The sequence below is a fragment of the Lissotriton helveticus genome, chromosome 11 (genome assembly GCF_964261635.1).
Source record: "Lissotriton helveticus chromosome 11, aLisHel1.1, whole genome shotgun sequence".
Taxonomy (NCBI): domain Eukaryota; kingdom Metazoa; phylum Chordata; class Amphibia; order Caudata; family Salamandridae; genus Lissotriton; species Lissotriton helveticus.
Window position 1 is genome coordinate 630,952,968 of NC_136072.1, and position 288,358 is coordinate 631,241,325.

Consider the following 288,358-nt stretch of genomic DNA (forward strand, 5'->3'; position numbering starts at 1 on the left):
GAAGATCAGATCTATCAAGTGAGAGCTGAGGTTGATTTTGCTCAAGCAGATTGTGTCCTTGAGGTCTGTAGCCCGGGTCGTCGGCTTGTTAGCTTCATCCATCCAAGCGATCTTCCCGGGTCCCCTTCATTACTGTGCGCTCCAACAGCTCAAGATCCGACATCTCCAGAAAGGCCTCAGATACTCAGATCACATTCCCCTCATGAAGAAAGCGAGGTGGGAGATGTTGTGGTGGCTGGAGCATATGGAGTCGTGGAACGGTCGAGCCCTGTTCATCACCTCTCCGGAGGTGGTGATAGAATCCGATGCCAGTCGGTGGGGTTGGGGAGCCTGTTGCAGACAAGAGTCTACGGGCGGCCGTTGGTCTCAGGAGGAACTCAATCTCCACTTCAATTGCCTGGAACCTCTAGCGGGTTCCTTTGCAATTCACTGTCTCTCACCCCGTCGGACGAATTGCTGCATTCTTCTCTGCATGGACAATGTGTCAGCGGTTCGTTATGTGAACAGATTGGGCGGGACAAGATCCCGACTTCTAGCGGAGATTGCCAAAGACTTTTAGCACTTTTGCCTTCGGAACAAATTGTTTGTGGTGGCGGAATATCTTCCGGGATGCAACAACCAGATTGCAGACTGGCATTCTCGACATCTACGGGATTTCAGCGATTGGAGGCTTCACCCTCGAGTGTTCCGGTCGTTGAACCAGATATGGGGTCCTTGTCAGATAGACCTGTTTGCCTCTCGCCTCAACAAACAGGTTCCAGTCTTTTTCAGCTAGCGCCCGGACCCGGATGCTCTGGCCACGGATGCTTCCTTCAGGTATGGCCTCCGTCTCTCTGTTATGCGTTTCCTCCGCTTGTGATGATCCCAAGGGTCCTGGCCCGGACCAAATGTTATGAGTCGGAGTTGATTCTGATCACTTCTCTTTGGAGGGCTCAAGCGTGGTTCCCAGTACTTCTAGGCATGCTCTGTGCAGTGCCAATCCTCCTTCCTCAGTGGTGGAATCTATTATTGGATCCTCTCAAATCCCCGCATCCCTTGATAACGTCAGATAAACTCAGACTGGTCGCTTGGCGAATTTTGGGGATAGATGGAAAATCACAGGCCTTTTGAGGGACGCTACCAGATTTATAAAGCGTTATGCTACAGCTTGGAAACTGTCAGGTTTTGTCAGAAAGTTAGTAGCCCAACATAGCAACGCACTTGCCACTAACCTTTGTTTGTCTTGCCAGCAAGGACCACAGCTTGAAGAGAAACCTCCCAGTTCCCTCAAGCGCCAACTCCCCCAACGTGATATGCACAATTAGGAAAGATCGCACTCCGGGGAAAAGGGAAGGGGACAAAATAATAAAGGACACCGCTGATAGGGCACCCCTCCCGGTCTGGTCTAAGGTGCAAGTTCTCTGAACCCAGGACAGCTATTGAGACAAAAAGAAGAGCTTGTTTACTTAAAAAGTGAGGTTGATTCTTCCTCGTGAGACAGGACTATTACTAAGAGACACATACTAGATGCTCAGCAATGTTAGGGTTGCAATCAATCCCACAATCACATCGACTGTAGCACGAATATCCGTCAACAATATCCAACTGTTGAATATCACAGCTCCCGAAAATGTGCCTTTATCAGTAAAGGTTTCGGGCTTTGGAAAGTCTTGGGATAGTTTCTTACAGAGGGGGGGGGGGGGGGGGGTACTCGGTAGTTGAAGTCACTACTTATTGCATCTAGCGAGAAATGTACTCTTCATGTGCATATAAGGCGCCAAAAGAAAGTAACGTGAAATGAGCAAGATAAAAGGAGCAGTCTTGATAGCACAGCTGCGCTATCTAAATACATATCTTCTACCTCGCACAGCGGGAAGGAAAGCGTCTGCGGAACTCCGGTGTCGTCCTCTCAAGCGGGAAGGAAAGCGTCCGCAGAACTCCGGCGTCGTCCTCTCAAGCGGGAAGGAAAGGGTCCGCGGAACTCCGGCGTCGTCCTCTCAAGCGGGAAGGAAAGCGTCCGCGGAACTCCGGCGTACAACAGGCTCAGTAAGGGGAACAGGAAGGATTGACAAGCACCCACCCCTTCCTGGGAGGCGCTTATGTACCACAGCGGTTAGCGATCTCCGGACTGCCTGAGCCCAGGGGGTTCTGGGAGATGTAGTGCGGCTGTTTTCACGACACCTTGTCTTGCAAGGGTCTTTTCTGCTCAAAATCGCTACAGAAACGATGGTGTGATTGGTGCTCTCAACAAGAGGTGGATCCCGCTACTGCAGATGTCTCCTTGGTAGTGAATTTTCTGGCATCCATCGCTTCTTCGGGTCTTGCATATCGCACTGTCAATAATTTCCGGTCCGCCATCTCGGCGGGACACGTAGCGGTCGATGGCAAACCGGTTGGTGAGCATTCCTTAATCTGTAAACTGCTCAGAGGTATCCGATTAGTTAAACCTCCTTGTTCTAAGTATTCTGAGCTATGGGACGTCTTCACTGTCTTACGTTTCTTGGAAGCCTGGCCTTCTAAAAAATTTCTGTCCCGTAAACAACTGTCTGCTAAGCTCGCTATGCTGCTTTGTCTAGTGTCCTGCAAAAGGGTTTCAGATATGCGTGCGCTAGATCTAGCAGGTTGTAGATTTTCTCCAGAGAGTGTTACTTTTATGGTCACCAAACGCACTAAATCTAACTCCGCTTCTATTACTTATCCTGCGTTTTCTGATAATCCTAAACTGTGTGTGGTACAATGTATCCGGGATTATGAGGTAAGTACTGCTGCATTTCGACAGGATATGGGAGGTCAATTGTTGATTGCTCTGCAGAAACCTTTTCGCCCTGTGACCCCAGCTACCCTAGCAAGATAGGTGTGTTGACTCATGGGCGAAGCAGGAATTGATGTTTCAAGATTTGGTGCTCATTCTGCTCATGGAGCTATGGCATCTAAAGCTTTTTCTGTTGGAGTCAGTTTGTTGGACATTATGAATGCAGCTGACTGGTCTTCTGATTCTACGTTGAAATCATATTATTATAAACCTATTGTAAATATATCATCTGTTGTGGTGGCACAGCTTTAAACAAGCATAATCCGAGCCCCCGGTCCTGACATAGAATTCAAAATTTGCGAACATACGTGACAAGAATTTTCAATTCTATTAAGGACACGGAGGCGAGGATTATCCCACCCATGATTTTGTATGATGATTTATACTTTACATTATATATATATGACTTTGTATATCTCTGTTGTTTTTACCCTTCCCTTTTACGATCAATTACTCTTAGCGAGAGTATGGTATTACGACTCTGTCTTTACTTTTCAGGTTCACATCTCAAATAGAGTTTGCTGGTTTTTTCACCACGCAAGTTTTATTCATGGCCTCTGCATGATGGAAATGCTCCGTGGAAGCTGCCTTCCAGTCTTTTGTTTGCTGAAGTTGTGCCCAAGTATGGAATTCTTCTTTCAAGTTCATTCTCTGATGTAGGACTTGGTTTATGGGACTTAACTGTTTATTTTCACAAAGAAAGAGGATGTGGTATTCTCTAGTAGTCCTTATATAGGGGTCTACTCTATGGTTGTCATGTAATACCCAGGAGTGTTTATGGGTATTGTAGTATTTATTTGTTTTTACTTTATCTGATTGGCTGCTGAGAATTTTCAGTAAAGAAAATGAGAAGCATAATCCTCGCCTCCGTGTCCTTAATAGAATTGAAAATTCTTGTAATGTATGTTCGCACATTTTGAACTATACCTCTAGAACATGTAACACTACTCTACATGACATGGCCTCCTTAGTCAAACAGTGCACCATAACTAACTACACGCCCCAGCCACTCATAAGTATAGAGTGTTTAATGTACTGCAAATATTTCCAGGATAATCATTTTAAAATCGTGGGGACTTTGTAGGTGTACTACAGTTGGGGTGTAGCAGCTGCTTAACATTTTTTCTAGGGCATTACAATAGAATTTTATGGGCATATTTGCAATTGCTCTTGTGAAAGAAACAGTGTCGCTCATTGTCATGTAAGGCAATGAAATGCCTGGTAAAAGCAGTGATTTAATTAACTTTCAATTTCCAAACTTTATTCGACAATTAATCATAAAAGTATCACAAACATACAGTTTTCACAATACAAAATCACTTTTTTTTAAAAACATTTATATAAATATATATATATTTTTTAAAGTAATTAAACAGTAATTAAACACCACGAGGTTATGTCGAATTTTCTTAAAAATAGGGGATAGAAGATATAATCTAGTTATCACAGACTCAGTTAATTTCGCCAGAGGCAGACCCCATATCATAATATACACATCATCCCTTGCTACTAACAATCTTCTTTCAGTCGAATTACCCATGCCCATTTCAGAAACTTTGCCATTGCAATAGCAATTGGGAGGCTAGGATCAGTACACAGTAATCTCAGTGTCTCATCATGTTTCCGTAAGCCAATTTGACGACATATTGGTTTTATCCATTTGTCACGTGCTGCTGCATATAAAGGACAAAAGAACAAGAAGTGGCTTATTGACTCTTTCTTGTCCTTACACTTAGGGCATTTATTCTCTGTATTCCCTGTCCACCTTGCGGTGAATGACCTTATAGGAAGGGTTCCTGCCCTAAGCTGAAAATAGAGCTTACGATCTAATGGTTTCTCAATTGCATCCCAATATGGTTCTAGCTGGGAAGGCCTTGAAATCAAGAAAGCGCTCTGTGAGATGAGATGAGGAGCTCGTGACACATTTCTCTGTGATAATCATTTCCCAATATCTCCTCTTCATTTCTGCCTTAGAAGGGAAGATAGCATTTGTTGGGTTATCCCACAGATCAATCAAACCCCCTAGAAGGGATCTAATTGCTTTCAACCAGCTGATTTTATGAAAGCGGTCCTTCTCTATAATTTCCTTGAGACCCCTAGCATAATAGAACAATTCCTCAGTTGTCCATATTCTGCGCCAGTATAAGACTGGACACAGCATGGCTAGATCTTGCACTGATCTTTTTCCAAGATCCCAAAACAGAGGAACTAGTGGGGTACTTTGGGGAACATGGGTAGCTTTCCTCAGAAATTCGTTTTCTAATAATGTCAACTGTTTAATATTTGAGAACCCCCACAGCTCAGCGCCAAGTACAGAGCCTAAAACTTTCATCCCATAAATTTCAAGCAATGATCTCATAGGTTTGGTAAAGGAAGACTTATATCTTTTAAGAAGAAAGCCCGCTTGTTGCTTGTGCCTTAATACGGTCATGTCTAACTGGGCATTCCAGGACATGTCATTCTGTAGATTGACCCCTAAGTAAGTATAGGATTCAACCTGCTCTAGCGGGCAATTATTCATATATACACTTCCCGTAAACCGTTTCATTGACTTAGGGCGTTTAGGTTCGGTGAGGACCATAAATTTTGTTTTAGTGGTGTTTATTTCCAACCCACGCAGGCGGCACAAATCCGTAAAGCGCTCAAGTGCCCTTTGGAGTCCACTGGGGGTCTTCGAAATTATCAGAGTGTCGTCCGCGAACATAAGGATCGGGACACTCTCTCCAGCCATCGTCGGGGCATCAGTCGGAACCAGGGAAAGGTATTCTCCCGCCCCGTTCATGAAGAGCGAGAACAGGGTTGGCGCCATAACGCAACCCTGCCTCACTCCCCGCTCGACCGGGAAGGCATCTGTAACCTCACCCTGTCTGCCCCATCTGACCCTAGCATAAGTGTCCTCGTGTAAGCGGACAATCAACGTCAGCAATTCCAGGGGCATGCCCAATTCCTCCAGTACTTGCCAAAGTTTACTTCGTGGGACAAGGTCAAATGCCGCCCTTAGGTCGACAAATACCGCATATAATACCCCTTTTTCTAGGACAACTACTCGCCAATATATAACAATAAATCAAAAAACCCGATCGAAAGTACTGGTCTTAGGACGGAACCCGGCTTGCAATGGACTCAGGATCTCCCACTCATCCATCCAGTCCTGGATCTTACCCAGGACCAGTCGATCCATTATTTTCTGTAAGGAATCGATCAGACTAATAGGCCTGTAATTGCCTGCTAGGGACTTGTCCCCTTTTTTATAAACAGGCACGATTTCTGCACCTTTCCATGACTTGGGAACAGCCATCCCCTGGGCAATAGGATTAGATAGATAACCGATGTATACCCTCCATCTTTCTTTATCACTAAGGAATAGATCTGCAGGTATGCAGTCCATCCCTGGAGCTCGCCCTTCGGTTACTAAATTCAAGGCTCTATCCACATCCCTTAAACTAAAAACTTTCCCTTCATAAAATTTAAAACCAGGAGCCACATCGCTGAGATGGTCTTCTATGCTGGCATACTGAGGCTTAAAGTATTCAATCCAGGAGTTTTGGGGAACGTTATTTTGTGGACTGTCCGCACACCCACCTCCTTCCCATTTATAGGTATCCCAAAATAGCTTTTGATTTTTAGACTGACAAGCTCCTTTAAGATCCTGCCAAATCTGGTCATTCCATTCTCTTTTTGCCCCACAAATTATTTTCCGATAGTTGCACCGGGCTGCTCTTATTGTCACTGAGTTCCTTGTTTTTAACGCTAAACTCAGCCCAACCCGGGCTCCCTTTCATGATCTGTTATACCAACTTTCTACTTTTTTCCTTACATTTACCCTGGCAATACTTGGTTTGCAAAAGTGGGCTTTAAGATTGTCAAACAGTTCAAGGTGAACTTCCTCGAATGGGCTATACTTAATACCATCATTGGCATCTGCTTCGATTTTGCCAAGTGCTATTTCTAGGCTAGTTTTAATGGCATGATGTTTTTCTGGTTGGTTAATCACTTTACACCACTTAAGATGGCGCTCATCATTTGTTAAAATGGTTTCGGGGGCTGATAGTTATTCAGACTTATTTCCAATTCCCTCCTGGCCTAACTTAAAAATTGCTGTAAGAGGGTTATGGTCACTCTCGACACGGGTCTTCACCTCCATATCCACCAAAGTGTGCCAGAGCTTCAAATGGACAAATATGTAGTCAATTTTACTTGACCTTGTACCATTATCATAGGTATTTTCTCCCTTCCTATCGGACAAAGCCCGACCATTTGCAGCCCTTAGTTGATTAGCAAGACAAAAACCATTCAACTGTAGGCAGGCTCAGTCCATTTAACTGTCGACCTGGCCTCCAGTTGGTGAACACCGCATCTAGAGTCTTCCTCTTCCGACAGGTCTACATCCTCCTGCCCTAGGGGTTCAAAGGTTGTGTTTAAGTCACCCACAATTAGCGGCAGTACCCCATCTGGCAGGGATTCAATCAGTAATTCTAATGCCGTTCACACCTCTGACTTTTTACCACCTGGCACCCCTCTAGCATACACATTAAAAATATCAATTTTTGGGCACCCCGGAAAGCTAAACCTAACTGCAATAATGTCACGATGCCTGACTGGTATTAGTTGAACATTGCAACTTAGATGTTGTTTAATCCAAATCACCAATCCTCCCATTGGACGTCCCCTTTGCCCTCTCACCGCAGGAAACATAGAAGTTCAGGTAACCTGGACTAAACACCGGTTCAATAGACCAAGTCTCTTGAAAGAGACAAATGTCAAACTTGTCAATGAAACTTAGCCAGCATGGTGACGTTAATTTAGTCCCCATCCCAGCCAAGTTCCATGACACCAGTGAGGTCATACACGCTATAGGTCGTTGCCCCCCATTTGTTGCTTTCCTTATTAAAGAGCGGCTAGAGTGTGACATCATTGTGGGGGCAATGACAGATGGAGGGCTTTTCCTAGATACAGGAACCCGAGGGAGATGATTTTCCCCATTTTGAAGGGTAATACCCGTTCTAATATTTTCCCTAGGACTCATCCCACCCACAGCTAATCCTGTACTTTCATTCTTTTGTTCCTCGCTCCCGGCTACAGTTACATAACATAAACTTTTAATGGTTATGTTATCATCCCCTTCCTTTGTTTGCTGTCAATCGCAGTCCTCCAATCCTGACAAGGCTGAGAACCTATTATATGTTCTTAGACCCCGTGCAATGGGGTAACTAGATTGCTCACTCCATCGGAGGTTTTCTCTGCGTGGATCCTGTGCCGGAGCATAAAAATAAGTTAGGGGGAGCGATTGGATCCGGGATCTAGGATCTGTGTGTTGCCAATTGCAGATATGTTCTACACACCTCATGTCCCTAAAATTGATAATAACACAATCCCCCCCAACAGTCTTTACATTCCTTTCGACCCAATTGGCCCTTCTAACGAGTAAAATCTCTGCCTGAACATGAGTTGGCAAAGGCCGATTAGCATTAAGCCAAAATGTGCACTTATTTTTTAATTCCATGTGTGTCTCTCTCTTACCCTGATCTAATGATGGAACCCCTGCCAATATAACCACATAAGGGGCAGATTCAGGGGGAGTTCAACAGTAGGTGCATTAGGTTCGGGGTTACTAGAAAATAAGGGGCCGTGACTTGCTGTTTTATTAATTACCAAATTTTTATCCACAACTAGCTGGGCAGGTTGACTGACCCCTCCGGCATTAGACAATGGAGCAGTAGCTCTAGGAGCCTCCGGCTTTTTTACCACTATACTACTGCTACCATTTGGCAAACAATTGGAAGTTACATTAATTAACAGACAAGCTACAGGGTTTAAAAACTGCAGTGTATGTATGTTTTTACTGCCTGTTGTGTAATTCTTTGCTGAGGAGCACTGTCTTTCTGTGCTTTAGCTTGAAGTTAAATTGTAGTACTTCTTCTATTTTTGTGAAATGTCCCTGTTTTTGGCTTTAAAATTCTGGTCACCCTACACCAGGGGTCTTCAAACTGTGGGGCGCGACCCCCAGGGGGACAGTAAAGCAATGCAAAGGGGGTCGCGCCTTCACAGTGTCTCTTCTGCCCTGGCCTCCAGGGCTTCAGCCCCCCTCCTCCCCCATCCTGTGTCTCAGCCCGGGCTGCTGCAGTGCAGCTCGCGCTCCTGGGGGCTCGGCTGGGCAGTGTCTGGAGTCTTATCTCCATCTCCGGCCAGAGTTTTTCACAGGTCGTTAAAGACCATTAGCATATTTACATGCCTTTGTTAACTGATTACTAAAGCTTAGTTTTTTTATGGTTCCAGTACCCCCTGGGCCCCCACTCTGCCTATTCTTTACATTTGTATTTTTACACGTACTGCTGTAGTGTGAGAATACATTTAATGAAAAGAAATATAAAGTTGGGTTGCCAAAAGAAACATGCCTGCTATGTGTTGTTTAAAGATCCTGCAGAGACCTACTCTTGACACTAAATTGAGTTATAAATAAAAAAGTATGTATTAATTAGTTATGTGACTTTTCTGTCTTTATTCTCTTTAATTATTAGTCATGGATCATTAAGGCATCCCTAGAACACAATTAAAAGTGCTTTCTATTTATATTTGCTGTTCTAAGTATTCACAGATAAGTGCAAAAAATACAGCTGTAGGAGACTGCTTATTTCTGGGGCATCAAAATAATGAGCTGGTAACTCTAATCATTAGACTGGAAGTTTGTTGCAGGATCAGCACATTATTTATTTCCTCCACCCTCGAACCCTGATTAATGCCATTATAGCAATAATTTAACTTATATCTGAAACCCTACGCTTCAAGTTTCTGGGAATGCACCCTGCTTTCAGACAACTCACTTCTCATTCTCGCCTTCACTTTCACGTTCACCCTGCACTCCCAGCGATCACAATGCACTCACACCAATCACCATGCACTCACACCAATCACCATGCACTCACACCAATCACCATGCACTCACACCAATCACCATGCACTCACACCATTCACCCGCTCACTCTGCACTCACAGTGATCACAATGCACTCACACTGATCACAGTGCACTCACACTGATCGCCATGCACTCACAACATTCACCCACTCACCCTGCACTCACAGTGATCACAATTCACTCACACTGATCACAATGCACTCACATCATTCACCCGCTCACCCTGCACTCACACCAATCACCATGCACTCACACCATTCACCCGCTCACATTGCACTCACAGTGATCACAATGCACTCACACTGATTACAGTGTACTCACACTGATCACCATGCACTCACAAGATTTACCCACTCACCCTGCACCTACAGTGATCACAATGCACTCACACTGATCACAATGCACTCACATCATTCACCCGCTCACCTTGCACTCACACTGATCACCATGCACTCACACCATTCACCTGCTCACCCTACACTTACCGTAATCACAATTCACTCACACTGATCACCATGCACTCACACCATTCGCTCGCTCACCCTGAACTCACAGTGATCATAATGCACTCACACTGATCACAATGCACTCACACTGATCACAATGCACTCACACTGATCACCATGCACTCACAACATTCACCCACTCACCCTGCACTCACAGTGATCATAATGTACTCAGTGATCACAATGCACTCACACTGATCATCATGCACTCACAACATTCACCCGCTCACCCTGCTCTCACAGTGATCACTCTGCACTAAAAATGTGCTTGCATTGTTCACTCTGTACCTCGCCCTGCAGTCACACACTTCTCACCCTGCACTCATGTGACACTACACTCACCTGTCCCCCCCCCTTACTGCTCAATCTGTAGCTCACTCAAACAAGGCCATCACTAACCATGCACTAATTCGTCCCACTCTGCACTTGCAGCCGAACCCAAATTCATACGGTCACCTCACTCACCCTGCAGTCACTCCTTTTACCCTACTTTCACACTGTTGCATTGCTCACCGTTGATGAAGCAAAGCTTCGCACATTTTGCGACTTGCTGTATTCATGAACCTCGTTTATGTGTAACAAGGTAATAAATGTACGTCTTCCTAACGTTTATTTTATGTTTAAGTAAAGTTTATGAAGCTTGCCTATGTGTATTTCTAATGCATTTAATCCGTGTCCTTAAAACATGGCCGCCGCCTGTATTTAGTTACTGCGCATGCGTCAGCCACGCTCACGTGTCCTGACGGGTCTGCAGAGTTGGAGGGAAATTTATGCGCATGCGTAATACATAGCTTTGCCTGTAACGTGGTACTGCTCGTGCCACTGCTTTTGTATCTGTTTATATGTAGCTAACGTTAGACTGCATAAGTATAATTTTTAGTGATAAGTTGAAGGTACAAACCCTGTGATGTGTTTTCATAATGTTATTTCTATGTATTAATTTGTTCTCGCTTACTTTTCATGTACCGCGGGGAATGGGGTCCGAACTGGTTGGGAGGCATATTGACGGTCTCTTCTGCGCATGATCATGGAGCACTGAAAGGTGGCAACTTTGGACAGTGGAACTCAGCCAGCTGGCAGCCACAGTCAAGATGCGCCTGGGAAAGCCACCTCTGCGCTACGAGAACGGAGAATGTTGCTCCTCATATGATACATTGTGTGTTGTGCTACTGTTTGCCGTGCAGTTTCTCATGGGAACCCCAATCTTGCTAGGCGGTACCCAGAGATGTAAATTAGGCATCCAAATAGTGTGTTTTGATTGGTGTGTTACCCAAATCCTACCTTAGGACCAATCGAAATTGGGGATTCTGACACTTTGCAACATTTGGGGGGTGGTACCCTGTCCCAAAACAGTATATCTACCCTGGGTTCACCTAGGGAAGTCGTCCGACTTGTCTGGTTTAGCTGACCTGTCACTGACCCATCGCACTCAATAGGTGACTGAAGATACAGAGCGCTGCTGAGCACTCTGTCCGAAAATTGACCATAGACTAAGGTTTTACTGAACCTTAAAAGTGCTGGCGAAGCACTTTGCTGGGAGTTCGCTGACCCAATCGGGGTCTTGATCGATAGCTGCAGAGAGGGTGGAGCGCAGGTGTTGCTTCCAAACTGCGGGTGCGGTCCTGTCCTGAGCGGTCCTGTCCTGAGGGTTTGCTGTCCTGTCCTGAGGGTCCTGTCCTGATTCCTAATCCGAGGGTATCCTGCCCTGTCCTGGGTGTCCATTCTGCACCTGCTGTCCTTTGAGGGGTATCCTTCCTTGAGGGTTTCCTGTCCTTAACTGACCCGTGGCCAGGGTTTGGTTTCCACACCAGTCTAGGTAAATACTGCTCTGAAATTCTTTAACTTGCACCTTTCTATTTTTCTGTCTTTTGCTTAAATAAAGACACACCTTGCACATGTTGATTTTTCCATGCTTTTGCCGCAACTATTGAAACGAAAAGTCATTTGCCATATTTCTTGATATGTTCCCATGTTACCCTACCTTGTAGAAATCATATTTTGCATTGCAGTTTGTCATTTTCTGATATGGTCTAGAACGGCCTTACTTAAATTTTCTAAAGAGTTTTTGCCTTGAATGCATAGCCTTTCCTTTTGCATCTCATATTAGCATTTAAATGATTACATTGACTTTATTTCTCTATAGTTATGTACTTTTCATTATCTTGGTTATTGATTGCCTTATTCTTGTAAGTTTGATGCTTGATGAAAACGAACTTTAGATAAACATTTTAAAACTTCCAGTTGTCCGTGGTCATTTACAACAGTATTGAATGTCATTTGAAATTGCATTTGCTGCCTTTCCTTTTACAGCTAGGCTCCTGATCTGTTGTGGTCATAGGTACCCGTGTCGGTGGAGGGTAAGTCGGGTACTCGGAGTAAGAACAGTAGGGAACACACACACAATTGGTAGCAGCCTGTGAAGTCGCCCTGTCAATGAATAGTGTGAATTGAAAGTATATGGGCCCTGAAGCCGGAAACGGCGAAATCATTGGCTGGGTGACCTCGCGCGCTCTATCAGTTTTCTGGTAGATCAGAGGATGGTTAGGGACTAGCTAAAGGTTAGGTAGGACTAGTTAGACTAGTTAAGTCGGTAGCTGCTAGTACATTAATGCTGCTATAAGAGCGGCTGTTCCGAGGGGACCGATCACTCTCTTGTGAATACGCTGCTGAAAATTCATGAATTTTTGTATTATTATTATTCTTGTTCTTATATTGTTATATGTATTAATCCATGCAATTGTAAACCGTCTTGTATTGTGTTGTCCGAACTCCCCGGGGAATTGAAAGGGCAAGTGGTGAATAGAATCCATTGTCCTGAGGTCACAGGCTTAAGGAAAGTTAGGTGCAGGTTAGGATAACCGGGAAGCACTAACTAGGGTTTTCTGAATACATGTGTGAATAAATGTCAGTAACGAGGTTCATTGGCAAAATTCCCATAGTGGCGTAACCTAGTAAGGGTCACATCGGAAGAGTAGCAGGTTCCTCGGAGCTAGGGTGAAAGCAGAGGGGTCCGCTGGGAAACCTTAGACTCAGATATATCCCGGAGAAGTGGATGAGTTTAGGGGAATAACAGGTTCACCGATGCTAGAGTGAAGGGTAGGCGGAAGAGATCTACCCGCAGCGCGTGAAAAGTAAATGGAAGTAGTTTGCTTGCAGTAAAACAAAGCTATCCTGTCTAGACACTTGAGCACTGTGGCGAATGTGTATTTGTTGTAAAATAACCAAGCACTGAGCACTTTAGAAAGAAAGAAAGTTTCCATTACCTTGTGAAGGGAGGGAGTCAAGTCGCGAAGCGCCTCTGACGTCACTCCGTGCTGCGCTGGGATTGGTAGAAACAGCGGGCGGGTAGCGGGGCTGGAATTATAAAGGAGGGGTGAAGCGCCGGAGCGTGAGGACAGTCTCACGAAGGGGCCGCGCACCCATTGGCCGAAATATTTGAACGCGTGCACCTCATTGGTCGCACGGAATTACAAGACGCGTTCTGATTGGAGGTGACTTTGTAAACAGAGTTAAGCGTAGAAATCGTATGTGGCACTCGTATTGTCCAGAGACTAGACCCGATCCGAGAAACCAAGGGTTTGAAAGGGATCAGTGGAAAGCCAATAGATACGATATTATGTACGGAGCTAAGAGAAAAATGTCCCTTGTAAGTAGGGTAAAGAATTATTTCAAAACGGACAAACCAATTAAGTCCAGAGAGGGCGTTATTGTCCCGCCACCGAATACTCCCGCCTCATTCATGATGTTTGACCGAGGGTACAATACCTGTGTGTGGTTGGAGAATTGGGTAAAGTACACAAAAGATGACGGAATATTGGCTTTTCCGTTAGACGGTACTTTCAATGGCAGGATTTTATTTAATTTGAGAACCCGAATGAATGAATTACATCCCAGACCGAGACTAACGCAGTATGAGGCATTAGAGGAATGGGAGATTGAGGCTTTCGAAAGAGAAAAACCCCGGTTGGACAAAGGTCTGACCAAGTGGTACCCCAGGCTGAAACAGGAGACCAGGGATAAAAGGATGAAACAGTGGAGGCAGAGTATGATTGTTGAGGGTCTGTTTCCCATGATGCCAGCAGGTAACCCTTCAGGGGGAGAGAAAAGGACAGAAAAGAGTAAGCATTGGGGAGCCCTTGGGGAGTCAGACGATGAATTGTTAGATGACATTTTTACGAGAAGTCCGCCGCCTTATAACGAGGGAGCCCGACCTTCCAGTACAGGAGAGAATCCCCAGCGTCCATCTATTAAGGAGGAGGACAGATCCCTATGCAGAGGGGGAGGTGGCCAGGTGTTGCCCTATTTTGAGAATCCCGGACCCGCCGAGGTACGCGATATATATCCTAGAATGCCCGTGAGCTCGGAGGAAAAATATTCCCGTGAAAGAACGTTTTTCCCCAGACCTCTTTATGAGAACGAAGAAAAGCCAGTAGGTTCAGGAGTGCCCTTTTTGCAGCCTCCATATGGGGCAGAGCGCAGGTCATTTGGTGCAGGAACTTTGTTCCCAAAACCAAATTATGGCGGAGGACCAAGTGAAACGCATCCTACTGCCCCGAGTTTTACTCCTCACCTGACCACACAGATAATGCCTGAACGAACATTAGGAAGGATACTGGAGGAGAGGGAGCAAGAAGTTCTAGCTAGACAAAGAACAGAAATAATTCAGAAGATCTCCCAGTTAAATACTAGTCCTGAAGCTTTGACTATTCCGGTAACAATCGGACCAGTGGTTCCGTTGTATGGGAATAGTCAAGGAAGTCCGAACCCTCCAGTTATGAACCCAATAATGGCCCCGCCGAGGCAAGAGCCCCTACTGATAGACGATCAGTCCAGTGAGTGTGAGTCCGAAGTTGTGTTCTTGGACCTGCCAAACAAACAGACCGGGAAGGGAGTGCAGAAGAGGCATAATCCTTTTGATGCGAAAGAAATTAAATTAGAATCAGCAACAGGTACTAGGAGTGTCTCTCTGGTAACTCCGGAAGAAATTGAAAGTTGGAGTCGTGATTTAGAAAAACAGGCTCCGCAAACGAAACCTTTAGACCTCTACAAGCTGAGGGTAGAAATAGAGGAATTGATGGCAGGAAATGTGGGGTTAGACAGATTAAACACCTATTCTGAAGAAGAGTTGCTGTTTATGTGTAAAAGCCTTACCAGAAGTACCAGGGTGCTCCACGAAAAGCTGACAGACACCGCAGCTAGTATGGGGGTAGATATTTCAAGATCCAAGCCCTTACAAAAGCCTTACAGAGCTGAATTCTCAGACAAGGATTTAGAGAACCTGAATGTGTCAGGGAAGAAGGTGCAGATTAAAGAGTTGCTTGCAGTTTTGCAAAAATGGGGAGACGTGGAAAGATGGAGAAGCAGGTGGGCACGAAAGAAAGATGAGGCTCGATCCAGACAAGCTACCCCTGAGTTCCCTTTGAGAGAAGTAGACAAGCCCGAAACATTATGCCCCATGCGTGAAGTACCAGGTGGGAGGTATGTGCACGTTCCATGGTCCAGACAGGATATTGTGTCCTTTACTAACGATTTCCCGAAATTACGCGAGAAGCCAGTTGAATGGTACCGGCAAGTGGAAAGGTTCGTAAAGGTGCAAAAATGCCTGTGGAAAGACCTGGATGGGTTTTTCGACATTGTGGTCCCGGTCGATCTATGGACCGAGTGTAAAATAGCCATAGCCTGGCCTAGTGAGGAGTATACAAGAGATAAAGAAACAGGGGAACCTTCGAAGGAAGTCATGAGAAAATATGAGCAGGTAATTCAGCACTTGAAAGAAAAGGTGCCCGCAAAGGAAACTGATTGGACCAGAATAGATAGAACAACGCAGGAAAGGGATGAGACAGTGCACTCCTATTATGAAAGGCTGTTGCAGGTGTTTAAAACCTACAGTGGTATAGATAACATCGAGATGAAGGATATGACGCACTTTATTTACAGGTTTGTAAATGGTTTAAGACCTGAAATTTGTCAGTGGATAAAAGATAACAAAATCTGTTGGCACTCCAAAAAGGTAGACGAGGTCCTGCGGTACGCAAAGTACTGCGAGGACGAAATGGCAGAAAAGAAAAAGGCTCTCAAAGAGAAGGTCATGTGGGCTCAGGTGAAGCTCGCAGAACAGCAGGAAAAGCAGTTGAGTAACATGGTCAAAAATGCTAAGAACGAAAGTCCAGGGGGTGGGGGAGGAGGTAAGCCCCGGCCCAAAATGAGCAGGGAGGAGGCTATGAAGAAATTTCCCTGCCATCAGTGCGGCGAAATTGGACACTGGCGTAACGAGTGTCCTTACTTGCCGGATGATAACCCCAAAACACCTGATTTAACTCCACAGACGCAGAAAGAAAGACCAAGAAAGACTCAACCACAGGTAAAAACAGTTCAGGTGCCCCGAGCACCAAAACAAGTATACAGGGGAAAACAGGCAGAGGGAGATGAGATAAAAGTCTGGGAAAGCAATGAAAACAGAAATGCAGCAACTTCGCAGTATCTACTAAATGATACCTTCCTTTGTGATGATCAGTACTGACGGGGCCTGAGAGGGGAGGACGAGGAGTGCGTACTTGGCGCCTCCTTGCCGGTAGACCAGTCCGTACCATACATTGAAGGAAAGGTTGACGGAAATGATGTCACCTTTCTGTTGGACACTGGCGCTACCCGTTCTACTGTGAGAACAGTGGACGTTCCAAACCTACCCCTCTCGGGAGAAGCCATCCAAGTAGTGGGTGTATCTAATCAATTGATTAGTACTCCTGTTACCAAGCCCATGGAGATCTCAATTGGAAACTTTAAGGAAATGCATAGATTTGTCGTTTGTGACACCAGTCCAGTGAACTTACAGGGACGTGATTTGTTGTGCAAAATGAACTGTACCATCTTTTGCACACCAAAGGGTGTTGAAATTCAGACCCCAGATGAAGACGGCATTTATAAATTAATGCTGATCAGACCTGACTCAGAAATTAAACGAATGACCATGCAGGATTTGCCAAAAGAACTACAAGAAGCAGTGAAGCCAGAGGTATGGGACTTTACTGGGAAAGATGTAGGGTTAATGAGAAACGTGGACCCCCTACAGATAGCAATAAAGGACAATGCAGTATACCCCAATACTAAACCCTACAGAATGAATGCGGAAGTGAAAGCTGGTGTTACGCTGGAAATACAAAAATTGCTAGAAGGAAACATCATACAGGAGGTAATGAGTAGCCCATGTAACTACCCGATTATGGGCATCAAGAAGCCTAGTGGCAAGTACCGAGTAGTGCAGGATCTACGAAAAGTCAACATGATAGTAGTTCCCTGTTGCCCTATTGTCCCGAACCCAGCAGTGATTCTGTATCAGATTCCCTGGGATGCTGAGTGGTTCACTGTGATAGACCTGTGTCATGCATTCTTTTCCATTCCCTTGCATCCAGATAGCAAATTTCTTTTCTCATTTGCCTTCAATGGTCACGTGTATTGCTGGAACCGGGTCCCTCAAGGGTATACAGAGAGCCCCTCTATCTTTAATCAGATCTTGAAAAAATGTTTGGAAACTTTGGTCTTACCTGGAAATTCTGTCTTAGTGCAATACATAGACGACCTCTTGGTAGCGTCTAAAAGTCATAGGGATTGTATGATTGACACCATTGCCCTACTGAATCACCTGTGTGAGAAGGGACACAAAGTGGCCCCTGACAAATTACAGTTCTGTGCAAAATCAGTGAAATATCTGGGGCACCAGATAGAGAAAGGTGTCAGAAAAGTGACATCGGAAAGAGTGAGAATAATTCAAAAGATGCAGTTACCCCGTACTCAGAAAGAGATCAGAATGTTCCTGGGTGTGATAGGATACTGCAGGCAGTGGATTCTGGGATTTGCAGTCCTAGCTAGGCCCTTGATAAAAATGACCAAGAGAGGAACACCTGATATTGTAGAATGGAATGATGAAAGCTTAACAGCCTTCACCAAACTGCGAGATTGTCTGTGCACAGCCCCTGCATTGGGAATGCCAGACTATTCCAAGAATTTGCCCTATTCTGTGACACTCGCGATAATTGCGCATTATCAGTCCTAACTCAAGAACATGGTACAACCAGAAGGCCTGTGGCATATTTCTCTGCCACCCTGGATCCAGTGGCCGCTGGATTACCAGGCTGTCTGAAAGCAGTAGCTGCTACCTGTGCCAGTTTAGAGCAGAGTGAGTCAATTGTCATGGGACATCCGGTAACTGTGTATGTTCCACATGGAGTGGTAATCTTGTTGACCAGAACAAAGACTCAGTATCTCACCCCTAGTCGGCTGACTAAATACGAGAGGATTCTTGTGGGTGCTGCAAATGTAAACATTGTTAGGTGCAGTATTCTGAACCCAGCCACCTTACTCCCCGACCCAAAGGATATGGAAGGGGGAATGGATGATGAACATGATTGTATTGATTTAACAGAATTCAATACCAAGCCACGCCCAGACATAAAAGAAATACCATTGCCTGAGCATGATAAGGAACTGTTTGTGGATGGTTCATGTCTAAGGCATGAACAAGGAGGCCTGAGTGCTGCCTATGCGGTAGTCTCCTTAGACAAAATTGAAGAAGCAGGTTATCTATATCACATAAAGTCTGCACAAGTAGCCGAATTGATCGCTATGATAAAAGCCTGCCAAATTGGGAAAAATCTACGCATAACAGTATATACTGACAGTCAGTACTGTTATGGGGTTGTGCATGACTTTGGCCAATTGTGGCTACAGAGGGAGTTCCTGTCTTCATCGGGTACCCCTATTCGAAATGGAAAAGTTGTTCAAGACCTTTTAGAGGCCATCCAGTTGCCAAAGGAACTGGCAGTGGTAAAGTGTGTTGCTCATAAGAAGAGCATAGACCTTGTATCACTGGGAAATGATTTTGCTGATCGAGTGGCCCAGTGGTGCGCCAGAGATCGGTATATCGTGAATCCAAAACGAGGGGGGCCAGGAACCAGCTGCCAACTTCAGGTGTTTGAAGAAGTACCTACATGGGATGAAGTGAAAGAGTGGCAGCAGGCGGCACCTTGGCAAGAAAGAGAGAAGTGGAAGGACGATGGGTGTAGACCAAGACGTGTGGATGGTGTCATTATAGGTCCAACTGGTATGCCTGTGTTACCCAGACACCTACTTAGCACGATGGCGAGATTGATACATGAAGGATCACACATTGGTAGGGACGCCATGATTCTAGTGTTCCAACAGACTTGGTACAGTAAAAAGTTCAGGAAAGTAGCAGAGTCCCTCTGCCAGAGGTGCCTGTCATGTCAAAAGATGAACCCAGGGAAAAAGACTGTAGTGGAACTGGGGAAAATTGGGAGGTCCGGGGGTCCCTTTGTGAGAATACAGGTTGATTTCATCACTATGCCCCGTTGTGAAGGGAAGCGATATGTCCTTGTCATGGTCTGTTTATTTTCAAAGTGGGTGGAAGCTTTCCCTACTCCCCAAAATGACGCAAAAACAGTAGCTAAGTGTTTATTAAAAGAACTGATACCTAGGTTCGGGGTTCCAGTCACTATTGAATCAGATCAAGGCTCACATTTTCATAATGAAGTGATCGACGAACTCTGTAAGGCCTTTGGAATTTCACAAAAGCTTCACTGTGCCTATCGTCCAGAGGCTTCTAGAGTAGTGGAACAAATAAATGGAACTATCAAGAACAGGCTAGCAAAACTGTGTGATGCAACTAAATTGACCTGGGTGAAGGCCCTGCCCCTGGTCTTGATGGGACTGAGAAGTGTTCCTGATCGCAAGACAGGCCTAAGCCCCCATGAAATCATTATGGGACGAGTGATGAGACAAGCATGGGTGCCAGGAAGCAAACTGTTGAGTATTACTGATGATTTGGTACTTGAATACTGCAAGAGATTGGGTGACCAAGTGCGTTCTATCTCTCGCCAGATCGGAGAAGACGCCATCCTCAATCCAACGACTCCTCTCCACAAACTGGTCCCGGGGGACTGGGTGAAGATAAAGAAGCATACTCGGAAGAGCTGCCTGGAGCCAAGGTGGGGAGAAAAACGACAGGTGATCCTGGTGACTACCACAGCAGTAAAGTGTGCAGGAGTTCCACGCTGGGTACACGCCAGCCACACCCAGAAGGTACCACCAGACGAGGTGCCTGAAGCAGAAGGACGTCCAGCAGAGGACTCTGCAGGAGCCAGACCGGAAGTAGCTGATGACGTACAGCCCAGTACCAGTCGAGCTGCAGAATCAGCAGACGTTGGCCCAAGAATAGTTGATAACGAACTACCAAGAGCCCAGCCTGCGGAAGGGGTCCAAGAAACTGAGCCGGAAGTAGCTGAAGACGAGCTGCCAAGCATATGGCCAGAAGAGTGGATTCCATTGATTGATCTCACTGAAGACCCCATTCGAACAAGTGAACGACTTCGGGAAGGTAGAGAGTGGACTAGAGAGGAAAAGCAAGGCACAGGCGAAGAACCTCAGAATCTTGAGATTCACATCAAAACTGAGGAAGGAGAAGGTCAGACAGGGACAGAGCACGTGATTGATACAGAACAAGTGAATGATACTGAACAAGTGCCCGATACTGAACAAGTGAAGGATAGAGAGCAAGTGTTTGATACTCCTCCACTGACTCCTGATATCGGGAAGGGACAGACTAGACATAGTGTAATAGTTCGAGCAGAGGAAAGTCCAGAGATCGAGGTGCTTGAACAGGATCAGGTAGGATTAGAAGAACGTGTTCAGGAAACAGAATCAGAGACATTTGAAAGGCAAACACAAAATCCACCTGAACAAGGCCAGCTTAGTGACCAGGCAGAAGAAATAGATGTGAGTCCTGGAATTAGTCAGATAGAAGAAGAAGAAACTGAAACAGAATTGCCAACAATTAATGAGAACAAAAGGGCAAGGGAAGGAAACGAAGTCCAAGTACCAACTAAAAGACTTAAGAAAAGAAAGCATCTTGAGCCTAGATTCGTAAAGAAATTAAGACTAAGGATAAAGACGGTGGAAGAAAAACGTGCAGAAGAAAGGAGAAGTGCTCGCATAGCAGAGCAACAAGAAAGTACTTCCAAAAGAAGGAGTGATCGAATAAAAAGACAAAATAAGAAGTACAAGTCACCTGAATGGACACTTGTGTTGGAAGAACTTGAAGATCTCGATATAACTGACGTAAGCGACGGAGAGCCCGTCCCTGAGTACTCTGACGAAGAAGAAGAAGAGCCACCGTGAATTTGCACAAAGTAAGATACTCGTGTGAAGTCACAAAGAGGGGTCGAGAAACTTCTACTGAGCCAAGATGTCTGATTCAAACGTGAGTGGTAGACCTAGTCGCAGCTGTTGCAAAACATGCTGCAAGGTATGTGTCTGTAGTGTAGTTGTCCTGATATTAGTTTGGATAGGACTAACAATTTTTATTCCCTTTGCTGTAAGTAAAGATACTAATATTGTCCCTACTGAAATTGTAAATACTGACAGTGAGGAGCTGACAACACAGAGTGTAGCAAGACATGAGAGAGCACTGAGACAAACAAAACAAGACATAGAAGCATCAGATGAGGGAGGACTACATTTTCATGGAGTTAAGAACAGGACACACTTAAATGTTTTTGCAAACTTGTTAATACACTATGTAGAGACTATGGAAATTGAAGATTGCTATGTCTGCATGAAGCTACCTACCTCTGTAGCTGAAGGCGTGACATACCATCACTTGCCATTGACATATGGAATCTCCTGTAGCATATTAGCTAGTTTATTTTACAAAAGAGGACCGTTACAGTACTATTACTCTAACAATGACGTGATCTTTTCTGAACTTCCTATACGTGGGAACTTGAATCCTGTACATACCAAAAGTGACATAATACGATATATGGGAGACTATTTTCTGACAATAGGTAATATCGACATAGCTGACGCACACAGAGATAACTTGACTTGTTCTTTGCGTGAGCAGGAAAAGATGTTCCTGAACATGGCAGAGAAAAGGAGAATTAAAATACAAAAGAAGGCTAATGACGAAAGTCAGAAAAAGCCAAGATGGGCAGAGAACACGGAAGGCACCTCAACTGGTGGGGCGGGTCCTGCTCTGTTGCTGGATTTTGAAAAGAAAGGCAAGCTATGTCTTCACCGCGAGAAGACTAGCTATTATAATAACATTTTCATTGGTTCCAGTGAATGCGAACATAATTACAAGGTAATTGGAGGTTGGGGTTTCAAAAATGGGTCAGAGCCTGTGTTTCCTGGAATTTATTATATTTGTGGGGACAAGGCTTATTTCAAATTGCCGGATCACTGGTATGGAAGCTGCTATTTTGGCATTGTCTTCCCGAAAATATAACATGTGAATGGAGTTGCTGGAAGCAGTGAAAATACTAATGGCTTAGTGCGTAGTAAAAGAGAAAGTATAGGTGAAATAATGGGTAGTATTTTCAGTGCACTGATACCTGGAGTGGGAGTGGTTCTGAACACTCACAGAATTTGTAAATTGTCCACTATAGTGGATGTGTTGTCTACTGAAACAGCTCATGGATTTCTGCTGGTCAATACTGAAATGGTTGCGATCAGATCAATGGTTTTGCAGAATCGACTTGCTCTTGATACCTTATTGGCGAAAGAGGGCGGAGTCTGCCGGATGTTGAAGGCGCAACATTGTTGCACTTATATTTCGGATAAAAGTGTACAGATCAAAAAATATGTGAAAAACATTACTAATTTGGCAAAGGAACTCAAACCACTCGAGGTTGATAGTGCCTGGAAGAGACTGGTAGATGGTCTCTCAAATGTAGGTCATTGGCTTGCTAGTGTAGGTAAAAGCTTATTGTTCAAGGTACTGATGCCAATTGGAATTATAGGTCTCATCCTATTTTTCATATTTGTCTGCTGCAAGTGTCATAAACACACCAAAAAGCATGAAGTGAATGCAAGAGGGGTGAAACGAAGTGTGGATGAGCTTGAATTAGAAGAGATGAATAATCAGATATATAAAAAGGTGAAGAGTTCTCACCCTACCAAAACTGAAAGAGAAAAGCTGGAGCGATTGTTGGAAGAGATAGAGCTGTATAAAGTGTGAAAGAAAGTTGGCATCTGGTTACATTTATTTGTGATGATAGTAAATATCATCAAAGAGGGGATTGATGAAGCAAAGCTTCGCACATTTTGCGACTTGCTGTATTCATGAACCTCGTTTATGTGTAACAAGGTAATAAATGTACGTCTTACTAACGTTTATTTTATGTTTAAGTAAAGTTTATGAAGCTTGCCTATGTGTATTTCTAATGCATTTAATCCGTGTCCTTAAAACATGGCCGCCGCCTGTATTTAGTTACTGCGCATGCGTCAGCCACGCTCACGTGTCCTGACGGGTCTGCAGAGTTGGAGGGAAATTTATGCGCATGCGTAATACATAGCTTTGCCTGTAACGTGGTACTGCTCGTGCCACTGCTTTTGTATCTGTTTATATGTAGCTAACGTTAGACTGCATAAGTATAATTTTTAGTGATAAGTTGAAGGTACAAACCCTGTGATGTGTTTTCATAATGTTATTTCTATGTATTAATTTGTTCTCGCTTACTTTTCATGTACCGCGGGGAATGGGGGTCCGAACTGGTTGGGAGCCATATTGACGGTCTCTTCTGCGCATGATCATGGAGCACTGAAAGGTGGCAACTTTGGACAGTGGAACTCAGCCAGCTGGCAGCCACAGTCAAGATGCGCCTGGGAAAGCCACCTCTGCGCTACGAGAACGGAGAATGTTGCTCCTCATATGATACATTGTGTGTTGTGCTACTGTTTGCCGTGCAGTTTCTCATGGGAACCCCAATCTTGCTAGGCGGTACCCAGAGATGTAAATTAGGCATCCAAATAGTGTGTTTTGATTGGTGTGTTACCCAAATCCTACCTTAGGACCAATCGAAATTGGGGATTCTGACACTTTGCAACATTTGGGGGGTGGTACCCTGTCCCAAAACAGTATATCTACCCTGGGTTCACCTAGGGAAGTCGTCCGACTTGTCGGGTTTAGCTGACCTGTCACTGACCCATCGCACTCAATAGGTGACTGAAGATACAGAGCGCTGCTGAGCACTCTGTCCGAAAATTGACCATAGACTAAGGTTTTACTGAACCTTAAAAGTGCTGGCGAAGCACTTTGCTGGGAGTTCGCTGACCCAATCGGGGTCTTGATCGATAGCTGCAGAGAGGGTGGAGCGCAGGCGTTGCTTCCAAACTGCGGGTGCGGTCCTGTCCTGAGCGGTCCTGTCCTGAGGGTTTGCTGTCCTGTCCTGAGGGTCCTGTCCTGATTCCTAATCCGAGGGTATCCTGCCCTGTCCTGGGTGTCCATTCTGCACCTGCTGTCCTTTGAGGGGTATCCTTCCTTGAGGGTTTCCTGTCCTTAACTGACCCGTGGCCAGGGTTTGGTTTCCACACCAGTCTAGGTAAATACTGCTCTGAAATTCTTTAACTTGCACCTTTCTATTTTTCTGTCTTTTGCTTAAATAAAGACACACCTTGCACATGTTGATTTTTCCATGCTTTTGCCGCAACTATTGAAACGAAAAGTCATTTGCCATATTTCTTGATATGTTCCCATGTTACCCTACCTTGTAGAAATCATATTTTGCATTGCAGTTTGTCATTTTCTGATATGGTCTAGAACGGCCTTACTTAAATTTTCTAAAGAGTTTTTGCCTTGAATGCATAGCCTTTCCTTTTGCATCTCATATTAGCATTTAAATGATTACATTGACTTTATTTCTCTATAGTTATGTACTTTTCATTATCTTGGTTATTGATTGCCTTATTCTTGTAAGTTTGATGCTTGATGAAAACGAACTTTAGATAAACATTTTAAAACTTCCAGTTGTCCGTGGTCATTTACAACAGTATTGAATGTCATTTGAAATTGCATTTGCTGCCTTTCCTTTTACAGCTAGGCTCCTGATCTGTTGTGGTCATAGGTACCCGTGTCGGTGGAGGGTAAGTCGGGTACTCTGAGTAAGAACAGTAGGGAACACACACACAATTGGTAGCAGCCCGTGAAGTCGCCCTGTCAATGAATAGTGTGAATTGAAAGTATATGGGCCCTGAAGCCGGAAACGGCGAAATCATTGGCTGGGTGACCTCGCGCGCTCTATCACCGTGCAGTCACATGGGCAATCTTGTCACCCACACAGTGCAGAAGGTTAAAGTGCCTGGTACAAAGAAGATGTACCATGCACATCACAGAACTGAGTGTGAGTAAACTATGAGTAGCGCTATAAAAAAATGAAATGTTTGTCAGACAGGTGCTATAGAGAGATGAGGTGTATTGTTGGTGAGTGGTAGTGAGGGAATTCATGGAGAAGGTGGAAAGACTGTTGCACCGTGTGCGACCAGTGCTTGGACAAGCCCTGGCTGGGAGTGTTAACCTCCTCCCCCCCCGAAGTTCAAGTCTAGTGGATCCCCTGCTTCTGCCTATTATTTACATTTGTAGTGCGCTACTGTTACCAAAAGGTGTCCTGGGGCTAATAACTATCTGCCTGCAATGTGAGAGAGGGATCCGGGGTTGGGAGAGGAGAGAAGAGAGGGATGGAAGGAAAGGGGCATGGGTAAACTGCTTAACTCTGCACAAGACCGCCACTGTTTGAATGCACACTTGCTGCTCCCGGCCATGGCCAGGTGAGCTTCTAATGTGGCAGCGCGTATTCGGGAGGCCCTTCACAGAGGTTGACTAGACATCTTTCTGATGTTAATTGCTGTCTTTTGGTTATAAACTGGTACTGATGGGGTGAAATCTTTCCTCAGTATTACTGTGTTTAAAAAAATTCTAAATTATAAAGCAATGCTACCCCAAAATACGCATCACAGAACATTATTTACATTTTCTACTCACACAATTTAGTCAAGCCTGTCGCATAATTTGGTCCTCACCTTCCTCATAACCTAGAGGTTTAGATATTTTTGTCAGGAGGGGGTCCTTACGCTTGAAAATTTTGACAGGGGGGTCTCGGCATCCAAAAGTTTGAAGACCTCTGCCCTACACCGTGTGAGTTGGCAGGTATTCACCCACTATTTTATCCCTGTACTCATCTATTCTTTGACTCATCCAATCGCCTTGTAATGTTTGTAGTTCTCCCACAGGACACGCAGAGACAGGTTAGTGTATGTAACTCAGGTTTATTAAATCATTACAATAGGTTGAGAGCTAAGGGCGCCGAGCGTCTAACTATGTCAAGCTCCGGTCGCCAACTGCCGTTCCTAGCGTTCGCGCCTTTCCTTTTTCCTTTACTGCGCATGCGCGCCTATCCGCTCTAGTCTAGTGCGTGCCACGTCATCGCGTATACGCGCATAGACTAGAGCGCATACCACACGCCTATTCTCACGACCACACATAAATAAAAACAATTGGCACATATTTCGACTCCTTCGCACAAAAACAACTTGTAGGTTTCCTGATGTGTCACTCAGAAAAGCAAATGTGCACGCTCCAAGATGGCCGCCCCGTAAATGTACAGCAGAGGGCAAGGAAAGAGAAACCACCGAGTCTTATCCTGACATTCGTGTTAATTCAATACCTCACACTCTGCCATTGCATCTATACTGTAATTGCAATGCGATTATATCTCCAGCGCGTTGCTTCTTTTCCACCGCTTTGTGTTTATTAAATGTGAGGCTTACTGCTGCATCGGCGTTTATCGGTAAAACGTTTTCTCTTTCTATGGAATCTCAAGCGATGAGACTACAGTCGTTCGGTATTATGTCATGTGACCACACAACACCTCCCCGTCACCTGATGGCATCAGCTGACTGCTCTGCTGGTTGTCTGTCATTCAGGGAGGCTCGTAGTGGCTGCGGTACGTGGTGTATATTGTGGAAGGTGAACCAGAGGAGGGGTCAGGCGCACGCTTCGGGGCACTAGGTAAGTAAGGGAGTCTGCACTTATGTAGTGCTTGAAGGTTAGACCTTGCCGGGCTTAGAGTTTGGGAGGCAGGATGGGCTGCCCAGACACCGCAGTATTGCTGCAGATTTGTAGACCCATTTCATCTTCTATTTTTGTGATTTAACACTTTGATAAAGCCACCAATATTGATGTAACTTAGGATAAACCACGATAGGCATTGAGCTTCTCGACCAGGCGTCTGTCCACGCATATAATAGAGAGGCCGGTATCAATTTCGTACCAAGGCAGTGGCCAAGAAACTAGAACCGTTATGCCAACCTGGTTCTCGCCCTTAAAATACTTAGTGCATCGCCCGTCACTGTGCTGCGGACCCTATTCCGAAGTGGCGCCCTCCCTTAATCCCTCTTCCGACAGACAAGGTAGTTTTTGGCTGATAGCTCTCCTGGCTTCAGTTGTCGGATGTGTTGTGATTGTAGAATGTCGTGATAACTGCTACAACTACACCTAGTCGGATTGATCATTATATGATGCGAATTCTCACGCAGTTATGTTTTTATTTGTTTTCTGATAGATGAGTTTTTGCTGATCTTGTCATACGTCCAGTACTACACGTACCATAATGTAAAGAACACTGACACTTGGCCTCGGGCTCTTCAGGTTTATGATTAAAATGTATATATTTTAAGGGACTTGTTTATACGTTTAAACTGTATAGGATGAGATGCACTTAAGTGCTGTGAAAGAGGTATTAGCAGCGTAAAAACACGTGCTACACAAATGCCAGTGAGGGAACATTAGACTACCCCTGTCTTTATGCTTGTAAGTTTTGGACGTTTTTAGGTGTTGTGTGATTAAAAAAATGTAAGCCGTATCTGAAACTTTTCCAGTTCAGAGCTCAAAATCCAGTGCATTTTTGGACGATGGAGACTGTTTTTTCCACTGGATCCACTTCTACGCCAATCATAGAATTCAGAGTGACCTTTCATTTTTCTTGAATTTAAATAATTTGCCCAAACGTTTAGAAGCATGTGAGCGTAATGGAATCCCAAGAACATAGCAAACATATTGATGTTAATTAACTCTTTGGCCACAGTCTGACAGTATTGGGATTCAGCGCCACTGTGTTCTAGGACATGATGTTCTAAACGTGTCGTTCACAAAGCTAGATGCTAGTTGAGTTTCGTGGGGAGCCTATTAAAATACGTGAAGACAGAGTATATATGTTTATGAGAAGAATTGATAAAGTTTGATGGAATTTGAAATCGCCCTGGGTGCTTTAAACACCAACGTAATGAAAGAGCAGCATATATATATATATATATATATATATATATATATATATATATATATATATATATATATATTTTATACTTACATAAAAATGGTTTGACCTACAAATTCTCGAGCGCGTTCTTGCATGTCGGCCTTTAGACTACAGTTCATTCCCTCTTGGGACAGTATGAGTCACTGTTGAGGATATTTAAGGCTTAACAAAGACGGACATCGTTTTAATCCCAGAGGTGCGACCAGACCCAGAGCAGGTACTATCTTGTCGCAATTATCTAATTTGTACGCCTCCCCAATTTAAGGCTTGAATCTGGCTTTGCATGCCTTTATTCACACCACGTACACATGTCCATCCTACTGGACTTTGACATGTCCTTGCCAACCTGTCCCTGCATCCACACAGTTGTTTGGCTACGACGTCATCTCATCTTTGCCTGCCACACCCACATCAGACACACGAAGCCATACACTCTTAAGCTTTGGTTTGAGTTGCCTTCATGTTGTTCTTCTTGAAATGGGGGCTGTTATAACTGAACTCGGTGCCTGGTTCAGGAAATGTTCATTTAACGCTCACACTGTAGTTAAAGATATAATGGACATGTGATTTCTTCTTACTCCATTTTCCCTTCCTGTCTGCGAGTTCCTTTTTAAGCCATTGTGGTTGCTGAGTAAATTGCATCTACTTCCCCATTTTGCCATTCTTAATTTTCTTTCTCATAAGTCCAGACTAGTATGAAGATGAACCATGGAATCAAATTTAATGTTTTTAGGTATTTTTCTCGAATTATCTCTCTATATATAATATTAAAGAGTCGTGTGTAGTTACCATGGTCAGTAGCCATCAAGAGTAATCTCTGGGCCAGGAAGTTGAGGGTCTAACTGGATCTCAATGATTGTTGTCGTTTACTACTAACTGAGACAGGGAGTTTGATTTTTTGGGCTTGCACTAGGAAGTGTGATACCTTTCCTGTGTCACTGGATAAGAATGGAAGAAACCCAGATCTGTGACTGTGGATGAATTTTTGCTTTGTTCAGCATTCCGTCCACCATTTGTTCTTTTTGCTGCTAGCTAAGAACGGACACTTCAGTGATGAATATACATTTGATTTTTAGCGGATGAAGCTGCAGTGGTTTATTGAAATGGCTTAGATTTTAAGGTAACGGTATCTGGACCAATGCAGCCACTACAGAGACAGTCACATGTTCATATTTGTGACTCTAACATTCATGTTTTTACCGTGCATACTTTAAACCTTTCAGGTATTACAATGGGTTGACCTTTACAACTCGTTGTAATACGATGCTGCGGTACAAAAGGGGGTGGTGATGGACGGAGCATCTGAATCAATCAAACACTCACACCCAGTCAAAAGATCTGGGTTTAATCGATCACCGTTCTTTAGCCCACTCTGCCACCCCAGTTCAGACATGTAATACGATGCTGGGCTTTGCCACACACGCCTTAACGATCCAATGCATCGTCCAAGAAAAGAGCAAAGGGTAGTTAGTAGTGGTTTAATTAACACACCTCGTTAACAACATATGTTTGTCGTGGGTATTGTAAAATTGCAAAACTAATTGTTTACTTGGTTGTCCACACCCTACTACCCAAGGTGTGAATTACACATTGGATCCAAGGATCCAGACGGTATTCAATTTTATATAGACAGAAATCAAAGCACTCAAACAGTGTTATAAAATACTATAAGGTCCAAACATTAAGGACTAGTTTTTAAACAGAGTTTCACTTTATTGTAGGTATGAGAGATCGTATATTCAAATTCACAAGTTCTTTCGTCTGAAACAGCCAACACATGCTTCTTCACACAGTGACTTTTTCAAGGCTTTTGACAGATATAAGCGTATGGTCACAAGTTCATGTGAGAAGATCCAGATGAAGTCGGTTGGTGTCTACTGCAGAGCCCCTGTAAGTGGCATCTCCACACATTGTGTTATAGCCCAAAATATATATTGGAACAATGGTGATGGCCAAGCGGTCTACACAGACCGCTGTGATGTGTGGCTTGTGGCAAAAGCCACAGATCCAGAGTAAGTGATAGACCAGGTCACTATGGAATAGTAAAGAATATGAAGAAAAATCCCAGCTCCTGGTATAAAATCGTACTAGAACCTGACAAGACTATGTCAGATTTGAGCTTACTATGGGCTCGTCTACTCGTAATACACACAGACCTCTTACTTCAAGGTTTAACTGTCCAGTCTGGAACAATACATAGTTGTAGGGCAATTTTACACCAGGGGTCCTAGGTCCTCTACCCAAGCTGATTCTTAAGGTTAAGAATTTGAGTTTTGTGATGGATAACAAGTGATCCATGAGACCAACCGTAAGTGGTGAAGGTGGCTGCAACATTTTTTGCTGTCATGAAATGGCTGCAAAAATTATCTGCCTTTTGCTTTTCCTAAGCAAAAGACAGTAATTCAGGCACTTACTACAGTGAGAATGGATTACCGTAACATGCTTTATCTGGGGGCGGATAAAGCCTCGATAAGGTGGCTGCAAGTAGGTCCAGAATTCTGCAGCCAGAATGCAGTTTAGATTGCCAAAAATGCATCAACTACAGACCTTTGTCCGGAACTCCACTTTCTCAAGGTGGAGAAGAGAATACACTTGAAAAGCTTGTGCTACATGTATAGAGCAAGGTCAGGAATGAGCCCAAGATATCGTCAACATTTTGCTATGCTAGGCCTTACCATCCGCCCCGTCTACTGTGGTCCAGTGAACTTTCCCTGTGCATGGTTCCCAGGGTGAAACTCACGCTTTGGGGGACGTTCCTTTACATATTAAGGCCCCAAGATGTGGAAAACCTTCCCAGAATCGTAAAGGAACTGTGCTTCATTTCGAAAACAACTTAAGACATGGCATTACTGAGTTAAAGACCTGTTCTTTTGAGTTAAAGTGATTAGGAGAAGACTCAACCTGCTGTGCTAGCAGACGAAGTGTGTAGCTGTGCACTTTATAAAACTGCCTTCATAATAATTATTAATTGTTAGTGTAAATCTAAATCTTATGAAATACATCCCCAACGTCTCCTTATTATGAGGAATGCATTTGCGCACTCTGATTTAATTTGAGACTTGTGAATCAACCAGCGTTTTCCTCCTACTGTAGCAGCATGCGACAGTAATTTCCATGGAGCATTTACGAGCAGCGGTAGCACTTTGCAGTAGGTTGCTTGTAACCGAGCCACCAAGTAAAACCAATCCTTTATGCGTTAGACTACCATTTTGGCAAGGCCCCATGAACGTATAAACCAAAGGCTTATTTGTACACTTATGTAGAAAGGATATCAAAGTGAAAAACACATGGTCAGCGACTAGCTGCCGCCTCCCCCCCAATCCGGCACCCAATACCCAGGAACGTGGACACGAGACGTCTTTACTTTTTGGAAGGCGGGCGCTAGTCGCCCGGCCGTATTTATTAAAGTATGAAATTAAAAAAAGGTTTTAATTGCATAATCAACAATTTATACAAAAATTCAGCAGGACATTTAGGTACATACTCTTAGCAACAAGTTTGAGAGCCTGACTTTAACAAAACTCTAATACATGTTGTTCCTAACTTATACTAAACATCCTCATCTAGAATTTTTGTACATTTCTGGCCATATGGCAGGGTCACTACCGGTGTCAGGTCCTACAAGCTGCGCCTCCCCTCTGGATGTGCGCATGCGCAGTGTTACCCCGGGAATTGCCCGGTCTACGCCCTGAACTCCATTTACCCACTAAAGGAGGGCCCTTACTCTGCGCCGGTGGCGTCATGAGTCCACGCGCGCGGGGTGGCTACCAGCCTAAGGAAAGCGTGAACTACTCCTACCCGCGCTCCTTTGCTTTGCAGCATCTATTACCTTGCCCCTGGAGTTGTGGGAGTGGCCCGCAGGCTCCTCCCCCTGGGCGGGAACCTCCATAGGATGATGCCCGCCCCCTCAGACCTCAAAATATGTGCTCACCGATAATGACCTTACCGCATGCCCCATACCTAATAAATACGACGACCTATGGGAAAAAATTCTAAAGGACAGCTACACTGGCTAATAAAACAGTATCAACGTATAGCTGCAAAGGGAAAAAAGGCCTAAAGACATATAGCATTAAATACAGTACACTTCAAACAGTATCAACGTATAGCTACAAAGGGAAAAAAGGCCTAAAGACACATAGCATTAAATACAGTTCACTTCAAACAGTATCAACGTATAGCTACAAAGGGAAAAAAGGCCTAAAGACACATAGCATTAAATACAGTTCACTTCACACATGACTTGCTAAAAGGGGGAAAAATTCCTAGACAAAAGCATCAACAAAATACACCAACCGTTCATCTCTATTACCCTGTGAGACCCGTGGACCGTACATCCAGAACTTACCCTTCAACCAGAGATAAGAACTGCTACCAAACTTTTTGTTCCAAGGGATGGTGGGTGGGAAAACAAAGAAGCCCCGAGCGCGGGGCACACCGTTTCGGCGAGGGAGCGTCCAGGGACAAGGGGGTCTCCTGGGCGCTCCCTATCTCTTTATTCCTGAGGGGCCAGGTGGCCCCTCCTCTAGCCCGCCCCCCCTGACCCGGACCCACTTCCCAGGATCCGGGTCAAGGGGGCCGCCAGCCAATCGGCGGTGGGCCGCGCCCCCCAGGGCACGCCCCCACCGCCGAATGGCAACAAAGGAGACAGTGGGGGCGACGGTCGCCGCGCCGCCATGCGTGCGGGGGGGCCGAGGGCCCCCCCTTTTCACATGGTCAGCGACTAGCTGCCGCCTCCCCCCCAATCCGGCACCCAATACCCAGGAACGTGGACACGAGACGTCTTTACTTTTTGGAAGGCGGGCGCTAGTCGCCCGGCCGTATTTATTAAAGTATGAAATTAAAAAAAGGTTTTAATTGCATAATCAACAATTTATACAAAAATTCAGCAGGACATTTAGGTACATACTCTTAGCAACAAGTTTGAGAGCCTGACTTTAACAAAACTCTAATACATGTTGTTCCTAACTTATACTAAACATCCTCATCTAGAATTTTTGTACATTTCTGGCCATATGGCAGGGTCACTACCGGTGTCAGGTCCTACAAGCTGCGCCTCCCCTCTGGATGTGCGCATGCGCAGTGTTACCCCGGGAATTGCCCGGTCTACGCCCTGAACTCCATTTACCCACTAAAGGAGGGCCCTTACTCTGCGCCGGTGGCGTCATGAGTCCACGCGCGCGGGGTGGCTACCAGCCTAAGGAAAGCGTGAACTACTCCTACCCGCGCTCCTTTGCTTTGCAGCATCTATTACCTTGCCCCTGGAGTTGTGGGAGTGGCCCGCAGGCTCCTCCCCCTGGGCGGGAACCTCCATAGGATGATGCCCGCCCCCTCAGACCTCAAAATATGTGCTCACCGATAATGACCTTACCGCCACAGGCCAGCATTGTTAACCGACGATCTGGCCTCCCCCTGCCTAGACCTACCCTAGAAAGTTCTCACTCTAGCAAACCTTCCAACCAGGCCCAGACCCCAGGCCCCTTCCTTCCTCCGTCAAATGGACTCCCCTTACCAGGTAGGACAAATACACCCATGTTGGATCATCTGGAACCGGGGCTTGAAATAATTTGTCCCACTGTGTGTTGATCCTCTTTATCGAGTGATTCAACGCCCTGACCGGGTCCTTGCCACCCTGGGATCAGTTGAGACCCACCCACTGTGCCACCCGGGCTAGTCCTGAAGACCCACCCACAGTGGAGATGAACCCATCAATGAGTATTCGCCTCCCCAGTTTGGCCCATTCAGTCCCCCCTACGTGAGGTATCACCACTGACAGGGGGTCGGGTTGCTGAGCTAAAAGTCCCTGAAAGCAGTTCCTGAACTGACCATGGCACAGACCCTCAAACCCACTCTTCCCTGTCCTGCGTCCGGCACGTTGTTTGTGCTGGCACATTTTTAGCTCCTCAACTTCCGACGAGGAGTTCCTCCCCTGCGTGGCAGGTTTGAGAAACTGCAAGAACCAGAAAAGACCAAGAAAACCTGGGTAACCATTTTTTGCTCCACAACTTCAAGTGAGGAGTTCCTCCCCTGCGTGGCAGGTTTGAGAAACTGCAAGAACCAGAAAAAGACCGAGAAAACCCGGGTAACCATTCCCACTTCCACCTTAGGGAATGGGTAACACTAACACCTGCCAGCAATACTTGGGCCCTTGGTGTCTTCTTTCTCGACGTATGCTTTCCTTTCGACGTCCACCCACTGATGATGTTGCGGTGTGGAGTACTCCTCAGATATCCGCCATGGACCCAGCCGTGACTGACGTAAGCATCCCTTGAGCTGTCCACCTGTTGCAGCTGTTGTGATATGGAGCACTCCAGGTATCAACCATGGACCCGGTCATACATAAATTGGAAAGATAGACACACACCATTAGTCTTTCCGGCAATAACTGCTGTACACGTGTCAGACTTACATTACCATCAGTCGTTAAATTTAGCTAATCTTAATGCCAGATCCGTACACCTTAACACGCCGACAGCAAATGTTAAGCATAGCCTCAGTTTGTCTGTGTCCTACCCACGTCTTTATGCATAGGATCTATGTGTTAAAACAAGACGGCTTACCTAGCAGTGCAGTATCACAGTTGTTGGCTAAAGAATTAGCACAGCCCAAACTCCGCCAGGCCCTAAACTGGCCCCAAGGACCTTTTAAGTACGCCACTTTGGCTTCTGGGAAATATCATCCCAGCCACCCGGACATGATCACATGCATCCCCAGAACTATGTGATGCCGCAACTAGGCTCTTGGGCACCTTTTAGGTGTGACATCAGGATGTGTATCTTTATCAGGACCCCCATTAGTCGTTCTAGAGGCTCTAGGCCCTGTCTCTATGCCATTCGTGGTTCCCCCACCATATTATTAATACATGGCTTTGGTGTACCCCTAGAGCTCAACGTATATGGTGGTAAATTACTGTGTGCTATAGAGGTCTTCACACCGAATCATTTGCCTCAAATCTCATCATAGGCTCAACGTATATTGTGCCAGTTTACTTGTGTGCTAACTAAGTTTACTGACTGAACTAAAGGGGTGTGTTTTTTACCAATACATATTTGTTGTTATACACCTGTTCTTTTTCCATTTACTCATTCATGAAATTAAAGACTGGTAAAACAAGCTGCCCTATATTCCTTCAAGACTTAGCCTGAAGGCTGCACGCAATACAGCTAACCCTCGGATAGCCTACCAATAATGTTGACTTTAACCTATCGTCCATGAATGGTCGTTTGGACAGGTGCAGTGATTGGACTGGTGCAATGTCCCCCCTAGAATAGTGAACAGCACCTCCTATGGTTATTACCCCCACAATGAAATAAGTCCATTGTTTGGCTTTCCGCTTTGGCTTGCAGGGAAACTGGCTTTCTCCGCCCCGTCCAGCCCTACCTTTAGATGTCGTTAATCCCCAGGTTGACCCCAAGAGAAGATGGTATCCCTATTCGTGAATGGTTCCATGATTGTTCTAACTATCACCCAGCAGACACCAATGATAGTCGTTCTATAGTGTCAAAAATTTGACTTACGTCAATAGCTGTTTCTTGCGTAAGAGAAATCAGCAGCCACCATGGCTTGGATAAAGTATTGCCAGCGCCTAGCGGACAACAATGAGGCAGTTCCAGTTGAATACAGTGAATACTGCCGGTGCTAATTTAAGATAGCGTAAGTGTCACAGTTTTTTGGGCTGACTAGACTCTTAAAAGTTGAAAACCTGGGGCAGTGTTACTTGACCACATTTGTGTTAAGCTGGTTACTGGTGAAAGAAACTTTCAAGGTACAAGTCTAACTTCGGCTAGAAAGGCAGCAGCATGCCCCCCAATAACCTTAATGTCACAATATAACACAATAATATATCACAGCCCAGCTGCCTTGCTGTGACAGCACGGCCCCACTATTGCAGAGTGTCAAATCCGGTTATATGTGCCCTTAGCCCCTCCACATGATGACATTGCAAATTGCGTGAAATCTTGTCCTTTGGGATACAAATGAAGATGCAAACTGTTAGCGTCAGCCTGAAAACATTCAAGCAAGCTATATTTTTACCGTCATCATTCACCTGCATGCTCGAGAAAATTATTGAACATGTTACCTAAATATGTCATATTATGATAATCGTAGATATTGATTTAGTATGTCTCCGAAGCTCAACATTGGTGTGACATTTCAGATCATTCGGAAACATCTTATTTAAAAATGCAGTAACCGTAATATCCTCGAAGTTGCAAAAGTTAAAGGTTCAACTAAAATTAAAATAGAAGTGTTCCGCAGTAAACAATATTTCCATTGTGCCTGTTTACTTTCGCTTTACACACTCCACCAGGACTATATTCCAGCTCTACATTTGACTTAACAACATTAAGCCGCTGGTAATAATAACTAATTGTTAATCATACTTTGCCGGGGCACCTCTGTTCACAAAGGCAGATTTTGTGCCATGATCTGACAAGCAAACGGTTGATTTATAGCTGTCAAGTCTCCATGTTGCTAATATTGTGCATTTCCATAGTAAAATGTTCCATTTGCTATTGTTAATTTCAAACCTTTCTCTGGGGAACATCCTCTCAAACCCCCTTTTTGATGGCGGGGCAGGTAAGCATTGTGCTTTTGCGACGTTACATTTATACCTGACTTCAACGCCTCACCACTTTCAAATGCCATCAGCCGCCACGGCCGGTCTCTTTCACAAATAGCGGGAGGGAGGTAGTACTAACCAGCTACACCCATTATACGTAACATTTGGATTCTTCCTTTGGTCCGAGGATTTTAAGATTGATGAATCTCAAAGATTACATTATGCTAAAACTCAGGCATTGAACATACCACTCTTTATTAGAGGACGCAGCTCATTCATCACACCTAAAGGAACAATCTTAAAGGTGTACTCCATCATCCCGATACCCACTAGCATATTTGTGTGGACTTAAATAATGAAATTGGCAAGTAACATTGGGAAAGCTCTCCTCTAAAGAATGGGAGGTGGTATGTCTAGATGCCCACTACAGCTCAATAAGTACTCGAAATAGGAAGTGCACTGTAAGTGCACTGTAAGTGGTTGTATAGCAGGTCCTACACCCCATATAAACTACACAAGATATTACCAGCAGTGAGCACACTCTGCTGAAGGGGATGTGGACAAGCAGAAAAGGACCTCAATATGTAGTGTAAATCTACGCAGAATACTTTGGACTGAGATGGAAACGGTCACAAAACAGATAATGGGTGATTCTCCTCTGCTTGAACCAAGAGTGCTGGTTTTGAGGCTGCAGTTGTCACAAGTTTAATTTCCCAGCCATCTTGAGGTGGCCAAGGCATGTCTTTGTGATCTAGCGCCATACTTGAAGAACAGCAAGCCCAATTCCATAATCCCACCGATAAATTTAGACAACAACATTCAGATCCACATATTGCTCATCTGGCTTCTATTTCCTGACATAATTAGTACATTGCCTACCTCTAGGCTTCCAGTGTGAAAATGAGGATAGTAGATCCCCTTCCACCCGAAAACATCACCTTAAATTGTGTTATATAACTTAGAAGCACTCTTTCAACCTCTTAGGTCTAACAAATAACATTTTTTCCAACAGCTTCACATATGAGTCGCTGCTCGATGACCATAAAACGACCTTAAACAACTGAAGAAACCGACAGACACCGTGGAATTGCTATGATCTTGTGAGCATGAAACTGCACTTTTCCTGTAGTATAACTTGGACAGTTTTCACCATTCTATCCAAGCAATGCTCCAATAACTCTGGGTCTATCAGTCATTTACAGAACGAAAGGAAAAGCATCTTTCCTCAAAGATTTCTTGACCAAGCACTTATACTAATACCATTTCTCTAACATTGTGCCATGAGACAAGCACAGAAAATGAAAAAAGGGGGGGGCCCTCAAATGGAGATATTGATGTGCAGTTTATGAAACGCTGAGTAAAACATTGGAGCCTAAAAAGCGCAAGCAACATTTGGCCATGAGAATCTCTTGTTATATTAAAACTCAATAGGGCCACAGACATTCTTGTGATTAAAGGTAGCATTAGAATAATCCCCATAAAGATCAATGGTTTCCTGCAGATAGTACACGGTTCGTTATATGTAAATATCGCTGCTCCGACCTTACATAACACACCCCATTGCCGCCTAAATTAAATGAAGTGAGCGGACATTCCTCCTGCTTTCCTCCCCTCCACATATGTCCCACTCTACACACGCGGCTCAAAGCAGCAAGGCAACGGTAAACAAAAGGCAGAAACTCGAGAGTTTAAATTACACTCGAACAGCATAAATTCCCCCAGCCAGGATAAGGACGGTAGCCTTGTGCACTCGTATATTGGTATTTTAAACACACATGGGGCGGCTTTAGCGGCGCCTTCAACGCACGACCCAGGCACTAGTATAGTAGCAACCCTCCCGGTATGTGCCCAAGACAACACACGTGCGCCATGCAATTCAGCCCTCGCCAATAGCAAATATCAGCGCACCGCACAAAAACTACTATGCGCATGGCAGCATTATATTAAACTGTGCTACACAGCGTGCCCAACTTAACTGTACAATGGTCCTGCATCCTCGAGCATGGCTCCTCCGTGACGATGCTGATGCTCCCCCTCGGACCGGAGACCTGAAAGCAACTTCACCCACAGCTTTGGGCAATTTCCCCCTTGCAAACGAGGCGACATTCAGCTCTCATGGCGCCTTTCTTTCCCTCGTTCTTTCGGCGCGAACCCCTCTGCCGCCTCGTGTCCCTCGCCGATGACCCTGCAAAGAAAGGGGAAGACTCCACTGCCGCCTCGCGTCCCTGGCTGATATGCGGATCCTGGCGATCTCACGACGGCTGGCTCCACGCAGCTAGCTCCTGGAACAGCTTGCTACCTGAAAAAAGAAAAGCAAAACATTACAAAAACAAAGAAGCCCCGAGCGCGGGGCACACCGTTTCGGCGAGGGAGCGTCCAGGGACAAGGGGGTCTCCTGGGCGCTCCCTATCTCTTTATTCCTGAGGGGCCAGGTGGCCCCTCCTCTAGCCCGCCCCCCCTGACCCGGACCCACTTCCCAGGATCCGGGTCAAGGGGGCCGCCAGCCAATCGGCGGTGGGCCGCGCCCCCCAGGGCACGCCCCCACCGCCGAATGGCAACAAAGGAGACAGTGGGGGCGACGGTCGCCGCGCCGCCATGCGTGCGGGGGGGCCGAGGGCCCCCCCTTTTCAGTTGATGGCCTTCCCTTCACTTAAAGCCGCAGTGAAGCAGATTTTGATTTTTGTGTTCTATTGTCTGCCTTGAGACTCGTTAACGTGCCTTTACTTCATCCTACTAACATTGACAGGTTTCACCTGTTAATAAAGTATCATTCCACATTGCCCAGATGTACTTGCACCTCGTTAATACACATTTCTGGCCCAGATTTATTTGTATTCATTAGACTAGAACAGTAGGAATACTGGTTCTGGTCAGGTACAATAAATAGGGTTGAAACACATGACGGTAGTGAACGGAGTCGTACACCTAGCAGCAATGGTAGCTTTTGCTATGTGCCCACTTTCTACTGGAATACCCCCAGAAATGTTGTATCCTGTTTGCAGTTTACTGTTGTAAGTTTTCTGACCATGCACTCCTTCAGCATATGCAGTATCACGTTCAAGATTGTAGTGTAGGGTCAGGTATTTGCGCCAGCATTGTTGCCGTAATAATTTGGTCTTCCGGCAACATTTGGTACAGTGGCAACTGTAGCATCGATTAGTTATCATATCCTACTGTACGTCGCGTTGCTGGATTTACTTTTTTTGATTTTGAAAGCAGTAAACGCGACGTTACTTTATGCTGCTGCCTCTGGAGTTGTCACTTTTCTTAATGGTTCGTGCAGTGTTCGTGCTGGTTTAGTTATATAAAGCGTATGCGATAAAGCAGGGCTTTAAGCGGGATAAAAAATGTGTGGCTTCAGAGAGGGGCGTGATCGGTGTAATTAAGGGCGTGGCTTAAACACAATAAGCTTAAAATCTATGCTTAGCATAGTGTGCCACCCGAATGGTAACTAGCTGCTTCATTCATCTAGCTATATAATACAACAAATAAATCATACCTACAACAAGCCAGGCCTATTGGCTTTGTCAATGGTTGTTAGTTGCTTAAGAGAAATGAGCAACAACTATTGCGTCGAAGTATAAAATATTGAAAATGCTTCGGTTCTGAACTGACAAGACTGTGAAAAAACTATAACGAGGCTCTTTGAAGTTGCCTCGCAGGCAGTGAAGGGTGGTACTGCTGCAGAGATGAGTTTTTTTTTTCACCCTTAGGGTGATGGCAGAAATGGAAAGCCCAATAGGGACCCGGCTCAGCACCTGCTTTTTAGAACTGCCGGTGCTGCGCACTGGTAAGACCCGGCCCTCTTAAAGCCCTGCGATAAAGGATGAAATGAGTGGGTGGGAACGTGCAGTATAGCGCCAACCGTTGTTCCTGCTCCTTCATTAGGTGATATTTTCAAGCTGCACAGGCTTGTCATACGTTGTGTTCACTCAACCTGTTACCTCTTGGTGGTTAATTCTGGAGCTTAATGGCGGGTGTTTGGATCTATTCGTTTATGTTGGAAGCTTAAATTGTTTGTACATGGGAAGCGTGTGTTGGGCGGGGAGGAGGGGGCTTGGTGAGGAAACAAGGAGATAATGAGAGGGAAGGAACGTTCGCCTAAACAGAAACATGTTGGGTATAGTTTGCTTTCGTTAGCTATGCGTAAAAGTAGGTTGACTCGAGGGGCAAGTATGTTTGTATTCATGACCTGATGTGGGACACTCGTGTTTTTTGCTTTGGTCTTTCTGGCCTCCTTTTGATTTTTGCTTCCGATAGCAGATTTAGGCTGGCTTCTAGACTGGCTCTGCCTGGTTTATGTGAGAACAAGCTGAGTGTCAGCAAGCTTGGTTCAAGCCGTGGTTTGATGCTTGGGTAAAACAAACTTGTTTGTTATGGTAGCAGTCAGTAATTCAAGTAGTAGGACGATTCAAGGGCATAAACGAACGGTATCTCAAAGAGAGTGGGACTGTGTCATGTAAGACATTCGCTTAATGTGTTCCTTGTAAAGCTAAAAGGAGTGATTCACAGACCGTTTCAGACTGTTTTCGTGAGATGGAAACTCTGAAGTATTCTTCCTTCCTTCCTATTTTTATTTAATAATCTGCGTTTTTGGTGACAGCTTCTTGAGATCAAATGCTGCATTGAAAAGATATCTAATGGAATTTGGCTGCAAGCAACATTTTTCCCAGACGCATTTCTATTTTTTTTGTATGCCTTGAATTATAAAATGGGAGTTTAGGAGTCTGTTAATCTTTTACATATCTTGAAAACTCCCTGCACACTTTTTCTCTGTTAACTCCTCGCCATCCGCACCTTGTAATTTTAGTTTTTATTCTAAAAATTGCATACAGTTTTATTTTTTTACTCTAAATGTGACTCTCAATTTGGGCCTCTTGTAACACTAAACCCCCTGGGAGTACAAAAAAAAGCACACTCAGAAAATGAGTATAAGCTTTATGACTTGGGCCCAGAGTGTAATAGGACTGCAAATGCCGATATATAGTTATACTTGATTATAGACATCCAGATCCCGAACGTGTGCATCCGATGGGCTCCTAACGACAATTCCTCAGTGGGTTATTTGGAAGGTGATGAGATGAAGGGGAGTCACAGGGGCAGCACAACTCTTAGTACAGTGAAATAACATGTTCTGGTATTGGAGGTGCGTATGTAGCGTTCGAGGGGCAATCTCAACTCCACCCGCCGAGTATGTATGATTTACTCTAGTACTCCTTGCTGACTTTTGAATGCTAAGAGGAATCCTGGTTTACTCATGGCGTACTCCTGGAATTCAGTAGTATACCACAATAGCTAGTCACAGCAAAATCTTTGTGACTCAGTACTTACCTGTATCTTTACTGTCTGTGTGCGAAGAAGTCAGATTCATTGTGACACAGTTGCCAGTATGTGATTAGGCAGCTGGTAGTCTACTAGTATGGCATTCAAAAGAAGATGAACTATAAAATGTGTAGTAAATGGGTAAATAGGACGGCTTACGATGTTTAACATAACAACCAGTGAATCAGAAACGAATTAAAATGTCAACATGATTTTAACATGTGTACACTTTGTTTGTAGTACTGTGCACATTTTATTTATTAAAAAAGCAATTATAAATATTTCTTCTTCCCAACATGTTCTCTTACTGTTTAACGGTCAAATATGAGTTTTTTTTCAATGAGGCACACGCAGATGACCTAGATTTATCAGCTTTTTGCTGCTTTTGGCACAGTGCTACTTCAGCTGGTAAAATGAACTATGTCTGTATCAGTGTTGGTTTGGCCGGCCGGCCACGGTACCCCCTTCTGCCTTTGCTTCGACAAAAGCAGTGCATGTTGTCACATCTCTTAGTAGCATACCTGTGTATACTTTTTCCATTTATGCCAATGATTGCATCAACATTTTGGAAGACGTTACCATCTAAAAGCTATAACACCACAGCCTATTTCTGAATGGTGCTTTTCTGCCTCACTGACCGTGCACTAGTGTGCACAATATACAAATTCACGTGTTTCACCATGAGTGGCCACAAGATGTTTAAGTGTACAGACAGCAATTAGTGGGTTACCCGTGCGTAGGGTGTCTTGGACTTGATGGACAGTAGTTGGGCATTCCATCAGGCATCGTTCTATGAAGTGTAAACTTGGAAAGCATATTGCCGTAGCCACATTTTGTTGAGGTAACTCGACTGATGTGACGCCATTGTAAGATTTTCTGCCTGGCATCTATATTGGAGGATGGAAGAACGGGAAGGAAAGAAACAATCTCCCTTCTACTCAAATGAAACATAAAAATGAGCGAGCCTTGGCTAAAGTAATTACCCAGGACATGAACGATTTTTAAATGAGGTGGAAATACTTTGGGAGACCTGTAACTCGAATGTAATACATTAAAACATGTTATTGATTAGTTACTAAAAACTGTAAGGAAACGCCTCTTTTTTTGCATGTTCAATCCCCACTTTCTGGACTGATGCTGCTGATTTTTCGACTCAGAGTGCACCGAGGCCTGTTGCTAACCAGACGTAAGTGTCACTGTTGGATACCCCCAATTGCAATGGATTGTCCCTTGTACATGGTACCTAGTACATGTAAGGCAGGACGTCCACCCAGGGCTGCAGTACTGTTTGTGCCACCCTGTGTGTGACATAGTACAAAATTGCTCCCAGCCTGCCACCTCAGACTGGAAAGGTATTTTTTACCCTGCCAGTTCGACTTTGCCATTAACACCAATGACAAAGTCGCCCCCTCCCATAACAATAAATGTAAGTATCCTCTAAGGGGGGACTATAGAGCCTTATGCCAGGGAGTTGTATTTTGTTAAGTAAGACATATATTTTTCAAATGTCTTAACATCTACACTTCCAAATTGTCGTTTTGCTCGCGATAAAGTTAGTAGCCCCCTTTGGCTAATACAGAGTTCCCGATAGGCATCCCAACCCGGATAACTTCTGAATGGGACTACCTAACTGGGTCATGTAAAGTATCAATCTAATTATGACATGAAATGCGACTTAATGGTCAAGGCGACATTTATGCCTCTTTTGAAGGTAGGCAATTTTTGGAAAGTTGCCACTCTGTACTTCAGCTGCCTCACAAAGGCCCTGACACTACAGATGGCTTTCTGAAAACCTGGGGAGACGTGTTAATGACTCCCCAGCACAGGAACAAAGCCAGTAGCTGCGGAGAGAGGTGCCCCCTCCTCCCACAGGATGGCCACACAGGACTTAGCCAAAAGGGGAGCTTCAAAGGTTAAGCTGCTTTTATGAGAGAATTAGCGCGAACAGCCCTGAACAGGATACCTATTGTTCCTGCAGACAAAGTGGAGGCAGGGCCAAAGAGGGAAAACTCGCCCCCAAACCAGTGCTACCGTGGGTGTGTAGCCCTCTGTTAGCAATACACCTAAGGTAGGCTACCAAGCTCCTTATGACTAAGGAAGGGCCATGCCATCTCGAGAAAGGGGCAAGAATGTGGTACTCTGGTATAGCCAGGTGCCACACACCACATGAACTTCGTCACTAGGTAGGATTGCACACAGTAGCCCATTGGCTAGTGACCCCATGGTCCCCTCCGGACACTTTCCTGGGAATAATATGGCACTGCTGGCACACTGAACCTCAGATCATGCTGGAATTAGAGAGGACCGAAGAAGGGTTGCCCTGCTGCCCTTAACCCGCACAGAGAGGCTGCCCTGCTGAGAGGACTGCACCAGCTGCACTTTTGGGCCAGTAAGATTGGGACTGCTCCTGACCCGGGGAAAATTTGGTTTCTTGCCTTCGCCCACAACAGTGACTCCAAGGATCAGTCTGCTGACTCCCCCTCCGTCCTCCCCCTGAAGCCTGCTCCGGGATACAAGAATTGAAGTTGCCCAAACTGACAAAATGGTAGCCACCACTGACGTTTTGCCGCTACTATTTGCCTTGCTTGCAAGGCGACAAATCTGAAAGAGCCAAAACCTGGACTCGAGTCTGCCTGATCCGGGATTGCTGTCAAAGACTGGATTTGTCGCACCCATGGGACACTAGCCCTTAATAAAAGATTTGGCTTCAATCATGGTGCAGATAGATCAGTAGCCCAGCATTGGCTGGCCTTCTACTGCAATGTATAGGACTTTGTGGGACCCCAATCTCTGTGGCCAAGTTCGTCATGCATCATCCGTGGACCAAGGAACCACCATAAAAGACACCTGCATCAACCGGATCATCTATTTGCCTGTATCCCACTGCTTCAGGACCCTTCCATTAAAGTCTATGGCGGTTGTCCTTGGTAAGGTTGGAATCTTGCTCTTACAAAAATCTGGTAGCCACATAACTGTCCTCTCTGGCCCCTAGACCTCTGTCCTGCCGGATTTGGTCGCCTAACCTGGCCCAGAGTGTTCATACTAGCTGTTCAAACCTTTCAAAAGTTCCCAAAGTTTTTGTTGACCAATGCTTGTTTTCAGTTGTATTTAAAAGTTTAAATATCGTCTAAAATCTGTATTGCAGGAACCCCCAGTGGATTTTTTGCTTATCAAGGTCTCAAAAAATTCATTAAGCTTTACTAATATTTTTATAAATTTGTGTCCTCTTTCTTTTGTGTGTTGTGACTTTATTTCGTTGTTTAATGCTTTACACATAGTTCCTTTGCTAAGCCTTACTGCTTGTAGCTATAGCCACCAAGGGCTGGACTTGAGGTTAAGTAAATAAGACTGACTTGACCCAAGATGGGTTTTGAGAATGTACTTCACAGTAAGGACCTCCAACCTTATCATATAATGCTCCTAAATCCTCACAAAAACCATTACAATAATTTCATATTTATACATTTAAAACACGAAAACTTGCCATTTTTAAAATGAGAACCTATTAAACAGCACAAAATTAACCTTCAACGAGTATAGAATTACAGATTCTTATGTTGGCCAACAAATAAATAAAAATCTGGTTGTCCAAGTTCATTACAATTTGCAATGACAAAATACATTCTCAATAAAATGTGACGAGGTCTAGCAGCGTTAGGAAAAATGAAATACATTGGTAAAATGTCTAGCAATTTGAACATGAAGTGCATTGGCTTTAGCAACACTAAAAGCAGATTGATGGTAGAGAGCTAGGAACCTGTAGCAGCAGCGGTTGTTTCTACTGCACCTACTCAGAACGATATTATTTGCTTGTATGATGGAAGACCTAGTGTAAAATATTACTCTTGCAGCTAGAGGAACCATATATTACTCCGATGTGTCTGATGCCAACGATGAAGGGTGTAGGCCAGGCTACAGAAAGTGGGTTAGGGTTAGTTTCCCCTATAATTGAACGAGTGTTCCGAAGTTTCCAAGGGAATAAGCTGGCATTGTGGATTGTTTTAAATATAAGCTTTCTTTGTCTGAAGATTTTAAACCAGATGGCACTAACAGTGTTATTAACAAGAACATTCTGTCTCCTGTTATAAGGGAGCCTTCAACATTGAACTCTCCCCCTGCTTGGCCCACAACAGAGAGAACTTTAGTGTAATGCTACTTTTGTGAGACATGCAATAATTGTAAGCACAAATTGCATTTCTGTTAGACAAAGTGAACTATGCCTTAGCTACTGTACAGCATGAGGAACAGTATACCACTTCTATGGATGCAGGACATATAATCTGTCGTTGACTATTACTCCGATCTGTAGTGAAGTGCATAGTGATTCGCAGATTAGAATTGTACATTGGGGCCACCTAGCAGCTTCATACAAAGAGTCCTCCGAGTCTTTCTTCTAAAAGCATTGTGCTGTACCACGAAATGATTGCACAGTCTACCTGCGTGAGTCCCCCACTAGAAAAATGACCCCTGGAGGGATGTGACTCTTTTAAAAATAAAATTGCACATTGGGTCCATTTAGTTCTAGCCTTCTACTCTTTTCACTAGAGAGAACATTATTACGATAGAATGATTAGCTAGGAAGGACTTTTTTATTATGATATTATGATTTAAGCTAACTGTTTAGGAATTACCTTTTATCCCCTTGTTGGAGAGACCATATTATGACGATTTCTGGTAACGGATGACTAGCTAGTGGTGGGTTAGCAAGCCTAGAATTTGTTATTTTGTTGTAACCAATCTCGAATACAAATGTAGAGATTTTCGAATTTACAATTTTGAGATTATGCTACCTTAATGTCCTCTGGAACTAGTAGATCCTGCCGGTGCCAGGAACTATTGCGCGCTCTATTTTCAGACCAGAAAATAGTTTTGCTTTGAACCAATTCGTTTTAGTGTAGTGAAGGCCAGGCAACGTCACCAGCAATAAGGTTTAACAAGAAACACGAGAAGACAAACTAATCATTTACAAAGGAAGAAGGCTGTCAGGCAGCCAGCCTACACCAGACATATGGCTTTTCCAATGCTTGTTTTTATTTTTTCCAAGAGCTTTTTGCGATCTGTGGCTTGTAGTTGGACCTTTCCCTGGGGCAGTCTTGCCATTACTCTTAGTAGGCTAAAGCCAGTTGTGAAACCTGCATGAAATGCCCTAGAGTTGGGCCAGGCAGCTTCTAATTTTTGGCCACTTTACTGTCTAAGATCACACCTTTCTTTTTAAGAAATACGTTTCCAAAGCAGTGTTGTGTGTTATACATTGGGCTCTGCATATGTAAATAAACGCAGGCCATTCCCAGGCCTTTCTAAGCAGCTCACGTTAATAGGGTGCTGGGCCACCCATGGAAAACAGTACCTAAGACATTGTCAGCCTCCCACTTCCTTCTGACTTTCCCCTTTACACGAGATACAAATGAGTCAAATATCCTAGGGACTGTTATAACGTCACACCCGTTTCCAGCATGACTCTGTTAGAAAAGGAAATTGTATTCAAGAATATAAGTGGTTTTGTAAAGCATTTTCTAGACCATACAATTGCACAAATAAACACTAGCAAAGCCAATAAGTCTCCACTCTAAAACACCTAGCTGTTTGATTTCAAATGCTTTATTTTAGTCATTGCTTGCGCACATCAAGATGCATACATGGCTTACATTCTTGCAATGGAGTTTCTATTCACGATGGCAGGTGATGTGCACACGTGCGTCATTACAGGTGCCGAAATGCATAAGCAGATGTGCTTTGTGTGGCCTGCATGTGTCCTGACACATGCGTTCAGTTTTAATGTATTGATTTAGCATGGTTGATGGCCATTTTATAATGTTAAATGAAACAAGCACTGGCAAAGCCAGTTGCATGAGCCATTTTAAAAAGTACATGTGCATGCCATTGAAAAGTTGCAATCAGCACAATCTCTATGCAAGCTGCAGTATTTAAGCCATTACTAATGGTCCCTTGAGCCAGATGCAAGTCCTTGCAGTAGCAGGCTGCAGTATTGTTTGTGGGTTCTTTTTATTGCGATGTGTGTCATTACGGGTATTGGCCACATAATCAAATGTTCTTCCTCATTTCAACAAGATGTTGGAGGGTAAAGTAATATGTACTTTCAGTATACTTGTATCTAAAATATATTTCCATTTGTGCATTGTAAAATTTATATAGAGCTGTTCTTGCAAGCAACCCTACGAAGTGTGCCATGTAAGTCAAAAAAACTAAATTCACTTGACCTGTTACGTGGCACTATAGCATATTTACCTATATATAATCGATGCTCTTTCCTGTGAAGTAGACATGTTTAATAAAATCACCCCCAGATAGGCTCAAGGAAATGAAGGCGTATTTTACTCTAGGACATCTTCCCAGGATCTTGAAGGATCACAAGAATGGTATCTTCTCTAAGTACCAATGTTTTGTTCAGAATTGTCTTTCAAGACCTGCATTTAAATTATTGATCTTAATGCTTGTCAGCACCCCTTTAAGCGGGCCAAGGGCCTATAGTGTTTGCTCGGCCCAACCGTGGTGTTTGAGGCCTCTTACTGTAGATGTCCAGGGGATTGACATACTATGGCTCCCGCTCAACTGGGTTGAGTGCCTCTCCTGCACTTGCCTCTCCGTGGTAGCTGTGGTCAAGCAGTCAAGGCTACCTCTAGAGGGATGTAGATACGATACAGGTCAGTGAACACGACTCATAACTCAAAGTGCAATCAGCATGAACAATAAATCGATGTCCAGCCAAATACTTGCTTTTATAAGAAAAGCAGTATTTTCTCTCTATCCCTACACATGCAACGAAGTACGATATTCAGAAGCAACAACACAATCCCCGTTGAGGTTGGGGCTCAAGTGGCTATCGTGCAAATACCTGTCCCACTCTGCTTTGTGAAATGTTTTCAGGGTTACTCTCCATTCACTGGTGGTCACATCAGGAAGTGCAACTATTAGACCTTCCTCAAGAGTTATCACTTTGACTCTTTAGGAAACGTATCTATGATGCTGCAACACTTTGGGGACCAACTGGCCCAGTTCATGTCTTACCTGCGCTCACAGCATGGAAGAGTTCAGCGATGCAGCAGGCACCTTCATCTTCCAGATTTTGGAGCAGCTCCCTGCTCGCCAACAAGTGGTAAGTTGACTTTGCTCAACAAGGGGGCTGAAGGTGGGGTCGAAATCCTTTCTTCATTTCCTGACGAGCCAGCAAGTATGCTACTTTGGGGGCAGTTGCCTCGCAGTATGGGTACAACCCCCAGTTTTTCCTGGACCGGAAACAAGCTTCCGAGGACCGGTTTCTGGCATTCCAGCCGTCTTCAGCCTGGCTTGCTTGAATCCAGTGGCAAAGTGAGCAAGGCACTCACGTCTGAGCATACCCTGCCACACTTATGGCGGCCAAAAGCGGTACAAAAGGGGGTGGTGATGGATGGAGTATCTGAATCAATCAAACACTCACACCCAGTCAAAAGATCTGGGTTTAATCCGCCATAAGTGTGGCAGTGTATGCTCAGACGTGAGTCTCTTGCTCACTTTGCCACTGGATTCAAGCAAGCCGGGCTGAAGACTGCTGGAATGCCAGAAACCGGTCCTCGGAAGCTTGTTTCCGGTCCAGGGAAGACATGGCTTGGCAGTTCGGGCTGGACTGTTCCCATGAGGCACAGGGTCAGACTGATTTGCATATAGCCATGTCTGAACTGGGGTGGCAGAGTGGGCTAAAGAACGGTGATGGATTAAACCCAGATCTTTTGACTGAGTGTGAGGGTTTGATTGATTCAGATGCTCCGTCCATCACCACCCTCTTTTGTACCGCTTTTGGCCACCATAAGTGTGGCAGGGTATGCTCAGACGTGAGTCCTTGCTCACTTTGTCGCTGGATTCAAGCAAGCCGGGCTGAAGACGGCTGGAATGCCAGACACCGGTCCTCGGAAGCTTGTTTCCGGTCCGGGGAAGACATGGCTTGGCAGTTCGGGCTGGACTGTTCCCATGAGGCACAGGGTCAGACTGATTTGCATATAGCCATGTCTGAACTGGGGTGGCAGAGTGGGCTAAAGAACGGTGATGGATTAAACCCAAATCTTTTGACTGAGTGTGAGTGTTTGATTCAGATGCTCCGTCCATCACCACCCCTTTTTGTACCGCTTTTGGCCGCCATAAGTGTGGCAGGGTATGTTCAGACATGAGTCCTTTGCTCACTTTGCCACTGGATTCAAGCAAGCCAGGCTGAAGACTGCTGGAATGCGTCCAGGGAAGACATGGCTTGGCAGTTCGGGCTGGACAGTTCCCATGAGGCACAGGGTCAGACTGATTTGCATATAGCCATGTCTGAACTGGGGTGGCGGAGTGGGCTAAAGAACGGTGATGGATTAAACCCAGATCTTTTGACTGGGTGTGAGTGTTTGATTGATTCAGATGCTCCGTCCATCACCACCCCCTTTTGTACCACTTTTAGAAAGTTGGCATTTTTCTTGCCTTAGCCATTTGGTGCCTGCATGTCTCAGGTCACATGACTGGGTGTAGGTGGCTGTTGGACTTTGTGTATTCCTCCTAGACAGCCACACACTATGGGAGCTTAGGTGTGACTGAGTGTGCTATTACTGGCAGGATGGGCAGGAGGAGGTAGGCCCAGCCTTACTTTCACCTGTATAGGCTGTGTCCTGTCCCCAAACAGAGGGTTGCAAGCCTCCTGTAGTTAGTCTGCTGCCAGGGCTGGTAGGTCATGGCATCTGTGCACTTCAAAGCTTTGCCTATAGTAGCTTTTCCTCATTTCAAAGTCACGACTGTACATAAAAGAAGGACCTCAGATACCACCACTTCAGTATACTTCTTGACCTGTGGATACTCTGCCAGGAAAACGGGTTGCTATGCTGCTGCTGGACTGCCCTCTGCTGCACTTCACTCTGCTAGACTCCTGCTCTGCTGTCTGCTGCCCTCTTGCCTGGGTGAAAAGTACTGGACTTGTACATGTTGAATTCAGAACATCTTGCATGTCATGTATTCCTCATGAGCTTACATAGACTGTGCACAGGCACCAGTCTCATATGTACTGGTCTACACCTGTACTGTACTCTTTTCAGGCTCACATACAGCCACGCCTAGTCACGACTCCGGAGCTGTGCAGCACTCCACATTTACCTGATGTAAGCCAGGGGTGAGTTAAGCTCACAGCAGCTGAACTTTAAAAAATGTTAGTGAGCCTGTAGGCCTCACTCCACTGGCACAGAGTAAAAAGGCCATACATTAATACTGATCACTACATAGTATGCAGCCACCCCCGCACGTTTGCTGCTTTACACCTAGTGAAGGCAGTAGTCTTCTCCCACTATGAGGGTAGCTCCTTGGGCACCTCTCCTGATCAACCAGAACGCAGTTCGTGAGACAGGCTTATGTCATGGCGCACAAGCATGATCCTTTTATGCCTGTGATAAAGAAAATCAGCATTAGGTATCCAGACATCAGTAAAATTGGGTACTCACTGCAGGGGTACAAATCGTTACCATGTAGAGGACTTTTCCGTCCCAACAGTGCTTGTTTCAAATGTCTCAATGTTACAGAGAAATAGATCATGCCTGGTTTACGCACATGGATATTTTGAGGGCCTGCTTCTCTTTTGGTTGTGAACCAATTAATTTAGAGCGCTTTATACTTCATGGCGGTGACCCCTAGACCTGACTAAACAAACAGATTCCTGCATGGAATGGTTTGTTAACAACATTCAGTTTTGTGTATTGTAGGTGCCTCGTTTTTACTTTTTGAAGAATGACACGCACTGTTTTAAGATCACTGCAGGGCAAAATGTGGACTTTTATTATGTATATTTTGGAATATGGCTTCACTGTGCTGAAAGCAGACCAGCTCACACATTTTCAGAATCTTGCTCCTCAAAACAGTGGGCCACATTAGTTCCCCTGCCATGTTTAGTTTATTTTGTTGCTTCTAAAAAGTTGAAGATCGCCATTGTTACAGGTTAACTAGTGTTGCATCATTTTCAGGTTGTTTTAGTTTATACGTAGTTTTTATTAATTTTTTATCATGTTTGCACTGAACAAAAAGTCCTCCTTCATAGTGCTGTTAGCATATAGCTGCACTTGGCTAGTAGAAGGAGGAGGCAAGAGGCATCACCTTTGTACGACCATGTCCCTGCTGCATTGAGTTACCTCTACACTGGAACACAGGATGGACCGGTGACGTGATCTCACCTTCATTCTTAATATCACCCATCTGCTGATGACCCTAGGAGCCACTGGTCACTTCCTTTGTAGAACCCTTGTACAGGCCAATGCCACCGTTCCCATCCATCTCCCCTTCTCATGCTGTTGGTCTTAGCATACATTGAAAATTATTAAGCCATCACAGTTGACTTTACCAGTGCATGCTTTTTTCATTATTATAGGTGACTTGGGATGACTATTGAAAATACTAAATAAACGTATCTTCGCTCTTTCTGCGGCAGGTTCCTATTCATTTAATGTATGTTTTGGCACACACACCTACCTCAGCTGTATTTTTAACTCCAAGTGTGCATTTTAACAAACTGTTATTTAAAATAGAGATTCACTACGACGCTTTCATCTTGTGTTGGATATTTAGTTGCTCATAATACTGGAATTAAGGAATTCTCATTAATTAAACCATGATAGAGGGCATTTAAGCTAGCTTTGGAGGGCATGGCAAAGATGGTGGAGGGGTGAGACGTGTTTTCCAGTCTCTGAAGGGCTTGAAAAATCATTACATTTTTACTAGATCTGCAGGTCTAGTAACCTAAAAAATGTACTCGACACAACTGAAATGCACTAGACCTCAGTTTCTCGAAGTGGAGCCAATGTGATAACTTAACAAGATTTAAAGGAATTTTTATTGCTCATTCACTTTGTGAGCAATAAAGATTCCTTTAAATTTTGCTATTGTGTCACATTTCCTCTGCTTTCAGAGACAGAGTTCAAAAGTCAGTTTGTCTTCCTACTCACGAGAAAGGATGAGTAGGACCGAAAAATAGCTCATCCTAATTTGAATCTGGCTCGCAAATGCGAGCGGGCGAGTGGATTTTTCGAGGCCTGCTCTGTCCCCGCCACCACATCAGCATTACATAGCTTCCTTCCTGCCAGCTTGGCTTGTTCCCTTGCTCACCTCGGGACAACGGCTACCGGGCGATACGTTTGGTGATGCTGCGTACCCGCTTCCCGCACTGAACCGAAATACTGAACCTGGCTCGGAGGTAACATGGCAGCTGCCGGAGCGGGTTGAAGAGCGGCGGCCCATCCGATACTGTCCCAGAGCCGTGCTTCTGAAGAAGCCCATCATCAGACCGCGCAACACGTCTATGGGCTGGGCTCCATGGCTACCCCTCATGAGGGACTGTGAGGTGAGCCCGCTGGTGTCGCCAGCATTTCAAGGTACTGAAGGTGAGAAAGCGGCTTGCTCTCAGGCTTAATAGTGCGGGCCAGAGTGATCTTGTGTGCTCTGTGGCCTTGAGGTGCACTCTCATCGGAACGAGGGGCGAGTGTCGTAGGACACCCCCATTAGACGTGGCATCTTTTGTCATGTTTATCCAGTCTTTTTGCTTTCTGACCTCCTGGTTTTTACTCTGTTTTTGCTGTTGTATTGTCCCTGCTCACTTTCTCACTGCAGATCAGTGTTAAAGTGCAAATGCTCCTGTGGTAAATTACGGTTATGGATTGGTGTTTCCATGTTTGGCTCATTTGATTTACCTTTAAGTCCCTAGTACAGTCCACTGTGTTCTCCTAGGGCCTGTAAATCAAATGCTGCTAGTGGGTCTGTATCGCTGGTTGTGACACCCACAAAGCAGCCCTCAAAGGGTTCTTGGACCTGCCACTGCAGTTTCTGAGCACAGTTGTGACTGCCATGTCGACCTGGCAAGTGCACCCACTTGCCAGGCCCCAAACCTTCCCTTTTTTTTCCATGTAAGGCACCCCTGAGGTGGGCCCAAGGTACCCCCATGGCCAGGGTGCAGTGTATGTGAATGGTAGGACATGTACTGGTGTGTGTGACAAGTCCTGATAGTGAAATACTGTGTATTTTGTTTTTCACTATTGAAAGGCTATTTGTTCCATAGGATAGAGTGGTAGATACTTTGCAACATCTTAACAATTATAACTTTCCATTGGGACAAGATAGGAGAATGGAGTTTAGTATGCCTGAACTCAGAATAGTCAAGATGGTTTTTAAGTTGTGTGTTTGATAATGCCACTTTTAGAAAGTAGGCATTTTCTTACATAACCATCCTGTGTGCCTCTGCTGGGTTGTGGGTTGACTGTCGGCCTGTGGAGTGACAGGGGCTGGGGGTGTGCAATCACTGTAGGCAGCCACTGGGGCGTTTAGGTGTGTCCTGCCTTTCTTGGATGAGTCCGGGCTGGGCTGCATTTAGAGTTGTGGGAGGAGATTTCCTTGCACCTGAATTGGCCTGGTCTGCCTTACACAATGCTGTCTCCACCTCCTGCCAGGAAGCTGTAGCAGAGAGGAAAGAACTGATTTGGACTAAGCACAGACTCTCTGCCACAAGAGAACAAAGGGGAATGTGGTGTAAGTATTGGGGCACCAACCCCAGGTCTTTAGAACTCATTTGGACTCAGAAACCTGCCAAGAAGAAGAGCTGGAGAAGCTGTGAAGAGGAGCTACCACTTTGCTGTGTTGGCCTGCAGTAGCTGCTTCTGTCTTGGGCAGAGAAAGGACTGAACTGAACTTCCTGCAACTTCTTTGTTTAAGTTTCTCCAAAGGCTTGAGGTACAGCTTGCCACCTGTTCAAGAAGTCTCAGGAACAGCAAAGACTTCAAATTCATCTGCTACCAGCACTGGGAACTGTGTGTTTTCTGCTACAACAGAAGAAAAATCAGCCCAACACCATCAACGATGCTGCTGCCGGCTCCGTGTCCTGAAGGCACCACAGAGGGCACCGCCTCACTTCGCACCGCAACCCTGGCATCACCGCCGCACCGCAGCTACTTGCACTGTGACCTGTGGGCACTGCACTTCACACCGCCTCACTTCACCCCACTGCCCTGGTATACCTGATGCCGCTGCTCCATGCCGACATCGCCGCCGCTGCTTGCAGGTGCTCCATGCCGACATCGCCGCCGCTGCTTGCAGTGTTGTTCAAGGGCACCGCTCGTAATTTACATGACTCATCGCCTTCATCCCGCACTGCACCTGTGAAGTACCAATGCCGGCGCCACCAAGTCCAGTTCGTCAGCCGACTTCAGCGTTTCAACGACTAGCACCGCATCACTTCGCACCGTAGCCCTGGCCTCACTGACGCCTCTGGACAACTGTCACCGAGCCGCCTCCTGCTCTGCGACCCAAGGGCACCACATGCTGCACTGCTGCACTTCGCACCGCAGTCCTAACGCATTCCGGCGCTCCCTACTTCAGCTGTGAGGAGTTCTATCTGCAAAGCGTGTGACTTTAAGGGCCCAACAACTGCTGCACCAACATCAAGAACCGATGCCGGCCGGCTCTTTGGGCTCAACGAGAGATGCCCTGCATTTCTAAAAATATTGTTTTGCGGGTCTTCCTGATATTGTAGCCAGCCCGGGATGCCATGGTCACCCAGAACTGTTTGGATTTGTTGTTCACGATGCAGAGATAGCCCCAGATGGAGATATCGACTTCAAGGAACTGTATTTTAAGTCCATTTCTGCCTATTAATACATCTAAGAAATGAATTGTGGATTTTTATCGTTTTTGGTCTTGTTTTAAACAGATAAATTATTGGATATTATTCTAATACTGGTGTGGTGTCCTTTTGTAGTGTTTTAACTGTATTACTATTGGTTATGTGCCAATGCTTTACACACCGCCTGTGAGATAAGCCTGACTGCTCATGCCAAGCTACCAAGGGGGTGAGCCGGTGTTATTTTAGAAGTGTATCCCCTTACCCCGACTAGGTAGAAGGGTCCCTACTTGGACAGGGTAGCAACCTACCAACTAGAGACCCCCATTTCTAACACCCCCATTTCTAACACCCACACTATCTTCCGTGAGGGAACGTGGCAAAGGGCGTTCAGTGGAACAGCGGTGGAGGAGCCAGAGATAGTTTGAAGGCCATCAACCTACTTACTTGCCTGGCAGTAACCGCGCTCTGCAGTAATCTGACGGCGGAAAAAATATGCGGAAGAGCAGCAGCCCACCTGATTTCTCCCCCAAGCCCAGCATCCGAAAACGCCCATCGCCACAGGTCGCAGCTCTCCCACGAAATTGTCTCTACAGCTGACCCCTACCGCGACATAGAGGTGAGCTGCTGCTGATGCCTGCACGCCCCAACACGGACTGTGAGATGAGGGGGAACGTGAGGGTCCACCTGGAGGCCTACCGCTCCCTTGCAACTCCGCTCACTCACCTGATTACTGTCTTTGATGGCGCCATTTCCTACGGCCTAGGCTTGGGCCTACTAGCAAGATATCAGGTGGCAAAACCGTGAGCTGCCCTGGTGCTTTGCCGTGGATCTTTGCCTGCCCGCCATGCTCTGAGTGCCCCGCACCCGCATAAAGATCAGGTAGCCGATCCCCTGCTGCTTCTAGCTTGCTGTTTGAGTAGATTTATTACTGATAATGGAAGAATTGGTCTGCAACCTCCCGACCACTGGGGTACTGGATCTGGAGAACCGCAACTTGCACAGACCAGGTTTGTGTTTTGGGGAGAGTGGGGGGGCTGGAGGTTTAATGAAGGTCTCACTCCACAATTCCTGTTCTACAAACAGTCTGCTGGGTGCCTCCCTGAAGGCTCCACATCTGCAAAAGGTCATATTTGCTGTGCATTAACCCTAGCAGCCTGTTCCTGGGGGGTCTTTGGATTGGGAGGCCTTAGGCCAGACAGCGCTCCTCCTGGTGGGCTTACCGTATGTTTGATGCCCAGAGCAACGCCCTTTGGAGAACCTACCTTCACGCTATTACCGTAGACTGACCTGCAGCAGACCAGGTTCTCTGATAAATATCGCTGTGACTCCGTGGACACCTAAGTCTACCTTTTCGGGATTTTTGGGAGTCCTGATGTGTGCACCCCGCCTGGGGGTGTGCCGCTGGCCGGGTGCACCCTCCGACTCTATCCTTTTAAAAGATTCCCATCATGTCTGCAGCCAGGATGAAAAAGGACCATGCTCTCAGAGACATGCTAACAAAGCCTGTGGGGGGGAGGGGGGGGGGGGGGGGTAGCAAGTAACAAGTAACAAGACCCCTACACCCCAGATGGACCTTCTCTGAGTTAAATGATCCAGAGGGGTCATTGACCAGGTCTTTCTTGGAGGTGGTCTTTGCATCGCTTTGGGATTACTTCCCAGCAGTGAAAAGGGACCTCTCAGCCGACCTAAGCGGGGTCCGCCAAGACCTAGAGGAGGTAGGGGACAGGGTGTCTTGCATGGAGGAATGTGAGTCCTGACGGGATGCGGAGGTAGAGTGGCTCCAGCAAGAAGTTCTCCACCTGAAGGACTAACACCTTAATCTTCCAGCCCACGCCGAGGATTTCGAAAATCGCTCTTAGCATAATAGGGTATGCATCAAAGGGGTATCGACTCAGGCTGAGGGAACCGACTTGATCGAGTATGGTGGGCCATCTTACTACACATCCAGGGAGCCTCAGAAGACACAGACATAAAACTTGACCATGTCCATCGTGTGGGTCTACCAAAACTAGACAATTCCTCGCCCCCTTCTGACATCCTCTCTCGCGTACACAGTTTTTCATGTGAAAAAACATTCTGCTCAAAGCACGAGAGGCCCCACTGATTCAATTCCAAGGACACGCGCCTGCAATATACCAAGAACTGCCATCCATAACTCTTCAGAAGCACTGGGAAACTCATCCTATCACTGCTCACCTAAGGGGAGCTGGGATATCGTACTCCTGGGGCCAACCTTTTTGGATTATCTTCCGGCTTGAAGGAAAATTGTACCAACTTAGATCCCTTACGGAGGTCTACAAAGTACTCTGCATCCCAGATCCCATATTGGATTACTGTCACAACAGCTTCCAGGACTGCAAGGCATGTAAAATCTCTCGATGACCGCTCCCCAGGAGCACATCTGCTGGCAGAAAGCTTGACCCCGCAACCATGACAAAAGAGAGACAATCGGACCATAAGGCATTACGGGTAGAGGGGGCACCCGAAGTGCCCTGAAGTCAAGGGAATTCTTACATCACAGCTTTGTCCCTTTCGGCAGGGGGGTAACCTGATGGTGGAGATGGGGGCTGGAGGATAGTTTGGGTCCCTCCTCATCTGGGACGTTCTTTACCTTATGATCATGGCTGATTATCTCCCTCCTACCTGGTTCATTTTCTCCGATTTGCACCTGTCCATGATGGACTTCTCTCGTCAGTCTTGTTTTTTGTTGTTGTTGTTTTTTTAAAATAACTGTTCCGAAGTTTTTGTTTTCTTCTCCTCCGTACTGATCCGCCTTTGTGACCCTCCATTGCGTAATCTTTAGGCCCACTCTTGCTGGGGATGCTTCTATGGGGTATATCCTGTCAATTGGGTAGAAATGCCTTGATAGCTTTTCTCTCCCTTAGACCCACCTTCTTACTAAAGATGTTTTCAGAATTCACTGCAGCTGGTTCACACGCAAGCTCTGGTCCTTGTGTCCCTCTAAGAGGGGGGGGGGGGGCTTCTTTTCTCCCGAAGATTCTCAGGAAAAGTTTTAGCTACAGTCTCTGAAGTTAAGGGGCGTCTCCTTGCAGTCCCACCTAAATTGGGCACTTTCTGTTTTACCCTGGTAAATATCTATGCCCCTAACAAACATCAGAAATCCTTTAATATTATCTCCTTATCAACTGCCTCTGTTCCCCGGACACTGCCATTCTGATAGGGGGGGCATGAATTTGGTAATGGACACCGACCTTGATTGCTCAGGACTGTGCTCCAAACAAACAGACTGGATCCTTCTCTACATCAGGCTTACAGTGGTTGGCAGACTGTGGACTACAAGACGTTTGGCATCAACTACACCCATCGTTAAGGGACTAAACATTGTACTCTGCGCCCACAAAACATATGCACATATTGATAACTTCCTGGCAACTCCGACTCTTGCAGCCCTTGTCACAAAGGCAGTCATAGCCCCCTGCTCGCTTTCAGACCATACCCCCCTCTCTCACTAGCTCTCCGGCTAGGTGTCATCCAGTCATGAACCTCATGCTGGCGACTTAGAGACTCTTTGCTCCAGTCCCGTGCGACGGTTGACTCTCTTCAGAAAACAAACTATTTTTGTGCTAATGGTACCGGGGAGGTATCCTTATCAGTTTGGGAAGCCCTGAAACTAGTAATGTCTCTGCAGCGGAAAACTGCAGATTTCGAGACAAACCGCTTCTTGAGAAATCAGTGAAGGAGCTTGAGGCTATCCACAAATGGACAGGCGCCCCCCAGAATATGGCGGGAGCTTGAAAAATCGTGGCTTCCTCTTAAACCTTGACAGGATGGAATATGCGCTGATACGTCTGAAGCACCAATTTCCCCTTCGTAGTAGCTGCTGTGGGCATATGTTAGCACACCGCCTCCGTAGTAAAATTCATTCAGGGACGGTGAAGGCAATACGCACTGACTTCCCTCCAGAGGCCCATTTGGATGCAGAGATTGCCATGGCTTTCCAGGCCTTCTGTGGTTCCCTGTACTTTACCTGCGATGGCCCTAATGGAGACCCTTCCCATTATCCTAGCGGGATCACCCTAACTTCCATCCCGGCTACGGAATAGAAGAGGCGATTTCGGCGAACGCTCGCCTAAAGACATTGAAATTGCCTGGCCCAATGGTTTTAGTGTCCAATTCTATAAACATTTCAGCCACAAACTTGCCCTCCTAGTAACACGTCTCTACAACTCCTTTGCCGATTCTGGCTCCCTCAGTGACTCCATTTCGGTTAGTCCAAAGGCGGGCAAAGATCCGACTCTCTTTGTGGAACTTATAGACCCATCTCACTCTTAAATATAGATGACAAACTGTTCACCGGCTTCCTGGCACAGTCCCTGAATCCACTCATGCCGGGTCGGATAGAGCCACACCAAGCAGGCTTTGTTCCAGCACGAAAATGCAGCGATATAATACCAAGTGCCTCTTGCATCTTCTGGACAAAATGTACAGGTCACAGAAGGAAGCCTTGGTTCCCTCCATAGATGCCGAGAAGGGGTTTGACCGCGTTCATTGGCCCTAGCTCTTACTGACCCTACGAAAGTTTGGCCTTGGTAACCGATTTAGCAGATGGGTCAGCTGCTTATATAATGCTCACTACGCTTCAGTGAGGGTCAATGGTGTTTCATCCCCTACCTTCCCTATATTACGGGGAACACTCCAGGGGTGCCCCCATCCCGACTTCTTTTTGCTCCACATAGGGAGCCTAAGGCACAACGGACAAGGGATAGTCCGTGTATCACTGGGATTCTCTTCGGACGAGACCATCGCCTCATCAGCCTTTACGCTGATGGTATCTTATCGATAACGAACCTGTACTGGGTGAAGAACTCCAGCTTTTTGGGGACATCTCAGGTTTCAAAGTAAACATGCAAAAATCTCAGATTCTGAACCTCTCCCTCCCTCCTCCACACGAAACGGCCCTTCTCTCTCGGTTTCCTTTCAAATGGGCGAAAGACTCCATATCCTTAGGGATTAAACGGGGTCAGACTCTTCCTAAGACTTTGGCTACTAACTATTCCGCTCTTACTTCCCAGACAAGCGGGGGGGCCTGTCTGCCTGGAGCCGGCTTTGCCTCTCTAGGACCGGTCAGAGAGGGGCAGTTAAAATTACTATTCTCCTGCGTATACTCTGTGTTCCAGACACTATTGCTGACCCCTCCACCCAATGCCCTTCGCTCTCTGGAACTGAATATTAACACATTTCTGTGGGACAGCAAAAGACCCCGTCTTAACCAATGGATACTACACTGCCAGAAATGAGACGGAGGACTGGCTTTGCCCTTAATATTGCACTACTACCAAGAAGCGTGAAGCGTGGCTCAGTGGTTAGAGGCGGCAGACCCGGAAGCTGAGATCGGCCGTGGACCAGGGTTCGATTCCCCGCCTCGGCGGGTCTCGGGCTCAAAAATTCCACGGACTCGACAATTCTCGCTCCGGTGCCTACTCGACTCACGGGGTCACACTCTGCGACTCTGGGCAATAGCTTGCTTAATCTCCACTACGGCCCCTCGTGGCGGGATGCCTGGCTTTCACCTTGTGGATACCCTGCTGGGGTATCTCACAGGGGAATACCAGGACGGGTTCCCTAAGCAAGCGCCTTGATACCTTCGGGTGATACGTGCGCTATATAAGTCGCAATACATTTACATTTACATTTACAAGCTGCACAACTCTGCTTTTTAGTAGAGTGGAACCGGCCGCTCTCTGAAACGCATTGGTGCTTCGTGAACCAGGCTTTTACTAGCTCCAGTATATGGAAAGAAGTCTGGCTACTGCGTAAACATAGAGCTGTGGCCTGTACTCCTCACCAGTGACAGGCTTGATGCTCCAACTGTGGGCTTCGGATGCACTCAAAGCCGGCCTTACAACGTTTCACTCCCAGATGACGCCGTTATTAGCTAACACTGATTTTCCCTCTGGTGCAGGAACCAGAGGTGTTTCGGTGGTGGTATGAAGCGGGCTGAAAGCGCATGGGTTCCCTTTTCTATCAAGATGGGATTATTTCCTTTGACCAATTAAAAACAGATTACTCTGACTGCAGCTGACCACATTCCATAGTTACAGCTTCGACATAGGATGGCATCATAGGAGTATAAACAAGGGACATCCCGATCCATGACCCCCTTTGAGAAGTGGCTGTTCTCGAAACAGATAAGCGTCTCATAACCGAACTGTATGCCCCCTCCGACCAAGGGGGGGCTTCCAGAATAAAGACTACAAAAGAATGGAAGGACATTTTTTATAGGGTACATCACACTGCACATAACCTGGCTAGGACCAAGTGCTAACATACATAAACAGTGTTTTTAACACTTCCATCCCAAGGTTCCCAGCATAACTATCCTAGGACTTCTGACTATGCTCCAACCGGGGTAGACAACAGGCTATCACTCTGGGGTTCCAACAAGATTCCTGACCATACCTCTTGGTTGCACACGCTGTGGTTAATCCTAGGGATGGAGAAGTGTCTCCTATCCTGATATTTGGGCTCCTTTTATTCAAACCCTATCCTCTGAATGTTGAGAACTAACATGTCCAACCTACTTGCGGCAACTTCGCTTAATCCCCCCTCAAAACCCTTAATACAGACTAAACATCACTGTATTTGCGGGTATATCCCCTTCCCTTTGCTGTGTTTGACCAACAGGCCCATGACACATAGTTTATGAATGCTAGAGTACGGGGGTTGGGGGAGTTGTTTTTTCTGTTATCCATTTGCATTTTGTAGGCTTCCAGCTGTGTTACAACTGATGTATATTTCTTATCGCTGCCGGCCACTGGTTGTTGGCGAATAGTTGTGAATTATGCTTTACAGGCTTTAATAAACAGAATTTTTCCAAAAGCTAGCAATAGAATCCCAGCACATGAAATACAATAAATTGTACCCTTTGCTTTTAATTCTTCATGATTTGTCAAATAGTCTCATACGTTTTGTTGAGTGTTAAAGGTGCACTTCTTGATATCCTGATATAGTAAATAAATTATCATGGTGTGCAGCGCTTGTTTGCAGTCTTATGGATTTGTGTAAATAACATTTTTGAATGTCGACACCGATTTCTTTTCTGGTTGGTGTTTCTCTTTAACTTGATTGAAGCTCTTAACACGTGTATTTTGTTGTGTCTTAACATGAGACTGGTAGTATCCCAAACTTAGATTCTGTTTGTTGCAAAACACGTTGGAAAGAAATGTGACCACTTGCTTGACATTTCGACTCTTTGAGTTTGTATGACATATCTTCCTTTACAATAACATTTCCCACACCATTACTTCATAACTTTTACTTCTGGATGTAGTTAGTTGGGACGAACAGTGTTTTATACAGCTACTTTGGATTACTTTTTAGGGTTGAGCCTGCGATAGCAAGCGCTAGCTAGCGCAAGCCTTTCGCTTGCCTAATGATGATGTTCACAAAAAACAGCTTGGAGCTCGCCCTATTGCTCATAATTTGTTGGCTTGCACTGCACCACCCCCTCTTGTACCGCTTTGTTCGCCATAAGTTGGCAGGGTATGCTCAGACGTGAGTCCCTTGCTCACTTTGCCACTGGATTCAAGCAAGCCTGGCTGAAGACAGCTGAAATGCCAGAAACCGGTCCTAGGAAGCTTGTTTCCGGTCCAGGGAAGGCATGGCTTGGCAGTTTGGGCTGGACTGGACCCATGAGGCACAGGGTCAGACTGATTTGCATATGGCCATGTCTGAACTGGGGTGACAGAGTGGGCTAAAGAACGGTGATGGATTAAACGCAGATCTTTTGACTGGGTGTGAGTGTTTGATTGGTTCAGATACTCCGTCCATCACCACCCCCTTATGTACCGCACTCTTATTTACAGCCTCGTAACTGGTCACTGCAAGCTTAACATAATTTCCTTTTAAGCAATGTTAGAAGGGGCGATCCCAGGGGAGGCCAGAATATGTACCCGACCACCCTGTGACCCACCTCTCCTAGGAACACTGCTGAGCACTGGCGGGAGACCTTTCAGGGAGAGAGTCTCGATTCTAGGATTACACGCGCTACTAGCTCCACTCGACAAAGGGACACCACACTGTAGGTTTTCAGGAGAACGTATTCTTTATATTTCAAGTAAAAGGATCTTTATGATCCGCAAGATTCTTTATGTACAAGTAGAGCAAGGGCTCAATGAGTCTCGGTAGGGGTTTGGGTAGCGGGACAGTCTTAATGTTCAAAATAGCACAGCTCTCAATCCTCGAGCTGGGGGATACGGGTAGATCTTGGGTCCAGCCGGACCAGGATAGTCTCTGAGCCGCGACTACGTCTGCAGGGCTCGAGCAAGGATGTGGCAGTTCTTACGGTCTTGGGGGAGCCGCGATCGAATCAGCAGGGCTCAGGGGTTCTCAAAGTTGCGAGGGAGCCGCGACCACGTTTGCAGGGCTCAGATGGTTCGGGCAGAAGTCCTTCTCTGCCGGGTAGGAGCCGCGACGATGTCAGCAGGGCTCAGATGGTTTCGGGCAGAAGTCCTTCTCTGCCGGGTAGGAGCCGCGACGATGTCAGCAGGGCTCGATGGTTTCGGGCAGAAGTCCTTCTCTGCCGGGTAGGAGCCGCGACAATGTCAGCATTGCTCAGATGGTTTCGGGCAGAAGTCCTTCTCTGCCGGGTAGGAGCCGTGACAACGTCAGCAGGGCTCTTGTAGTTCCAGGATTTTATTTATTTTATTTTATTTATTTATTTATAGAGTTTTGTATAGCGCGGACAAGACCCGTGGGTATCAGAGCGCTTAACAAGGAAAGAATAACATGTAGGCATTATAGTAACAGTAAATAACAAAAAACATAGTTATGAGGTAGAGGGTAATGTACTATAAAGACATATTAGATATATATTTCCTAGTGTCTGTGCAATTAGCATTCGGTGACGAACTAGACTTAGCTTGTGTCATGGTAGTAGTCCGAGCATGGAGAGGTAGAGTTATAAGGAATTTCAGTGCATATCAAGGATAATATGGGTAAATAAATATGGTGAGGTAATGGTTATATAGATTGTGACTGTGAGATAGTTATAAGATCTCAGGTAAATGAGGTAGCAGAAACGTGACAAGCCTCGGCTTGACCATGAAAAACAGTCAGTTGTCAGCAATCATTTTCCAGTTTTATGAAGATAAGGATTCAACTGCCTTGTCGTCCCAGAGCATCCCTTGATATAGGACTGCTCCTCTTTGATGTCCGGGGTCCTTGCAGGCGGAGGTCTTCGCACCTGGGAGCTGCTTGTTGGGGTTCCTCCCACGCGGACCCTTTCATCCTTTCAAGTTGGGTCTGGAGGGATTCCAGACACGCAGCAGGCTTGGAGCCAGCCCTCAGGGAGGCCGGATGGGCGATCGAAACCCATCTCTCGAGGGGAGGTGGGAGGTGTGATCGAACTGCTCCTCCCTCTCTCGCTCACGGGGGCGCTCTACCCCCCAGCCGGGTATGGCGCGTCTAGGGCCGAGGTCGTGCTGGGGCCGGGGCGGCCATCTTAGGTGCAGGGTAATGGGCACCGGGGGCCTTTTGGGGCCTATAGGGCTTGGGGTGCGCCCGGTACCGGGAAGATGGAGGGGGAGAACGGGGGAAGTCCAGTGTCGTGTGTGTGTGGATCATGGGAATGGTCGGGTAGGCCGTGATAATCAGGGGCCTGGTGTGGTGCACGGGTCAGGGAGGACCACGCCACGAGGCCGGGTCTAACAAGCAAGCTTTGGCATAGTCCATAGGTCTCGCCTTTGGGATCCTATAAGTGTTTAGCCATGTAGCACATTATCCTGGGTGGTTCAATTCAAGTTTAATTCCGGAATAAGTTTATGGTTCTATCGGGGCAAAATTGGAATGTGTGGAGGCTCGCGGCAGTTGGGTAGCTTGCAGTGGTGTCATGGCAACGAAGGAAAGCTTGCAGCAGTGAGGAACTTGTGGGAGCTCATGTCATTGTGAGCAGTGTCAGGTAGCATGCAGTGAGGTACGGGCAGCTATGGGAAGCTTGCAAAAGTGATCCCCGTGAGCAAAAATACAAAATCTTTTCCAGAAAGAAAACGAAATATACAGATTCCAGGTAGAGTCCACCACACAGTCCCCCTTGTGTTCCTCTGAAGTGTTTTCCTCTTTTTGTGTTTCCAAGACATAGGTGAGCACAAAAGAGCTGCCTTCTCCCACCACGAAGCTCGATTGACACCTCCATTGAGCTCATTGAGCTTAGATCACGTGCAGACAAGCCTCTGCTCCTGCTATTGGGCTCTGGTGGCACATGAAAGCGAACAAAGGCAGCAAGGAGCCAGTGCCGTAATTCACTTCAGGGCGCGCCAGGCTGTAGCAGCAGAGATAAGAGTGAAGGAGGGAGGGAGGGTGTTGGACAGGCTGACTGAGTGTTCTGACAGCATCCCCCAAAGAGTCATGCTGAAAAAGCATTTTTTTAATGTTTTTGGTCTTTTCGACCCAGCTCCGTAAGGTTGTAATCGGCACGACCATTTAAGACCACCCCCAGTCTCCCGACTTGAATTTCGTTAAGCAGGAGCTGAGGAGAAAGGGGGGTTGTGTGAATAATTCTTTTATTCTATTTCTCAAAAATAACCCCTCAAAAATTTGCATCTGCAACAAATCCCCTCCGTCACTTCCTGTAACGAACAAAATACGTCTTTTTGCTTTCAGTTGCACTGCGTTGAGTACACGGTTGGAGTGCTCAAGGAAACAAAAGGGAGAACGGTGTAAAAGGTTAATGAATGGAAGGAGGGTAACTAAATGAGGGGAAACTGACACAGCAACTCACAAAAAAGCCGATGGTGACAGATGGTGTGGCATAATGGCATGAGCTGAGAACTTTGGAACTGGGGAAGCAGGTTTGATCCTTGGCGTTATTCATTTCATGTATAATAACTCCCCAAGTGGCTCCTACAATGTAATGCAGAGTTGCATGTGGCAGCACCGAAACAGGATATTTACTCATTTTTCCATTGCATTTCATAGCAGTTGGAAGTGCTTGGTCATGCCTGCTCGGTATATCTTAACCACCAAATCATGCCATTATGAGAAGTTTGCCACACTCTCGAACAATGCACTTTGCCCCCGTCTCCACGCCTAACAGAAGTCTTGTGCTCCCCTGATGACAGCACTGACTCACCCCACACCCTAAACAATTTCCAGCACTCACTTGCTAGGAAGCCTGGCAGCCTGCAGTGCAACTTCCGAGGCTTCTCGGCATTCAGAGGAGGAAGTGAGCAAGAGGCAGGACAAGTCTCTGCATCAGCTCAAAATCCTGTGATTCTGGGCAAATCATTTCCTCTGGCCATGCCTACCAAATATGAATGTGTCCTGGATAAATGTAACTGCTGTGCATGTAAAGCGCTCCAATACGTTTGGGTCTAGTACGCGCTATAGAAAAAAACTGGTCAAGCCGCGCGACAAAAGCGGATGGGAATTTTAAGTAGCAGGATAGGAATAGGGTTCTTCGCCGTAGCGCATCTCCGGGCTCAATAATTTGGCCAGGATGTCAGGGGGAAGCGCTTTTATGGTATTAATAGTCCCCTGCACTCTTTTCTGCTGTGAGGATCTGATAACGCTGCTGCAGAAGGAAAAGTGAGATTTGGGCCTCACGGTACCAGCCTTGAATAAAAAAAATTCTCGGGAAAGAAAAATGAAAGAAAAAAAGAGTGGATGGAAAAAATAGATTTGCATTAACAATGACAAGTCAAAGCTGAAAGTTTGCCATGCCTCGTGTCATTCATTGCCATTCATATTTCAAAAGCAGACTGCTGTGATAATAGATTTGATGGTCCAGCTTGAGTGGAAGCATTCAGGGCATAGCAGGCCACAAAGAGGCCAAAAAAGAACAAGCAATGAAACATTAGTAACGCTGAGGGCACCTCTGAAAGAAATTTAAGTGGAGCACGGCCGGAAGTCCATGGACAGCCTTTACCTTGTGGGAGCAAGCAGCGCCAGGCGCGATAATTGCTAACGGGTGGCATCGCTGCATGCTCCCTCAAGGCAAACGCCGCACATGCACAAGGGCCCATTAGAAACCGTGCAGAACATGCACTAGTTTCCACAAAAGCCTGGAGCGATTCCAAGAGGTCCCCTTCTAAGCAGCACTTGCGCGCTGCGTAGGCGAGACCTAAGAAGTGTCCGTCCTCTGCTCCTGACGTGATTGAGGTAGTATTTTGTTCTTTTTAACTTCCAATGCCCTGCAAACAAAAGGCGTGTGGCTGGCAAAAACGTGCCCACCAGGACAAAAATTACAAGTTTTATTTTCTATTGTACATTTTCCTTTATTTTACCAATTCTTCTTTTCTTGCGTTGCACTCATGTTTTGTTTCGTTTTTGCTCGAGGGCGCTGTTTGGAAAAGATGATTATTATCTTTTTCTATTGCAAAGCAACATTGTTTCTTTCTTCTGTGTAATTTTCAAAATTAGGCAGTGCAGTACATCCCAATCCACCCCATTCCGCCCCACTCCAATCGACCCCACCAGTCCACTCAATCAAATCCGCACCAGACCAATCCAGTCAACCCCACTCACCCTAATCCTCTCCAGGCCCCCACACTCCATCCTTCCAACCATGCCCACCTCAATCTGCTCCACTCCAGTCCAAAACAATTTGCCCCACTCCAATTCCAAACAATACCCCCACTCCAAAAGAAAAAGGCCAATCCAATCTTTCCCACTTAAATCTCAACTAAATTGCCTACTCCAATCTGCCACACTCCAGTGCGAAACAATCGGCCCCACTTTATACTGAAACAATCTGCCAAATCCAGTGTGACCCACGCTAATCCGATTCACCCCTTCCAATCCACTCCACACCAATCCAGCACAATCCAATCCACTTTACTCCAAATCTAATCTGCTCAAAACCAATCCTAATCCTGCTCATATACAAAACAAAAAGCCCCACTCCAATGCAAAACAGAATGCCCTACTCCAGTGCAAAACAATTTGCCCCACTCCAATGTGCCTCCCTCCATTCCGAAACCGTTTGCCCCACTAGAATCTGCCCCACTCCAATCCAAACAATCTGCCCCACTCCGGTCCACCTCACTCCATCCCAGTTCACCTCCACCAGCCCACCCCACCACAATCCAGCGCAATCCAATCTACTCCACACCAATCCAATCCACTTTACCACAAATCCAATCTGCCCCACTCCAATCCAAAACAATCTGTTCCAATCCAAAGATATCTGTTCCAATCCAAAGATATCTGTTCCAATCCAGAAATATCTGTTCCAATCCAGAAATATCTGTTCCAATCCAAAACAATCTGCTCCAATCCAAAACAATCTGCCCCACTCCATTCGGAAACAATCTGCCCCACTCCATTCGGAAACAATCTGCCACACTCCATTCGGAAACAATCTGCCACACTCCAATCTGCCCCTCTCCATTCGGAAACAATCTGCCACACTCAAATCTGCCCCACTCCATTCGGAAACAATCTGCCCCACTCCATTCGGAAACAATCTGCCACACTCCAATCTGCCCCTCTCCATTCGGAAGCAATCTGCCACACTCCATTCGGAAGCAATCTGCCCCACTCCATTCGGAAACAATCTGCCCCACTCCATTCGGAAACAATCTGCCACACCCCAATCTGACCCGCTCCATTCGGAAACAATCTGCCACACTCCATTCGGAAACAATCTGCCACACTCCATTCTGCCCCGCTCCAATCCAAACATTGTGCCCCGCTCCAATCCAAACATTGTGCCCCGCTCCAATCCAAACATTGTGCCCCGCTCCAATCCAAACATTGTGCCCCGCTCCAATCCAAACATTCTGCCCCGCTCCGATCCAAACATTCTGCCCTGCTTCAATCCAAACAATCTGCTCCACCCCAATACAAACAAATTTCCCCCACTCCAATCCAAAACAATCTGCCCCACTCCAATCCAATGCAAAAAGAACAATTGATGGACAGAATGCAGAACAATGTCATACATTCACCCCAGTAGCGAGATCTGGGCCTAAATCCATCGTTTTATTCTGCTCACCATGCCATTCCAGTTTGAACCCAGCCATATGCAAATCAGTCTTGACTCGGTGCCCAATGGGAACAGTCCAGCCTGAACTGTCAGGACTGGAAACAAGTATCCTAGGACCGGTTTCGGGGTTTCACCCCTCACCAGCCACTCCAATCCAAAACAATCTGCCCCACTCAAAGCCAAAATAATCTGCCTCACTCCAGTTCAAAACAATCTGTCCCAATCCAATCCAGAACACACTGCACTGCCCCAATCCAATCCAGAACACAATGCACTGCCCCACTCCAACCCACCCAACTCCCCCTAATCCTAACAACACCACTCCAGCCCAAACCACCCCACACTAATCCAGGCCACCCCACATCTATCCTGCCCAATGTACCACACCACAATCCAATCCACCCCACTGCAGTTCAACCCACTCCAGTCCACCACTCTCCAATCCAACCCTTTCCATTCCAGTTCCACACAACCCAACCCACTCCAGTTCAACTCTCTGAGAAAGTGGCTCTATATATACTGAACCAAAGTAAGGTACAGTGTGTATAGAGTCCACAATCCCCAGAGGTTAAAGTCAGGGCTGACCTTACACTCAAAAGTGGTAGCTCGGTTAAGCAGTAAGGAAGTACCAGAGGACAGTGTAAAGCATTTGTTGTACACACTCAGTCAGCAAAAGCTTTCACACACTCAAGGACTGAACTCCAGGCCAATTGTTTTTATATCAAAAGATATAGTTGTTTTAGTTTTAGAACCAACAGGTATCAAAATGTACTTTTCTCAATATGAGTACTCTCAGGTCTTTACTTTGCAAAGAGGCAATAAACCTTGTAAATACAATAGGGACAATGGTTGCAGTAGGCAACACAATTCTAAACACAATTTAATATTGAGCTCAATGGGTTTTTCTACATAAATGCAGCTGATTACTTTTTTGATTACTTTTGCAACTTCAGGACTGGATCCTAGATTCAGTCCTGGGGTCTAAGCTGAAAACAGTTTAGTAAAAACGTTTTAGTTATTGAAATGATTTTTAAAGAATATAAAGGTATTTTAAAAGTTGACACAAAAACTTTTCAGTGAAAAACTAGCTATGTTATCCAATGGAAGGAAATTCAAAGCACCGGTAAAGTAGGGTCTCGTTACTTTTGTAATCCAGTACAGGACTCCTAGATTTAGCACTGGGGTCTCTACCTAAGACAGGTATGCAATTATGTTTTAGTAGTTGGTATGATTTTTAAGGAATATTTGTAATTTTCAAAAGTAGACAGAAGAAATTTCACAGTAAAACAGTCAATGGTTTCCTTTGGACGAAATTTAAATTACTAGCAAACACGGTGGTGATTACTTTTGCGGTTCAGCACTGGGCTACAAGGTACAGCACCAGATTCTCTCCTGATTACAGGTGAGTACTTCGGAATTCGATATTCGGCTGATTTTATATGAATATTTTAACATTTCAACACTTCACACGTAGAAGAAATTTCACAGAAAAAACAGTCAATGGTTTCCTATGGAAGAAATTTAGATTACTAGCAAACACGGTGGTGATTACTTTTGCGTTTCAGTACTGGGCTACAAGGTACAGTACTGGTGTCTCTCCTGATCACAGGTGAGTAATTTGAAATTCGTTATTCGGCTGATTTTAGATGAATATTTTAAAGTTTAAAAACTTCACACTTAGAAGATTTTTCGAGTCAAACCAGTCAATGTTATCCTATGGCAGGAAAGTGAGTCATCGGTTTCCAGGGGAGTACTCGATTGGTGAAGTTAAGGTTCTGGGCATAGACTCAGGGGTCCCCCAGGGTCTGGTAGGTACAGTTGGTACACCCTCAGCGGCACTGGGGCAGCTGGGTGCAGAGGTAGTTAGGCCCATTGTTATCCAATGAGAGGCAGGGGGCCTTCGGTTAGTGGCTGCTGGCTAGCAGGCCACGCGGGTGTGGGAGCGCGGCTCCTGGTCACTTGTTCAGGGCAAATGGGGAAGTAGAATAGGGTACAGGTTGCACTGCCAGGGGAACTCGGGCGGCTGGGTGCAGGGTGCTTTTGAGCCGTCGGGCGCTCAATGTTATTCAATGGAGATCTTGAAACCGGAACAAAGGCTGCAGGCTCGGGGACGGAGGATCTTCTGGAGCAACCAACAATTCGAGGGGTAAGTTGGGATCTTGGAGGATAGGTTGGCACCCAGGAGTTGGGCACAGGGGGCCGTGGGGTGCCGGGTGCAGGGGTGTCTTTTGAGGTCGGGAAATCTTACCCCTGCTGGTCGCGGTCGGAGGGGTCCTTTGTCCTGAGGCTGCGGGCGTCATCGGGGTCGTCGAGGAGGGTCCTTGGGCACTGGATTCCAGGTCATAATCGCCAGGGGGGGGGGAGGGGACGTCCTCAGGGTCTTGATCCACTCCAGGACAGGCCAGGCTTGGCGGGTGCAGAGTGTGCAGGGTTCACGGTTCCGGGCTGATGCCAGGGCTTTTTTACTTGCTTTGAGCAGTACCACTGCTTGTGGAAGACCCAGGTAGTCAGAGTCACATGGCAGTCAGGTCCTCCGGGGTTTTTGAGGTTGCTTTCCACTGGAGACGCCGGGGTTTAGCAGGAGCAGGTTTGAGGGACGACAGGCCGGTAGGGCTGGGGCCAAATCAGTTGGTGTCTTCCTCTTTTTAGCAGCTGCACGACAGGTCTTCTTGTTCCTTGTTCTTCTTTCTTGTTTCGGAATGTGGATCTGTGGAAATAGGTTCAGGGTGCCCCTAAATACTAAATTAAGGGGCGTTACAGGTAGGGCAAGGGAAGGGACCAATGGGTCCCTGTCCTGGGGTGGGTACACCCCCTAGCCTGCTACTCTCCTGTGTGAGGGGGACAGGAGCCTATCTGTGTTTGGGCAGGGCTCCCCATCTTCAAGATGGCCGGAGCCCGGGGTCGTTCATCACTTCGCCTCTTCCACCTGAGGGGTGGAGTTGGCACAGGCTGGCACACCCCCCTGTCTGACGTAGGGTTTCCTGCCAGTCTTCCTGCCAGAGTAGGGGTTAGAACTGGTGGGGGCCAGTTGCTGAGTACAGCAAGTGGTCTGGAGATGGTCACAAAGGTGGAATGCCTTTGAAGATTCCCTTGCCCATCCTGGGGGGAGTAGGCTTGGCACCTCGTCCCAGGATGTGCATTGTTGCAGGCCCAGGAGAGCGGGAGCTCTCCACCCAGGGGTCCAGCAACATGTCTGCTGTGTGGCAGCCTAGGCAGCCTCTCAGACAAGACGTGGATTGTAGGTTAGGTTTCAGGGGGTACCTCAAAGATGCCCTCTATAGTGCTTTTTACATTAAATCCCACACTGGCATCAGTGTGGGTTTAATGTGCTAAGAAGTTTGATATCAAACTTGTCAGCCTTCAGTGAAGCCATTCTGGTGCGGTGGAGTTCGTAATGACAACCTCCCAGCGCCATATACATTTAATGGCATCACTGCACTTACAGTGCCCAGGAATGGCCCTGGGTACTGTAGGGGCACAGAGCTCATGCACCTGAGCCCACACCACTGGCATAGGGCACCCAGCTAGAGGGGTGGCTGATGTATGCCACGACAGTGGGTTTCTGGGCATGGCACACAGGGATGTGTACCATGTCGACTCTTGGTTTAGTTCTGCACCAGGACACTCAGCCTGCAAAGGCAGTGTGTGTGTGTCAGGGTACAGGGCCCCTAAGGGTGGCACAATACGTGCTGCAGCCCTTAGGGTCTTCTCTGTTCACAATGCCCTGGGTACCTAGGGTACCATTTACTAGGGGCTGACATGTGGCCAGAGATGCCAATTGGGTTTAGGCTTTAGTACAGTCATTGATGAAGGAAAACAGTCCCTGGGTACCTGATTGGCAGGGACCCAGGGTACACCAAGGAGAAAGTGCATCAGGTATCGGGCAAAAAGTGGGGGGGTAAAGCAACAGAAACTCACCATCTTACAAACACTCCCTACTCCAATCCAACTCAACCCACCCCAACCCATCCCAAACCATTTCACCCTCTCTAATCCATCCCACCCCACCCCCTCCAATCTATCCCACTCCTTCCCTTTTTATCATGGCTGAGAATTTTAAGATGTACATTTTTAACTGTATCAATTGAATATTATGAATTGTGTGTTTTTATATGTACCTTTTATGATTTTAATTAATCGAATAAAGTGGTTTTGACTTGACTTGACTATCTCACTCCAATCGAACCCATTTTAATCCACCCTAGTCCAATCCACTCCAGTCCACCTTAATCTACCCCTCTCCAAACCACCTTAATCCACTGCACCCCACTCCATTCCACTCCACTCCATTCCACCCCTGTCCAATCCAACCCACCCCACTCCAACCCAAACCACTCCATTCCAACCCAGCCTACTCCAGTCAACTCCAATCCAGTCAACTTTTAATACAAATCACTAATCCAACAAAATCCAGTCCATCCCACTCAATCCAGTCTACCCCACTAAATCCAATCCACCTCATTCCACTCTAGTCCATCTCACTCCAATCCATCTCATCTAATCCACCCACTCAATCCAATTCAACCAACCCACTGTAATCTACCCCACTCTAATCCACGTTACCCAGTCCACCCACCCCATCCAGTCCACTCCGCTGTCTGACTCTTCCCCCTCCACCTCCACTTTACCCACCCCAAACCTCCTCCTACTGCTACGATCTCCAAAAAACACTTTCTAGACCCTTCCCTCTTCTATCCCTCCACTATCCTTTTCAATCCAACTAACAGCCTTACATGTCCACCACTCAAATTAATTTTATCATTTTCCTATACTAATTCTCCACTAATCCTGTTTGGGTTCTGGAGTAGCGTGCGTGCACACACCACAAATGTTTGGTACGTCGGGCGAGGACGCCGCAGCTTGATATATTTAAATGGCGATTCCCGCGGCAAGGAAAAACGCTATTTGGTCTTACCGTCAGCCGAATTATGTCAGTTTGAGGTGAGTGACATCTGAGAACCGGCCCTCCTGCCAGTTTGGGGACGTGTTCTGACGCCGAAGTATGCATTAGGGAACTTCGGGTGTTATTATCGGTTTATTATAGCCGCTGTACTTTGTATGTTTCAGCTACCGCCTAATCATACTTGAGTTGGAGATACTGTTGCATTCAGCTGTAGCTTACGATCACTTTTTTCTATGCTGGGAGCCTGAAATACGCTACTATTGTAGTAAGTAAACTTTGGTGCCTTTTTAAAAAAGAAAGGGATTGAGAAATTGAATTTGCAGGATAAAGACATATGAAGGTTATTCCAAGTAAGATACTACGTTTGAAAGTGTTAGAGAAAGGACTATTAAAAAATGTACTTTTGTAGTGGCGAAGGTGTTAAATTTCACGAGCGGACCATATTGAAATGCAAGATAAATAGAGTGTTCTTGATTAAGAAACACCGGGCAAGTCTACATTAAGGGGCATGATGTTGACAGGAATTGGTACAGAGTCGGTTATCAGTCTTGGCCAACCGTTTGCTTTTGGTTGCTCGTATTGGATATTTACAGGGAGAAAGCTAATGCACATATTTGTGTGTTTTCCTAGTGTTTCACAAATCGACCTCTTCTCGGAAATTTGGACAACTTAATCCATACTCCGCGTTTCTTTGGAACAATACAAAGGCCTTATTCTATCAAAGACAAAATACTATATACATTATAAGGTAATTTTACCTTCACTTGCGGTTTTTTTCGGTAATATGTATTACGGGTCCTGTTGGCTTTTCTGTTTTACCACACTTTAACTTGTTTTTCTTTCTCTCACGGTGACCGTGTATGCACAATTTTTAACACGTTTTTATAAAAAACACTGTTTGGACACACAGGTGTTTTCCGAGTTAATCTGAACTATTTTCCATCTCTCATATTTTCTTTTTTCCCAACAATTTTTGACCTTGAAGGGATAAAGTGATATGTTGAGCACATGAAAATACCACGTTGTCATAAAGTATTTCCAACAAGTGATATTATCCTAAAATATTGAAACTTTGTTGTATCAGCCTTAAAAAGACGCAAAAGCGACGAAACACGTGTCGGCTGTGTCATTTCTGTAACAACATAGCAACAGTGGTGAAGATCTGTGAGCTGAACAAATGTATTACTATTGCGACTGTTTTTTGTAATTAAATATATGAACCTGACTGTGAAGAGTCAGTTATATACTACATTGTGCTGTGCTCTGTCATTTATTTTACTAACAGCCTTGCATGTCCACCGCTCAAATTAATTTCATCATTTTCCTATACTAATTCCCCACTAATTATGTTTGGGTTCTGGAGTAGCGTACTACCCGCTGAAGAGTGCCTCAACACCTGAACAGGAGTAGTAAGCGCTCTATAAATGCAAATCCTTTCCTCTTCTATCCCTCCACTATCCCTTTTCAATTCAAATAAACTCCCATGTCCACCACTCAAATTAATTTCATAGCTCCCTATACTAATTCACCACTAATCCTTTTGGAGTTCCGGAGTAGCGTGCTCGTCAAAATGCGCTTTGATGCCTTGTCAAAGGTATATAAATGCAATTACTCCAATCCACTGTATACTAATTCACCCTACCTCTGTCCACCCCACTTTACCCAATCCATCCAGTCCACTCCACTCCACTCCACCCCACCCCTCTAATCCACCTTAATCAATCCCACTCCAGTCCATTCCAGTTCACCCCAATCCACCCCACTCCAAACCACTTTAATCCAACCCACCCCAAACGACCCTAATCCACCCTACCTTACTCCAAATCCTCCCCACTCCACTCCAATCCAGGCCAGTCCACTCAAACCCTGTCCACTCGAATCCAATCCAACCCACGCCACTGCAATCCACTTAAAAAATCCACCCTAGCCCATCCCATCCCACTCTACTTCACCCCACTCTATCCAGTTCACACCAATCCAGTCCAATCCATCCCACTCAATATAATTCACCCCACTCTAGTACACCACTCCTCAATGCAATCCACCCACTTCTATTAACACCCCAATCCAATCCATACTATCCCACTCTACTCCAATACACTCCGCTACCCCAATCCACTCCTATGCACGCCACGCCACTGCACTCTACGACACTCTCTATCAGTGAACCATTGAACTCTACTCATCTCTTCGACCCTCTACTCCCCCCCCCCTGCTTTGCCACACTGTACTCCAACAAATCCATTCTATGCCACTCCACGCCACTTAATTTTAGACCTGCTGAACAGCAGCCACACTGGTGTACAATATCACAGAAACACATTGCCAAAGCCAATAGCTCTTGTATAGGCAACACCTATCGGCTTTGCCAATGCTTGTTCTTTTTTACTGTTAATTTTATAAGTCCTTAAATCCTATTGAACCTTAAAACGATTTACATAATGCTTTTAACAGTATGTTTAAGGGTGTAAATCCCCCCACTAGAAAAATTACGTAGCACACTTCTTAACCCTAAAAAAATACTCGGACGTACACCTACACATATTCTACCCTTAACCCTTAAAACAGCTTGTGTGTACAATCACATGCACTTTTTTTTGAGTGGGAGTCAACTCCACCAAATCCCCATTTAGGATTTTTGTTTTTTTAATACTTATAAAATGACCATCCGATTTAAATGTGATTTAATAACTGATCTGTTTGTTAATGTAAAGTCATTGCTCAGAAGTAATGGTATGAGGAGATAATGGATCTGAAATAAACCGGTCATCCTCTCTTTAGCGACAACTCCCTTTTTTTATTTTGAGATTTAGGAGTGTGAAGGAAGGATGGCTTGTTTAAAGTAATAATTTATTGAAAGTTAACCTGTTTACTTATTTTCTAAATTTATGTACTCACAATCTGTTTGATATATTTCATTTAATCAATTTTAGGTGGGAAATCTAGCAAACATGGACATCAGAGGGGCGGTAGATGCTGCTGTCCCAACCAACATCATTGCTGCGAAGGCTGCTGAAGTGCGTGCTAACAAAGTCAACTGGCAGTCATATCTCCAGTAAGTTTATATTCTCGCATTTTATCAGACCCCATACAGCTGGTTTGTAAATATAAATAGATTATCATTTAATTTGCAAAAGAATCTGAGCTTTCAGTATTATTTTGGCATTTGATAATCACTGTACAGATACCATCTGCAGGTCTGACCATTGGACATAAATACTTAATAAACTATACATCCTGCTACTTCTGAATGTTCTTGCAAAGCACCATTGAATCATTAAGTTGTAGGCCTAGTAAATATTGAGCAGCTTGGTTACATATAGAATATACTCATCCTCCGAGTACCTGGAGGGTGTTCTTTTCAGGGTCCCTAGTGTGGCCCTGGATATTGTGAGTTGTATTGTAGACAGGTAGGCAAGTTTCAGTGTGAGGTTTTCATTCTATAATTAGTGTGTTACACAACTGTGCTCATGTGTTTAGTTGTAGCTGAATTTGTTACTGACTCGTTTAAAAGTTGAGAAATATTTGAGTGCAATCAAATTGACAATACCCCTCCAGAATATACATTTCCACAAACTACAGATTGTATGGATTTTTAATGGAAGTTCCCCATCAAAAGCTGTCCGTTGCAAACCCACTCATGCCTGGTACCCCCACATTCATAAATCTGGAGAAATAGCAGTAGAATCCATCTTAGTTGAAGGAAGTGGTGGAAAGCTGATTCGCAGACATTATTTACTTGGGGATTGAAAGAGAACAAACCATCGAAGAACCTGCCCAAGTTAGTGTTTTTCCATTGGGTGTGGGAGATTCCTGTGACTCAAGTCAAAGCAACGAACACCGTTTTTTGTATATTTCTATCTGTTAATAATGGAAACTTATAAAGGAGTGTTGAACAGGCATGTGCTGCCTGTTGGATCCACTCAATCCCTTGGCTGGGACATCTTCATGCAGGAGTGTGACTGGAAGGACTGTCTGTGTTTTAGGAACAAATCTATAAAAATGTGATATACCTCATATTCTGCTCATTCTACCAGCTATCCAATGACGCTGTGTGATTGCGTGCACCAATTTATTGTTTATAATGTACAAAATAACTAAACCTAGTTTTTATTTAGTTCTGAGTTTGGTATAAGTCATCAAATGGAGAGTGCACTATAAACGGCGATTCTGCCACAATGTAGTGCTCAGTGCTAATATTGCATATTAAGTTGTGCAGACTACATTCTGTATGAAGACCCACACACATTTGGTATTTCTCGTCTCTATACATTCTTGGCAACATATCTTTGTTTGTGGATTTGTTTGCCCATTTCAGAAATGCACATCACGTATGTAAGGGGTTTGCCCAAATCATCCTACACTTTCTGGGCTATAAATGTATACAAAGAAAAAAATGATGTGGAGGAACAGAAATCCAAAACACTCCAAATAGGATACATTTAATTACTCCTATACATTGGATCAATTTCCCATCAAATTCTTATGCATTTCTTAATAAATCACATTCAGTCAAAAGCTTTTATTATCTGTTAAAAAACATATAAAAGACATAGATATCACATCATATACAACAATACTATGTACAAATAAATTAGTAAATAGATATAAAAAATTCACAAGAAGACATCAGAACGCAGCGTACTTAAGTTAAAACGAGCGTTGGTATCTCTCTATCGTACACAATTTGGAAATTAACCCACCACGCAAGGTAAGTAGAAAGAGGGCCACCCATGTTATAACTATTTGGAACCCTTTAGAATCGCGCACCTTGTGAACCACATTGACAAAAGAAATTTAGAGGTCACAAGAACAAACATGAAAGACGTATCTGATTTAAAGAGTCTAAAAGCCTCTCTGTAGTCTCTTATACCTCTAAGCCGGCAACACTGAATTAGCCACTTAGTTTTTGCCCTAGAATAGGAGGGGCAGAAGAGAAGAACGCGGAGATCTGTCTCTCTGCTAGCCTCACATCCTGGGCAAGTACTTGTGTGAAGTGGTGTTTTTGACCACTTGTCGGTGTTTTCCCTTAAGGGAAGTGTGCCATGCCTAAACTGGAGATAGAGTTTCTTAGCCAAGGGTGGTTGCATTTGGTCTAAGAATCTCTCAAAAGAAGGGTGGGCCCTGATCTCTAGGAAGGCATTAGTGAGCCTGCCCAGGATCGAATTTGTTGATAGGAGAACCCTCCCGTACTCTTTCAATGCTATGCCCAATACCTTCCTAGGGAGCGAGGCGCAAGCCTCCTCTGGGGAGGACGACAGGTCCCCCCTCCCCAATTTCTGTGCGAGGCATTGGATGTACTTCAACCACGGGATCTTGCCCACACCCCCTCTGGCTAGCAAATCCCGCAAGTCTTCCCTATAGCTCTCGAGTTCAGGGTAGCCCAAAGTCGTCTCCAGTATAACAGGGGGCGGTTTGAAACGACCTCATGGATTGGCACCAGACCTAAGTCCAACCTCAGTGGAATGAGGGAAGTGCTCTGGGGAAGACGCAGGAGGCGTCTTATAAAGATGTTCTCAGTGAGGGAAAGGGGGGGCCACACTTACATGCCCCCAAAGTTCTGCACCATAAAGTGCGCCACCTCTTGCCTGCGCCTTGTAAATTTCTACAGCCGGTCCCATAAGTTTAAGGGAAGATTTACTATGGACTTTTAGGATACCGCCCGATGACTGGGCAAGTTTCAGATTGGCAATCTTTGAACCCCAGTCCATTTTATCATTAAGGGTAACCCCCAGATTCTCGAAGGTTGACACTCGGTCTAGGGCCGTTCCATCCAGATGCGGGTGGGGGCAGTTCGAGTGGGTAGAGTTAAACGCCATGTATTTCGTTTTGGCGAAATTAATTTCCAGGTTCCTCATTTTACAAAAGCTAGAAAAAGCTTCTAATGTTCGCTGTATACCCCCCAGTGTTTTTGACAATAGGAGGGTATCGTCGGCGAACATTAGTGCCGGGATTTTCCTACCAGCTAGTGAGGGGGAGTCCAGATTGTTCGCTCCCAGTAAGTGGCCAATAAGGCCATTGAGGAATAGGGAAAAGAGCGTGGGCGCTAGTACGCATCCTTGTCTGACTCCCCTTTCCACTGGGAAAGGGGAAGTCAGTGCCCCCCCTTCACATACCTCACCCTTGCGTACGTGCCCGTGTGCAGCCGCTGGAAAAGTTCGCATAGGTAAGCCGGTGCACCCATCTCCGTTAAGATGACCCAAAGCTTGTCCCTCTGGACCAGGTCAAAAGCCGACCGAAGGTCCACGAATATCAAATACAAGCTGCGGCCCCCCAGAGTAACAGTCTTCCAGTAGACCAGCTGGAGTCTAAAAAGCTGGTCTATCGTTGACACCCCCGCCCTGAATCCAGCCTGCAGAGAGGACAGAATGTTATCATCCATCCAACTCTGCAGCCTGGTCAGGAGGACTCTGGGGAAAAAAGCTTTTGGAGGACGTCAATCAGGCTTATCGGTCGGTAGTTGGCCGGGTCCAGGGGAGAAGCCTTTTTAAATATGGGTACGATTTCGGCACCTAGCCATGTGGGAGGAATGGCCATGCCCTGCATGATGGCATTAAAAAAAGTGCAGATATATGGTGCCCATACCCCGTCCTCAGTTCGATACAAATCCCAAGGGATTTTATCCAGACCTGGGGCCTTTCCCGGGGTCAGGCTCTTAATTGCTGCCTTAATTTCCAAGATCGTAAGTGGGTAGCCATCATGGGCCCTATCCAGCACAAGGTCTGTGTCCGAGGTGATTGCAACCGCACAAGGAGGCGCCAACGCCTTCACAGATCCCAGTGCATATAGACGCTTAAAGTGGGCAAGCCACACCTCCTCACTAAGATTGGGGACAATGGCAGACGCGCCGGAGGCCGAGCCACCACGAACCAAGTTCCAGAATAACCTAAAATCACGGGCCTCAAGGGATTCTCTAATTTTCACCCAATTATCGGCTTCCCATTCAGCCTTGGCCGCACAAATTAGGCTTTTATAGGCAAGCCGGGCATTTCTAACAGTCAACGGGGTGCCTTGCTTCAACTCCTTAATCAAGTTAGATTTGGCCTCCCTACATCTTTGGTTAAACCAGTGGGATTGCTTAGCTGGCTTCCCCCTACCAGTATGGGATGTTACAAAGAAATCAGCCAGTTGTTTGAATAGGGAGGTATGGGTAGCGTACAGAGCCAAAAATTGAGAGGGCTCAAAGTCACCTCCCCCGAGGTTGCTAACCACATCTAGTGCCCCTGCTATGTCGTTGTAGATCTCCGCTACCCTATCCGGGGCTTGGGCAACCTTCTCCCACCTAACTCGCCTGCCTCCCGAAGTCTGTATGAGATTAGGGGCGGGTGAAGTCCCAGCTTCTTCTGGTAGTGGTTGCTTCCCTAGGGGATTCAATAGTTCAAGTAACAGTAGATTGTGATCACTATCAGCCCTAGGTACTACAGTAAATTCTTTAAGATATGCCCATAAGCCCACGTCTGCAAGTATATAATCAATAGTCGTGCTTTTCCCTGGCCTGTTAAAAGTACAGGCACCTGGTACGTCAGGGGAAAGTCTCCCATTGCAGGCCCTTAGGGAGAAAGTAACAACCAGCTTATTAATGGCGAGTGCCAGCGGCGTTAGATGCTTTGGAGCATACATAATGCATTCCGGAATGTAGCGAGCCTCATCCTCTTCAGAAGTAACAGAGGGGATCCCAGATAATGGCTCAAAGTGGCAGGTGAAATCTGCCCCAATAATAATGTGATGGGAGGGGGGGGAAGGAAGATAATAGCACCTCAAGGTCCTCCAGGGTAGATAGGGCCTTCTGGATGGGAACAGGGCGCAGATAGATATTTACCACCGCCAAAACCAGCCTCTTACCGAATGAAGGTGTGATGCACAGGATATCTAGGCATTTGGTGTCCATTACCTTAACTATGCACCCCAGGTGCACCGCCCCCCACGTGCACAGCCCTCCCGAAGGTCTACCCCTTGGCCCCTGGGATGCCGCTTCATAATGGGATGCGAAGCCTACCCTAGCGGAGCAGACAAAAGCCAAGTCTCTTGAAAGAGACAAAGGTCAAAAGTATCAACCAACTCTCCCCATTCGGGGTTTTGTAGCTTTGTCCCCAACCCAGCTAATCATTGTAGGGCGGACAACCACTAGCACTGTTGTTGATACAGTAGGGTAAGCATGACCGGGAGAGGTGGAAATTTGACAGCTGTGGGGCTCTACATCCCTACGCGCCCCTCCCGCCGCCTGCCTATCCTCAAAATTGTATGTCGGGGTCTGGGCTCCCCTAGTTGGCGGTAGTCAATCCACACTGCTCAGGGCCCTGTAGCGGTTAACCAAAGGGATATTAAATTGGGAGGGACAATTACCATGTGGGAAAGGGGGTTGATGTTCACGCTGGGCCGGGGCCCAGTTTGTGCTGTAAAAGTAACTCAAATGGCGGGTATTAACCATGCCCGGGATAGCCTGGTCACCACTCCCCACAATTTGTTTAACTATAGCTGGGTCCCTGAAGTTGACAAGGATACAATCCCCCTCGATGTCTTTCGGTCTAGTTCCCAGTCAGTTGACCCTTCGTACGAACATGATCTCCCCCTGGCCCTGTTCCATCAATGGTCGGTGTCTATTCAGCCAATGAATAACCCTATTTTTCAGTGCTGAATAGGTTTTGCCTCGGGCGTTGTTTAGCGGTGGGACTCCAGTGAGCACCACCACAAACGGAGCTGCATCTGGTGGTAGCTGAGGGCAGGGAGGGGGTTTCGCCTGGCTAGCTTCTTGAGGTTTAGTAGAGCGGGAGGATTGACTGCTACCAATGGTGGATTGCTGCCTAATAGGGACCTGGGGGCAGGGGGGGGGGCGCTAATCGAACTGTCCAGCACCACAGTAGGCGTCTTAGTGCTCCTGGGTAGTACGATGTTAGCTGGATTTTTTGTAGATTTCTTAACTACTCCCCGTGCCTGGGGTTTTAGGGAGGGGGCCGGGAGGATACTGTGTCCCTATCTAGCATCTAAGGCGGGTATCTTACTGGTGGCAGGGCCGTCACTCACATCCAAGCTCCCCGGAGTGCTAAGTGCCTGCACTTTCCCTGCACCCTTGTTATTAATAAGGGTCGCTAGCCGATCTATCCTAGATGACAATGTCTTAAAGTGGGAAGTTATCAGCTGCTCCATGTGGGCCTGGAGGTCTATAATCATATGAGTGGCCCAGGGGTTTGCCCAAATCATCCTACACTTTCTGGGCTATAAATGTATACAAAGAAAAAAATGATGTGGAGGAACAGATATCCAAAACACTCCAAATGGGATACATTTAATTACTCCTATACATTGGATCAATTTCCCATCAAATTCTTATGCATTTCTTAATAAATCACATTCATTATTCATTCCCAGACAAAACCATATTTTATTTTTTAATTCATATCAGGTTAGGACCAATGGTCTTTTTTTCTACCAATTTTAAAAGAAACAATCAGACAAAAATATATATACACCATACATATATAGAGCACATACAAAATCAAAAATAATAATAGTTTCCTAGACCCCGAATTTTTTACAAGTGCCCGTTACTAAAATACATTGCGATCCACTGTGAGGTAACCCTATGCACATTAGAGGTATCCTCTCCACATCAAAGAACTTTTTTATGTGCAAGTCCATGATTATATTTCAGTTTAATATTCAATGGATTCCTCGTATTCCAGTTTCAGAAATGCAGCAAAATACTTTGCACATTTGTTTAAAAAAAAACAATTGCATTGTCTTCACGGTTTTTGCTATATCTTTATGCTGCAATGAGATTGTAATGCGGGTTTTGCACCAGTACCCTAACCCTGATGGTTCTGAAAATGGGCATGGGTTCTGAAATAGTCCAAAGAGGTACATGTGTTTAAACAACATAACATCAATATTTTTTATTTTATTTGTTTTAAAAAAAAAGCTCCAGCATAGAGGTGCATGAAAGCGTAATCCATCATTCACTGCAACTCTTCAAAGAAGTACACAGACAAGATGGAGTGAATGGATTGACCTGAACTCGTTACCTGTTCATTTGTAGCCAAGTAGCTCTGTGATCGCCTCTCTTCTTTCATGAGTAGATCAACTGCAAACTGTCCTCCTTTGCTCTGCTGGACATCCAGGAATAGTGCCAGCAGAAGGTGCTGGAATGATGTTCAAGTCGACTGGGCGGAAGTGGTTAGTGATGGATGGAGAAGGGGAGAGAGCTCCTTAGCCACAAGACTGGGTTTACTCATCTTGAATTCTGATTGGCAGATGATTCTGTGAGGATTTGTGGGTCACTAGGAACATGCACAGAAGAGGAACTACTGCACTTAGCAGTAAAGGTGGGTTAAGAAGGGTAAGAAACCTAGTGATTAGGTTAGTCTTGCATAGCAGTGGCATGGTCCATTGACACTTCAGGGCTATAGTGATCCAGGACAAGAAAGACTGGATGCCTGTTGCAGATATCCTTTGATACCTGCTGGACGAGGATGGGATGTTGCTCCTGTCTTGAATCTCTTTTTCAGTGACAGAAGAAAATGCCAGCTAAACACAAGTCCCCAATGACACTGCAACCTCCGATCTATTCCCGTTAACAAAAGCTGATGGAACTTGTTTAACTAGTTTTTTCTTTTAGAATATTCAGGCACTTTGCTGTATTGACTTGAGAAGTTGTCTTCACTTTTTTGCTGCTGTCTTTTGATGATAAATAATGCTTATGGTTGCATCTGTTAGCTGTCTAAGATTATTTTCATCTTCTTCAAATGAATACCCAATAGAGAGTGTTGTAAAAGTAGTCGAGATGTGAGGATATAGGCAATTTAGTGTTTTGTTTTTTGTCTTTCAGGGGTCAGATGATTTCAGCTGAAGACTGTGAATTTATTAAAAGGTTTGAAAGTTCACGCCCAGAGGAGAGACATGCGATGCTCACTGCTGAGGGTAGTCAGGTAATGAGTTACCCTATCACATGTACAGGTCTATATTTTTAGCTTACTTGGGATAAAGTACGGAAACACCTTGCTTTGTTTTTGCCCCTTCTGCTGTAATTCCTGTGGCTATTCCTCCAATATTGAAGACTGATTTGTTTAAAGCTCATCATACACATTCACACCACAAAAGCACAAAAGGATGCAGCTGAAATATATCGTCATGTAAGGATATTCTTTGTGTTTGTTCTTTTGAGTACATCAGGCTTAAAATCGAAAAGCAATGACTTGATATATGAAACACACAGAGCATGTTTACAGGAAAACAATCCCAGACTGGTCTTCAAAGAGCTCTTCTTCACTTTGAAAATGTAATGCAAAGAAATCAAAATCAAGTTTCCTATGCTATTAGAAAGAACTGTGCTTCTTTGAAATGACTATGTGTAAGAGAGAGAGGAAAAAGAATCAATCTAATTCACATCCCCACTCTAAACGAGTCCATCCCTTTTAGAGGGGAATGAGAGAGCTCCGCCCCATAAATTTACACTATAATTGAAAAACGGAGAAATTAGTATAAAGACCTGTTAATTTATCATTGACTTTGTCCAACTGTATAGCTTTGAAACCCCCCTCCTTTCCTTACAAACATTCATGGCATTCCTTTGGGGTTAGAGTATTTTTCTTGCCTTCCGGACTCTCACCATCCAACACTGTTACAGAGCATGTGCCCCTTCACCTCTGACTCTGTGGACACCATACATTAGGCGGATGAGAAACAGATTCTGCTCAATAGTTTTCATTCAGGGGAGTCCAATCTGCCTACTTGTTCACTGTTTTATTGAGAACATTTAGCCTATGCTTACATTATCTACTTCTCACCAGTCCTTTCTCCACTCATTGAGGCGCCTTCTTCGCAAAGTCCTGATGGCCATGCCTGTATCATCAGCTGGGGATAGGTAGAAAGCAACTTGTTTGGGCTTAGTTATTTTCCAAGCAAGTGTTGAGGTAAACCTTCTCGGGTGGCTTTTGTTTCCATCCTCCTTTAAGCAGTCAGAGGGCTTGTACCTTTCTGTGATTGGAGGCAGCAATCTGGCTTTAGAATCTGTGCAGGGAGAATTTTGAGTCAAAACCACATGTTCTGCTTTCAATTTTTAAAGGACTGGATCTTAAGCATCCTTATGAGACTGTCGACCTCCTTTTTAGCTGCAGCACTTTGAGAATATTACCCAGTTGCAGAGCAGTACCTCCACATCAAAATTAAAAATATATCTGTTCTTCTGGATATGTTGTGAACACATAACTAGTTTTGCCTATGCAAAGGGTAGGTATTGTGCAAATTTGTTAGAAAGCTAGTGGCCACTGTGGGGTTTCTATTATTCTTTCATTGTGAATGCAGATATTACACAAGGTATTCTATTGTGTGTCATTCAGTTATCAATATTGTTTTTTGCAACTTAATTATCTCAAAATTCATTTTAGTGTGCAAAAACCTTCATTAACTTGATGACTCACATCGCCAAGGAACAAACTGTGCAATATATCCTTACCATGGTGGATGATATGCTACAGGTATGTTGTTTTTGCATGTTTTATCTTGTTGTCGCCTCTTTCTGGTCTCTAATAGTAATCCTGATCCTTTGGGCTCCTGCCACTGTGGAAATACACAGTTATTAAGCAACGTAGCTGCATCAGCATGGTGGGTTGTCCTCCAGGCGAGGGAGACTGTGTGAGGCTAAGCAACTGAACCTAAGTGTTTACAAGTGCAAGTTTACCTAGACAAAATGGCTCAATCTTGCTCAGTCCTTAGGCTATTGACACTTGAAAGAAAGAAGTTTCTGCATCAAAGGTCGTTCGAATTCAAAACTGTTTTTTATTTTTTATTTACAAAAATGCAGCACATAATCTACTCTATATTTAAATAGACTTATCCCCATTAGTAATGTTAATTTCCTCACTGAAATTATGCTTTCCACTCCCTCTTGACAGTAGTCATAAGAGCATGTGTTTTAGTGTAAGTTATTTCTATGCATAATAAAAATAATAATAAATCTCGCACAGACAATATGATAATGTACCCCTGATAATTCATTTATATAATAGCTGCAGGTAAAAGTATCTATTCCACTAAACCTCAAAACACTGTACTGAACCACCTAGTTTAGCCCTGACACTCGGCACTGCACTGAAAACACCGCATTAATAATGTAGTGTATACCAATTGCTGTCCTCTACACATTTCTCCTGATATTATCTTCTGATCAGAATGCCCAGCTGTTAACTTTAACTCACCACACACAGCTGAACGGTGCACACAGCATACAAAGGATGTGCACATTCCTAGTGAAATGCCCATACACAGTGATTGTACTACTGAACTATACATTTTATCTTAATAAAATTTGTATAGCGAACAACGGGGCTTCTAAGCGCTACCCACCGAAACAAGCAAAAGTCACCCTGGAGAGAGAAAGGAGAGAGGATACAGAACCATGAATAAGTAAAGAGCCAGATTTTGAGCCTTTTTCCTGATATCAAGATGGCTCTGATTATTTTTTAGCTCGAGGGGCAGACTGTTCCAGAGGGCCAGAGCTAAAACTCTAAAGGAGTGGCCAACCAGATCTTTTTCTTTGGAAATGTGAAGTTGTCGCCAGGTTGAGGTCGGCTGAGCGAATTGCTCTCTTGGGAAGATAAGGTTGCATTAGACCAGACAGGATGGGAGCACCGGATATATTCATGATCTTATATGCCATACTAAGGGCTTAAAACTGAATGTGTCTCTCAATAGGGAGCCAATGGAGACTATGAAGATGCCCCGAAGCAAGACAAAACTTAGGGAGGGAAAACAGTACTCTAGCCACCGCATATTGGACTGACTGTAGCCTCTTTAAGATTGATTTTTTAATTTTTATTGCCTAGATGCAGAATGTTACAGTAGTCCTGGTGAGCTAAAATGGGAGGTTAAATAATAATCCGACAAATATGAGGTTGAAATAGGCCAATAATCGGTTTTAATCCTCCACGTACCGGCCAGGGTAGTTACTTGCTTCTCAAGCTGAGGGAGTCATCCAACGAGATGCCCAGGTGTTTCACAGATGTTTTCAGTGAGGGAGGGGGCACCAGACTGTCCACCCACCAATGGTCTCCCCACACTTCTCTTAAATCACCCTACACTTCAGCCCACAGCTCAATTGTCTCCATGTGTTAGATGTCTTCACTTTCCCACATTCTCCTCAGACCAAAGGTTTGTGCCCCCCCCCCCAATGTGGCTGTGACACTGATGCAACTGAGCATTCAGCTAATCTTCAACTCGGAGAGTACTGACACTGCATAAGTACTGATCTCTCATTCAGAGCCTGACAGCCTGCTGATTGCATGCTGATCCCGCCCTGGTATCTGATTTCTGGATGCAGGAGCTGAAACTCTGTGGTCTCCAAATACTACTATGCAAATATTGTGATTCAGTACCACATTAAAGCTTGACCTATTGACATTGTCTGTTTGTTTGTCATGTTGGAGTTCCTAATGGTCCCTAGGGTTTCTTGACCCCCCTGGAAGGAACCAAGAAAGTAGCTAACTTCTAGAAAAAACTAATTTTTTTGGTGGTGGAATGGGAAAACATGTATGTCTGGGTCATTTATATGAGACCAGAATAGACCAAGGCATGCAAAGAGCACATTGATAGTACATTTGACTTCATAAGGTCACAGTTCTCAGGTGTTCCTGTGACAGGCTTGTGTCCCTCATTTGGATTTATGTACCCAGGAGGAGGCACAAAGCCCCCTGGCACCAACCAAAAAAAAATGCTTTCCATACATTTTCGCACCCTTGGGGTGCCTGATCACGGATATGGTGGGGGTGTGAAAGAAAGGGACCTGATCACCTCCTCAAGGGAAGGGAAAATGCTCCAAATTAATCTGCGGAGGGTTGGCCCCTTTGCCAGGAGGGACTAGTCCCCCCCCCCCCCCCTCCCCCCTCCCCCAAAAGAAAACAAATCTCTGGTGTCTAGTGGTGGATTCCTTCCCAAGCAGGAAGACTTCAAAGAGGGCCACCATTGGAAAGGGGAGACTCTCTGCTATCTAGTGATGCCCCTTATGTAGATTTTTGTGCCCGGGGGATTGTACAAAACCCCCTGATGGCAACATCAAAACAAAATGTTCACCTTACATCTTCTTATGCTGGGGTGTCCAATCTCCCCCTTCTCCCCCCCTTGAAAGGTAAAGCAGTCCAAATTAAAGTGGAGCCAGCCCTCATGCTCCCTTGTGCCTAATGTGAATTCATGCACTGGGATAGCCGCCCCAATCCCTGAGCAGACATCCATTTGTGAGAGCCACCGTTGGAAATTGGAGACTCTTCCCCTTTCCAGCGATGCCTCTCCCATAGCCTGCAGAGCCCGAGGGTTAAGAGTAGATGGCTGGGAAAAAATGCCACCGATGGCATGCCTTACTAGTTTGGTGGCAGCTTCTAATGGGTCAAAGATGTCAGCTCGCAGTGCGGCATGCTAACCTTCATCAGGACAGGAACAATTCCATGTTGGTCCCTGGTGTTTCTGAATTTGAGAATGCCTCTGTTGCAAGCACCAGAGGTTCCAACATGCACCACAATGAGGGTGAGATGTTCAAACCACTGTATTACAGAGGTAATGTGGAGGACATGAACAACTTGTCCTCTCCTTTAGAGATGTTAAGGTGAAAGAAACCGGTAAATAAATCAGTTAGTGGGGGTTGCCACATTTTCATCACTGTTCACTATGTGTTTTGGAAGCATTTGCAGAAAATGGCAGTTTCTAAGTGCAGGTCTTCTAACCATCATTGGTGACTTTGAGGCTTAGTTTTCCAGCCCTAAATGTTTTAATTTCAAAAACCACTTTGGTACCAAACAGTGCTGTCTCCAGTTAAAATGCACATGTTTTTTGAAAATGTATTTTTCTCTTCTTGCATTTTGATGGCTTCTTTGATGGTATGTTGTCTATTTGTTGCTTATAAATGATATGCTCCCACCTGCTCCACCATAGTATCTGTTGATAGATTAGTTACGTGAGTATCTTTTTTGCTCTGTCTGGTTACTCTATGTTCAGTGTCTCTGTTCAAAATGTATGTAACAAAATATCCTTTTTTGCCTATCTTTTAGGAGAACCATGAACGTGTTAAAATTTTCTTTGACTTTGCCAAACGTGGTAAGAACACTGCCTGGTCCTACTTTCTGCCAATGCTAAATCGTCAAGATCATTTTACTGTTCACATGGTAAGTGTCTTAAATGCATGCAGTAGAAGGATTTGACAGTATTATTGCCATGTTATTCGTTTTTCAGTTTGTAAAAGAAGAAGAGATTGAGTTGAATTTGTTTACCGATATCATAAGCTGCTCATCATAAAATGTCCTCTGCCGTGAAGCACACATTCACCATACCAGGCATATGTAGCCCCACTCTGCACATTCCTTTGGAAAGGATTGCATCTATATCTAGCCAATCTTCTCTTTGAACACTTACTTGAATGTTCCTGGGTGACAAAGTTGGGCAATTAGTGATTACTCCTGGAGGGGGATTGGTGGGCTAGAATCTCAGTAAAAACACCCACCTAACTAAGTTTCCTGCCAAAGGTATTATTAGTTAGGGGAATAGGTCTGTATTTACAAGTAGGTAATTCTAGTAATTTAAACTTCATACATACACAGCAAAACTAGAAGGTGCTAGCTCCTATAGTTGAATAACAAGCTGAACACTTTTGTAGGGTTTTTGCACTGTGATCTTTATAGTTGCCAATGTAGAGCTCTTTGGCTCAAAGTATTCTTTTGGGAAAAAATGTATGTTCTTGGAAGCCTTCATTTCCTCTTGTTTGCTATTCTTCACTTACAACTATCCACTCAATAAAGCAGAGGTAGCAAACAAATAAATCGGCTAAATAAAGTTGGATATGCTATGCCTGGCCTCAGCATTTCTTGACAACCATAGGTGCAAGGTGCAATAACTTATTGGTATTAATTCTGTATTGCTGAATTTCTTGTAAAGGAGACATTTAAAGGATCGTGTTTCCGAACCAAACAACAATGGCCCTTACAGTAAACAGCTTAGTCCTACTCAAGAGGGTTCCGCATGCAAGTGTGAGTTCTTCCAACAGTCTTAAAGTTTTATTAATTGGACTTCTGCTAAACCTTAAACCAATAGTAAGGGGTCATGTGTACTGGGTACAATCTCAAGGGAAATACTTTTGAGTCAAATTTCTCTTTTATTTACAAAGAGGAACTCAGTGCTGTAATGTATATGGCACAAACGGTGACATTTCTCTCTGTGTGTAGCAGACTTAATGATATCCAAATCCCATAATCAGAGTCACAGTTAATATTCTGGTTTAAGGGCCACTTTACGGACCCTCATACTCGACCAGTTTGGGATGGAAACCGGATTTAAGTGTTAGGGGCCAACCAAGGCCTTAAGTACCAACTCTGGAGTATTTGACGCTAGAGGACTGTTGAAAGGGTTCTGGGTTCAGTGTAAGAGGCCATTGACAATTGAATTGATACAACCTCAAGATCTGGGACGCAGTGAAACAAATCTGTTTCTCTCATGCTATGTGTGGCTAGGTATGTGATCTATGGTCCGAGAACGTACCTGGCAGATCTGTATATAGTAGTAGGTGGGAAGGATGCAGTCTGGAGTAGAAACATTTATGAGAGAAGTTGATGGCTATGATTTTGTACTGTGTTTTTAAATAACCGAATGAAACAGCATTTATCAATTATAAAATGAAAGAAGAACATTTTTCAAAACAGAAGTCTTTAACAAATTCTTGGGAGTTTCTTTTTTTGATTAAGAATGATCATGATTTTGAGAATTACTAACTGTACTACAGTAGTTATGACAATCTATTATATGGGTATCTGCTGAGCTCTTTTGAATCATGAGAAAAGTTTTGTTTGTGGCACACTTCTTCCGTGGACTGATGCACAGATCCAGATTGCAAGACACGAGGGGGCCATAAATTATTTGTGTTAAGTATGTGGCTGCTGTTAGAAAAACAGAACCAACTAAAGGGTATGCTCTATTTGACTTTCCAATCTCTCTTATAATCCAGATTGGGTGTGTTTTCTGGGGTCTTGCATAATTTTTTCTTTTTTATCTTTATTTACCAGTTTCATGAGTATAACAACGCGTCATCAATATCTTATCCGTTTATGCAATGACAGTGTTTAAACAGATGAATTCAGTAACTCACTGTTTTGCGTAAATCTCCTGCACATTTAGCTCAAAATGTATATTCAAATCAGCTACTATGTGATCGTCCCTCCGACCCATTACTTTCAGCCTTGAAGAATTTTCAGTAATGCGTACATTTCGTTCTGGCTAATAATTACTTTTGTGGACCCTGGAGTAATATGATAACTGCTCAACCCACCCCAGTTGGTACGAGTCCATGTTCCAGTTGTGTGGTAGGTTGTGATCGTGCTGCCTACGTGTACTCTTGGAAAGGGCCCCAAATGTCCCTAGGGTGGGATGCTCTAGGAAGTGTGACGGCGTACAGATCAAAGTTGATGTTACAATACACAAGGCTGTTTAGCCAGCCCTTTATTGTCGGAGCAGTTTTGCGTCCCCATTTGATTGCAATTTCTCTCTTGGCAAGAAGTAACCCCATGGCAGTACATTTCCAGAATCCCTTTGAGATATTAACCATATAGCCCAGCAATGCAACCTCTGGAGTGGGTGCGATGTCCAAATCTACCATTTACCCTAGTGTTTGGAATTTTGCTTATTTTTTAATCTTAGGCGGAGAAAAGGTTCCTTCACATTGGTTGTGATGGTTAGTGAACTGTTCCGGGGCATCTGTAGCTTTTAGCCTCTCAGCATAACACGGGCATATGATCGGGTAGTTTCAGCAAAGCAAAGTTTGTTAATCAGGGAAGGAGATGCAGGTTTTTCGTGCCCCCAACACACCAAGCTTGTCAACACAGAAACACAAGGACATGCAGATTTTCATGCTCATGAAGGGCAAGAAGTACCAATGCACCTGAGCTCTTGTTCCCAAATGGCAAGTACACATTTTAACACTCTATGCTTCTTACCAAATGCCATGGGGAAGCAGGAACTGCAGAGATGAAGGACTGTATATTTTTCTGGGGTGGGATAGTTTTTCCTCCCATCCCCCTCTCCCCACAATGTAGGAGTAAACACGTGCTCACAATGATAACTTTTTTCAGAATAGGAGTGCAGTTGGGTGGCCTCCTAACCAGCAGACAATACACTACTGTTCTGTTGATCGTTGGAAAAAACATGCCACTCAACCAGTGAATCTGTTGTGGTCAGTGGTAGAAGAACAGGCAGACTAGGAAAACCCCAGAGGTTAAGTTGCCACAGTAGTGGGCAATACATGCCGAAATGTAATAAATTGTGTGGGCATTCTTGCATTCTCTGCTATAATAGCCATTTGTTACCTGGAGTTGCGTTCTACGTAATATTCTCTGACATAATGAAGGCCCAGCCGTGACTTGTTGAGGGCATTTTCTATGATATTTTGGCTATTCATGCCTGAAAGGTGGTTTTACCTTGGAATTGCATGACCATCCTTACTATAGATCTGGGTAACCAGAGTATAAACGTGCTCCACTCCTGGCATATTGGTGGCATATTGTTGAAATATAATTGCCATCCTTGCAATATTCTGGCTATTCCTAGCAGAATTGTGCACATCCTTGACAAATTATAGGTGTTCTTGGCATTATTTTTGTCTCGTTGCATACTGGTGGCATTGGCACAACGGTGCCCATCTTTGACTTATTGTGGCCATTATTGACATGTTACTGGCTCGCCCTATTTTAAAGGTGTTCAGACTTACTGTCACGATGATAATCCCAATTATGTACTGGTACTCTTAAATTACATGACAGGCAGAATCATTCCATGTGTGGCAGTAGTAGTACATGTCAATGGTTGGTAAAAAAGAACAAGTTGATTTTTGGGGTTCAAACATATTTACATGCTATAAAAGGCTGTATAGTCTATTGGGTAGATTGAAGAGTTTGGAGTGATGTTTCCTTGGTTTTGTTCCTGGCTTGCCCTCTGGAAAACCCTGATCTTGGACTCTGTTCTTTATTCACATATCTATCCCATTTTATGCTCTTGGAAAACAACTGTGCAGCAGTAAATAGTTTTACATTAAATCTGAAAAGACTGTAGCACAAGACCAGAGCACAAACGACATGAAGGTGGAGTGGGCTAGTGTAGTACTAGGGGCCTGATGTACAAAGATTCCTATTAAGAAATAGTAAATTGCACCACATAATGATTTGCAATTTGTGATTTCTTATTAGGAATCTACTAAAATGAATTTGGTAGATGTGGGTACAATTTGCATACCGACTAATATTGAATGTGTTTGTATTTTGTGTTAAATAGGTTGTTTCACAAAATACCGATTCATCGTGGATCACAATCGACCTACCTCCATAATATGCATGAAGTAGGTCGCAAATTGGTTAGAGTCACTGCAATTGGTTAGTCACAGACCGGGTGCCCAGCTGGACTCAGCAGACCACTAAGTCTGTGAGTGTTTTAGAATAAAGCGATTTCTTTTTTTTCTTTTTTTTGCTGCATTTTCCTAAAGGTTTTGTGTAGACTAGTGACTCGTCTTCTGATGTATATAACAAAAATAACTATTTTCATTCACTCTTGGGTATATAACTGTAACTAACATCCTCTTTTAGTCTCTGTTTTCCAGGGCAAGCGAAGTCATTTCTATTGATGTTTTGATTTGCGAATTTTGGAATATTCAATTTTTTTTTGTGTCCAATAAAATTTGAGTGTGTAAACTACGAAGATTGTACAGGCCTAATTCAGATTTTATTACTGGCCAAAATTTATCATAAGAACTTGCTACTATGCTACGTAAATGTTTTGTGGATTAAGAATGACTTGCCATCAATATGACCGAATGTATGATGTTACTTAGCGGACCATCAGTGCGCATGACTTTATAGCGATGTTTTTACATCGCAAAAACCATTACTTCACAATTTTATAGTTCGCATGCTATTACTACGCAAATACATTGACAATAAAAAAACTGTGCTCTTTCGCCGCTTTATTTTATTACGCATACAACTTTCAATATTTCACAATAAGGAGGGAATCAGTATAGATCTATGATAAAAGCCAGGGGCGAGAGCTTTGAGCACGTGCACAGAGGACACGGTCCCACAGCGCCACCAGAGCACATGTTCCCCACACTCCCTGGTCGGTCTCCGTGATCTGCGGGGGCAGCTCCGCCAGATCTACAGCACTTCCACCATGAACACTTCGGGGTTTGGGGGCCTCCAGACAGAAGCTATGAGGACAATAAGATTAGGTAAACTAGAGACACCCGTCTTTTACAGTGCTTAGAAATGGGAGGAGTGTGGTGTAAAGCGCTTCAAACCATCTTTACAGAGGACTAGGATTGCAGAGGATGGAGATAATATTAATTCACAGAGGAGGGTTCCACAAGCTCTCCTGGAGCTCTCCCAAGTCTAGGGTGATTTGAAACAGATTATTTTGTATTCTTCTCCAGTCTCGCAGCGCTTGCCGAGCGTTCGATCAACGAGGCGCTCTTTGTACGAGCAGAGAGTCCTCTCCCTAGAGTCCTACTCACTGGTGTGCACAAAACGTCACATTTACCACACTTTTTACCCTCCTAGTACAAACCTGACGCTACCCTACACTACACACACACAAACACAACACAACAGCACTATACCACAGCACTACCCTAAACCCTAAATTACTACCCCCTCCCCTTTCCCCCAGTCCTGTCTCTACATTCATACACTACCCTTCACGACTCCGACACTACCCTAAACACAAATACACTACTCTACACAACACAATCCTAAAACCTAAAATTCTACCCCCTTCACCACCCTAAAAACCACACAGCCCCACTTACCTGTCTCCCCTAGTGGTCCCTCTCTTCACATTCAAGCGTGCTTCCTCTCTTCTTATGCGCCCTGTCGTCAGATTTGCATTATACGGAAGCACCTTAAATGAGCACAATGAAGTAGATAGCCTGCGAATAAACCTATTTGCGAAGTAACGGTAAACAGAAGCATGCGTACTAACAGCATGCTAAGTAAAAAATGCGCAGAAATGGTAATGTGCAGTTCCAGCCGTGGAGTAAGGGTAGAATACCATATGACCATGTAGTGTTGTATTAAAATCCATGTGTCAGACTTGTTCCCACAAGCTAATTCTTTCAGTACAAAGTAGAACATACTATTTTGTCACAGGCCTTGATAGTAAGCCGTCCGTCTCTATGGAAACATGCCTTTTCAATCTTATCCTACACTACTTAGTGAAAATACCGTTTATTTAACAAATGTTTAGAACAGGTCTATAGATATTCAGAGTCAGCAGCTTGTATGTAGGAATCTCCTCTAATGTTAACAAATTTGCATCGGCTTAGAATGTGAGTGTTAAATTGGCGCTAGGGTTTGCCAAGTATGATTATTTGTCACAAGGAGGTTTGGTTCTACTCTGGTTAAAGGTGTGTGGTCACATCCAATTTAAGATCCTATGCTTAGTTGTCAGAGTATTACATGGAAAGGCACCAGGATGTAGGACCTCAAAATATACCAGACCACCAAGATGTGCTGGAGAGAATCTAGTGGCACGATGCCTGAGGCAAATAATGGGATGGGAGGAGTTTCTCCTTTTTAGGACCCACTTACTGGGACAGTTCATCTGACAAGTGAGCAGGTACCTTTGGTTTTGTTCTGCATTAAAATCTCTCCTGCTAAAATGAACCACTTAAATTTGAAGGCTGTTTTAATAAATGTGTGCATGCGTGCATGCTAGGTGACTGGACATCACAGTGCATGAAGACCGTATTAGAAGGAGCAGGAAAGAGGGAGAAGGAAAGGGAAAACTCCGCAGTATTGTCATTTTGAGGAAAGAGAAATCTCAGTGAGCATGTAAGTTAGAAGAAGTTTTACAAAAAAACCAAATACAAAACCACAAAGGTCACTGTAAAATGAATCTACCACAAGGGCATGAAAATTAATGATGTGTTTATATAAAAATAATTTTTATTTGAAAAGTAAATAAAACTGTTTGGTCAGAATCCTTGAATTAGTATAACCCACATATAGTTGTTTTCTTTTTGACTTTGCAGAACATTTATTGGGGCAAAACGCTATGTTAACAAAGGGAAAAATTGTTTTTTACCATACGTAAAGCAAGAAAATACATTTAACAAAAAGAAAAAATATATATTACGAGTGATGGTGGTGGGGGGGGGGGGTGGAGCAACATGAAGGGGTAAGAATCACAATGGGTCCGGGTGGGAAAGAAATGTGCAGAGCAGGTAGAAGTAACACAGGGGTTGCTGGTGGGGACAAAGCAAATCCGAGGATGTGGGAGGGAAGCAAAACCGAGAGAAAGGACTGGGAGGGGAGCGGGAGTAGACCAGAGAGCTCAATGTAGAGCTGGGGGAGAAGCACGCTAATGGGAAAACTACTTGAACTAGGAGAAGCATGTTATGGTGAGCGTATCACGGAGGGGTGGGGGAGAAGTACACGGGCAGAGAAAGAGGAACATGAGCGTGGCGGGGGTACACAAGGGAGACAGCTGAAGAACACATGCATTCTGTGGAGTACTTAAACTAAAGGATAAAGTAGAAAAGTTAATGCATGAAAAGAAAGCGGTGGAAGGGCACCATGAATGCGTCCTCTAGGGTTGTGACTGACAGAAGAAGAGGAAGTAAAGCCCACACATGGTAATGATTACGAAGCAAGCAAATGAGTTGACAGTACAGCCAACCAATAGTTAGCAATGGTCTGTCTCTAAGCCCACTGTAATCTCTCCTAAAAGACAGTAGATGCGCTGTCTCGTAGGCGAGACCTAAAAAACTTATTTGCTCGACTTTTTCACTGCATTCAGATATAACCGCTCATTTGAGCCAAATACTTCCATGTATGCAGAAGTCATACGATTGAGCTACCTAGAGGAATTTTCTATTAAGTATATTCGAGGCATGAGATATACAAATATCAGAATTGAAGACCAAACTAAATTTTGGATGGAATTCCATTTATTTAGATGAAGACAATTCATACGAATAGAGATACATTTAAGAGGGACATATAGAATCAAAAATACTTTAGTTCCAAGCCCAGTATTGCAAAGAGAGACTTTCCAAACATAATTTATTAGACTTTGAGAATGGTGGTTAATGATTCCTTGGAATGTGAAAAAATTCAAAGAAAACAATATTTGGCGAACGAAACACAAACAGGTGTTCAGAGTATCTCAAAATGGACAGCAGGCACCATTATCAGTAACTTTGTTTATCTTAAGCGTATTAAAATGTGCTGATTCTGGACAATTGCCATTTTATAGTGATGTATGGCGTTCATGGACTCTTTCCTTACTGTTAGGTGAATCAAGTCTCATTGCAGCGGTATTCTGTCTTTCAAAGCCCTATCTCTCAGCCACTGCTCTGAAATGCATTTTCATAGGGATCTTCGTCTCACACAGCACCACTATTATGTATTGCAGTCTTTTATACCTTCTGAACCATTTTTGGATAATGAATAAATAATTTATGAAAATTAGCTAGGTAAATGAATATTCCTAGATTCATAAGAAAGCCTCATGCTATGTATTATTACATGGTAGATCTGAAGGCTTAATCGCTGTTATTTGATACGAGGACCTTTCTCCTTGACATGTGGTATTTGCTCAAACCCTTGTGGGATGCAGTGACTCTGTGATAGTGGTTCTTAACCTGTAGTCCGTGGACCATGGGGGGGGGGGTCTTGATGCCAATTCAAGGATTCAGCGACTGTTTCAAAACGTAAATAATAGCAGAATAGTATAATACATAAACATAAAAAGCAGATTCGAAAGTTTAAAATTCTCTGTAAATGTGAAGGAATTTGAAAAAGGAAACGAAAAACTAAGTTGGTATTTATTTCAAAGATTTATTTTAAAGGTCTTATATAGCGCTGGCTAGACCCGGAGGTATCGAGCGCTTTACATGAGTATCCGATCATAGTTACAGGTTACATTGTTAGAAAGGTTACCCAGTTATTAGAGCATGGCAACATAGTTACTTGTAAGGTTGAGATAAACAATAAGCACAAATACGTAAGGGGAAGAGCAGGCAAGGGGAGAGATTCAGGGGGGGTAGAAGCAGGGGAAGTAGACAAATTATGAAGGCGGGAAAGAGGAGGGGAGGGTGAGAGATACCGCATGGAAAGAGAAGGGGAAGGGTGACGGGGACACAAACCGGTAGACCAGTGAAAGCAACGTCCAAAGTCCAGTAAGCTGTGATCCCAGGGGAAGTGGTATCACTTCCCTATCTCTGTTGCAAGAGTGGACTCTCTCAGAGGAGTCTCTGAGACTCCAAGGCCTACATACTGGATCCTTCCCCAAAAAGGGGAGAGGGAGTGCTTTGGCACGGGTGACATACCATACCTCAGCTGTGAGTGGTTCCCTTGGCGCAGTGGAGACTCTCAGCGGGTTCGCTGAGACTCCAGAGTATAAATATTGGATCTTTCCCCAACAAGGGGAGAAGGAGTGCTTAGTCAAAGGGCACAAAGGGCAGGGGGTTATACAGAGTAGCAGGCAAGGGGAGAGATTCAGGGGAGAAGGGGATAGGAGCTAGGGAAGTCGACAAAGGGAGAAAGAGTACTAATTGGGAACATATTTAATTAATAAGTTATTATATAGCGCTGGCTAGACCCAAAGGAATCAGAGTGCTTTACATGAGGAACAATAATGTTGTAATTAACATCAGTTAAAAGTTACATAAGTATCAAGCAAAGCATTTAAAGTACATAGGGGACAAGGTGAATGGAGCAAGGAAGGGTAAGGCTATGGGGTAAAGGGGCAGGAGGAAGATAAGACGTAGAAACGAGGGGAAAATCTGCCCACGGTCCGGCTGGGAAGGTGACGGCAGGGGTGGGGGGGGGGGGTATGAGTCCATAACCCATCTCCTCTTTAGCTATCTGGTTGCTCCACTGGGCATCAGGAGACTGAGGAAATAGGTTCCAGTAGGTCCAAACATCCAGAGGTCAGATGAAGGATTTACCTATTTACTATTTTATGCACTTCTGTCTTGCTGTCATTTTTATGGTGATCTGGTGTGGTAGGCGGTGAGCTGCTTAGCCATTCCTGATTTGACAATATATTATCTTGTGAAATGTCCGTGGATATTGGATCCTCTTCGAGATCCACAGCTCCCACTATCTGTCCATTCCCCACCACATCCTTATCTTCTGGGAAAGGTAAGCTGTGGTCCGTGTAGTTTCGGTCTTCCAAATTTCTTAGCACAAGGTTATAAGGAATGTGCTCACTGGGCTTTTGTAAAAGATGTTCAAAGAGCCTCAGCGTCACAATGCTAATCTCATCAGAAATGTGATCAGTGTTCTAGAAGCCGATGTCTTATCCTTGCCTTGTTTCATGTGAACAGCAAGAGTACTCCAAACAGAATCCAGTATGACTGATCAGTAGCCTCAATTGAAGCAGCACTGGTATGCACCAACACAAAGAGCGCTAATTAGGAGCAAAAAAGAGAAAGTGATATGCTAGAGTCTAGCATTACATATCATTCATCTTTTAGAAATAAAACTACTCTTTGAAAAGCTCCAACCTGCCCCTTAAAATAATATAAAAATATATTTTCAAAGTTCTATTTTCTGTTTGGGAGTGAAAATATGTTATTTGTGTAATTATTTTATGTATATTTGTTTCTGGGTTGTCCCTGGCTTCCAGTATTGTTTCAGTGAGGGTCTATGGAAATCTAGTATTTCATGATTCCGTAATGAAAGGCTGGGATAGGCAAGGGGTAAAAACTATAGGAGATCTGATAGGGGCGGCAGGGGTAATAATCACCTATGAGAATGCGCAACGGTTATATAATCTAAGGCATAGAGATTTTTATAAATATTTACAAGTCAGGTCAGTCTTATCAAAGAAGCGTGGTGGGGGTGTTAATATGCAAAAAATAGATATAAGGGAAGATATAAGAAAAGAAACTGGATGCTCCATATTGCAATTATATGGTGAAATATGTAAATATAAGGAAGATGACTCTTAAAAAATGTATGAGAAATGGGGAACAAAATTGGGGCTGACAGGGAATGAGGCTGAGAAATCGTTAAAAATGTCAAATACTGTGCTGAGAGCAGCAAATCTGCAAACCCAGCAATATAAAACTCTGTTTGAACTATACCATACTCCCCACAGGGTGGCACAGTGGGGTGGAACTAGAGGTATAACCTGTCCGAGGTGTCAATCTACTCCAGCCGACACTATTCACATGTTTGCCTCATGCCCTGTTTTAGATAAATATAAACAAGAATTGGAGCAATTTTTCAAGAACTCGTTTGGAATGAATATAGCATTGCTTGATGAAGTAATGATCTTAGGAGTAACAAAGAATGGCTTGGATATACCTCACTACGAGTTTTTGTATATAGCCATGGTATTAAGTAGATTATGCATAGCGTCGTTATGGAAAGATCCCAGGCCACCAACATTACAACAATGGGTCTCTAGGATTTTGGCGATATATACATTGGAACAGGCCCTATTTGAGAAAAAGGGAAGGGTGAGAAAAGAAGCTGCGAGACGGATATGGGCTCCAATAATAGAATGGAAACAAAGATTGTGGGAGGTTTAAGTTTGTAGCAAGATATTTAATAATTTGTATTACTTTGAGTCAGTAAGAATGAATACAGTCAGAATTTGTATGAGGAGTTTATTATAAGGATCAATTTGCTGAAATGAATGTTTTTTGTTCATTATTTGATTTTGGTGAATAATACAATGGAAATGTAATCTTGATGTTGATGAATAATAAAAAAAATTGGAAATCTAAAGGTTAAGAAGAGCTGCTCTATAATATTTAGCATAACATATTAAGGTATTTGGTGTACATTGATTTGTAATAGTGCTAACACTTATTTCTTATTGTTTGTTTTATTAATATGTTTGCTGAAGACTGAAAATAATTGCCAAGGGAAACTGTGACTGTGTTTTAAAATATATTCTTATGTAGGTGGTAATATACTGCATTTTTGGACTGTACCTACCATTTAGCTATATGAATTGACAAATGCTTAAATTGTGGCTCAAAAAGGCTTATTTGTGTGTGTAAGGAAATCTTTTCTCACCTCTGCTCTGGATATTCCATACATAACTTGTGCCCTCATACTTGACCTTCGTGACTGGTTATTCCTTATTACTTTCTGTTTTCTATCTCATTTTAGGCAGCAAGAATTATAGCTAAATTGGCAGCCTGGGGAAGGGAACTGATGGAAGGAAGTGACTTGAATTATTACTTCAATTGGATTAAAACACAGCTCAGTTCACAGGTAAAGATAAAAAAAATGCAATGTTTTACCAATCAAACATATTAATTCAATATTAACATAGACTTTATAAGAGACTTTACACCTAGATTTCCATGTATTTACTTACAGGTTTAAAAGACCCATAAAACTGCAAGCTTTGTATGATGCACTATTTCTTTAAAAACAAATTTATACTTCAATTTCATCTCGCAGAAATGAAGTTATTTCTATAATTAATCAGACCTTGTATTATTTGCAATCTGAAGTAGGCCATGTTAATATTTTTTTCAAATTTGTTTTTATCACCAATTTTATTAAAGCAAAAACATGGCATAGCACAGTACAAGATTTGGTCAATGTACAAGCACGGCCTCACAGCAATCTCAGATATCAGTAGTATACAACCGTGCATGGTCATATTGATAAACCATAATAAACACACCATTTCCCCCATTTAGGTTCATGTTTCTTCGCGCCAACCTCTAACAGTGGCTTTTGTTTGTTCTAGACCCGAGCCACATCCCGCTTGGCAACCAAGCAAGTTACCTCCAGAAAGGCACGCTCAGCCCGAGGCCCCCGTACTTTCTCCATTAGCACTAGCAGCGCAACACGGAGCGTCAACTCCAAAGGGTGGTCCCGGACAGCGGACAGTACTTGACCCACCTCCTCCCAGATAGGCCTCCGCGTCGGGCACTCCCAGCAACATGGAAAAGGTCTGTTGCAGGAAGTGTGCAGTACGTGCACACCGCTCGCGCATTGGAGCTCACATGTAAACGCCTCGTAGTGGGGTACGTCGCATGCAGGTAGTTGAACTGTACCTTACGGAGCCACACAGAGATCGCCAGCTCCCTAGGTGCCATGCAATCCTCCCTCCAGTCCTCTACATCCAGGTCTCCCACCCAGAATGCGCATCTCTGTCTGACGCTCTTGAGACCGTGCAGGGCGTGGATTACTAAGGAGCGATAAACCACTTAAGTGGCCTCTCCAAGAAGAGCTTTGCCTCCAGCAGATTGTATTCCGGCAGGGACTCACTCGGGAGTTAGCATAGTTGAAGGTACCGAAAGAACTGCAAATTAGATAGTGAATACTTAGCTTTTGGGTCCTGAAAGGATGGAATGCTCCCACCCCTTTAAACATCCCCTAGGTACAAGATCCCAATGCATACCCAAGGAAACCTTCCAGCGTTGACAATTGAACAAGTCCTGTTCCTCGCTGCAGAGGAGTCATCTCAGTGAGGCGATGGCCCCAACCAGTAAGGCTAAGGGCTACCCTCCAACAGGTGATAAATACCCTCGTGCAGGAAAACCATGTACTCGGAAACGTCCCCCATAGAGGAGATCGAGTAAGCCATCCATACCCAGTGAATATATTTCGAACCGATATGGCGGATCATCCCATCGCCTTGTGAACCAGTCATCAATCAGCACCACGTTTGCTTCCAGATAGTATAGGTATAGATCTGATAAACCCAGGCCGCCATCAAAAGGAGATTTGTGCAGTGAGTGAAATGCCACCCTTTGTGCCGACCCCCAGCCCACACACAGTTAAGGATTTTAGCGGTCACTGAATGAAACCATTTTGTGGAACTCAATACGGATTATTACCCAACACGTACAAATAGCGCGGGAGGCAGGACATTTTAGTAATAATGATTATATGCTCAAAATCGAATAAAGCTCGTTTTGAATTTAAATTTAGTATTCAATTTAACGATGCTCAGCCTGGACATGTAGGTGCTCCCTTATTGTCTCTTCAACAGTATGCATACCACTTCTCTCAGTTGCAATCTTTTCTCTCAGTTGTGAACTCCTCTACAAATCATGGATATTTTCTTCAGTGTCTCAAGACTGGCCAAGTTTCCCCATTGGTTAAAAAACAATTATTTGATTTATTTGCCATTATGAATTTCACCATGGTACTAGTTTTCCTTATTTTGATACAATTCTGGTGACAGCATTTATTATCCAGGTAGAATTTCATTTATAGTGGATAGGTTACATGTGTGTTTTCAGCAAGGGTTCTGCTCACTTTCCAGTGACAACTCAGCAGCCGTTCACACTGATGCTGATGCTCGCAGCATTCTAAGTGATATGAGTAGCTGCCTCTTAGTCCTCCCAAAGCTGTCCGGTGTTCAGTGCCTGCGGCATAGTTATCACTAGCTTGGTTTGGATATTTCTTTGGCTAGAGAGGATAAACTTGTATACAAACCTTTTCTTTTTTGTTTTTTACTACCTTTATGCTAGACTTAGGGACTTTCTTCCACACACACTCGGTGGCCTGCTTATTGTGGGGTTTTCTTCAGACAGGTGCAGATGAACAAGTATTTCTTAATATGCTTGACTTCGGCTTCTATATGAAGTTGTATCTGAGGTTCACGAGCAGGCTTATTTGTGGTTTGTTTTGCTATAGTTCCTGCTGATACGATGTTGCTTCTTAGAATAATGATCTTTTCTGGGAGTTGGGACAGAGAATGAAGTTCACATACTTATTGTGAGTATTCTTAGTCTATTTATTTGTTGTTGAATTAATCTTACTATTGTAAGTGCTTTATTGCTGGCAGATGTTGGGTACACTGTATGTTATATTTATAAAATAGAAACTAAAAGATTTGTATCTCTGCCCTTGTGGAAGATCTCAGAACCGTTTAAGAGCAATCACTTTCGTAACTTGTTTTTAATTTCGGAGTCATTTTTTAAACAATTTCAAACATTGCTGGCCGTCACTGTGACAAACCAATGTTTAACTCAGAGAAACTGTCATTCGCTCTTTCAGAGCAATTCCATTTAATGTCAGAAGGCTTGCTGGAAAGCTGCTTGTTATTGAGGCATCTACTGCTACCCAGGTCTTTCGAGACAATCCTGGCTTGCGTGATTTCTTTTTTTCCCCACGTTTAGGGTCCTAAAGGTGGGTCCTTTTCCTCTGTTGGACTATGGCCATGTTCAAGAAACTCTGGAAGTGATACCTGTGCTCACCCTTGGCTCTGCTCAGAGAAAACACCAGCCAGTCTAAGTTGAGCACAAACAGCCTTCATCTAAAACTAGATCTGAAAAGGGAGGTCTTTCACTAAGAGGGGAATTTCAATTCCAAACAGAGGTGATACTATAATAAGACGCAGAGCCTCTGCTAAATAATCAAGACCAGCTTGGCCAAGTAGGAGACCACTTCCTATTCCAACTGAAGCACATATTCTCTCACATTTCTAAGAATTTTAAGTACAAAATCTATTCACGTTTCTCCAAGAAATGAAGACGCATGAATGCACCGGGACACAATGCAGAGTTTGGTAAAGAGCTTCACTCAACAGTGTGTTCAACACCTGTAATGGCACAGTCATCAACCGCAGTAAGAAAAACATCAGTACGAGCTGAGGCCGATGCACCGGTCAAGGGGCTAATGAAGAAAAAATCCCTTTACCACAATAGAAAAGCAGCCAACAAACAATGACTCATCCCACCGTTACTTCCCAGTGGGAAGGAACATTCATAGTCATTTTCCAGAGTGTCAGAACATAAAGATTATTTTGGTGCTGAATATTTCACAGTGTATACTTGTATAAATAAAATTCAGAAGTTCTCTTCACATGTTTGACCCACAAACGGAGATTGAACTCTCATTCTAGGCTGGTTATTTTAAAGGGTTTGAACTATGTGACTGAGAATGATGTTAAATGTTTTGTCCGGTATATTTTGTGGTAACTTTTACCACAAAATTAAAGCCTAAATATCAAAAACAAACGATGAGGTAAGGGCTTAGAGGTAAGTATAGATTTAGTATTCCTGATTCCGCATCTACGTAACTTTAAGATATAGATATATAACCATCAAGATATATGTATGTGGAGTTAAAATACAGTACATCTATACTTACCTCTTTATACATACGGTCAGCATTTTTGTCTTCAATTCCTAGGCCTTGATATTGTGGTAATGCAACATTGAATACTAGATGTTACCAGCCACGTGTTAAAAACGTCACTGTCAAACAAAGGGAAGCTCATTCCCTCCTGCTCCTGTCTGACAAACAAAAGAACAATCCAAAGTACTAACTCCAACCCATTATAGTAAACAATACTGTAAACAAAAGGGTAAATAGAAGAAATGTTGAGAATGTACACAGTACGTCAAATTAACTCATCAGCAATTAAGACATATATGTTTATATCCATAAAATGCATTGTTTCACGTCCTCATCCAAACATAGCACAAAAGCATCACAGAAATTTCTTAAGGTTTATAGGGACAACCAACTTTACAATCTGAAAGTCTTGCCCTTTATTTGAAAGTCAGCTGACTGATTTCTCCAGCTGTGGCAAAGGCAGCAGTATATCTGAGAATAATATAAATTCAAGTTTCTAGGCATAAATGTGTCCTGAAAGCAAGTAAAGTTCAATGATATTTCACTTATAAATCACTATCCAGTCTTACTGCTGAAGTCTAGCCTCCGTGGAAACTAGTGAAATAGGTTATTTCACTGACAGTCAGTAACCCCAGTGGGTGCCACTGTCACCAGAAAAACACTTGACTGCGATGCAAGCACTTAAACTTTGTGATTCAAAAGAAAGTACTTCATACTACTTCATCTGTTCCTCTTAACAAATCCTAACCATTTTGATCCTAAACAGGCTGCCAACACCAGTAACTATGCAGTGTGTTGTAGCGTGACACCAGGGACCGAACCCCTGGTAAGCATTCACTTCACCAACACTAGTGACTTTATTGGGGCAGGGTCCTATAAAGCTGGGTCTGGCGCCTTAGTGGACTAATGTGTGCACTGTAGGGGCCTGTGTTTGACCTCATGGTCACAGGTTCAAATCCAGGCAGGCCCATTCTGGCTTTCATCTTTCTGAGGTTAATAAAATGAATACCATTGAGTTGGGTAGCAAAAGAAAAATCTGTTTTTCAGAGCCAAGATTCCCTGACTGTGCGCTTTAGAAATACATGTCATGTCATGATTCTGTAGGGCGTACAATGTTTTTGCAAGACTTCTTTTATTTTTATTTTTGCATCTTGTCCCTTTACTCCCATGCTCTGTGGGAAAAGACACAAATTGCTGTGCTGATCATCCCCACCCCCTTTTGTGACTATTTTGCGGACGTTGTGTTTCGTGGCCAGACCGATCTTCTGCTCTTGTGTGAACATAGTAGATTGATCAACGTGATCACTGGGCTTTTCTATTGCCACCCTTTGTTATGCTTGGCAGCATTCTTGCAGCTTTTTGGGTGATGTGCAAGCTAGTCATATGTATATGCCCTTTGGTGGGACTCGCCTTTTTGGTGAGAAGGCATATGCACTAAAATGTTTCATACAAGATTGAACTTAGGCTCAATCCTTGAGACTGGCTTCCCTTGATTTCCAGTTTCACCAGCAGTGCATCAACTTCAGTTGATGTACCCCAGGACTTTCCTTTTAGGTGGCAGCTGCTCTCACGGGCCTTGCAACAGCCCAACACGTGTTTCACAGCTGCATGTGAGGTTAAGAATGCTTTCCATTGTGGAGTTATTTTTGGCTCTGGAGCCGGAAGGCCAGATGGTGTCCTGACTTAAACTATTTTTATATACTGATCGTCCTGCATCCACAAACTGTACCTGTATTTTGTAGTGGGATCCCTCCATTATCACTCTGCTGTCCTTCTGTTTGGCTTATCATGACATCACGAAGGTGATATTGGTGGTTGCAGCACAGCATTGTAGATTGGGAATCTCTGTATGCTTGTAACTCGATGACCTTCCGCTAATTGTGCGTATACTGCAGCTTTTGTGGGCCTGCCGGCAAACCATGATCTTTCTGCTCTTCAACCTAGGGATTTTAGTCACTCTTCAGATGTTGCAGTTATGGCCTCCGAGCATTTCCTCCTCATTGGGGCAGAACTGGATATTGTCTCCGGCAAGGTCTTCCCTCTTTTCCCAGCAACATTGGGACATTCATTCTAGGATGTTGATGTTTTTCGAGAGAGCTCTTTTTCCAGCCCTAACATTATTGTCACTATTGGGTCTGCTTGCCTCGTGCATGTTGCTGGTTCTTTACACTCGGTGACCTTTGCATGCAGACTAGTGGTGCTTATGCTTTCACTGGGCCTTTCCTGGGGATTTTTGATTTACAACAATTGGATTTCCCCAGTAGTGACTGCGGTGTTGGCTGGTGGCAGACCACCTCACACGTGGACAGCTTTTCTGTCCTCCATTGGACCGACTTGTGATTTTGAAAGGTGCAAACATTTAGTTGTATTGGAGATTAGAGGCTTGTCGTCTCAAAATAGAGCAGAAATCAAACAACCTTTTTCTAGAGGTTTGAACTATGTGCTTGCCTCTCAAGGCATTCTTGCCTTTCAACCATGTTAAGTCAGGTCTGGGCTAGATGAACAAAATAACTGAAATGCGATAAGCCAACAAACCGGGTGGCATGGGCTTGTGTAGCCTGGATCTAGAAGCTATTAGTCTCAGGTCTATGCTATAGGTTCACAATGTCTGGCGGGTCGTGAACCATCTCAATAGGCTCCTGTATCGTGCAGGCCGACTATCTCATTCAGTACTACCTTGGCAATCATGACTGGTGTCTTTACATGGAGGAGAGTCAATCCAACTCTACCCTCCAGTGGACCTCTTTGCCACTTCCAAGAAAACACAGTGTCCACAGTTCTCTCTGCAGGCATCCCTGGGAGATGCATTTTATACAAAGTGAAACTTCCATCTTTACAATGCGTTTCCTTCCACCTCTCTGATTCCTCTGGTTCTGCAGAAACTGCCTCAGGATTTTGCACGTCTATCTTAATCATAATCACCCTAGACCCGCGGCAAAGGATTTGGTATTTTGATATGCTCAGTCTGTCCCTGTGACCTTCTCTTCTGCATCCACTAAGGCAGACTTACCCCCCCCCCCCTTCACCCCGATGCCAGGGGCAGAGTCTGAATCTTCAGAGCCTCGATCTTCATACTTGGATGTAGAATGGACTGGAGATTGAACCGTCAATTCTGAGCTCCTCTCACCTCCCTGTAGAGGTGGTGGACACAATCTTGTCAGTTTGTTAGCCCTTAACCAAAACCGTTTTTTCAGGAATGTTAAATTACTTGGTTCCCTGAGGAAGTTGCTGACACTCCTTAACACATGCTTGCCTGGTGTGTTTCACTTTGTGCTTTCCTTGGCCTGGCAAGGCCTGGTCATGGCCACTCTTAACAGTTATCTGTGTGCGATTTCAGATTTTCTTAGATTGCTCAATCAACTATCATGTTCAAGTTTCCGGTTTCGGTTTCTAATAGTTTATTTTTTATTTTTTATTTTGTTGATTGATTTTCATTAAAAATAAAATACAAAACTTTGGTCACTTCACACCACAATCACATAATGTACATCGCATTTAAAACATATCCATATTTCACTGCACCATGTGCCACGAGGCCAGTAATCATAGCAAATCGATTAAAGAGTAAACAATAGCCCAAAAGCCAATCAATGCAAGAATTCAATTGTTCGTCTTAAGCAGGTCCGGATGCTCATGTAGGTAGTCCGTGAGGGGCCCCCATATATCTGATGGTTTGGAAGCAGTTGGGAGTTCCTCCGCATATAATACAAAATTGTCTCTGCAGTATATCGCGTCTAGGATCCAACTTTCCACTGTGGGAGACCTTCTACTATCCCAGTGCATTGCTACTCTCCTTTTAGCAAGCAATAGCATGATTGCTGCTAACTTCTTGTTGACAGATCGCAATGGTATATCAAGGCTTAGCAAACATACTCTCGGTGCACATGACAATGTACATGACGACATCAAATTTAAGTGGTCAATTACATTCCCCCAGTATTCCTGTACCTTCCTGCATCCCCATGCCAAATGTGCAAAGTCTGCGTGGTCAGCCCCACATCTCTTACAATGGGCATTATCCCTCAAACCATGCTTATACAGACGGGCAGGGGTGTGATATATTTGGTGCATATATTTATAATGTATGAGGCGAAGGTTGCCATTAGGTGTGAGTAATGTGGTCAACGTACAGCAGCGTGTCCAGTCATCATCGGTAAGAGGGGTATCCAGCAAGGCATCCCATTTGGCATGCGTCGCCTGAGTGTCAGCGCCTATTTCCGTTTGCACCAGCCTGTACAATCGCGAGATTATATGTGAATGGTTGGTAGCCGCGATTAGGGCTTGTAGCGGCTGTAGAATAGGTGGTTCGGCTGGAAAGTCGGGATAGAACACCTTGACAGCTGCACGTAGCCTGTGATACAGGAACCGAAAAAGTAGTGACTGATTACTAACATATGAGAGGTCGTCATGTGTTATAAAAGTACCGCCTGGGTATAAATCCCCTAGGTGTGTAATGCTTACTTGCGCCAACAGTGACCTGTTGTTCTTTTCTAGTGTAACAGAGAGCTCGGGTGATTAGCCAGTGGATAATTGGGAGCATATATCGGAGTTTTCTGCGCCAGGTGACTGATGCGCTGCCATGCCTGAGAGGTAGTGCGTACCGTATTTATTTCCTTCGGCGTCAAATGGGTGCGTTTATGCAGTAATATGCTAGGTAATGGTATTGGACAGGCATCTCCGTCTTCAACTGCTAGGTGTGGTAAGTATTGCACCGGGTGGTACCAATAATATGCGAAGTGCGCTTGGGCGCATAAGTAATATAGATAAACGTCCAGTACTGCAAAGCCACCTGCACTGTAAGGTAGGGATAGTGTTTTGAGGCTAATTCGGGCTTGTCTACCAGCCCAGATTAACTTTATAAAGCCTGCTCGTATCCTAGTGAATATCGGGGGCGGGGGCACTATCGGTATGTTAATAAATAGGTACAATAACTTTGGCAAGAGGACCATTTTTATTAAGGCAATGCGGTCTTCAAGTGAAAGAGGTAGTGTTATCCATCTAGCTATTTGTGTTTCTATATGGTCAATCACGACTCCATAGTTTTGCCAAATTACCAATTCAGAATCTCGGTGTACCCATATTCCCAAGTACTTAATGGGCTCATCTTGCCAGACCAGTGGGAAGTCCATTTGTGGAGCTTTTATTCCCTTCCTCAGCGGTAGCACAGCAGACTTACTCCAGTTTATGTGCAGTCCTGATTGCCTCCCAAATTTAACGTATTCTCGTAATAGTGGTGATAGGTTATCTTCAGGATCGCGGAGGAATAGGACCATATCATCAGCGTACAATGATATACTTATGGGGCACAGTTGAAATCGCAAGGTAGTGTGAGCATAGTGCTGACGTATTTTGCATGCAAGGGGTTCTAACGCTATTGAGAACAGTAGAGGGGAGAGTGGGCATCCCTGTCTAGTGCCACGTTGTATAGATATATTATCTGATATATGTCTGTTTACTTTTATGCGTGCAGTGGGTTTGGTGTACAACAAGGAATCCAGTCTATAAGTCTCAGGGGCAGCCCAATTCATCGAAGGATCGTGAACATATAAGCCCATTCCACAGAATCAAAGGCCTTGGCGGCATCCAGGAGGACTGCCACCGCCTGCAGATTCGGATTTAGCTGATGCAAAAGAGAGATAATTGTGCGCAGATTATGCGTGGCCGATCTATCGTGAATAAAGCCTGACTGATCGGGGAGAACAATCGTTGACATAAGCGGCTGTAATCTTGTGGCAATAATCTTTGCTAATATTTTAACATCAGTGTTTATTAAGGATAACGGTCGATATGAATCTGCTTTAGTGGGACATTTATCTGGTTTTAGCAGCGCCATTATAAGTGCCTCACGCAGCGTCTGGGGAATACTTTTATTATTATAGGCTTCATCGTACATCTCAAGAAGAGGGGGTATTAACAGGTCCGAGTACGCTTTATATAATTCACTGGTAAACCCATCAGGGCCTGGGGATTTACCATTTGGCCGATTTTTTTTTATTGCAGTTTGTGTTTCCTCCTCCGTTATCGGCTGCGCTAAAAATTCACGATGTGCATCTGATAGCCACACTAGTTCTATGTCCTGTACATATTGTGGCGAAATTCCGTCATGCCATTAAGGAGAACCGATAGTGCTCGCTTGTGGTGCTCCATTGTGCCATGAGATCTGTCCATAGTAGCGTTGAGGGCCACATTCAGATCTCCTCTCCATATTATGTCTAAAGGCGGCATGTCTCGTAGCTTAGTGAAGAGGGCCATGAAAAAATCTGGTTTGTCCACGTTAGGCCCATATACATTCCCTATACCCACCCTGGTGCCTCTGAGTACGCCCGTTAGGATAACAAATCTAATGTGCGGGTCAACAAGTGTGTGTTCGGGGATAAATTGTGTGCCTTTTCGTATGAGGGTTAATGCACCTCGTGCATAGGACGAATAAGTGGCTGATACCGAGTGAGCAGCCCATCTATAGCCTAATTTGTTCGCTTTACAGGGGAGCAGGTGGGTCTCTTGTAAGAGTGCTCTATCTATGGAGTGTCTGTCCAGATAAGCGAAGACCTGTCTGATTTTCTTGGGGCTATTTCGGTCGCGGACATTCCACGTTATAAGTTTCAAAAGCCTAGCATCAGCCATCATATCTCATTTATTCAACATGTATACCTTCTGAAACTTCGGGCACAAGTGTACAGTGTCGGATTCTCAGCCATAGGGGAGTAGTGACCAACAACAAGGCCATAATTATAATCATATACAGTCAATGAATACTTATAACATTTTCCTGCCTATGGGACATGAGGTGCAGAGACCCAAAGAGAAAACCTCTGCGGTGCGTAAAGCATGTATGACTACGAATATATATATATATATATATATATATATATATATATATATGCAGAATTACGTTGTCACACTAACCGATAGCAGATGCAATATTAAAGGATACGATGAATAGTTCTATCAAAAGGGAGTACGGTGCAGAACCGCCATCGCAATCCATGAGAGCATAAGGAAAGTCACTTATTCAGCATCCGATGGAGGATCCGTTTCAGCATGCTGACCACGTGGAGACTTCCGACGGAGGACGTGTGGATGGTTCAATTGCAAAAACTTCAGCACTTCTTGCGGTGTGTTACAGATAGTGCTCTTCCCATCAATCATGATTTTTAAGCAGGCTGGGTAGAGCATGGTGTAGGAGATGTTATTGATCTGCAGCTTCTTCTTCACATTCATGTATCGTTTTCTGGCTTCCTGGACCTGAGAGGTAAAGTCGGGATAGAGAGAGATGGACATACCCTCATGAGTAATTGTCCCCAGCTCCCGGGCCTTACGGAGGGCCGCATCTCTGTCCCTGTAATTTAGAATTTTGGCAATTATGGGGCGAGGTCGTGCCCCAGGTACTGGTGACGGTGCAAGAGAGCGATGAGCTCGTTCTACAATGAAAACGGGAGAGAAAGTGTCTTTACCTAGAGTTGCGACAAGCAAATCCCAACGTATTTCTCCATATTGCCAGTCTTTGTCGTCTCTGCAATACCCATGATGCGCAGATTACACCGTCGCGATCTCGCTTCCAAATCCTCCGTTTTAGCCAAAAGGCTTTGCAGGACCTTGTATGCCTTTTTGTGCTTCAGTTCGGTGCAAGAGAGCAATGAGCTCGTTCTACAATGAAAACGGGAGAGAAAGTGTCTTTACCTAGAGTTGCGACAAGCAAATCCTCAACGTATTTCTCCATATTGCCAGTCTTTGTCGTCTCTGCAATACCCATGATGCATAGATTACACCGTCGCGATCTCGCTTCCGAATCCTCCGTTTTAGCCAAAAGGCTTTGCAGGACCTTGTCTGCCTTTTTGTGCTTCAGTTCGAGCTGCTGGGCCGCATCTTCAGCGTCAGAAATCCTACGCTCTGCCATATCTATACGCTCTGTGTGTTTGTCCAGCCTTTCGGACATGCGATCCACAAGGTATGCGAGGGAGTCTATTTTCCCGTCAATGTTGGTGAGGGTGGACTGTATGGTCGTGAACATGGCCTGTACATCCGTCGCTGGCGGCGAGGTACCTGCAGATGTGTTCGGTTGGCTTTGTCCGGGCGGGCCGCTGGCATTTCGGTGGTTCTGCGCTGCTGTTCAAGCTGTAACTTGGGCTGATTTTTTTTCTGGTTTGTCCATGCTGACCGCCCGAAGGTCGCGGTGGTAGTATGACCCTCCTCCGGTGTGAGCTGTCTCCCCACTTTGCAATAATCACTGCGCAATATGGTGGCGCCGGCACAAGCAGTCCTAGTGGTAACCGGCAAAGCGATGGCACCAGCCGCCCCAGCCACGTGGACGATGTAGTATCAGGCGATACCTCAACCCAGATTACAAAAGGCAGAAAGAGGCATCAGCCATCCAGTTTTTGGCGCAGAAGATCTACAGGTAGTAGGGTACCCAGTAATGCAGCCACTGTATTTCACCAGGGCGGGCCCTCAGGGTGACGGCGTTTGTAGCACAATGATAGACCGTCCCCAGATGTCCGATTTGATATATACGCTGCCCAGGTGTAGATGGGGGCCGTGCTGCAAGGTAGGGCATCACCAGGCACTGTATCATGTTACTCAGGTGTCCTCCACACTTCCCAAGCAGCGGGTGACCCCAGCCGATGGTATTGGGGAGCTGTGCTCAGCACGAGGCGCCCAGTCTATCACCCATCTCACATGTGCTTCACAGGCCCCGATGTCGTGGAGAGCAGCGCTCTGTCAGCCACGCATAGGAATGGGTCGGGGAATAAGTGGTCACCTCACCCGTGCTTACCGCAGCAGCATTCTGGCACCCCGCAGCTCTCCGCACCTCAAGATGTCCGCCGGGCCTACCTCCGCGCCGTAATCCCCGGAGTCGCGTAGGCGTTACGTGGGTACGCACACCAATGGAACCTCTGCACGGGGCTCGGCTCAGGAATAGTCAGCTCTTTTACGATGAAAAATGGCCCAAATCGTCTCCGATTTTCACATCGGGTTGGTTACCACATATAGACGCTTCGTTGGTGGCAGCGTCAGATCATCAGACGGCCAGGATAATGTGAGGATGGTGGCTTGATCGGGAGAGCTCGCCTACGGCGCGGCCATTTTCCAGCTCGGCTAGCTCCGCCCCCCTCATTTTCTGATAGGGTTGACATATTTATGCTCCCTTTCTCCCTTTGTTTTCCCTCCATGAGAGTTTAACCTGGTGCTCACATTTTCTATGGGTTTCCCCTTCAAGCTTATGTACAGTTTTCTTTTTTCAGCTGCTTAACTTAAAAACTGTGTTCCCAATCACCATTATCTCAGCTTGGTGTGTTACAGAACTCCAGGCTTTGTCTACTGGTCTTCCCTTTACATAATGTTTCACAGATAAACTCTTCTTTTGAACTAAGCCTTCCTTTCTGCTGAAGATGGTTACCCCAGGGTAGTTAACTCTGACATTCCACTGCCCCAAGAGATAACTCCTGGTTGTCAATGTTATGGGTAAGGGTAACGGTAACACAACCTAGTTGGGTGGGTTGGGGGGGAGGAGTTAAATGGGTACAGTTCAATGCATGTTAAAAGTTGTCGGCGTAACTGCATGCACACACACCATTTCCACTATGGCACTCATGTACGGGACACAGCACATACCACAACATACACCACATGGCTACACCCTTGGGATGTCGCACTGCACCCGATTGCCAGGATGAATAGGGCAGCTACGGTTAAACTCATCACATGGAACATAAGGGGTCTCAATGACGGCAGGAAGATGCGCCTGATACACGCTTACTTGAACAGATACAAAGTCAATATCTGCCTACTCCAGGAAGCTCACCTATTTAACAACACTCCCCCCTACCTTACTTGCCAGGGTCTGGGGATTGTCCTACTTGTCAATGTACTCCAATTACGTAAGAGGGATCTGCGTCCTTATACCTAGGGGCCTGGCCTGGAACACTACCCAATGCATTAGCGGCAATGAAGGTCGATATGTCATTCTGGAGGGCACACTCTACAATCCCCCCTGTAACCCTCGCCACCATTTATGGACCTAATATTGATGATCCTGACTTCTTTGTTAAGGTATGCCACCTAATTGCCAATGCTGGCCCACAGACAGTACTCTGGTGTGGCGATTTCAATGTCCAGCTGGACGACGCGGTAGACCGAGTTGGCAGCTCCAGGCTCCCCCACCCCGAAGCAGCCTCGCCAGTCAGCACGATAATTGCAGACAACCACCTCACTGATATTTGGCAAGTTACACAGCGGGACACGTGCAAAAGCACATGCTTTTCACTGCAACACAAGGCATAGTCTAGAATTGATTATTGGTTGGCAACTAGAGACGTGCTGTCCTGGCTGCCAACAGTTACTCATTTGCCGCACACTCTTTCAGACCACGCCCTGGTGCAATTGATCCTACAGCATCCCCATGCTCTCCCTACCACATTCTCATGCAGATTGCCTCAGGGAGCTCTCGGGGACATGTTTTTCAAAGAAGTACGGTCAGCCATTCAAGAATACTTTGAAAAAAACTTTCTCAAAACCGACATTTCCACACTTAAAGCCCTCTTCTACCGCTCTAACGACTCCAGCACTTAGGCCAGCATCCGTGACAGGATGTCGGCTTATCAAGAAGAGGCGATGAGGGAAACTCTCTTCCTGGGGAACAAGACCCAAGATCGTAGATATGGGGAGGGAGAACGTCCTGGCAAAACTCTGGCCATAGCTATCCGATGTGCAGCAGGGATTTTTGGACTCTTTCACAACAGAGGAAATGCAGCAAGCAATTGCCATTCTCCCCCAGATAGGGTTCCTGGTCTGGATGGACTAACAGCTGCCTTTTATAAAGAATACTCCCAAATGTTAATTCCCAAACTTCTAGACGTCTACAAAGAGGCTCCAAAGGTGGTCTCACTCCCCCCATCAATGCTGGAGGCTGTAATATTCATGCTTCTCCAACCTGACAAGCCAGCTAACCAGTCCAATTCATATCGCCCCTTGTCTCTTATCAATACAGACAAAAAAATATTTCCTACGGTACTGAGTGAGTCCGCTGACTCTGGTCACTGATGTGCTCTTTCCCCCGCAGCTCCGCGCCATCAACGTTGCTGCCGAGCCCCTGCCTCTTCCACGAGGGGTTCGAGGCTGCTGCCTGACTGTATTTTGTGCTCTCTTTCACCCGATTTGATTTTTGTCTGCTTTTATTTACTTTGTATTGTGTTGCTTAGTTTCAGCTTTCACCTCTTGGGCCCCTGCTTTTCCCACTTGTGCTCCCAGCAGCTGCTGCTCCTGCCGCCCCTCCCCCCTCCCATACTTGTTCCCAGCTCATCGTCCCTGCCCTATTTTATGGTGGTCGCTGCACGTTCGCGTGCCCATCCGCGACAGACCGCGGCCAGCGCCAGGAATCCTGAACCTCTGCACTGCCAACATTGCAGCCCAACAGCACTAGACAAACTCAACCCAGGCCGCAACAACAACTGCAAGCTAGCTTCGCAGGCTGACACCCACGGACCATTCAGCTGCCACCGCTGCCATCAAACCTACAGCACCGCCAGGAACACTGACCCAGCAACACCCAAACGCAAGAACACTACAGAACCGAAGACCCTGCAATGCATCTTCCTCAACGACGGATCCCTCCACAAAAAAAGCCACCGAAATCTGGGACCTCCTCGACCGCACCAACCTGGATGTAGCGATCCTCACCGAAACCTGGACCAACACCACCAGACATCGCCATCATGATCCCCCAAGGGTACCACCGGATCACGCACGCTACCTGAGAATTATCCAGGACACCGAGCTCAAAATCAACTGCCAGATCAACGCAGTCTCGTCCTCCTGCTTCCACACCCTCCGCCTCCTATGTAAGACCTTCAACTGGATCCCCCTGGAACACAGAAAGACCGTCGCGCACTCCCTGGTCACCAGCAGACTCGACTACGGCAACGCACTCTACGCCAGAATTAACAAAATCCTCACCCGCAAACGGCAGAACGTCCAGAAAGCTGCCGCAAGACTGGTCCTCAACCTGCTAAAACACTGTCACATCTCCCAGCAACTTCGCACACTCCACTGGCTCCCCATTGAGGCAAGCGTCACTTTCAAGATGCTCCCCACGCACACAAGGGCCGCCACGACACCGGACCAGCATACCTGAATAGCCAACTTAAATTCCACGCACCCCAAAGGACCCTACATTCTGCCCAGCTCTCCTACGCCGTAGTCCCACGCACCCGGAAAACCAGATTGGGTGGCCGTCCTTCCCCTTCCTCGCGGCCAAGGCCTGGAAAGCCCTTCCGCTCCACCTCAGACTGACATCCCTCCCCATCTTCGTAAGAGATATCAAGACATGGCTCTTCGACAGACCTCCTCCTTGATGGACCGGAACCTGCAACCCCCTACCCCCAGCACCTTGAGACCATCACGGGTGAGTAGTCACGCTCTAGCAAACGTTTGATTGATTGCTTGATTGACTGCAACTCCTGCTTTCAGTAATGATCAGACCCGTTCAGTTCGGTTTTATACCGGGCCGATCCACAGCTCGCAACCTTATAACCATATTCGCAGTCATGCACTACCTACATCCTCAAACCCCAGCAGTGGCCGCTCTGCTTGATGCCACAAAAGCTTTTAACACGCTGGAGTGGAACTCCCTGTTCCCGTTGTTGTGTAGACTAGGCCTCGGTTCCAACTTCATTGCGCAGATACGTATTCTTTATACTCTGCCTACCACCGAGTTCGACTCAACAGGCAAACATTAGACCCATTTCCTTTAAGTGGAAGAACGCGGCAAGGATGCTCGCTTTCCCTCCTACTCTTTGCCATCGCAATGGAACCCCTAGCTGCACAAATCTGTCAACACCAATCGAACCGAGGGCTGGGCTTTACAACCTGTGGCCTTTTTATATCCCTGTATGCTGAAGACATCACTCTTTGTTATTCACCCCGAGAGTAACCTTTCCACACTAATCCGCGAAGTCATTAGATTCAGGGGTTTATCCGGAGTTCAAATTAATTGGGCCAAGTCTACACTATTCCCTTTAACAGATGCCACTGCTCCAGTCCCGATGGACTATCCTCTCCAATGGGCCACCGGACCTATTAAATACTTAAGCATCCTGATTAGCAGAAATGTTGAACTATAGCAAGCCAGCTTCGGCAGAGCCATGGCCTGATTGAAGGACCGAGGTCCGCTGTGGTCTAAGCTCATGCTGTCCATGCGGCAAGGCTTGCCAGCGCAAAAATGGTTGTATTACCTACATTTATTTATCTATTCGTGGACCTCCCTATCCCAATCACGAAGCCCTTTTTTAAACTCCTCTGTCCCAACCTAATTACACTGGTATGGGCAAGCCAACAGCCCGTGTAACATATGAACTATTAACACTGCCACAATCAGAGGGAGGGATGGGGGCACCAGACCTACAGCCAAATGTGTTGTGTGCCCAGGCACATTTTTTATACTACTGGACCCACCCCACACCTTTTCAACCACACGTCGCATTTGAGACAGACAAGGTCTCCCCATGGCCGCTATCTACAGCATTGTTTCTTCCATATAAACCGCCTGCCTCAGAGATTGACACTCCACAGTATTTGCGTGGGCATGGAACAGGTTGACAAGATGTGCAGGAATTACACAGCTTTATTCCCCATCCTTTCCAGTGGCGAAACACCCCATGCTACCCCCTCTGCATGACAAAGGCCACCAGGCTGAACTTTCATTCCTTTGCAGACCTCTACCCTGATAGCCAGTTCCTTGCCCCTCCAACGACTGCTACTGCCACATGCACACCCTTAATGCCTTTCTGTATTATCAACTGCATGCAACATATCCAGCGCTCCACAACACTTTCCCATCTCCCCCAAGGACACTTCCAGCGCTAGATCATATATACACGACACCCTCGCCTCGTAAGCTGATAATATCCCTATACAATCATATGCAGCGAACCACACCGGCGGTGGCCACATCAGCCCAAGAGGACTGGGGAAGGGACCTCGACCTTCCCCTAAATGACACCCAGTAGGCAGTTTGCTGTGGCCAGCTTGAGATGCTGTCTCCCAACTACAAAGTATGACTTATTCATTTCAAATGTCTGCACTGCTTAGACTGAACTCCCATACAAATACACCCTACGGGGCTGTCCCCGGACTCTCACTTCACATGCTGCCTCTCACCTCGGGCGGATTTCATTCACCTTGTTTGGCACTGTCCCTTAATTGTCGCCTACTGGGTAGAAATGTTCTGCATTATAGCGAGAGTTGTGAATACGCTGGTGTCCCCGTCTCCACTGCTGGGGCGGCCAGGCTATGTAAATGATATGCCTCGTAATTCCCGTAAACTGATCCCTTTAATGCTCCTCCTTGCGAAACAAAGAATTGTGATGAACTGGGGAAGAGCACAGGGGCCATGAGCCCAAGACTGGATCACAGACCTTATATATTGTCATGAACAACTATCCAACTACTGGGACCTGATGCCCCGAGGACTTGTCCCCAGGACATCTCGGAACCCTTCACCACTTATCTTTGCCAAACTGATAACTCTCCCACGGTCCCAGACAGTAACAATGATAGCCCTCCCGCATACTCTGGGGTTTCACACCATACTAGACCCACCAGAACGAATTTAGCAGGGCACACCGGTCAGAATAGAGGCTCACCTGGGGGTTCTTCAGAACTGTAACCGCAAAGTTTTGTTTGTATTGTGCCACTGAACTGGTGGGGAGGCCCTTCCTGAGACTTGGCTGTTTTATATAATTGTGCTACGTATCCAGCTGTGTCCCAGATATATTTGCAATGCCTCTCATGTCATCCTTGAACTTTGTCTTTAAAATGCAAACAGTTTATAAATAAAAATAAAAAAGGGTAGCTCCAGAGGGCATCAGGAATCATTCACCCATGGTGTAGGCCTCTTCTTCTGGGGTGCCCAGGGGTGTTCCTGTAATGGATATCTGCCAGGCAGCAACATGAGATTTCATCCACACCCAAATGAGGCATTATTGCATTGACATTGAAGTCCACAATCTTACCCATTTTGCCACACTTGTGTTGCAGAACTTCCTGGTTTGACCATTTCCTCACTCCCAACTCCTTTGTGGGACTTCTTGGTTATTGATTCAAGTGATGAGGAATACTCAGTTAGAAGGAGCCATCAGAAGACAAATTACTTAACTTGTGAACTGGTCTTTCAAATGGAGATTTCTCACAGATCCTTCTCTCCTCTCCATTTTGAGTAGGGGCGGGTGGAAATTTCCACTCTGCTGGCAGAGTTCATGGAGCTTTGCCCATTCCGCGAATATTGCAGCATTCCGACAAAATCCCACCAAGTGCCGCATGGCGGAGTTTTTCTCACTCTTGACTCGCCAACGTTAAGTCGGCGAATGAGAATTTGCGTCCCCTAGCGCTGTTTTCGGGCACTAGAATGCCTCCCAGCAAGATTTTCTAAATGTGGGCACTCACAGCAGGTTGTGACTGTTCACGTTGAAAAGTGCAGCTCGAGTAGAAAAGGTACTTGAGCGGCAGAAAGGAGCAGTGCCCCCTGGCGCGCTGCATGGTGACGTTCGTTTTACAGCACGGAGCAAGCACACAGCGCTAAAAATAAGTGCGAGCAGCGCAACTTACTGAATTCCCCCGTTTGCAGTACTCCCCGGAATTTCGTGGAGTTTTTATGTACCTCCGCGGAGTGAAACTCTGCGTGCTTTTCCCACCCCTAATCCTGAGTAGCAATTATGCAACTTTTAATAAAGTCCTAAGTTAGTTTGGTACAACAAAATGTCTGTCAATTTCGACCAGTACATATCCACCTCTAAGGGCTGGGGAAAAGGATGGGGTACTGACATTAATGTGTTGGTGTGGTGCCTTATACAACTCCATGCTGTAAGATCTTGTTTGAATCCCAGAAAGGAGAGCTATTTCAACTTGTTGAATCCAGCCTAAAGGAGCAGGTAGATAGAGTATCCATGACAAAGATAGATGCCAAAGAAAAGTATGTTCTTGTGTTCTCTGGTGTGTATATAAGTGGAGGTCTTGTGTGATTTAAAATTCATTGTTTTACCTGCCTCTTTTGTGGGCTAGTAAAACGGGAAAAAAAGTTCTGGTTCAGCCCTGCAATATGTTGCCATTTTAATAGCTTCTTCTGCCAATCCTTCCACGCTAGTGCTGCACACTGGTCTCACTCCCCAACTTCGCAAAAGAAAATGCATTGAATAAATAAGGTATAAGTTATGCAATTAATGAAAATAGAGTGTAACAATTTAAAAATGTGTGTCAAAAACTGTCAGCTTGGTGTTTACCCCGATTAATAGTTTGTGAGACTAGCATTTTTTTTACTTTCAGAAATGTGTCCATTATTTTAACCCCAGGCATTTCTTCTGTTTTTTGTTGTTGTTTACTAACAACCTTCTTCTACATTTTCATTTGTTTAAAACAATCTAATGGCTTTTAATACTGCTTAAACATTTGCAGTTGCTAACCCCTATAAATTAAATGATGATTAGTAATACATTTATTACGTACATACCTCTGCATTATATTTTTAAGAATCTTCCAGTGTTCACTGATTTTTTTTCTCTATTCCATTGGCATACTTTTGATAAGTAAACTTTCTTTAATTTGCAACAGAAACAGCGAGTAGTTAGTAGTGGTTTGGAAGGAGGGTCCGTTTCGTCAAGTGAGGTGAGTAGTGCTTCACTTTCCATAGTTGTTTATTTTCAATTTTCTTTATGCATTAGTGCACAGATGTTTTCTCCTTTGTTTCATACCATGTGCAACCCTATATGAATTTAAAATTGCAAAAAAAGTCTAACTACCTCAAAATAAGATGTGTAGTTGAATAGCAATCACTAATGAGTAAAGTCAACATGCTTATAAGAGAAGCATATATTTGGGCATATTCCAAAGGTTGATGTAAGCAGAAAAACTGGTAAACAAACATTATATTGTATGCGCTCCTGACAGATCTTCAACAGCATTCTATGTCTCTGAACCATCCAGTACTATTTCACTGTAAGAAGCAATTGGATGCTCTGTGTTCCGTAGCCACTCTGCTGGTGTCTGAAGGCCTAAAGACTAGTATGTGGTCAGGTAAAATTAAGCAGACTTGACTGATGTTCTTTAACCATTTATGATGCACGTTGATTGATCTTTTGCAATTGCACCATGCAGGGAAGTCTCCATTGGAAAGGTTTGAGATTAAATGACCTAGAATAGTACCTTTTTCCAGGTTGAATTGCAGGTGGACAAGCTAAGTTTGACTAAATAATGAAACAGCCACGGCCTCTACACTCGTAATCCTTTTCAGTATCCCCAACAATTAACAGGTAAATAGCAACCCCATTTTACTACTCTTCAACACCCTCCCACGTTCCCCCAATACAGAGATCATCCAGAACACAGATCACAAACTTAGCACCTCTTGAGGAAGATGATCATATAAACCCAGCATCCAGAGCTGAGGCATGCCTGTCTTGTCTCATCTCCGCTTGCCAGATCATACCAGGGTCCTCTGCAGTTATCAAAGCCATATCAGAATGTGGTTGGTTTCAATCTTGGTCCAAAGGAATAGTGGTGCTGTAGCTAATACCCTTGGAATGCACTCATTCACTTTTTATGACTTCTGATTTCTCAACCGGTGGGTTCATTCCAGTGAAAATCCTTGCAGGTTATTTGGATCAACTACTTTGGAGCCCTTGATCGTCTCTTAATACTAGGACTCTTCTTTTGTTGTAGCAATACAGGTAAGCGGTCTTCCTTTAAAGGCAGTGGGAATAAAAACTAGACTTTAGAGTTCCAAATGAAATGAATTATGTTCAAGCTAAAGTTGCGCTGTGCTCATCACCTTATGTGCATGCTGAAATAGCCCCATTTACAAAATTATTGAAGAAGCTGGTGTTTTGGATACATTTGGAAGGTCTTCACTCATACATGAGCAGGGGAGGTCGTAACAAGTGACCTGTATGTCTGCTATTTGCATCAGAGGAGATTTGTAATGTTGTATGTGCGTTTTATCTGTATAGGAAGATCTTGAGTACACATCAATGGAACACTGTACAATAAGGACAGTACAATCTAAGGAGACCGTGAAGGTGGAAAGTGATTTTGAGGATGGCATTGCGGTGAACAACCATACAGGGGCACAAAATGTAGGGTATAAGAGTCCTGGGGTAGAGGTTGGTAGATGGTTGAGTTGGGGGTTAGACTTCTGTTCAGTCCAGTAACTAGCAGTGTATGTTGCTGGCAGATTTAGTTTGACGTTTGTAGTCTTTAGTTCCTGTCTCATTCGGTCAAGGGATTGTGCTTAGCGAATTTCAGGGATGAAATGTGATTTCCTTGGGCCATGGCAGTAGACGGTCTAGTGTCTTGTCCTCTCCTTGTATCTCCTGGACTCTCTGCTGGTATACCGGTCATGGATAACCTTCCGAAGTTTTTGTCTTGGATACCAGGTTAGATGTGGGTCCTCTGTTAACTTCCTAGTATATTCAGCCCAGAAAGTGAAAGTGTTGGACAGTGGGACCCAGTATTGTTCTCTGAAGTTTGAAGCTGTGCTGATCCCTTTGAGACTTTCACAGTGAGAAGGGTGTTGGGTGGGTGTCTGAGATGCTGGGCCAAAAGGCTTGGATTCCATGGAAGTGAAGCAGGACTAGCAACTGAATTATTTTTCTGAAGTAGTCTTTGAGGAATGGTATCACTTTGCAGATTATAGACAGTTGCTACCAGGAAGATGCTCTCATGTGCTTCCTGAAGCTAAGATTGGTATCCATTTGGAAGATCAGTGTTTTCTTACAATAAACACATTAAATGGTGAAGCAGCCCAGAATCATCTAAAGACTTACACCTGACCCTGCTGATGCTTTTTGGTGTACGGTTCTCAAACTATGCTTTGTGTTCAGCTTGACATAGGCCTTAAATCTTCAAGTGTGGATAGTAGCAAGGCAGGTCTGCAGCTGAGAGAAGTCGGGACTAGACCTTATCCTTCAGTAGAGCTAGGTATCACCCACATACTTTTTGATGCTGGAGTCTGTCTTGAATAGCCAGTCTCCCAGAGGCTCAAGATCACGGTCACATTCATAGAGCCTTGAGGACCCCAATATCTAAGCTCCTCCTTTTTAAATGAACCTGCATGTAACTGGAATGGACTCAGATCTTTGTTCATATAAGACTCCAACATAAATAGTATTACACCACCCTAGGTCATTTGGAGTGCTAAGGTGGTATGTAGATTATGGTGGATGGTCAACAAGGTGAAGGACTGCAGATAAGTGTACCTGTGTTAAAAGGGTGGTGTTGGGGTTGTTTGTCACTGAGAAGTTCCTTGTCAGCCATGTGCGGCTTGCTCTTTAAGTGATGCAGCGAGGACTGATGATGGAGTAATAGTTCTGTAGGAAGGCTCTGCATGTGATCTTGTTCTGTTGCAGTTCTGCAATGCCTTCCTTTATAATATTTCCTAAGAAAGATAGGTATGTGATAGGGTGATTTTTCAGGGTTGGAAATTTTCTTATTGAGGCGTGAAAGATTTTTTCTGGGCATAAGAGCAGAAGAGATGCTCTGACAATGTGCTGCCATGGTGTAAGTCCCTCTCAGATATTTTCCTTAAGACTGGTGATTTAATGATGTCCTCTTTGTAGAATGTGGTCTTTAGGGACTGGAGTAGGTAGACCAGAGCCTCTGAAAGAAGTGTTGAATGTGAACCATTTGGAAGCATTTTGTAGGGACTCATCGAGGGGATGTGGAATGAGTGTTCTGTCAGTGTGAAGATGGGATTTTTAATCTTGTCTGGAAAGAATATTGTGGCAGAGCATTTGCCTATAAGATGCGTCCGAGTAGAAGCTGTACTGGAATTCTCAGAGTGTTTGACGACATTCAAGAGTTTCCTGTAGGAATGTTTGTGAATAATCTGTTCTTGTTTTGCTTGTGTTTTGTTGGTGCGATAGAGAGGTGCAGGTAACATTGATGGTGATGTCAGATTGTTTTTTCCAAATAAGAAAACCACTATAAGTTATAGTGTAAATTACATTACATCACGCATGGGTGCTTCAAAATGTACCCCAATGTTTATAACCAGTGCTGATGTCCTATTTTCTTGTAAAAGGCGTAAAGCATTACTGGTAAAGTTAGAATTTTAATTGACAAAAATGTCAACAATCATTTTGTATTTTCCGATTACTGTTTACGTTTAGGGTGCTGATAGATGATGGTGAGGGGAGGGCATCCACTTAAGACAGATGCAAGCTTAATAATACAACTCTTTACTGTCAAGATATTTAGAGAAACCTGCTGGAAAACCCTCAAAACCCTTCTATCCTGCTAAAAATATGTGGCTTCCAAGAGCCAGCTGGAGGCTTAAAATAGGAAGCTATCACATTAAAATGGTTAATGTACAGCAGCAAATACATTTTTACCTTATTTAAGAAATCTGACAGTGAGTGTTATCAACTCAAGCAAACTGATAACCAAATACAAGGTGCTGTATTGAAAGGCATGCATCTCTACTTTTGATATCTTGCAGTCAAACATTCACGGAAAATAAAGATTTTTAACTTGATTGTTTAGATTAGTGAATCAAAGTTGTGCCAGGTTTGTGGGAGTAATGTAGACCTTGACAAAGTTAATGATTTTAAAAAACTTATTTAGAGAGACAAAGGTGTTTGAAAGCCAGACCGTAACAACTTAACCAATGAAAGTAATAACTATATTCTCTGAACGTTTTGTGTTTCATGGCATGGAAGCAGGTGGTTTCTAAGGCAATTATTTAAATATATTTATTGTAAATTACTTATTTTTAGGTTGATGAGTGTTTACCAAAATTCTTTTTCGCAATTTTAAATTACATATAGTTTTTGTAAATATTACAGACTTCCCAATATGTACAGTGCGTGGCCGGATGCCTTCAGTTGATGCTGAGGGTAAATGAATATCGTTTTGCATGGGTAGAAGCTGATGGAGTCAATTGGTGAGTCCCCTTTATTGTTTTATGTTTCTAGGAGTCTGCCTCTTAAATAAATGATCTGCTCCAACGGTTAATTCCAATTATACAAAGTCAGTCACTTGCGTAAATCATAAACATGTATTTCAATACAAGGGATCTCTGATGAGATATTTTTTTCTGGCTAGAGATGCCACTAACCGCATTCTCCATAGCTCTCTTGTTGAGGTTAATAGCGGTGCGAAGTTGAAGGTGGATTTAACTGTAGGCCATTACTACGTCAGCACTTCAGATTTCTCTGTTTTTAAGTAGGCGCCCTATATGCTTTTGTCTTATAGGCTTGTTTTGGAGAATCAAGGGAAACACAAGGTTGTCAAGACACCAAGGGTAATATTATGCTGTGAAGAACCAGGGTCCCCAAGCAGAGGTTCAGTTGTTATAAAATGCGCTGGGGGTATAGAAATAACCCAAGGAACGTTCAATCAACTTTTAAACTATCAATGTATTAGTACACAAAGTAAGACGTAAGGGTAGTACCCCTACATGTTTTAATTGTATAGTTAAGTAATATACGCAGGCAAAAAAAAGGAAAAAAGAGTGAAAAACCATATATAATTAGTCACAACTGTATTTGTGAGTACCTGTACTGGTATATGATTTAGAGGGTATTTTTCAAACTGTATGTTCGAGGCATATGAGCTGTAGATCATATACTTGTGCATAGATCGCCATCTGGTGTTGGGCTCGGATGTTTGCACTTTGTTTTTGTCTTCAAAGAAGCCTTTGTTGTCATGAGATAGGTGACTCCTCCTTATGGTGATAGTGCGCATGGGCATCGACTCCATCTCCAGATTGTTTTTTTTTCGCCATCGGGTTCGGATGTGATTTGCTGCTGTCCGGGTCGCTGTTGTTCTCGAACCCCCTTTGACGCGCAATCTTTCACCTCTCGACGGTCTTCTCTCGATTGCGTTCCCCTTTTGACACGTATCTTTGAAAAAATATAAAATCCTCGACCTCGTTGGGCCTATCCGCACCGACTACGCCAGCAGTCAATGGAAAGGACTCCTTTTAAAAAAAAAGGCCCCAGGTGTGGTGCTAAGTTCCCACACATGGACTTAAATGAGGTGTGTAATCTCCGCCTCTCCCCGGAGCATGAGGACAAGAACTGCAAGGCCTGCTCGTCTTTCAGGTTGAAGAAAACCATCCGTGACTGCCAGGCTCGACGTCACGTAAAGTCCTGGGGAAGCAGCTCGGTTCCGGACGTCTTCAGAGCAGATCCCAACGTCCGTTCAGAACAGAAAGCTGATGAAGGAGATGTCTCCGTCCCCGAAGCCGACGACTCCAACATCGAAGACGAGACAGTCACCCCGGCTCATTGGTCCGTGAGTACTGAGACCCCTCTCCCAACCAACCCCAAACAAATGGCACCGGTAACACCTTCGCCCTCGGGCTCAGGTCGAAACCGGCAACACATGTCGGACGCCCCGCCCTTGGGCTCGGTTATGAAACCGAAAGAAAAGCCTTCCGGCTCGGGATTGAGCCAACCCCATACAAAAGAACAACCTGCCCCAACTGATAGAGAGGTGGGCTCAGTTAGAGTCCCAAAATAAAGATAATCAGTAGTAAGCTCACTTAGACCAGCAGTAAATCATATTCTCAAAAACAAAGTATCAATCACTTTGTTTTTGAGAATATGATTTACTGCTGGTCTAAGTGAGCTTACTACTGATTATCTTTATTTTGGGACTCTAACTAAGCCCACCTCTATATCAGCTGGGGAAGGTTGTTCTTTTGTATTGAATTGTTCCCATCTCCCCTGTCACCCTGCCCCATATTTGTTTTTTCAGGGGGCCCCTTGTTTTACTGGTTCGAGCCAACCCCATGCCGGTGCAGAGAAGTCACTTCCGGCACCGAAACCCAGAAGTAAACATGTACCACATCCTTCTTTTGCGGCACCTAAGAAGAGTCGTCAAAACAAACAAATGACAAGCCTTCAGTGCCAAATCAAATTAAATCGAAAATTTCAGAGCCGAAAGAGGTCTCGGAGCTAGAAACTCTTACACCCAAAGCTAGAGTCCAAGAACCGGCACAAAGCTTCTGACGCAAAGCCTAAAGAACATTCTGACCCTAAGTCTTCGGTACCGAAAAAGGACATTGTACCCAAACAACAGTCTGTGCCAGATTTTTCGGATCCAAAGCAGAAGACTCTACACATTGACCCACAGACCGTTCATGTAACCACCAAACCTTCAAAAAAAAAAAAGGAAACTGGACCATTCAGAAGACTCTGAAATACCCATTAAACAGAAGGAAATAAGCACTAATTCTCCTCCTCCACCTGATCCAAATTTGTTAATTTCTCCAGCACTCCCCCCTCAACACATATTTTCACCTCAACCACAAGATGATGATATAGGTAGGGATGGGACCACAGATACAGATAGGGATGATGACGCACATACAATCCCACAAGATACAGATCCTTGGGATGATTATAATACCGTTCCAAATCCACACAATGAACTGGACCTCTATCCCACAAGGCCATCACCGCCAGATGATAACATTGGGTTTGTGCTACTAATTAATAGGGCTGCACAATACCATGGGGTGAAATTACACTCTGATCCCTTAGAAGAAGACTTCTTATTAGAGACATTTGCACCCTTACAAAAGTCTACACACACCCTGCCAATGCTAAAAGGCATGCTGAAACATGCACCATAAGTGTTTAAAGACCCAGTTAGAGCCAGGATCCTCAACACCAGGGTGGACAAAAAATATAAGGCAGCTCCCAACGACCCAATCTACACCAGAGATCAGGTCCCTTTAGATTCTCTTGTGGTGTCTAATGCATGAAAGAGAGTTAATTCACAGAGCACAGGCGACACCCCACTTCCTGATAAGGAATCGAAACTGATAGACTCATTGGGGAAAGGTATCACGTCACAAGCCGCAAATAATTGGCGGATTGCCAGTGCCCAAGCTTTGTTGGCCAGATATGACAGAGCTCACTATGATGAGCTTGAAAAGCTAATGCAACATCTTCCTGACCAATATAAGAACAAAGCAAACAACCTTATACAGGAGGGTAAGTTAATAACCAACACATCTATCAAATGTGCCCTTGATGCGGCTGATACCGCATCTCGTGCTATTAATACCAGCTTTTTACTACGCAGGCACGCCTGGTACCGAATCTCCGGATTCAAGCAGGAGGTGCAATCCACAATTCTTAATCAACCTTTTGACCAAGAGCTTGGACCCACAGTTGATACATCTTTAGAAAAGATGAAAAAAGGTACTGAGACTGCCAAGTCCATGGGGGCCTTGCAGTTACCTTCCTCTAGAGGTTCATTTTGTCGCTCCTTTTACAGGGCTGGCTCCAAAACTACTGGCTCAGAGCATCCCTCTTCATCATATAAAAGTCCCAATCAAACTACCTCCTCCAGAGGATATTTTCGAGGAGAATACAGGGGTAACAACGGTAAGGGAAGAGGTTGCGGTAACAACACCTGCAACTCCCCAACAACCAAGCAGTGTCTCTCACAGTTCCTACCTGTCAGGAATTCCATCACAACAGATAAGTGGGTAAGACAAATTATCCAGTATGGTAATTGCCTGGAACTCTCCTGTACTCCCCCAAATATCCCTTCCAGACAACGTCCAATGTCCTTGGAACATCTGACTCTTCTCAAACAAGAGGTTCTCTCTCTATTACAAAAGCATGCAATAGAACCAGTCCCCTTGCTTCATCAAGGCACAGGGATTTACCCCCTCTATTTTCTAATTCTAAAAAAGGACGGCTCTCTCAGGCCAATACTTGACCTCACACCGTTACAACTCTACATTCAGTCCGACCACTTCCACATGGTCACTCTCCAAAACTTGCTCCCACTGCTTCAACAAGGCAACTTTATCTCCACTCTAGATTTAAAGGAGGCCTACTTGCATATTCCCATTCACCCGGCTCACAGGAAATATCTCATGTTTGTGGTGGGCTGTCAACACTACCAATTCAAAGTCCTTCCATTTGGGGTGACTACAGCACCCAGAGTCTTCACCAAGTGCCTCGAAGTAGTAGTAGTGGCTCACTTACGAAGACAACATATTAATGTGTCCCCTTATCTGGATGACTGGCTCATAAAAGCCAAGTCACACAGTAGCTGTGTGCAACACACACACAAAACAATCCAGCGGCTTCACGACTTGGGATTCACTGTGAACCTCACCAAATCCCACCTCCAACCGTCCACACAACAAGATCTAGGAGCTACAATAAACACTTCAAAAGCTCTAGCACACCCTAACCCATTCAGGATAACCAGTATGCTAGCTCTAATATCAAAATTTCAGCCTCAACACTCATTACCAGTTCGGGTTTTCATGCAGCTAATCGGGATGCTGGCCTCTTGCATTCTCATCGTCCCTTATTCAAGACTCCAATTGCATCCCTTACAGGAGTGTTTGGCATGTCAGTGGAACCAGGCTCAAGTTCAGCTAACAGATCTGGTGTTGGTGGACAGCCGCACATATCGCTCTCTGCAGTGGTGCAACACACAAAACCTTACCAAAGGGCGGCCGTTCCTCGACCCGGTTCCACAGATAGTGCTAACAGGCGCATCGCTCACCGGCTGGGCAGCTCATCTTCAACACCATACCATTCAGGGCATGTGGACCCCTCAGCAAAAACAATTCCACATAAATCACCTGGAATTGTTAGCCAATTTCCTAGCGTTAAAATAATTTCAACTCCGTCTGGTAGGCAAAGTTGTCCTGGTCCGTACAGACAACATTACAGCAATGTACTACATACAGAAACAGGGGCACACACACTTTCTGCAGCTTTCACACTTGGCTCAAAGCATATGGAGATGGGCCATTCGCAAAACCTATATCTCCTTGTGGAACACCTTCCAGGAGAACACAATAAGATTGAAGATCTACTCAGTTGTCAAAGACCGCACATCCGCAAATGGGAACTTTATCCTCGAGTTCTTCTTCCATTCTTTCACATGTGGGGCCACCCGGAAATAGATCTGTTGGACTCACACCAAAACATAAAATGCCCAACCTTTGCGTCCAGGTATCCACACCCATTGTCCATAGGCAATGCGCTGTGGATGAACTGGTCACGCTAATTTGCTTACGCTTTTCCGCCTCTCCCACTCATTCCGTTAGTGGTTCGGAAACTCATAAGGAATTCCCTTACAATGATCCGGGTTGCTCCAACATGGGCCCGACAACCAGGGTTCACAACCCTCTTGGAACTATCAGTAGTTCCGCATCAAAAGTTACGCCTCTCACCAAAGCGTCTAACTCAGAACCATGGAGAGATAAGGCATCCAGATCCCAGTCAACTCAACCTTGCGAACAGTCACCTTAAGTCTTAGAGTTTGGCTACCTCATTCTCCCGACAGACTGCATGAACATCATTAAAGAAGCTAGACGTCCTACCACCAGACCATGCTATGCAGCAAAGTGGAAATGATTTGTGATTTACTGCACAAATAACTAAATCAATCCACAAGATGCTTCTATTCAGAACATTATCTGTTATTTCTTGCATCTACAACAATGTAATCTAGCATATACATCTATAAGACTACATCTCGCTGCAATTGCAGCTTATGTCCAAAACAGACAACACTTGTCTTTGTTTCGGGTACCCGCTATCAAAGCATTTATGGAGGGACTTAAAAGAATAATTCCACCCAGAGTTCCACCCTCTCCGGTGTGGAATCTAAATGTTGTCCTTACCAGACTCATGGGTCCCCCATTTGAACCTCTGCACAAATGCGAATTACAGTTCCTCACTTGGAAAGTAGCCTTCCTAGTTGCGATCACATCTCTTAGAAGAGTTAGTGAACTCCAGGCATTAACCATAGAGCAACCATCTTTGCAAATACATAATAACAAAGTGGTTCTTAGAACTAACCCAACATTTTTACCTAAAGTCGTTTCTGCCTTCCACCTTAACCAGTCTGTTGAACTCCCAGTTTTTTTCCCCTCTACCAGACTCAGTGGTAGAACGGGCACTTCACACGCTAGCCGTTAAAAGAGCAATACTCTACTATATTGAAAGAACAAAATCCTTTATAAAGACTAAACCACTCTTTGTGGCTTTCTCTCCACCTCATAAGGGCCATCCCATTTCAAAAGCGGGGATTGCAAGGTGGATTGTTAAATGCATCCAAATATGCAAGCTTAAAGCCAAACGCACATTAACCATTCCCCCTAGAGCTCATTCCACACGCAAACTAGGGGCTTCTATGGCATTCCCCTAGATGACCGCTGCAAAGCAGCAACTTGGTCTACACTGTACACTTTCACAAAACACTATTGTTTAGATGTGCAAGCAAAACAACAAGCTAATGTTGGCCAGGCTGTATTAAGAACACTTTTTCAGACAACTGCCACCGCTGAGGAGATAACTGCTGTATAGTCTATGCACAAGTATATGATCTACAGCTCATATGCCTCGACCGGAAAATGCTCCTTACCAGTATGCATCTGTTCTTGGCATGTAGAGCTGTAGATTCATATACGCCCACCCGCCTCCCCAGATGCCTCTATCTTTTGCAGTATTGTCTTACTTAGATACATCACACATGGACATCTCTTTATATTTCTTACTAACTCCATCATAACCCTAAATGGCGAAAACGATCTGGAGATGGAGTTGATGCCCATGCGCACTATCACTGTAAGGAGGAGTCACCTATCTCGTGACTACAAAGACTTATTCGAAGACCAAAACAAAGTGCAAACATCCGAGCCCAACACCAGATGGTGATCTTTGCACAAGTATATGAATCTACAGCTCTACATGCCAAGAACAGATGGATACTGGTAAGTAGCATTTTCCTTTTTTTACACACTGGTTTACATTTAGAAGGCACAAATGCAGAAAGATCCAAATGGTCATTACAAATTTTCTACTAGTCTGTGCTCCCACATGTGTGCTTATAAAAATGGCACCTCACTTGTTTGGGTAGGCCTAGTGCCTGAGACAGGAACCGGCCCAAAGCACAACATGGATGGATCACATTTTTCCAATGAAAACTGACACTTTCTTTGCTAAGTGGGTAGCTTTGGATTTTATGCTCTAGCTCAGCCTGCACCTAAGGAAACCTGGCATGGTTGCACATTTTTTAATCACTAGACACCTGGGGGAATCGAGGGTGGGGTGACTTGCAAGGCTCTAACCAGGTTTTTTTTTTAACCCAGAATACCTTGCAAACTTAAAACTACGACTAAAAACCGCAGATTTTCCTCACATTTCTGTTCTGGAACGTTCTGGAATCTGTGGGGAACCACAAACATCTTCTATGCAGCATTTCCCCAAGTCTCCCAATAAAAATGGTACCTCAACAGGATACGATCCAAAATGCAAGATGGGTGCATCACATTTTTCCACTCAAAACTGACACGTTATTTGCCAAGTTGGTAGCTTTGGATTTTGAGCCCTTGCTACGTCAGCAGCTAGGGAAACCTAGTAAACTTGTACATTTTCGACAACTAGACACCTGGGGAATCCAGGGTGGGGTGACCTGCATGGCTCACTAGGCAATTTTACCCAGAAGTCCTTACGAACATCAAACTTTGGTCAAAAAGAAATACACATTTTAAAAAAAAACATATTTTATTGGCTTTTACATGTTACATACAACACTTGACATTTCGGTTTAAATACAGAACACATGCCATATATTCTTCGCAGGGTACCTCACTGTCTCATACATCAGGTAGAATGCAGTTATCCTTTGACACAGTTAGAGATACCTCAACACATTGTGCCACGGGTGCTCCCAAACATCAACCTAAAGGAAGAGGGATATCTTTATGTCTTTCATATTTAGTCGTTCCCCATCATGCCTGTTGATAGCTATCTAGGGTCCATGGCACTCCCTTTGGCAAACACCCCCCCCCTGGGTCCCTGTGTCACTAGCACTTCAAGGCATTCCCTTCACGGGCTACTTTCAATATCAGACAGTTCTTGTGGGGGGTCGCACAGCTGGCCCCTATATTCATTCCATTTCCCCCATATTCTAGTCCATTTTTTGGGGCATCCTCGGTGAACATATACTGCCTTTTCTGCCAACATAGCTATGTCCATATCTTTTCCCCACTGAGTGCATGTGGGTGTCACACCCGATCCCCAATTCCTAGCAATGTTCCGTTTAGCAAGGGCTATACCCAAAGTCGCCCATGTCTGCAGTCCCCGATTCATGTCCGTGGGCGACCAAATATTTAATAAACAACATCTGGGTTCTCTTAACAATTCAACACCACTTGATTCCGATATTTCAGAGAGTATACGGCCCCAGTATGATTGGATCCTGGGACAGTCCCATAGGGTATGGAAGAATGTGCCCGGGAGGCCACATCCTCGCAGGCAGATAGGTTCCGGGATGCAGCCCAGCCGGTGTAGGAGTGTGCGGGAGTAGTATATTCTGTGTAATATTTTCAATTGCACTAATTTGAGTCGTGATGGGATGGAAGCCTCCCTGGCAGATGCCAGCGCGTACAGCCAATCCTCATCTATGTCCCCTAGTTCTATTTCCCATTTGCTCCGAAGGACAGCTGTGGGGTCAGGCATGTTATTGATAAGCTTGCGATACGTAAGGGAGATTGCTTTTTTCTCTAGACAGTCAGTAAGGAGTCTGTCCTCCAGGGGGGAGGATTCAATCAGTTGTGTGCCTGTCAGAATTGCCCCCTGTAGTGCATGCTTGATTTGCGCATAGCGATAGTGCTCGGTGTCTTGCCATCCCGTATTTTTCTTTAAGGGCTGGGAAAGTGATTACTTCACCCCTGTTCCATAAATCCCCGATTTTGGATATCCCAATTAAGTCCCACTGCCGGAACCCCTTTGTGTTTGTCAGTGTACCCAGACGCCGCATGTCCCAAAGTGGCGTGGCGAGCGTGAGCACTCCCTCACATCCCAGGGCTCTCTGTGCTACATGCCAGATCTTGATCGTGTGGGCTGTCGGGCCTGTAAAAGCGTGGCGTCGTTTGTTCGTGTATAGCGCCCGCATGAGTCGGTCAGGTGGCAGCACAGTTCGGTCAAGGCGGAAGGCTGGGTCAAGTTGTGGGGCGTGCAACCATTGATTAACCACTATTAATTGTGCCGCCCAGTAATACAATTTAACACTCGGCAGGGCGATCCCGCCGTCATACCAGGACCTTATTAATTTGGAGTGTGCTATACGGGCTGGCTTTCCATCCCACAGTAGTGCTGAGATTTCCGTGTCTATGGACTTAAAATAAGTGAGAGGGACCGGAAAGGGTGTGTTTTGCAATGCGTAAAGAAATCTAGGGAGGGATAGCATCTTAAATAATGCGGCCCTTCCCTGCAATGTAAGCGGTAACGAGCGCCAGTGTGTGACGTCAGATTTTAGCCTCAGTAGGGGTTCCAGCAAGTTTTCTGTCATGAATAATGATTCCAGTGGCGTGACATAGATTCCTAGGTATTTGAATCCCCCGGTGACCGTCTGTAGGGTGCAGTCAGGGGGCAGCGTTGGTGTGTTGCCTTTTTAAGACATAAAGAAGTGATTTGGTCCAATTAATTGTGTAACCTGATACCTCACCGTAGGCCCTAAGTAGGTCCATCAAAGTCGCCAGGGATTGGGTGGGGGACATCAAATAAATCAAGACATCGTCCGCATAGAGGGAGATGCGATCTTCCCATCCAGTCCCCCATGTGATTCCTCTAATTACGGAGTCTACTCGCACCTGCATCGCCAGGAGTTCTAGAATAAGCGCGAAGAGGAGCGGGGACAGAGGGCAACCCTGCCTCGTTCCTCGTTCCAGTGTGAATGTGTGGGAAGTGTGGCCATTGGCTACTACCTGCGCCGTCGGTTTGGTGTAGAGAAGTTTGACCCAATTGCAAAATTTAGGGCCGAAGCCCATTTTTCTGAGGACCGCAAATAGGAATGGCCATTCGACCAGGTCGAAAGCCATGGTGGCGTCAAGAGAGAGGATGGCCGCGTCTTCCCGTAGCATGGGAATACGGTGCAGGACCCCATTGACGCGCCGCAGATTAAGTGAGGTATTCCTACCAGGCATAAAGCCCGATTGGTCCGGGTGTATTAGGCTGTGAGGTGGGGCTGTAGTCGTAGCGCCAGAATTTTTGCCAGCACTTTAGCATCCACATTCATTAGGGAGATCGGCCTATAGGAAGATGGCTGGGCCGGCGGTTTGCCGGGTTTGTGTACTACGACTATTGTGGCCAGCCGTTGGTCGGCCGTGAGTTCACCTCTCGACAGGCAGTCTTTATACATCGGGAGCATGTAGGGGATGAACTGTCGTGAGAGTGTTTTGTAGAGTTCAACTGGTAGGTCATTGGGCCCCATCGCTTTCCCAGTGTGCAGTGCTGCTATTGCCTTCCCCAATTCTTCCCCTGTAAAGTCTTCCTCAAGTGTCTGTGCGTCCTCTTGCGGTAATGTGGGCAGGGGTATGTCCTGCAGGTACCGCGAGCAGTCTTCTTCCGTCTTCCCACCCCGTGCCGTGTATACGGTCTCATAATATGTGGCCAGTTCTTCTACAATTTCCGGGGGGCCAGTCGTGCATGTGCCATCTAAGCGTTCTAGTGTTGCAATCCATCTATTGGCTCTTTCCTTACGTTCAATCCATGCAAGCATCTTACCAGTCTTGTCACCCAGCTCATAGACCCTATGCAGTGTGTCAGTTAGTTTTGTTCTGGTCATGTCCTCTACGTATGCTTTGTATTCCCGTACTGCCAATGTTAATGTGTGCGCTGTGTCTTCCGAGTTAACTGAGGCATGGGCCAATTCTGCTGTTTGGACTGCCGTTTCCAGTGCTTCCACAGCCGCCCGTTGTTCTTTTTTGTGCCTGGTAATGGTAGAAATGGCCTGTCCTCTGAGCACTACCTTGAATGCTTCCCATAGAACTGAGGGCGAATCTACTGAGTCTGGGTTTTCCTCAAAGGAATGCGTGGTGGAAGTTTTTAGAGCTTTCAAAATAGCCCTGTTTTTAAGATAACCGGGGTAAATCGGAAATATTCTTCGTCGTCTAGTGGGGTGTGTCGTGTAGGTGAGGTGCAGCGGGGAGTGGTCTGAAATCCCTCTGGGGAGGAGCTCTAGGGCCGTGATCTTTTCCGGGGGGATCGCAAGGGTTAGTATGTAGTCTATTCTAGAGAGACTGTTGTGGGCCCCTGAATGGAAAGTGTAGTGACGGTCATGGGGATGTTTAAGTCTCCACATATCCATCAAGCCTATTGCTTCTAGGAAGTCGGTAAACAGTTGGTCAGATCTAGTGGATCCACAAGGAGGTTGTCGATCAATTGCTGCATTCGATACTGCATTGAAATCCCCTCCAATGATCAGTTCGCCTTCTGGGAGTTCAAGCAGGAGTTTACCCAGGTCTTGGAATGCCCCTTGGTGTAGCGTGGGGGGAATGTATACTGAAAGTATATTATAGGGTCGTCCCTCCCATTGACAATCGATCGCCGCGAACCGCCCTTGGTCATCTGCCCATGTGCGTTGAATAAGGAGTGGGGCGTTTTTTTGGGCCAGGATTCCCTCCCCACGGGAACCCGCCGAGAATTCGGCGTGTGCGACCATCTTGAAGCCCCAGCGATTAAGGGCCTTGGAGGTAGTCCCTACTAGATGTGTTTCCTGCAGCAGAGCTAATGTGGGCGCCTTCCTCTTGAGATATTGGAGGACCAGTCCTCTTTTAATTTTATGGCCTAGGCCATTGAAATTCCCCGATAGTACTGTGAGTGTGGGGGCAGCTAGTGGTTGTGATTGGGGGCTCAGTGTAGAGACCTCGTGATCAGCCATAATCATCGGTAAGCAGGTGTCGCAGTGTCACCTGATTCAGGATGTGGACCGAGGTGCGTGGTAGTGTAGAACATACTCCTGTGTGCCTAGCAGTGTGTCTGTGGGGCGGGTGACACGTGGAAGGAATCGAGACCGGAAGCTCCCGGGTGGTCGCTCCGGCCAGGCCATCAAGCCTAAGTGCATGAAGAAGAAACCGTGTATATGTTGCGTGTGTCCCGAAGTAGCCAACCAAGTTAGAAAGAGACTATTAAAACATAAACTAAACAAGGTAAAAACTTTAAGAACCCCTACCCCCCTCCCTGCCTCCCTGCCCGGCGGACAAAGAACCTTCCACCTCCCCAACTGAGCAGAGTGCTTACAGTCCCAACACATGAAATTTGTTCGTGGGGGTGAGACTTCTGTGTCCGTTGTCGTACCCCCCTCTCTGTAGATACTCGTGCAGTGCTATTCTTAACCGTATAGTCATACCTGTATGGGTCTTGCCCCTTTGAGTCATAGTTCCACCATATTCGGACCTCCGTAAGTGGCCCTCCGCCTCACCTTCCCACTGGAAGTCCGGCACTTGCCAACAGATTGGTGAGGGGATTGGTGTCTGTCGTGGAAATCAAAGATTTTGGTGACCCCAACGGAGATTGTAGTGCGACGTCCCCTGCTCATTCTGGTTCGTTGTTAGGTTGAGGGCTCCTCTCTCCGGGGCTGCGCTGCGGATTTCGGTTCTTCGGGTTTCTCGCCGGTCTCCATCCCTCCAACCACTCCTGAGTCGCTTGTGGCGTGTCAAAGAACCACGTTTTGCCTTCGGATTCTACACGTAGCTTCGCTGGGAAAATCATCGAGTATTTGAGTTCTCGAGCACGCAGTACTTTCTTTACCTCCGTGAAGCTGCGACGTTGTTGAGCCACTGCCGCTGTGTAATCCGGGTAGAAGTGGATCTCCGAGTTGTCAATTTGGATAGGAGGTCGAGTGCGCCCTGCCTATAAAATGGCGTCTCGGTCCCTGAAGTTGAAAATGCGTGCCAGGATAGGTCGAGGCGGGGCCCCGGGCTTCGGCTGACCTCCAGGGACTCGATGGGCACGTTCCACCGAGAAATACTTCGAGAGTCCTTTAGGTTGGAGCTGCTTAGTAACAAGGTCCTCAACATATAGGTCCAGGGCCGGGCCGCGTTCTGATTCTGGAACGCCAATCAGGCGTACATTATTTCACCTCGAGCGGCCTTCCTGATCATCCAGTTTCGCTTTTAGCATGAGATTGTCGTCCTCCAGCCGTTGGACTTTGCGCTTTAACGCCGACGTGTCTCCCACAAGGTCCGTAGTTGTCTTCTCGACCGACTCCAGGCGGTCAGACTTTTTAGCGAAGTCAGCGCGAATCAGGGAGATGTCCGTTGAGATGGTGCCCATTGAGGATTGCATTGTCTTTAGGGCCGCCATGACGTCGTGGAGAGTGATCTTTTCTGTGTTGTTTCCCTCTACCCCGGAGTGGGGTGGTGTTCGCGCAGAGTCTCTCCTCGCAGCGTCCGGTGGGTCCTTAGTATAGGCGTACTTTTCCAGTTTCGAGGTCTGCTGACCCCTCGTACCCCTGCCACTCATTGCCGCCGACGTCGTTTGGGGTGTGCACGAAGTTGTTTGTGGTGCACCGCGGAGTGAATCCCAAACTGGTTCTGGCGGGCTATTGTGCTGTCTGCTTCGTTGTGCGGTCGTCTCGCAGCCTCTGCCTGCTTGTAGTTGCAGTCCCCCAACCAGATCAGCGCTTCGGTGGTCGTGAATACCCGGGGCGAGCGAGGGCCGCTGTGGATGTTTTGAGAACCAGACCCCTGCCTCGCCACTGCCCGCGGGGACCCTAGGATCTGCCTGCCGGCGTGGGCCAGCCGAGTTGTATTAGGGGGACACTTTTACCCCTGCTCCTGTCGTTGTGTTCTGCCTCGGATAGTCTGTGCAAGCGGCCCGCGAAATGCGTGAGCTTTGGCAGGCAGTCGGTCGGATAGTCCGTGCAAGTGGCCCGCGAAATGCGTGAGCTTTGGCAGGCAGTCGGGCGCGAGCCGCTTTAGTCCCAGCGAGTCTCCGGAGCAGGAGCTTACCGCGGCTGGACGGTGGGTCCTTCGCGCGGCGCTGTGGCGGTGGGGCTTGGTGAGGCTCCTTCACTCCCCAGTCCTTCCTGTCAGCATCCGTCACCGCCTGCAGCCCGGCCGAGCCCTCGAACCAGCGCGGGGGGGTCAGGTGTCACACGGGGACGTTGGCAGATCCTGTAGGTGGAGCGGGAGTGCGTCTGGTCCGCCGATGGCGGTGTGGTGTGCACGCAGGGTGCGGCAGGCGGCGCAGGGTGCGGGGCACCCCGGGATCAGTCTTCACGCAAGACCCCTGCTCTTGGCGCCAGAACAGGCCGCAGTCCTCCTCACGACGTAGCTGCTCCGGGGAACCTCGGATTTGGACGCCGGTAGGATCCGCCTGCACCGGAGGACAAGGGGGCCACAATCCCGCCGTGCAGCAACTGCTTAAGGTACGGATAGGTGAGCGGATTTCAAGAGGAGGGCTCGTCAGTCACAGAGCTCTCTCAGAGTGCGGCCATCTTGGCTGGAGGTTAGCCACGCCCCCCAGAAATACACATTTTCCTTACATTTCTGTGATGGAAGGTTCTGGAACCTGTGGGGAGCCACATATTTCCTACCATTCTGAGTTCCCTGATAAAAACGGTACCCAACTTTTATGGGTAGGCCACTAGACCACGACCGAAAAAAGACCCTCTCTGCAGAATCCCGTGCTCCTCTGTGCACTTGGCACCCAGCACCGTGTCCCGCCCCTCCTCTCCCCGGCCTCCTCCTTGGGCTCGGGACTCACGCCTCGGGGCCAGGAGCAGTAACAGTGGCAGTAGCTTGGGCTCAGGCTCTCTCAGTGGCCACACTCGGAGGCTTGGCTGCTCTCGGAGTGCTCTGCTCGTTGTGTGATGTTTTTTAAAACTAGTTAAGCAGGGGATCCTAGGCTGGAGTGCCTTGCGTGGATCCCATGAGGTTTTTCTTACCCCCATTGCCCTGCAACCCTCATACTATGCCTAAAATCACACATTTTTCTTACATTTCTGTGATGGAAACTTCAGAATCCCCCAAAATCCTAACACCCAGTGTTACCCCACTTGTGGCAATAAAAACACTGCACCACCTTTGTGGCGTTTTTATTGGTACAAGTGAGGTAATGTTGGGAGATAGGATTTTTTGTAGATTCCTGCGGATTCTGGAAAATGTGTGATTTCAGCATAGTTTGAGGTTTGCAGGGCACTCTGGGTAAGAAAATCTCGCACTGCCCTGGAATCCCCTCATTGTCTAGTTTTCTAAAATGGCAGCCAAAAGTGTTGGAACGCCTGGGGTTTGGCCCGCGCTTTCAAGGGGGGGTCAGATACTCTTCACGGAGTTGAGGGGGCAAGTCCGGGTTAATAACTGCACGTCCCGATTACTTAAACTAGGCAGAGGCACCAGACAGGGCTGCCGCCAGTCTCCCCTCCTTTTCTCTTTGATACTGGAGCCACTGGCGTCATGGGTGAGAGGGGATGCAGTACTCAGAGGGCTGAAATGGGCGGCAGGTAATGAAGACAGAATGTCGCTATACGTGGATGACATTCTGATATATCTAGCGTCCCCTTATGCTTCAATACACAGACTTTTAAATATTTTTACAAATTTTGCCAAGTATGCCGGCTAGCCATCAACTGGGCTAAGTCAGTGCTGTTTGTTCTGCAAGGTCCAAATCCTAGGCTTCCCTCGGGATGCGAGATTGAGATGGCCAATGATGGATTTCGCTACCTCTGAGTGTTTATTACTCCTGACTCCCAGCTTTTCTATGAAAAAAAACTAGCTGTCCCTTTAGATCGACTCTGCAATTATGTTAAACATTGGAGAGCGTTGCCACTTTCGCTACTAGGCCGAGCTGCCCTGTTTAAGATGTTTGCTCTTCCGAGGTTTTTATATATCCTTCAAAACTGCTCTTACAGAATTCCAGACTCTTATTTTAACAGTGTTGAAAGAGAGCTCCGGTCACTGCTGTGGGATGGAGGTGCGCCTCGCATATCATTGCACAAATTGACTAAGGGGTGGTATGACTGGGGGGATTGCACTTCCGGATATACGGCTCTATTACTGGGCCTCTCAATTAGTGGCAATAAATCATTGGTTATACTGTTCTCCAACTGATCCTGTGTACATGTTGGACAGATATCAGATGGGATGTGAGGGCTGTCTGGAGCTCTCTATACAAAACCCCGTAAAGGAAGGTATCTGGACCCTATGGCGCGGAGATTTGGCATCAGGCGACTAAACGTCTGGGTTGGACCGGAGTGCTAACTCATGCCGCACCCTTGTGGTCCTCTCAAAAATTGGGCCTCCTATGCCATTATGCAGGCTTTGATAAGTGGGATTGAATCAGACTCTCCACTATAGGCCACCTAGTAAAATGAGCAAACTCCTCACATTCAGTGAACTACAGGAAAAAAACGACCTAGCTCCAGGGGCGATTTTTCGTTATTTACAGATCTGCACTCACACTAGCGCTTCCAGACATGGGCAGCATGCCAGAATCATCCCCCTTGGAAGACGGGATGCTTTCTGAACCCATCCCAGCTAAAGCTATTTCCCTAACATATTGCAAATTATGTAACCACCTGCCAGATCCCTTTCGAGCTCTCCGAGAGCGGGAGCAAGCCGATATTGGCGACATCAATGACGAAGACTGGCAATCGGCGCTGATGTCCCCGAGAGAAGCAGCTATTGCTTTTCGTTTCCGCCTGATCTAATTAAAAATCTTATATAGAACGTACCTAACAGGGGTGACTTTGGCAAAAATGGGTGCTCGACAAGACAGGCTATGTCTGCACGGATGTCACAGAGAAGCAAACTTCTATCACACTATATGGGACTGTCCGCAAATACGACCTATATGGGAAAGGGCCACAGCACGTATGCAAGAGGCTATAGGGGAACAAATATCCCTAACACCACAACTGGGGCTCCTTAACATTTGGAAGGCAACTGATCTCATAGAAATGGAACAGCAACTAGCCACTCTTGGATACACCTTAGTTAAAAGAGCAATCGCAATGAAATGGGAGTCAGCGGAAAGACCTTTGATTACGGTTTAGGCAGCTGAACTCGACAAATGTATGTATAATTGCAGAAAAATAAGTATATAATTCTAGAGGTTGTCCCAAGAAATGGGATAAAAAATGGAGCGGTGGGAATGCACATAGAGGCCTACCGTTTGTATATCCCCAACCGTAGAGATGGGATTGTCAAGAAATAATGGACACTCAACTGAATTGATTGATTCACTAGGTACAGTAATAATATTGAGCCCCAATGTAACCTTACTGAAATGTATGCAAACCGATGTTGTGATTGTCTGCAGAATGAAACGAAATAAAGAAATCTTTAAAATGGCAGCCGAGCATGTCCCCAAATCCCGCACCTATCCCTGTGGCTGATCTCTCCTCGTAGCGCTTTAGGGCCTTTTGATTCAAGTTGTCTTGGCCCACCCACACAAGTGAGGTACAATTGTTATCGAAAGGCTTGGGGGAATGCTGAGTGGTAGAAAATGTGTGGCTTTCCACAGATTTCAGAATTTTTCCTCTCCGGCATATGAGGAAAGTGTGTGTTTTCACTCAAAGTTGTGGGTTGCAGGGCATTGTTATGCGAAGCACACCACCGTGGACTACTCCGGGTGTCTAGTTTTCAGAACTGTCTGGATTTGGAAGTTTTTGCTAGGTGGCAGCCTACCCAAGTCCAACAAGTGCAGCCATTCACCATTGCAAGCGGAACGATAATAGTTGTTAGCCACACTCTCCAGGTCCATATGTAAAAACAAAAGTCCTTTTGTTTGCCATTGGGGTGGGATTTCTTAGTCTTCAGGGGAAGAACTGTGAGGATTTAGGGGTGATGGTGGTGCAGATGTAAGGATGGGCCAACACACCCCTTCCCCCTGGGTTGCAGAAACACAGGTACTTACCCCCCCTCTGACCTTTGGGGGGGGGTGGGGGAGAGGCACCGACCTTGCGCAACGGGCCGCTTCCCCAAAATCCCTGGTGTCTAGTGGGTGGATCCTTGCTTGGGGATCTCTCTCCTATGACGATATTGCCTCAAGCAGGGATCCACTGGAGGGAGAGAATTGGAAAGGAGAGATTCTTCCCTGTCAAAAGATTACTCTCCCACCCAATCAGCTCTCAGGGTGAGTGAAATGTGCCCCGGATTACTGATGCAATGAAAGTGAAATCGTCTCGTTTTACTTTCACTTTAGTGTAATGACATCAACACGCCCTGGATGCTCGGAAATCTGTATCCAAGCAGCCCAAGTTTAAACAATAATAAATAAATCCCTCTGGTCCTCTCCAAAGGGGCCTTTATGTACCGTCCCAGTGTCAGCCAGTGGCTGGCACCCACACTGGGGAGGCATAGCTGCCAAGGTTTCTGATTGCTATGTGTGACATTTTCATAATTTCTGTCTAATAATGAGTGACATTTCAACGAATATGAGTGACATTTTCTTGCGCGCAAAATCAAGCAATGAAGACGAGGGAAACATATACATATCAGAAATTATCCCTATTTGATCAAAGAGAAACTCTAAGAAGATCTTGCCCCAAGAATAAATTGTCCTATATAGAATCTGGAAACCTCAGTGTTCTAATTGTGGCCTCTCCACCTATTAATATTGTGTGATCCTTATCAAATCACCGATCTTCATGTACTCCTCTGTTACCTACAGATTAGAAACAGGTTGCCTGCCTGCTATGTAAAAAACACACACTCTCCCTCGATTAGTTATTATTTCTGAAACTCTCGTCTTTCTAGAGCCACTTCTAGAGTACTGTATGCATGCAAATACTTTAAAGGGGCTACAAAGGAAACATGTTTCTAAGAAAGATTTCAAGGTGTGTTTTTCGTGAGCTACTTCATTCTGACCTGTGTTTTACCTCCATCCAAAAGTTAGTAAATACCATATACAAGAAAGAGGCTCTTTGCTCACGCCTTGGAGTCTCTACTTCATAACTGTTGCTGTTTTTGAAAGATATTTTAGGTTTAAAATGGTTACCAAAGATCAAAAAAGTTTAAAGAAACACTACCTAAAGCAGAAAAGTGCACTAGTGTTGCAGAAAATGTTCATTATGTGTACAGTTTTACCTCCTCTAAACTCAGATATGAAGTAGCATGACCATTCAACCAGACACTTGTAGTGATGTCACAGCCTATTGGCTCTGATGAAATCACGTTGAGGTTGATGCACACAATCTACGATTATTTCCCCAAACGTCACAAAATCAGACCTAAGCCAGGTGTAAAAGTTGCACGGGGCAGTATATGGATGTTAGAGACGCCCCCGCTGGTATCCTAATGATGCTTCTGACGTCAGCGCTGGGCTACAGATTGCTGGGGGATCAGCTCTGTATCTTAGCTAATAAAGAAATTAACTTGTAATCTTAACACATTTATTTTTCTCCAGTTCAAATAGCGCCAAGCCTTTCTGGGTACAAACAAGTGTTTCACAACTAATACAAACAGAGGTTTATTATATAGCGCCTCGCCCACCTTAAGAGATGTCATTTAACCAGGCAAAGGGCTGATCCAGCGAGTCTTTGGGCTTTTACACCGATCTTTTTTGTGTCATCCAGCAGATAAAGTTGCAGTTTGACACCCTGCTGCAAGACTTGATCCAGGAACAAGAGTCTACAATCATATTGCCATGTTTATCATTTCATTCAACTAGTGACTATCACCACTAGAAACAACAGAGTTGTATGCATTACTCACAAAGCCATTCATCGTGGCACCCCAGAATGCCTGGCCCAAAAACTCACTTCTTTTTCTGGTGGATGCTGGTCATAAAGAAACAATAAACTTCCTTCTACCACAACCAATAAGGTTTAATAAATAAAACTCAATCTCTATACGGGAAGCACGCCCAAAATTTAAAAGTTTCTCTCTATAGGAAATTCACCAAACCGCTCGTTCTAGACTATCAAAACGGATCAAAAAAACTTTTGGATCAAGAAACAGCCTTTGAACAAAGCGCTGCATCGTAACATGTCTATTTTTTACAAACATGATAATGTGATGGCATATAGTGAGCATGGCAATGTGACCTAGTTTGCCTCTAATGTTCAACCTCTGGTACACATCACTCGAAACCACAAGCTTTCGCCCTCACATTTTCTTCACAATATTTTGCTACTTTTGTTGTATGTAACTTAAAGCGCTCTGATACCCTGTTGTCTAGTTCGCGCTATATAAAACTAAGGAAACAAAAAAAAAGTACAATGCTATGTTTTTTCAGAAACTAAAAGAACAATCAGAAGCCCAAATCTCTGTGGAAAGTTGTCATGGTACAGCTGAAAATCTCGGTAAACTCGGCATTATCTGATGTTTAAAGAACGATTCTATGGTTGGTGAATAAGATGTGAAGTCACACAAATACTGGGGTTTAAATACCGCACTTGAAAAACAACAGGAGGAGGGGGTCCCACTCTTTCCCTGATGTGCCAGGGAGTCGCAGGGCCCCTTTACTCGGCACTGACTGTGCACTAGAAATGCCACATGGGGCAATTATTAATTTAACAACAAGTCAGCACAATCTAACACGGTACCTCTGAAATGCTGCACAAGAAGGCCGATGGGGTCGGGTCTCTCTCACGGGATCACACACTGCAGGGCAGCCTATCTGCAGCACTCTCACTCGGCCCGGCAAAGCTCCTGGCTCGGAAAAAGTTTTCGCTGACACTCAGCAATAATTATTCTGGCCCACAGTGCGGGCGGCCCGGCCGTGCAGCAGCCAGTGCCATCAGCGGCGTTGCAAGGCGGCTGAGCCCATGATTCCGGCGCAGCCTGCGGTGCTAACCATTGTGAGCAGCCGGCCTCCACCTCCATAATTTCATTACAAGTAACTCCCGGCGCGCACCCTCAGCAGGACGTGACGTTGCGTGCGTCCCCACATGGCGCCAGGGCAAAGTTGCCACATTAAAGTTAACTGCGGCGGCAGGCCCCGCCCGGGTCTCTAGGCACCCGGGCAGATATAATGCAACATTGTAGCACTGGGAGCAGTGCGCGTCTGAACTTTCACTGTTCCATTCGGAGCCTGCTGCCAAGTGAAGTCTGCTGCGGCTGGGCCGGGCGCTGGGAACACAGGTGTCAGAGGCGCCAGTGCGTGCGCTAGCACCTAGCATAGGCTAAGGCAGCCTTTCAGCGCTGTCGGGTCAATGGCGAAAAATGCGTGACAATTAATTTCAGTGCGGTGATGCGGGAACACCACACTGAAATGCGTTAGCGTCACGCCTAATGCGTGATACTTGACAGGACTGGGGAGGTAGTGCGGCCGATGGCCACACTTGAAAGGTTAAAGTGCATTATGTCACAGTGATGCTGGAGTACAGGGATTATGAAAGGAAAGGTTGTAGGATGGTTTGTTTCCAACACAGAACACAACGTAAATACCTGTAAGTTAATTATTTGCATTCAGAAGTTGGGAAAGCAAAAATGAAGCACCTGTTTTTTGTAATTCCCAAATGTACTGGAGAAATATTTTTAATAGGATGAACAGAACTCCAATGATTTTTATGGTGATGCACATATGATAAATATTCACAGAAACCTGATTACTACACAGTTTTGTGCTTAATAGTTTTATCAGTAAAACTGTATGTCTGTGGCCATGTCAACGGAAATGGACTGTCTGTAAATGACAATGCCTTAACGTACAAAGCTTTAGTTACATCGAAAAAAACCTCTCTGCCTCATGTCCACTAAAATTGGGTGGGTCGTAGAAGTTTGTCTTGCTATAAATTGGGTCGTGGTTCTAAAGTTTTGTGAAGTACAGCGCTTAAGTAGTGATCCCATGAGCTAATGTACACAAAAATGCTTCTGCCAACTTAACTGAAAGGATGGAATCGAAAAGAAGTCAGCATTTGTATAGGAGCCATCATCGCATCATTATAATTTACATATCACTATATCCCCCTGAGTTTTAAGCACTAACAAAATTCAGCAATTAAAAACTGGTCTTAAGTGAGGTCTTCAAGGCCTTCCTATGCGTTTGCTTCTACTTCTTAGATGGCTATGCAGTGCGTTCCAAAGAGTGTTCGCTTTAGATAAGAGGATACAGCCAACATTCTACTCGGTTCTAAGTTTCAGGTTCAGTCGGTCTGCAATGCATTTCTTGACCCAAAAGGTCATCCCTGGTTGTAGGAGGTGCGTAACATATATATTTGAGGTATACTGAGTGGAAATAAACTGAGATTTGTGAGACTGTATTAAGGTCTTGAAATTGAACATTTTTTTTTAATCTGCAGCTAGCCAGCGCGTTGATCTTAAAGTTTGTATAATGTGACTATACTTCATTGTATTAACCACCACTCCTGCTGTCTAGGTTTGCAGGACCTGGATCTTTTTCACGTTTTTCTTGAAGTATCCCACCAGCAATGCATTGCAGTAGTCTATTTTAACACAAGTTATAGTTTTTGCTGTTACTATTGATCGACGGTGGAATATATTCAAAAGCTCTTAACGCTTTGCTTATCAAAAAGAAAAGCAGTTTATTTTTCTTCTCTATTTTTCCTTTCTGCTTTTAGTAAAGAAAGTTGCTTAATCACAATATAAAGCTTTCACTGTTGCCATAATACTGAGACGTGACGCCTGCCAAAATATGTTCACTCTCTATTGTTTAATTACTACCCAGCAGTATGATCATATTCAACATCTGCTTGTCAAGAAATAAATCTCTCTGCTGCATGAAATGTACTACAGATGTAAACATTGTTAGTGGAGTCTTGACCTTGCCCGTACCCAAAGAGACTCCTCTGCCTCACACTCTCACAGTTTATCTGAACAGTTTTCAATAAAGAATTGTCCTCAATACATTTTAATTGATTTGTGATTGCGCAATCTCTTTTAAATAGTACAATTTGATCTGCCTGTACTGTTGTCATCTTTTTCAGCATAATGGGAGTTTTAAGCAACAAATGTGGATTCCAGCTTCAATACCAAATGATATTCTCAGTATGGTTGTTGGCGTTTAGCCCACAGATGTGTGAATATCTTCGTAGATACAATATCATCCCTGTCTTATCCGACATCCTGCAAGAATCTGTTAAAGAAAAAGTAACTAGAATCATTCTAGCTGCATTCAAAGTAAGTATTTGGACTCTACCTAGTAGTGCAGTAAATATACTGAAGAAAAGTGTTTGTATAGATTCAGTTATCCTAAATGTATTCACATTGCAGGTATTTTCACCATGCTGTCTACTGTGTAATATATATGTCCTTTAGAATTCCCTACTTCTTAAAAAATGTTTTGTGCTTTTCAAAGTCCATTCTGTAGTAAGGAGGAAAACTGTACCTAACACCTTGTCTTTTTGAACTCTGTATATGCCTGTACCATTAGAAACTATCTTAGTTTTCAGTGATTGCATTTCAATCTGACATGTGCACACGTTTCAGTGACACCATAACAATACCCTTAATCTCATCATTATCTATCTTTTAATTCCCAAAGCTGTTGTTGGAGTTTCACCGCCCCCTTGACTCTAAGCTATTTTCTGGACTGACCTAGGAATAGCCAAATTGGTCTTTCATGAAATGATCTCATGCTAGCAGGCGTCTCGGATGCTTCCCTGGCTCCAAGATCTGATTAGCTAGATCTGTGAGACCGCTGAATAAAGCCTGTGCTCGCCCTTGAGCAGAACATATGGGATGATGCTTTTGTGGGCAGCCCTACATTGCTAGGCCAGTTAACACGTGCCAAGGTTGATAGAATACCCCTCTCCTGTCCTTTCTCGTCTCAAAGCATTCCCCCTTTCCCACTATACAAACATATTCATAGCTATCTCTGTCATATCTATATCCAGTTTCTGCCACAGTCACTGTAACAACTTGAACTGTAAAATTGCATTCAAGCTCCTATCGACCAAAGCAAGCGGCCTGGCTTGTGAACAGTCTTCCACCTCACCAACACCTCCAACCTAAATCCCACATAGTCCCATTGTCATCCCGAGTCACACATCGCTAAACAGATTTCATTATACTTTCCTGTGCTCTGACGCTACTGTCCTTTTGCCCCATGTCAACAGTCTTTTACTTCAGGGATACACCAATGCCTTCATTTGTCAACCATTCGCTTGCTTTTTCTGTGAGTGACCAGTCTAGTATTGCAGTGGAGCCCTATCTTGGTTTTTAGTCTCCTGGCATTCACCTTCTCTACCCTCTACCTGACCCCAACAACTTGCTTTGAAAATACTTCTCACTTCCCTTTACCCCCACATTTATTATACTGTTGTTAACCCTTCCATCTCTGTGCTAGCCACCCTGCATAGGGCCAGATTACAACTGTCCCTTAAACCTGTAATTTGTCTACAGACCTCGGTTTCCACAAGGATCACAAGTTTAGGTTTAGTAAATGTATCGATTTGTTAATTATGGTGTGCAATAATTTTTGTATCCATTACCTTTCAGCGGGTTGAATCTAATGGAATTTAACAGGGGGAAAAAATGCCGTTAAAAACCTGGACATGCATATTTTTGGAGCAGTGAGCCCAAGGTCCATATGCTAAATAATGCCCTTAATCTCTGAACACTTGAACTCTACCCCACATTGTTTCTGTGTGGCAAACATTTATCAAGCCCTATGACACATCATTTGCCCATGCTCTCATTAAGTTGATTATTATGTTATGTTAGAAAAATCCATAAGGTACGCGTACACCAAAGTGTTTCTTGGTGCTGTGGCAACAAGAAGGCAAACACGTCTCTTTGTTCAAGCGTATGAATTAAGCGCATGAGTGCCCGCTTTCTGATCTTTTTCTGTTAGGCGCCTTGACACCTTCGGGTTTTAGTTTGCGCGTTACAAGATGCATAATAAATAATAAATAAATAAATAAAGGAGAGGGCTCAGGCTAATCAAAAGCTTGCTTAAACAGCCAAGCCTTTAAAGGATTCCTGAACCTCAGGAAGTTAGTTTCCAGCTTGACCGTGAAAAGGAGAGAGTTCCATAAGATGGAAGACAGGACAGAGCAACTCCTGCCCTATCTCTTGAACCAAGGGATCCTCGGCTGGTTGGCAAGAGAGGATCTGAGAGCTCTAATATGAACTACTCTTAATTCTACTTGTTACAAAGGCTGGAGTCTGGTCGTGAATCGATTTGTAAATTAGATAAGCCGTTTTAAAGAGAGCGCTCTGTTTGATGGGGAGTCAGTGAAGCTTCATCAAGGCAAGAGAGGATTGCACACATATGTGCAGTTTACAGATTATCCTCACTGCTGTATTTTGAATGATTTGTAGTTTATGTAAAGAAGTTGTAGGGAGACCCAAATACAGAGAGTCTGCTTAGTCCAAGCTGGAAACAATTAACCGCGGCAATAGCCGCTTTCAGAGCCTCGGGTGACAAAAGAGGGAGTGACCTTCCTAATGGATTTCAGTAGGCTAAAGCACATAGACAATCAACTGTCCATGATCCCCCATATCAAGGCAGTCATGGCTACTACGATGCCCGGCCTGTTGGCCGAGGCCGCTGAGACAGAATGAGCATAAAGGACCAGTAAACGTTGGCCCAGATATCCGTCCTGTGATTGAGAATAACCAGTTTAGTCTTATTGGTGCTTAGATCGAGGGAGTTAGTGCCCATTCAGTTTCAAATTAACTTCAGGGTAGACTGAAATTCCTGATGGGATTGGGCAGCACCCTCAAACGGGAAGATTAGCTGAGTCATCAGCGTACTTGTAGAATCTACTCTATGACTAGTCAAGACTGAGCTCAATGGGCAGATTTGAACATTAAACAGCAAAGGAGATTACGCGGAGTCCTGGGTAATCCCACAGCTGACATGAGTCTTAGAAGAGGAAATAAGCCTAACTGCACTTTCTACGTTCTGCCTCTTAGGAAGGAGGATATTCAACTCAGAGCCTGACCTGATAGGCTGACTGCCTTCGGATGATTCAGCAGAGCTGCATGGTCAACAGCATTGAAGGTGGGCAATAGATCCAGGAGAACTAGCACAGACTCCTGTCTAAATCCAGCTTTCATCGTAGATCATCGGGGACAGAGCACTTTCCTGCTTCTGTACTGTGGGATGGTCGGAAACCAGCCTGCAATAGATGAAGAAAGTTTAAAGAATAAAAGAACCTGCTTATCTCCCGAGTAACAAAACTTTCTAAAATTTTGCCTACGTAGGGGAGAAGTTAAATGGGGAGATAATTTTTCATCAGCTTAAGATCGTCGCCCAGCTTCTTCAGCAAAGGATTTACCACTGCATCTGCCAGGTGCAATGCCCTGAGTAAGTGACTTATTCAAAAGATTTCACAGAGGGTTGACTGTTATGACAAACAGAACTTGCATAGTGGTTGAGGAAGAGATCCAATGGGGGCCCAGATTTGTAGTCCCACCCTCAAGATTGGTGAGAGTTACTCTAAACAGAGGCTTCCCTATTTCTTTCTGCCTTCCACTCTGTCAAAACCGTGTCAAACCAATTGCACAGAAAGGATGTATTTTGATAGTGGACTTTGAGTGCAGGCAGATGTATGGTAAAAAAAGCACGACCATATATCGCATGTATGCACAAACATGGTTCCATCTGCATCAGATCTGTATGATCTGTTTGATGATCAGTGTTTAATCCCCCCATTATGCAGCTGGTTTTTCATGGCTGGGTGTTCTGATGCTTTTTTCCATTTCCTCCTGCGCAAGTCGGAGAGGTAACAACTACTACTTTATGCATGCTGCAACAGGATAATAATTGTGCTTTTTAGTGTAGCATCACGACCGAAGTGACAATCTACATTTCAGTTTACCTTCACAATTAGTTTGATTAACTCCTAGTTTAATTGATCGATATTGGTAATCTTTATTTAGCACCTAGGAATTAAATCTATTTTTTGAGAGTCATGCTGGATAGCATTACTAGTAGTGAGTCTGCTCAGAATCGGCGGTTATCTCAAGGTTGTCATTTTTTTGGGTTTGAAACGATATATAAACTTTAAGTAGTTTTTCCTAATGACCTCATTTACTACATCTGTTTAAGTGGTGTGAATGCAAAACGTGGTTCGCAGTGCTCTAAATGACTGACATTTAGCGTTTGAAGGTCAAAGCTGCACATTTAACATCAGACCTATAATGCTTGTTTGGGAGTTATGCACATCTTAAGTTCTTCTAATAGAGCTCATTTAAATACGTTGGTTAAGTGAAAAATAACTTTTAAAAATGTTCACATACAGTTTTTGTTAATTTTAAGAACTTTTTGGAAAAATCTACGGAGAGGGAAACACGTCAAGAATATGCTCTTGCCATGCTTCAGTGCAAAGTCCTTAAACAGCTGGAAAACCTGGAACAGCAAAAGTATGACGATGAGGACATAGTGGACGATATTAAGTTTCTTTTAGACAAACTTGGTGAAAGTGTTCAGGATCTCAGGTACAATGTGGCCTTGTTCATGTTTGTCATTTTTGTTTTTGTAGAGTGATTTTTATTAATATTAACTTGTAATAATCAGTTTCCTTAAGGAGACTGCAATGCAAAACGTTAGCGATGTATATTTGAATGGTGCTTATAACAACCCTTGGTCCCTGCTAGTCTTCTGAGATGAAAATCCCATAAAGAACCTTGCAGAGACACAGCATGCTGTATTAGAATGATAACCAATCCTTTCTGTTGCTACAGTTGACTTCATTGGTGATGGAGTTCCAGGTATTGTCCTTGCCTTAACAATAATAGTTGCACCATAATTGTGTATCTGATTAACGACTGACTGTTAGGCCTTTTCTGAATATCAATTTGAGTTATAACAACATAGTTTGTTGATCTGGAAAGGGTAAAGAGGTTAAATGTGGGCAGATTCAGTAAACTTTACGAAGGGGAGATGATCCCTAGATTGTTAGACTTGTTCTTCAGCCTGTGTACACCATCCTACTCTGACACCATGGCTCATTAGCACTGCTCCAAGTGCCTCCAATTGACTTCCAGATTGGCATGGGTCAGGGCTCCTTACTGAACTGTACAAGGAGTTTCCAGTACATGCCCTCTCTCCTGTAAATTCCCAAACCCCAAAAAAGATTGAGCAAGTTGGTTCCGGCATTCCATACAGCCATGCTGTTTGCTGTTCCCAGATCTCTTAACCTCAGCCAAAGGCAGAATCTAGCAACATTTTCAGGAGGGTCTGATTCTCCACCTTTCTCCACTTTTGCTGAATTTAAGGGCTTAGTTTCCGAATCTCCGCATGTCACCTGAACATGTTTGTTTTAAATTTAGCTATGATACCTGTAATCTAAATTACTACAGTTCAGTCAAATGTCCATTTTGGATGCTTTCGTTATTGGGCACTGAAGAGTATAACTAACCCACTATCCTCCTTTGATGAGCTTCTTTGTTCTTAAGATACTTGTCTGGTACACTGATCGTAGTCGATTCGTGTCGACCCTCCATTATGCTGCCTCTTCTAACCTGTGAACGGTACCGTGGCTTCCACGCATGGATGAAATCTTTTAGAGACTTTTTGTGATACCTTAGCAAAATGTATATTATTGCTGGCATGTTGGAACCATTACCCCCATTTGAGGTGCATTGTGCATGGATTGTGAAAATTACTGAATTTGTTACTCTATTTTATTACTCTATTTACTTCCACAAAATTCAGATTCTGCATTCTAATTTTGCAGTAGATGGCTACAGGAGATGGGGTCTTGTCACAACACCAGCAACATTGTTGCTTGGGGAACATAGGGGGATCTTATGAGTTCACATTATCTAGAGATGAGCTCAGTGCACACAAAACCAGTATGAGATGTAACATGTTCCTCTATATTGGGATTTGGTACTTGTACTGATAGATTAGCTGTTTTAGGTAACCTTTTACCCATAGAGAACCTGTCTGGTTTTAGAATAAAGGCTATTTTTATATGGATAGCAATATGTAGAATGGGCATACACCTTGACTGGGAATGTAAATTAGAAAATTGCATCTTCATTAAGAATAATCATGAAGCCGATCCTATTAGAGGAGATCATATCAAACACTAGTGCTGCCCAATTGTGAACCAGCGACTTCTTCAGGGCTATACTCCATGCGTGAAGATATTTAAATCCGGCTATATTTCCGTCCAGAATGGGATTAAATAAGGTCCAATGTTAGACACACAGATAAGACCTATCCTGTGTCCAGAAATAATCCCTCGATGCAGGTTGTGTTAAAGAAAATAACCAGCAGCCATATCCTTGCCGGTATTAATACGGGACCTTTGCTTCTGTGATGAACAGAGCTCCGTCCAGCATGTACGCTGGAAACCTGCATTGAGTGGGTGCAGTGCACCACGGATTTTATTTATTCATGCCTGAATAAACTTGCACTATCACTAAATCCTCGTTTAAGGGACTCCTTATTGTGAAACACATCCAGGATACATGTACTGTGAATACGTGGGATTATTTCTCGACGCAAGATATGTGCAGTCTTAACTGTGTGTCTAACATTTGACAAATCTCATTTGAGACGGAAATACAACTGGATTTAAGGTTCTTCACACATTGAGTATAGCCCTGATGAAGTCGCTGCGCACAACCGTAAGCACGACGAAACACATGTTGGCTAAGGCTGTTGTGAATAAACTGAAGCACATGTTCCAGCAATGACTCAAGCTTTTGTCACACTGTTATTGATATCATTGATACACTGTTAGTGTGTGCAGGGGACTGTTCTATTTTTCCAGTGGATATCCACATGTTGATGAGGAGGGTGGCTCACCCTACCCTTATGCACAGCAATCCTCGCTCTATACTAGAGTATACTTACCTGCGTATTGCCCAGGAGCGCCAATACCCTATATAACCACCTACAAAGCAGTTTCAATTGTGAATCAAGATGGACGTATATGTCTTCAACTCTAGTTTAGCTCTACATGATTATTCTGTGTTTTGTAGGTTGTCACATTTCCTCCTTGCAATCCTTGTCACACTAGCTACATCTTCATTGCTGATGGTTTTATAAGCTAGTTTTTCCCTTACCCACTGCATTGCCTTACTAATTAGCATGTCTCCAAAATCCCTAAAACCAGGGGCATGCCTCCCCAAGTACATGTATTTGCTTGTGAGTTTCACAGGCTCTTTGTCTCATAGATCCTTGTGCTGATGATTACTTCAGTATCTGTCATTATCAATATTCATTTTTTGTGTCCTATCAAATATTTAGCTCCATGGCTCACAACATCGCCTACAAAATTCCACCATAATGAGCCATTAGAGTTTCCACAGTTGATCCAGCAAAAGCTCCACTGATTAAAAAAGTCTATTTTATGCAAAAGCTTTATCATTGTGTGCTCTCACAGATCTAATTTACCCAAGGGCACATGGAACTGAACATTAGCTTTATGCCGTCCGCATCAGCCTTGATACCTGAGACCACCTTCAAAGTAAATAACTGTTTTAGATACATCTTAGTCTTGACAATACTATCTTAATTTTTAGGTGTTTATAGCCGTAAAATACTTGTGTTGAATATTGCATATACTGCTCCGATTTAGCTGTAATCTGAAGGTTTCAACTACCCTCCGTGATAAGTATTCTGAGCCTTTCGCCCCTATGAGGTCAAAATAACTATTATTGTGTTGAGTAATTTCTGATGGATACATCTAACCTCAGATTCCACAACTTTTGAATATCCCCAGGTGCCAAACTGGATCTGAAAGATTTTTCAGCATAGCCCTTGCGTGCCATTAGGTGGTGTGCAGTTCCTAGTCAACCCTGCTCCACCTCTGAAGTGAGCTGGAGCTGCATGCAAGAGCCACTGAAGCTCGCTGAGAAGTTAGCTTCTATGCTCCTTTCTTTTTGGAGTTGATGAGATTTTCCTCCCACAATTATTTTCCACTGTGCAGGGTGAGCATGTCCCGTCCTAAAACTATGGGGTATAAGATTGTTGCAGGCAGATTTTTGACAGACCAACATGGCTTCAGCTCCAACTCTATGTGCAGCACTACGACCCATGCCAGTTCCTGTCATGTTGACCATGCTGGAAGAGAACACTGATCCTATTGTCCTATCCGAATCCAACTCGACCTCAAAGGAGGCGCTGTGTCCTGGAACAGTCCTGTTCCGAGCAGTCTTTGTTAACTTTGACTAGGTGCTGCCCCCCAGGACTACAATATTGTTTCAGATCTGATTCCGATCTAATCCAGACATCCTTGGAGATGATGGAGATTATTTCCCCTTCAATGTACTTGGAATAATTTCTATCTGAACCTGCAAGAGGCTAGTGAACTGGAAACTTCCCTTGACACTGGTCTGGGCTCTCCTCATAGTCCCCCAGCGGAAGAGATAGCCTCAATTGCGGTGGCCATCAGACGGACAGCTGAAGTCCTAGACTTACAATTGCTGTTTGTTGAAGTAAAAACCAACGTACTTACTCAAGTTCTGTAGCCTAGGCATACCTCATCTGAGCTCTTGCTGCTATTTAAAGAATATCTAACTGACACAGTCATAGATATCTGGGCTAAAACTTGTTCCTGTCAACCTGTAAATAAATGGATAACACAACTCAAAATACCTGCTCCAGACAACCCTGCTAACTTGGCACTCCACAGAGTTTAAGCTTCGACTAGCAAGATCCGTCCATACTTCTTTTCTACAAACCCTCCAGATAGTGTCGTAGAGACTTGAGGCGTTCAGAAAACAAGTGTTTTCTTCAATTAGCCTCGCCCTTCAGTCAGCCAACTCCAGCTGTTCGCTACGTAGATCCTCTCATTCATTATGGGACTCTTGTCTTAAAGATCTTGCCAGCAGTCCTGAAGAAATTCTGGCCCAACATACTGCAGACCATTCAGAATAACAATGCACGGGAAAGTCCCTGCTCTGTTGAACTTACCGACCTTTTAATGGGAATGACTTGCACTCAGCATGTAAAGGTAGCCACCCACATAAAGGGGCACACCTTAGACCAGGTTTGGACATCCAACCTGGAAATCTCCCTTTTATTCATTTCCCCTTGTACTTGTTCGGACCATCATTTCATTACATTTTTTTACTCCTAATAAATCCCCTAATATAATTACTTCTTCAGGTAATACTATGGCCAGAAACTGGAGTCGGGTGGACCTCACTGAATTCTGCTCCTCATTAATCGCCTCAGCTCCTATCATTCAGGAGGAATCCCCCCACATCCAGGCTGAAAGCATTAACGCCTGGCTAGAATCTGACAGAGACAGCTTGACCCCTTTGAAGAAAATCAAATGTAAGAGACTCCATGATGCTCAACGCTGGTTTTCTGATGAGCTTAAGGCAAAGAAACTGGCTCTGCGTCAAGCTGAGCACAAGTGGAGACACAACTATTGTCCTGCTACAAAGGCCATTTTTGAATCTGCACTTAGAGATGATAAAAATACTATCCTTCTGACCAAAGCAGAATACTTTTCTTCAAAAATTCTTAAATCATCTAACAAAGCTAAGGACATCTTCTCTATAGTAGATGAACTTGTCAAACCAGATCGGGTCACTGCTAAACCCACCCCATCACAACTCTTATGTGATTCCCTTAATACATATTTTATTGATAAAATTGCCACTATCAAAACCAGCATTCCCAAGGTCACTATACCTGTGGAATCCCCATGCGCACAAACGAACCCAACTTATTTAGACCAAATCTCTCACATAACCCAAGATGCCTTTTTTGCTTTACTTAGTCAGATCCGGTTCCCCTACGGATAGTTGTCCTCCCCATATTCTTCATGAAGTTTTTTTACACTGCCCATATCCCCCTTTGTCGCTTCTTAACAAATCCCTTCCCAAGAGGTGGTTCCCAACGTATTCAAAAGTGCGGAAGTTGTTCCTAGCCTGAAAAAACAGAGTGCTGATCCCTCGATACCTTGCAACTTATCTCTGTTGCCTTATCCGAGCAAAATTTTTGACACGGTCGACCATCACTTGCTGATCGGCCGTGTCGGCTGTGCCGTGATCCAGGGTCTGGCATTGAAGTGAGTCTCCTCTTTTCTCAGCAATTGCTTCCAAGCAGTTCGTCTTGCCAACTTTTCTGCTGAGAAGAGAAGCCTGATCTGCGGGGTCCCACAGAGCTCTTCCCTCTCATCTCTCTTGTTTAATTTTTACATTTTTCCCTGATTCTGACCCTCCGAAAGAGAGAGGTCGTAACTTTCAACTATGCTGACGATCTTCAGCTAGTGTTCAAGATCGATGCCTCCCCATCATCGATGGCTAGTTACCAATCCACAATAAAGTTTATTAGTAATTGGATGAATGCCAACCAGCTCAAATTAAATCTTGATAAAACTGAGCTTATTCTTACTGGTGGCTTATCCAACCTGTGGAATTCTAACTTTTGGCCTACATTACTAGGGTGTCCCCCTTCCCCTGTGAGCTTGGTCGAAAGTTTGGGAATCATGATTAATGATGATCTCACTATGAAGGTCCAGAACAGCTCAGTGGTCTCAGTTTGTTTCTTTCATCTGCGGAGAATCCGGAAAATCAGCAGATTTTTTACCACTGAGGCTCTGATTCAAGTCGTCCTCGCACTGGTAATATCTTGCATCGATTACGCAAACTCTTTGTATGATGGTATTCCTGCATACCAACTACGTGGACTTCAATTGGCTCAGAATCAAGCGGCCAGACTTACTCATGGTCAACCTAAGCACCATCACGTGAGACCCTTATTGAAGAGCCTCCATTGGCTCCCGGTGGCCCAACGTTGCCTCTTCAAGTTGGGCTGCACCATCTACAAAGCCGTCTCGGGTTGTGGTCCGGCCTTCATCGCCTTAAAGATACTGCGGTATGTCTCCTCCTGCGACTTACGCTCTTCAAATATAAACCTACTGATCTCCAGCTCTTTTAAATGTAAAAAATATGGGGGCCTCAGATTCTCGACCTTGGCACCTCAATTCTGGAATTCTCTCTCTCCCAAACTACAATTGGCCACCTCCTATACTCAGTTCAAGAAATTACTTAAGACATGGCTTTTCTCCCAGGCTTACAACTAAATTCATAGTCTAGTGTCTAACTGCTTCGGCTAAGCGCCAAGAAACTGTTTGGTGTATGTGCGCTCAACAAGTCTTTTTTAACATAACAGAATGGCCAGGACATGGTCAAATGTGGCATATGTCCATGTCTGGACACAACCAACTATTCTGGCTGAGCAGTTGTGACTACTGTGATGCTCTGCAAAAAGAACCATTGATGGACAGAATGCAGAACAATGTCATGCCTTTACCCCAGTACAGAGATCTGGGCCTAAATCCATCTTTTTTTTGCTCACCATGCCATTCCAGTTTGGACTCCGCCATATGCAAATCACTCTTGACCCTGTGCCCTATGGGAACAGTCCAGCCCCACCTGCCAGGCCAGGTCCTCCCTGGACTCGAAACAAACATCCTAAGACCGGTTTCGGGGTTTCACCCCTCTTCAGCCAGGAGAGCTTGATTCCAGTGGCATGGAGAGCATGGGACTCACGTCTGAGCATACCCGTCCGACTCGGGGTGACAAATGCAAAAAGAACTGTTGATGGACAGAATGCAGAACAAGTCTCTGGGGGTGAGTTCTTGCATTGTTCAACACTCCGTCCATCATCCCCTTTGGTTTTGCTTTGTTCATCCTAAGTTGGCAGGGTATGCCCAGATGTGGGTCCCTTGCTCACTTTGCCACTGGATTCAAGCTAGCCTGGCTGATGACGGCTGATTAGCCAGAAACCGGTCCCTATGCTTGTTTCCGGTCCAGGGAAGACAAGGCTTGGCAGTTCAGGCTGGACTGTTTCCATGAGGCACAGGGTCAGACTGATTTGCATATGGCCATGCCTGAACTGGGGTGGGGGAGTGAGCTAAAAATGATGATGGATTAAACCCAGATCAGTTGACTGGGGGTTAGTGCTAGCATTGTTCAACACTCCGTCCATCATCCCCTTTGGTTTTATTGTGATGCTCTGGCACCACATGTGGATAAGATAGACTGACTTCTCAGGTTTTGACGGGTCTCTCCTCTTTGACCATAAGGATGACTCCACCCGAGAGCGTTTTAAAGAAAATAGAGATGCAGCACCCTCCCTCTGTTTCTCCACACGCATAAGGCAGTATCCTCAACAGTTCCACCACTTTCGAGGCTTCGCCTGGGGTTTCACTTATAGGCAATACCAAGGCTCACTAACCTAACAGGCACACCATTCCTTTCGGGGTTGGGGTAAGGGATCCAAAAGACAGCTTTCAGGCCCACAGGGACAGCAAACCTCCAAGTCTCCTGTCCCTCCGGCAGCAGACTCCTAATTTTAGTTTACCCTTGGCTGCACACAACCCCGCTGGAGGAGGAAGACTTAGTTATTTTCTCCATCAGTGGAAGGCCATAACATCTAACAGGCGGTCCCGCAGAATGTTCAGTGCTATTCCTTTCCCAGCCACACCTCTTCCACCTACATCATAGCATCTTTCGGAGGACCACTTGTCCATTTTGCTGCAGGAAGTTGAATGAATGAATGAATACTTTCTTGTATAGCGCATGGCTACCCTCGGGCATCCCAGCGCTGTAAGACCGGAGGACGTTAAAAAAGACATTTTTGAAACAAAAATGTCTTAAATCGCTTCCTGAAAGCCAGGTGATTTGGCTCTTTTGACAAAAGGAGCCATACAGAGAGCCCCAACCTCAGAAATCTGAATTTTGATGGTACTCGCGTTATTTCCTTGTTCCTTTAAAGGGCTTAGGCTTTCATCCTCTTTTAGACCTTTCAATTCCTTCAGCGGAAGTACAAATTCAGGATGCTTATGCTGGCCTAGGTTCTATCTGCTTTGGATGATGGCACTAAACCTGCAGGACACTTCTTTCCATGTTCCCGCTTTGCCGACCCAAAGGCCGTCCTTGCGGTTCATGGTGGACTGTGAGCATTTTCAGTTTGCTGTGCTCACTTTCAGTCTCACTATCATCCATTGGATGTTGACGAAGATGATTGTGGTGGTCACAGAATAATTTTCGAGGGCGATTGTATAGTCATCCCGTATCTAGACTATTGGCTGATCAATGCGGGCTCACCAAAATCAGTCTTGGACCACCTCCAGATAAAGACTGTATTTTCCATCAATGTCACGAGGTCACGCCGGACTCCTTCACAATGGGCCGTCAGAAGATTGTTATTTGGCTGATTGTCTCCTCCACATTAATTTGCTGGAGTTGCGAGAAATCAGCTGGGCACTGAAGGCGTTCCTTCCGACCATCAACTGGGAACAGGTACAGGTCCTTATGCACAACATGACTGCCATGTAGTATTGCAACATACATGGTGTCGTGGGCCCTGTGACAGGTAGTTCTGCACCTCCTGGCAGTGGCTGAACCCTCAGGGCATCTCCCCTTTTCCTCAGCAGTGCCCAGGATCTTTAAACGGCAGGACAGACCAACTCAGTTGTTGTTGCTTAGTGGATGACGAATGGCAGTTACGCTCAGAAGTGGCATAGGGGGTCTTCCAGCAATAGGAAAAACCCCAGCTCGATCTGTGTGTCACCATAGAACGTGCAGTGTCCAAACCTTTGCGCATTGGAGTACCCTGGGAAGTCCTCCCTCAGAGACCCCTTCCGCCAGCATTGAGGTTTGCGTCTACTGTATGCCTTTCCGCAGTTCCCTCCTGCCCAAGGTGCGGAACAAGATCAAGAATGACTGAGCCCAAGTCATCCTAGTGGCTTTGGACGGAGCTAGGAGAATGTCGTACCCGGAACTTCTGGACGTGGGCACCTGTATACCAATACTGCTGCCAGTGTGGGAGGACCACCTATCTCAGGAGCAGGGCCGAGTCTTACACCCAAGCCTACATAACCTGCGCCTCCTTGCATGGCGATTGAACTGTGCCTGTTGACGGCTTTCAGTCTTCCTCCACAACCCCTCCCCGAAGTGATAAGTGTCACCCTAGCAGCCAGCATCCATTTATAACATATGTTTATTCAGAACGCTAGGAGAAGTTTGTCTGATGTTTCTCCCAAGACATCCAACCCCTGAATGCACAATTCTGTGATATTTTCCGGTCTTATTAGTCCTTATCCCAGTAAGGCCTTGCTGTGGCAACGGTGAAAGGTTACCTTTTGGCCTTCTTACTTGTACCTGATCAGCCATTCTTCAAGCCATCTGTTGTGATGTGTGTTTTTGAAGCGGCGGATCCACATGGTTTCGCCAACACCATTTGTGAAGCTGCAGTGGCACCTTCATTTGTTACTAACTTTCCTAATGGGCACTCTCTAAGAACAAATGTACAACTGTCCTCTTCACCAACTAACCATCAAGATAGTAATCTTCATTGCCATAACATCAGCCAGGTGATTGAGACAACTCCTGGCTTTTTGTGGTACTACCTTACATATCTTTCTTCCAGAACAAATTAGTCCTCCAGACAAAAGTGGCATTCCTGTCCAAATTTGTCACGCCCTTCCAAATATGGCAATTCCTCACCTGGTCTGCATTCATTGCTATGCCTCAGTTTCTCCAAAGATGACGAGAGGCTCAGTCATCTCGACTTAAAGAGGACCATTAGCTTCTATAGTGATTAGACCAGAGAATACTGACAGGACGACCAACTTTTTGGCTGTGTAACTGGAGCTAAGAAAGGCAGAGTGGTACAAAAGAGAACCATCTCCCAATATATTGTTATGAATCAAGATCTGCTGTGGGCTGGCCAAAAAGCAACTCCAAAAGGCCTGCATGATCATTCCACCAGAGCAAAGGCAGCTACCACCATGTTGTCACATAGTAATGGACATTCGCCAGGCTGCTACGTGGGCGTTTCTCCCCATGCTCATGAAGCACTACTGCCTGGATAGTCTGGTCCAGCGGGACGGGCACTTTTCCCGATCTGTACGGCAGAATTTCCTGGTCTGAGTCATTTCACATACCCACTAGCGGGGTAAGTCCTGATTTGGTATCTATTTTAAATGTGGGAAGGATGCAGCTTGAAGTAGCTATCAGAAGAACTAGGCACTTACCTTCGGTAATTTTCTTTCTGGTGGATCAAAACTGCAAGTTTCCTTCCACCCTTCCATCCTCCCTTTCCTTGTAATGGACTCTCCCCCACCCCCCCCCCCCCCCCATCTAAAAAGAACCCAAATTATAGATCTGTACACTGGAACAAATAATGGCTTCTTTGAGCTTGCATCTGAGGATGAAGACTGTGTTAAGAAAGATACTGATGTCAACATGCTTGAGTTGCACTAATATGCAACTCTTGCAATCTCACCCCGTGGAGTGGGTTGACACTACCCCACCTAAAGGCACTGTTGGGTTGTGCTGAAAAATCTCCTAAATCCAGTCTGGCACCTGGGCATATTTTAAAGGTGAGTAATCTGCAGTTCGGGTATCCAAAGGTAACTTACTTGTTCAGCAGCACCTCTTATAAGCAGCCAGTCATATTTAGTTGTAGAGTATACTGAATATTTGTATTACCTTTTATTTGTTATTATTGTTCTCTGACTTGTATATTGAAACACATCTGCTCTTCGTCCTAGCTCATTTGATGAATACAGTTCTGAATTAAAGTCTGGAAGGTTAGAATGGAGTCCAGTGCACAAATCAGAAAAATTTTGGAGAGAGAATGCTGTACGGTTGAATGAAAAAAATTACGAGCTTCTAAAGTAAGTCATTTTGTAATGAACTTTTAAGGACTGGCTTAATTACTTGGTGCCTACAAAATTAGGAGTTTTTTTTTTTTACCTCACTGTTAAAATACTTATGGACTGTGGAAGAAATGGGTTTACACATCTGTCAGTACCACTAGATCCGTTAAGAAGTTTTGTTGAAAAAATACACACATAAGCGAAAGTGCTTTTGCATTAGTTGTACTTTAGATTTGAGACTCCTTGAGAGACTGTGTGTACTATTTTCAGTTACATCATGCAGTGCTGATTTCAGAATAGAATTTACACATTATGACAGAAGCAGCATTTAAGCCAATAATAGTGCTTGGTGGGGTGTAAAAATAATTTCTTCTGGAGTTCGACTAAATGAATAACAACTTATAAAGTCTATCGGGCTCCTCAAATCGGGCGCGCCACAAGACCTGTGTCCCCCTTCCCACTCCCCCCCTCCCCCCCCCCAACATTATGCATATGATCCCTGCTCACGTAGCACAAAATCTTGGGCACATTTTTGAGAATGTTTGCAAAAGGGTACTTTCCCTCTGTCTGGAAACAAGCCTTGATTCTTCTTTTATTAAAAAAAGACAACTTGTGCGTCCAAGACCCAAATAACTATCGGCCAATATCCAGACTTCCTTTCTACTCCAAGCTGGTAGAAAAAATAATGAACCAAGAACTTTCTGAATACTTGGAGGAACATTTCTGGCTGATGGTACCCAACACGGTTTTAGAAAGCATTGCAGTACAGAATCTGCTCTGGTGATAGCTGCAGAAGAAATACGAGAAGTTCTGGATAGGGGTGGGACAGCTGCTTTGATCCTTTTGGATCTTTCTGTAGCTTTTGATACATTCAGCCATGAGATCTTGGCTGACCGTATGCTTAGGCTTGGGATAGAAGTTACTGCCTTTAACCTCCTGCTATCTTTTCTGGCAAATAGACAAAATATTGTGAAGTTAGGACAGTTTACCTCCAAATTGTTTTCCTTGCCCTGTGGAGTTCCCCAGGGCTCACCTCTGAGCCCAGCTTTATTCAATCTTTGTTACTTCATTAGCTGCCATCATCAACACAACGGGCTTCTCCCTGGTCTCATATGCAGATGATACCCAAATTGTGGTATCATTGGCCAAAGCGGAAACCAATCTGGGGGCGGACTTAAGCACAAGTATGAGTGAGGTGAGCCAACAGAGGCCAAGGGGTTCCCCTTAATGATTGGGGTATGGTTTTAGGTAATAGATATGAAGCCTTATCAGGGCTAAATGATTGTGATTGACTGGGTAATAGTTTTGAAAACCTCCTAATTCCTGTTGGCACTCATGCGGTCAGGGAAACGGGCACCCGGCCAAATACTGGATTAACTGATGCTTTGATTAATGTAAGCAACATACAGGACGAGTCTGGTAATATGATTAATGCTCACCAGTGTATTGAATGTTCTAAACATACTATTAATAATGATATACTTGAGTCATATGAGATTTTGGCTCTTGAATTGGCTGCTATAGATGATAATGTATGTGAATATGATTCTACCCAGCAACAGTGTGAAGGTCAAACTGATAGTATAGAATCTACCAGTGACAATATCAATATACAACGTACCTTAATGTCCTGGAATGTTGCAGGGTTAAAAAACAAGATTCTATCACAGGATTTGCTAACTTTCCTGGATTCAAAGGATATAATCCTTTTTCAGGAGACTTGGCAGCTAGAACCGGATCCAATTCAGGGATATTTACATTACTTCATTCCAGCCACCCCGAGCTCAAGGGGAAGGGCAAAAGGTGGCTTGGTAACATGGATTAAGCAGAACAATGATTACTCAGTGTTACAAATAGATACCAATAGTTCTGATATATTATTGGTCAAATTACAGCGACCGCCAAGCAGGGACATCTTTATTTTTAACATCTATTCAAGGGGCCTACCGGGTGGTAAACCCACTAAGGCGGTTGAACTGTTGGATACTCTATTAAATCAACACTGTCTGAATGCCGATATCATTATTGGTGGTGATTTTAATTGTTGTTTTGAACCACTTGATAATCAGGATGTTGACCTCACTATTGAAGAGGACTTCTTTTGGGAAATCCCACAGCTTTCCTTGTTACCCATCAAAAGATGGTCTGAGGCTGCATTACAGTTAAAAGTACTATGTGTTGAGTCTGGGCTGAGGGCCACTAACGGAAGAACATTATCAGATAAACAGGGTGCCCCTACTTTCTCTAATGGAATTACTCATAGTCGTATTGATTATATATTGACTAACAAAGAGAATTGGGGGAATGTTCTTGATATGAGGATTGAGACAAGGGTGGAAAGTGACCACGACCCATTGATTTTAACTTTTAAATTGTTCGATCTGATGACAAATGAGGAAGAGAGGGAAAATGTTCAGATAAACCTTTCCAATGATCAAAGACACATCAGATGGGCAATTTGTGCAGCAAATGAGGAAAGCATGACAGCTATAAGGGATTTAACAACCCTGGCCATCCAAGAAGTCCAGGACATAAATGATAAAAATACCCAGATAGCTGAAATTAGCAGGATCCATGATAAATTTTTTAACAAGTTAAAATTGTTTTTTGTAAAGAAAGCTAAGAAGAAGCCACGTAGACCGATAAGAAAGGAGGATCAGTGGTATGACAAGACCTGCAGGACTGCCTATAGGTTCCTGTCAGATGCGGTAAAAACTAGAGATAAAACTAAAATAAGGGAGGCCCGAGTTATGTACAAAAAAGTGCAATTTAGTGCAAAAAGGGATTGGGAGGAAGGCTACTGGAGGGATCTCCTCGAAGCCAGTAGGGAAAGATCTATGACACCCTTCTGGAACATTGTTAAATGGGGAAGGGGGGCCAATAGAGGAGAACCCAAAAACCATGTGTTACCAGAAGCCTGGGTATCCCATTTTTCTACTCATTTTGCTGCTGAGGATGAAGGCGATGAGGAATGTCTAGCTTCAGCAGATACTCTTGCGAGCCCCTTAGTCTTCTCCAAAGATGACATCCTAAAAACTCTGAGCTGTATACCTAAAGCCAGAGCCCCGGGCCTAGATTTTATCCCTGCAGATTTGTTTATGCACGACAAGGACCTATGGGCCACCTATATTCAGCTGTTAGCCAACGCTATTGCAAAGGGCTCGCCTATTCCTGAGACCTGGAAAGGAGCCGAGATTATCCCCATCTTTAAAAAGGGGGCATGCTCGGATCCAGGCAACTACAGGCCTATTAGCCTGATTGCATGTATACAAAAAGTTGTGGCAAGGTTACTATTACAGCGAATTCATGGGTGGATAGATGATCATGATATATTATCTCCCCTGCAGGCTGGTTTCCGCAGCCATACCAGTACTATCGATCAAGTTTTTAGATTTGTTTTATTGTATTGGCGTACAGTTTTATTAGGGGGCGGGATGCTTTTTGCAGCTTTTGTTGATTTAAAATCAGCTTTTGATTTAGTCCCCCGCCATAAACTGTGGAATATCCTACATGATCAGGGTATTCCAAAAGAAATTCTGTCTCTATTGATCAGGATGCATGAAAACAGTTTTGCACAAGTACGGTGGAATCAGCAGGGTAGTACCACTGAGAAGTTCCCCATTGCGAGGGGTGTACGCCAAGGATGCGTGCTCGCACCAACACTCTTCTCGTTATACATCAACAGGGTGATCAGTTATTTCGAACATCAGCCCACGGATGCCCCAAGGTTGGCAGGAAGGCTGATCCCCCTGTTGATGTTTGCGGACGATACCTTGCTGATATCAAAGACCCAGCAGGGACTTCAAAAGGCCATTAGGGTGTTTGAAGGATTTTGCATTGATCATGGTCTTGTAATTAATACCAGCAAAACTAAATTTGTGGTTATGCACAAGCGGAAACACATTAGAGGTAGAGTTATTATGGATGGGGTCCAGCTCGAGCAGACCCAGGTCTTTAAGTACCTTGGTATCAATTTGTCCTACAATCTAGATTGGAAACAGCATATAAATGAACTAGATACAAAACATGCTCAACTTGCAGGAGTTCTCACAAAGGAGCTTTTTTCATCTCATACCAAACCAATTAGACCTGTCCTAAAAATCTACAACGCTAAGGTCGGAGCAGCTGTTCTTTACGGAGCAGAACTCTGGGGGTCCAGTAATCTCAACAAGTTGACGGTAGCACAGAACAAATTTCTCCGCAACATTACTGGGTTACCAATGTCAACCCCATTGATACCTTTAAAGTATGATCTGGGATCTTATAGCTTTAGGGACATAGCCAGGTATAGAATTGTGGCCTACTGGAGAAGGTTATGGGTAACCCCTGAACTCTTCCAGTATGCCCAAGGCTTCCTGGAGGTGAGAACCCTGGATACTGCTAGTAAGATAGTCTGGTTGAAAGAGTCTAAACTTTTATATAGGGCACTGGGTTTATCCCAATTGTGGGATGATCCCCTAAATAGTGTATTTCCACCAAAAAAGACACTTCGTGAACTCTATTGGAGTATGGTGGAGATTAAGTGCTTTAGGAATCATATTGACCGTTCCTTTACATATGATTATTTGGAGCTCAAGCACTCACTGGCCCTTGAATCCTACTGGGACTGGATCACGGTCCCAGGGGACCGGAAGAGGTACCATCAGTTGAGGGTGGGGACACTTCCATTGAATGCCCTAATAGTGAAATGGAATAAGGTACAAACTCCAAGGTGCCCCTTTTGTCCGGACCATAATGAAAACATCGGACATGTGTTATTTGCCTGCCCTGAATATAGAATACCTAGACGATCATGGCTTAAACCAATTTGCATCCAGTTAGGTTTAAAAACGTCAAACGAGGCTGTCAGGATCTTAAGAACAGATACCTCTCAGCCTGTAGTTATAGCTATGGCAAAATTCCTCCACTGGATGTGGATAATTCGGGCACGCAAAATCTGTTTGGAATAAGTTTAGGATTTTTATTTCATGTCGTACTGTTTGCGTTTATTAGAATTTTTTGATTAGTATATCTTTCTATGTGATAAACTATGCAAACCATATAAGTAGTTGTTACTTTTTATTTTATTTTTTTTTTTTTTTCGGTTGGCATTAATGAACTTAGCTGGATATCTTAAGATTATGTAAAGATGTAAATAGGATATTTTAAGATTGTGTAAAGATGTACATAGGACATTTTAAGATTGTGTAATAGTGTAAATAGGATGAGATAGGAAGATGTTTATTACTTTTGTTTATTTATTGTATTAACTCATGTGGATCCTGTATTTCTGTGGGGTGGGGGGGAGGGGTGGGATAAAAAACAACAAATTTTTATTTTGTAAAATGTCTTTGATGATTGAAATATATCGAATAAAGACTAATTAAAGTGAAGTGAGTGAGGTGAGCCACTGGATGGATTGTAACTATCTCAAATTGAATGGCAATAAAACGGAGGTCATCATTTTTGGTAAGAACCCGTCCTTCTGGACACCAGACTGGTGGCCTCCTGAGATGGACTCTCTACCAGTACCTTCAAACAAAGTTAAAAAATGTGGATTTGTGGTAGACAAGGAACTGAAGTTTAGGGACCAAGTAAATCAAATAACCTCTGCGTAATAAAAAAAATAGAAAAATGTTTGCCCCATGAACTGCTCAAAACGGTAACAATGCACTAATTCTGACGAGAATTGATTACTGCAACAGTATGTACCTCACGCTTGCAATAGGTCTCGTTAAGAGGCTTCAGGTATTGCAAAACACGGCAGCTCGCTTCCTTTGCAAAATTCCGAAGTATGAGTCAGCAAGAGGAGAAATTAGGACTCTGCATTGGCTGCCAGTCAAACAAAGATGCAGTTTTAAAGCTCTCTGCTTGGTCTATAAATCTTTGCATGGACTTGGGCCAGACCATTTAAAAATTAAAACTGAAATGGTATGTTCCAGCAAGGACGCGCCGATCGGGCCTTGCAATGAACCGGATAGTCCCCCCTTTTAGAAAAGCTACTTTGGGTGGAAAGAGCTTTTTTAGGGTACTGCTATACTTTGGAACAATCTCCCATTAACATTAAAAACTGCTCCCTCCTTACTCTCCTTTAGAAAAGCCTTAAAAACCTGGCTTTTTAATCATCAGTAGGTCTTTTTTTTTTCCTCTGCGTTTCTGCCTTATTCCAACTAAATTACTATCTCAGCCTAATCAGATTTTCGAAAGGGCCAAGACACCCCAGGGCAGGAGATTGCACTTTATAAGTTACATTACATTACAATTGTGGGCTGAAGATGGTCATTTGATCTATTTGAGAGAACACATGAGAGAGACCCATTTTGCTTCGTAGGTTCAACTACATTTACTCTGAGTTCCTGCTAGTACAATATATTGGCTAATTTATGTCCCTGTGTACGGAGATTTTTTAATGAAGTTGAGGTCAAATACAGATTGGCGATAATACATGGACTAAAATGGAGGGGACGATCCTTCATCCCGGTTGTCAATGTTATGGTACCAAGAAACAGGGTATGAATCCTGTTTTATTTTTTGGCCCAGGTTTTGTATGTCTTCTGAGAAAATGTATCCATCCAGTTATTTCTAAACACTTCATAACAATGCCCGAAGAAGCACTTTATCTTTTGTTAATTCCCTCACGGTGATTCACTGTCATCATCTGTTGCATTTCTTTGGTTTCTTTCTTGTAATACAATGTATGTTTAATAATTAACTTTATTTATGTGTAATGTGTGTTAATATACATAAAAAATGCATTACTTATATTTAATACTACAAGCCCGTCCCGACGTTGTCCGGTTATGAATTGCTGCCGGCCAGTAGTATATTGTTTTGTAGGATTTCGTTTTGATAGCATTTCTTATCTGTGACAGGCCTGTGAAACGCTCCTATTCACAGTGCACTGCTGATGCACTTAAGAGTGCGCGTTCAGTAATGTGTGAACTCGAGTTGCCCTACTTTATTTTTCCTTGCAATATTATATAGCGCGAACTCGACAACATGGCATGAGCACAATTTACATTACAGAAGAACACATTCATTTGTGGTAGGCACGGGGAGACAAAGCGATTTGCCTGGAATCACAGGATGTTGAGCTGATGCCGAGATTCGAACGTAGCTCCCCAGCTCTAAAGTTCGCAATTCTAGAACTTGTGGCGGTAGGTGAAAAAATATGAGTGTTGCTGGAGATGTGTGCCGCCGTGCCACCAATGTACTTACCGGGGGAGGGTAAACGCCCATTATTGCGCAACTTTCTTTCTGCATACCATCACTCCGCATACTTTCATTACGCAATGCCATTATAACGCAGGGCATTACATTTTATATGCTTTTACCACGCATACATTTACAACGAAATTCGTTGTAAATGCATGAATGGTAAAAGCATGTTTTTTTTTTAATGTTTGGATAAGGTAAGTATGGGTATAGGGGTATATGTTTTGGGGTACTGAGATATATGTTTTGGGGTGTTTGGGTATTTTAAGGGTTCAGATATAGTTTTGGGTTATGGGGTACAGGGGTGGGTTTAGGGATAGGTATGGGTTTTGGGGTACAGGGGTATTTTTAGGGTTCAAGGCTAGGTTTGGGTTTTGGGGTATAGGGGTATTTTTAGGGTTCAGGGGTAGGTTTGGGTTTTGGGGTACAAGGGTATTTTAAGGGTTCATATTAGCCATAATATGAATGTAAGAGTTAGAAATTTGAGACTAACTCTTACATTCATATTATGGCTAATAAGCCAACCTTCAATATTGATAACAACCTTGCTAGGCTGTGAATATATTGTATACACTCTATTTTATAGAGACTACTAGCCACAGATTCCTTACAATCGAATTATCCCTAGGCGTCCGACTGAATCAGGAAATGTTTGTGAGCAATACCCCTGCGAACAGGTAGGCGGCGGCGTTCGGCTGTTCATGGCAGCGTCAGCATTGACCGCACTGGAAGTGAAGTGCGCAGTGCCTATATATATTGAAATGGTTCTCCTGGTGTGTCGGAGTGTCTACTAGAAAGGCTGGTTTCAAGCCCTGTGGCACCTGTCACCATCAGATGTCTGTGGCAGACCTGCATCATGTATGCCTCTGGTGGGTTTAGCGTGACCACGATGTGAAGATATGCGTCTGCTGCCACGACATTCACCCTAAGGCCTTGAGGGAGTGGTCCCTCAAGCTCCTTGCCGCTCGCTGTGCAAAGCCGCGACCGCCTCAATCCCGTTGAGATGAAGGTCCCAGGATCAGCCATGGAGCAATCGATCTTTGTTGCGTTCTACCAGGAAAGTCCCACAAGAAGAAAAAAATAAGAAGTCGAAGCTTAACCGCATAGCCAGGCCTCGAATGACAACGCTCCCTCGTCTCGTCAGATGACTTCTTGTGGGACTTACCTCAACGCCCTCCTCGAGTTTCCAGGAGACGGAACGACTGCTGCCCAAGTCCACGACTTTTATGAGTCCATTCACCTCCTATTTGGGTGGGCCATCCCCAATGGCACACTTATGGGCACTATGGGTTTTTGAGGGGTCCCCACAGGTTTCTACCTACCCCGCCCCCATTACGGCCCCTCCCAATGGGATCCACCCTTCGCACCAGTTAGGCCCCTGGGATCCACTGATTGATCCGGACTGGCGCTGGTCATACCACCTTATCCTTCCCCTCCACCGGTCCCGATGTTAACACCTCCGGCTCCCTCCGCGTCCCCCATTCTTATCACCAACATGGGGCCAAATGAGCGGCGACTGACGCTGACTCCAGAGCTGACTGAAGCCATTCGCTCCAGAGCCTGAGCCTTATTCCTATGGGCTAAGACTGGGGGAAGATTGGGAGGGGCCACTGGACCCTGAGGCGATATCAGCCCCTAGACCGTGGCATGGACTAGTGTGAGTAATTGGCGGATGCCATTGAACAGGACACCACTCCAGATACTAGCTTGTGTCTCCTCCTACCATGCCTACGGAAGAGCGTGCCACATTTGCTATGGTTGTGAGAAGAGCGGCTAAGATCCTAGACCTTCAGCTGCACTCGGTGGCTGTCAAGACTAACGCCTTGATGGAAGTGCTTCAGCCGGTAGTCACCCCGTCAGAACCGCTTTTCTCATTCAATTAAGCCCTGACGGACATCCTGCTTGTGGCCTGGTCCAAGCCCTACACAGAGTCTCCTGTTAACAGGATAATTGACCGCCGCCATACCCCTGACCCCGGGAACCCCTCTTTCTTCACCCAACACCCCACCCAGGAGAGCTTGGTGGTCCAAGCCTCCACTTCCTGCTTAACTCCTAGCGCACTCCCTATTACTCTACCAGATAGGAAATGTTGGAGGCGGACACCTTAGCCGAATGTTTTCTTTCATCAGTCTTGCATTGCGGTCTGTGAACACTGCATGCATTTTTGGGCCGATACTCCCATTCCTTTGTGGGATTTGGTCACGCAAGCGCTGCCTATGGTCTCAGGGGAGGCCCGGGTCATACTCCCTTAAGCTATGGCTGATGGGAGAGATGCAGCTAAGTTCACAACTTGTGGCCTGGACACAATCTTTGTTGGTGTTCTTAAGGCACCACGCCTGACTGAGAACAACTGGTTTTTCAAGGGATGTACAAGCTTCGCTTATGGATATGCCCTTTGATGGCTCCCATCTCTTTGGGGACAAGATGACCTCTGCACTGGAGAGCTTCAAGGACAGCAGGGCTACGGCTCGGTCCTTGAGTCTTTCCCTGGCCCCCGTCTACATCAGTCTGGCTTTTGTGGCCATGGAAGGGGCTTCCATCCGCGCCTTTTACCGCCCAGCCACCACGTCACGTAAGCTTTCCAGAATCTGCCTGCTGCATCCACCGACCTTGTGGGTCAGACATAGAGAGGTTGGACTAGTCCACCATTAAGGCAACTGCAGCCCCCTTTAGTTTGCCCTCCGATCATCATGGGCAACCAGTGGGTGGCAGGATACGCTATCACCTGCACCACTCGAGGTCAGTGACATCAGACCACTGGGTTCTCTAGATTGTCCGAAGCGCTACTATCTCCCCTTCATGACTATCCCCCCACCCATGCCAGCCACTCATGACATGCTGACGGAAGACCATCTCTTCTTACTCCTCCAGGAAATGGAAGCTCTCTTGGCCAAGAGAGTCATAAAGAGGATGCCAGCATCAGAAGTCTATTGTGGTTGCCATTCCTGCTACTCTCCGGTGCCCAAGAAGAACAAAAGCTACTGTCCTGTCCTATCCTATCCTAGTAGTACTCCCTCTCAATTTCTTCCTGAAAAAAGGATACATTCAAAATGCTCACACTCCCTCAATTCCTGTCTTCCCTCGACCTTGGACACTGGTTGGTAGTGTTGGACTTTCAGAACGCATGCTTCCACATTCCCGTCTTGCTTGCCACAGCCGTTGCCTGTGGTTCATAGTGGGCCACAAGCACTTTCAATTCAGCGTGCTCCCTTTCGGCTTTACCGACGCCCATCAGATGTTCACCATGGTGATGGTGGTGGTCATTGCTCATCCGCGGAGATCGGGGGTTCCAGTCTTTCCCTAGGTCATCGACTGGCTGATGAAGGTAGGCCCACCCCAGGCAGTCGTCTCCCACCTCCAGACTACGGCGGGGGCTCTCTATGAACATGCCGAAGTCACACCTGAGTCCCTTTGAGACTCACCCTTTCATCAGAGCTGTTCTGGACACGGTGCAGTGTCAGGCTTTTCCTCCTGAATGGTAGGTAAATCTAGGATATTCAGGCTATAATACCGATGTTTTAGCCTCAATCCTGGGTTTCATTGAAACTGACTCTGAGGCTGCTGGGCCTCATGGCCTCCTGCATCCTGCTTATGAGCAATGCCCGCTGGCATATGCGGGCTCTGCAATGAGACCTGAAGTTCCATTGAGCGCAGCATCAGGGGAATCTCTCCGACATGGTCCTGATCTGTGAGAGAACTGCAAAATACGTGCAGTGGTGGTTAATGAACTGTGATTGGGTCAGCGGCAGACTCCTCAACCTGGTCTGACAGTGGTGACAGATGCGCCACTCCTAGGATGGAGCTGTCATCTGGGAGAGGTGGATATCAGAGGTGTCGGGTCTGTGGCGGAATCCGGATTTCTCATCCATCTACTGGAGTTGTGGCTGATCCGGCTGGCACTGAAAGCCTTTCTACCCTCCATCAAGGGCAGGTTTTAACAGACCACACAACCGCCATGTGGTACTGCAAAAAACAAGGCAGGGTGGGGGTCGTGGGCTCTTTGTCAAGAGGCCCTGTGCTTCTGGACAGGTCTGGAATGTTGGGGAATATCCTTGGTGGTTCAACACTTGGTGAGCTCTCTGAACGTCAGGCGGACAAACTCAGCTGAAGATGCCTAGTGGCTCACGAATGTTGTCTCACCCTGGAGGTGGTGATAGGTCTTTTTCAGCAGTGGGGAGAGCCTTCGTTAGGTCGGTTTGTCTCACCCTTCCACGCCCAATGTCAGCAAATCTATGCACTGGAGTTTCCAAGGCTGTTCTTGCTTGGAGATGCTTTTCATATCAAGAGGAGCTCCGGAATTTCTGTATGCCTTTCCGTCCATACCACTCCTGACTAGAGTTCTCAAGAAGATCAAGCACAACCGGGCCCAGGTCATCCTTGTGGCTTCAGATTGGAATCTGGTTCTTCCCACTAATACTTCCTTTCTTCCAAAAGTTGTTTCTCCCTTTCATGTAGGCTAGTCCATCACCCTTCCAACCTTTTATGCTCTGCTACATCCTTTTAAGGAAGAGGAGCGACTCCACTGACTGGACCCAAAAATAGCATTGTTCTACCCTGACTGCATGAAAGAGTTCCAGATGGACGACCAACTGTTTGTGAAAAAAGGAAAGGCAGTGCAGAAGCGGACCTTCTCCCGAAGTATCATCCTTTCCATTAAAATCTGCTATGCAGTGGCCAAGAAGCAACCCCTTAAGGGTTTGTGTGCTCATTCCACCAGAGCTAAGGCTGCAACCACTGTGTTAGCACTCGGAGTCCCAGTCCTGAGCATCTACCAGGCAGCCACGTGGCCTTCTCTGCACACGTTCACCAAGCACTACTGCCTGGACAGTCTGGTACCTCGGGACGGGTACTTTGCTTGTTCGGTCCTTCAGGACGTTTTAGTGACCCACCTTAGGGGTTGTATTGCTTGGGTGTGTATCCTAATGTAAGGAATTTGTGGTTAGAAGTCTCTATCAGATGAACAAGTTACTTTGCTTCGATAACGCCTTATCTGGTAGAGACACTATCTAGCTGCAGATTCCTTCCCGAACGCACCATTTCCCCCTTCCCCCCCCCCTTTGCAAACAGATTTCTAGGGTCATGGTTTTTCTCCCTTCCAGAGCCCTAGTTTTTCACTCCAGTGATCAGTGCTCTTTGTGGCTCCTTGCATGGAAATACATTAAAAGAAATGGGCCAGCATGTTGGACGGCGCCATGCAGGCGTATTGCTCACGAATTGTTGGGTCCAGTCTGACGCCTGGTGATAATTCTAAGGTAAGGAATCTGCGGCTATATAGGCTCTACCAGATAAGGCATTACTTAAGGTAAATAATTTGTTCTACAGGTTTAAAATAAAATTACATCACACTACAAAAAAAGCTGTCTTGTTTACTTTACTCACCAAGAGTATCATTTAAAGTGAAGAATGAGAAAGATACAGCTGCTGTGGCAACATAAGGAAGGTGAAAAGTATTGTTAAATACGAAAAATGTCATTGTTTCTCAAAGTGGGGACTGATTTTGTTTTAATTTCTACATAGAATTCTAACAAAGCTGCTTGAAGTGTCTGATGATCCGCAAGTTTTGGCTGTTGCAGCTCATGATGTTGGAGAGTATGTGCGGCATTACCCTCGAGGGAAACGGTAATCGGAGCAGTGCCTTTTTTCTTTTATGTCTTCTTAGGACTTGTTATATTAAAAGCAGAGAAGAGTCTGGCAAATCAATCTTTTTGAAAGTAAAGTTTTTTTAACATGTTTTTTCCTTGAGGTTTTTCTCACAAGTTTTTCCAGTCACCATGTTAACACCTTATGACAATTGTCTTGCCTACAATAGGAAACATTTATGCAGTGTGTTTGCCATGCACCAACATGCAATGAATGCCCAATTTACCAAGAAAGTTCTGGAGGAGACTGATGGACAGAAAAGCAATCTGGCTTATAACCAAGCTCGGCATTTATTTTCGGGCAAACCATATTTTCCTCTGCATCATTTTACTCTGATTCTGTGTCCCAGCGACACAAAAGGTCAAGGTGGCAACTGCTCTATTTAAAACCTTGCTGGTCTCAGTTGGGCACCCTAGGCAAGAAAAAGGGGTGGTAATGGACTCGGACCACAGGTGGTATTGACCCCACCACCACTGTCATTGCTCGATGTTGATAATTTGCCAGCAATAAGCTTTGATAGACCACTTGCGGTCATGTTCTGAATTGACAGTGGCTTCCACATCTAGACAGAACACTAAGAGCTAGGATTTTAATGGCCTCTATTTTGAGGACCAGTAAATGCTGAGGACTTCATAGAAACCACACAAATGCTTTAGGTGCTCTGGTTGACAAGGACCCATCATTGCTTTCCTCTTGATATTATTATTGATACGGGCATAGTTTTTACTCCGGGTCAGGATCACAACCAAAGAACACTTCCAGCTGGCCTCAAGACTCAATCTAAAGATTTGATTGGCAGTTATTTGCAGAACACTTATTTTCTTCATGTGGACTCCCGGCACTGGAAGGAGTTCGAGTAGATCGTTATGCTGAAAATCAAATTTTCGGCTATTTGCTGATGGAAAGGTTGTCAGAGTCCAAATGTAGAGAAGAAGGTGAGAAGTTCCAAAGTTTTGCAGCAATGACAAATAATAGAAATGATCTCCCATCTCTCCAAAGATGCTCCAGCTCTGCTGGGTCCTACAAATCACTTCACTCCAAAGAATTCATAACCCTGCAATGAATACTTACATAAGCTAAATAAAGTTCACAATACCACCTATTTTTCAAATTCCTGAATCATTTCCTTCCAGGACTATTTCACCATATGACCAGCCACACTTAGAGGTAGAATGATTCAAACTGCTGCCAAGTTCAGCATACATACTTCTATGACTGGGCAGGAATCGGCTGCCATATTGTGAAGCTTCTTCTCTGGTAGCCACTCTTTGGTCATTCATACTCTTTTAGAACCTGTGATTGAAATGTTTATAGCCGGTGCCTTCGTGATGCACCACAAAGAAAGGAAATAAGAGAAATGCAGTGCTCCAGAGATTCTTATCTCACCAAGAATAGGAAAGTTCAAGTTCAAGTTCGGGCATTTATATAGCGCACTACTCACCCAGAGGGTCTCAAGGCGCTAGAGGGAGGGGTTCATTATTTGTCGAATAGCTCGGTTTTCAGTTCTTTTCTGAAGAAGATGTGGTTCTGAGTAAGGCGGAGGTGGGTGGGGAGTGAGTTCCAGGTCTTGGCAGCCAGGAAGGAGAAGGATCTGCCACCCATGGTGGATTTTCGGATGCGCGGGACTGCGGCGAGGGCTTGATTGGATGATCTTAGATGGCGGGTGGGTTTGTAGAAGGACAGTCGAGTGTTGAGGCATTCAGGTCCTAGATTATGAAGGGCCTTGTGTGCGTGGGTGAGAAGGCGGAAAGTAATTCTTTTGTTGACGGGAAGCCAGTGGAGGTCTTTTAGGTGTCCGGTGATGTGATCTTGGCGCGGGATGTCTAATATGAGTCTTGCTGACGCGTTTTGAATGCGCTGGAGTTTTTTCTGTAATTTTGTTGTAATTCCGGCGTACAGTGTGTTGCCATAATCCAGACAACTCGTGACCACTGCATGGGTGACAGTCTTTCTTATCTCGAGGGGGATCCAGTGGAAGATCTTTTTGAGAATGCGGAGGACGTTGAAGCATGAGGACGAGACGGCGTTGACTTGTCTGGACATTGAGAGAGAGGAGTCTAGAATGAAGCCAAGGTTACGTGCATGGTCTGTGGGTGTGGGTGCTGTGCCCAGAGCGGAAGGCCACCAAGAGTCGTCCCAAGCTGAGGGGGAGGATCCTAGGATGAGCACCTCCGTTTTGTCTGAGTTGAGTTTTAGGCGGCTCTGTTTCATCCATTCGGCTACTTCTTTCATGCCTTCGTGAAGATTGGTTTTGGCGGTGTTGGGGTCTTTGGTGAGGGAAAGGATTAGCTGGGTGTCGTCGGCGTAAGAGATGATGTTGAGGTTGTGTTGACGCGCGATAGAGGCGAGAGGACTCATGTAGACGTTGAAGAGGGTGGGACTGAGTGAGGATCCTTGAGGTACGCCGCAGATGACTTCGGTGGCCTTAGAGTAGTATGGGGTAAGTCGGACTCTCTGAGTTCTCCCAGCTAGGAACGAGATAATCCAGTCCAAGGCTTTTCCTTGTATGCCTATGTTGCTGAGGCGTTGTATAAGGGTGCTGTGGCAGACTGTGTCGAAAGCGGCGGATAGGTCGAGTAGGATGAGGGCCACTGTTTCTCCGTTGTCCAGGAGTGCTCGGATGTCGTCGGTCGCTGCAATGAGGGCGGTTTCGGTGCTGTGTTTGGCTCGAAATCCGGATTGAGATGGATCAAGGGAGTTGTTTGATCCAAGGAAGGCGGCGAGCTGGCTGTTGACAGCTTTCTCAATGACTTTGGCCGGGAAAGGGAGGAGGGATATGGGTCGGTAGTTTTTCAGTTCTGAGGGGTCTGCTGTGGGTTTTTTCAGAAGGGCGTTGAGTTCGGCGTGTTTCCAGATTTCTGGGAAGGTGGCAGAGTTGAGAGAGCAGTTGATGACATCGCGGAGATGAGGCGAATGGTGTCTTCGGTGGTGATTGGGTTCCAGGCACTGAGGTTGTTAGTTGGAGGAGTGGGATTTGAAGGGGGTGGGGCGGGTTGATCACTGGGAGTATTCTTGAAGCTGTTGTGGATGTCGGCAATTTTGTTGTAAAAGAAGGAGGATAGCGTGTCGCAGAGGTCTTGGGAGGGAGTGATGACGTTGGATGCTGTGGTGGGGTTAGTGAATTCTTTGACGATATTGAAGAGTTCCTTGCTGTTATGAGAATTGTTGTCGAGACGGTCCTTGAAAGCTGATTTCTTATCGGATCAGTTGGTGGTGTTTGCGGGTGGCTGTCTTTAGGGAGGCCATGTTGTCTGAGGTTGGGTTTTTTCTCCAATTCTTCTCCATGGTGCGGCATAGCTTCTTGGATTTTTTAAGTTCATCATTGATCCAGGGAGCCTTTTTGCTGGCTGATTTCAACTGTTGCTTTTTCAGGGGTGCTAATTCGTCCGCACTGTGGGTAATCCATTGCCTGAGGTTGGTGGCCGCTTGGTCTGGGTCCATTGAGAGGGTGGGGGGGTTATGGTTGAGTGATGTGAGGAGTTGGTCGGTGGTGATTTTGTTCCAGTTTCTCCGGGGAATGGGTTGTGGATGGTTGTGGGTCAGGGTGGTTATGTAACTGAAGTGAACACAGCTGTGATCCGTCCAGTGGAGAGCTGTAGTGCGATCGTAGGAGATGTGCTTGCTGGAGGTGAAGATCGGGTCGAGCGTGTGTCCGGCTGTGTGGGTGGGGGTGTCAACAAGTTGTTTGAGTCCGAGATTGGCCAGGTTGTCCAGAAGGGTGGTGGTGTTGCTGTCGAGTATGTTTTCAAGGTGGTAGTTGAGGTCTCCTAGAAGAATGTAGTTCTTGGAGGCGAGGGCGTGCGGGCTGACGAAGTCTGTGATGTCGTCGCTGAATTGAGTTCGGGTGCCTGGAGGCCTGTAAATGAGGGTGCCTCTAAGGGTGGTCCTGGGGTCGGTGTTTTCGAATAATCTTGTAAGTGTCCGGTATGGCTATGGCGATGTCGGGAGCAGAAGATGCGTTCATCCATGTTTCAGTAAGGAAGGCTATGTCAGGTGACACAGTGTCGATTAGGTCCCAGAGTTCTGTTGCATGTCTGTGGACAGAGCGGGTGTTGAGTAGGATGCATTTCAGGCGGTTGGGTTCGGAGATGTGTGTGGAGGAAGTGGGTTTGGTGGGGGTCTTGAAGCAGTTGAACTTGCAGGAGAGGCAGGCGAATGGGCCGTGGGTACGTCCTGGGGTAGCTTTGCAGCATAGTGGTGTGCGTCCGGGGTTGAGGGCGAGGAGAGTAGTGGCATCATAAGTCGTTCTAGTGGGTTGGAGGTGGCGGGGACCAGGGGGTCTGGCGCTGGGCGCGGTCCAGGCGCGGACGGGCATAGCTGCTATGGAGCACAAAAGCTGTATCAAATCAGCTGTTTCTGTGACTGGAAAGGTGTTATGAGTGCTCAGTGAGAACCCATGGAGCCTCTAGTTAACTACCTGCCTAAGGAGAAACAAGATGATCTAGTGTAGTGATCGGTTAAGAGCCAAATCTTCAGTGTTACAAAAGAACAGATAGATTTATCCTCCAATGAACACTACCATGCTGCGCCATGAGAAGGGTGTCTTGGTTGAGAATTTAAACAGGGCGTAAACTGAATGCTTGACAAAATGTTCATCCAGTCTCAGGTACTTTGTTATTCTAGTTTCATGCTGATTATGAAGTCAGGCAAATGAAGATGAATGGCAAGGCACTATATGATGTGCCCTTTATCAAAAGAAAGATGGTTGTGAAACCTCTACCATAGGGTGTCTTTTCGCAGCCCATAGCAGAGGGTTGAAATCCTTTACTGGTAATGTTAGGTGCAGAATTCAGTCCAGCACTGTTGGGAGTTAATGCAAACAAGTGAACAGAGCACCTAGTAAGTAACACAAGGTGGAAAGCACCCAGCAGCTTAAGCTTGATGGCCTATGTTGTTGGTCTTACCTTTAAGAGCACCCAGGTGAGAGAAATATTAACAATCCCTTTCTAGTATGGCTATATGCAACAAAACATAATTGACTGCTCTGTAATGTGCAAAATAGATAAGTGCTCCGATTCAAATGCGCACCACCAATTATTCCACTCAGAAATTGGCATTGCCACTGGCAAGGCCTCTCCACATGTACTTGCAGGTTTTAGAGGTACTCTTTATCCAGTCAAAAATATCTACTCCTATGTTCAAATCTCCAAATCTAAATGAGGTATACTCTGTTCCCTCCCACAGCTTGTCTCTACTTTTTGGCAGCAACAAACAAGCCATAAAATGTATATGTTCTGAGCCCAAAAATGACAAATGAGTAAATGAGCATTGATATAACACATACATTGGTATTTCCATAGTGCATGAGCTCAAACACATCACACACACACCACCACCACCACCACCTCCTCCTCCTCCAAAAATATGCACCACTCCCATGCTCTCAAGCTAGCAGACATACCGGTACTTATGCTTGCAGATCATATAATTCAAGTGGTGTACACACTACGCAATATATGTCTGGCATGCCATCCCATATCTAACATTTGACTACATACATGCACTGAGGGACGGTCGATTGGATTGATGAATGAGCAGAAAGAGAACACTTCCTGGCATCCAGATTCACTCTTAAAAAATAAGAGAGTTTCCCAGAAACCAGAAAGGACCGGGTATCGACAGTATAAACAAGAAAATGTCCTTTCTGTGCTGTTATGCTTCTAATAGGTGACCAAAAGGCCTACACACAAACCATGATTAACTTTTATATCACGATTATGACACAGGTATTTAATACTACACAACACGAGTAATTACTATTTGTTTCTCTGATTTTATTTTCTTTAAAAACATTTTCTTTTCCAGTTAAAAGCATAAACCAATCAAGCATTCATTCTATATTGTGATCACGATCATGTGCTCTGGTACATATAGAAAAAAGCTATCTAACAATTCCGATTTACGGTTACTAGCTCAGAGTCACTGATCCTAATGTTTTAAGCAAAACTTGACTTATATCACAATTTAGACGAGACACCAAAAATACAATCAATTAAAACATAATACATAAAGAGTCCTTAGTCGACGCGTTTCGGTGCTTTTGTTGTGATGTAACACCTTCCTCAGGACAGACGAATTAAAAACAGGTATAGTCTTCTTTCTATGAAATGAATGCACATAATTACTTTAGGTTTGTAAAAGAGAACGTATAGTTAAACAGGTTGTGTACTAGTCGTGTCATATTTAAGAAGATTTAGTTATTTTTGCAAACTAACGGGCTTACTTTGGTTAGTTGACTATTGGTCCTTCTTATCATTTAAGGCCAATGGAAATTCATTTTAAATCAGGAGCCAGTCTAATGAACGCTCTCAGTTTTTCTGTAATTCAAAACGGTGGCATTAGAAAATTGCGGCTATCCTTGCTTTATCAGATATATGGTCGAGTTTCATGCCTACTTACTTAAAAACGGGGAGACTCGCTTTTACAGTGTCAAGATTGGTTGTAGCTGCGTCTTTCAATCTGCGCAGAACAGCTGATTGGTTCTAGTGCACCAGTTACCTATATGAATTAATTAAACATTGTATTCAGGGACTAAAAATTAGATTCTACCTCAACTAGTTCTGTAACTTTTGATTAATGTGGCTACATACCTATAAATTTGAGGTATATCGCCTACTCCAGCTTGATGTCTTCCCACTTGGAATCGGTTTTGAGGTGGAGGTACCACTTTATTCTGTGCCACCTCGATAGTAAAATTTGTTTGTAACACATGTCTAAGCGTGCCTTATAAAAAACATAAGTTATTTCATCATTTACATTCTTATGTATCTAGGTTTAGAATTTTAGTACCTTATGTGAGCCCTATTTCGGACACCCCACATGCATGGTGTGTTTTTCAAAATGCCTCCGAACCGCTTTACCGGCGAAATGTTCTGTAGGCTGTTATTTACGGTAAGAACAGGAGACCCACGCCTACTTGAGTTAGATATCTGGCGTGTGCAGCCTGTTTGTGGCACTCTATAGTTACACTAAATCACAAAAGACTTTCTGTATATTGGCTGTTAGCTTCCTAAGGAAAGCAACAGCAATTCAGTAGGTGTATCTAAGTATCCTCTGATTTCGTTGTTATTAAAAAAAAACCCTTGACCCTGCTTGACTAGTGGCTCTCTGTGTTAAATACTCAGCGTACCTATGGGTTATTCTTTTATTAAAAGTAATAAGATCGGTGGTGATGGTAATCTACATTTACAATTCCCAATATCAAAGTTTGTGGCAACCTCTCTGCCCAGCTGGACTCCTTAGTAGTACTACGCTGGAAACTCGTACTAACATTGAAATTTTAAAAGGGATGTCTCAGGCATTTATTGTAGCCCCTCGTTCTACCCGCACTCCTTACCGTGTGCTCTTGTCCAGCTATCGCTTGACACCTTCCTGCTCCCCGTGCTTGAAACAAAGTGGTGACTGGTCTGAGCTATTTAAACCTCATATAAACCGAATAAGATTACTGTTGGTTTTTAAATAAACAGGGTCACACTATCGCTTCAAAAAGAAAATTTCTTATGACTCGAAAATAAATAAATTATGTAACCATAACTTTGTTTTAAAGAACTACGATCACTTTGTACCCTTGAATACCAACAACAATTAAATAACAGAATAGAATAGAAAACCGATAGTTGATAAACTACCGGCATGAATCGGCTGTATAAAAACTACCAAAATGCCGTGAGTAAAAGCGCTGATCGATGAAATGCGGATATGACGTAGCAAATGAGTTTATTTACAAAACTACAATCATGGCGACCGCAGTACACGTGCAGGTGTTATCCATCTCAGAACGCCAGCAGCGCCAATTAAGAAATTTAAATAAAGGGAGGCCCCTATAGATATATCTCAGACCAGTCACCACTTTGTTTCAAGCACGGGGAGCAGGAAGGTGTCAAGCGATAGCTGGACGAGAGCACACGGTAAGGAGTGCGGGTAGAACGAGGGGCTACGATAAATGCCTGAGACATCCCTTTTAAAATGTCAATGTTTGTACGAGTTTCCAGCGTAGTACTACTAAGGAGTCCAGCTGGGCGGAGAGGTTGCCACAAACTTTGATATTGGGAATTGTAAATGTAGATTACCATCACCACCGATCTTATTACTTTTAATAAAAGAATAACCCATAGGTACGCTGAGTATTTAACACAGAGTGCCACTAGTCAAGCAGGGTCAAGGTTTTTTTTAATAACAACGAAATCAGAGGATACTTAGATACACCTACTGAATTGCTGTTGCTTTCCTTAGGAAGCTAACAGCCAATATACGGAAAGTCTTTTGTGATTTAGTCTAACTATAGAGTGCCACAAACAGGCTGCACACGCCAGATATCTAACTCAAGTAGGCGTGGGTCTCCTGTTCTTACCATAAATAACAGCCTACAGAACATTTCGCCGGTAAAGCGGTTCGGAGGCATTTTGAAAAACACACCATGCATGTGGGGTGTCCGAAATAGGGCTCACATAAGGTACTAAAATTCTAAACCTAGATACATAAGAATGTAAATGATAAAAAAACGTATGTTTTTTATAAGGCACGCTTAGACATGTGTTACAAACAAATTTTACTATCTAGGTGGCACAGAATAAAGTGGTACCTCCACCTCAAAACCGATTCCAAGTGGGAAGACATCAAGCTGGAGTAGGCGATATACCTCAAATTTATAGGTATGTAGCCACATTAATCAAAAGTTACAGAACTAGTTGAGGTAGAATCTAATTTTTAGTCCCTGAATACAATGTTTAATTAATTCATATAGGTAACTGGTGCACTAGAACCAATCAGCTGTTCTGCGCAGATTGAAAGACGCAGCTACAACTTATCTTGACACTGTAAAAACGAGTCTCCCCGTTTTTAAGTAAGTAGGCATGAAACTCGACCATATATCTGATAAAGCAAGGATAGCCGAAATTTTCTAATGCCACCGTTTTGAATTACAGAAAAACTGAGAGCGTTCATTAGACTGGCTCCTGATTTAAAATGAATTTCCATTGGCCTTAAATGATAAGAAGGACCAATAGTCAACTAACCAAAGTAAGCCCGTTAGTTTGCGAAAATAACTAAATCTTCTTAAATATGACACGACTAGTACACAACCTGTTTAACTATACGTTCTCTTTTACAAACCTAAAGTAATTATGTGCATTCATTTCATAGAAAGAAGACTATACCTGTTTTTAATTCGTCTGTCCTGAGGAAGGTGTTACATCACAACAAAAGCACCGAAACGCGTCGACTAAGGACTCTTTATGTATTATGTTTTAATTGATTGTATTTTTGGTGTCTCGTCTAAATTGTGATACAAGTCAAGTTTTGCTTAAAACATTAGGATCAGTGACTCTGAGCTAGTAACCGTAAATCGGAATTGTTAGATAGCTTTTTTCTATATGTACCTAAGCACATGATCGTGATCACAATATAGAATGAATGCTTGATTGGTTTATGCTTTTAACTGGAAAAGAAAATGTTTTTAAAGAAAATAAAATCAGAGAAACAAATAGTAATTACTCGTGTTGTGTAGTATTAAATACCTGTGTCATAATCGTGATATAAAAGTTAATCATGGCTTGTGTGTAGGCCTTTTGGTCACCTATTAGAAGCATATCCAGATTCACTCTGCATAACACGTTAAAAACACACACGCACCTATCGGCAATGGGATGATGGCAAAATGGAGAGTCCGATGGATGCCTAATTGATGTCAGACAACCCGCCTCTGTGTCCATGAAGTATTTACCTACCATGTGAAGGAAAACCCATATGAGGTGTAAGATTGTGGGTGTCTGTCATCATCAAATTGTATTTTCAAGGCTGAATAAAGACTAGTTGTGCTCCGTGTAGACGTCCAAGAGGCATTTGTACATTTACTCCTTGCCAAGAAGATTGGACATACTTGAAACTACCGGCAACAGGTTTATCTTTAGGCCTGAATTATGCTACCTGTAGTTTCTCCTAGTGCTTTGCTGGGGTAGCAGCCAGTATCTGGGAAATGGGGATCTTTGTCTAACCATACCCGACATTTTGAATGTGACATCCTTTCAGGAAGTGCTTAAAGTTCCAACATTTGGGTCTCCAGCTACACCACAGCAAGTCAGTGTCTGTTTCACTTCAGAGAATGAAGCATTTGTGAGAAATGCAGGACACAAGGGACGTAACAGTATTTCAATTCATTATGGCACAATTTTCCAGAAAAATTGTCCTGCTTGGACTCCTTTTTCTTTGCATTCATTGCCTTTTCATAAATGCCTGATTGACTTTCTTGTTGTTCCCGGTCTACTGTCCATTTTTCCAAATTACCGTATTTGTAAGATGGTGACCAAGTTTATCCCTTGCACACTGAAGAGCTGTATGTTAAGGCTTTATTAGGAAAGCTATAATTCGCCACTCCTCTACCTATTTGTTTATACTATTTGTTTGAATAGTAGGCTGTGAAAAGAGGAGGATGCTCATTCGAAGTGCCAAGTTTGTAAAGGTAAATAAGTGCAGGTGCCCAATGTTTGAAATGCTTACTACCAAGGCAGCCTAGCTTTAATTTGCATCTCCTAGCTCTTTCTTCCACCACCAGACACGTACTGTTTCTATTTCACACTTGCAGTTTTTTTCACCCCAGCTTCTTCCATTTGTCACTGTTTTCTTGTCTTTCTCTTCCACCTCCATTCTCCATTTCCTGCCATTTTTTCTTGTTCTGTGTATGATGATAAACTTAAGTTCGAAACAAATAGTGCAGGTAACCAGCCACATAAATTAAGCTCTGCTAATTCAACTGCAACACTCCCTTGCTGTTTTGATACACATAATCTGAAGGAAAATGCAAAGATATTGTTTGGCCAATTGTTTATAATGCATAGAGATTCACACAAATTCACTAAAACCAGTATGGCTTTAGAATCATGGCATCAATTTAGTCCTTGAAGCATTGGTAGGTCTCATGTGTTGGTAAATATTTGATTCATTACATTTCTAAAGAGAACTAACATTAGTGATAGCCATTTTTCCACGGATTTTTCACTTGTGGGATGTGTCTGTGCTTCGTAGTTTACAAGGTGACTTGATTGCGAAACTAGGATCATGCTGAAGCTAACTGCAAATTATGGAGCTTCTTCCTTTCAGAACTTTTCATGTTAATGATGATAAAAATATGTTAACAACGTCACCCTTTGCTGTGATAGAAAATTGGTTAAAATTTGTGATTTCAAGTCTCCTAACAAACAATTATCTAAATGCAAGCATATTTCCCCTCTTTCAGCGTGATTGAGCAGCTTGGTGGCAAGCAACTTGTGATGAACCATATGCACCATGAAGACCAACAAGTTCGCTACAATGCCTTGTTAGCGGTACAGAAACTGATGGTTCATAACTGGTATGTGATCAGTTACACTTTCATATCTGCATACGTACATTGTTGCACATACAGCGATTTTCTGTTAAAGTTGGAAATCTAGGCTTTATTGGTTTTATCAGTGATTTCCTAATTTCGTGAAATTTCAGGGCTTGCGTGGAAATCAAGGTATATTGTAGATTTTATGGCGAGATCCGGAGGCTAACATTATGCAACATCCTTTAATGCCAATACTCCACATCAGCTCCTTTCAAAGAACATATAATTTAGAATTCTCACAATAAAACCACGTACCCCCAACCCTCAGCCTTCTTTTTTGCTGCTGCTCCTGCAGTTAGGTACTGGTGTGGAGAGTGTGAGAGATATATTTTACCCTGAAGAGTAGGTTGACCGTGGGTTGTTTAGAAATGTACAGAATTTGTATAAATCGGTGTGATGTATTAAGTTTTGTGTTAAAATGAAACTTTGTCTTGTTTGCCATGTATGCGTATGGTTGAGTTTTGTATTTGCCTTCTTTTAGCCTATATGGGGCTTTTAATCATTTCAAATAGGATTTTAGGAGTGAAGGGTTTGTTTTGAAGTTCAGGGCTTAATTGTTTCTTTTTATAAAAGAATTTAAAAAATGTTCTTACTGTGGGGGCACTGGGCCGTTGATGCAGCAGTTGAGCTTGTGGACCTTTTCTGCGCACTGGGAGTTTGAGCTGGCTGCACTGTGATGGGGGTGCGTGCAGCTATTGACTGAATCCAGCCCTGGACCAGCGCCATGGGGGTCGGATCGTAATACCATTTGTAGAGACCGCCCACATACAATGCTTTCAGTGGGCAGTGCTTTTTGGTTGCAGAGCGTTGGGTAGATTTTGTGCTGTGTACTGCCAATCACAGTCAATATGTTGTGGAAAGAGAGGAAGGACTGGATTTCTAAGAGGGTTGCTTTCTATTGGTTAATGCACTTTGTAGCCATCTTACAGGATTGGGACACAGTCTGTTTGGAAAATGGCATAGTGTGCCATACCGGTGTGGGAATTTTTGACTGTTCCAACTGTTGACCTGGTGCTATGCCAGTCAGCTATGTAAATATAAATGTAAATTGATACTTGTATAGCGCACTACTCACCCGCAAGGGTCTCAAGGCGCTTGTACGAATACCGCTGTGGAACCCATCCTGGCTTTCCCTATGAGGTGTGCACTCCTGGGCACCCCCAAGGTGGAGGCCAGGCATCCTTAGCGTTGTGGGGGCCGTTGTGGAGATTAAGCAAGCTATTGCCCAGAGTTGCAGAGTGGGACTCCATGATTGGAATAGGCACTGAGGTGAGAATTATCAGGTCCGTGGAATTTTCGAGCCCAAGACCCGCCGAGGCGGGAATTGAACCCTGGTCCCGGGCTAGACCTCTGCATCAGAGTCTGCCGCTCTAACCATTGAGCCTCACTTCTCCACTATGGTACTTAATGTCAGTTGAAGAGGGGTGATTCAGTTTTAGGATTGAAGAATTTGGAAAGGTCAGTTTTGGGCAGTTTAAAGGATTAGTTTTTGGTGCAGGATTTGGTTGGGGGGCGGGGGGCAGGTTAAAGGCCCCAGGAGAGAAAGTAAGATGAAGAATATTTTTTTTAAAAGCCCTAAAAACACTGTTGTGCTTTTGTGATGAGTTTTCGGGTAGTGCCGAAGTCAAGATAAGTTGCTCATCAGGAATGTGGGTCTGATAAGTCTGGAGGTAATGAGGTAACACAAGTTAAAGATAGAAAGGAGAGCATGAAGGAATCGTATTCTGTTGAGATTTAGGACCTTTCAGGGGATGCAATGTTTGATCCTTTTATGGTTAGGCACCCACTGTCTCGAGATGGATCGTCTCTGGAACATGTTGCAGAGTACGTACATACCTGGCTCAGGAAACAGATGCCTAAATAAGTAAGGCTCAGATTGACGTCAGTATCCTAGAACCTTCTTTGGAGGACAAGGTTATGGTGACCGCGGAGTTGGATCCCAAAATTTCAGCTTTTCCAGGTAAAGGGGGACGAGATCCTTGAAAAGGGTTCGACAAGAACCTACGTATGTGCTAAGATCAGCATTTGGATGCCTCTGACCCACTGACAATTTTTTTTTGATGTGGTGGAGGGGGCACATATGAGTAAGGCAAGTGTGGATGCAGACAAAGTTTCACTTTAACACAAAAATTAATTCATTACAACAATTTATACAAATTCTTTAATTTCTTAGCCAACCACGTTCAACATACTCTTCTAATTAAAATATATCTCTCACGATCTCCACACTAGTACTTGACTGCAGGAGCATCAGTAAAACAGAAAGGCTGAGGGTTGGGGGTTCTGTGGTTTTATTATGTCAGAATTCTAAGTTCTATGTTCTTTAAAGGAGCTGCTATGAAGTAGTGGCATTAAAGGATATTGCATAATATTAGTCTCCGTGTCTTTAATAAAATCCATATTTTTGCCACCAGGCTGTGGAAAAACCTACATTTTCATGCATGCACTTCTTCCTTATACTTTATAAGCACATTGTCCACAGGTTAGGCTTTTATGTTTGAGCAACTATATTGTTCAAGTGCTTAAGCCGACAAGTGCTTTAGGACATGCAAGTTAATAAATCCTCCTAGAAAATAAGTTTAAGGTCGAGAAAACCTGTCCCCTCCTCTACACACCTTCCCCTACCTTTTTATAGGTGTGCCTTTACATGTGCTTCTGGGGGAATGAACATTCAAAATGTTTATGAATGTGCCTTTGTTTGTTTTTAAACATTTTGTATACTGCCAGGCTTCTGTTTTTCTTGCCTCTACTGATAAATATGATGCACAAAATACACATTGCTTACATATTTTCCCCAGTAGTAAGTGGAGTTTCTGGTCTGAAAATCCTCAGATCCTGATTTTGAAATCCGTATTAGGGGTTTACACCAGCATAGTCAACTTTTTAAGCACCTATTTCGCATTTTGATGTATATAAAGCTATTACATTTTTAAGATCCTAAAGGTCTAGTCTCTGTATTTGTGAGAAGGTACTATGCTTAGTTGTTGGTACTATGGGGATGTATTTTGGTCTCCTTAATAATGCTGGGTAATACATTAACTTTTCCATTTAAAATGTTTCTCGTTATGTAAATCATATTTAGTTTTGCTTGAACATGAGCATTTATTTGTAACATTCTTATAGATTCTTTATTGTGAAATATTTGTAAAATATATTATGAGGAAACTCTGAGGTTAGAGGCAGATCAATATTGGAGTAACAGAAGAACACCAGCAAATATGGGCACATATGAGGAAAACAGGAACGCAGATAAAAACACTAGTTAGCATCTGCTTCAAAAACACCCTGTCTGTAGACTGGCTGCCATTTTAGGATAGCTGCCATGTACTGACTGAACATAGAAAGTAAATGTGACCACCAGCCTCCATTGCATGTGGGCTGCACACAGAAGGGCAGTGTTTGGTACTGGCATTGATTGTAAGCGTTAGGAGCAAGAACTGGTGGGCCTTGTGAGGAGAACAATGTTGTAGGCAGTGTTAGGATTGGGCAATTTGATGAGCAGAAACTGGTGAGTGCTGTAAAGAGCTGGTATTGATGGACAAAGAAGGAACTGGCAATAGTAGGCAGTTTGAAACACTAGTGGGAGATGGAGGAACAGGATCTGGCACCTTTGGAGTGTCAGGAGCTTGCAGTGGCTGGCAGTGTGTGGGAATGGTGCTGCTAGGCAATACGAGAGGCAGAGCACATTACTGGGCTATATGGGAAACTATCACTGCTTGGCAGTGTGGTGTGCTGATATTGCCTAACTTCTTGAATAGTTGGCCTTTTTGGACGTGGTGATGAATAAGCATTGGCTGACAGAGAAACTGCCACTGGTGTGGAGATTAAAATGTTCAATCCAGTAGGTAGCATAAGGTGTGGACACTGGTGAGCAGTTTGAGGAGTCGATGAACTGTATCGGAAACTGGCCTGGCGGAAAGTGTGAATATCTGCGTGAGAAATTTGTTGTAAGGTCTCTTTAGAGAGCAATGCACTTTTGAAAGATGAGTAGGACAGTAGGAGAAGTTAGCACTGGTGGGCAGTGTGTATATTGAGCAGCTGGTACTACTTGTGGACAATAATGCAACTAGTGCTATGTAAGGCACTCTGATACCCGATTCGGGTCAAGTTCACGCTATATAAAACTCTGTAAAATAAATGAGAAGCATACTTGGTGGCTCCGGGTGAGGAGCACACAAGGGGAGCAGCCACTAGTGAGTAGAGCGGAACAGGCACCGGTCAACAGAATGGGAACCAGGCACTGAGGGCCGTATGGTAAGTGGAATGAATGGTTAATGCAGTCCAGACCTGTGTGAGAACCTGGCACTGTTGAGCAACATGCACTGGTGGCCACTTTAGGAAGCTGCTCCTAATTGGCGTTATGAGGAGTGGCACTGGTAGGAGAGATGGGTAAACATTCCTGGCAGTGTGAGTACCTGATGCTTGTCAACATTGTGGTCAACAGATACTGTTCTGTAATGAAAGTTGCTGTCTCCAGTGAGCAGAATAACAAACAGACACACAATGTAAGGAGCAGCATCGACAAGCATTTTGAGGAGCAGGCAGTCTATGGCTTTGCTGTAGTGTGGATTGAGGTGATCTGGCTCCGTTGGCCAGTGTAAGAAGCTGGCAGGCAGTTGTAGATGCTTTTACTGGCAGATGGCGAAGAAGATTGGGCAGGGTTGAGCTGTGTAAGAGCTTGTCAGTGGAGAGCAAAACGAGATGCCTGTATTAGAGGGTAGCATGGGGAGCAGACACTGGTGGGAAATCTGTAATACATACTATGTCCATGCAATTAACTACCTCTGGTGGGAGTGAGAGGAACTGTAAGAGGTGGGAAGTGTGAGAGGCAGGCACTGGTGGGAGATGCAAGTACTGGGGGGAGATGTTAAATGCTTGTGAGGAGTGGACACTAGTTTGCATGGTGGGAAGCTGCCGCTGGGGTACAAAGTAAGCAGTTGCTCTGGAGAGCAGTGTAAAGAAGAGCCCTGGGTGGAAGTGAAATTGCCTTGCCCTTATAGACTGTGTTAGGAGATCGATCTGTTGCTCAGTGTGAGAAGTTGGCATTAGTGTACATTGTGAGGAGCAAGCAAAAGGAGGGCAGTGTGAAGGAGAGATTGGTGGGCAAGTAAGGAGCTAGCACTGGAGGTCATATAAAGAGCAGGCATTGAGAGGCAAAGTGAGGATCTGTATCCAGATGGCATGGTTACAATGTGGCAATGGTTGGCAGTATGAGAAGCCTGCACTATTTGGTAGTAGAAGGAGCTGGCACTGGGGAGCAGAGTGAGTAGCTGTCATGATGTATTAGTGTGAGGCATTCAAGCTGGTTTCAAGGATGTCCGACAAGAATCATTTGAACCAGAGCCTTTCAGAAGACCATGATAGCTTCTCTGCTAGACTTTACCAAGGTTTACCAGCGTCTCTCTGCTGAAGAAGCTGCAGTGGATTACAAATCTTGAGGTCAGGCTAGACTGCAGTCTAAGGAAACCTGACTGCATCGCTGAAAGTTTCTCGGGCCTCATCACACATGCTATTAAATTGGCGTGCATTGCTCATCACAACTTGCATTACTCCGGCCTCCTGTTCTTCCAACAGAAATAGACCAACTCACAAAGGCGTTTAAGAGTATGTGACTTGGAACTCCTTTAATACTACTACACATACTCATGATTGCCTTTGCGAGTACGTGAAATGTAGATACCCAAGATGCTCATAAAAGCCTTTGTGAATTGGCATTGAAATGCCCAACTCGCTACTTGTAAAAGTGCCAAGAGCACAAAGTCCTTTCAGTTTGCATAAATTGCATATAGAATGCTCTGGTTTTAGATGTTTTTTAAGCAAATTCACCACGACTATTAGGAGTATGTGAAGTAGTACTACAGGAGTTCTAGGTCTCTACGTCACATACTCATGATTGCTTTTGCTAGTTGTCCCTTTAGTTCTTAATTTTCCTGTGCTAATCCTTGCTGTAATTCTAAATTGTTTATGCCCTACTGAACATTATATGTGCCTGGAGTGATGATCACTCCTTTCCCGTCCTCCTTCCCACTCTGTGGAATTCTCTGCGTCTCCCCATGCTTATTCTCCAAGATCTTCAATTCCATAAAACAGTTAAAACTAATCCATTCTTCTAAACAAGCCCAGTACACAATGGTGCCATATTCCTGAACTTCGTGGTGCCGTGTTGTGAAGGGGTGCCGTGTTGTGAAGGGGTGCCGTGTTGTGAAGGGGTGCCGTGTTGTGAAGGGGTGCCGTGTTGTGAAGGGGTGCCGTGTTGTGAAGGGGTGCCGTGTTGTGAAGGCCTTGTTGCAGTGTTGTGAAGGCCTTGTTGCAGTGTTGTGAAGGCCTTGTTGCAGTGTTGTGAAGGCCTTGTTGCAGTGCTGTGAAGGCCTTGTTGCAGTGCTGTGAAGGCACTGTTGCAGTGTTGTGAAGGCCCTGGTGCAGTGTTGTGAAGGCCCTAGTGCCATGCAGGTCCTGGTGCGCGCAGTGCCGTGCAGGCCCTGGTGCCAGGCAGTGCTTTGAAGGCCCTGTGGCTGTGCCGTGGAGGCCCTGTGGCTGTGCCTGTGCCGTGGAGGCCCTGTAGCTGTGCCGTGAAGGCCCTGTTGGGGCTGTTCTGTGCAGCCCTGTTGCTGTTGCTCTGTTGTGCCGTGCTCTTGCTGTGCTGTGCTTGCCCTGTTGCTATGCTGTGCCGGCCCTGTTGCTGTGGTGGGCTGTGGCGTGCCGGCCCTGTTGCTGTGGCCTGCCGGCCCTGTTGCTGTGCCGGCCCTGTTGCTGTGCCATGCCGGCCCTGTTGCTGTGCTGTGCCGGCCCTGTTGCTGTGCCATGCCGGCCCTGTTGCTGTGCCATGCCGGCCCTGTTGCTGTGCTGTGCCGGCCCTGTTGCCGTGTTAGCCCTGTTGTTGTGCTGTGCCGTGCCGGCCCTGTTGCTGTGCCGGCCCTGTTGTTGTGCTGTGCTGTGCCGGCCCTGTTGCCGTGCTGTGTCAGCCCTGTTGCCATTCCCGCCCTGTTGCCGTGACTTGCCGGCCCTGTTGCCGTACCGTGCCAGCCCTGTTACCGTGCTGGCACTGTTACCGTGCCTTACAGTGCCATGCCGGCCCTGTTGCCATGCCGGCCCTGTTGCCATGCCGGCCCTGTTGCCGTGCCGGCCCTGTTGCCGTGCCGGCCCTGTTGCCATGCCGGCCCTGTTGCCATGCCGGCCCTGTTGCCATGCCGGCCCTGTTGCCGTGCCGGGCCTGTTGCCGTGCCGTGCTGGCACTGTTGCCGTGCCGTGCTGGCCCTGTTGCCGTGCCGTGCTGGCCCTGTTGCCGTGCCGTGCTGGCCCTGTTGCCGTGCCGTGCTGGCCCTGTTGCCGTGCCGTGCTGGCCCTGTTGCCGTGCCGTGCTGGCCCTGTTGCCGTGCCGTGCTGGCCCTGTAGCTGTGCCGTGCTGGCCCTGTAGCTGTGCCGTGCTGGCCCTGTAGCTGTGCCGTGCTGGCCCTGTAGCTGTGCCGTGCTGGCCCTGTAGCTGTGCCGTGCTGGCCCTGTAGCTGTGCCGTGCTGGCCCTGTAGCTGTGCCGTGCTGGCCCTGTAGCTGTGCCGTGCTGGCCCTGTAGCTGTGCCGTGCTGGCCCTGTAGCTGTGCCGTGCTGGCCCTGTAGCTGTGCCGTGCTGGCCCTGTTGCTGTGCCGTGCTGGCCCTGTTGCTGTGCCGTGCTGGCCCTGTTGCTGTGCCGTGCTGGCCCTGTTGCTGTGCCGTGCTGGCCCTGTTGCTGTGCCGTGCCGGCCCTGTTGCTGTGCCGTGCCGGCCCTGTTGCTGTGCCGTGCCGGCCCTGTTGCTGTGCCGTGCCGGCCCTGTTGCTGTGCCGTGCCGGCCCTGTTGCTGTGCCGTGCCGGCCCTGTTGCTGTGCCGTGCCGGCCCTGTTGCTGTGCCGTGCCGGCCCTGTTGCTGTGCCGTGCCGGCCCTGTTGCTGTGCCGTGCCGGCCCTGTTGCTGTGCCGTGCCGGCCCTGTTGCTGTGCCGTGCCGGCCCTGTTGCTGTGCCGTGCCGGCCCTGTTGCTGTGCCGTGCCGGCCCTGTTGCTGTGCCGTGCCGGCCCTGTTGCTGTGCCGTGCCGGCCCTGTTGCCGTGCCGTGCCGGCCCTGTTGCCGTGCCGTGCCGGCCCTGTTGCCGTGCCGGCCCGGTTTCCGTGCCGCGGTGCCGGCCCGGTTTCCGTGCCGCGGTGCCGGCCCTGTTGCCGTGTCAAAGTCCTAAAGCAAGTTTTAAATAAGATTGCTCGAAATATTTATTTTGTGTTAAAACACCTACATGATGTAACCTTTCTACAGATAGCAGAAACGTTATCCATGCAAAAGAAATGCCTATTACTCATCGTCGCTTCAGACAGGAACTTTAACCGCATGCGCGCTGCGGCTATTTTCGCGCTGCGCGGCTTTTTTCAAAAAGCCACGTTACATGACGAGCTCAGCTCGTCATCAGCGTGCGAGCGGCGCAACCGATGACGAGCTGACCTCGTCATCAGCGCCGAAGGGGTAAGTTAGTTTAGTGTTTTGTATTTCTTGAACTAGCACTGACCAGTTCTTTCTTCGCTACTTTACTTTCATTGATTAATGGTAGGCAGCTCAAGATACTGCTGCTCATTTGTTTGTATCTTTCAAATTTTACATTAACAAAAACTGTTTGATTCCACACTGGTGTGTATTGATAAAAAATTGACAAGCGTACTTGCTCCTTGTTTTGGAAAGTTAAACCTACTAAAATATTACCAGCCAAGGCGCGAGCTCATGATATTTTTACACAAGTTTGCTTGTGCTTTTTTGCAGGGTATATGTAATCTATGACAGTGCATGTATTATTTGCAGAAGGCCAATTAACACTTTATCGATCTCGGTTACTGTTTTGTAAGTTTGAAACAATATAATCGCTTATTTGAAATAGCTGACACTCATGTTATGTTTTATTTTAGGGAATATCTTGGAAAACAGTTGCAGTCTGAAGAACCGGCAACAGTAGCTGCGAGGAGTTAAATATTCGTGTTTTTTGTTTCAGAAGTTTAATGTTTTATCCAAATTACTTAGCAGAAGTGTATACAGTGTGTCTCAGATCAGTTCATAAGAATATATTTCTTCCGTGCAATACGAGCAGCAAGCTTCTGCCCGATTGCAGTGCAGTATGTTCAGGTAATGCAGGTAGTATTAAACGTTAAAACGCTTGCAGCATTTGGATTCCATAATAAGCACTATTGTGTTGTACAGAAACTCCAGTCAATCTACAAGAACTGTGACTAAAATGAAACTGCTTTTATTGTGTGTAATTTATTGTTGTCATGAAATTAAGATTATTATTAAATGACATTCCTGAACCCCAAAATGTGTATTCCTGAACCCCAAAATGTGTATTCTTTTTATTTAGTTCTACAAAAATATTTCTTATGTACAGTTTTTAATGCACTTGCCTGACTATAAATTCTGTTGTGCTGTCCACCTAAAAAATTCTGTAATATGAGTATCCTTATTACTCTTTAATTGACCTTAGTCACCTTATTTGTCCAGCAACAGGCCTTTTATTTTCAGTTTACAGATGTATACCACTATTGCATTGGTTAGATCTCGTAGGTCTAATTGCATCTAGTAATAATGAAACCTTTTCGCTTATTTTTGTCGTTTATCTCTCTTTCCAATTATTTTGTATTCAGATATTATGTAACACCCGCTCATTACTGAACAGGCTAGTGGCACTGAGCAGAGTTTAAAAGTTCATATCTACAAATTATATCGAAAATATAAACATGATATCGGTGGACCAAGAGGTGAGAACAAAAATGGAATACAAAACTGCATTGAGATTAAACCCCAGATTCATCAAAGTCCTGTTTTGCGAGTCCTTAATAGCGATTTTTAAGGAATCGCTATTAAAGACTCACAAAACGGGATGCATGTAGAAATCGCAATATTTTTTGCGATTTCTACTGCTTCCTTATTTGCGATTCGCTAATTGCTAATCGCAAATAAGGAATGGCTTTCCCATTCATTCCTATGGGCCTAGAGGCCCATAGGAATGAATGGGGAGTCATTCCTTATTTGCGATTTGCAATTAGGGAATCGCAAATAAGGAAGCGATTTCAAGGGTGCCAGGGTGTCCAAAGGACACCCTATAACACCCCTGAAATGGTAATGTACACTGGTGTTGCGCACACACATGTCCAAAGGACAGGTGTGTGTGTAACATACAACTGCACTAAAGTGCATTTTTCTAAGTTTTCGCTATTTACCACGTAGTTTGACTTCGCGGTAAATAACGACCCCAGATTGCGAATTCGCAATTTTAAAATGGTTCATGAATTGCATTTAAGGAATCTCAAATTGAGATTCCTTAAATGCAATTATTCGCAATTTAGCGATTTTTATAATTGCGATTTTTGCATTTGGGATGATGAATCCCAAATGCAAAAATAGCGCTCGCAAAGGGCCAGATTCTCAGAATCTGGGCCTTTGCGAGCCGATTTTGGCTTGATGAATCTGGCTGAAAATGCTTAAGAAATTAGAAAAAAGCTAGTTGGTGACTCGAAAAATAACACTCTAGATGTTCGCCTGAAGGTAGGGCCTTACAAGCACTGGCATTGAACAATTCAGAATAAATCAGAAAGTCTAACGTCCTGTAGGCCACTAGACAAAGTTTTGTAGGTGCCATCTTTGGGTCTTGTTCACCTTGAATTTTAACATGATTAAAAAATGTGTATAGCAAATCATGGCAGTTAAGTGAAATCAAATACAAAAATTAAAAGGGCCCACCCTGCCATTGTGTGGTGAGGTAAAACGTTTACCGAACTATGGGCCCGATGTAGGTAAATCTTTTTTACCACTTCTTAAATACCGATTCATACCGAATCGGTATTTAAGAAGTGGTAAAAAAGAGGAGGGCAGATGTAGGTAATTTTATTTTAATAATTACCGAAGCGGAAGGAATCGGTATTTACCGATTCGGTAAATACCGAATCTGTAATGCCCATTGATTCCTATGGGCATTGAAGCCCATAGGAATCAATGGGCATTACCGAATCGGTATTTACCAAATCGGTAAATACCGAATTTTGCAAGGGTGCAGGGGGTGTCACTTTGACACCCTCTGGCACCCCAATTATAGGCATGTGTGCCATGTGGCACACATACATGCCCTAAGGGCATGTCTGTGTGTCACATGGCACAGGTGTGCATGCACAGATGTGCATGCACACCTGGATTCGGTATTTGACCACCCAATTGGATTAGGTGGTAAAATACCAACTCCTAAAGGCCTGTGGCACTGTTTGCAGTGCCACCTACATGTGAGATTTACCGAATCGGTAAAATTACCGATTCGGTATTTTACAGAATCGGTACATTTACCGATTCTGTAAATTTACCAATTCTGTAAAAAAGGTCCCCTACATCTCAATGACCCATTTACCGGTTGGTAACTGCCGAATTCGGCCGTTACCGACCGGTAATGGCCACCTACATCGGGCCCTATATATGTTATCACTGAAAAGCTGTGATATCGAGCATCGGCAAAACCAACAGGTTTGGCTTTATAGTGATTAATGCATGCAGAAGCAGCCATCCACTTTCAAGCCATAGCTACTGGCCTTTCCTGTGCTTATTTTTTTTCCACTACTAGAAAAGTTGGCATCTTGGCTGCTAAGAATTTTTTTTATGTAGTTGCCTGCTGCGCCTGTTTCCTGTCACTTCTGTGACATATGCCATTTGACAGTATATCCAATTGCCAAGGTTTCCATTACACTGCGCAGTGAATGTCACTAAACCTTCTGTTTCACAACAGCCTAAACGTAATACTGATTATACTTGTTATAACTACTGCTCTCTAAAGGTAACTTATCAGTTAACTGATTTTCGTTGTGATTTGCAGGAAAAAGGCATGTTTAATCCGGTGACGTTGATCAGTGTTTAGTGGCTGCAAATGTAGTTTGTCTCCGCTATACTCGGCTTTAACAGTCTATTCTCGAAGATCAATTGTTCCTAATACATTAAAATGTGTACATGTGGAGGGCTTGTCAATCTCATCTCCCTGCTTCTTATTGGCTGGCTTTCCTCCCTATTCTTTTTTTTTATCCCGCCATTGAGAATTTTTTCGTTGCTAAGTTATGATTGGATAGCTTGTGTCCTTCCACTGCTTACATTCATGGAACTACTTTTTACTTTTTCTTGTATCACTTTTTTTGGGAGTGCATGTGTTTTCTTGCTCTGCTCTCCTGCTCGTGTGTTGCTTCTCCTCACAAATCCCCCCTCCACTCCATGTTGCTCTGTCCACATCCATTCTATTGCTTGCACTGCTGGCTGCTTAAACATTTTTTTAATCGCCACCCCTGCTTCTCTGTAACTCTTATGCTCCTTGTTTCTCACACCACTTGGCAGCATTGATATTCTGCTCCAGCTCCAACCGCTTCTCAGTTATCACCACCCAGTGCATTCTGTTTTTTAGCTTGACTTTTTGTCCTGCCCAGTAGCTGCAATATGCTTTGGGCTGCTCCTTTAGTAGGCATTTTTCACAAACCCACACACACTCATTTTATTTATTTATTCATTTACTGCATGAAGATAGTCATCTGCCATTTTGGAATGGTAAATTAAAAAAGAACTAAAACAAAATGGTGACCTCATCATGCCATATGTGTGTGCTTAAATGGTGATGCATATATACATCACGCTGCAGCATCATGGCGCATTCATATGCATACATGATGACTCATATGTGCATGCACATCATTGCACTTTTTTTCTTTCTTTTCTTTTTGTTTTTTTGTCAGTGGGAACAGCATTGAAAAAAATAATTCGCGCAGACTGTATGTATGCATTGCTTTTAAAGGGCGAGAATGATTGGCTTTGCCAATGTTTAGTTTTTTCTTCCTGCTGCTCTCACTGGATTGTCAAATAATCACTCATGCATTCCAGTGGAAGCAGGAAGGTACACTTAACCAACCAGTAGAATGACAGCGAGAGAATAATCTTCCTGTGTGCTGATCCAAGATGTGATTGACAATGTCTCAAGCCAAAGACTGGCGGGTCGTGAGACAAAGACGACACTGGCTGAAGGAGGCTAATCCAAAGACAGTACTTATTTATATTGAAAATATTTAAAAAAGATCTTGGCTTATGCAAGACATAAAACGGCCTTTCATTCCAGGAACGGATATATAGACCTTAAAACAGTGGCGAGCTCTACTGCGTGCAATGGAAAATTAAACAGCCTCTGTTTAAGGAGGAACTCCATTAACCTCTCACAAAGTGTAAACTGCATATAAGAAGATTTGAAGCTCCTAAAGATGGATTACTTCGGTTGCTCCTTAATGTAAGTTCTACTACTGTGTAGCATATTTTAGATGAATAAATTGTTCTAGAAAGGGGCTATACCCTGTATGAAAGTTCACCCATTGTATTATCACTTGAGGTTCTGGCAAATGCCCGGATGAAGCTTTACATAAGTAAATATTTCTTAATTTGTTTAAGGACAATCATGCCCAAAGTTTCAATTTCTTCAGTAACTGAAGCAGTGGAGGTGGGGCCCTTTAGTCACTTCATGATTGACAAACAAGTGATGAATGTAAATGCTTGAATATATTTTAGCTACCGGAAAATTGCTGTGGATGCATCCATTCGTGTTGTGCTCAATGTGCCATTATAAACCGGGACCAACCATGTGGAAACACACGCTCAATGTAAGAGCACAGGAACAGTATTTGAACAAGCATTGGCAATGCCAGGGGGTCTCAATTGGATATAGCAGGCTTCGCTTGGTAATATAGTAACTTATTTTATGTGTTTATTAGTAATAGTGCAAATTGTATGTATGTATATATATATATATATATATATATATATATATATATATATATATATATATATATATACACACACACACACGCATTGTATTTAGTTAGTAAAGACTTTAAAGTTAACAATGGCACAGCAAAAAAAATGAATAAGTACTGACAGCAATAAAATAAAATAAAAATTGTAACGAAAGAACTACACACTTAAGAAAGAAGGATGTACGTGCATCAGGATGGGGCTCAACAACAGCAACAAAGTAAACAGGTATTTCTTTGAAAGGCATTTGCCAAACCTTTTGGGTTTGCCTGTTTTTCTTGCAAGTTGAGGTAGTGTCCAATCCAAAAACACAACTGGGGCATTTGGTCTCCACTGTATAGTATTCTGAAAGGGCCCTGCAAGGACATCGGTCATGTGGTTAGCTCTACTGCTGCATAGTCTGTTTAGAAGCCTCTTGTGAGGACATCTGTTGTATTGTGAGTGCAACTATAACCTATGGGTTTCACTGTAATCTCCACCACGAGAGTCTCCAGTGAGGACGTCCGTTGTCCAATTGTGCAACTGCAGCCTATGGGTTTCACTGTAATTCACCTCCACCCCAAGATTTTTACTAGGAAATATGTTGTCTGGTTAGTGCATCTGATAATTATCCACTCCACTGCAATGCCTCCCACTTTGCAAGAACGTATGGTGTCTGCTTAGTACAAATAGCAGATTTTGGACTGTATCACTGTGTACATTGGTCTGCTGCAAGCAGTTGCAGAACCCAATAGCAAATATCACTGCACCCTGGAGCTATAAGACTAAATGCCTCGGCTTCAGAAATACTTGGAAACTTGAGAAACCACTCCCTGGGTTATAATTCTAATGCCATGGGAGTCCTCGGTGCCAAACGATGCTTTAAAGTAAAAGTTTCTATTGGGGGCTATAGCACTCCTAGCAGCCCAAGAGCACTTTTAAATTAAATGATGGTGCCTCTGCCCTCTCTTCAGAGCACCAGAAAAAACTAATGTGCACCTTTTTTTGGCCCTTGGAATGGCTTATGAAGCGCTTTCTCGCCCCAGCTGATTGGGGGCCCATGGCACTGCCTTTAATGTGCGCGGGCCGGGGGAAACGATTGAAATGTGCCCCAATCCCAAGCGTTCTCTATCTGTAGAGACATAGAGGGGAAGAATCAAGAAGCAGGACATGCGCTTCCATGCAGTTCAGCAGTAGAAGACTACAGCATTGACAAAGGTGAAAGAGCGGTACTTCGGGGAGGGACAAACAGATTAGGGAGGAAAGCCACCAGTAAAATGTAGGGCACTTATATTGACAGAAAAAACGATCCAATCATTAGGAAGCATTGCCTTGGCGATGAACTGCTGGAGCAGTCTGTGGCGAGACTGCAAAAATGTACAAATTCGTGCAGAGAAGTGCATTTTGAAATCCGTTTTCAAACGTAGACATCTGCTGCTAAATCAATTACACCCCGAATAGGCATAGTAGACACACACTGCTAATATGTATTTTAAATGGAGCTTTGTGAGATTTGTATAATGCATATGTATGTTAAATTATGCAAAACTTACAAGAAATTACACAAAATGCAAGATCAGCATTTGGCTCTATATTTTTTATGCAAAAGAGAAAAAAAACAGGGCAAAATACACAAGTGCGCAAACAACGGCTGCACGCATTCTGGTCGTTGGCGTTGTTCACGTGCTTCAGCTCTAAGTCTTTGCCACAAAAATTGCAAAATTACTTCATGTGGAGTAATGGTGTAATTTGGGGAATTCCGTATAACAAATGAAAAGTGAAATTTGCAAAATTGCATACGGTCTAATATTAAATCGGGTACAAGATTTGTAGCTGTCATGACATGACTTCTGTGATGTCCTAATCATGGAGTTGTATTTTCCATCTTCATGCTACTGCTTACAGTAATACGTTTTAAGTTCTATTTGCACGCCCTGTCAGCCTCTCAAGTCTGTCCCCCTAATTATGACCCCTAGCAACAACGATTGCTCCTTCAGCCCCAGCTAAGTTCCCTTGAGTCCTCCTTCCTGCCATTTGAAGCCCCTCCAATGCACCTATGACCGACCTCAGTAAACCTAGCCTTCTCTCAGCTTCTGTTCTCTCCTCACTTGCACTTCTAAGGAGCTGCACACATGACATTTATTGTCATCTTCCTTAAACACCCACAAAAGGCATTAGTCCTCTGCGCAGCTACTATGCAAGAATTTCCTGAGCCCCAGGCAAGAGGACAGTTTGCCACTTGAGTACTACTCATCCCACTCCCAGATCAACAAGCCATATTTTCACCCACTTGAGTTGGTATCATAAAGCTGCTAACTACAATGGCAGTCTTGTATCACAAGCCCTGCCTAGGAGTCTCTCAAGTCCTTTTCTGTGCATCTTAAGTCCACCTCTGAGACCTTCAAGTCCATCTTCTCTCCGCTTCTTACCTCAATTCCTAGTTCTCTTCTCTCCATTCCCTCAGTTTGCTTATTAACCACCATCTTTTAGACTCATTACCAATTTAGTGCAAGTTTTGTCACTTTTATTCTCTTCTCATTTTGCTCTTGCCTCTATTTCCTTAACACCTACCTGCAGTAGTCTGTTCCCTCACCACTCACTCCTAATGTACATGCTTTAATATTTCTGATTTTCATCTCTTTTGTACCTCATCTTATGTTTTTTCCTTCATCTGTCTTGCTCGCCTGCACATGCAACGTTCTATGGATTGCCGTCTCCAGGGTCCCAACAATCTAATTTTCTAACTTTCTCTCCACTCTATGCTTAATTCTGCAGTTTCCTGACCTCCCTCTAGCCCTTCTGTGTGCCTTGAACTTATCGATTCCAGGTGCCTCTTGCTGGATGCCTCAAGTGAAGAGTGACCCAGTAGAGGGCATTCATCACCTGAATGAACCAGGAGGGCTTTTTTTATGCAATAGAACGGGGAAAGGGGTTATATGCACGATTGCACCTATCTTTTATATCGCCTTTGTCAATTTTTTGGTGACACGGATCGGAGATTCTTTTACCCCTAAATCTCCTTGAACAAAAAAGAAAACTTTTTTGCTCTAATTTGCAATTCAACAAAACTGATCCAGCACACAAAACAAATGTTATAAAAGTCTGAACAATAATATGCAAATTTCAGTTGCGATACAATGATATTCAGTAGCAGAGTCGTTGGATGTTTTTTGGATGTTCAATCTTTATTGAATTCTTCAAAACATGTAGCCAACGCGTTTCGTCCTCCACGGACTTCTTCAGGGCTACAAACAATATACATACATACACAAAATTAATATATGTACAGTATATACACTAAATTACAATTTAAAAGCAATTTATTACAGTTCAACATGTTATAAAAGGTGCTAAAGAGAGATCCTAGTGAAAGTCTCTAAAAAAAGAGAGAACACACCTATTTGTAATCTATTTTCACCGTGTATTACATACAAAAATTACATATTTTACAAAGAGCAACACTTCTATGTATGAGAAAAACCTATATGGACTTTTCTGAACCAAGCTCTGCTACTTTCTTCTCATTAACTTATATCTTTATTTAGAGGAATCTTGATTGAATAAGACAAAGTTGTATAAGGATTTGGGCTTGACAACTTCACTTTCTAAACCTATTCCTGGTGGGTGTGAACATTATATCAATACCTATTCATCAAATTATGACTGTATTAATGGCTTTAGAATGAAGGATGACTCCTGCGAGTGAGCTTACCAGTAATCATGAGCTTCTCATCAATGTGCAGATATTCTGTATTTTCGATTAGATGGTAATTTAAAGTGGCAGTTCTAAACAGGTCAAAAATGAAACCTCTTTTAGCTTTACACAGTTTTTTATATACATTGGGTTTAGTTTAATTGTCATGAACAAGTGACAAACATACCTTTTCTTAGTATGTTTCGTGCACATTGGTCTCGCAAGTTCTAGTCTTTCAAGGTAAGTTAGCCAATATGATAATGGTCTAAAGAAAGAATACAAGAAAAGCTGTCACTGTGAGCGAACAAGTTTACAAATGTTTTTATAAATTTTGCTTTGTAGCTGCCCAAAATATATGGCATTGTGGTCAAAATTGGGCAAATAGAGTTCGCAATATTTTGGGGTTAATAATCCATTTAGGACTGGCCAGGTAATTTATGGGTAAAACTTCAGCACAAGATGTTGTTAGCACTTTATGTTTAAAAAAGTCGTTATGCTGAAAAAGTTCTAACATGCAATTATGGTGCTAGCATTTGATCTAGGGCAGACATCTTGTAATGTTCAGATTCCCATGTTATCTGCCCCATGGAGATTTCTTTGCCATCTTATTCTAAGACTAGCAGTCTGAATATATAATGTATAGTCTAAATCGGGGTCTCCACAAGGTTCCCAACGAAATTAGGATATTAACGTTGGTCGATAGTTATCCCAGTACAAAAACGGCATTATTTGGGCAGCGTTTCACTTACTTTGAGTATGGTTCAAGCCGGCTCCATCGCGTGGCTCCTTTGTTGAGGCGTATGACTGCTGAGAAAACATACCGCCTTTATATATTCACTAATTGTTTAATTTAGTGCACCTGCGGGCGAATTTTGTGTCTCTACGCGGCACTCGGTGAATCCTATATTCTGCCGGCGCCATTTTGACCGTACCCAATGCCCAGGTCGTTTGTATTAAGATAATTACAGAACTCACAAATTCACGTATTTAGCCAATGTTTTCCCCAGTTTTACTTATTTATAAATAAGCGAGATATAATATACTCGCCATAAAAACGTTCGAGTTCCGATTTCAAATGATAGGATATTTTTAATAAAAATACCAAAATACTACCTCAGATATTTTATACAATCTGATGGTTACTGAAAACGGCTGTAAACCTTATATTTTAACTTCCTGTCCTTCGGTCCGCTTTTTAAGTAATTTGTCCGCCATTTTCGATTGGGATTAGTTTTGCGAACAATTTAGGCACCATTTTGAAGTGTCCACGATGGTGATTTATTTCGAATATTCCCCAGAATCGTATGTTCGATGGTTACATTAAACCTAACATTTTTCTTGCCTAACATATAAGAAAACGCAATTTTTATTTCAAAGCATGTTGCAAGATATGTATTTGTAGTCGTCTTTTGTTTACTATTCTGGACATGGACCCGCCATTTTGGATTGGGTTCATTGTTTAAGTTTTAATTATAATGTCAAGTGTCCTTAAGGAGTGAAACCTAAAGGTACTTAGCAGAATTTGTCTGAAGATTAAACCCAATCCCTTCTAGTTTTATTGGGAATATATTTACAAACTTTTAGTATTTTGAGGTCACTAATCAAAATTAATATTCTCAGCAGATTCGTTGTTAGTAAGACAACTTTCCTTACATCGATAAGGTGAAACGCTGTTCTAATTAACCATTTCGTAAAAATAGATTTTAATGTTTAATTTTAGGGGATTCATATTATTTCCAATGTTAATTTTAATTTTTAATGTTAATTTTTGCAATATTTTTGCAATATTTCTTGCAATCTTTCATCATTCCGAAAAACAGAACTCATTGTTCCAAAGATGAACTCCATTTGGGAGAAAACCTTAGTGGTTAACCCTTAAGATATAAAGGGTTATAAACAGAGAGATGGCATAGCTGGTTCTCTATTTGAGTGTTCTGTCTTACTGAATTGGGGTGAAAAATTCCCTTAAATTATAGGTAATGATGTAATTCCGTATTCGTATTAAGTCCCATTACAGTGGTCCTCAATTTGCAAATCCAGCTTGCCTCAGCTTTTCTTAAACATGATTCCCTGTTTCCACCTCTTATTGGGGTCTGCACTTGTTCCAAAGCATGGAACCAGACATTCCTGTCTGTAGGGTGGTTCTCATTTATATGTATGGCCATGGGATATCTTACATCATTGTTTCTTATTGCTCTGATGTGCTCCTGGATTCTTACTTTCAGGCATCTGATACTACTGCCTACGTATATTCTCTTGCAAGCGCATCCCAGAGCATACACAGTATGCGTCGTGTTACAATTGATGAAAGATCTGATTTCATATTCCTTTTTAGTGTTATACTGAAACTTCAATTTTTTATTAAGGCCATATTGACAGATGTTGCAATCACCGCAGACATAAAAACCAGCCGGTTTCGTAGTAAGCCATGCGGATTTGTTTTCAGCCTTTTCCCCTTTTACATAACTGGGGCATAGTATCTTTTTTAGATTCTGTCCCCTTTTGTATACCACCTTGGGTTTAGATGGTACCGACCCTGGTGGCATGTCGCCAGATGCAATTAGATGCCAATTTTTTCGAAGAATGTTGTACACATGATTGCTGTACAGATTAAATTTGGTAATGAACATTATTTCATCCTTCTTATGCTTTCTTTTGTTGGAACCCCCCTTTAGTATGGTACTACGATTTACAGTCTTTATCCTTGACTCTGCATTGTCTAGGCATTTCTCTGTATATCCTCTGTCTTTAAAGGCAGTTCTCATAGATTTGACATTTTTTTGAAAGTTCTTTTTCTGACTACAATTACGTCGGGCTCTTGTCATCTCCCCAAATGGTATAGCATTTATTGTTCCCCTTGGGTGCGCACTGTCAGCATGTAAAATGCTATTGCACGCTGTTGGTTTCTTAAAGATGTCACTTGCGATTTTTTGGCCATCAACATATAGTTTCAAGTCCAAAAAGTCAATAGACTTTCTGGAATAGTTCATGGTTAGTTTTACATTAAACCGATTGTTATTTAAGTAATTGAAGTAGGCCATCAGATCAGTTAGATCTCCATTCCACAGCATCAATACATCATCGATGTATCTGCCATAGAAGATAATGTTATCTGTCCATGGTTTTGACCCGATGCCCCAGGCATGCTCCGCCTCATACAGGCCCATGAAAAGGCCTGCATAGGACGGAGCAAACCTAGATCCCATCGCCGTACCCTGTCTCTGTATGAACCAGTCTTCATTATGGAGAAATGCATTCATGTCAAGGATCATGCGTGTCATCTCTATCAACATAAGAGAATGTTCCAAGTGTGAGGCATCGCGTTTGTACAGGAAATGTTCTACAGCTTCTATACCGCAGTCGCTTTTTATACAAGTATATAAACTCTCTACATCTAGAGTAACAAATAGTAGATCAGGACTGTCCCAAGTGAAATCCTCCAACTTGCACAACACATCTCCACTGTCCCTAAGGTAAGAGGGCAAATTTTTCACAAAGGGCTGGAGATATTCATCCACAAATTTGGAGAGTCGTTCCGTCGGTCCACCGTTCCCAGATATAATGGGTCTTCCAGGCGGGAACCCCCCCCCCCCCCTTGTGTATCTTTGGGAGGATGTATATACACGGATGTCGAGAGTCATGAGCTTGTAGATATTTGTATTCATTGTCTGACAAGAGACGGGACTCATGCCAATCTCTTAAGGCGGCATTGATGTTCTGCTCGATTTTCTTAGTGGGGTTGTCTCTTAGTTTCATGTAGCAGTCTTTCTGTCCAAGCTGTCTGTCTATCTCATTTAGGTTGGTTGGTTGATTGCTTTATTTCGATATGCATATATCATAAAAGCATTACAGAAAATAAAACAGCATGTCGAAAAGAGAGACTGTACATTTAGATATAAAAGAAATAAGAACACAATTAAGTAGAATAAATTATCTAAAACAGCATTAAATTGATACGGCCAGTCTTTTAAGTCGAATCAACCAAGCCCATTTTAAAAATTTGGAGACAGCACAAACAATGTTAGGGGCTGTATTGGTTAAAAGTATCCGGAGGGCCACCGTGTGCTGGCGTGTGCCCAGTTCTCTGCAAATTGGTTTAAGCCATCGTGATCTAGGGCGCCCATAGTCCGGACATTCAAATAGAAAGTGTGGCACAGTCTCTGGTTTGTCAGTGCATAAAGCACAATGACGTGATACGGGCACTGACTTGTTCCACCTGGAGCAAAGGTCGGCGAGGGGTAAAGTTCCTAATCGGAATTTGATATACAAGGACCGGTCCATGGCGATGGTGATTAGGTCCATGTAGGGCTCTAGCGCAACAACATCTTTAATAAGCAGAAAAGCTGCAGTGGCTTTGCAGTGCTGCTGGTTACTAGTGCGCTTCGCAGAGACCCAATCCCAATACAGTTTTTTTAGGGAGTCCTTTGGGGGGGCTGAGGGGGTAAGCCAACAGGATTCCAAGCCTAAGTCCCTTAGAAGTTGATTGGTTTCCCTGAGCCATTTGATCTTCCGCCAACCAGTGGAGCGCATCACCTCTGCTAACCCGTCAGCGTAAGGTTTTAGATCCGGAACCCTCCACAGGCGGGCCCACAGCAGGAGAGGGCGAAGTCGTGCCTGATCCCCAATTGCTTTGCAGCCTACATCCATTAGTACCGGAACTGTTGGAGTGCTCGACGGGATGGCAAGGAGATCTTTGATAAATTTATTCTCTGCCTTGCTCAAGGAGTCCAGTTTACCTTGTCCCCACAGTTCGGCTCCGTAGAGTGACGCGGAGACAGCTCGTGCTTTGTAGATGTCGATCAGTGGGGCAACACAATGTTTGGTAGAACTGCTGTACTCCTTAAGGAGGGCCCCTCCCACCCTTTTGTGGCCGATTATCATTTTATTGATATGAGCGGTCCAGTTCATTGAGTCACTTAGACGGATTCCCAAGTAATCAAATTCTGCCACTCTTTCAAGGGGGGTTGAGTTCAGGACAGGGGGACGGCCTAGTTTGCGGGGGGGGTGCATGACTAAGTACTTAGTCTTGTCCACGTTAATGACAAGGCCTCTGGTGGTACAAAAGTGCTGGAAGCAATTCAAGAGTTTCTGGAGACCTTGGGGCGTCTTTGAAATGAGGAGGGTGTCGTCCGCGAACAGTAGTGTTGGAATTTTTACGCCTCCCAGAGTGGGGGCGTCTGCTGGTTCGCCGAGCAGGTGCTCTACCACCCCGTTAATATAAAGGGAAAATAGGGTGGGAGCCAACACACAGCCCTGCCGCACTCCCCTCTCGACCCTGATCTTATCGGTCAATTCCCCATTTAGGCCCCATCTCACCTGGGCAAAGGTGGCATTATGCAATTTGATGAGCAGGTTGAGTATGTACGGGGGCATCCCTAAACCGTGCAACACACTCCAGAGTTCCTCCCTCGGGACCAGGTCAAAGGCAGTCTTTAGATCTATAAAGGCCAGGTAAAGACTGCCTTTGCCTAGCTCCACCACCTTCCAGTACAATACCATAAGCCTGAACACTTGTTCTATAGTTCCGGTACCTGACCGAAAACCGGCTTGCATGTCGGACAAGACGTGATTGTCATCCACCCATTCTAAAATTCTCCCCAAGATAGCTTTCCCCGCCAGTTTCTGACTCGAATCTATTAGGCTTATGGGCCTATAATTCCCAGGAAGGTCCCTGCACCCCTTTTTAAAAATTGGTACTACCACGGCCCCTTTCCAGGAGTCTGGGACCGCACCACCCATAATAATTGCATTAAGAAGGTCCGAAATCAGTACCCCCCATTCGTCTGCATAGGCTCGGAGGATATCTCCTGGGAGGCCGTCCGGGCCAGCAGCTTTTAGTGGCACCAGGGTTTTAATCTGGTTTGTAACATCCCGTGCAGAGAACAAGACCATGTCTCTGTCTAGGATGTATGGCGGGAGAGTGAAGGGATCATTGAGCTGGCCTTCGATGGGTGAATAGAGTGATTGGAAGTGGGTGAGCCAGGTCTGGGCATTAATGCTACAGGTCCTCAGTGTATCATCAGGGCGACTCCTGTTTCCCACCAAGTCCCAGAAGCCTTTGGCATCTCTCCTTTTACTGGCTGCCAAAAGGTCCTGCCAGTAATTGTCCTCCCACTCCTTCTTTGCGTTTTTCTGACAAAGGGAATAGTGTCTTCTGGCCACCCTGGTCCTGATGGGCTTTTTGGATTTGACTGCTTCGATGAGAAGCGACTTTGCCTCCCTGCACTTATCGTTAAACCAGCCCTGTCTAACCCTTAAACGGGGATTCCTCCTGTTGGTGCTAACCGGGACTATAAAGAGGTCACTGATAGCCTGCGTTAGGGCACAGAACCTAGTAGTTACATTCGAAGAACAACCGGCCTCGCAAGGGACAGGGTTGTCTAAAGCTGTGGTGAGAAGTTGCCTTATGGCATTAGTCTTCTCCTCTGAGAGAGACAGTTTTGCCCATTTGAGTCGTCGACCGCAATTGGAAACTGCTGTCGAGTCCGGGATGGAATTACAGAGAGTTCTACTCTCAGTGCCAGGTAGCCATCTAGCAGACAATGTGAGTGAGAGGAGGTTGTGATCACTCTCAACGGAGGGTGAAATCACCATATCTTTAACCATGCTCCACAGATTAACGTCTAGAAGAAAATAATCAATTCTAGACGAGTGTCCAGGCCTATTGTATGTATGGGCTCCTGCTTTATCTGATCCTGTCCTGCCATTAGCGGCCCTTAGTCCAAACTCCATGGTTATGGAGTTTAACTGAAGTGCCACCTCTGTCCACTTTTTAATGGGGCTGAGTTCTAAGGGCGGTATCCCCCACCTATTATCATATGCCTCTTGGTCTTGCGAGATTTCGAGGCCTAGGGGCTCAAACGTACAGTTTAAATCGCCTGCCACCAGAGTGCAATGCTTATAAGGGGACGAACGCAGCAGGGCTTCCAGGCAAGCTATAATTGGGGATTCTCTACCCCCCTTTGTACCTCGGGCATAGATGTTAAAAATGTTTAAGATGACTCGACCCTGTGGGTTTTTCAGGGAGATATTGAGCAAATCCGGGCATTTGGTATCCCGCACCACCACCCTGCAATTAAGTTCAGAGGCCACCCAGATGAGGAGCCCGCCAGAGGGGCGCCCCCTACCAGATGCCGAAAGGACAGCTGGTGAGAAATAGGTAGAATATCCTGCCTTGTGTAGGGGCTCCTTGCTCCATGTTTCCTGGAACAGGCATATGGAGTATTGCTCCACAAGTGAGTCCCAGTTGGGCAGTGCCAACTTTCTCTCAAGGCCTGCTACGTTCCAGCTGAGAACCCTGATGAGTGGGTCCGTCACAGCTGCAATGCCGCAGGTCTCGACAGGAGCTGGTGATCCTATGGCACCCACGAGTGATAACCCAACTGAGAGGTCAGGTGGCACCCTCACCTCCCCAGATTCCCCTAAAGTTTCGTCATCAACCTGGTCTTCTAATACTGGCGAAGGGCTGTAAGTTTTTGCAGAAACAGGGGGAGCGACTCCGGCCCTCCTATTCGCGAAAAACTCATGGGCAGCCTCACAAAGTCAACAACCCCCCGCTCCCCAAAAGGGTGGGATGGGGCTTGTACACGCCTGCGTTGCGGTATTACCTAAGAAAAATTGACCCCGAGGAGTGCTATTATAGGGGAGTTGTCCAAGATGGATGGAAGGGGTGGTCGGGATAGTCCGTGGGTAGAAGAATGTTAAGTCGACTGCGTCAACACCCGTTCCAGCCGCGGATCGCCCTTGAGAGCATATCAAATGGGTGACTCTTGCGTCTTGGAAATTAACCACCACACAGTCCCCTTCAAAAGTTTTTTTCCCGTGTCCAATCCAACCCACCCTGCGTACGCCAAGAATTAGGCCATCCACTCCCGGAGGGAGGGGCCTGTTGATTTTCAGCCAATGGATGACCTTGTTCTTTAGCGCCTGATGATTTTCCTGCTGGGTATCCTTAATAGGGGGGACTTTAGTGAGGACAACAACAAACGGGTGGCACTCAGGGGGGAGGTTAACTGGGGGACACTTACGTGTTGGTTTCTGCGGAATAGCCAGTGGAGAAGGGTTTTTGGGCGGAAGGGTGGTGGGTTTAACCTTAAGGGTTATCGCTGCACCGCCAGTTTTGGCGTGTGAAGCGGCCCCGGGTTGTGAAGTTGGTCCCGTCCCTCCCTTCTGATGTTTCTTATGACCTGGGTTAGGCACAGGGGTTGTTACAACTGGGGGAGGAATGGCATGCACTTGGGCAGCATGAGTGGAGACATTCGGCCTTGTCTGCCTCGAACCAGCCTGGGAGGCGACCGAAGAAGCATTCCCAGGGGCTGGTGACTTGGGCGGCAGTGTCGACTGCTCTCCTGGAGGATGGCTCACTAAAACCTCTTTCCCAGTGTTCCTATCTGTCCTATCCTCGCTAGGCTTCGGCTGTAGTTTAAACAGGGTTTTCAGGGAAAAGAAATTGTCCCTGGTGACCTGTTCAAAACGGTCAAGCCTGTCCCCCAGACTTTTAACTTGGTCGATGAGTGGTACCAAAAGAGACTTAACCAGTTTCTCGATCGGCTCCAGAGAGAAGCCCTCGTTAGCTAGGTCAAGTACTGCTGGGACCAGCGGGGGGGGTAGCACTGTATCAGCTACAGTTTGAGGGGCATTGGAGTTCCCAGGTGGTGCAGGTCCTCCGGCACCTGGAAGTGTGGGGCCCCTCTGGGGCTGATACCTGGGGTGCTTAATAAGCGTGGAGTGACAACCCTTTCGGATGATGGTCGCCCTTTTCCCTTTCCTTTTCATTGGCCCCCGGATAGATCGAGTCTGGGACAGTAGTTGTGGATCGGGTGTGGGAACGTCGGGGCTGGATTGGGACAGAATGCCAGAAGAGCTGGCTGTGGGAAGGTCGGGGCGGGACTCTACAACCACGGTACAAGGGCTGACGAGGTGAGGAGCAATTAGCAAACTTTCTACCCCATCTGTTCCAACCTCTAGTGATGCAATATGCGAATCCCCAGGTAAATCCCCAAGCAAGGGTGCAGGGGAAATGGAGATCGATGAGGACATCACTAGTGCCGAAGAAGGACTTTTGGAAGGGGGGGAAGTCAAGAGAGAGGCGCCGTTCTGATATGGCGATCTCATTGTCGATAACAGCCGCCACCCTGGTGAGGAATTTGTCCATGGAGCCGAACATGGCACCCCCTGGGGCACTTTCACCGCCGCCCCTCAAGGCCTTACCGGAGCGGGTTGACATGCTGGAATCCGGGCCCACAGTGAAGCACCAAGAACTTAGACCTGTTGCAGTGGATGTAAGGGGGGTGGCCCAGCCCTGCCTCCTCCTGCCCCGGACGGCCACAGACGGCCCGCCCTTTGCCCGGGCTTCGCCCCGGGCGTCCCGCTCGCGTCCCGCTCGGCGAGGCTAGCTCTGTGATGTGTAGGGTGTTGGGGGCGGGGCACGCAGGGGGGCGCTGACCGGATGTGGCGTGGTCAAGCAGGGACTCCTGGGATAGTGAGTCCCTGCCGCGCTACTCCCCTGCAGCCTCTCTCAGCCCCGCAGATGACTCACAGGATCCCCGGCAGCCAGGCAGCAGAACGCGGTGGTGGGTCCTCCCACGAAGCGGCTCCCGCGAAGCGGGAGCGGCGAGAAGTGAAGGTAGGCAAGGGGGGGGGCAAAGCACCAAGCAGTCACCCGTAGCGTCTCCAGTGGTCACAGGGGTCACACCAGGTCGCGCTCCAACTCCCCTTTTAGCCGGCTTGCTGTTGGGGCGGGGCACGCAGGGGGGCGCTGACCGGATGTGGCGTGGTCAAGCGGGGACTCCTGGGATAGTGAGTCCCTGCCGCGCTACTCCCCTGCAGCCTCTCTCAGCCCCGCAGATGACTCACAGGATCCCCGGCAGCCAGGCAGCAGAACGCGGTGGTGGGTCCTCCCACGAAGCGGCTCCCGCGAAGCGGGAGCGGCGAGAAGTGAAGGTAGGCAAGGGGGGGGGGGCAAAGCACCAAGCAGTCACCCGTAGCGTCTCCAGTGGTCTCAGGACTGTCCCAAGTGAAATCCTCCAACTTGCACAACACATCTCCACTGTCCCTAAGGTAAGAGGGCAAATTTTTCACAAAGGGCTGGAGATATTCATCCACAAATTTGGAGAGTCGTTCCGTCGGTCCACCGTTCCCATATATAATGGGTCTTCCAGGCGGGAACCCACCCCCCCCCCCCCTTGTGTATCTTTGGGAGGATGTATATACACGGATGGCGAGAGTCATGAGCTTGTAGATATTTGTATTCATTGTCTGACAAGAGACGGGACTCATGCCAATCTCTTAAGGCGGCATTGATGTTCTGCTCGATTTTCTTAGTGGGGTTGTCTCTTAGTTTCATGTAGCAGTCTTTCTGTCCAAGCTGTCTGTCTATCTCATTTAGATAATCAACTCTGTTCATCACCACGATGTTCCCTCCCTTATCCGCCTCCCGAATGACTATCTTTGGGTCATCTCGAAGTTTGTTTAACAAGTCCCTCTCTTCCCTTGTTACATTGTTCTCATGCCTACAGTGTGAACGTAACATATGTTTATCCTCAAGCTGGTGGATTTCTCGAGTTACCTTAGTATAAAATTCATCGATAAAGGTGTCTTGGGGTCTTACTGGTAAAAACTTGGACTGGATCTTTAAGCCACTATCACCAGAGACATCCTCAGTTATTTCCAAAAGTCTTGCAGTGTCAGTGATATCTACAGTTTCATCTCCCTCATCAAGGGTTGAAATTAGATGAGTCACATTCAAATCAGCAATTGACATTCCTGTTACACATGAACTATTAGATGGAACATTCGGCACACTTTTATGATGTTCAAAGTATTTTTTTAATCGTAGTTTTCTCACAAACTTGAATAAGTCAACATGTAGGTCAACAAAATTGCACGTATTTGTTACACAAAAACTTAATCCTTTTGACAACAAAATTTGTTCATTTTCAGTCAAGATTCTATCTGATAAATTGACAATACTTAATGCATTATGGGCCACATTTAATTCTACCCCATCAATTATTTCTTCATGTTCGTCTTGCTCTGCTGCCTGGTTTGTACACCTTGTTTTGTGTTTCTTCCCTCCCCTTCTGACTCTGAATTTTGGCTTTTCTTTTTGTTTCCCAGTCTGTACCTTTGAACTTCCCTTAAAAAATGAGAAGATGCAGATGATGTCTGTCCATCTTGTTTACTAGTGCCCTCGCCGGGGTCCCTATCTACTGAGGAAAGAGATGTGCTACTCGAAGAGACACTTATGGGTTTTGCATGAGAGCTCCCATTTGATGGTACTTTTGGGGCTAAGTCATCATATTTTTTAGAGAAGGTGAAAATTCTGCCATTGGCATAATCCATTTCATCCCTCTGTATCTTTTTCATTTTCTTTTCTTTCAAGTATATCTGATAGGCAGCTAATTCAGTCTTCAAAATTTCATAATTTTTCATGGTGGCATCTTTTAAGTTCATTTCAGCAATTTCTTTTTCTAATTTTACAATTTCTTCTTTTATTTTGCTGACCTTTCTTTCAGAGTTTACAATGAGTATCCTCATCATACGGTATGAGGCATCATAAAGTCCCTCCTCCCAATCGTCCAACAGATCCTGTTCCAAATCCTCGTAGTTGGGAAAGATTAATATACGTAAGCAGGAGGGCTTGGTTTAACTCGCCTGGTTGTACATTTCAAATCAATTTATTTTGTTACGCTTTCTTTTTGCGTTCCCTTCAGTTCTGACATTCTGCTGTTTCGACTTCATGCTTTCAAGACTCCTGTGATTTGTTCCTTATCCTTTCATCACACCTGGCCTCACAGGTACCACTCTATACTCAGGTCTTGTTGCTTCACTATCCTCATCGGTTCTCCCATCTCTCTTGCCCATCCATCAACCATTGCCTTAGATCTATGAAATGCATGCTTCCATCGCAATAAATCTAGAGCTACTGTCTCATTTCAAACTTAATCTCCAGTTTTTTTTATTACTCCATCTTAGATTCACTCCTTCAAACCTGCTACTATTTCCCCATCTCATAATACCTGTCGCTAACTCTTTTTTGTCAAAGATTTTTTTTTTGTCAAAGAATCGCTAACTCTTTTAACCACTGCAGAAATCACAGGGACCTCACGGCTTTGTCTTGTATGTGCTCATAGTCATGAGTTCACACAAACAACTACCAGGCCCCGGTGGGATGGGCAGGCCGTAGCTTCACTGGGGGTGTTTGTTTATTGAATAAGCGGTGCCCCCGAGCACAGCCTGAGACCAGGGGCACTGGAATTTTGTGGCTGTACCTTTTTCCTGCATAATTAAGGATTTGCCATGTTTGCTAAAAGATCCATCATTTGCTGCAGAATCTACAGATTTAAACAAAAAATAAATGATTTCTAGTTCAAGCAGTTCAAATGCAGTGCCACTTGTTGGCGCACAGTGGAAGGCCCTTTGCAGAGGTTGACTGGTCACCTTTCTGTTGCTTTTTTCTATGTTTGAGTGTTACACTGGTACCAGTGAGGTGCAGTATATGCCCAGAGAGTGTTAACAAGGGTAAAAATGTCAAAATAATGCGGCCACAAAATGTGCCCCATTATGCTGCATAATAACCTTTTCAAGCCACATAATTTACTTCGCCCAGCCACATAATTTGGCCATCACCTGCTGCATCATTCCAGTGGCCCTGCCTGAGGTGCTTTTTTGTCTCTCTATGCATTCCAGGGTGCCAAGTGACGAAAGCCTTGAAAGCTAACGAGCAAGTTTGTCATATTCGAAAATACCACATAAAGGTGTTTAGGGTAGACAGGTTAATGGTTTTTTACATATTCTGTATTTTTTTGTGATTGTGTTTAATATTGCTGTGTAGCCATGCACGCAGAGGAACCCCTTTCTAAATTCCCCTTATCAAAAATCTGAATAAATTGAACATATACTGTCTTACAATAATAAGCATGCTTACAGAAAAGTAATTAACAAAAGTAAACAAAATATGGAGGCTGTTGGTCATAAAGGAATGGTGGAGAGATGGACGATATGATGGAGACCTAATCAAATAATGCAAAACATATGATACTAAAAATGCCTCAGTCCCAAGTTGCGGTGAGGTTCTGTTGTGCCGACGTTGAGGATCCCGTCATAAAGGGCTTGCAATGCAAAGTCCTTAGTTGGGGATGTATTGGCAGTTGGACCAATGCGTCTGTTCCGAGGAGCTGCGGATCTGCCATGCGGACCCCACCATTGTCGTTGAGGCGGCTGCCGCCGAGCGATACAAGGGCCTGCGCCAAAGCTGCATCATGCAGTGGCAGTGTCGATGTGGCATTGGGTTGCAATGTGGGTCTTTTGTGGGAGTGCAGTGATGCGTTGGTTCTGCTCGAATTTGTGGCGTGCAGCAGAGTTCTGATCTGCTGGATCCACAAAGGCCGGCAGAGAACCTTGGCCCACTTCCAAGGGTCCAGGGCTGGTATGGCACCACTTGGCAGGGAAGACTCGCATGTGGCAGAGTCCAGGTGCAGATGCAAGGTTGTTGGAAGCCCGTTATGTCACTGAGACTGTAGTTCAGGAGGCCAGCCAAATAGCCCTTCGAGTCACTCTGGGTTAAAGAGATGCGCATTCAGTCCTTCTCACCCCAGGCAAGAAGGAATCAGGTTGACAAAGCAGGGCAGCAGTTACTTTAGAGCAGCAGTCCTACAGAGTGGCAGTCCTTATAGCAGCACAGCAGTCATCTTTCCTGGCAGAGTACACATGGGTCTAGAAGTGAACTGAAGTGTTGTTGTCTGAGGTCCCTATTTGATACACAGTTGTGCCTTTGAAGTGGGGAGAAGCTTCTAAAGGCAAACCTTTTAAGTGCACATAGCCCAGCCTTCCTGGCCCTGGCTCCAGACTAACTACAGGGGGTATGCAGCCCTTTGTGTGGAGACAGGATATGAAGGGTCCCATTATCCATTTTTGTTTTTTTAACTTGGTGGCAAAAGTCCAAGAAAAGTTTAGAATTTTCTTTCACCCTTAGACCATTTTAGTTGTTGCTCGGCAAGTCAGGTTTCAGGTTTTAAAGTCTTTATTTCGATTCATAAAAAAATCATAAAAGACAGGCATTTGACAACATTACTTAATTTAAAAAAAGATACATAATCTTTAAATTCATAAAACTAGTATTAAATGACAAAGAAGACAAACCTGTAAAAAGAATTACTAAGATTAAGCTAAAAAAAAAAATAAAAAAACAGAAAAGTTTACAATTGGGTTCCAAGCAGTTTTCGATGGCATAGACAAAAAATGGACAACCTATTTTAAGAAAAGCTCGGTACATCATGGGGGAGCATATTCATGGTCAGTACAGTAGTTATACTATGGTTTCGACCTTAGTATCCAGGCCCACCCCAGGTATTTAGCCAGGCACACTGAAATGAACTCAGAGGTGTTGGTAGTTAGTACACGAATAGCCTCTTCGGATTTTCTTATGGGCATGCGTTGGAACAATGGTTTTAACCATTTGGCTCTAGGTGCTCGGTATCTAGGGCAAACAAACAAAAAATGTCCTATTGTTTCCTTGTGGCCCGGGCACCATCCACAATGATCCATATTACTCCTTTTCCAACTTTTAGTAAATGTATTCAAAGGTAATGCACCCACCCGAAACTGGTGGTAGAGTTTCCTGTCCAGGGTTTTAGAAATTAAATCCCAATAGAGTTCACGGGACAAGTCCAACTTAAATGACAGGAACCTACCCGTAAGATTAATAGAGCTTGAGGCATTAACTCTATTCTGACGGACCGTGGCCCAGTACAGTTCCTTGAAAGCTAGTTTAGATGGAAAGGTGCTGGTGGAAGGGGATATCCAGAGTTGCTCTAGCCCCATATCCGTCAGGATAGATTTTACCGTTTTGAACCATTGAATTTTTCCTGAACCCCCAAGTGACCTAACTTCAGCTACCTCATTGGCAAATAGGGTAAGTTCAGGGGTTGTCCACAAACGCCTCCAAAAAGCAGCCAATCTAAATTTAGCCATTTCATTAATCGGGGGGCAACCCATGTCCAAGCAGAGAGGGGTGGATGGGGTCGACTGTGGCAAGCCCACTAGGTTACGCAGAAATTTGCATTGTATTTTGAACAAACCCATGAGATCCATATAACCCCACAAATCTGCACCATATAAAATTGCTGGGTTAATTTTAGCATCATAGATCTTAAGAACTGGACAAACCCGCTTAGTGATAGATCTCTTTTGTTCACTTAGTAGGCAGCCGGTAAGGCGGGCAAGCTTTAGTTGTTGTGCTTCGACTTGTGCTTTCCATCCCAGACGACTGTCTAGGGTGACCCCTAGATATACCATATTCTCCACTTGGTCCAGTTTAACACCACCCATATTAACTGTACACCGGACAGGGCGATTCTTTGTTAGTACCATAAGCTTGGTTTTCCCGACGTTCACCTTGAGGTCGCTGATGACACAAAACTCCCCAAACCGGTCCAACGCCCGCTGTAGACCAGAGCGTGTCCGGGAAAGGAGAAGGGTGTCATCAGCGAAGATGAGCATCGGGAAACGTTGTCCTGCAAGCATCGGGGCGTCCGTTGGGGTATCCTTAAAAAATTTGACCACTTGGTCTATAAACAATAAAAAAAGAGTTGGTGCCAGAACACACCCCTGGCGGACACCTCGGGTTACTGGAAAGTGTTCCGTCACTTGCCCCTGGCCACCCCATCTCACCCTCGCAAAATTGTCTTCGTGCAATTTAATTATTAAAACTAATAACTCCTCGGGCATTCCCAAGCTCCTCAAAACTCCCCACAGTTTATCCCTCGGGACTAGATCGAACGCGGACTTCAGATCGAGAAACGCTGCGTAGATTGTACCACCGCCAAGCTGAACCACCTTCCAGTAGATCAGACAAAATCTGAACACCTGGTCAATGGTGCTCGTTCCCGATCTGAAGCCCGCCTGCATTGGAGATAGTATGTCCTCTAGTTCGATCCATCCTTGGACCCTACCTAAGATCATACGTGCAATAAGTTTCTGGGTTGTATCAATGAGGCTAATTGGGCGATAATTACCAGGAGTTGACCTACTGCCCTTTTTGTAGATGGGTAATATCTCAGCCCCCTTCCAGGATTTTGGTATACTTGCACCAGCGGCTATTGAATTAGCCACTTTAGTAAGGTAGGGTATCCATAAGCTGGGGTCGGTTTTGAACAGGTCGGCTGGTATGAGATCCATGCCCGGTGCTTTCCCTCGCATTGTAAGACCTATGGCCAGTTCGACCTCTTTTTCCCTAAAGGTAATAATCTTAGTTTGCAAGGGGGGCTGGGATACCATTGCCGTGATACTGGGGGGATTGGAGTTCTCGGCACAAAACTGGGTCGAATAAAACGTTACCCATTCCACAGGGGACACATGATTTACAGGGATGCAAGCATCCGGATCTTTCCCCCACTTGACTATTTCCCAAAACTTAATGGGGTTATTTGAAGTGGTAGCCTCCAATAAATCCGACCAATGCTTATCCTCCCACACCCGCTTAGCTTCCCACTGTGTTTTCTTATAATTAGATCTTGCTTCTTTCACTGAGATCATAACTCTGGACTTAACTGCCCTTATAAGTTTAGTATGGGCTTCCCTACATTTAGTATTATACCATTTCTTGGGACAGTTCGGTATTTTGGGATTTGCCTTGGGTCGGGGTTTTGAAAGCAGAGATTTGAGGTCAGCAAAACAACCATTGTGGAGGTTCATAATATTGTTGGCCATTTCGGGGTTATCCCCCAAATGATCATATGCCAGCATCTCACTATATGTTTTGCTGACTTTTATGTTTACCTTGTCCCTTAAAGCAACATCCTCCACAATTTTAGACCATTTGAGTCTCTTCCTATCATTGGTTAGGAAGGCATCCCCAGTCTGTGCAGTACCAGGGTTCTCCGATCTCACTAAACCTGGTAACTTTAATTTTAAGGACAGGGGGTTATGGTCACTTTCTGGGCGGGGGAGGATTACCATGTCTATCATAAGGGGCCAATCTCCTACTTTTAATAGGATATAATCGATACGGCTTTTTCTAAGCCCGTTATCGAATGTAAAATTTGCTTCCTGGTCTGATTTGGCGCGGCCATTGACAGCCCGAAAGCCCCTATTAAGGCAAAGAGCCGTCCAATTCACTGCTGCCTCAGTTGCAGTTACTGATTTACAGGGCATCAGTTCAGGAATACCCCATACTGCATCCTCCGCATAGCCCCAACTGTCCCCTGAGTCAAGCAATGGCTCAAAGGTACAGTTTAGGTCTCCAGCCAGGAGGGTTACAAGATCACTATCAAGATCGTCTAGGATTGGATCCAGTGTTTCCAGCAGGTGAGGTGAGCGGCCTCCTGGCAAGCCTCGGGCATATACGTTAAACAAAATCATGTCCCGACAGCCAGTCTTACTCAACTTAATGATAAGGAGGTCAGGGTTGTATACTGTTATTTCTGTGGAGTGGAATCCCAGGGATTGTTTCACCCAGATCAATAAACCCCCTGAGGCTCTCCCTTTGGGGCTTCTAATTGCAGGTTTAAAAAAATTGATATATCCCTGCCTAAATGTTGGTTCAGTTGCCCAAGTTTCCTGGAGTAAGATAATATCATGTTTATCTATAAACTCCAGCCAGTCATCTGAATGGATACGACTTTTAACCCCCGCAACATTCCAGGAGACAATAGTAAGTAGTTCTGGGCCATGGGTCACGAGGGGTACCACTGAGTCCAGAGCCACTAATGCATTTGAATTATTCTCAGCATCACACCCATTTGTGGTGCACCCAAGGGTGCCCCAATTTTCCCCTTGCTTCCGGGTTGTTTCTACTTCCCTTAACGGTAGTATGGTAGTACTTGCTGTTATTGGAGCCCCCAGTCGCTGTTCCTCTACAAATACCAACTGCGAAGGCTCGTTACACGGCCTAGCTGGCGGGGAACTAGGATTTACTATATGGGCAGTTATGCAAGTCCGGGAGTGAAGTCAATCATTGGCCTCAAGATCAGATAATGGGCCAAATTGGTTGAAAAGAAATGGGAAGATGGTGGGCTGGGGAGTCCTTGTAGTACGGTAACTCCTGATGTTGGGTTGGCCATGTCTGAAACCCGTCAGGGTACTACTCTGCCTATGCGGGTAAAAATATGATAGGCTCAATGTTTGAACATCCCCCTGTCTGGCAAACCTCGCTTTTCTGCTAATTATTTCCACCACCCAAGGATCCTTAAACGAGATCAATACACAATCGCCCTCCAGATCTTTTGTACCATGGCCCACCCAGTCCACCCTTCTCACAAACAAAATTTCAGTTGGCAAAGAGGGGGGTAATGGTTGGTTTTTATTTAACCAAAAGGTCACCTTATTGCGTAGATCATCGAAAGTCTCCCTCTTACCCTGTTGAAGGGGGGCTACACCAGTCAAAACTATTGTGTATAGTGCAGCCTCAGTAGGGAGATCGGCCCGTGGCTTAGTGTGTGTACGATGTTTTTCAACCAGGGGTTTTGTGGTGTTACGTTTTTGATTAGCCATAGGCCCTTGGAAAAGAGGCCGGGAAGTATTAAGACTGGGTTGGGCCAGGGATGGTAGTCCGGTTGGGTGCAGTCTAGCGGGGTTTAAGCTATCAGGTTTAGCTACTGGCCGCTTCTTCTGCAATGATTGAGATGCGGCCACTAGTTGGTTGTTGGATGTAACCTTATGATCTCCTCCCCTCATTGGTCTATCAGTTACTACCCCAAGGGATTTATCACTAAGAGATGAGGAAGTATTTACTTGAGCAATATTTGCTGGATGTGTTGGGTTAGCCCCCCCCTTGGCTCAAACTAGTTAGGGATACTAGTAGGGCTGAGTTAGTGTTTACTACTGCCTCCAGGGATTCAATTTTTTGGGTCATTAACCTGGTCCGCTCTAGAACAGGCAATAAGAGGTTTTTCATCAAAGCCTCAATTTTAACCAACAATGATTCATCACTATTTTGACAGGTGGGGCAAGGGTCAGAGGATCCAAGCGAGGTAAGGGAGGGGCAAGGAATATTAGGAAAGGTACTAAGACATTGTTTGTTATCGCCAGGTTTGCCCATAGCTAATGATGTAGAATTGCCATGGCAATTATCGGCGGTTTCTTTTACTTTTAATTTTAGCATTTTTCGTTCTCTCCCCCCTAGATAACTCGTATCATGCTTCCTCTTCCTTGTTGCCGTATCGGCACCAACTGAGTTCATATGTATCACCCTTTTGGAGACTGTCTTAGGGGGCTCGGGAGATAATTGGGGCGTTTCTGGGGTATAGTCTGATTCAAAACTAACCTGAGATGCAGTTTCACTATTTTCCTCGGAATCATTTAAATTATGTTCTACATGGGTTGGTATATGTGTAGACATGTCAACCCCATCACTATCTATATGTACTAGCGCCTCGACAGTTGCTGAATGGATACAGTTAAAAGCTGCATGGGGTTGTGTCACAGGGCTAGGGATCGTAGCCAGCCTACCCAATGAAGAGCGTTTTTCACTAAGTAGGTCAAGTGAAAGGCGTTTTTCAACCATAGCGATTTCTTTTTCAAGTATACCTGTGGCACGAGAAATAAAAACATCCAATGGCCCCGAAACCACTCCTTTAGGAGTCTGAACTTGGACAATGCGTGTTTTGCCTGAGCGTAATGGCATATTTTCTAGAGTGAAACAGATATGGGAGATGGCAACTAAAACACGCTTATTTACACAATAATCTATACTAACATCAAGGTATTGACAGGCATTAAAATGTTTCTTATGTCCAAACGCTTGGGAATTATGAGTTTGTAGTAAAAGTCAATAGCAGATGAAAGTCCCGCCTACCTTGGTTGTTTGGGAATAACAGGACAGGGAATGTGGGCCGGGGCCGTCCACTGCCGTCCTCGAACGGCCTCAAACGGCCCGCTCTTAGCCCGGTCTTGTCCCGGGCTGCGTCCCGCGCTGCGGGAGAAGTAACTCCAGTTATAGGAAGGTTAGAGGGCGGTGGGCGGGCCGGCAGGGAGAGCGGACCGGAAGTTGACACGGTCTGTCAGGGACTCCTGGGAATTGGAGTCCCTGTCACGCTCGCAGCCCTGCAGCCCTCCGCCGACGCTGTTTCTGTCTCACCAGGCTCTCCCAAACTGCTCCTCCTCACAAAGGTCCGTCGAAGCGGCACCCGCGGAGCGGGTGCGGCGAGGTGTGGGTAGGATGCGTGCAGGCCACGGGGTGTCCCAATAAGGTAAGCGCGTCCCAGCTAAGCGCTATGGCAAGGTTCAAGGTTCAAGTGTTGTCCCAATGAATACTGGGCGGCGTGGGGTTTTTAAAATGACTCCGGTGGGCGGGGGCGGGCCGGCAGGGAGAGCGGACCGGAAGTTGACACGGTCTGTCAGGGACTCCTGGGAATTGGAGTCCCTGTCACGCTCGCAGCCCTGCAGCCCTCCGCCGACGCTGTTTCTGTCTCACCAGGCTCTCCCAAACTGCTCCTCCTCACAAAGGTCCGTCGAAGCGGCACCCGCGGAGCGGGTGCGGCGAGGTGTGGGTAGGATGCGTGCAGGCCACGGGGTGTCCCAATAAGGTAAGCGCGTCCCAGCTAAGCGCTATGGCAAGGTTCAAGGTTCAAGTGTTGTCCCAATGAATACTGGGCGGCGTGGGGTTTTTAAAATGACTCCGGTGGGCGGGGGCGGGCCGGCAGGGAGAGCGGACCGGAAGTTGACACGGTCTGTCAGGGACTCCTGGGAATTGGAGTCCCTGTCACGCTCGCAGCCCTGCAGCCCTCCGCCGACGCTGTTTCTGTCTCACCAGGCTCTCCCAAACTGCTCCTCCTCACAAAGGTCCGTCGAAGCGGCACCCGCGGAGCGGGTGCGGCGAGGTGTGGGTAGGATGCGTGCAGGCCACGGGGTGTCCCAATAAGGTAAGCGCGTCCCAGCTAAGCGCTATGGCAAGGTTCAAGGTTCAAGTGTTGGTCGGCAAGTCACATAGACAATTAAAATATGTGAAAGATAGGTTTCCAGTGGGCTTGGGACAAGGTGTACGCTAAGTCAACATTTAAATCTGCACATTATGGGCCATATACACAAAGGTAAATTTGTTACCTTGCCAACACCATCAAAGCGCACGGGATGAACCTTACCTCATATGCGGATGATACACAGCTGATACTGGCTGTCAGAAATGATGGGGAAACAGTGGCAGAAAATTTCAAGACAGGAATGCTGGCCATTGGAAAATGGATGTCAGCAAACTGTCTGAAATTAAATTCCGACAAAACCGAGGTGGTCACTTTTGGCCACCTCAGCCCTAGCTGGTCCCCAACCTGGTGGCCATCATCTTTTGGAGTAGCGCCCAAACCAGTCACGAAAGTGAGAAATTTAGGAGTCATATTTGATGACAACCTTAATTTCATGGCCCACGCCAATCAGACAGCCTCCACGGCTTTTTACAAGCTACGCCTGGTGAGGAAGATTCTCCCTTTTCTTCCAACAAATGTGGGAAAGACACTGATCAGCGCTTTGGTCCTATCAGCACTGGACTACTGCAATGGACTGTTTGCAAACGCCCAAGTTAGGATAATTAAGAAAATGCAAACAGTCCAAAATGCAGCAGCCAGACTTCTCCTTAACATTCCTAAATTCAAACCTATAGCAGAGTCATTGAGGAGTCTTCACTGGCTTCCGGTCAGGAACCGAATTAAATTCAAGACTTTATGTCTCGTCTATAAGGCACTTCACCGTCAAGCGCCGCAATTTCTGTGTGATCACCTGGTTCCATATACCCCCTCTCGAACGCTACGATCTGCAGGACAGAATGACCTAGTAGTGCCCCGGACTAGGCTGGTCAACTGGGGAGACAGACGTTTCCTAGTTGCCGCCCCAAGATTGTGGAATACTCTTCCACAACCGATAAGATCAAGTCCAAACCTAATGTGTTTTAGGAAGAAATTGAAAACCTGGCTTTTCAACCTCTGAAAACTTTTCCAAGCTCCTATAGGAGGGTAACACAGTATAGCGCCGAGACGCCTGCGGGTAATTGTTGCGCTCAATAAATGCTAAAAAATAAATAAAATAAATAAATACTGTCAGAACTCCTCTCAGAGCCCAAACGAGCTGGTTAAGGACTTTTACTCCTGATGTCCAGGGGCCCAACCTACTATGGATCCTGCTCAACTGGGCCAAGTATCTTTCTGCACTTTACTTTCTTTGGTAGCTATGGCCGAACAGCCAGTCTCGCTGGGGGGAGAGGAAGGTAAATTTGATGTTGATATAGGTCAGTGAACATGACTCCTAATTCAAATTGCAAACATTACAAATAATAAATGTGTCCAGCCAAATACTTACTTTTAGAAGAAAAAGTAGTATTTTATCTGGACTCTACACAGGCAAAGTAATAACATTCACAAGCAATAACAATACCCCTGAGTGTGGGGCTCTAGTCTAGTAATTGTCAGGCAAATCCCCATCCCACCCTTTTTCGTGTAACATGTGCGGAGTTATTCACCATACAACGGTGGTCAGATCCAGAGGATGCTCACTATTAGGCCGTACTCAGAAGGTGCCCTTTGACTTCTGATTTTAGTGAAAAGTGTCTACGTGCCTGCAGGACCATTAGCAGCAAGTATTCCAGTGCCCATATGGCCAAATTCACGTTTTAACTGCTCTTGCTGCCCGGAAGATTGCAGCAGGTACCTTCAATGTGTACCTGCGAGTCCTGCTCAGTTTGAAGAAGTCTGGCTGCTTGCAGCCCACGTGGTTGCTCCCAGTGGCACAGGTACAATCTCATGAGCCACACTGCCAAAGGTCTCTCAGTAGTCGGAGCGGCATCCAGCTTGCACAGACATAGTAAGTTGGATTTTACAGTAGGGTTGGGGGCATGGGGTGGGGGGGGGGGAGTACATGCGATTCCTTTCTTCAGCCCCTGGCTTGAGCCAGCGAGGGTGTGATGTCATCCACAAAGTCTCTAGCAGTCCTCAGTGATGAGTCTGGGGCAGTTTCATCGCAGTGCAGGCCCAACCTGCTGATCGTAGCCTCAGTCTATCTTCAGGAGGCTACCTTAATCCTGTGGCAATGTTGGTAGAGGCAGCCCCCCTGCTGGCATACGGGGTCACCAGCCATGGTACGTTGTAATAATGGTGAAGGCTCTTCCAGCAAAGCACCCAGGCCCAGACAGTCACAAGTCTTGGCACTCCTTGAAGTAGTAACTTTACTGGTGGCCCCCTCTGGCATGTGGGGGGTCACTGCAGCACAACGGTACAGGCTTAGCGAGACCCTTACGATGCTAAATTCTCTACTCGATCTACGGCGGCCATCTCCTGGCATACAGAGGTTGCCAAACACCATCCTTCACATGGCCTTCACCCGATTGGTGCTCAGTCGAATCCTCACATTGCACAGGGAGTGCTCACGGTAGGGCTCCCCACTGGACCTGGCTCCCTTCAACACTCTCCTCTTTCTCACAGGACACACTGGTTTTTGCAAGCAGGCAGGCACTGGTGCTCTAGGACAAATGAGCTTGGTTTTCCAGTGCTGGTCACAATCAGAAGTCTTGTCAGAGCTTCCCCTTCTCTCACAGCCCGTGCGGCTTGGCAGATGACAATTTTTTACTTTCTTAACCTGCCCTCCTTATAGTCCTTTTCCAAGCATCAAACGTGATTTAGCAACTGAGTGTTTGAAGTACTATGCTGGGATTCTGCTTCTTTTGAAGTAGACACATCTTTCTTCTTTCCTATGAAAGATGTTTGTCACCCAGCAGGTAAGACTCTGAAACTGATAGTCCCACAGCACTACTCATAGAAATGACCAAAGTTCAGTCCTGGATGTCTGCCACAATGACATGTACATCAAAAGGTTAATCCCAGAACCCCAGCCCTACAGCCCCCTCTCCCTTCTGAGATGTCTAGACTCCTTTCTTGCAATCTATCACTGAATCAAAGAGCAGTCTTGTAGTATAAAAGGAATCTCTTCCTTTTCCCCTCCAGTGTGTGTCCCACCATACCTCCAGGAATGCAGCAATACACCAATCTGCTTTGGGGGATTTCTCTCCTCTGCATGTCTTCATCAGATAGGCCGGGGCTTCCCAAAATGGAACCCAGGGTCCTATGTTGTTTACCATTGCAGGCACATTTACTCAGTGTATATGCAAAGCACATTTACAGTTCAGCACTAATTCTCTCTCTCTCTCTCTCTCTCTCTCTCTCTCTCTCTCTCTCTCTCTCTCTCTCTCTCTCTCTCTCTCTCTCTCTCTCTCTCTCTCTCTCTCTCTCTCTCTCTCTCTCTCTCTCTCTCTCTCTCTCTCTCTCTCTCTCTCATGTGTCAGAAATTCACAAAACTCATTTCAGCTGTAAGACCATTTAATTGTGCAGATATCTCCGCTATGAGCTTGGATTTCTTCACACCTGTAAATCCCACTTACAGGGTTCAAACATGGGCGTTTTGTGTCTGCACAGCCGATCATGTTTCCCCTGTGCTGAGTTCTACTAGTAAGGCCCTAAATGAAAAGTCACACGATTTCTCAAATGGACTCCTGGAAACCACGACGTGCCTCAGCATTCAGCGAGTATACACTTTAGAATGTTTGTGACTAGCATAAAATCGGGAAAGTACATGCAGGCAGAGGCGGAGTAGAGGTGGACGTGCCAGCAAAGGAGAATAGCTCAGACAGTGGTCTGATGTGGCTCCAAGAGCCCAAGCAGGAACGAGCCAGCAACGGATCTAGTGAGTGAACTTCACGTTAGTCACGTAAAAATATGTTAAAAACATTAGAATTTAAAAAGTAGATGTCTTTAACATTTGAAAGGGTTACAATTTAGAACACTGAGGGGCGCCTATTGGAAGTCATAGTTTCTCTCCATGAACTAAGAGGCATTCTTAAACTGCGTCCCCTCTGACCTGGTGATAGTACCACACGAGAACCAAGAGGCAAGTCCCAGTCACAATTTAGCCTTTACATATAGTCCCAATTTTTAGCAGTATTGTTATTAAAGATGGAGCACTATTATAGGCACGGGGACTGTATACAAGATGTATTTTTTTTACAGTGCACATGCTGAAATGCCATATTACAACGTGCTGTCAAATGTGATGAGCAAGGTAAAAGAAGCATGGTGAAGAAAAGAAGTATAATTGGATCCTGTGCTTAATTTGAGCCGGTGGATGCTGGTGTAGGGCACCAGCACTTATTTTTCCAGAATCAGATATTAACGGAGTGGAGTGCAAGATAGGAAACACCACACAGAACGGACAGATGGATGACGAAGAAATAGCAAAAACACCACAAGCAGAAAGCAGGAATTTGCAAGAGCAAGAAAAAGGGACAGGGAATGTTTGGTAGTGGATTTAAGACTACTAGCCGCCATTCCATAAAAGACTGTTCTCTCCCTTGATATATCTCTTCGCTCCCATGCCCACATGAGGGAGAATGGGGGATGGTTCTAGGCTTGGCTAAGAGCGGGCAGAAGCGACGGGGATCGGCTCGTTTTGTGTTCGAGGGTCCAAGAGGACCTAGAGCTGAGCCAGAGCCAGCATATGTCTCTGGTATTTAGTGGCTGGCCGTGCCCATCTCTAAGGTGGAATGCTCCCTCCTTATTCATTTGTGAACAGAGCTCTATGGGTCGATAAACCTGCTACAAATGTGCCGCAAGAATATTGACCAAAATGTGCAGGGGGATTCGATGTACTCTTGACTGACCTACGGTCAATCGCAAATAGGCACTTTTGTCGCTAACACACACACTGTTTCTTACTATGATGCAACATATCCTCTAGATGTCAGTATAGGACAATAGATCGTGCCTATGAAACTGATATTATTGTGGCAAGTTTAGAACTGCAGAAGCACATAAAGAATTTGTATGCTTTGTTACACATTCAATTTTTTATTTAATTAATACGCGTTACGCGTGTACATTTTGATACAGTTTTCGTGCTGGTTCCTTAATATTGTGCCTTTAAAGCCCCTGACCTTTCCGTCTCCCGAGTCACACTCAAGTAATATTCAGAGAGGGGTCATACCCAGTGGCGTAGCTAGATCGACTGCCACCCGGGGCGGACACTAATTTGCCGCCCGGTTCAAGGGGGGACTTGCTGACAGGCACGACTTGCTCACCTCCGCCGCCCCCAAAAACAGAGTTCATAAACGTCGGTCCATGTCGTACCACCCAAGGCTCTAGAGATGCTACTCAAGGATGACCGCACAGATTTCCCTAGGGGCCATGGGGTCCACCCAGAAACAGTGTAGGTGGCAACCAAGGAGGTTCACAGACATCTCAGCACAGGGTCTGTGCTCCACCTCCCAAGATGCAATGTATTTGGACTAATGTGAAAGGGAGGAGGCAGAGGAGAAGTTCATGAGAGGAAGAGGTACAAAAAAAAGTGCGTGGGGTGGGATGGGGCTGGGCAGTGCAGGGGCGGTGGTTCCCCTATGCTCTTTTAAAGCCCTAACTGGTCCACATAGGTTAGATCCCTTCTGCCCTTTGGAAGCCAGGTTTGTTTTCCATGGAAGGAGGTTTTAAGGAGTCAGCTGGAGCAGAGAAAGGTGGGTAGTGGCCATCTGAAGGTGGTAGACGGGAGAGACCGGAACAAATGGGGAAGGTGGCAGAAGAGATGCGCTCTACAGCTGCCATCAATGGACCAACCAACAATGACTTATGCCGTTTCATTTTAACTCATCGATGAAAAAGTTGAAAGTGCTATTATATGGAGAATTCTTGTTAAGGATACGTTAGGAGGTAAGGGGTTAAGGGTAAGAGGTTAAAGATAGAAGTGATTGAAGAATATGGGTAAGTGTATTGTGGTAAAATAAGGGTTTAAGGGTATGGCATAAACGGTAAGGTGTAAAGGATAAGATAATAACATATTAAGTACTATACTGTTGGAGCCTCACAGACTGACTCTGGTATGCGAGCTGAGGAAGGTGTTGGTCTCCCCTTCTTCCACGGCTCAGCGGTGGTTGCGGGTTCAAGAGTTGATGTCTGCTACTGTAATGATTGTTCTTTCTGCTCTGTTGTACTTGTACCCTCTGGTGAATCATGTTCTGGGCCTTTGGTGTCCAGGCTCTCAGGATTATGAATAGTTGATTCTGGGGACTGTGGAAGTGTCCCGGGCCTTGTCCTGGTGGCTGGAGGATCAGAACCTCCTGCAGGGCTCTCCCTTTGTGTCCCAGGAGAGGGTGGTACTGACTGCAGATACCGCAAGCTGGGTTGGGTGGTAGTGTTGTGCTAGCAGTCTGTTCAAGGGATCTGGTCAGTCCAGGATGCAGGGATGTCTTTGAATTGGAGGGAGTTGAAGGCGGTACAATTGTCCTCGACTCATTTTCTTCCCTGGAACCTACAACGAGATGTGCTGGTAAGGATGGATAATACAGTGGTGGTAGGGGTAGGCTAAGTCAACCACCAGGGCGGTGCCAAGGTGGCTTCCCTGAACTTGTTAGCGCCACAGATTTGCCTGTGGGCAGAGTTGAATTTGTTGTCTCTGAGGGCGTTGCATCTGCCGGGTGCTTTGAACTCGGAGGCGGATCGCTTGAGCAGGTTGTTTCCCTCCCTGTCGTAGATGTGTTTGACACCGGTGGTGTTTGGGGCCCTAATGGGGCGCTTTGGGGTGCCGGTGGTGAACCTGCTTGCTGCTCCGGGCAACGCTCTGAGGGAGCGGTTTTGCTCTTTAGGTCAAACGAACTTGGTTTGGAGAGTGGATGCGCTGTCATTCTGGTGGGAATGGGGCTTGATGTATGCCTTTCCCTGATTGCATTTCCCGTGCCTAAAATGAAAGTGTGTCCTCATGTAACGTAACTGGTGCTATGTAAAGCGCTCTGATAACTGATTCGGTTCGGTTCTAGTTCGCGCTATATAAAACTCTGCAAAAAAAAAAATTGCCTTGATTACTAGGGTCCTGTTGAAGGTTGATTTGGACCGTGGTTCCCTCTGTGGAGGTTGGCGATGGGCCCTTGCTGGGCATTGCCAGTGGTTCCTTGTCCCCTTTCGTATCCTCCTCTGTCCAGGGATTGTCTCCTTGGCTTACATCTGGCAGGTTGGCTGATTAGGATGAACCTCATGGCAATGGGGTGTTCTCTTGAAGTGGCTCTGCTTATCCAACAGTCCCGGCAGCCTTTGACTCTTAAGTCCTAGGCTCGGCATTGGGTGTCTTTGCAGGGTTGGTATTCAGATCAGGGCTGGTAGGCTATGGAGGTGGCTCCTTTGCGGTTCTTGGATTTCCTGAAGGTTGACTTCGACTTGGGTTTGGTTGTGTTCTCCTTGTGGGCTCAGTTGGCGGCGGTGAGGGGCTTTCGGGGTCCGGTCTGTGAGCCTGTTGTTCCTTTGGTGTCCCGGTTGTTGAGGAGTTGTTTCCTCAAAAAGCCTATGGTTAAGTCCTTTACACTAGGTTGGGATCTTCCATTGGGCCTAAGGGCTTTGCAGTCTGCTCCTTTTGAGCCTCTGGAGGAGGTGTCTCTGCTTTTTCTGACAATCAAGGTGGTTTTTCTTGTTACTATTACCACGGCCTGGAGGGTTGGGTGCCTAGTTGTGTTCGGAGCCCTTTTTGCATTTTGTTTTCCACATCAGGTCGTTCTCCGGCCTGATCCTTCCTTTGTTCCTGTTTCACTATTTGGAGGATCTGGTTCTGCCTGTGTTCTGTCCTGATCTTCTTTCTGAGGAGGAGATGCAGGTGCACTGTTTGGATGTTGAACAGGCTCTTGAAGTGTACTTATTACATACTCAGCCTTTTCGTAGGGTGGATTCCCTTTTTGTGAACTTTAGCCTCGCGTCCAGGGTCTGAAGCCTTCTGGTGCTACTCTTAGTCGGTGACTGAGGTGGGCTATGGGGTGGCATATGAGGCTTGTGGGGTGCTGGTGCCTGGGTTGGTGTAAGGGTGATCCACTCAGGTATGGCTGCTTCCTGAGCTTGTTTTCAGGGGGCTTCTATGGCTGAGATCTGCAAGGCTGCTACTTGGAGTGTTCATCACACCTGTATGCCCCATTATTGTTTGGTGGTGGGTGGGACTGAGTCAGCTGTGTTTGGGAACGCTGTGTTGCGTTCTGTTCAGGTGGTGTGACTTTCTGCTTGTGCTAATAAAGTCTTTGTTCTGCTGTTTGATGAAGCTGATTCATGCTTTCATATCTGCTTATGCAGTATTAACTGTGACAAGGAGGTCAGACGAGGAAGTAATGACCAGTTACTTACAGGCCGCCAGCCAAGGGGTCCGCCTCAGGCCCCCCGAGAAGATGCTTCGATCCCCCCCGCCCTGAGTCTGGACTGTGTGTGCTGGGGGCCTGGAGCAGAGGAGGGACATTCTGGGACATTCTCTCCTGCAGAGGGACACGTGTCCGTCTCCCCATCTTTGAAGACTGCTCAGGTGTTGGGTTCTCACTAAAGTCTTAAACTCTCTCTTTTATGTGCTCAGACCATGCAATAAACCGAGCGAGCCTGTCCTCGGAAGGGGCGGGGGTAGGGGGGGTAGGAGCTTGCTTTGAATAGAGCTGCGTTCATGCTTTAATCTTGTCCTTGTCTTGAACCTTCGTTGAAGGAAACAACATTCCTTGCATTTCCCGAAGACGTCCCGGCCCGCTCGGCGCATTGACAACACCTTCTTGTTTTACAGTTAGCGCTGTATGGAGGGGCCGTCTCCTTGTTACCTGGGAAATTATCAAATCAAGTACCTGACCCTAAAATGGAGGTCAGATTGTGACAAAGGGATCTATATGTAAACCCCGGTGGTGCCGGACAATGCAGTTTTGAAGTGGCTGCAGCAGCAACCGTTGAAGTAGTGCCCTTTACCAGCAAGAAGAGATCCTATGTAGGATCAAGGTGAGCTGCCTATATAGTTATATTTGATCTCAAGCAATAATACCTACCTGATGCCCTGGACAATATCAAGTTGTGGAACACTTCCTATTCATTACAAGGCGATGCAGAGGTATTCTGAAACAAAGTGGTGTTGATTAACATTTGTTTGGTTCTTGTTTTTAGGATTGTGGCATTTCTGTGATTGTATACCTGGAGCAGACACTAGCGCCCCCAGACCTACCAGCAGAAAGGAAGGGGCCCCATAAAGTCGGTCTCCAACTCCAGTGAGACGGCTTGATTTCTGCCGATACACCTTACCGGTCCTCGCAAAATGGCGGCCACCTAGAGGCTTCGGCAGCAACCGTCCGACGTGGGCGCCCTTCAGTGCGGGACTGACGCCTTCCCCCCACCCTCCCCACAACCCTGTGGGGGTCCAACGCCTTCTGCCCTGCAAATCAGTGATTGAGCCTGTTAATTTCGGAGCGCCACAGGCGGGCGGGAAGGCTCACGCTCTCCTCAGCGCAGCAAGAAGTGTCAGCTGCACTGTTCAAGCCATTAACAGCTGTGTAACAGGTAGTGCCAGCTGCATTGTTTAGGCCTTTTACAGCTGCGCAGCAAGTAGTGCCAGCTGCATCATTTAGGCCTTTTTCAGCTGCGCAGCAAGTCGTGTCAGCTGCACCGTTTAGGCATTTTACAGCAGCTCAGCAAGTAGTGTCAGCTGCACCATTTAGGCCTTTTACAGCTGCGCAGGAAGTAGTGCCAGCTGCACCGTTTAGGCCTTTTACAGCTGCACAGCAAGTAGTGCCAGCTGCTCCATTTAGACCTTTTACAGCTGTGCTGCAAGTAGTGCCAGCTGCACCGTTTAGGACACTTTATCCGTGGGGACATTTTACAGCTGTGCAGCAAGTAGTGCCACCTGCTCCATTTAGGCCTTTTACAGCTGTGCTGCAAGTAGTGCCAGCTGCACCGTTTAGGACACCTTTATACTTGGGGACATTTCTGATTGAGTTAGGACTCTCGCTGCATTGGCAGCAACCTTGACATTATGGTTTCAGGGCATTTGAGTCCCCCTCTGAGATGGCCAGTTGGCCAGGGAGACTGCAAGGTTTGTACAGAGCCAGGCCCCTTTTTAAGTATATGTGGTGCTAGGAAATGCTTTTCATGTTGTATAATTTACGCACCCTGTTCTGAGCACCTCTAAAGGTGGCCCTATGATGACGAGGCTGTCGTGCATATTTTGATTTTGCTAGTCAGATTTTGTTCCACCCTATGCTCTTTGCCCCTAATGTTAGTGATTCTCAGGAGATTAGGGTCCAATAGCAGTCTGTTGAGATTATGGGGGTACAATGCGGTTGGTGCCGAATGTGCTTCTGTTACAGGCTGATGCTAAGTACAGTGATCACCAGAGGTCACTGGGTGTTTGTTTGTGATCTGCTTTACTTTGACTAATTGTGCTTTGTGATGGATTTGACAGGTATCCAGTTGGTCCTATCATATGTAAACATTTCCCTTGTAAATATTATCTTGTGCCAGTTGGCTTCATGTATACATAGATGAAGGACCCAACAAATACCCACCTCTCTTCCTGGATGGCACATTAGTTCAGATTTCCTCACACGACGTCTGGAATATGTGCCCCCTTTTAGTCCTTATACTTCTCATCACCACCGCTTTCCTAGTAACACCCTTCTCGTATCCTCCCCGCACTCCTTCTCCTCATTTTCCTAACATGGCCACCACTCGAGTTAAGGCTGGAATTAACTGCTACAAAATCATTTATCCTCCCGGCCAGACTAAAGCTTTAGTAAAACAATTGAAGCATAACACTATTGAACGTTTCCCTGATTCCCTTTTTGTTGACCAATTTTACAATGGTCGTTTTGGGAGGCGCAAAAACGATTTCATTTTCTTCACTCATGACAACCCCTCTTGGTCCACCAGTTTATAGAATTCCCTAAACGTCACCTCCTCCTCCTCTATCCCTCATGGGAAACAGCTAAAGATTTCCCCCTCTGTGTATTTCAACGGCTCCCTCACCATCTCAATCTATAACAACGGTACTGTCATGATCCAAGGCAAAGACACCTGTCTCTCTCTCTCTTTGACAACCTGTTCCCCTCCCTCCTCCCCTCCTCTACGACCGGGTTTTCCCCTGACTCTCCATCTAGCTCCACCCATTACTCCCTTTCTCCTCCCTTGACCCCCCTACACTCCAATAGGCTGCACCCTCGGGAGACACAGGTCGGCCCTCTTCCCTCCCCCTCCCTTGTGCCCTCCTCTCCCTTTCCTCCCACTTCACATTTTGCCCCCCCTTCATCACGTCAGCCTTACCACTAGCTAATACGCTCCTCGTCCAATCTGCACCGTCCCGGTACTCCAGTCTCATCTCCTCCCCTCTATTCCTACCACCCCTCCTCCCCCATTTAACTTTCCTTATGTTCGCTCATTCCTCCTTCTCCCCCTCTTCTCTACCCCCTCCTCCCCTCGCTTCTTACCCCGATTTCTCCACAATCTCATTGCATCTCTCTCCTTCCCCCCCACTCCACCAGCAATGCTGTGCTACCTCCTTTCCCCCCTTGGTAACCCTTTCCATCTCCCTCCATCGGGCCCAGCAGAACCATTTCCTTTCTTCAACTTCCCCTTCTCCCAATCCCCCTCACTCTGCAGGATGCCCGTTCCCTCACAGCCACCTATCCTAGCCAACAGGACCTCTTCAACCACCTCCCCTCTTTTCCTCCCAAACCTCCTACACTCCTATGACACCTCACAGTCCTCCCCTCTCCCTCTCCCTCTCCTTCTACCCCACCGCCTTGATCCGCACCCATCTCCCCTAAATATGTCCTTAATTCCTTTCTTTCGTGCAACGCAAAGACAACTCTCCCTTCACCTCTGATAGACCAACCCCCGCTCTCAACCTCCACCTTTCCCCACATATGAACCCTATACCCCAACTCTCCTCCTGTCCCCCCACCTCTCCCTGCCTTCCACCACCAATTTCACCCCCTCCTTTTGCCATCGAGACACCCAACCTTCCGTGCTCTGCCCTACTCTCTCTTGAAAATAAGCTAGGCTCTCTTGTCACCTCCATCTCCCAACATGTAGCTTCCATTTCACTTTTAAGCTCCAAGGTTTCAACTTTCCTATTCACCTCAACTCCTTTGGAAAACTCTCACCTTCCCATGAGATGCACCTCGCCCCCTCACCCCATCATAGCCAAGCATAACCTGTCTGCAAACATCGTTCACTCACACAAGCCCTTGAATGCCACCCTTCTTCAACTTGCATCTCCGAGTAACCCAACTATCTACACTATTCCGAACATCTCTTCTGTCAGAACCAAGCATCCACCTAAACCCTCCCGTGCACCCCCGTATAGATACAATATCCCTATCACCAAAACAGTCTCGACAGAGCTGTGCTGTCTGCTCCACAACTGCAGATCTGCAATAAAATACAAACTCGAAATCTCTGATACCATCACCCTTCACAATATTGACATGTTCTTCCTAACAGAGACCTGGTTCAATGATACCTCTCACTTTGTTTGATCTCCTATTACCCACAAGCTATTTTATTTTTAGGAATGCCAGACAACGTTGGGGGAGGTGTTGCAGTAATCTTTAGAAACTCCCTTCAACTTAAGGCTTCTCCCATCATCCCCTTCCACTCTTTTGAATGTCTATCTCTTGAGCTTTAACTACACCACCGCTCACCCCTCAGATTCCATGTCATTTACCGCCCACCTGGCAGCGTCCCTTTGTTTATGGAGGAACTCACTGACTTCATCAGGGACCAATACTCGCAAAGTGACAATCAGACCTTCGTGGGTGACTTCAATCTCCACTGGGGCTCTCTGCAAGACTCTTCCGCGAACTTGCTGGCCACCTTCCTCTCTACAAACGATCTTATCCAACACTGCACAGAATCAACACACTCTAAGGGCTCAATCCTGGACCTTGTTATTTCTAAAGCAGGCATGCTTTCTATCGCTACCCCTATTCATGTAGACTGGTCTGACCACATCCTCATCCCATTCTCTCTTCAGCTAGCACACTCTATAATTCTTGGCCAACCTAAGAGGGCTACCTCCTGGTTCCGTGACACTAAAAATCTTGACACCGTTTCCCTCTGTGAATCAGCTTTGCTGTCACTTCCAAGGCTAGACCCGAACCTAAATGTTGACGATCTCACCTCCCAATGCCTCTCAGTCAAAATCAATAACGTCACACCTCTCCAAAGAAAAAAGGAAAGGCCCATTCCCCCAGCACCTTGGTTCAACAAATCCCTCTATGAAGAAAGGAAGCACCTATGACTCCTGGAGAAACAATGGAGGCAAGCGCCCTCCACCGATAATTTGGCCACGCTTCGTTCAGCAAGGTCCAAGTACCACAATCACATCGTCCTTGGCAAAGCGCGCACTTCCGAACCCTCCTTGACTCAGCCAAAAATAGACCTCAAAAACTAATTGGTCTCATCAAGAAGACTAACTGCTCTCCCCCAACCAGGATTCTACAAAGAAAGCTGCGGATTTCGCTGTATTCTTTGATGAAAAAGTGAAATCACTTGTGGATCAGGTCGCTCATCCTACCCCTCCAGAGGAGCGCAAATCACTAGCCATTTGCCAGAACTTCGACCCCATCTCTGAAGATGTCCTCCTCAAGTGCATCCTCAAAATAAAGCCCTCCAACCATTCTCTTGACCCCATCCTTAGTGCCATTGCCATTGACTTCTATGCCCATCCTCTTCCCTATTGGACCACTCTGGTCAACCTCTATCTCTGTCAAGGCTCCCTTCCTGTTCCCTTCAAAACTGGGCAGGTCACCCCTCTGCTTAAAAAACCCACTGCTGATGCGAATGACCTCAACAACTTCCGCCCCATCACTAACCTACCCTTTCTTGCGAAGATCACAGAAAGATGTGTTGCGAAACAACTCTCTCGTCATATCAAGGACAATGATTTTCTTGAGAATTTTCAGTCCGGCTTCATCCAAAACTGCAGCACTGAAACAGCCCTGCTGCAAGTGATTGATGACGCGCTGCGGATACTCGATTCGGGGGGGCCTTGTCTTCTAATTCTCCTTGACCTCTCTGCAGCCTTTGACACTGTCAATCACAACATCCTCCTCAACACGCTTCAACGGAGAATGGGCATGGAGGGCACTGTGCTTACATGGTTTGCTTCCTTCCTCTCTGATAGATCCCAAATGATCAAAATAGCGGGCAGTCTTTCATCTCCTTTGGGGGTATGTCAAGGTGTTCCTCAAGGCTCTATACTTGCACCCACATTGCTCAATCTCTATTTGGAACCACTGGGAAATCTCCTAAGTAAATACGGGGTCTACTATCATCTCTACGCAGATGACACTCAAATCTACCTCAAGGTTGCCTCCACTCTAGATCTCTCCGTCCTAAGCTCTACTCTGGACTCCATTCCAAACTGGATGTCAACACATCAACTGATTCTGAATCCCTCCAAAACTGAATTCCTCCTCCTCTCCTCCTCACTTTCTCCTCCCCCGGTTCAATCATGGATGGACCAGATGAATCTACTGAACAATAAACCCATCATTGTCGACAGCGCAAAATCCCTTGGTGTCATACTCGACACAAAACTCAATCTACTCTCCCACATTAATTCAATTTCAAAGTCTGCTCGATACCAACTGTGCCTTCTTTGGGGGATTCGTCACTTCTTCCCGGAGCATGACCTTAAAACCCTGGTCCAATCGCTGGTCCTCTCCAGACTGGACTACTGCAATTCTCTTATTACTGGCCTCCCCAAACCCCACCTGTCCCCCCTTAATTCTGTTCTCCATTCAGCAGCTCGTTTTATTTATGGGGCCAAAAGAAGCGACCACATCCCACCCATGTTATCCACCCTCCGCTGGCTTCCCATCGAGGCAAGATCTATCTACAAGACTGCCTGCATTACCCACAAAGCCTTGCACTCCTCCTCTCCTCGCTACCTGGCGAATAAACTGAAACTCTCTGGAGGCTCTAGACCATCACGAAATGCGGAAAATCTACTGCTTGAACCTCCCACTTTCAAGAAGGAAAGATTGATGGCCCAATCCTTTTCAGAAAAGGGGGTGGTGATGAACAGAGTGTCTGAATTAAGCAGACCACTCTTACCCAGTCCAAAGATCAGGGCTTGATCCATCACCGTTATTTAGCTCACTGCCCCATCCCAGCTCAGAACCTGGCTATATGCAAATTAGCCTGTCCCTGGCCCAGTGCATCATGGGAACAGGGCAGACCAAACTACCAAGCCAATTCTTCACCAGAAAGGAGGCAAGCTTCCGGGGACCGGTTTCTGGCATTTCAGCCGTCGTCGGCCCGGCTTGCTTGAATCCTGATGGAGCAGTGAGCAAGGGACTCATGTCTGAGTATACCCTGCCATACCTATAGTGGCCAAAAACGATTCAGAAAAGGGGGTGGTGATGAACAGAGTGTCTGAATTAAGCAGACCACTCTTACCCAGTCCAAAGATCAGGGCTTGATCCATCACCGTTATTTAGCTCACTGCCCCATCCCAGCTCAGAACCTGGCTATATGCAAATTAGCCTGTCCCTGGCCCAGTGCATCATGGGAACAGGGCAGACCAAACTACCAAGCCAATTCTTCACCAGAAAGGAGACAAGCTTCCGGGGACCGGTTTCTGGCATTTCAGCCGTCGTCGGCCCGGCTTGCTTGAATCCTGATGGAGCAGTGAGCAAAGGACTCATGTCTGAGTATACCCTGCCACACCTATAGTGGCCAAAAACGATTCAGAAAAGGGGGTGGTGATGAACAGAGTGTCTGAATTAAGCAGACCACTCTTACCCAGTCCAAAGATCAGGGCTTGATCCATCACCGTTATTTCTGAATCATTTTGTCCACCATAAGCGTGGAAGGGTATACTCAGATGTGAGTCCCTTGCTCATTGCACCATCAGGATTCAAGCAAGCCGGGCCGACGACGGCTGAAATGCCAGAAACCGGTCCCTGGAAGCTTGTTTCCTTCCCAGTATAAGAATTGGCTTGGTAGTTTGGTTTGCCCTGTTCCCATCATGCACTGGGACAGGAACAGACTATTTTGCATATAGCCAGGTTCTGAGCTGGGATGGTGCAGTGAGCTAAAAAACGGTGATGGATCAAGCCCTGATCTTTGGACTGGGTAAGAGTGGTCTGCTTAATTCAGACACTCTGTTCATCACCACCCCCTTTTCTGAATCATTTTGTCCACCATAAGCGTGGAAGGGTATACTCAGATGTGAGTCCCTTGCTCATTGCACCATCAGGATTCAAGCAAGCCGGGCCGACGACGGCTGAAATGCCAGAAACCGGTCCCCGGAAGCTTGTTTCCTTCCCAGTATAAGAATTGGCTTGGTAGTTTGGTTTGCCCTGTTCCCATCATGCACTGGGACAGGAACAGACTAATTTGCATATAGCCAGGTTCTGAGCTGGGATGGTGCAGTGAGCTAAAATACGGTGATGGATCAAGCCCTGATCTTTGGACTGGGTAAGAGTGGTCTGCTTAATTCAGACACTCTGTTCATCACCACCCCCTTTTCTGAATCATTTTGTCCACCATAAGCGTGGAAGGGTATACTCAATGTGAGTCCCTTGCTCATTGCACCATCAGGATTCAAGCAAGCCGGGCCGACGACGGCTGAAATGCCAGAAACCGGTCCCCGGAAGCTTGTGTCCTTCCCAGTATAAGAATTGGCTTGGTAGTTTGGTTTGCCCTGTTCCCATCATGCACTGGGACAGGAACAGACTAATTTGCATATAGCCAGGTTCTGAGCTGGGATGCTGCAGTGAGCTAAAAAACGGTGATGGATCAAGCCCTGATCTTTGGACTGGGTAAGAGTGGTCTGCTTAATTCAGACACTCTGTTCATCACCACCCCCTTTTCTGATCCAATCCTTTTCAGGCAACGCAGTGAGAATCTGGAACTCACTTCGCCTCAGCTCCGGACCACCACCTCCTCCCAGGCCTTCAAAACTGACCTCAAAGTTCTCCTCCTTCAAAGACACTTCTAAAGTTAATTCATGCCCTCTCTATTATCTGATGGAAGACCTTTTAGTATAGAACATTTCTATTCTCTATGACTATGGGAGTGCCTTCCCAGTGTGTTCTTGTGGTTGGAGAGTCTGCCATTTATTGCAGTATTACCCTTTTACCTGTGTTTGGTACTCTTTTGTAACATCCACACATCACTTTTATCTTGTAACACACTGTTTGCCACCTCTTACATTTTGTTTGCTTTCGATACTTGCACAAGTGCCACCATTGCCTACATAACGTTTGTTCTTGTATTTGAGTGTCCTCCATTTATTGCAGTATTATACCTCTACTTGTACTTTGTACGCTTTTGTAACCTGCACACATGTCACGTTTTCTTCCTGTAATGCACCGATTGCTACCTCTTGTATTTTGTTTGCTCACGATTGTCACTTTTGCCTCATGTAATGTAACATTTGCTTTTGTAATTTGTTCGCTTGTAATGTTCTCATGTATCAGTTCTGTTCCTATTGTGAAGCGCTCTGACACCTTCGGGTAAAGTCCTCGCTATATAAAAACGCATAAATAAATAAATTAATTCTTGTACTTGGGGGTACAGGATGGGCTTACAGGGTCATGGCTTATAAGCCACATGATGTGGGAGTGGCCTGGAGGGTAGGGATGGACTAAATGAGTTTTGCTTGGAAGTTCTGGGGGAAGAGCAATGCTAATGCGCTATTGACGGGGAGGTCTACGACTTGGAGTAATGAAAATTACTGGTAAATAACCAGTCATTACCTCCCATTGAGAAGAATGCAAACCAAATTGTTTTTTGGATATTGACGAGGGCTCGCTTTGATTGATTTAAATGAGGGAAAGAGGATGGTGCATAGTTAGGGGTGTCTCTGCTGGTCTGGCAGGCTGATGTTAAGTTTCATACAGGTACCTCAATATAGGCTCAGGTAGTAACCAAACCTTTCACCTATATTTCCCCTGCCACTACACCACATAAAGGTTCTTGGTACTGACCTTCTACCTAGTTACAGTACTGCTTAAATAATGTGAGATTTTCTCTGAAAACTATCCTCATTCATTATGCATGAGGATTCTTGGAATCTCAGCAGGACTACCATCTCCTGCATAATAACTATGTATAAGGGCCATTCCTTCCGTCATCCTAGTCCGACATGACACAGCAAGGTAGATCACCTGAGGGTACCCCTTTGGGTATATAAACACTGGGGGCCCGATGTAGGTAATTTCCATTTACCGATTCATAAATACCGACTCATACCAAATCGGTGTTTCTGAATCGGTAAATGGAATGTAGGTAAAAAATCGGTAAAAGTTACCGATTCGGAATGACTCGGTAACCCAAATCGGTATTTACCGATTCAGAAAAATCCGAGTCGGTAAATTCCGAGTCGGTGAAACCCAAGCATTCCTATGGGCCTCCTGGCCCATAGGAATGAATGGGAATTACCGAATCGGAAAAATCAGATTCGGAATATACCGATTCGGATTTTACCGAATCGGTAAATACCGAATCGTGAGTTTGAAAACAGCCATGTGAGCCTGCCAACCAATCAGGGACCCCCACCACACCCCACAACCAAGGCCCTGAGAATCCAACCAATCAGATTGACGCACTCGACCCCAGTACCTGGGAGTGGCCACACCCATGCAGGTGCAAACCAACAGAACAAACATTTCAGCAGAGGTGAGAGGAGCAGAGCAGCCACAAGCAAGCAGTGCTACAGGATGGAGTCAACTGAAGGCCAAAAGGATAGTGGGGAGAGAAAACGAAAAATCAAATTCAGCCCAGAGGAACTACAGGTGGCTGTAGAGGAAATTGTAAGCCACTACAGCCAAATTTTCGGGAGGCAGTCTCTACATGTTGCAGAGACTGTGAAGAGGAACATTTGGATCTCCATACAGGGCAAAGTGAATGCCATTAGTGTGACCCACCGGGAGATTGAGGACATAAAAAAGCGGTGGTATGACCTGCGCATCGTGACAAAAAAGAAGATTGCGGCCCAGAAAAAGGATGCTGGTGAGACTGGAGGTGGCAGGAGCAGAGCCCCTAAGCTGACAGCAATTGAGGAGCTAGTGGAAACCACCATGGAGCCTGAATGCATCCATGGGATAGGCGACATGGACAGCACAGCAAGAGCTACAAAAAAACAAGGTAAGAGGCATGCACCCTAATCCACACCCATCAACCTGACCCCGTACTCCACTGTGTAGATTAATCATACTGCATAACAACTCATACTCTGTGTCAGCAATGCATCATGGTAGACGTAGTCATGCATACATAGATGCAAAGCATCCACCACATGATCCAGCAAGGCATGCCACACACATCACCAAACACACAATGTGCACAGGGCAAAGATGTGTAGACTATTTATTTAAGAACTACACACAGATGAACAACAACAGTGACCCTATGTTAATTTCATTCAACAGGAGAGTCCTCACGCAGTTCAGCACCGCCAAGGGAGGAGAGGGCACCAGCACCTAAGAGAGGGGAGAAAGAGAATAGACAATCTGGTCACAGGGCGGCAGAAGGAGGCAACGACACCACCCAGGCAGCCTCATCACCAGACCGACCCACAACACCTGTCCCACTTTCCCCTCTGTTGTTCGGATCACCTGAACTGACAACCACACCCATTTCAATGTCCAGGGTGTCCATCCCGGGGGGGGGCAAGTAGGCATGAGGAGCCCCCTCAGAGGATCCTGCAAACCTCTGAATCGGAGGATAAGGATGTCATCCCCCACAAGAATGCACCTGTGGCTGACAGGGCAAGACCACCGACAGCAGCAGGCGCTGCGCGCACCAGTGTACTTGGCAGGAGGGCATGTGAGGGTGGGGAGGGGCAGGAAGGGGAGAGTGTCTTCTGTTGCCTGGAGGGCACAATGGTGAAGGTGCAGCGCCAGCAGGCCAAAGCACTGTTAGCCATGCATAGGCAGGTCCGCTGCATGAACACTAAAATGTCCAACATGGACAAGGGCATAGGCCACATTGCATCAAGCCTGGATCAAATTGCTAAGGGGATTACAGACATCTCCACTTACATGGGAGTACTGTCGGATAAGCTGGACAGGACCATCTGCAGCGTGCCAGGGATCGACAGTACATGCGCCAACAAACTAAGGCGATGAATAGATTCGCCACGAGTACCTCACTACTGTGCAGACGCTCTATTACCATGCAGGATGCAGTAATGCACTGCTGCACAGACCTGACACGGGGCATGGGTAGAGTGACGTCTGCGATGGAGCAGATGCTCAACACCAACACTGGCAATGCTGGTGACACGGGTGTGGAGGAGACGGAGGCGTCAAGCAGCAGGAGTGGCGCTAGCACACCAGTACCGAAGGTGCGCAGGAGCGGCAGGCGCAGCCATGCAGAATCAGGCCCCAGTAGGGAAACTGAAAGCCAGGCACAACAATCGCGCAATGTGGTGCGTGGACGTAAGCACTAACCTATGGTGCTGATTTACTGAACTGCACACAGTGACGGCAACTGAGCAGGAGCAGCCAGAGACATTGACTTTGATAAATGATGCCCTTTCAGATGTGACAATGATGATGTAGTGCAGATTAAACTAAACTTGTCAATCACTACACCTGTCTATGTGTCATACATTACCTAGAAATATCGACGTGTAATTTCTGTCCATCTCAATCTACCATCTAGTGCTGCTGGTCCTGTTGCCTGGGCCTCTGCATGTTCTTGGTCCTCATCGATGTTCTCGTGGTGTGTCAACTCCACCTCTGTGCCTTCCTTGGTAGCCAGATTGTGCAAAATGGCACAGGTCACTATTATCTTGCAACACAGGATGGGGGTGTAATGTCGAGCACCTCCACTCTTGTGGAGGCAGCGGAACCTGCTCTTGAGGAGTCCAAATGTTTGCTCCACTATGTTGCGAGTAGACCTGTGTGCCACATTGTATCGCCTTTCGGCTCTGTTGGTTGGGTTGAGGTACGGTGTGAGCACAAAGGAACGCAGGGCATATGCACTATCACCTGGGAGGGAATGAGAGGTACATGCGTTACAATCACATTGCACATTCAGCTGCCATTCATTACAGGGTGTGTTACACATATTTACCTAGCAGATATCCATCTCCAAAATCTCCAGCAACTAGCCGTGTGTATATTCCGCTGTTCTGGAAAATGTAGGAGTCGTGCGTGCTCCCAGGAAATTTGGCCACTATGTCGGTGATGATATTGCCTGCATTGCATATCACCTGCACATTAATGGAGTGCGTACACTTACGGTTTCTGTATATGTGTTTGGTGGCTGCAGGTGGGCATAGGGGAATGTGGGTGCCATCTATGCAGCCTATCACATGCGGGTAGTGTGCCAGTCCATAGAAATCAGTTTTTGTTTTTGCAAGTTCCGCAGGTGTGTCAGGGAACCGGATGTAATGTCCCATTCTCTGTGTCATGGCATCCAGAAACTTCCTGAAAAAACGGGACAGACAGCTCTGGGATACACCTCCTACTGCAGCTATCACACTCTGGTAGCTCCCAGAGGCCAGCAGGTGTAAGCTACACAGCACCTGGACATGGGGTGGGGTGGCATGGGCCCTGGGTGTTGGGTGATCCAGGTATGGGTGGAGGTCCCTTATTAGGTCCATGATGGTCCTGGGGTGCAGCCTGTACCTCTGGAGTATCTCAGGCTCAGTCAATTGGAACAGAGTGATCCTCTGCCTGTATACCTGCTCCTCCCTTTGCCAAACCCTCAGACCTGCAGCCTGTAGCCTTCGCCTCCTCGCAATCACATAGAGTGCCGCCATTTTTGCAACACTGTTGCATTTTGGGCCCATTTTTATAGGCTGCACATGGTTACCACCTGCTTTCAGTCCATGATAAATACCGACTCTTAAATACCGAATTTCATTTAATTCGGTATTTTTGGCCTTTCCTACATCTCGTTGGGCATTTTTTCCGATTCCTTATTTACCGATTCGGTGAATAAGGACTCGGTAAATAAGGTATCGGTAAATACCGAATCGGTAATTATGTATTCGGTAAATACAGATTCGGTATTTTCCCGATTCATATTTACCGATTCGGTATATTTTTGACTCCTACATCTCTTTTTTTTAAATACCGGTCGGTAACGGCGGATTTTACGCCGTTACCGACCGGTAAAGGGCTACCTACATCGGGCCCCATATCTTTGCTGAGGCAGGGAGAGGAGAAAAAGACTTCCATGCTGACACACTGACGCAAGACGCTGAGGTTCCTGCATGCAGGCACTCTAGCTCGCAGTGGTCTGACATCTCTCGCGGGGTGTCCATCTCGAAACCAAGACGGGGTCCCACAGTCTCTCACTTCAGGTAATGGGTTTGACTTTATCCTAGAGTGATTCTTATCTGTACACCTACATACATGCTAGGCACACTTATGTCCATCTAGTTAGGGTCGCATCGTAGGAGTACGAGTTATTACTGTCATGTATTTATATACCTGCCTGTATTCACTGTTTTAGCACTTTGGTAGGAATCTACCATCCTTTTAGTCTGTTGGTGCTTGTAATCATTTATATCTGCTTCTTTCTTATGGTTGTTTCAGTACACCTATTTTACACTAGAATGACGCTGGTTCAATAAATACTTATTGAAAACGTCCCCACCGTTTATTCTGTGTTTCTCTCTGAGATAAAGTGAGCACTAGTGACTGAGCAAAACGTATTGCACTGTTTCCATGATCCCTGATGGGACAGAGTTGTCATGTTCGATAGTTGCCAAGAACTATTCTCCACTTGGTAAGAGGAGTTTACAGTGGCATTGTGAGCTAGTTGGTATACAGGCTAACATACCCGGTGGGGGTGTCTGTAATCAGTCTGAACACCAATCTCACAGTCTATGTTGTTTAAACGCGCAGATCCTATATAGGTTTAAAGGAAATACATGACACTATGTCCATTGAGGTCGCCACCAGAAGCTTTTACAGATGGTCACAACTTTCCCTCTTTTGCAGGTGGTTATTTTTCTCCAATTTTCTTTGTGTTGGCTATGCTGCTTTTCAGCAGTAGGGTGCACATTCTTCCCTCTCAAAAAAGATTTCTCCTAATTTTTTCACCATTTTATGTCATTATTTTGTCCAATTCCATTAAACCATGCAATACCTCTATCCATTTAAATTTCACTGTTACATAGAGAGATTAAAGAAAGATTACTGTATTCATAATGAACTTAAACAGTTTTCTTCTAGACAGTCAGAGCACCATTCAAATACTTTATTTTGTAGAATAATTTGGAGCCATACGACATTTACGCAGGAGATGCTCTCAAGGTAACTGCACTATACAGGTACCTGTCAGCATTCCTAGCATTAAAAAAGCATTGGTAAAGCTAACAGGTCTAACCTTCCACAGTGCATGCACTGACCTAAAACATCACAGTCAGATAAGTGCACAGAGCATACCTACAGACAGCTGGCAGTCACACATGCATACACACCACATATTAATACAAATACACCATGCACGCACACGCACGCATGTTGAACGTCTGTATTTAGTGGACCCGTTTGTGCTGTATGTGCACATGCATCCATATGTGCTTGTTGTGTGCATACCCTACCTACACCCACATGCACCGGCCTTACTGTTGGTCCCTGTATGCACTGCAGGAAAGCCAGACCTGTTGGCACTGTAATCATTGCTTACATTTGGAGTGCTGGGTTTATGTAGGTTGTTTCTATATTTGTATTGGGGTTCTTCTCAAGGTGGCTTTTGCTTCCTATGGATTTCAGACTTACCAACAGCATGGGTAATGCCCTGGCTGCCCTTGTGTGCTGGGCTCTTGTGTTTTTTGTCAATGCTACTCTCCATTTTTTCTTGTCTTACTGCTCATTAACAGTGTGTGATTGCACATCCTCACAAACATCTTTTTATAAATATAGAGCATACGCAGTGGGCTCTCAGGTTCTGCAAACTGTGCATCATCTGGAATTCTCTGTTTGATGTAGGTGGAGATATTAGGATTTTCTGTTATATCAATATGATGTTATGGCTCCCAGATAGCTTTCCATTCATCTTCCACAATCTTAGTGGAAGGTAAGCAGACACGACAAATGAGGGATATTGCATGTTCTATGTTTTGTATTGTATTATAGTTCTTGCATTTATTTAGTATTTACTACCCCTATGTGGCTAAGCACTTGTTTACATGGGAGCAAACTACGCTGTATATGGTGTGTGTTTGGAAGGATGTTGTTTATTTTTGACCCTATACAGGAAGTGTTGCAATGTCGTGGGTGATTACCACCAAGTTGTGTGTGGGGGTTTTTGAGATACTGGATTGGAGGTAAAAGCTAGGAGGCTTAGTTGATTTCTCAATGATGTCTTTTTATTGAAAATATAGGTTCTTGAAACAAAAAAATAAACTTCTTCCGGAATTAACCAGGGTCGTATTTTCTTCTCTTCAGGGCAATTGGCAAATTTAGATGTCACAGGTGTCGCGGAAAAATAAAAGAAAAGGCATGCGAGCGGTAAGTACAATTTTTTTTTTTTTAACCAGTTCCCCACACCATTAGTGAGAATAGTGGGTGAGTATTTGTGTTCTTCAGAAGGGAAATATACACAGATTGTATGCTTACTTCCTTAGCTTGACCCAAAAAAAATATATGTGCGCAAAAAAGAGTGAATGAAAGGAAGTAATAGTGAAGGTATAATAAAAGGAGAAAACAAAATTAGAGGAGGAAATTTCTTCATTGATTTCTTCTCTCAGAGCTGGTAAATTGGCAAGGCTTTATGGTACTGGTAGAAGTTTGGCTTCGACGTGCAAGTGCATGCTTGAAATCTTGTCACCTTTCCTTCACCACTCACCATTTGTGCCTACGGTAGCCCCCCTTCGCCTTCCCACTAGATTCCAGTCCCTGACACTCATCTGTTCAGCCACAAGTCTCCAGAGTTGCAGTGGTCATTAGGCGTCCTCCAGCGTACACCACTACTCTTAAAGACCGGTCTTGGTGTCTTCATCCTCCCGTCCATGATTGCTGTCGCTCTCGAACTCAGTAGGTCTGTTGGTGGTCTCCAGCTGCACCTCGTCCTCCTTCCACGCTTCTTGGGAAGTTTCTGTCAGTCCTCTGTGTAGTCCTGTTCCAGTTTCTTTATTCTTCCAGCTCTTCTCCTCTGTGTCAGCTCTCTCCGCCACACCCCTTCCTGATTTCTGACTTCCTTCTTCCTCTCAGCATCTACTGATTGGCTATCTTGGTTTAAAGAGACAGGCTTTCTTTAAAGCGGTGTCCATGAAGGAAATACTTTTTACTTTTTCTTTCCAGGTTTGGTGTCGAGGGATCCCTATGATACGACTTCTTGACCATACAGAAGTAAGTGAATCCTCACAGTGTGGTTATCATGTTATGGAATGCAGCGCTTAGTAGTATGGTGACCGAAGTGGTGTGACAGGGACATGCCCAGTTTATGGGTTTCAGTACGCCTGCAGCTTTGAGCTGCTCTGCAGGCCCCTTTATGGTATTTCTTATGATCATCGTCTACTTAGCTAATTACTGCACAGCAGTGTCTAGTCTGATACATTGTTAAGTTTTTGGTCCTGAGAAGGAATTGCTAGAAAGATATTTCTATTTTTGCTGCAGTATCAAAACCTTGACATTGAGCGAAGAGCCAAACATTATCCACATCACGTTGACTAACCGAAATTTGACTTTCAGCCCCAAGCATGTAATCAGAAATGAAGTAGAAATGCTCAGATCCAGAATATGTTTCCATAATTTCCCATCAGAAACATTCACATTTGTCCTACAGCCAAACTTCAATTGGTCTTTGTAAGAAATTGTATTGTTGGTTGACTGGGGTGTGGACCCTGATCAAGCAGCAAGCACAATACTTATCAGGGTAAGGCACAGGCAAACCCCTCTGGTAGCTTGGCACAGAGCAGTCAGGCTTAAATTATGAGGCAAAGTGTAACATATTAATGAAAAACTTCAAACAGTGATAAAGTGGAAAATCCACACAAAATGGACCCAACACCAGTTTTGGACAAATAGAGTTATTCTAATACATAAAACAAGACCAAAACGTCAAATTCAACCAGTAGAATAAGAAATATGCAATTTTAAAGATTTCAGTGAAATTAGCACATAAAAACACACAGCATTAACTGTGGACTAGGACAAATTCACAAGTTAAGGCCGACAGCGATGGAGTGCGGGTCAGCTACAGGGACTCACTTGGGACCGCTGTAATAGTACCTTAAATCCTGGTGCGGAGTATGCATGACGTTGCTTTGTGAAACATTGCGTCGTCAGGTGTTGGTTCAGAGGAGCTGTGTGGCAAGGCTGTCTGGGGCTTGGGATTCCTTTGCATCGGTCCCGGGGAGCTGTGCGGCGAGGATTTGCCAGGCCTGGGGTGGCTTTGAGTTGGCCCCCAGGAGCTGTGAGGGGAGGCTTTGAAGGGCTTGTGGTCACTTTGCATCGGTTCCGAAGATCTGGCAGCTCTTTTGAGGTTTTGCAAGGCTTTTCGGCCACTTGGCTCTGATTCTGATGAGGTGGGCAGCTTTGTGGTGAAGCTTTGTGGGGTTTCGAGTTGGTTCCAATAAGTAATACAGCTGGGCTTGGCTGAAGCACCTTCAGATCCGCTTCCAATGCCAGGACTGGGGTGACACCACTTGGGAGAGCAGGGCTCTCAGATGGTAAAGTCCAGGTGCTGGGCTCAAGGTTGTTGGAAGCCTGTTATGTCTCTTAGGATTCTGATCAGGAGGCCAGTCAACAAGCCCTTGGAGTCACTCTGGGGCCTGGGTTCAAGAGATACCAGTCCAGTCCTTCTCACCTAGGCAAGGAAGCAGCAGACAGCTGGTCAACCCAGCAGGGCAGCAGTCCTTCAGACCAGCAGTCTACCCGAGTGGCAGTCCTTTCGGTAGCACAGCAGTTCTTCTTTCTAGCAGAGTATCCACAAGTCCAGAAATGTACTGAAGAATTGGTCTCTGAGGTCAAGTATTTATCCCCGTTGTGCCTTTGAAGTAGGGGATAAGAATCTAGAGGTTTCCCTCTGAAGTCCCCAGGCACCCTGCCTCTTCTGTCTTGGCTTCTGACTAACTACAGAGGGTGTGCAGCCCTTTGTGTGTAGGATGGACACATCCTATTCAAGTGTAAGTGGGGCTGTGCCCAGCTCTTCCCTCCCATCCTACCAGTGATGATTCATCCAGGCACACCTAAGCTCCCTATTCTACTTGGCTGTCTAGGAGGAATACATAAAGCTCAACGGTCAGCTACCCCGTTCATGTGATCCAGATACAGGCACTTATCAGCTAAGGCAGGAAAATGGCAACTTTTAAAAAGTGCTATTTACATATTTGCTCTTTAGAATCCGACTTTACCATAAGTTGGAATTTTTAATTGGCATTCTGGGGACACCAAACATGAACTGGTTACCAATTCCGATTTGGAAAGTACATTTCTAAAATATAATAAGGTAACTCCAATGTATTCCTATGGGAGAGGTATGCTTTGCAGCAGTGAAAAATGAATTTCAATGTTTTTCACTACCAAGACATGTAAAACGTAAAAGTACGTTTCCTACTTTTTAAATACATTACACCCTGCCCTCTGGGCTTTCCAGGGCCTACCCTAGAGGTGACATATGTATTAAAAAGGAAGGCTTGGGCCTGGCAAAAGTTTTTTTTTGCCAGGTGGACATGGCAGTTTAAAAACTGCACACAGGTTACAATGGCAGGCCTGAGACATGCTTGAAGAGCTATTATGGTAGGTGTCGCAATCAGTGTTGCAGGTTCACTAGTAGCATTTGATTTACAGGCCCTGGGAACAGCTAATGCCACTTTACTAGGGACTTAAAAGTAAATTAAATATACCAGTTGGTGATAAGCCAATATAACCAGGTTTTAAGGAGTGAGCAGACACACTTTGTGCACTTTACCACTGCTACCAGGGGTAGACTCGTAAGGCCAGCAAAACCGAGGTCAGAAAAAATGGAGGAGGAAGGTAAAACCTTTGGTGGAAGAGCATCCTAAGGCAAACAGGTTTAACAGTCTTGCCAAAATGTTTCCAGAGGGAATATTTGTACAGTAATAAGATTTTTGAGAAGAACCAAAGGACGCCATTCCCACTTTCCTGTAAAATATTGGAAGAATCATCACTGGACTCGTGTTCCCTTGCCTTTCTAAAAGTTTAACATACAAAAATCATGTACGAGCTGCACTCTGCATTGTTCTATCTTCATGACAGATTATTTTGTTGTGGCATTTTAGAAAAGAGTTCTGCTGCTGTGCTGCTCATGTTGTCATGTAATGAACGCGTGCACTGCTTATACATAGGCTGAATGCATTATGTGTGTTTCACTTTGCCTATACCGTACCTGACCCTTTTGCGAATGAAGCTTGCCCTCCTGTCAGTTGTAGAGACTTGTTTTATAGGCCAAGGGACAAGTAATAAAATGGCTGCCTGCCCACAGAGTGGCAGACCATCCAAGTTGAGAAACGGGCATTATAAACATACATTCTTCCCCACACCACATACACACACACATACATCTTGTGGCATGTAGCTATAGGAATGTTTAACCAATGGACCTGCACATTTAGTTTCCTTACCCACATTTCAAAATCCACTCCACTTCAAGAACAACACATATTCAACAGGCAGGGTGCCATTTACTATTCACATGTCATAGTATGTTATAAGCAATTGGAACTAAATGGCTGAATATGTGAACACTCACTCATTCGAATACAACAGAATCAGCAGTAGCTCTCAATTGCTAAAGACTATTTACATACACTCAAGACATGAACTATCATTACGGTAATATTTACTTCACCATGTTCAGGATTTGCAGATTTCCTTCCTGGGGGTGCTAGTCAACATGTGTCCAATTTACCTGCCCTAGTGTGAATATTGAGGTAACATAGGAACACATACAACTGGTGTGATCTCCGTCCCACCTGTGCTCACAACAGTGCATTAAAACTACCACTTTGCCTATTGCTGGAAATCATGTGATGTGTGACATGAGTGTGGGTCTCTCTTTCTATCCCTCGTCCTCCCAAACCCCTTACCTTAAGCAGAACAGTGTTTGTGACCAGTAGCTCACAACAGTCTCCTGCAGTTAACAACTTTTCTGGTTGTGTGAAATAGAACTTGAATCACCTGTGTTGTTGTCCCTCAACCAGTGCCATTGTGTTCTGTTGTTAGTGTCCTGGCCGACTCGTATGTGGACTGACGTATTGGTATATTGTGACAATCCAGGCGATGTGTTAAAGAGGCAAACTCAGTTCAGTGTTCAAACTGAGTTTGCCTTTGAAAAAACTGTAAAGCCATGGAAGAATCTTCTTGATAACTAACACTGCCCTGGCCTTAACAGATTTTCAGCACCACCAGCCAGTCAGAGTATCCCATAACTCGTCACAGCATTGCCTGATGCTACCTGTGGGTTGGGGAGGAGCGGGGGGACTGGGGGTGTAGTAATGTGCTGCATCAAAGGGAGAGAGCAGGGAGCAGAAAATCAATATATATATATATATATATATATATATATATATATACACTAAAATATGATGCTGCATCTCTCTCCACATATCATGGAACACTTTGGGCTGGCTTGCACCACACACACATTCTTGCACCAGAGTGGAAGGGGTGTGTGTGTTATTCTAGGATAGGTTTTATGCAGACAGGATACTCTTCCAGTACATAATACCATACTTAGACATAGTTCAATACTTTCCCTAGTTTCTGTATGTGCTGTATTGTACAACCGACATGCAAAATTGGAGGGTTGAGAATTGAAAACCTTTCTACAACTTTATGCCTGCTTAGGCTTTGTTTTTGTTATGCAAACCCTTGCCTACCAATGTTAGTTGATAGCGATTTGAGTCAAAATATATGGGTGGTTGCATGGAAATGCCCATAAATCATCAATGGTATTGATGTAAAGTAGCTCACAGTAACACAGTGCAACTGTGAGTTATTTTAGGGCTCCTTTCCAGCACAAGAAAGTAAATTCCAAGACAACACTTTGCACTGGTGTGCCTCAATGTTGTCATGCAAGCCCGCCATGAGCTGTTATTAAATCTGAATCTCAATGCCCCTTGTGTTGTTGAAAGAGTTCAGTAATCCAAATAAAATGTAAATGATTTAATGTTAAATTGCAGCACAGCAACATAGAGCAGTTATATCCTCAGGGAGACTCAGTGCAAATGGCTGTACAGATACGTGAAGTTCTAAAGCAATGTACCAATTGAACTAGAATGAATAACAAACCATAACAAGTGTGTCTTATACATACATATTGAAATGTAACATATCCCCCTAATATGAAAAAGAAGAAAGACAAAGAAAAAAACCAAAGCAAAAGAAATATAAATCTATCTAACAAAATCTAATAATTTCACAGGTAACCTTCTTGAGCGGGTAGAGTCCTTAACTCTATTAGCAACAGAGTCATTATGTGAAAATGTGGTATCAGAACAATTACGTTGAACATCATGTGATCTGGGAGGCATTGCCAAATTTAAATCCAAATCAGCATTGTTGACATTAAGTGATTCAGTCATGGTTCTAAAATTCTCAGGACATTTAGAGACATGTCTAATTAAACATCTTACCATCCTGAGTTATGAGAGAATTTTTAAAAACTTTAGTGATTTTAATGAGTTTAGTGAATTTACTCATACTCTTACCAACAAAACCTGGTTTCTTAATTCTCACCCATTCTCCTACCCTCAAGTTATGCTCCTTGGTATTCCGCTTCTTGTCATACCATTCTTTGTACTTGTTTTGTTTTTCTTTTACCTTTATGCTGGTATAAATCCTATTATGATCATTCCTTATGTTATTCTTACATTTCTCTTTAAGCCACCAGGGACAAATATTAAAAGCTGGACCCTTGCCCTTTAAAAGGCGGAATGGAATGTGGGGTAATTCTATACATCCATACTCTTTCCCTTAATAAATCTTTGCAGTCCTCTCTCTGTTTAACAACATCAGCGATATAACCCTTCAATAAACGATTGAAGCGTTCCACTTGACCGTTTTCATGTGGTTCATACAGTGACGTGGTGGCATGTTTTATATTGTGACATTTAAGTTATTCCTCCATATCTGTTGAAATCAGTTGAACCCCATTATCAGTTACAATGGTTGAGGGACAACCTTCCTTTGCAAAAATCTCCTTAAAGAAAACCAACATCGGTACCAACTTAACCTCTGGCCATTTTGAGTGAAAATCAACCAATACTAAGGCATATCATGAATCCAATGGAAGATTCATAAAAGGACCAGATATATCAAACGGCACTTTCTTCCAAGGTTATTCTGGCCACTCCGTACTCTTAAGAGGAGGCACATTGATTTTGAGCATTTTTTCACTTGAAATGCAAATGTCACATTCTCTAACTACACGATCCGCCATGCGATCCATTCCTGGCCACCAAAAATAAGATCTTATTAAACGTTTCATAGCAGACATTCCTGGATGAGAAACATGGGCTAACTTCAGAATTACCTCCTGCACACCAAAGGGTGGCACACATTTCCAATTTTTATAAACAAAATCCCCTTCCAGTTCTAAATCTTCTGCAACATTAAACATGGGCATAAGTTCTTCACTGATATTCTTTTTTGTGGGTCAGCCTTCCACAATATACTTCTTGACCAATTGCCATAATGAATCATTCTCTTCACTGGATTTCCATGTCTCCTCTGAAATACCAGAAACCCCCCAACTACAACAACTACAACATCCTGAATGGTAGTAACAATTTCTAAGTTATCATCTTTTTCCGATGACTGTATCTCACAGGGATGACGTGACATAAAATCAGCGTTGACATTACTTTTCCTGGTACAAATTCTGTTTTGAAACAATAATCTTGTAATCTTGAAGTTAACCTGGCAATTCTTGCAGTGGAATTCCAACCTCCACCTGGCGAAAGTATATTAACCAAGGGTTTATGATCTGTCCTCAAAATAAAATTGCTTCTCCAAATATAGTTCCTATAATGCTTAATTGCTCAGACACAAGCAAGTAACTCTTTCTCTATAACAGCATAACGCCTTTCAGTTTCATTTAAGGTTCTCGAAGCAAAACAGACATTCCATTCTCCATTTCCACACTTTTGTGACCACACCCCACCTATACCATATAAACTTGCATCAACTGTAATAACACAGTGTTTGTTCATGCAAAAAGGTCTTAAGGTAGGAGCATTTACAATATCTTGCTTAATGACAGAAAACGCATGGTGTTGCTCCTCAGACCATTCAAAAATAGCATTTTGTCTTAACAGCTTCCTCAAAGGCTCCAATTTAGAAGCAAAGTTGGTCACAAACTTGGAATAATACTCACACATGCCTGCAAAGGATAGTAATTGCTCCTTGTTCTTGGGAGCAGGTGTATTTACTATACCGTTAACATTAGATTTCTTGGGTATTACACCATCACCTGTAAGTGTATGACTCAAATATTCCACACTTCTCTTAAACATCGGGCCTTTGTGTGCTTTAAGTGTCAAACCACTTTGTTTCAATCTATAACAAACCTCAGACAGATGTTTGAGATGATCTTGTTCATTTGCAGAAAAAATTTAAATATCGTCCTGAAAACATTTGACGAAATTATCAATGTCCCTGAAAATGTTGATCATTTCTTTGAAATACTGATGCCGCAGAGGCCAAACCAAATGGCATTCTGGTGTATTGATATAAACCCTGTGGAGTGATAAAGGCTGTCAACATTTTTGAATCTTCAGTAAGTGGGACTTGATGGTACACTGACCTCAAATCAAAAGTGGAAAAAACTTTGGCACCCTCTAACAATGAAACTACCTCATTTATGTTGGGTAAAGGGTGACAGTCCACAATAATGCCCGAATTTAATGCTCTTAAGTCCACACATAACCTCAATTTTTTATCTGGTTTGCGGACTAAAATGATGGGTGAAACCCACTCAGAGGAGTTAATTGGTTCAATAATGCCTTCTGAGACAAGCTCTGTTAACATATCCTTTAACTCCTCTCTTACGTTGATGGGTACTGGTCTAATTTTTGTCTAACAGGTGTGACATTACTCTTGAGTTTGATTTAATGAGAGTAGTTTTTTAGTTTCCCCAAAGAATCAGTAAATACTTCCTTGAAAGTGCCTTTTAAAAAATTCTCCATGTCATCACAACCTGTAACTGAAATGTAATTAGTACATATAGATTCATCCAAAACAACAGGTTCTTTAAGTCTAGAATTCAACATTATGCCAACACTTCTCGCAACAAGGAGCTGCAGCACAGAGGAGTTGTGTTCCTGAACCCAACAAAAGGATATTTACGGATTCTTCAGCCTCAACTATTTAAAAGAAGTTAATACTTTTACCAACTACTTAAGGATATTACGACAACAAACTTCAATCTACATATTTCGTTTTTATGTCTGTTTCAAATGGAAAACAATCGGTAATTAGCACCTGCTTCTCATCATAAGGAATCGCATCTGAGTTAAATATTCTTAAGGCAACTAAAAGGAATTAAACATTGCATCGTACAAGGAGAAAACCGGATAAGATTTGGACATGCGGCGCAGGTATGGTGATTTATTCACTAATTTAGGTTAGATACTATCACTAACCACCCTGCGACCTTTAAAATCTTAAACGTAATTACCTGGCACGGTTGCGACTTCTGCATCATTTGAAGTGAATACGCTGAACCTTCGCGAGCCACAGGCGCTGGAGAGAGCGGCATTCCTTCTTCTGTGGTCTTCGTTTGTGAAGCGCATTGAATCCTGGGAAGCGCGTTGAATTCTGGGAAGGATTACAGCACACGCACTACACAGACAACGTGGGGGTCATTTTGTTTTTCCTAACTACAGTCATAGCAACCATTACGCAATATGATAAGAGAAAAGCAATCAGTCACTTATTCTACTCAAATCGTTTTTTTATATGTTCCAGTATTCGAAGCTACTTTTATCCTAAGTAAGTGAAACTTATATACTGTTTTTAAAAAAAGAACATTTTCCCCAAACTAGTTTTCCACTTATTTTATCTTATACATTTACATTCTACAAGTTATTTTGATCCAAGGAAATTATATTTATTTATTCTTACACATAGAACATAATAATTTAGGAAAGCTCTCAATTTTATAATCTTCAAGGCAAGAACTATTCCAAACATATTAAATATGAGCCTTTTGATAGACACATTTGTAAAGTGTTGTGGGTCTTGAGATATATATATAAAACTGAACAGTACAAAAAGTAGTTTGTTTTTGATTTATAGTTACATATATTAAACAATATGCAGTTTGAACCACCAGCAAAGTTCTTACAATCTAAAGGTGATCCGCCTTTTCCATGGGCTAGGTGGAAGGAGGAATTTATAAATTATATGAAAGACATTAATGGTGAAAGAATGGGAGCAGAAAGAAAAAGAAGTATTTTGTTGCACTGCCTAGGTTCTGAAGGACAGATGATTTTTAGAGCATTACCACAAATTGCTATTGCAGAAAATGGAGAAGCTACTAATGTTTACAATGAAGCCTTACTTAGGATGGAAAAAATATGTAAACCTACAAGTAATATAGCATTGAATAGGTTTACATTTTATACAAGGATACAAGAGGAAAATGAGTCTTTTGATGATTTTTTAACAGCGTTGTGTTCTTTGAGTTTACATTGTAACTTTGGCAACATGTCGGATGAAATGATGAGGAATCAAATTATAGTTCATGTGAGTTGTAAAAAACTCAGCAATAACTATGGGTGATCCTAAACTTTCGGAAGCAATTTCCACTTCAAAAGCTTTTGAACAAACAGTAAAATGGATGCATACTGTAAAGAATATTAGTAACAAGTCTGAGAAATCAAAAAAAGGTTGTGCTGTCAAATGTCATGATGAAGTTAAAAATGAATCTCATAATTTGAATTCGTTTTCCAATCAAAATCCCACCCTCGTCGCATTTTGAAAGATTTCAGTAATCCAAATAAAATGTAAATGATTTAATGTTAAATTGCAGCACAGCAACATAGAGCAGTCATATCCTCAGGGAGACTCGGTGCAAATGGCTGTACAGATACATGAAGTTCTAAAGCAAGGTTCCAATGGAACTAGAATGAATAACAAACCAAAAGAAGTGTGTCTTATACATACATATTGAAATGTAACAGTTGTGCCTGGTCTCTGTCACTTCGGAATTCCACAGTTGCATTCTCCATTTGTAACCGTAACTTTAGTCACTATCGCTCTATATCTAGCTTTTTTTTGTGTCATCCGCTCTCACTCTATCCTCATTTTAGTTGGAGAAACATGCATTCAAGTCCATCTGAATATTTACAGAAATGCTTTTTGAGTCTTGTGCAGGATGTTGTGGAGAATCCAATATGAAGATATTTAGTCATTAAGATTTACCCAGTGAATGTCTCCGCTACGAATATGAATGTGAAATTAACTTAATTCCAAGACCACTAGTTCCTCATGGAAAAGAGCATGCTCTGCCAGGTTAAGAGCAGGAATTCTATAAAGAAAGGATTTATTAATAAACAGTAAGGTTTAAGCTCATTGAAATGAGTTAAAAATGGTTCAACAAAGCAACCAATGTGTATGCTTTTCTTTTCTTAGCATTAAAATACACTTCATCAAGATTACACATTGAAAGGTTGAATCATCATTATAATCAGCCTTATAGTTCACCAGTAGGGGGTGCCCATGTTTATGTGAATAAAAGCAAGCACTGGCAAAAACCAAAACATTTTGCCCACGTGAAATCTGTTGGCTTTGTCGATGATTTTTTAGACGTTGCACAGCAGCGCAAGCTGCTGTGCAACATGTCTTAAAGTTAAGATAAAAAAGCCTTATGATGCGGCGAGGATTGAACGCATCATAGCAGTTTTTTTCTTTGGCGTAGAGTAAAGAAAAAAAGATCAAGGGTCTGGGGCAAGCCGCAGGAGGACGGGGTTGGGGAGGAGGAAGGGAGAAGCAACGACGAATAGCAGGAGGGGGGAAGCAACAGGAGAGAGGCACGGGGAGGTGGGTGGGGGCACCAAGAATGGAGTGTGGGAGCTCGCTTTGTCTCCCCCTATCTAAAAAATGAACATGTCTGTGTGTAATGTAACTGTTGCTCATATAAAGCACTCCAATACCCTTGGGTCGAGTTTGCGCCATACAAAAATGCAACAAAAAAAAACAAAACCAATGCAACACGAGAGACGTGCGAGGGAGGAGAATGGGAGCAGCAACAATGGACAGCGTGGGGGGGGGCGGCAATACGAATGTGGTGCAATGTAGGAGGGATGGACCAGCAACACAAGGGAATGTGTTAGGTGGTGGTGGGAGAAGCAGTATGAGGAAGGCGCAGGAGACTAACTGCAGACCTGCACTCTTCGAGAGTGCATGCCCAACATTAAAACAAAAGTACCTGCCGGAGCGCTCAGCTAGTGGAAGGACACTGGCGGCAGACCGGAAGCTCTACTAGGTCCTTGATCCATGGCAGGGATTGACACTCAAAGTGGACGGAGGAATCAGGAAGAAGCAGATGCTGACCAATCAGAATCAAGGAAATGAGAGTGGTGTGGAAGACAATCCAAGGTAAGTAATGGGTGGGATCTTGGCCAATTTTTTACTTTTTTTTCTGCTTAACAATATGTTTTGCTGACTGCGCATGTGGGCTATCTCAGGCAAAACCTGGAAATAGATTATAGACGTCTGAACAATAGTTCTTTTACCAAGACTAGATACTCAATACTTCTAAGAGCCTCCTTTCCTGCACTGTTCCAGTAACAAGAGGTACAAACCCCACCAGAATTAAAGGATCTGGGGTAACTTTATGCATCTGGTGTGTTTAACCCATATACTCTAGCTGCTGAATGCAGCTGAAATGCATAGGCGAAACACTGTGAAGAACCGGGGTATATTGGAGAGGAATTACCAATTTTCCGACAAATTCATTTGTGTTGGCAGTATTGGGTCACATCTCCTAAACCCTTATAATCCCTACTCTAGAATCACTGATGCCTCCAGTATTCTTAATTTGAGGGGTCGTAGGAATGAACCCTGATACAAGGGCACTCTTAGGGGGTCATTAGGATCGCGGTTTTTCCGCATCCTCGGGGCCGGCGGAAGGCACCGCCGGCCCAGAGGATGCGGAAAAACCTCAGCGGACTGACCAAAGACCCACCGCCACATTAGGATGGCTGGTGGGTCCTGGTTTCCGTCCGCAGCTTTTCCGCCGCGGCTGGCTTACAACCGCGGCGGAAAAGCTCTAATATGGTGATGGTGTCTGTCAGACACCGTCCACCATATTAGGATGGCCTGTAAAGTATGCTTTTCCGCGGCGGGTTTTCCGCCGTGGAAAAACATACGGAACTTCACTGCGGGGCCCGTTGCGGGCCTCCTAGGTGAAGGGGGGGTGGGGGGTGCACATGGGGGGTACCTATGGTACCCCCCTGCATTTGCATGCAGAAAGCGGCAGGCACCGCGCGGTGCCTGCCTCTTACTGCATGCAAATGCAATGCGTGCATTTTTAACATTGCGGCGGGTGCAGCTTGAAGCTCCACCCGCCGCAATGTTAAAAATAGAGGATGTGACCGCAACCCTTGCGGTCACATCCTAATTGCACAGGAGGGAACTCCGCATGCCATGCGGAGGTTCCCTCCTGCTCTGGGGTCGCGGACGGACGCAAGTCCGTCCGCGATCCTAATCGACCCCTTAATGCGGTCCTAAGGAATGAAGTTCTGAATCGACTACAGATGGATTGTTAATCAGATTTACAGGATACTTTATAATACATGGAAATCTGTTATCTCTGTATAAAAACCGCCCAGTGTCTTTATAATAGGTGACACACCTAGTGGCTTATTAAAAAGAAATGATGTAGCCGCTCAACTGTATTGACTTCTTACAGTTGAGTTCTGACCTCATAATGACTGCTAGCCGAGTCAGCAGTCGAGGGGAATGGCCATGTCACAGAGCATAATTAAAGCAACTGTTTAAAGAAGGAAAACAAAATGTTGCTTTCCTTTCTCCAGCTATTTTTGTTTAGCTGTATTGAGACTAGCAGAAGGGATATATGTTTGGCCACATGTTTATATTTATTGCACTACTTATAGAAATGTAAGACATTTTCTGCATGCTTTCCAAACATTCCGAGCTGTTGTGCTTTTTATTTTTAAAAACTGCCTTGTATTAAACTGATTCTAATATCTTTTTGCAACAACTATCTAACAGCTGTTTGATTTAATTTTGCACTGGAGATTCTGGGGCAGATTTACAAGCCTCTTGTGCCACTTCTGTGTCATTTTTAACATGTTAAAAATGAAGCAAAAGTGGCGCAAGGGTTTTATTCTTGATGTTTTCAAACATGCTCTCGTTTTTATATAAAAGAGCTATGCACCAAGGATATAAATGGTTTGTGGGAAAGGTGATAGTTTGAGGGATGTATTCCTGCTGTACATGATAAGGATTTTGCTAGTCACTTCAGAGTTTACTAACGTTATAAAGATCTATATGGTAATGGAACTCCTCAGTGACATGTAAAATCCTTGTGTTGTACAGCAGGGAGTACTATATCACATAAATAATTTGATCTTAACTCATCATAAAGTGAAAGAGTGTCCGTAAAATGCGTTGTGGCCAATTTGAGTGTTTCCCTGTCGATTTCTCACAATGCATGGGCAACTTATTCTAAGCCATTGTGGGCATTTTTGTTTTCTTTTGCTTAGATCTTACATTGATTTTTTATCTATATTTTATATATCAACATCAAGGCTATCTGAAAAGTGTTAAAATGAAAATAAAAATACAGATGATATGCAAAACTGGGAAAATGTGAAAGTCATATAAAAACGAAAGAATATTTTTTGCTATGTAACTCCTCAATAACTATAGCAATGGGTACATTCAGGTTACAGATTGTACCGGAGATGCATGAGAAAGTCAAAGATTTGAAATGTTTTCTTGTCTTTCACAATTTTACCTGAGATATATTGCTACTCACACAGGTTCTTTCTCAGCACAGAATACATACCAAGGTCTATGTGTGAAGAGAGAGGAGCTAATCTCTAACACACATAAAATATCCTCGTTGAGTCTCTGCAGAGAAAATAACATCAAGTCGGAATCCTAATTTCCAACTACCATTTCTAATGTCACTCTGTCCCTGAAAAGGCTACCTTCGACGAGCTTTTCCTCTTGATTTCCTTAATTATATGTGCTGTAGCAAACCATCGCCCTACTCTGGTAATTCCATACATCCTCTCAGGGCTGTGGCAATCAATAGCGCAGCCGGTACAGTTGCACCGGGGTACACAGTACCCTCAATTATAGCTGTTATGCTTTTTTTTAAACCTAAACAAACAAGGAAATCGGACCCATTTTCCATGCTTGCATGAGGGCCACTGGACTTCTTGCTCTGCCACTGCCACCTCAGCTCATCAAATAACTTTCTCGGTCGTTTCTAAATTTGGCTTTCTTCCATGAACCTTTATTTCTTACCAGTTCAGCTTCCTTATGATGTCACATGTGGGTAGGTTTGTCTCCTCCTCAAAAAACTCTTTTATCGCCACAATCAAGGTCCAACACTGTGTGCTGCGTGGAAGTCGACTTTGTGGGCTGAAAACAACTACTTACCTCTGAGGAACCTCTAAAAAATGGAGGTATTCAGAATGGTCTTTGATTAAGGTACCGTTCTGATGGTAGTAATTGGGAATGGCGGATAGGGGGGTTGCCGTATATCATTTGAAGTCCTATGTGCCTCACCATTACACATGAAACACATTCTTTACAATGCTTTAAAGTAACCATGAGATAATATGCAGTGCTGTATAATAAGTTAAAAAATATGCTAAAACCTCTGTCAAGTTTTCGTGGGACTCCTGCCTCTCTTTTGGTCTGCATTTGTTATCAAACATCAGAGAAGAAATGCTGTGGGATTTTCCCAGAATGCTGAATTTGTGAATTGATCTACTGCCAGCCCTGCATTAAATTGCCCATAGTTAACTTCCAGTGACTCTTTCCAGCCTTGTCCTGCATCTAAGTATAATTCTGGCGCATTTCCTTACATTAGGTGCACACTCTGCGCATCCTGACCACCTTGCAAGCATTTAAACAGTTTAAGTGCCCTTGCGGCCTACCACAAACCAGTTAAGTGGCCAATATCACACCGCCACACCATAAGAGGGATTTTATGCATTGGGCCAGAGACATGGAGAAGCGTGGCTCAGTGGTTAGAGGCGGCAGACCCGGAAGCTGAGATCGACCGTGGACCAGGGTTCGATTTACCGCCTCGGCGGGTCTCGGGCTCAAAAATTCCACGGACTCGACAATTCTCGCTCCGGTGCCTACTCGAATCACGGGGTCACACTCTGCAACTCTGGGCAATAGCTTGCTTAATCTCCACTACGGCCCCTCGCGGCGGGATGCCTGGCTTTCACCTTGTGGACACCCTGCCGGGGTTTCTCACAGGGGAATACCAGGACGGGTTCCCTAAGCAAGCGCCAGGATGCCCTTTGGGTGACAGGTTTGCGCTATATAAGTACACCTACATTTACATGCAACGCTGTATATCTGGAAAGGGCCTAATATCACATGTGCAAGGCTTAACCATATTATGTGTTTATTCATTAATTTAGTAGGACGTTTTATAGTGAACTACTTCTCTCCTTTCACTTGGCTAAAACTCTAAGGCGCCTCCACTTTCCATTGTTGATCAATATCAGAGCAGCCACAAAAAAGGACGTAGGGATCATTGGTGCAGCTGGTGCAGTAGCACTGGGACCAGGTAAAGAGAGATTGCATCGCTGAGATGGAGTACCTTAAGGGGTTTTACTGTCAGTGTTGTGAAATTGATCAATCTTTCTGCCAGTAAAGTTAAGAACAATAATTGAGCCCGATAGGGACCCCTTTCATAGTCGGTTCGTATTTACTGCCAGGTTTGAGACCAGGCAGGACCCGGTCCACCTAAAGCTGTGAGTGGTCCATTGCATCTCAGATATTTCCGTCTTTTGTTACCCAGCTGGTGGTATGGTGGGATTAATCTTACTAGCATTAGGGTCCAAGTGACACTAGCTATGTCAAGCCTTCTGTTGTGTTCGCAATCAAAATTTGAGATTCACCAGAAAATAAAAGTACTATTTTCTTTAGGAAAGTGATAGAATAGGGCATATACTTCGAAGGCCTGCATAGCAAGATCATCACAAAGCAGCAGGACATGAGCATGATCTGCAAAGGTGTCACGAGGAAATCAATAACACATCTAATGGTTACAGACCTCATCATTTCAACGTACGATTTTTTAGAACCATTTTTAAAGAACACTAAAAATAGTCGTCTTCACCGTTACAATTAATGCTTCAAAGTTCAATTGGCCAGTATTCTCTGCTGTTACATGCATTTGTTTTACGAGTTTATTAAATGAAAGAACAAAAGTATGGTATAACCCTCCAGAAATGTAATTTTCAGAAGCAAATTGTCTGCCAAAGGTGTCTCTGTTCTTCTAAATCAAACGTAAGAGCCACTTCATTGCAACTATTAATCTTTCATTAAATATGCGCTTGGTTCTCTGTTCTACAGTATGTGGGTGATGTAATCAAGAGTAAATTTCAACCAAAAAATGCAATTATACTCATTTGACTTTAGGCTTTTGTTATGGTCACATAATAAGACCACTATTTTTTTTTAAATGACAAATCCTCGACATTCATGCTTCAAAATGATAGCAAGGTTAATTTAGCTTGGAACCTGCCTTGACAATCATATTGCCTAAAAGGGAATGCGTCTGCTTATGTCTCTGTACTTCCATGTCTTATAAAGCAATTTGGAATAATGAAGCTTTCACATTTTCGACTTTAATATGCATTTTTCTTTTAAGGAAACCACAGTTAAGGTAACAGCTTACAAAACCTCTTCTACTTTATACAAAATCCACACCCTTAGTTGCTCATGAATGGTATATATATATATTTCCATAAAACTTCTGAAAAGCAGCTCGAGGAAGGCTCTTTTAACATTCAGTCAACACCTTGGATACGACCGTTGCAACGCAGGTATTACATCGTAATGCCTTTACAACGAATCCATTGCAACGAATATACCATTACAATGCATGCTTTTACAACGCATGCCTTTACAATGCATATGATATTACAACTCATGCTATTACAGCGTGATTTTTGCTATTGCAATGCGAGTTTAGGTAAGTTTTGTTCTTGAATTGTATTTATTTGTTTTATTAATAATGTATTGATCTATTAATATTTATTTATTAATTTATTTTATTGATTTACATTTTTCTGAAAAGTGAAAAGGGGGTTTTGGGTTGGGGAGTTATTTAATACCTATGTATTAATTTTAATACCTGGAATTTACTCAGTTTTGAATTTGATATACATTTTAGTAATTTTTAAATAATTAAAATGAATTCTTATGAGTGTGTAACAGCCAATCTCTGGCACAGGATCCAAGGCAATTAGGGGGTTTGTATGGGGGAGTGTATTAATACACAAGTATTAAATTTAATACCTGGGTGTTAATCAGTTATGAATTTACTATTAATTTTAGCAATTTTAAAATTAATACTTATGAGGGTGTAACACCCACCCTCTGGCACATGATGCAAGAAAAGTAGGGGTTTTGGGTGGAGGATTGTATTAATACCCATGCATTAATTTTAATACCTGGGTATTCATTTGTGTTATTTAAAAATAATTTTTTACATTTGAAAATAACTAAAATGAATATTTATGAGGGTGTACCAAGCACCCTCTATTACGGGATTTAGGGATTTAGGGTTTTTGGGTGGGGGAGTGTATTAATGCTCAGGTATTCATTTTAATTCCTGGTTTTTAATTTAAGTATATTAATTTGATAATTTTTCAAATAATTAAAATCCATAGTTATGAGGGTTTAGCACTTATAATGTGGCATAGGGTTGTTGGAGAATGAGGGCTCTTGTGTAGGGGAGTGTACTATTTTTAAAACTTTATTAATTTAAGTACCTATCAAATACATTGATAAAACATATACAATTAGGCAAACATGTATATATGTACACTCATACAAATTTATAAATATACAGTAAACATTATAATAATTAGACATTTAACAATTTTTAATTCATTGAAATCATTAAATAGGACACATTTAACAGTAAAAAGATTTATTTATTTAAAAAAATATATCGCACTGAATAAAAAAAATTGAACATAATTATTAAAAATATGTTTCGATATATATATATTTTTAAATAATTTTCTTTTTAAATTAGTACATTTACATTTCTTTTCTGTACTTTCCAAAGCTTTGTCACTAAAGACAATGGGAGAAATTGTCCTTTTTTCATTTTTCCTTGCAGAGTTGACATTCGCAGTTGTTCGTATATTTCTACATTCGTCGGAGAGTCGCGGTCAAGATCGGAAGCAAGGAAGAGCTGTGGTCCGGTAAGACATATTTTATTTATTAAGGAAAGATTTTGGGTGGCATAGTTTATTGTAAGGAGAGAGGAGGGAAGTGCTTAGATATATATAAGTATTTTGATGTATGTTTTGCATGTTTTAACCACATATGAATTACCTAAGCAGGTAGCCGTTGTAGGCCCACGTCGGGATGATTGCTTTTTTTAACCCATTTGGCTGTAAAAAATACGTTTTAAGAAAGATTATGATTTCTTTTAAACCAAAGTGTAAAGAAAGCAATATTTAAACAAAAAAATGTTTTGCATCGTATTTTTAAACAGTGTTTTTACCGTATTCACAGCAGTTCGCCCACGTGGAAGTTTGGAGAGCACGGATGGCTTGGTGGGCCAAATGGATGGTTTGAACATTTTTACATTTATTTTTTTTATAATGGATTATTACTTTATGCAGGATTTTTATTTCATGATAACATTTGGATTTTTGGATTTTGATAATCTCTTGCCAGTTTCTGGTTGTATTCAAAATGTATGAACAGCGGATTGCAACTATAGATTTCTTTTTGTGCTTTTTCCAAAAACACTTAATTTTGGGGGATTTTAATGGGGGATGCATTTCTTTAGTTTACACAGTAGATTTTGCAGCAGTGATTTTGCTGGAAAAATATGTCTATACAAAGCTCTTTATCTTTCAATAGTTTTGCTCGGTTTTTGGATTGTGGATTATGGATTTAAGACTTTGGGTTTTTGGAGTGCTCAAGACTCTTGGTGAACTGTGGAACTTTACAAATCACCAAGAGTTGAAGAAAGAAGATAACTCCAGGTAGGAACCCCGACATTTTTTTAGTTTGGAAAAGTATTTTGAAAAATGCCAATTTAATTTTTTTAAATGATTTGCAAAACAAGCAAGTAAGAAAGAATAGGTGTTTGTGTCAGGTAGAAGTGTAGTATGTGTACAATATTGTATAGGTAGTCTGAAACCACTATCAACGAAAACTGTTGAATTTCTCTCAGTAGTTGCTCTGACATTTCTTGTTTTCTTTTTGAAATATGTGGGTGCAAACTACCAGTCAATCATAGCGCTATTCTCATTTCTTGGAAACTTTGCTCCTTCAAATTTTCCAAGAAATGAAAAATGTTACGGTGATGTTTTCCAATTGATTTGTAGAAGAAGTTGTGCCATCCCTCTATCGCATTATTAGTCTTGGCTCTAGCCTCTAAGCAGGTCGTGCAACAGTTTCACCATTTCACAGGAAGCATTGGATTCCTTCTGCGACCCGACATGCTTAGATGGCCAATCCATGTGTCCTCAAAGTAATTTAGTAAGGCATCCAATTTGTCTTCATTTGCAATAAAATACTCAGATTCAACAACTGATGTGTAGTATTCATCCACGCTGTCAGGAGGAACAAAGAATAAGGCATTTTGTTTCTTTAACCCAATTTGCAGTATACTATCTGATATGTAATCCTCAACTAAGAATGGTTTTTGAATTTTTCTCCAATAGGCTTGCGAAAAGTGAAATAAACATCCCTGCATTTGGGTATCAGGATACATTTTGGTTATGGTGTTAATCATTCAGTGTATGTCGAGATTTGCTTATCATGGAGTAAACAGTGCACTAAGGGAACTACATTGTTATTAATGTAGGCATAAATAGTATATATTTGGGTGAATGGATGGGGTGTGAATTGAAACATCCATCATCCAAATATCACTAGTCTCCTATTTTACAAGGTAATGGGGTGTTCTAAAGACCAGTATCCTTTTTAACAGTTTGTGCTGTCACACAAAAGTAAGGTTTCATTAGTTAGTTAGTTTAGGAAGAATGTTAATATCAGAGTATGTTTGTGGTGTTATATGTTGGGGGTTACTTGCCTGTTTTTTCCTTAGGAGAGTTCTGCCTAAATTAGGAATTGCGGGCATACCACTTTCTACATGCTTAGGAATGTCTTGAGATATGTCTCTCAAAACAGCTTTACAGGGTTCATTGAAGGTCGCGCAAGTTCTTTCATTTGATTAATGTATTTTCTTTAGGTTCAATCTCCATTGTAGAGCCAATGGGGTTATGCTTTGTGGTCCTTTCACCAGTGTCACCAAGAGTAACCACTCTGCCTGTGCATTGGGACGAGTAATACTGCACACACCTCCAATGACTCCGGGCTCAGTTAATCTCTCCGTACAATAAAGTTAGCTACTGTGCTTTAGGAGTCAGTTTCCTCTTTGGGATTTAATGTAGCTGGATTGTTTTCCTGATGCCATTATGTATATGTCTGTAAAAGAAGTGAGAAAAAAAGTTTTTGTGCTAAAGGGTTTTAATGAATTTTTAACCTGCAAAAAAAATGTTATTTTTACGTTTCACTATTGACCTTTCTGAAAACGTGTTTTAATTCTGTTGCTGTTATTATGTGCTTTCATAATTTGAAATAGTTTACTGATTACAACCTGTAACAAAAAATGAGTTATTAGTCATTTGGTTACCTTTTGAGTTTTCCAAGAACATGTTGTTTATTTTATTGCTTGATTTTGACAGCTACATTTTTGTACTATGGTTTGTAGTTGATTACTGTGAAAAGAAAAATAGGCATTTAAAAAAGGTTTTGTAGTTTGCCTCAACTTAGTAAAGTTCCTTTGTTTGCTTGTTTGTCTTTTTGCTGGTATAGATTTTTCTTCAGGTATTTTTGCTGATTTGGTTTTCTCCTTTCTGGGTGATGTTGGGGAGGTCTAAAAGGAAAAGTGGATTTTTTAAGGTTTTAAAAATGAATGTTAGTTTTGCTTACTTTTGCCATTTTTTAATTGGATAACTTTAACAGATTGTTGTTTGTTTTGCTTTTTGATTTGTAATAAGAAATGTTTTGGTTAGTTTTGGCTGTAACATTAGGTTTTTGAATTATTGTACCTGTGAAAGGCCTTTGGCTTGTTGAACAACTGCTTAGTCCAGTTGATGGATTTATTGTATTGTTTTTTACACTAATTTTATTCAACCCATGAAAAAAAGTATTATGACTGTATGTTTTACTTTTTATTGGTTACATTTCGTAAAGCAACAACTGACCAGCACCTTTCCTGAGGCAACCACCTGACGGAGTTAGAGTAGTAATGTTGGGCCCCACAACTGGCCAGCACCTTCCCTATGATAACCACCCAGCCGAGCCCAAATAGTTCATTTGCCCCCTGTCACTGACCAGCACCTTCCTTGAGGTTAGCACCCAGGGGAGTTACAATAGTTATTTTGCCCCCCAGCACTGACCAGCACCTTCCCTGAGGAAACCACCCGGCAGAATTAGAGTAGTAATTTTGTCTTCCACCACTGACCTGCACCTTCCCTGAGGCAAGCACCAAGCAGAGTTAGAATAGTAAATTTGCTCCTCGTCACTGAGCACCACCTTCCCGGAGGTAAGCACCTTGCGGAGTTAGAATAGTAATTTTTGGCCCCACCACTAACCAGCACCTTCCCTGAGGCAACACCTTCCACAAGATAAATTCTTTATTTTAAAATTTAATTTATAATATTTGTTTTGTAATAGAAATAATTGTGCATAAATTTGCAAAAAAATTGGTTCAGAGATTTTAATTAAGTTTGATAGCTGTATTTGTATGTTCAAAGTTTGGGAATGTCTCTGAAAGAAAAACAAGTAATTGTTTGGGGATTTATATTGCTTAAAATTAAATATGATTTGTTTTTATCTTTCACCTACTCCCCATAGAAGATGAGTATTTTATTGCTGTATCTGTTTGGTCAAGTTCTGTGAATTTATTAAAATAATTTTAGGTTTGTGAATTACTTATTCTCTATGTAATTGTGTTTAGTTTAAAATGTACACTTACTTTATTCAATAGATGGCGGTGTTAGAAGTCCAAGCTGTCTCTTTTCTCCTCCTAATCCATATGCGTGGAAGTCTGTGTACCACTGAGCACAAAATGGTGGTCGGCTGAATTTATACGTTTGTTAGGGTTAATAAAAATGTAAAAGAAAATACCTGCTATTAGAAACAGGATTGGCGGAAGTCCTCCAAAGATGCTACCGAATACTGAGGGCATGTAGTTTGGTATAACTCCAAGTACTCTCTGAAAGTTTCCTAGAAGCCCGGAACCTAAGGTCTTAAATAGGTGGACAATGCCAGTCGTATCAGACATGTTAAAGATTCGATTTACCATTTCTACTAAATGGAAAGAGCAGTTTGTATGGATAAGCGCCTGTATCGCTGCTGAAGACCTTGCGATCTAGAGATCTAAAGTCTCTTGAGCGGAGGTTAAGGACACAGACTAATGTAAAAGCATGGCTTTCATTTTGAATAGAGTATTAAACCGTATTAAAGAAACATTCAGTGAAGGCCATAACTGAGCCTCCCTGATTGTATGTGTCGGTGGAAGCAATACTTGCATACAACAAGTAACCCTGGAGCTCACAGTTACCAGATTTGCGATGCCCGGGAACAATCCGCAGCAGCCTTGACTGATCAGCATCAAGTTACTCCCATTTGAAAGTAGCCAGAACGCTGGAGTAATCACGGCGGCTGGGGCACCCCTCAGATGACAGGACAAGTTTGCTACAGAACCATTACAATCCCCGTGCAGCATTATATCCTGACATATGGGCGATCCACTTAAAGGGTTCTCACAGTTTGTACTGCTTAGAAACACTTCTCGGTCCCCAATCCGGCATCGAAATCTGTATGGTAAATCCCAAGATACCTTAATGTATTCCTCACCCATTTTTTCATATCTACCTGCCTACGTTTGTTCAAGGCAATACTTAAACTGAAAAGTAGTGACTGGTAGAGTTATGTGGCCATGAATTAGCCATTCTGTGGACGGTGATTCTGCCACTGTAAATGGTATTCTATCCAGTTTTTCGATACGCAGCATTGCATATTTTGCTCCCCTTTGTGCCGTTCCTATCTGTTAGATTTTATTCAGAAAACAGGGATGTACTGTTGAAAAAACACCAAGGCACATAGCCTGCACGCAAAGATTGCAGCGTCCAGCTTAGTAACATAATAGAATGTAACCGAGATTGCCCATGTTGTAATATGGCCAAATCTTGTTCTAGTATGGCTATCGCAGAAGATACAATGTTGCCTAAGGAATATATCCTGGAGGTCAATGTTGTTACCCATTGTCTACCACTGCTAGAGATATTTCTTGGTTTATACGGTCTATTTCCGGAATCTCTCTGCGGCCTCTTGTTGGGACATTTTCCATATTTCATTGTAGGTAGCATAAATGCCAGCATATTGAAACGTTTCTGACGTGGCTTCCTGGGACCTGGTAAAAAATCTCTAAGATCCACATCCTGTGAAAGTAAGGATAAGTGTTGCTTCATGTCTGTTAGCTTTGAGGTTTTTTACCAATCAAGGTACAACTTCCCAACACTGTAGGGTGTCACTACCCCTGGATGTTCTCTCTGTACACAGCGTGGATCTGGCCTATGGATAGCGATCCCTTTGGTTTTACACATGAATATTGCCTGACAACTATTGGTGTCTGTGGACCAAATCAACCATTTTTCCTAATTGGGGTATGATCTATTTTATTGTATGATGCCAATTAAGGTAACCTCTTTTTGTGATGTTTCTTTACCCTCGGTCAGTGATGCTGTTGGTAGCCGAGGTGTGTTCAAGTCTTTGTTCTTATCTAGTCCAAGGCAAGATGTCTCTTGCACTGTCTCATTCAGAAACATGATCTGTTGAGGGATAAGGCACACTCTAAATAAAGCTTCCGTTCCCTGAACTTGCCATTCTCTAGTACTCCAGACTGATTTTAAGTCTATGGTGTCTTTCCATAAGTCGTAACCTTGTTCAGGCAATAAAGGATGCAAAGTAAATCTGTTTGGTGCTTGTTACCATATTTGTCTGTGCTGATGTTGGTGCAACCTTATAATAATATGAGGCTGGGTCAGACATATTGAACCCTGAAAAATATGGAAACTTTTGTGCAAATTCTTTTGAACTGCCTTTTGGCGGTGTTGGACAATGTTCCCACTGATGGTATGTGAACACATTTCTAGGTTTAGCAGATTCATGCAAAAAGTGATGACCATAATGCTGATAACAATACATTGTTTTGAAATCTGGTGTGCTTTCCAATGTTTCACTATTGGAAAATGCAGCAGATTTTCTAAATCAGACAACAAGTTCTTTACAGTTTCAAACTACCAATCATCAGAAAATGTACTCGAGGCAATATCACTCAACAATACTTTAAATAAGTGTGGAATTTTTAATATCAGTCTGGCCAAATAAATCAAAATCAACCTTGTCCCAAAGTATACCATGGGTACAGGAACTGTTGTAATGTTCACTGATGATAAGTCTCTTTGTTCTCAATGAGATGATTGATGTGGTTTCAAAATTAAATTCACCTTTTGGGCTTCAGGGCTTTATTGACGGTATTTGCCATTAACAAGCATGATAAAAACTATTACTAAGCCTACCCAGAAAAGAAAGGAAAGTATCCATAGTTCTACCCATGGTGATACCAGGTAAGTCTTTTTAGGAAGGTTCAGAAAGTCTTTAACTTGCCGCTTGCGTGATTTTTGGGCTGGCATCGTTTCAGGTTCACTTAAATCCAAAGAAAACGTATCAAAGTTTATGAAGTAGCCAGAAGCAATTTGATCAATATTTGGTATTGCATCAGGATTTGTAGAAATCGTAGTTTGCTCTTGTTGAGGCATGTAGATGTAGACATCTGTATTTGGTTGACTAGCAATTTGTGTTTCATTTTGATTCTGAATTTGAATTTCAGGTTCCAGGAGAACTAGTTCCATAGCATTATTGCACAGTCCTTCATTCCGTACAGGGGACTCTTCGAAAGTGATGAGTCTTTCCGTTTGAACTTCTTGATATGAAGCGAGAGGAGGGTGTCTGCTACTTTGGAGTCCACTTGGTCTACTACTCAGTATCAGCCGCATAGTGTGGTTTGATTAGGTCGATTGAGACAACTCTTTTCTCCTTTTTTCCAGCAAGAGGTGTTATAAGTACAGCTCTTGTTCCTTTCACTGCTAGGACCTGCACAGGTTTTTTGTAGGATGGCCCAAATTCCTTTTGTCTGCTATTTTCTCTCTGACCAGATCCCCGACTTTTAGGATCCAGACAGGTGTTGCCGTGACTGATTTGACTTCCCCAGTGGTGGTCTGCTTCAAGTGGACATTACTCTGTTATGTCCTGGATTCGTTTAGATTCTGTAAAACAGCCAAACGATCATGGATGTCAAAAGGTTTTTCATCCGCCACTGCGCCTTCACAATCAAGATCAGGTACCCACATTCTAGTTCCAAATAGGACCTCATATGGAGTGTACCCCCCTAGAGAACTTCTTGCCATATTGTTAAGAGCCCACTGTACTCCATAAAGATGTTTTACTCAGCTCTCACCCATGCCTAATACTCTAGCTGTTAAAGACTGCTTTAAGTCTAGTTTTTCCTCTCCACGTCCGAATTTCCCTCGGGATGATACGGAGAGGAGTACCGCAATGCTACACCCAATCCTCGCATGGCCTCCTTGTAAGCCCGAGAGCTAAACGCAGGGCCCTGGTCAGAATGTAATGTGCCAATTGCGTATGTCCCTATGAAGACTCGCAAATCTTTTATAACAGTTCAAGTGTCAGCTGAGCTCTGGGGCCACACCCATAGGAACCTCGAGCAGAAATCCACTGCTACCATGATTTACCTTTTAGCCCCATCTCTTTTTAAGGGGCTTCAGTGGTCTAGGTAAACACACTCTAGTGGTTTGTCAGATATTAACAACTGTGTCTGCACTGGACGAGTTATGGGGGAACTTTTCATCTGCTGGCAGATGTCGCATTTCAAGACATAGGGCCAGATGTAGGTAAATATCATTTACCGATTCTAAAATACCGAATTTTACCGATTCAGTATTTTAGATTCGGTAAATGATATGTAGCTAATGATTCGGTAAATTTTACCGAATCTGTAAAATTTGGTAAATACCGATTCGGTATTTACCAATTCGGTATTCCCCATTCATTCCTATTACCAAATTGATAATAGGGGGTAGACTTACAAGGGTGGCAGGGTGTCACATTGACACCCTGTTGCACCCCTGTATAGTGCATGGGTGCACATGTGGCACACATACATGCCCTAAGGGCATGTATGTCTGCCACATGGCACAGTTGAAAAAAGCACAAAATTGTTTTTTTTAAGGTTTTCGATATTTACCACCAACTTGTAGTTGGTGGTAAATAACGAATCCTTACAAGTGAAAAGCACTCACTTGAGTGCTTCCTACATTAAGGATTCGGTAATTTACCAAATCGGTATTTAAGAATACGGTAATTTACCGATTCCTTAAATGACAGATTCTGTAAATTACCGAATCCTTAAATTAGGCCCCTACATCTCAAATGCCTAATACCGGTCGGTAACGGCCGAAATTTGGTAATTTCGGCCATTACCGACCGGTATTAGGCTTCCCACATCTGGCCCATAGTCTTTAGTCTGCTTTGTTAAACCAGGCCACCAATAGCGTTTTTTGAATAAGGAAACAGTCGCTGTTATTCCTGCATGAGCAGACCCTATCCCTTAGTTTGCTGCTAGAATTAAACCTAACCTACGATCCATGTTTGGAATTACTCTACCTCCCACTCCAAGAATCTAAGCAAATGGAATGTTATTGGCATCTAACTTGCAGGAGTATTTGAGTGGAAATCCTTTTGGTACTGCACCGCTGTTTTTGCATGAAGCAATAACAGCCACCATAATCTCCCCATATATTTTTGTTTTAAAATGAGTGATTGCAGCTATGGAAGCCGTACGTACAGCCCCCTACGCTGCTTCATCAGCCAACGTGAATGCCATCACACTGATGACTCAGTGTTTGCATCACGTGAGCCCTTGGTAGTTCGGTTTTCAACTCCTCTACCTGTTCTCATAGCATTTTATGCTTCATTGTGCTACCTTTAGCATCTTTGAACCTGTTTTGAATCCAGTATTGCAAGTATTCATTATATGACTGCACACAGTAAAAGGAATCGCACACAATTAGTCTGAGGAATTCTTGATTTGTATTCACAAGTGCCAGTATCAGTGCTTTTAACTCTGCCAACTGTGCCGTGCAGTCTCCTAGAGAGCTTCTGTGGAGGAGATCTACCTTGGGATTGAGATCTGTTTCCTTTTAAATTTATTATCCCACTTCTTTTTAGAAGAAGCAGGTGTCTACTTGGAAGTGTCCTTTTCAGAACTGCCCATTAGTTGTGGTTTTAAAGCTTTCACTCCCAAACTGTGTCTGCCTAATTCTGCATATGCAGTTTAAATTATTTTTAGTAGTTCATGTTCCTGTTCTAAAGGACTGAACTCCCTTAGGCGTTGGCAGATAGCCACTGAAGCTGCCTCCCCTTTAATGTTAGCTAATATTATTGCTGATACCTGGGCATAGTTACCTAGTAACTTCATCCCTAAGTTCAGAGCAGGTTCTGCTCCGTACTCATTTTGCATTTGTCTTAATACATTGGGTATCACTGCTAATGAAGGAATACCATGAGTCCTGGTATAAATGGCAGCAAAGACTGTTCCCCAAGTGGTACAATCCTCTATTTCTGGTGTTATCCCCATGGGCAAGCAGATTGTTAGTATTCTGTGTTTTTCATACGGGGTAGTATTCAGGAATACTGCCTCTAGCTGTGTTATTTTCTGAGCAACCCAGAATGGCATTTGTTCGCGTTTTGTGGGCATTTTGCCCATCACTGCATGTAATGTTAGTTGCTGTACCCTGAGATTGAGTTCCATTTGTTGCAACTATTGCTGGTTGGACTGTAACTGTCCTCATGACAAATTGCGTCATGTTTCTATAGATTTTAATTAAATCGTTGTGTTGCATGAATAAGTGTCCTGGTGGCATTGTGTCAATGTCAGGATGTGGTGTCTAGGCCACTAATATCGGCCATGCTGCCCCTTCTACTTCGAGCGGGCCGAGTCTTACTCTTCTTCTTAAGTGGGGTAGGGCACCTTTAAACCAGTATAAATGTTCCTGGTATGTGAGTGGAACGTCTATGTCCTCAAACGGACAATATTCCTCTGGTGCATCTCCTTCTGTGTAAGAGTGAAATCTTTTTGTTCTAGTATTTGCTGGTGGGAATGTAACCCACGAGTAAAATACCTCTGTTTTGTTGGATTCATGTTCCTCAATCAAGAAAGCTACGATGCCACTACTAGGTGTTAAACCATGCTCTAGCAGTTTCAGGGTGACTGTATTTCAGAATCTTTCTGCAATCAGAATTGCGTCTGCATCTTCTTCTCCGGCTGAGTGGTGTAGATCCACTACTGGGTTATCTCCTGTCTCAGTCATTTTTGTATAGAAGTTGTTTGTCCAAGGGAACTAAGATAAAGTTTTTTATGCACAATTTTAGGAACACTATTTCTTTCAAGCTTCATTAACCAACAGCCAAAAAATAGGATTATTTTTCAGCCAACTCAGCGGTGGCGGAGTTTGTGCCCACCCACACCAGACGTCTCTGGTGTTTTGTGAGTAAGGGTCTCTGAGAATAGCACGACTAAACAACTCAGATTCCACTGTTAAACAAGTACCCAACCAACGTTGGCGGCGCAATGTTGTCTAGTTCCTATGTACCCAATATAGGATCTGTGAGTTTGGATAACATAAACTGTGGGTTTGGTGGCAGACTGGTTCCGAGCACACCCACCGGCTATGTTAACCTGTTTGTGTCAGCTAGCTCACAGTGCCACTAGGATCTCCTCTTATCGGGGAGAGAATAGTGTCTGGCAGCCTCAGAACATGACAACCCTGATCCCCCAGGATCATGGAAACAATATACTACTTTTCGCTCAGTCACTTGTGCTCACTTAGTTGGTCTCTTAGATACACAGAATAAACAGTCTGGGGGTTCAATAAGAATTTATTGAACAGTTGTTATTCTAGAGTAGAATAGATGTGCTGAAACAACCATTAGACAGTAGCAGAGATATATGATTAGCAGTACTATGAAAGTAAAGGGATGGTACACTTCTACCATTTTGCAGTAATCATGAATATATACAAGTACATACAACACATGATAATAAATGCGTACTCTTACAATGCCTCCCTAACTAGATGTACCTAAAATGTATCTAACATCTGTGTAGGTGTTATGCCAAGAATCCCTCTAGGATCTAGTCAACCCCATTGTCTGAGAATGAGAGAATATGGGACCCCGTCCTGGCCTCGAGTTGGACACCCCTCAAGGGATGTTAGACCACTGTGAGCTGGAGTGTCTGCATGCAGGAACCTCAGCGTCTCTGGTCAGTGTGTCAGCCGGGAAGTCACCGTCTCCTTTCTCTTTCTAAGCAAGACATCAATGAATAAATACACACTTGTATAGCGCATGGTTACCCAAGGGCATCCCAGTGCTTTGGTGTGACGCCTCACTCAGCAAGCACATCTCAGGAGAAATGGAAGGTTTTCAGCTGTTTCCTGAAACTGAGGTAATTAGGTTCCAAGCGAATATGCTCAGGAATCCGGTTCCATAGTTTGGCTGTATTGTATGAAAACCGCTGACCTCCTGTCCGAACACGCTTAATCATAGGCACTACGACTACGCGTTTGTGCTTAGATCGCAGCAACCTGCTAGGGTGATAGAGTTGAACCATCGCCTGGATCAGAGGGGAGCCTTTTCTAGAGATGGCTTTGTGAAGGATGCACATCGCCTTAAAACTGATTCTGGCCTGAATGGGAAGCCAATGCAGACCCATAAGGGCTGGTCTGGCCGAACTGCGTTTCAGGATGTTAAATAGTAGGCTGGCAGCACAGTGCTGAACAATTTGTAGTCTGTTGGTAGTTCCCTGGGGAGCACCAAGGTACACTGTGTTTGCATAGTCCAGTAGCGAGAGTATCAGCGCCTGGACCAGCACCCGTCTGGCATCAAAAGGAAGAAGAGGAAGGATCTTCCTAATCATCCTTATTAGTCCATAGCACCTAGCTGCGACTTTATGAGCCTGTTCTTTTAGATCAAGCTTACAATCGAGCCACAATCCTAAACTCTTGATCTTATTTTTTGGGGCAGGTGGAGGGCCCAGGCAACTAGGCCATGAAGAGTTAATGCTGATAGGGACAGTATGCCCAAGAAGCGTTCGTTCTGTTTTAGCTCCATTTAGCTTCAAGAATGACTCATCCATCCATTCAGTGATCTTCCCCAGGCATGAAATAAGACCAGGCTCTGACTTATCCTTCTGACTAAGGGAGACAACTACCTGCGTATCGTCGGCGTAAGTGACGATTTGGATCCCCCAAGCATATACCAATTCAGCTAATGAACTCATGTAAATATTAAACATGGTAGACTTAGTGATGATCCTTGGGGGACTCCACACTGCAGAGAGATATACTCTGATGCAGCTTTGCCTTCATAGACGCAGAAGCAGCGGTTGTCATGATGTATATATACCCACAGGTCTCCCCAGGGGGCCTACCTTGCTGTGTTACTGTGTCGGCCTAAAGGATGACATCGGGCCTGAACTTTATACAGAGATATTATACAGGAGATGTTCGTACTGCTGTCAGTCCTGCTCTCAGTCCTGCTGTGCTTCCAAGAAGCCTCATGCATAATGTATGAGTTTCGAACAAGGGAAAAACCCGCATTCTGAAAGCAGTGTTGTGTCTAGGTAAAAGGTCAGTCGCTATGAACCGTTATGTATGTAATGTAGGGAAGTATATAGGTGAAAGGTTGCAGTGTTACCTGCGCCTATATAGGGTACCTATATGGAATATAACACTAGACAGACTGACTATTACAGGGCCAGCAGAAGGACCACCACCACACCCTGAAATGGGCCCAATTGCATTTTATTACAAAATGGGCCTGGGCCTGGCACTGACACTTGTTTTTACCTTACTCTGCCATAGTGCCCGCCCGGTCTGCCGACTCCTTCACACTCACAGACACGATGTCGGTGAATCGGAGTGGAGTCACCACACAAACCTACAGTGTTGTGCCTGTGAGCAAGTACACTGCCGGCACTACTGCTGCCGTAAATGATATCAACTCAACGATCATGTGATCAGCACCAAGGAGCTAAAAATGGCTTTGAGCTTCAACTCACACATGCAGTGTGTCGCAGTCACACCACAGTAGACTCGAGTATGTGCAGACTCCATTTAATTGAATCTCGCATGGAGCAAGTCTAGTACCAAACCCTTTCCCAACTCGTCACAGGGTGGAGTGAAAGTGTGTGGTGACAATACTCTCCACTCCCTGATTGACATGGAGGCTTAATGCTACAGGACTTCAATCTGAAACGCCAGTGGCTAACATCACCCCCACTTCATTAGGGGGTGGAGACTAGGCCTGGATGCTCAGTCTTTGTTGAACTGATGACCTCACAGGCCTAAGGGCTGTGAGATTGTCAGCTTGGCAAATCCTTGGGCCCTCCCAGGGGGACCAACGCTATGAGTCACGTCTTCCTCCACTTCCATGACATTCCATGCAACAACGCAGTGAGTGGGGCATACAATGCTCCAAGTTCTAACAACTAGACTGCATCAAAACAGATTCTTAGCATTGCTACGGTTGTGATGTTTTTACTGTAAATGGAAAGGGGGTGGAGCCCCAACACCCTTGGACAGAAACTGCTGCTGCTTAAATAGCTTATCACTTTTTCTATTCAAACTGATCTAAGTCTACAATGCTTCAGTGACTGAAATGCTATTCCGATTATCCTCCGCCTTTGTCTCAATACCATACATGGCCTTTTCCATCTCTGGTAATCCTCTTCAAGCTTTTATATCTACACTCTGTTTCAGTTGATGCCATTCAGAATTTAAGCTGTTTGGTTGTGCATATTCCTTTTTCCAATTCACATGGGCTCTGCTGGTGCAGGGAAGCCATAACTACAACTAAGGAAATAATGAGGACTTGTCAATTTTCTTAAAATCAAATCTGCACTGGGATAATCTGACTATATTATCATATGTGAATAGCTTAATAACAAGTCAGGATCACGAAGGAAAGAGGAAATATGTCATGAATTGAGCAGCATCACTAAAACATATCTTTAAATCCCCACAGAAGGAGAATTGGAATGGATGAATGAAAAGAGAAAAATGTAAAGACACCTGAACTGGGAGTTGAAGGATGGATATACAAATTCATTAAGGTAGATGTTATCCATTAGGAGAGCACAAATGTAATCCTAAACACTGGAGCCTTAGAGGTACAACCCCCAATGATCAGAGAACCCAGAAACCGAGTCGGCAATTCACAATGAGGTGGGACTCATTGGGGATGTCCCTGACTCAATCAACCACCAAGAAGAAACTGACACAGAATAACTCCAAAGAGCAGACGGTGGGAACCAAAGAAATGTACTGAAAAAGAAAATTGTTAACAAGTTGCATGAATACCCGTTTTAGTGTCCTTTGTTCAGGGTACAAGACATAAATGATAGAGGCAAGTCATAATGAAGCCACAACCAAAAAGGAAGGGCAGCAGAGGCATCCCTGAGAGTGGTAGTCCAACCCAGAGCTCACTAAGACCCATAACCTCATGAACTAAACCACTGGTCACCATATTAAGTGTGGAGAGTGTGCTAGTAGAGAAGAATGCAGCTGTAATAGTTTGATGTTTGATCCTAAATGTATTTTACCATCAAGAAGGCTAATGCAAGAACTGGTTCTACCTGAACCCGTGGGTGACAGTAAATGAAACATGATTTCGGCCATCTTTTCAAATGCTAAAATTGGATATCACTGTGTATGGCTAAAGATCGTTAAGGAAAGCCCCTACCATCAGGTTTAGGCTGATGGTGTATATGAGCTTGGGAAGTAAAGAGATATTTTCAGCTTTTCAAGGTTGCATTATAAATACCTGGCCAAAACAAAAAACTTCTGGAAGAAAGATTATGCATGTTAAACGAAAACATTGAGGGGAACCCTCCATCTAGGGTAGAAATATACCGCTTGTGCTAAAGGCACCAAACATGGAAATCGGCTTCTGGCTCCTACTTGATGAAAACTCCTCTGATCCCCCCCCAAAAAATGCCTGAATGGCTTCTGTTTACAAATGGCAATTGTTGAAAATGGGGTTTGCACCCAGTCGAAGTAGGGGCACTTTAGTCAGTGCAAGGAAGTCACACAGCTAAAATAACCCATGTTCACCCACTTGGAAGCTTGGCACGAGCAGTCAGTCTTTGTGTTGGGAAGCCTTTGGTCTTGCTATTGGAGAGAAATGTCATTAACTTGGCAAAGCAAGCTGAAAAAAGGCCTGAGCTCTGATCTTGAGCTGAGCCAGAGAAATATGATAATCCTGGATGACCCATAAGCTGTACAGATATCTTCTTGGAACTCTAATATTTGAGTGTTGCATACAGATTCCACTTCAGTTCAATAGATGACTAGGCTTTTGTCAGGTAGACTCCTTCCACGACCTAGGAGAAGATGACATACCTTGGCATGTCGTCTCGGATGAGTCCTCACAGGATCCTTCCTTTTTGTCCTCACAACCTCTCGACAAGCTCCAGAAACAAACCGACAGGTCAGTCTTCCCACGTAGGGAGATGATCACATGGGGAAAATTGAGCCAGTGAAAGAAGAGTCCAGCCCCTTTAAGAAATATGATATGGATCCAAAAGAGAGAGACCTGTAAGTGGAGTGCGTCAGGAAAATGAGTGAGAAGGAATGGCAAACTCTAGAGAAGAGACCCAAGCCAAGACCCACCTGGTTCCTGCCTCGCAAAGTGAGTTGTATCCCGATGGAATCAGCAAGCCCCCGCCATGTCGTACCAAGGGTAAATTGAAATGACTACGAGGAATAACCCAAAGACAATGAAGACTCTGTCGAATCAGCACCATTACATTGGGAGAGAGACGGGACGCCACCGCGATGCCCCCGGCAGAGTCTAAAGCCCAGCCACGTTTCTGGAGAAACGAGGCTAAGTCAGGTACGTAGTTGCGTACTGGGAAGAACGGAAATAGGAGGGTTGTAGGGGAGCTGGTAACATTATATGAGTTTTTTTCCTCTTCTTTTCTTTTCTGTTCTGCCTAAATTGGTTGAGAGTTAACTCCTAGTATATCTCTGCTCTTTGTCATGGGCATAAAATCTGAATCACGTTATTGAAATGTTAACCCTAAGAAATTCAGTGTCAGAAACTGGATTTCTATATTATTTATTTTCCTTTCCCGTTTTTTATTATTGAAAGCAAGGGTGTTCACTGTGGTTACCAGGGACATTTTAGCAAATTCCTCACCCCCTTTTTTTCTGACTATTTAAGAAACAGAGAATGTGAAGGACTTTCCACCAGCTTTTCTTTTGTTCGAGGGTGAATCCTTGCCGGTAGCTGCACCTCAACAGCATCTAGAAGAAGGAAACAAGACGATGAGAAGATTAACAGATACGTTTATTTATGTGAATAAACAAGTTATCGGAATCCTCCACTGTCATCAGAGTCTAAATCCCACTTAAACCTTACAGCTTTGTCAGTCAAAGGGAAGCAAAACTGCACTCTAAGGCAGTGTTCCCCAGAGGTGTATAATGGAGTGCCACTGCAGACAAGACAGTAAACCACACTAACTTTACTGTAT

The 288,358-nt window shown here is 44.7% G+C and overlaps 1 protein-coding gene across 2 annotated transcripts; it reads left to right on the forward strand.

Annotated features, from left to right (window-relative positions):
• The first annotated feature begins 26,920 nt into the window (after nucleotides 1-26,920).
• On the forward strand, nucleotides 26,921-199,571 carry ATP6V1H (ATPase H+ transporting V1 subunit H). Of its 2 annotated transcripts, XM_078666461.1 has the most exons (15): nucleotides 26,952-27,069; nucleotides 75,345-75,462; nucleotides 77,648-77,769; nucleotides 85,537-85,636; nucleotides 87,095-87,184; nucleotides 90,743-90,856; nucleotides 102,854-102,958; nucleotides 123,392-123,445; nucleotides 127,621-127,718; nucleotides 150,449-150,641; nucleotides 154,732-154,910; nucleotides 165,950-166,075; nucleotides 178,769-178,870; nucleotides 190,122-190,235; nucleotides 199,168-199,571. In XM_078666461.1, exons 3-15 carry the CDS (start codon nucleotides 77,666-77,668, stop codon nucleotides 199,226-199,228), a joined length of 1,440 nt encoding a protein of 479 aa, XP_078522587.1. In that variant the 5' UTR covers nucleotides 26,952-27,069; nucleotides 75,345-75,462; nucleotides 77,648-77,665; the 3' UTR covers nucleotides 199,229-199,571. The 2 variants fall into 2 exon arrangements, with proteins under 2 accessions (XP_078522586.1, XP_078522587.1); XM_078666460.1 differs by lacking the exon at nucleotides 75,345-75,462 and having other exon boundaries at nucleotides 26,921-27,069.
• Nucleotides 199,572-288,358: the final 88,787 nt, after the last annotated feature.

Excerpts from the sequence above, each read along its gene's own strand:
- ATP6V1H (XM_078666460.1), top strand. The coding sequence starts at position 77,666 with ATGGACATCAGAGGGGCGGTAGATGCTGCTGTCCCAACCAACATCATT. Across the intron at positions 154,911-165,949 it reads GAAAGTGTTCAGGATCTCAG|CTCATTTGATGAATACAGTT; the intron begins GTACAATGTGGC and ends TCTTCGTCCTAG. Across the intron at positions 178,871-190,121 it reads CATTACCCTCGAGGGAAACG|CGTGATTGAGCAGCTTGGTG; the intron begins GTAATCGGAGCA and ends CCCCTCTTTCAG.